This window comes from Macaca mulatta, chromosome 6, assembly GCF_049350105.2.
Source record: "Macaca mulatta isolate MMU2019108-1 chromosome 6, T2T-MMU8v2.0, whole genome shotgun sequence".
NCBI lineage: Eukaryota > Metazoa > Chordata > Mammalia > Primates > Cercopithecidae > Macaca > Macaca mulatta.
The window spans coordinates 1845781-2123651 of NC_133411.1; the positions used below are offsets into that span (position 1 = coordinate 1845781).

The 277871-nt window shown below is 48.3% G+C and overlaps 3 protein-coding genes, 1 long non-coding RNA gene and 1 pseudogene across 30 annotated transcripts; 3 read left to right on the forward strand and 2 right to left on the reverse strand.

Annotated features, from left to right (window-relative positions):
* Positions 1-9078: 9078 nt before the first annotated feature.
* ZDHHC11 (zDHHC palmitoyltransferase 11) lies at positions 9079-150842 on the reverse strand. Of its 21 annotated transcripts, none has more exons than XM_078004554.1 (27): positions 150475-150842; positions 147458-147597; positions 139295-139516; positions 137480-137658; positions 136502-136603; positions 133096-133220; positions 130567-130722; positions 124724-124839; positions 121135-121169; positions 117482-117569; positions 114463-114497; positions 107259-107346; positions 105749-105783; positions 93765-93852; positions 90534-90568; positions 81594-81681; positions 78370-78404; positions 69433-69520; positions 66209-66243; positions 57271-57358; positions 54535-54569; positions 44932-45019; positions 44005-44039; positions 33954-34041; positions 28479-28513; positions 14734-14798; positions 9079-10199 (listed from the first exon to the last, which is right to left on the reverse strand). In XM_078004554.1, exons 1-26 carry the CDS (start codon positions 150707-150709, stop codon positions 14741-14743), a joined length of 2352 nt encoding a protein of 783 aa, XP_077860680.1. In that variant the 5' UTR covers positions 150710-150842; the 3' UTR covers positions 9079-10199; positions 14734-14740. The 21 variants fall into 21 exon arrangements, with proteins under 21 accessions (XP_077860680.1, XP_077860682.1, XP_077860684.1 ...); XM_078004556.1 differs by having other exon boundaries at positions 14729-14798; XM_078004557.1 differs by lacking the exon at positions 9079-10199 and adding an exon at positions 11574-11711.
* LOC708947 (signal peptidase complex subunit 2 pseudogene) lies at positions 29948-30730 on the forward strand (annotated as a pseudogene).
* A 34-nt stretch (positions 150843-150876) lies between the features above and the next one.
* Positions 150877-175907, reverse strand: BRD9 (bromodomain containing 9). 7 transcript variants are annotated; one of them, XM_078004169.1, is made up of 17 exons: positions 175712-175907; positions 174766-174980; positions 174276-174408; positions 172692-172752; positions 172127-172271; positions 170483-170593; positions 169722-169897; positions 167067-167199; positions 165442-165531; positions 164823-164898; positions 163515-163610; positions 162077-162209; positions 159564-159675; positions 156951-156989; positions 155926-156028; positions 152409-152576; positions 150877-151549 (listed from the first exon to the last, which is right to left on the reverse strand). In XM_078004169.1, the coding sequence occupies exons 1-17, from the start codon at positions 175761-175763 to the stop codon at positions 151449-151451; spliced, it is 1944 nt and encodes a 647-aa protein (XP_077860295.1). In that variant the 5' UTR covers positions 175764-175907; the 3' UTR covers positions 150877-151448.
* On the forward strand, positions 175747-199384 carry TRIP13 (thyroid hormone receptor interactor 13). The gene is made up of 13 exons (XM_001096221.4): positions 175747-176196; positions 177955-178120; positions 179822-179951; positions 180802-180857; positions 181597-181687; positions 184063-184135; positions 187124-187187; positions 187972-188058; positions 188337-188443; positions 190989-191142; positions 196076-196188; positions 197263-197332; positions 198365-199384. Exons 1-13 carry the CDS (start codon positions 176105-176107, stop codon positions 198458-198460), a joined length of 1299 nt encoding a protein of 432 aa, XP_001096221.1. The 5' UTR covers positions 175747-176104; the 3' UTR covers positions 198461-199384.
* A 7982-nt stretch (positions 199385-207366) lies between these two features.
* Positions 207367-219939, forward strand: LOC114678728 (uncharacterized). The gene is made up of 2 exons (XR_003730200.2): positions 207367-207920; positions 217387-219939. It is a non-coding gene; the product is annotated as an uncharacterized LOC114678728 (long non-coding RNA).
* Positions 219940-277871: the final 57932 nt, after the last annotated feature.

Below are 277871 nucleotides of genomic sequence, written 5' to 3' on the forward strand. Positions count from 1 at the left end.
GCCGCTGCCGCGCGCCAGCCCCGCCCCGGCCCGCCCCTGGCCCCCAGAGTCCCGCGCCTGCCCCCACCCCTGCGCTCCTTGGCATCCCCGTCCCTGCCGCCCCACCCGGCAAGGGAAACGCGCGGTGCGCCCCGAGCCGTCTGCCTTACAAGGCCGGTTCCGCGCAGGCCCCGCCGGCCACCGGGTATCCGCTCAGCGGAGGGCAATTACTGAAAACTGACTCACAGCCAATGATGTGATCCACGCACAGTGTCCCGTTATGTTTCCTGGGCTCCTGAGAAAATCACTACAAATGGGTTGAACAACAGGGGTTCCCTCCTAAGGCTTAGGAGGCCAGAAGTCCGACATCAAGGCCTGTGCGCTCAGGAGGTTCCCACCTCTTCCAGCTTCTGTGGCTCCAGGCGGTCCTGGGCGGTGGCCGCATGGCTCCACCTCTGCCCCTGTCCTCACGGGGCCTCCTTCCCAGAGTTTGTGTCTGTCTCCTCCTTTGCTTATCAGGACACCTGTCACTGGATTTAAGGGCCACTAGGATAAGCTGGGATAATCTCAAAATCTTTAATGGAATTACATCTACAAAGACCCTATTTTAAAGGTCTTACTCTGAGGTTCTGGGTCGATGTGAATTTTTTGGGTGGGGGGCATTACCCCCGCAACACCAAAGCTTTTCCCAGCTCCACCTGTGGCGCCGCGCCAGTGACCAGCAGCGTTCACCCAGGCGCCTGCCTGCGGCTGTTTCCACGGCTTTCTGCACAGGTTCTGTGTCCGCAGTTGGGAGCACCAGGCCAGGCAGCTGTCACATAGGAGGAGGCTGGCTCTCAAGGACAAGCCCCTGCTGCCCAGCACCCTCGCCCACCCTGCCTGGGTTTGGCGTTGGGTTTTGTGGGCAGAGGTTCAGGCTGACAGTGGAGGTTGGGCAAGGCAGACACAGCGTGGTGGGTAGCACTGGAAGCCCTGGGCGGAAGCGATGGTGGAAGACGCTGGGCCATCCAGGTCTGCAGTGGGAGACCAGGACAGGAGCCCAGGTCCGTTGGGAGGCCCCATGCTGAAGATGGAAGCACAGGGAGTAGGGGGTGGAATGGACTCCTGGGGACAGAGAGCAGCATACCTGAAATGGCCTCTGATGCCAAATGTGGCGATGCCAGGTCCCAGCAGCTGAGGTGGAGCCGCTCCCACCAGGCCTGCAGCTGGACCTGTCAGGCGTCCACCCACCCCTGGCAGCTGAATGTCCTTTGATGGCCTATGGGCTGAGCAGCTTCTTTGGGCCCCGTGGGGGTGTGGCCCATAACAGGTGAGCAGTCACGGCCCCTTGAGAACCCTAAGCAGCTCCTTTGTGGGTCCTGGGCTGGGGACAAGCTACAGCCTGGGTGCATGGGGCCTGAGGGGGTGGTCAGTGTGACGCCTGTCACTGAAGGAACGAGGTGCCTGCCTGGGTGTGGGGCCTGGGAAGGCTGATGGGGGTGTTGAAGTCGTTCCCACAGGTCATTGGCAGCTTAGGTAAAATGTCTGCGGGGATGTGGGTGTGCACGTGTGTGTGTGCACATGCATGCGTGTGTTTGTGTATTCCTGTGTGTGAATGTGCACCTGTAGGTGTGAGTATGCATGCTGGTGTATGTATGTTGGTATGTGCTCAGCTGTGTATGTTCAGCTGTGTGTGTGTCTATTTGTGTGTCTCTGTGTGTTTGCACGAGTGTGTGTCTGCATGTGCCTGTGTATGAATGTGTGTTTGCACCTGTATGTCCACCTGCCTGTGTGCCTGTGTGTGCTTGTGTGCACATGCCCGTGTCTGTTTGCGTGTGTGTGTGCATGTGCCTGTGTGTGCCTGTGCCCGTGTCTTTCTGTGTGTGCATGTGTGTGTGTTTGCACCTGTGTGTGTGCACGTGCCTTGTGTGTTTGGGCTATGAGTGCATCTGGTTATATTGTTTAAAGAAGCCAAGTTCAATTTTGGGGTTGGAATTGCTGTGGAACATGGAATGAAAGTGCAGGTTCTGGGTCTTGCTGCCAGGGAGCGACTCTGGCTCCGCTATCACACACCTGTGACCCAGAGAAGGGCATTTGAGCCTTGTGGCCTCACTGTTGCCACTGGTCAGATGCTGATGAGGAGGGGAAGCCACATGGGGGGTGTTCAGCCCTAGGCAGAGCTGCTTGGAGCACATTCTTAATATGCCAGCCATTGCTACCTCAGTTCCACAGCCGATGCTAGGGAAGAAGGATGCGGGGACACGGCAACAGGACAGTGTGCTGGGCAGAAAAGATGTGGACGGGAGCCCATGCCTGGCAGAGACACGGAGGACCAGAGAGAGGATGGCGTCGCAGAGCTGAGGGCCGCAGAGAAGGGGGGCGCTTGTGTCTGCAGTGGAGAGGACACACCCCAGCTGGCCGGGGCAGGGGCGGAGGCCCTGGGTGTGGCTGTCAGAGGCAGTGGGCAGTGAGCTCTGTGAAGCCGAGATGGCTCCAAGCAGACCACACGGAGCCTGGTTCGCTTCTGTCCCTGCAGTTGTTTTCTCCGCTGCCGGAAGTGGCTTCACTCGTGTGGATGCCCTGCACTCAGCCCAGGACTAGATGGATTCACAGCCAGATTCTACCAAACATATGAAGAACTAATACCAATCCTTCTGAAACTATTCCAAGAAATTGAAGAGGGAGGATATCTCTCTTTTCTATGAGGCCAGTATCACCCTGAGACCAAAACCAGACACAGACAGAACAAAAAAAGAAAACTCCAGATCAATATCCCTGTGAATATAGACGTAAAAATCCTCAACAGAATACCACAAAATAGAACCCGACAGCACATCAAAACGATACTGCATCCTGATCAGGTGGGATTTATCCCAGGGATGCAAATCAATAAATGAGACGTGGCACATGAACAGAATTAAGGATAAAAACCATATGATCATCTAAATAGATGCTTTTGATCGAATTCAGCCTCCCTTCATGGTAAAAATTCTCAACAAACTAGAAGGAACATGCATCAACATAATAAAAGCCTTACATGACAAATCCACAGCCAACATCATACTTAACAGTGAAAAGTTGAAAGTATTCCCTCTAAGAATTGGTATAAGACCCGGATGCCCACTTTCAGCACTCTTATGCAACATAGTACTGAAAGTCCTGGCCAGAGCAATCAGGCAAGACAAAGAAATAAAGGGAATGCAGGGAATGCAAATTGGAGAAGGAGCCCAAACTCTCCCTTTCTGTTGGTGAAATGATATTCTGTATAGAAAACTCTAAAGACTTGTATTAGTCCATTTTCCCACTGCTGGTAAAGGCATGCCCGAGACTGGGTAATTTATAAACAAAAAGAGGTTTAATGGACTCACAGTTCCACATGGCTGGGGAGGCCTCACAATCATGGTGGAAGGCAAAAGGCAGATCTTACATGTCAGCAGGCAAGAGACAGAATGAAGGCCAAGTGAAAGGGGCTTCCCCTTATAAAACCATCAGATCTCGTGAGACTTATTCACTACCATGAGAGCAGTATGGTGAAAGCTGCCCCCATGATTCAATTATCTCCTACCAGATCCCTCCCACAACACATGGGAATTATGGCAGCTAGAATTCAAGATGAGAGTTGGGTGGGGACACTGCCAAACCGTATTAAGACTCCACCAAAAAACTCTTAGATTTGATAAATAAATTCAGTAACATTTAAGGATACAAAATTAATGTACAGAAATCAATAGCATTCTTATACACCAATAACAATCTGGCCAAGAACCAAATCAGGAAGGTAATCTCATTTATTATAGCTACAAAAAATTACCTAGATATATATTTAACCAAGGAAGTGAAAGATCGTTATAAGGAGAACTACAACACGCTGATGAAATAAGTAATATATGACACAAACAAATGGAAAAGGATCCCATGCTCATGGATTGAAAGAATCAATATTGTTAAAAATCATCATACTGTTCAAAGGAATCAACAGACCCAACACAATCTCTATCAAATTAGAAAAAAAATCCTAAAATTTACATGGAACCCCAAAACAGCCCAACTCGCCAAAGCAATCCAAAGCTAAAAGAACAAAGTTGGAGGCATCACATCACCTGACTTCAAATTATACTACAAGGGTACGGTAACCAAAACAGCATGGCAGTAGTACCAACACAGACATATAGATTAATGGAACAGAATAGAGGACTCAGAAATGAAGACACAAAGTCCATAAAAATATACACTAAGGAAATGACACCCGTTTCAATAAATGGTGCTGGGAAGACTGGATTGGCATATGCAGAAGAATGAAACTGGACCAACACCTCTCACCATATACGAATGTTAACTCAAGATGGATTGAAGATCTAAACGTAAGACCAAAATCTACAAAAATCCTAGAAGAAAACTTAGGAAAAATTCTTCTGAACATTGACTAGGCAAATAATTTATGACCAAGTCCTCAAAGCAACTGCAACAAAAACAAAAACAGACAAATGGAACTTAAACTTCTGCACAGCAAAAGAAACTATCAACAGGGTAAATATACAACCTGCAGAATGGGAAAATAGTTGCAAACTATGCATCTGACAAAGGGCTAATATCCAGAATCTACAAGGAAGTCAAACCAAATAACCCCATTAAAAAGTGGGCAAAGGATATGAACAGACATTTTTCCAAAGAAGACACAAAAGTGGTCAAAAAACATGAAAAAATGCTCATCACTAATTATCAGAGAAAGGCAAATTAAAATCACAATGCGATACCATCTTAGACCAATCAGAATGGCTATTATTAAAGCCTAAAAACAAGAGATTTTAGTGAAGATGTGGAGAAAGGGGAATGCTACTGGGAATGTAAATCAGTATAATCTTTCTGGAAAACAGTATGGAGATTTCTCAAAGAACTAAAAATAGAACCACTATTTGGTTCAGCAACTCTACCACTTGGTATATACCCAAAGGGAGAGACTTAATTATATGAAAAACCACCTGCACTTGTATGTTTATCACAACACTATTCACAACAGAAAAGATAATGGATCAACCTAAGCATCCATCAGTGGAGGACCGGTTAAAGAAAATGTAGCATATATACACAAGGTAATACTACCCATTCATAATAAAGAATGAAATCATATCTTTTGAGCAACATGGATAGAGGCCATTATCCTGAGTGAAATAACTCAGAAACAAAAAGTCAAATACCACATGTTCTCACATATAAGTGGGAGCTAAACAATGTGTACACATGGACATATAGAGTGGAATAATAAGACACTGAACACTCCAAAAGGTGCGAGGGTGGAAGGGGGTGAGAGTTGAAAAATTATTCAGTACAATGTTCACTATTCAGGCGATGGGTAAACTAAAAGCCCAGATGTCACCACTATGCAATATATGCATGGAAGAAATCTGCACTTCTACCCCTTACATCTATAAACACTTTAAAACTCTGTTCTTAAATAACTGCATCTCAGAATGAGATTTTGTCTTATCTGCATCCCCGAATAAGATTTACCTAGGTGTGGATTCCTTCTTTTTATTTATGCAGCTTGTCATAATTAACTCATCATATACCTGTGGATTTGTGTCTTTTGTCAGTTCTGTGAAATCCTCAGGAATACTGACAGGACTCCAGAAATATCCAACACCAGAGAAGGCATCAATTTTTGACATCCAATCAGAAATATTAGGCATACAAACAAGTGGGAAAATAGGAGCCGTAAGGAGACCAATTAGTCTATTAAAACGGATCCAGAACAGACACAAAGGCATTAAAACAATATCAAAACTGTATTCCACATATTGTAAAAGCTAATTTGAGGCATGGAAGATATAACAACACTCTGGATCACTGTTCTAGAGGTGGAAGCTACAATGTATAAAATAAGAACTGCACTGCATGGGATTAATGGCAGATTAGATGTTAAAGAAGAAAAGATTATTCATTGTGAAACCATAGTAATATGAACTATCTGAAATGAAACCAAAAGAGGATTAAAAAAAATTAAGCCAAATAATCTGTAATCTGTGGGACAACTTCAAGTGGCTTAATATATGTTTAATATATATGTTTAATTGAAGTCCCTGAAGGAGAGAAGAAAACATGAGTAATGAGGGTAGTGCATTAAAAAGGATGTTTGGAAAAATAATGACAACATTTTTTTCCAAATTTAATGTTAACTATAAACCTACAGATGCAAGAAGTTCAATGCACCTGAAGCACAAGTACCATTGAATAAAATTATATCATGTCTCATTATAATCAAATTGCTCAATCCCAGTGATAAATAGAAATTTTAAAAGCAGACAGGAAAAATGTCAAAGTATGTAAAGGGAAACACTGGTCCATCCCATAGAAGTTATTTGAGACTTGTTGAGGCTAGTAAGCCGTGTTTTGGGCAATATTCCTTGTGTGCCTAAGGAGAATGCATATTTTCTATTAATAATAAATGAGCTTCCAGTTCCACAGATGCCCCATAAATCAAGCCTGTTAATGGTGTTGTCCAAATCTATATTTTTATTATTTTAAAAATACGGTTGACCTAACAGTGATTGAGAGTTGCATTGAAAACTTCCATAAGTGATAATTTTTTCTAAATTATTTCCTGTGGGCTCTGTGTTTGCTTTACACATTTTCCATCAATAAATACATCTTTTTTGACGTCCCATTAGTGTAGGATTGTTGGTGGTAAACTTGGCTTTTATTTACCTGAAAATATGATTAATTTGCTCTTTTTCCTACAAACAGTGTTGCTAGGTACATAATTCCAGGTCAAAAGTTTTTTTTTGTTTTTTTTTTTTTTTTGGTCACACTTTGTACATATTACTATTTATCTACTATTGTTACTGTTAATACATCTGCTCTCTAATTGCTTTCCTTCTGTGGATGATTTGTTGTTTCTTTCTGGTTGTTTTTAAAGTTAGATTTTCTTCTGTGTTCCGCCTTACCCTACAATGTATCTAGGCCTGGATTTCTTATTTTCATTTGTGCAGTTTGTCATCAATTACTCATCATGAATACCTATGGATTCAGGTCTTTTGTCAGCAATTACCCGGGTTCAGTTATTTCTTTATAGCAATGCAACAATGGGTTCATTCAGAAAATTGGCACTGAGGAGCAGGACACTGCTCTAAAGATACCTGAAAATGTGGTAGCAGGTTTGGAACTGGGTAATGAGCAGAGGTTGGAAGACTTTGGAGGGCTCAAAAGAAGACAGAAAAGCGAGGGAAAGTTTGGAACTCAGTGACTTAATAAGTGGCTGGAACCAAAATGCAGATAGAAATATGGATAATGAAGGCCAGGCTGACAAGGTCTCAGATGAACAGGAGGAAGTTATTGGGAACTGGAGCAGAGGTCACCCTCCTGTGCCTTAGCAAAGAGCTTGGCTGCATTGTAATTGTGTCCTAGTGATCTGTGGAAGTCTGAACTTAAGAATGGTAACCTAGGGTGTCTGGCAGAAGACATTTCTAAGCAGCTAAACATTCAGAAGTGGCATGGCTGCTTCTAACAACCTGTGATCAGATATGGGAGCAAAGGAATGACTTCAAGTTGGAATTTATACCTACAAGGAAAGCAGGGTGTAAAAGTTTGGAAATTTTGCAGCTTAGCCATGTGGTAGAGAAAGGAAAAAATGTTTTCAGGACAGGAATCCAAACAGGCTGCAAAGCAACCACTTATTAGAGAGATTTGCATGGCTAAAAGGGAGCCAAGTGCTAATATCCAAGACAATGGGAAAACGACCTTGAAGACATTTCAAAGATCTTTGCAGCAGCCCCTCCCATCACAGGCCCAGAGGCCAAGCAGAAATCAATGGCTTAATGGGCCAGGACTAGGGCCCTGATGCCCTGTGCAGCCTGGGGACACTGGTACCTGTATCCCAACTTCTTCAGGTGGTTCAGTGGTGGTTCAACAGTCTCCAGGTACAGCGTGGACTGCCGCTCTAGAGGGTAAGCCTTGGTGGCTTCCAAGTGGTGTGAAATCTGCAGGAACACAGAATGCAAGAGTGAAGGGGGATTGGCGGCTTCCCTCTAGATTACAGAGGATGTGTGGGAAAACCTGGCTGCCCAGGCAGAAGCCTGCTGCAGCAGCAGAGCCCTCACAGAGATACTCTATGAGGGCAATGCTGGGAGGAAATGTAGGGTTGGAGCCCACAGAGTCCCCACCAGGGCACTGCCTAGTGGAGCTGTGGGTAGAGGGCTTCTGCCCTCCAGACCCCAGAATGTTTGATCTACTGGCAGCTTGCAGCCTCAGCCTGGAAAAGCCACAAGTACTCAACTCTAACCCATGAGATTGGCTGCAGGGGCCACAAGCTGCAAAGACACCGGGGTGGAGCTGTACAAGGCCTTGGGAGCCCACGCCTCACACCAGTGTGCCTCATGGAGTCAAAGGAGATTATTTTGGAACTTTAAGGTTTAATGTCTGCCCTGCTGAGTTTTGGACTTGCTTGGGGCCTATGGCCTCTTTACCCAGTACCTGTACCATTATTGTATCTATTGTATCTGAGAAGTAAATAACTTGTTTTCGATCTCACAGGCTCATAGGTGGAAGGAACTCATCTTCAGCGGAGACTTTGGACTTAGCATTTTGATTGAGTTGATCCTGGAATGAGTTGAGACTTTCAGGGACTACTGGGAAGGGATGATTGCATGTTGCAAGGTGATTTGGACATGAGATTTGAGGGACCAGGGGTGGAATAATATAGCTTGGATTTTTGTCCCCTCCAAGTCCCATGTTGAGATGTAATCCCCAGTGTTGGAGGTGGGGCCTGCTGGGAGGTGTTTGAATCATGGGAGCAGGTTCCTCATAAATAGTTTAGTGCCATCCCCTTGGTGATGAGTGAGTTCTTGCTCTGGTAGTTCACTTGAGATCTGGTCATTTAAAAATGTATGCCCGCCCCCCAACCCCACCACTCTCTCTTGCTCCTGCTCTCACTGCATGATGTGTTGGTTCCCAACCTACCTTCTGCCACGATGGAAGCTTCCTGAGGCCTCACCAGAAGCCAAGCAGATACCAGCACCGTGCTTCCTGTACAGCCTGCAGGGCTGTGAGCCAGTTAAACCTGCTTTTTAAAATAAATTACCCAGCCTCAGGCATTTCTTTACAGAAACACAAAAACAGCCCAATGCATGTAGTAACTTATAGATATATTTAGAAAACTGATTATCTTTTAAAATATGACTGCAGACTAAATTGCAGAGTTCATTAAAATACAGAGGATGCCTGCAGTTCTCTGGTCTTCTCTTGACTCTTGTTGTCTACTAAGATAAGAAGTCTGGGCTAGGCTGAAGAACTCAGAATCCAGGTCTGGGGTTTCCCAGTACTGTGCTCCCATTTCTCAGTGCTGCACTCCATATCCCAGTACTGTGCTCCCATTTCCCAGTACTATGCTCCCATTTCCCAGTACTGTGCTCCCATTTCCCAATACTGTGCTCCCATTTCCCAGTACCGTGCTCCCATTTCCCAGTACCGTGCTCCCATTGCCCAATACTGTGTGTTCCCATTTCCCAGTACTATGCTCCCATTTCCCAATGTGTGCTCCCATTTCCCAGTACTCTGTGCTCCCGTTTCCTAGTACTGTGTTCCTATTTCCCAATACCATGTGCTCCCATTTAGCAGTACTGTGCTCTCATTTCCCAGTATTATGGGCTCCCATTTCCCAGTACTATGCTCCCATTTCCCAATTCTTTGTGCTCCCATTGCCCAGTAATGTGCTCCCATTTCCTAGGACTGTGCTCCCATTTCTCACTACTGTGCTCCCATTTCTCAGCACTGTGCTCCCATTTCTCAGTACTGTGCCCACAGGTGTGAGCCAACGTGCCCGGCCCATCAGCTCTTCTTGAGCAGCAAGAGGCCCTGCAGCTGGCTGGCTGGCTGGACAGCACAGTTAAGCAGGTGGCCGCATCTCTGCAGTTGCTGGCAGCCCATCGTCCTGGAGATGTAACCCCGCCTGCCAGGCTTGCTCTTCTTTGGTTGTGATGAAGATGATGACAGTGATGGATGCTGGGCTGTGAGGGTCCTGGTTCCTTCGAAGGACATACAGGGGCCTCTGAGATGATGGGCTCTGGCTGCTGGCCTGTGGCATGTGTAGGAGCAGGAGGCTTTGCAAGGCTCTGAGATGATGGGCTCTCGTTGCTAGACTGTAGCATGTGTAGGAGCAGAAGGCTTTGCAAGGTAGACTCTCCAGGCAGGACTTTAATGCAGGGTGAGGTTTCAGGGTGGAAGACCTGGATCACAGGGCACCTCCGCTTCTGCAGGACAAAACAAAGTCACTCTTTGAGCAGCCACCAGGGACGGAGCTCAGATCTACTTGTGATGGAAACCCACCAGTGGCTTTTACCCTCTTCCCTGGAGAGGCAGGGCTGGCTTCCGGGAAGATCATCACCTTGGCTTAGCCCCACTCCCAGCTGGGTCTAGTGAGAGTCCTCCTGAGCAAGGCTCCTGCCCTCCCCATCCTTCCAGAAAGCTTAGAGATGAGTGCATCACCAACATAGGCCATTTTCTATTGTTCTTCTTGGGAAATGCATCTTTTTGAAAGACAACCCATCTTTTATCACTAGATATTTTAAAAAACAGTTTTTGGCCTGGTGCGGTGGCTCACGCCTGTAATCCCAGCACTTTCGGAGGCCAAGGCGGGTGGATCACGAGGTCAGGAGATTGAGATCTTCCTGGCTAATATGGTGAAACCCCATATCTACTAAAAATACAAAAAAATTAGCCGGGCGTGGTGGCGGGCACCTGTAGTCCCAGCTACTTGGGAGGCTGAGGCAAGAGAATGGCGTGACCCCAGGAGGTGGAGCTTGCAGTGAGCCGAGATCACACCACCGCACTTCAGCCTGGGTGACAGAGCGAGACTCTGTCTAAAAAGAAAAAAAAAAAAAGATTGTATATATTTTTTTTCTTAAAAAATACATATGTATGTATATAAATTTTTTCTTTAAGGCATTCATCAATTGAATAATGTTGTGTCTAGAATTTTATTTACCCTTCTTGGATTCACTGCACTTTATAAATCTGTGAGTTGGTGTCTTCTAACAATGTTGGCAAATTCTCAGCCAAATCTCCTTAAATACGACCTCTTCCCAATTTTCTCTCTTTTCTCTTTCTGGAACTCTAACTAAACATAACATAGTCTTCAAACTATATTCTCATTAATGTCTTTGACATTAATGTCTAATTTGTTGTCAAATCCATCCATCAAGTTAAAAAAAATCAGTGATACTTCTCATTTGTATTAGTTTTATTTAGTATTTTTCCAAATCTGCTTGATAATTTAAAAAACAGTTTTCTGTTCCCTCCAGATATTTTTGAGTTTGTGTTTTCTTTCTTTATGTTTTGGTCGGACAAATTCAATATCTGAAGTATTTGTGTCTCTGTTTCTACTATGGTTTCTGTTGCTTCTCACTCATAGTGCTTTGTTTTCACGTGTGGTGAGTTATTTTTCATTGAGAGTTGCTCATTTGCTTGTAGTTTTATTTGTAAGAAATCTTTGAGCCTTAGGATGAAGGTTTGTTACTCATAAGGAATGATGCTTGGCCCCTGGGAATGATCAGTGCAGAATCACTCTACATTAAACTCTCAGCTTGGGGAGTTTCAGTCACTCACCTCGCACACAGTTAGGGACAACCTGTTGCTCCAAATACTCGGCAGTGTTTTTTCTTTCTTTCAGCTCTAGGGCTCGAGATGACGGATCACTCCTGATTTCTTTGCGGGTGGAGAAGTGAGTTGCTTCTACTTTGCCACTGCAATGAGGGTACCGCCATCTGGGGGTGCCAACTTTAAGAGATTACTGATTGGCTTGCCATTTTGGCTGTGCTCTCAGCTTGATCTTCTCTTTCTTACTCTTGTAAAGCTGAAAATGAAGTTCACCAGGTTTCCCAAACGCCCTCGGGGCAAAGGCCAGCTGCACTCCCCACTGGGTTTCTCTCTGGGTTCCTCTGTGCCTTCAACCCTAGCCTTAGAATTCCTTATGTCGCCTCAGTTCATTGATGCCTTTAAGAATACTTACTCTCACACTCACATGGACGTGGACACACACGCGCACACACCCCCTAACTTCTCGCATTCACATGGACACGGACACGCACACGCGCACACACACAACCCTAACTTCCTCGGACACGCACGCACACACACAACCCCCTAACTTCCTCAGTTTTCAGAGCATTGTCCGATCCTTGTAAGTGACTTGCCACATGACTAGAACCTCAGGCTTCATATCACTACCTTCTTTCTTTCCCCTTCCTTTTCCCTTTATGCCATCAGTCTGTATTCCACGATCTTTAAAATCTACCTTAAGTCCTTTCTGGGATTATGTAAAAATCAGACAACTCTCTTAACCACCATCTCCTTTTCTAGAGATAGGAGTGACTGACTCCTACCCACAGGCACTTGGAGAAGTGGAAGGTATATACTGAAGACGTGTTTCATGTGGGCTGCGGTAATTCACAACTGTAAGATGTTATCACAGCCAACATCTGCTGTTTAAAACTTTAGAGGTGAATATTTTTTTTTTTTTTAATGAGGCTAAATCATTTCAGAAGCACTCCAGGAAGACCAGTTGCTTTAGAAATGATTTAGCCTCATTCAAACATAATGCAAACGATAAAGAACATGCAATTATCAGTAACTTCAGCAGACAAGCTGTGGTTGGCTGAGTTTGAGCTTCTATAAAACACACTGAATCATCTTGTTTCAATCACTAATCAAGCTCTGCCATGGGAACTTGCTGTTTGCTATGGTTTGGACATCTGACCCTTCCAAACCTTATGTTGAAATTTGATCTCCAGTGTTGGAGATGGGGCCTCACAGGAGGTGTTTGTGTCATGGGGGTGGACCCCTTACGAAGAGAGTAAAGCCCTCCCTCTGAAGGGAGTGAGTTCAGCTCCAGCAGTTCTTGCTCTAACCAACGCATGGGCTCTTGTTGAAAAGGGCCTGGAGCCTCCTCCACCCCTTCGCCTCCCCTCTCTCCATGTGATCTCTGCACATGTCAGCTCCCTTCACCTTCTGCTGTTGGCGGAAGAAGACTGAGACCATCACCGCATACACAGCTCAATCTTGAACTTTTCAGTCATCAGAATCACAAGCCAAATACACTTTTTTTCTTTACAAATTACCCAGGTTCAAGTGTCTCTTTGTAGTAACACCAATGGACAAAGACACCGCTTGTGTCCATCAATGTTAGCCACTGTTGCTCACGGCAGGGAGTCCACGGCTCCATTTGATGCTCACATGGAAGGATGTCCACAGCAGCTGTCAGTTGTTTGCAGATGATTTGCAAGTTGACGCTTCAGCCAAGTGTCCAGCTCCACTTCTCGGGCTCTGCTACTCCTCAGCCGTTTCACTGTTGCACACAGAGGGAATGGTGGGAGAAGCACGTAGAATCAGGTGCTGTTCTGTAGACATCCTACATGAGCTCAAGTTGTAGCTTCTTAAGTTTGTCCTTCATATCACTGAGACAGTTTTTACAGCACCAGTTTACTTCATCTTTCCTTGATTTTAATTTTGCAATTTCATGGTCAGTTTCTTGCAATCTTTCCATATCTCATTCAGCTCCCCTTTGATCTCAGGGGATTTGTCTTCTCATCTCAGCTTGTCTCCAATTATGATTTTGGTCCTGCCTCATTAAGCCCCTGTGCTATGCATCTCAAACACTGTTTTTCTAGAGAACAATTTTCCTAGGTTTGCTGTCTCTCTGGGCTTTCCTGGTGATGTCTATTCCCAGTTCTGCAACATTTTCACAGGATATACACAGAACCATCAGTCCTGCCCTCTTGTCCTCTAGGGTGCTGGTCAGGGCTGTGCTGCTGGGAGACCTTGACCTTCCTCAGGGTTCCAAGGCACCCAGCCAGCTGTGGGAAGCTGCCGGGAGCACAGGAACTCTGAGGATCCCAGGGCTCTTGATGTTTTCCCCGATCACAGGACTTTTCTTGTATGGATCATGCCTTTGAGGATTCAGTGTGCCCTATACCCTTTTCCTGTCCAGCTGGTTTTTGCGAGGTGCTTCTCTGAAGCATTGTGAGACAGCAGGTACTGAATGGTAGAGTTCAGGGTGCAAAGGAGCTTGCCTTGCCTTGGAAAGCACAGGTAACAGCTTAGAGAAAGGGCTGAGGTCTCATTTTCAGATACAATCATGTCTCGTGTTTCTTAGCTGAGGGGATACAGAAGTAGAGGGAGAGCATGCTCCTCTGTTTTCAAGTGCTCAGCTTCCTATTCTGATGGGAGAGCATGGCTGGATGGTTTCCCAACTCATGTGTGTGCCTCATAGCAAATTCCTTTAGCCTTCTAGTGAGTAAACTTTCCCCCTGATTCTGGAAGTCAATGATCATTTGTTTCACAGTTAAATTTCGCTGCATTCTATGGATCGTCCTAAAGGTTTGAGCAGAAAGCTTGGATAGGTAGGGTCAGAGGCTTCTAATAGAAATCATCTTAAAATGGCAGGTGTTCATTATTTAAAGTTCTTAGATTAGTACAATTGGGTGAAAATAATTCTTAGTTTAGACTTAAAAGCAAGTATGAAAATGAGCAGTCTACAATTTATACATTGTTTACTGCCGAGAAAATAAAGATGAATTGATATTTTCATACCTCATCTGCCATGCACTACTTCTACAGACGGACACATGGCTCACATTCTGGGGTTACTGTTGACATTAAGAGACAAGGAAACAGCAAGCATCCTAGCCCTTGAGTTTGCACTGGTGATTTTTTAAAGAAGATATTGCACTCTCTAGAGAACCAAACCTGGGCAGATTTCAACACGACCCGTACTGCCACATACCTTACCTGAATCTCAGGCTTCACTTTCAGCGCTGTCGGTTTTCATGGGCTGTCTTCTTTCTTGTTGCGGCCTGTTTGCAGTATTCAGAAAGAGAAACAACAGAGAACGTGTGATGTAATATTTGTTATACTGCCGAAGTGGACAAAATGTGTCAACGAGAGTACAGTTTAGAGATGAGCTTGTGACGGAGGCAATCGCTTCACCTCTCTGAGTTTCGGAGCCTTCATTTTTGTGAAGATGGTGATAAGACCGCACTGCTGGAAGAATGTTGCTTTCTTCTTCTGCATGTGTGCTGATACAGCGAGATAAAGTGTGTTTTCCCTGATCAATAAGAGGGTCTTGTGGTAGCCAAGGAGGCTGGTTTGGATTTCTAGCATGAAAAGTGGGGAAATATGGGCCCACAAGAGGTCATCCCATGCCTGGCACCTTCTCACAACTCTTGCTTGATTGTGGCGAGTTCTGGCTGTCAGGGAGCCTTAAGTGTTTTTACACCCACATCTTGGGTACAGGTGTTTTGCTCTCTGCCCTGATGCTACACTAGCGCAGCCATCCAAGAACTTGACTGTTTATACGTGCTGGCCAGCTGGCAGGAGAAGTGACCGTGTTGCTGCCCAGACTCTGCAAAGGTTTGGAGTTCAGGCTTATCTTAACTTGCAATGCTGAATATGTCAGGAATTAGTGACCAGAAATGTGCAAAATATTGCTTTGAACGTTTTTGAAAGACCCACAAGCAAAAAAGTCACTAGGATACTTCTAAATCAAAACAGCGTATCTATCACATGCTAAAGTCTCCCTTCTCTGATCCAATCCTTACTAATTACAATCAGGATATAAATGGATCCATAAATGAGTAAAGAGAGGACATCAAAGAAAAGCAAGAAGGGAAGCCTTTGTTGGATCAGAAATGATGTCTCCTAGAAGGAAAGAATGCAAATGGAAGCTGATGCAGAAGGTTCGGTCAGGATGTGCTGCAGAACCTGGAAGAGCCCCCCAGGAATCGCCAGTGAGGAGCAGTGGATGCTCCGCTGGGCAGGGCTCCTGATGGGACAATTAGCTGGGGGACTTGCAGGCTGAGCAGCCAGGCAGTGACTGCTGCTGCAAAACTTCCCACACCATAGGCAACAATGGGAGTGTCTGCCACCAGATTATTGCAGTGGGCGCAGTAGTCTTGGTAGACACAGAAAAGTGCAAGGAAAAAAATGTACAGAAGGAAGTGACAGGGCTCAATAAGCAAAGGAGAGCTAAGGTACCACCAAACTAATCCAAAAATTACTGAGGATATAGAGAAAATAAAATATTAATTTGAAGTGAAAATAAAAGTATGACAAAGTATGATAGGTGAAATAGTGGAGGATTGTGAAATGAAGGTCGGTGGGGAAGAATGTAGATAATGTTGTAAAACTGTGTTTAAGTCTGTATATAAAAATGCAGAAGTAGTTTACCTAAGGACAAAATGGTATTGTAGGAAGCTATAGAGGCTGGTCCTTCCACTGGAACAACCATTGAGCTATAAAGAGTAATTGCAATGAATTATTTGGAAACTCTGGAACCTGGTCAGGCATCTATGGGAGAATGCTTGAAGAAAGGGGAAGCTGGGCCTGGTGCAGTGGCTCATGCTTGTAATCCCAGCACTTTGGGAGGCCGAGGTGGGCCGATCACGAGGTCAGGAGATCGAGACCATCTGGCTAATATGGTGAAGCTCCATCTCTACTAAAAATACAAACAAAACAAACCAAAAAAATTAGCTGGGTGTGGTGGCAAGCGCCTGTAGTCCATGATACTCAGGAGGCTGAGGCAGGAGAATGGTGTGAACCCGGGAGGTGGAGCTTACAGTGAGTGGAGATTGCGCCACTGCACTCTAGCCTGGGTGATAGAGCAAGATTGTCTTTAAAAAAAAAAAAAGAGAGAGAAAAGAAAGAAGAAAGAAAGAAAGAGCGAAAGAGCGAGCTGCTAGTCCTTTGTGAGTGGTGGACACGAGCCAGCTACCGCCTCCATTTCTTAGTCCTGCTGTGCCTATAAGAGTAGCAACCCACATTCCTGGAGCAGCTGGCTGATGTCAGAGTGAGCATCAGGGACCTTGTCCTCAAAAAATTTGACGTGGTACATTTTGGTCAGTCTGGTGGTGCCTGAGGGATCAATACGGAGACTTGCCTTGGTTTTGATCTACTTGGCAGCAGTGGCTTCCTCCAGCAGCGTCCACTGGAAGATTTAAAGAGACAGACCTTCCCCCTTGTTTGTAGCTGGATATTTGAGGAAATCTTTGGTAGTTCACTAACTGGTCATACAGATAAAGGAAGAGCAACTTCAGTGACAAGAAATACACATTTTGCAAAAGCAGTTTGAAAAAGTCACAAACTGATGGATCCAGCCTTTTCAAGAGAAAATCCACAGTCCCAGAGGAGGAGAAGCCCTTGATTTTAAGAGTTACCACATTATGATACTCAGAATATCCAGTTTTTAGCAAAAAATTATAGAACATATAAAGAAACAGAATAATATGGCCTATTCACAGAAGAAAAGAACTTGGCATAAACTATGTCTGTAAAAGCTCAGACATTTGAATTATTAGTCAAAGACATTAAAGCAGCTGTCTTAAATATGCTCAGTGAACTAAAGGAAGTCACTGACAAATAACTAAATAATATAGGAAAATTACACATGAGCAAATTAGATTATTAATAGAGATAGAAATTATATATTTTTTAAAAATCAAAAAGAAACTGGAGGTGAAAAGTACATAACTGAAATAAAAAGTTCATTAAAAGAGTTCAACAGATTTGAGCAAGCAGAAGAAAGGATCAGCTAACTTGAAGACAACTGAAATTACCCTGTCTGAGGAACAGAAAAAAAAAGCATGAAGGAAAATGAACAGAGCGTGAAGGATCTGTGAGATACCATCAAGGGTACCAACATATGCAACACAGGAGTCTCCAAAGGAGAAGAGAAGGAAAGAGGCAGAAAAATACAGTGTTCCCCCATTATCAGCCGTTTTGTTTTCTGCACTTTCAGTTACCTTTGGGCAACCACAGTCCAATAATATTAAATGGAAAATTCCAGAAATAAACAATTCACAAGTTTTAAATTGTGTGTAGTTCTGAGTAGCATGATGAAATGTCATTCTGCCCTGCTCTGCCCACGCAGGACATGAATAATCACTTTGTCCAGCATATCCATGCTGTATACACTATCTGCCCATTAATGTACAGGAAAAAAAACATACTGTATAGAGTGTGGTACAATCTACAGTTTCAGATATTCACTGGGATTCTTGGAACGTATCCCCCACAGATAATGGTGGAGCAGGAGACTACTGTATTTAAAGAAATAATGGCTGAAAACTTTCTGAATCTAATTAAAGAAATGAATCTACACATCCAAGGAGCTCAACGAATTCCAAGCAGGCTATACGCCAAAAGATCTATGCCAAGACACATTACAGTTAGATTGTCAAGACATATACAATGAGAGAATTTTGAAGGCAGGCAGAGAGAAGTGACTAATCACAATCAAGGGTCCTTAATAAAATTATCAGGTGATTTCCCAATAGAAACTAAGGAGGCTCAAAGGCAGTGGGGTGACATATTTAAATGCCCTGGAAGGGGGAAAATACCTGTCAACCAAGAATTCTGTATGTGACAAATCTATCCTTCCAGAATGAAGCAATAACTAAGACATTCTCAGATAGACAAAAGTTGAGGGAATTCATTACCAGTAGACCTACCCTAAAAGAAACGTTAAAGAAATTATTTAGTCTTAAATGAAGAGACACTAGACAGTAACTCAAAACCATACAAATAAACAAACAACATTGGTAAAGAAATAGAGAACATAGGTAAATATACAAGTCAATAATATTGTACTTTTGGCTTATAACTCTTTTTTTTCTATAAAATTTAAAAGTCAAATGTATAATACAATAACTATAAACATTGTTAATGGGCACACACTGTATAAAGATGTAATCATTGACAACAGCAATATAGAGGGTGATGGATGGAAATAGATAAAAGCAGTGTTTGTGTACTATTGAAACTAAGTTGGAGCTGACTGTAGTGGCTTACACCTGTAATCCCAGCCTTTGGGAGGCTAAAGTGGGAGGATCGTGTGAGACCAGGAGTTCAAGTCCAGCCTGGGCAATATAGTGATACCCCATTTCCACAAAAAACAATTTAAAATTAGCTAAGTGTGGTGATGTGTGCCTGTAGTCCTAGTTACTTGGAAGGTTGAGGTGGAAAGATTGCTTGAGCCCAGGAGTAGGAGATTGCAGTGAATTAAGACTATGCACTCCAGCCTGGGCAACAGACTGAGTCCTGTCTCAAAAAAAAAATTCTAAGTTGGTATTCAAACTAGGGTGTTATAAGTTTAAGACATTAATTATTATCCCCAATGTAACCATTCGGAAGATAATTAGAAAATGTACAAAAAGGAAAGAACAAAGGGATCAAAATGGAACATTATAAACATTCAACTAAAGAATTTTTAAATGGGCAGGAATTGAGAAATAAAAAATATATATGATATACAGAATGCAAAAAGCTAAATAGCAGAAGTGAATCATTTCTTATCAGTAATTACTTTAAACATTATATATATATATATATATAGCTTGAACTTTTTAATTAAAAATCAGAGATTGGGAGATTGGATTTTTAAAAAGCTGAATGTGGACAAAGATGCTGAGTTAAAGGAGGTTGTCTTCCCTACCAAGTAATGGAGAAGCTCCAGGGCCCCAAGATACGGTGGGTCCCAGGGGAAAGGGGGAGGAGTGAGGATGGGGTTGGGATGTGAGGTTAAGCACAAGGGTGGTAGCTAAGTGTCCATATATGGAACATGTTGCTGACCCCACACAGCAAGCAGCTAGCCTCTGCCAACCCACAGGAGATAAGAAGGGTCTGATGTCAGGATACCAGAGGTATGGCAGGTGGGAGAATGGGGGACGCGCTAGAAAGGAAAGAGTGGGGTTTGTGACCATAATACTGAATAACTAGAGTCTTTTGTGGGAGAGAGATGAAGTACTTACTTCTCAGAACTTATGAAGCTATGGGAAGTAAGATGACAAGAAATTAGTGCAGGGATAGACAAACTGACAAGTGGAATTGACTACACAGCCCAGAAATAGACTCAAGTATGCGCATAAATGGAGCTGAGGACATAGGTAGCTTTTTATGCCAGTGGGGATCAATGAATGGAGCTGGAAACAATACAAATCCATAGAGGAAAGAATGAAGTTAGATCTCTACCTCACACCATACACTGAAATCAACAAAAGATAAAGACTTGGCTCTCAAAATCAAAACTTAAAACCTTTAGTAGAAATAACAGATGGCTATCTTTTAGATATTTTGGTGGAAAGATTCATTAATCAAGAACTAAAAGCATTCCTTTTACAATATGAATAAACATGACTATATTGTAATGCATGATCTGGTTTCTAGAATGGCATATTAAATTAAGCATGGAGTTAAGCTGCACATGGACAGACTCTATCTGTAATTCACCCAACTGACAAAAGGTGTGTATAAAGAATATATAAAAACTCATATAAATCAATGAGAAGCACAAAGAGTCCAATGGAAAAATGGACTAGGGACATGAGCAAGTGCTTCATGGAAGAGAAAACTCGCATGGCTCACATGTGTTCAGATTCATTAATAATCAGGAAAATACTGGAGGAGGCCACAATAAGCCACCAGTTCACACTATTCGACTGTCAATTCCAAGTGTGGAGAGGACACGAAGCAATAGGACTTCTTATAGCCTGCTGTGAGAGTGTAACATGTGCAACACCTTTAAAAAATAGTGGCCTTATCTCTGAGAGCTGGACATTCTAGCAATTGCACCACTAGGAATAGCCCCGGGAGAAATGGTTGCACCTGTACAACAGGAGATCTGTCAAGATTGAGCTGCACAGCCGGGTAGCGAAAAACTGGAAACCGTCTCCATGCCCAACCATAGCAGAGCGGGTAATTAAGTGCGGTATGGGGTGGAACAGCCACAGAAGCAAACGCGAACAGACTACAGCGACACGCAGTATGGACAGACCTTGACAATTCAGTATTAAGTGAAGAAAGTGATTCCCCAAAGATTCCAGATATTACATACATACAACGTCCTTTCTGTTAAAAAAAAAAAAAGAAAAAGGAAAAAGTAACCAATGTATTGCATGTATGTACTCTTCAGGAATATTATACATCTCTCTCTCTATACACACACACACACACACACACACACACACACACACACATCCATCTAAGGAACAAAATTTAAAGGCAAGCAAGAGAATGAAGAACATGAGCGGGGTGCAAGGACTTGGAATGGGGGCCCTGACAGCAGACAAAAACGATGTCAGACTCTGCTTTTGTTTTTGGTGCTTCCTCCATTATCATAAATAAACAAAATACAGAGTCAGTGAAGGAAGCAGGTCACTCAGATCAAGGATGCATCAGTGTTCCTACCCAGGATTGGGATTAGTGTGACTCTGGGCACCTGGGATCCAAAACAAGGGGAAAGAGGCAACTACCATTCACTACGCCAGACGCTGGCAGTGACGTTCACAACTCCAGGAGCTCACACATGACCTTCTTGGGAAGCGATATGAATATCCCTCATATCCTTGTGAGGAATAGGGGCTCGGAGTGGATTAAAAACTTACGAGGTTACAGAACCAGCAGCATCTCCACACTGGCCTAGAACCCAGGTCTGTCTGATGCCAAAGTCCAAATGCAGGTTACGGTGCCAATTAGCTCCTGATCGCTCTGCTAAGAGGAGCTTTGGATTCCTGCAAAGAGTGAGAGACGGGGGCCTGGGATGCCTCTGGGGGATATTAGAGCAGCAGGATCAGACGCAGGTCCTGGACTGAGCCCGCAGCTAAGAGAAGCAGCTCACAGGCCGGGTCTGGGGGTGCAGGCCAGTCCCCATCAGACTCTCCTTGACTGTGGCCACTGGAGTTAAGGGCCAGGGTGTGACCTTCCATGGTCAGAATGGGGCTCTCCTAAGTGGAGTGAAAGACAAACCTTAGATCTTCAGGTGGGTCCTTCTGAATCTCTGGGGCCACAGAAGGAAAACTGGGCACTGCAGCCTGATGGGGATGGGAGGGGTCAAGTTGTGCAGCCTCCCTCTCGCTGCGCAGCCTCTTGGGAGCGAGCGCGCAGGACGTCTGCGAGGACCTGCGCCCTTAGCCTTACACCCTTTGCTGGGTGTGTGAGTGCTCAGCTCTCAGTGCAGACGCGGGACGTCTGTGAGGACCTGCGCCCTTAGCCTTACACCCTTTGCTGGGTGTGTGAGTGCTCAGCTCTCAGTGCAGACGCGGGACGTCTGTGAGGACCTGCGCCCTTAGCCTTACACCCTTTGCTGGGTGTGTGAGTGCTCAGCTCTCAGTGCACAGAGACAGCCCGATGGTAGCTGCATCTGCCTTCCTTTCCTCTCCGAGCTCCTCTGCTCTGCCCGAGCTGACCTCTGGGTATGGGTCCAGACCTGCCCACACATCCTGTGCTGTGTCCTCAGTGCTCCCAGCCCTGCCCCACTTGCAGGCTCCCTCACTCAGTTCTCCTTGGACATTTGAATGTGTCTCCAACACACTCTCGTGCTCCACCTTTTTAAAAAATTAATTAATTAATTAATTTTGAGACGTAGTCTTGCTCTGTTGCCTAGGCTGGAGTGCAGTGGCACGATCTTGGCTCACTACAACCTCCACCTCCTGGGTTCAAGAGATTCTCCTGCCTCAGCCTCCCGAGTAACGGGATTACAGGTGGTGCCATCAAACCAGGCTAATTTTTTGTATTTTTAGTAGAGACAGGGTTTTGCCATGTTAGCCAGGATGGTCTCGATCTCCTAACCTCGTGATCTGCCTGCCTAGACCTCCCCACATGCACCATCTTTTGACCATCAGTTAGACGTGCGCACACACACAAACACACACACATTATTTAATCCCACTTGTCTCCTATATGCACGGTTTTCCCAACATTTTATTAAAATTTCAAACATAAACAAGACTGGAAAAGGCTTTACAGAAAAAAAACAAAAAACAAAAAACAAAAAAACCTGAACCCAGCACCTGGATGCCACCAGGGCTAACGATTGTCCTCCGCCCCATCACATAACTGCCCGCCCATCGCCCTGGTCTGCCGCATTTCAGACTGGTTGCAGACGTCCACACACCTCGCTGAGATGCACACACGGTACTTCCGGCACTGCAACACCTATTTTTGTGTTCTGTCTGCTTCTGTCACACACACACACGTGTTTCATAGTTGAAAATATTTTCTGTCCCCGACTTTTTCTTCTATTCCACACCCGTCTTTGATGTTGTTCCACAGGACCCTTCCTGTAGACGGAGTGCCCGTGTCCCCCAGATTCACACGCTAAAGTCCTAACCCGAGGGTTGTGTGTCATAAAGCAGAGCCTTTGGTGTCAGCTCACGAACGAGGGACCCCGATGACAGGATTCGTCCAGTGTCTTTAGAACAGGCATCCGAGTCGGACCTCACTCTCAACTCCCTGTGTGTGAGGACAACCAGAGGAGGCCATCGGAGGACCAGGAAGGGGCTCTCACCAGACACCAGATCTGCCGGCGCCTTGACCTGGGACTTTCCAGGCTCTGGAATGGTGAGAAATACATGTTTGTTGCCTAAGCCCCTGGTGCATGGTACTTCTGTGGAAGCAGGCGGAACAGACTAGAACACCTATGAATGCTTACAATTAGTCAAACAAGCAACTCAGAGTATTGTTGCAACCTCCACTGTGGAGGAAGACTACTTGGTGCTCACTGGAGGGAAGAGGCCAGCAGCTTTGGGGATACCCCAGATGGCGAGGTCCTTTCTAGATGCCAAACAGCGGCAGGACTCAGGCTCAAGCCCTGGCGGGGAGACAGGAGCTCCTCATGATCCCCTCTGCTAGGAAGCAGAGGAGGAAGGAAAGACCACCTGTCAGCAAAGCAGAGTCTTACTTTGGCGGGGAGCTCACAACAGGCCATGAAGGCTCCAAAGTTCTGCAAGCACCATTACCATGGTTTCTGCTTGTCAGCAGATCCCAGGAACAGGTAGCTCCTGGGAGGTTGTGTGAGTGCTCAGAAGTGTACCACACAACAGACACCACCTGGGCATGAGTCTCACATGGAAAGCACCCTTGATGCTTGCTAGTGGGATAATACAAAGGAACGGCCCCAGCCTCCAGTGGAAAATTAATACAAGCCACTGAATGAGGCGCTGGGGATTAGGGTCTTCACAAGGGCAATCCTGCTCCCTATTCCCACTTTCATTCCAGCTGGTCAGCCTGAATCCACCCATTCCCTTCAACATCCCACAGCAAACACGCAGACCAGAATATCCCCATAAGTCTGTCTAATATCCACCACTAGAGACACTATAAATTCCTACACATTTCCCACTAAAATAGACCTGTGATTAGCAACATCACACCGCACAGGCACTTAATGGATGGATTTTCCCCCCGTGGCAAAGCGTGACACGATTTAAACAAAGTCCCTGATCGCTACAAACTGATGTTTGTAATGTGCCCAGTGCCCAGCAGGCAGAGCCTGAAATAAAAGGCTGTAAGGGAGTCTATAAGGTGGACCAGCTGGATCCAAACTGTTAGGTGACCATGGAAGCATTTTCTGTGACAAGAAAAAGGGTTAATGGCAAGTTATCGCCTGTTGCATCTAGAGGCTTTGTAAACTTATGTGTTGTTAGTGTAACACTTTTCACGTTAAACGAGGTTAGGTTAGCTCATTCTCCTATGGAGAAGACTCGATTGAAATGAAGACAGCTTCCAACAAAGAGGAGTATGATTTAAGGATGGAGTGGTTTATGCCCATCAGACAGAACAATGTAGAGTTTAAAAAGCAGGTCCTAAAGAGGTGTATAACATGATTATAATTTCATTTAGAAAATGGGTCTCATACACAGAAAAAATGTTAAAAGGGAAGCTGCAGGAGGTGCCAATCAAAATGCCTGCAGTAGCCATTGGTGGGTGGGAGGACTGTGAGTGAGTTAGGTTTTTACACCAAGAATTTTTGTTTTCCATTTTGAATGTGTACTGATAAAACATATATATTTTTTCAAAGTGAAAATTTACAATCCTGGTCACAATCAATTTTCTATCATTCTTGCCAGAAACGGATCAAAGAGAAAATGTCTTAGTTTTTACCTAATATCAGAACCATAGTCAGGCTATACTTCGAAGTAAAATTCAGCATAACCTGGATTCACTAAATCAAAGAAAACCAATTTAGAAGAAACATCAGTGGGTTGTGTGAAAGAGCATTTTCACACTAAGTGATATTTAATCCTTGATGGCTGAAACCAGGCACAACTCTTAAGCAATTCTCAGGTTTGAGAAACTGATGAACGGGGCACATCTCCTGGGCGGCCTTTCTCTGACCCAGGAAGCTGCCTGCCTCTTGAGCTGCAGAACCCGGCTGGCCTTCCCTGGCCTGGAACTCTGGCACTGCCCCCAGAGCGTTACCATGAAGGGCAGAGCTTCTGGGGCACTCAGGAAGAGCAAGACAGGAACTTCTGTCCTCTGCTCAGCTGGGGGAGACTGACTTACTGGGGCTCCCTGTGGAGTTGGGATGCAGGGAAAACACTATGGGCCGCTCTCAAAATAAGGTGTATGTTTAACGCAACTTTGCTCCAAATTCCAGGTTTCCTGGAACTGAAACAAAATGTATTTTCCATATAAATTTTAAATAAACTTACATGAAAAAATTAACTTTAAAAATTGTCAGAACTTTTAGAAATGAAAAAACCTGAGAATGTGCCTGTCAGACATTAAAGTGTAGCTCAGGAAGGTCCAGTAATTAAAACAGCATGGTTTAGGACACAGATCAACAAGACAGAAATAAACGTGTAGAAACAGACCTGAGTCTAGTGCTTATGGCAAGCACTAGAAAAGGGGGCCTTTGAATTAGATGGGAAAGGTGTATTGTTTCATAAACAAGGTGGTAACCATTAGTTAAGTCTTTGAGATAAAATAACCTTAGCTCTCTCCCTGTATGCAAAAGTAAGTTCAGGATGGCTCGAAAATCAAAATATAAGGAAAACCAAAAAAGAAAAATTATGAAAATATCAGCAAAGAGTTCTAGATGATATTTGTAAAACTCTGGAGTAAGAAACACTTTTTAAAGTAAGACAGGAACATTTGACAACTTTGACTTCAGAAAAATTTATGACCTTCACATTGCAAAAGACATGATAAACACAAAATTTTAAGAGACAGACTGAAAGACATTGGAAACACATAGATCACAGAAGTATTATCCCTAATGTGCAAAGACCACTTAATATTGACAATACAAACAACTCCATTTAAAAGTGTGCAAACATTTGAAAAGCTAATTCATACAAGAGGAACTGTGAAACAGTAAAAAGAGAATGACGATATGTTCAGTGTCATTAGTAACAATTAGAGAGAAAACAATATTGTCAGTGTCTGCCAACACTGGCACAAAGGTGCTTCTTGCAATTTTGTTTGCAAAACCTAAACTTGGCCATAAACTTAATATCCCGTAGTGAACAACGGTTGACTAAGCCACGGTATATGCACATCATGAAAGAGGGTGAAGTTCCTCACAAGAAGAAAACACGTAATCCATGCCAGTCATGCACGTAATCCATGCCAGTCATGCACGTAATCCATGCCAGTCATGCACGTAATCCATGCCAGTCATGCACGTAATCCATGCCATACTGTTGAAGAAATCAAAAGAGGAAGCTGCAGAATGATTCATATGGTGTACGGTAACCTCTCAACGTGAGTGAATATGTAGAGAGAAAAAACATGTATTTACCCTCTATTATTAAAACGGCATTTTGAGGTGGTATTCAGGAAGGGAGGTGCAGAATATTTTTAACTTATGTACTATGGTATTTAAACTGATACAATGAGCATGTCATAAGGTTTTAAGTTCTAAGTATAAGTTAGGTATTCAATTCTCCCCCATCTAAATGTTGCTCCACGGCCAGACACAGTGGCTCATGTCTGTAGTCCCAGCACTTTAGGGGGCTGAGGCGGGCAAATCACTTGAGCTCAGGAGTTTGAGACCAGCCTGGGCAACATGGTGAAACCCCATCTCTACAAAAGTTGGCTCAGCGTGGTGGCATGAGCCTGTGGTCCCAGCTACTTGGGAGGCTGAGGTGGGTGGATTGCGAGAACCCAAGTGGCAAAGGTTGTAGTGAGCTGAGATTGTGCCACTGCACTGCAGCCTGGGTGAGACAGTAAGACCCTGTCTCAAAAAAATAATAAATAATAATTTTAAAAATGTTGCTCCATGATCCAGGGCAGCTGGGTTGGGAGGATGAGGCCAGCTGGGTGCACTGATCAGTGAGGGGGAGACCCAGGAGGCATGCGGTGACCTCAGCAGTCTGGGGTCCCAGGTGCCTCTAGAGGAACCCCGAGCAGCTCTGAGCCATGAGGTGTGGGTGCTCCTTCTTCCAAGCATGAGGAGCCTCCCTCACACACCCTCCCTGAATGATGTCGGCCCTGTCTCTGGGCGTATGTCCACTGGGCCCTCCATGGTTTGGCCATCTGGCCCCGCTCAGCAGCATGACCTAATGGAATGGTGGCAGAGACCCCAGAGGACCTGGGCCAGGACAGCTGCAGCTGCTGGGTGCCCAGAGTAGAGGACGGGGCTGTTCTGTGCAGGCTGAGGTGGGCGCTTCCCCTGTGGGGCCAGCTGGGACTCCCTGCAGTGACAGGAGGAGTATGGCAGGCAGGGTGGGGACCGGGATGTGATGTGAGGGCAGGAAGGAGGCTGTGTCAGTGTGAGAGAGAGTGTGTGTGCATTTGACTGTGTGCGAGAGAGAGTGTGTGTGTATGTGCACACGTGCATGCCTGTGTCTGTGCACCTGGAGTGCTTTGAGACAATGATTCTTATCTTTCCATTTCATTTCATTTTAGACTGTATTAAATGGTTCTGGATGAAACTTATTGTAGAGGGTAGGAGTGCAATATCTAAACCCTGAAACCCTGGGAAATGATGTATAAAGTTGCTTTTTAAAATATAAAGTTAGTATGTCTTCATTTTATGGAAAGGAAAATGAAATTGCAAACAAAGAGTAAATAACTTAGCATCATGTGTGAGTAGATTTCCTATTACTCTATGTTCTGTGACAAGTGTATCCTGTACTTGAGATTCTCTGTACTTGAGATATCCTGTACTTGAGATTCATAACAAATGCATAACAAAAGAATATGCATTTATTATGGCTGCACAATATTATTTCATCAAGGAACAGGGTACCCTTTAGAATGTATGCTTAAAACCGGATCATGGTCCTCTTTATAATGGTCCTCTTTCAGCTTTCGTAGTTTGGAGGGTGAAAAAGTGGTGTGCAGTTGGGCTGGAATTGTGCAGTGTTGGGGCAGAGCTGTCATTAGTGGATATATTTAGAGTTGAAACGACAAGACCTAATTCTCAATGAATCCCTATTAGAAACATTAAAATACATTCAGGCTCACAACATTACATGTGTTTAAAGAAAGAAAATAACTACATTTGGCCTTATTTTTGTGTATACGTTCAAATGTTATTTACGAAGAATTCTGTAATTTTTTTCAAGTAAGATAAGTGCAATACGCTACATGAATGGCTATAAATGTTAAGTGAAACATTTCTACTTTCCATTATGTCATCAGCTTCTTGGAAGACATTAAATAGAGGACATACTTTCCTAAGTAATTCTAGTTCAGGCAAGGGTACAACTATGTTTCAGACAGATAAAACATTCCCATTAAACTTACAAACTTACCCAAGTGAAGATAGACTTGGGGCATCATCTGTTTCCTGTGGGAAAGTGAAGCAAAATTCATAGGATGAACAAAGACCTTGTTGACATTCAACTTATTCTCAAACAAAATTCAAGTTCATTACTAGTCAGTTCTGAGTAACGGTACATTAAGAATGCCTGGACATGGAATAGGATCTCAGTGGTGGGACATCACCCTTCCTCCCAATCCTTGTATTATGGGCTGAACTATATCCTCCTCCAAATTCATAGGTTGACATCCTGACAGCCAGTGACCTAGAATGTGGCTGTATGAGGAGACAGGGTATTGAAAGAGGTAACTGATGTTAGATGAGGCTATTACGGTAAACCCTAATCCAGAGTGACTGGTGTCCTTATAAGAAGCAGAGATGATGACAGAGACACAAACAGAGGAAAGACTGTGGGAGGACACAGAGAACAGGTGGCCATGTACAAGGCAAGGAGAGAGGCCTTGGGAGAAACCAACCCAGCAGACACTGTGCTCTGGGACTTCCAGCCTCCAGATATGTGAGAAAACACATTTCTTGTTTCAACACCCCATGTGTGGTTCCTGCTTGTGGAATCTCTAGCAAAGAAAAACACCTGTTATATGTGCACACACATTGTTTTCAGTGCTCTTGGGTAAGAACCTGGGAGTGGGAATGCTGGGTTATATGATAAGTATATGCTCAGCATCTGAAGCTTTGCCAGAGCGCCTGCTGACGTGGCATCATCTTTCATCCCCATGAGCAATGGATGAGACTTTCAATTCTCCCACCTCTTCACCAACACTTGGTATTGTTCATCTTCCTTTTAATTTTTTTTTTAGAGACAGAGTCTTGCTTTCATTGCTCTTGGGTAAGAATCGGGGAGTGAGAGCGTTGGGTCATATCAAAAGTACCTACTCAGCATCAGAAGGTTTGCCAAACTGCTTGGTGATGTGGCATCATCTTTCATCCCCATTAGCAATGGATGAGACTTCCAGTTCTCCCACATCTTCACCAACACTTGGTGTTGTTCATCTTTTTAAAAATCTATTTTTTTAGACATAGGTTGCCCAGGCTGGTCTCAAACTCCTGGCCTCAAACAATCCTTCTGCCTCCTTGGACTCCCAAAGTGCTGGGATTTCAGGTGTGAGCCACTATGCCTGGTTTACATTGCAAATCATTTTTTATTGTAGCCTTTCTAACATGGGTGCCATGCTATCTTATTGGGGCTTTTGCTTGTGGATCCCTGATGGTAAATGATGTTGAGCACCATGTGCTTTGTCATTCATATTACGGCCTTGGGGAAGTTTTGTGTTCAAATCTTTTGCCCAATTAAAAACAGAGTTTTCTTGTTAATGAGTTTTGAAAATTCTTTAAATATTCTGGATACAAGTATATGACTTGTAAATATTTTATTTCAGTCTGTGGCTTATATTTTCGTTCTCTTAATGGTGTCAATTGAAGGGAAATTTTTAAATGCTTAAAGTCAAATTATTTGTTTTTTCAGAAAGTGTTTTTAGTATCTATCAAAGAAAACATTGCCTAACAGAAGATCACAAAGATATCCTATGGAGGGAGACGCAGAGGTGGACAAGATGGCGGCAGCAGCTGCCCGGGCAGGAGGCACCGCAGTGGTGGTGGTGGCGGTGGTGGGGCTGGCGGGGGTTCCAGCTGTGGGACAGGCAGAGGCCGTAGCGGCGTGTTGGATAAATGGAAGATAGATGATATGCCTGTAAAAACTGACAAGTGGGATGGATCAGCTGTGAAAACTCTGGATGATTCTGCCAAAAAGGCACTTCTGGAAAAATACAAATATGTGGAGAATTTTTGTCTAATCGATGGTCACCTCACTATCTATACAATCTCCTGTTGCTTTGCCATAGTGGCTGTGACTTGGGATTATACGCATCCCTTTCCAGAGTCCAAGCCCGTTTTGGCTTTGTGCCTCATATCCTGTTCTGTGATGATGGGAATTCTGACCATTTAGACCTTATCTGAGATCACCATCTTTCTCGTGGCCCACAGAAAAGAGCCTACAGGAGTGGATTCTGGTAATATCCGGGAGCTGCCCTCCAGTCTTAAAAGGTTTGATGGCAAATACACCCTGAAGCTGACCTTCATCAGTAGGAGAACAAAACAGCAGCGGGAAGCCCAGTTCACCAAGTCTATTGCTGAGTTTTGACCCGAGTGGGACACTGGTCATGGATGCATGAGCCTGCAATGTCCAGGCTCCATGACAGTCTCACCATAGGAAGAAACATTAAATAGCCAATTCTAAAGGTAGTCCTCTTTCTGCTGGATCTTGCTGAATTACTGAACCGGGTGGTGGGGGAGATAAAAATAACTTAAAATGGGTAAAGTAAGAACTGTTAAAAAGTCCATGTTTTGTCCTGAAATTTTAGTCTATTCTGGATAAACATGATTTTCTGACACAGATATGAGAAGTTGTAGCTCTGATGTCTAGCTGTAGTCACCTCGGTATTCTGTTTGCATTATTTTAATTTGCTTTTCTGCAAAAGCATTTTTGCTAAAAGTTGTACAGACTTTTCCCTTTGTACCTACCAATACTTTATATACTATAGCTTTGTGCCATGCAGCATTTTAAGATACAATTTAAAAAAATTATTAATGTGGGCCAGGCGCGGTGGCTCAAGCCTGTAATCCCAGCACTTTGGGAGGCCGAGACGGGCGGATCACGAGGTCAGGAGATCGAGACCATCCTGGCTAACACGGTGAAACCCGTCTCTACTAAAAAATACAAAAAAAAAAAAAAAAAAAAAAAAACTAGCCGGGTGAGGTGGCGGGCGCCTGTAGTCCCAGCTACCAGGGAGGCTGAGGCAGAAGAATGGCGTAAACTCGGGAGGCGGAGCTTGCAGTGAGCTGAGATCCGGCCACTGCACTCCAGCCTGGGCGACAGAGCGAGACTCCGTCTCAAAAAAAAAAAAAAAAAAAAAAAATTAATGTGTTGCTGACACTATTAATTCCTATTTGAACAGTTAATGTGTTACTGACTCAATTAATTCCTATTTCCTGTTTCCTTGAAGAATTCAGGACACAACTCCTTCTGTATGACAGCTTTCCTTCACACACTATTTTTGTGGGTGTGTATATATCTCACTTGGGGAAAATTTTAAAAACACATTTCAAAAACACATAGCTTTTTAATTTATTTGGAACAGACCTTCTGCCTGTTACATTTTGTGCTCTTAGCCAATTTAAGAGGTCGACTGTATACTTAGTGTTAAAAATATATATTCTATGAGTTTTCTAGGGATGTTAAACTTTTCTCTAAATATGAGGTCTGTGATGGATTCTGCATTGCTTTCTACGTGGTACTGAGCTGTGAGTGTTTGGCATGTGGTTATCAAGCTGCTGCAGCACATTCATTAGAGATGCTTCCATTTCTCGCCTGGGCGCGGTGGCTCAAGCCTGTAATCCCAGCACTTTGGGAGGCCGAGACGGGCGGATCACGAGGTCAGGAGATCGAGACCATCCTGGTTAACATGGTGAAACCCCATCTCTACCAAAAAAAAATACAAAAAACTAGCCAGGCGAGGTGGCGGGCGCCGGTAGTCCCAGCTACTCGGGAGGCTGAGGCAGGAGAATGGCGTGAACCCGGGAGGCGGAGCTTGCAGTGGGCTGAGATCCGGTCACTGCACTACAGCCTGGGCGACAGAGCCAGACTCCGTCTTTAAAAAAACAAAAAGAAAAAAGAAATGCTTCCATTTCTCCCCATTGCCTTGTCTTGGCACCTTCCATTTAAGCCAAACAGCAGAAATGTTAAGAAGGGCTTGTTTCCGGAGTTTCCAGTTTGTTCCATTCATCTACTCAGGGTGTCTTCTTGGAACAACGTTGTCTGCAGCCGCAGGCCCACTCCGAGGGGAGGCGATGGACTGCAGGTCTGTGGAGCGCAGCACAGGGCTGTGCCACGGACGTGGGTGCCAGTGAAGTCACTCAGACGGAATTCTCCTCCCCGAGGTGAACAATGAACCAAGGGAGTCATTTTTATAGGATTGTCTGTAGCCCACAGAGATGTGGGCTTGGGATTCAACCTCATGCTGAGCGGATCTTCTCTGCTTCAGACCAAGCGTCATGTGGCTTCACGCGAGAGTGACTATAAATCATCATCTACAGCGAGACGCTGCGGAGAGACCGAGGGACTCACGATTGCACCCGGGCAGCAGGCGTCCACGTGGACGATCGCAGACAGAGAAAATCCCGTGAGCCCGTGTGACACATGGAGTGAGGGAACTTTGGTGGCTGAGTCTGGGTGGGGGAGGGCTGGGGCCTCGATCGGTTTCCACTGAGTGTATCTCCAAATCTTCGCTGGAAGTACAGGCAAAGCACAGGGCTTGGACGCCAGCGTCGCTGTTCCTCCAGGCTGGGCTGATCCCTTTTCACTTCCAAGTCTCAAGAGCCTGTTCCCTGAAGTCTGGGGAAGTGTGGTGAGGAGGCCCCGCCCCACAGAGAAGGGGAAGTCACCTGTAACCTCCAGAAGTTGGCCGCCTCACAAAGCCTGCTCAAAAGAATTTCCCCACAGCCTAGCACAGTGGCTCATGCTTGTAATCTCACTGCCATGGGAGGCTGAGGCCAGAGGCTTCCTTGACACCAGAAGTTTCAAATCAACCCGGGCAACAGAGTGAGACCCCATCTCTTAAGAAATAAAAAATAAATTGGCTGGGTGTGGTGGCACACGCCTATAGTTTCAGCTACTCGGGAGGCTGAGGTAGAAAGAACACTTCAGCCCGGGAGGTGGAGGCTGCAGTGAGCCCTGATCCCACCACTGCAATCCATCCTGGGTGACAGAGTGAGATCCCATCTCTAAAAATAAATAATGACCCAGCAGAAACCACTGGAATCCAGCCCCAGAGCAGGAACAGAAATACGTGGCCCTAAAGCCAGCACTGTGCTGGTCTTTTCCTGTGAAGGACAGACACGGAGTCCATGTAACACACACACACCATTCACACACACACACGTGACCACACACCACACACAAAACCACACCACCATAAACACACACCCCGACATACCTGCACATGTGTCCACACACACATCTCTATTCCCATCTGTCTCCTATACACAGTCCTTCCTCAGCATTTTATTTTAAAAACATAGTACGTGGCTTCTGCCATGGCTAAGAATTTCCCTCCATCCTTTATGACAGCACTGTCCCTCACTGTGTCTTCTGGGCACTTCAGAGACTGCCCTGGGCATCTGCCCATCACCGCAGCCTGACGGTGGCGCTCCACTGTGGGGGCTCCCGCTTTGGTACCCGTCTGTGTCTCTCACCCACAGCTGGGAAACGTTCCTGCCTCTCACTCCATCTCTCTTCCATGCTGCACCCACCATCATTCCCATGGGAGCAGCACCCTTGGACACAGAGTGCTTCCATCTGAATACCGCCTTAACCTCAGCTTGGGGGACCTCAGACCACACATTCTGCACACGGTCCTGTCCTCGGGGTACAGCACTCGTGCCTGCAACTTACCTGTGCCATCGAACCCCCTTCCGGGTGAACAGTACTGGAGAACGGACTGGGGCGCCTGTAAATCTGCAGGGAGTCCCTGGCATTGACTCTGGTGGGGCAAGCAAAAGGAGAGAAACACATCTCAGCTTTGTCGGGGGCTCAGGGCAGCACTGGAGGCCACAGAGTGTCCTGTAAGCACCACTGCTGTGAGACCCACATGTCTCAGAACCTGGAGACGAGCAGCTCCCGGGAGGTTGTGTGAGTGCTACCGGGTTACTGCACAGTGGGAAACAGAAGGAGTTTTTGGTGTAAAGGACCAGGACTCCTTCCCACTTGGATTCTGTAAAGCAGTGCCTCCCACAGTGTGCGAGCCCCGCCCTAGACCAGAGCCTTGGACAGGTTGTGTCCTCAGTCAGTGTAGTTGGGCTACACTGAGCTACAAGGTGACTGTAATTTTATAAAACACCACGTCACACATGTCACAGGGGCTTCAGGTGGGTCAGGTGACTTTCATTTTTACCTGGGAATCTTTGCTATTCCCTCATTTTCTACAATGTATATACGTTGATTTGGCAATCGTTACACAACTTTAGTTTTTCATTATGGTTTTAGAGAGAAAGTTTGCATTCTGCTTATAGTTATGTTTCTATTAATCTTGTCCAAAATGCATCATAGAGAAAGCATTTTTATATTTTACTTAAAAGACCACAGTTACATGGTAGTTCAAAGTGAAATCCAAGTGCTTCAGATCGACACAGTAGTTCTGCCAATCACCCTTCTGAGAAAAGCAATTTCATAGAAGACTTAATGGGTCGTTTGAAAGGGAATGAACTTTTCCCAATAAGCCATACACCTAGACTGCTGAACTAAGCAAAAGTCTACATGAATTCTCTGCAGGTGTGATAACTACCAACAGGGCCTTGTCCAGATCCAGGGAAGCTCTCCATCCCCTGGCTGTGGAGTACGGGACGGTGACTTTTCCAGGGACACAGGCCCTGTCTCTTCTGCCCAGGAAGGTTTGGGCCGAGCCCCTGCTGGTGTCTGTGAGGGCTGGGGCTGGTGCACACCTGGGGAAGGGGGGCTGCGTGCCACTTCCTGGCCATGGTGGAGAGTCTGGCTTCTGGGACCTTTGCTGCTTCTCTGTGGGGGCTGTGATGTGGGCCCCTCCCTATGGAGAGTGTGTAACTAAAGTAACTGCAACTTGAATTCCATGTGTCTAGGAACTGGACAAAGTCATTTGAAAGCTCATATGGAAAAATAAATGAGTAAGAATTGTTGAAAGTAAATGAAAAATGAAAAAATCTTTAGAGGCTTATTTGCCTGCAGGATATTAAAATATAGTAGCTAAATAAGGTTCCATAATTCAAACAGATGGTGCAGCTCCAGGACATAGACCCATGAGACAGAGACGACCATCCAGACACAGACCTGGGCCTGTGTTTAGGGAATCACAGTGAACCATGAAAGGGGTCTTTCAATTTGAGGGGGAAAGGTGCAATATTTAATACACAAGGTGAAAACCACTAGTTACTTTGTTGGGATAAAATAACCTTGTCTCTTATCTCCCTGAATACAACAATAATTCCAAGTGGCCTGAAAAATCAAAATGTAAAAGAAACAAATCAAAATATGAATAATGTCTTCATCCTCCTCCAGCCCCTCTGCAAAGAAATAGAGATCACAAATAAAAAACAATATGCTCTCTGCTGCTCCCCCCGGGGCAGTAGAAGAAGGAAGAGGGCCGGGGGTCCCCTGCCCGCACTCTCCATGATGCCAGAGACGGCAAGGTGGCTAGGCGGCCACAGTGCAAGACAACACTGGAGCAACCTCAATTTTCACTGTGCCTCCCCCCAGAGCCTAAGCAGCTCCAAGCCTGTGGCGCCCAGCACTGAAACAAGGAGATGGCGGCTCAGCCAAGGCATTTAGGATGGAAACCAGTTAGTTTCAATATTCAGGACGGCATCTTTGCTGCTGAAGGGGTGTGAACTACCCTTCTGATCTCCACCACACAACACAACTGTTTTGGGAAGCAAGTGAAAGCGTGCAGGGCCGATGGCAGATGGGAGACAGTGCTGACGTGCAGCTCCCACCAGGACAGAGAGAACAGCATGTGGAGACTCACGCTGTGGACTTTTGCCCCAGGAACCACCACAGGACCGTACCAGAAAAATAACAACAACAAATCACAGAGCCTTGAAAGAAGCTGCAGGCTGCTGTGATTCCACAGGACAGGTGACAGTTTTGCTGCTCTCTCAAAAGCGCTACCTCCCGGCTGGAGGCCAACCAGCTCGGGACATAACAGCAACTCATGACAGAACAACCCTGCTCCTTGGAAGGAGAAAACGAGAGCTAATTCCACCTCCTGCAGCATCCTGGATAACCAGAGGTCCTGAGTCTGTCCACGTGACAACTTCACTGCTAGAATAACCAGCCTCTGAGAAAGTCAGCACAGTAAACCCGTCGACAGCCGAGGACCCCCACAGAGTCCACTTCAGTCCCCTTTCGCCTCCACCGGGGCAGGTGCTGGCATCCACAGCTGGGAGACCTGAGGACGGATCACATCACAGGCCTCTGGGCAGATATTCCCCAGCACCAGCCTGGTAGCCCTGCTGGGTGGAGAGACCCAGAAGAACAATAGCAATCACTGCTGTCTGGGTTGCAGGAAGCTCCATCTCCAGGGGAAGGGGAGTGCACAAGTCAGGGACCACCCCTTGGGATTAAAGAATCTGACCAGCAGCCCTTGAGTTCCAGATTTTCCCACTGAAATAATCTACACACATGGGAAGGAATCAGACAAGTGATGCTGGTAATACGATGAAACAGGGTTCTTGTCCACCCTCAAAAGACCACACTAGCTCCCCAGCAATAGATCCAAACCAAGAAGAAAATCAGAATTCCTGGAAAGAATTCGGAAGGTTGATTATTAAGCTATTCAAGGAGACACCAGAGAAAGGTGAAAACCAACTTAAAGAAATTTAAAAATCAGTACAGGTTAGAGATGAAAAGTACTGCAAAGAAATAGAGATCACAAATAAAAAACAAACACAATTTCTGGAAAAGAATGACACACTAAGAGAAAAACAAAATGCATTGGAAAGTTTCAACAGTAGAATTGAATGACTAGAAGAAAGAACTTCAGAGGTCACAAACAGGGCTTTGTAAGTAGACCAATCAGAATAAGGGGAAAAAACAAAAAGAATTTTAAGAAAAGAACACAGCCTCCAAGAAAGCTGGGATTAGGTTAAATGGCCATACCCAAAAATAATTAGTGTTCCTGAGGAAGAAGAGAAATCTACAAGTTTGGAAAACTTATTTTATGGAATAATCAACAAAACCTTCCCTGGCCTTGCTAGAGTTCTAGACGTCCAAAGACAAGAAGCTCAAAGGACACCTGGGAAATCATTGCAAAAAGATCATCACCCAGGCACATAGTCATCAGGTTATCTGAAGTCAAGACATATGAAACAAACGGAAGAGCTGGGAGGCAAAACATCTAGTAACCTATAAAGGAAAACCTCTCATATTAGCAGCAGATTTCTCAGCAGAAACTCTATAGACTACAAGGTATTTGGGTCCTATCTCTAGCCTCTTAAAACAAAATAATTAACAGCCAATAATTTTGTATTCAGCAAAATTAAGTTTCCTAAATGAAGTAGAGATAAAGTCATTTTCAGACAAACAACTGCTGATAGAATTAGCCACTGCCAAGCCAGTAGTACAAGAAATGCTAAAAGAAGTTCTAAATCTGAAACCTCAAAATACACCAAAATAGAACCTCCTTAAAGCATAAATCTCACAGGGCCTATAAAACAATAGAACAAAGAAAAACACCACAACTACCATGATGAATAAAACACTACCTCACATTTCAATAGTAACATTGAATATAAATGGTCTAAGTGCTCCACTTAAAAGATACAGAATAGCAGAATGGGGAAGAATATATCAACCAAGTATCTGGTGTTTTCAGGAGACTCATCTAATACATAAGGACTCACATAAACTTGAGGTAAAGGGGTGGAATAAGATATTTCATGAAAATGGAAATCAAAAGCAAGCTGGAGTAACTATTCTAATGTCAAACAGAATTTAAAGCAACAACAGCTAAGACAGACAAAGAGGGACATTATATCATGATAAAAGGATCACTCCAATAGGAAAATATCACAATCCATGCCGGGCACGGTGGCTCAAGCCTGTAATCCCAGCACTTTGGGAGGCCGAGACGGGCGGATCACGAGGTCAGGAGATCGAGACCATCCTGGAGAACATGGTGAAACCCTGTCTCTACTAAAAAATACAAAAAACTAGCCGGGCGAGGTGGCGGGCGCCTGTAGTCCCAGCTACTCGGGAGGCTGAGGCAGGACAATGGCGTAAACCTGGGAGGCAGAGCTTCCAGTGAGCTGAGATGCAGCCACTGCACCCCAGCCTGGGCGACAGAGCGAGACTCCGTCTCAAAAAAAAAAAAAAGGAAAATATCACAATCCTAAATATATATGCACCTAACATGTGATGTCCCACATTTATAAAACAATTATTATTAGATATAAGAAATTAGAATGACAACACAATAATAGTAGGGGACTTAATACTCTATGGACAGCCCTAGACAGGTCATCAAGACAGAAAGTCAACAAAGAAACAATGGACTTAAACTATACCCTAGAACAAACGGACTTGACAGATATTTACAGAAAATTCTGCCCAACAGGCACACTATGTACACTCTTTCCATCAGTACATGGAACGTTCTCCAATATACATCATATGACAGATCACAAAACAAGTCTCCATGAAGGTAAGAAAATAAAAATTATCTTAAATATTTTTCCAGACCACAGTGGAACAAAGTGGAAAATGACTTCCAAAAGAAACCCTCAAAACTACAGAAATACATGGAAATTAAATAATTGCTCCTGAATGATCTTTGGATCAATAATCAAATCAAGAGGGAAATTAAAACATTCTTCCAACTGAACAATAATAGTGACACAACTCATCAAAACCTCTACGGCTGGGCGCAGTGGCTCATGTCTGTGATCCACCACTTTGGGAGGCCGAGGTAGGCGGATCACCTGAGGTCGGGAGTTTGACATCAGTCTGACCAAAATGATGAAACCCCACCTCTACTACAAATACAAAAATTAGCTGGGTGTGGTGGCGCACACCTATTATCCCAGCTACTCGGGAGGCTGAGGCAGGAGAACTTGCTTGAACCTGGGAGGCAGAGGTTGCAGTGAGCTGAGATTGCACCATGGCTCTCCAGCCCGGGCAACAGAGCAAGACTCTATTTCAAAAAAACAAACAAAAAACCTCTAGGACACAGCAAAAGCGATGCTACGATGATCATTCATAGCACTAAATGCTTCTATCAAAAAGTCGGAAAGAGCATAAACAGACAATCTAAGGTCACACCTGAAGTATATAGAGAAACAAGAACAAAACAAACCCAAACCCAGCAGATGAAAAGAAATAACAAAGATCAAAGCAGAACTATATGAAATTGAAACAAACAAACAAACAAACAAAAACCCCACAAGATAAATGAAACAAAAAGCTGGTTCTTTGGAAAGATAAACAAAATTGATAGACCATTAGCAAAACTCACCAAGGAAAGAAGAGAGAAGATCCAAGGAAGCTCAATTAGAAACGGAATGAGAGATACTACAACTGATACCACAGAAATACAAAAGATCGTTTAAGGCTACTATGAACACCTTTTTGCACACAAACCAGAAGATCTAGTGCAGATGGATACATTCCTGGACATATACAACCCTCCTAGACTAAACCAGGAAGAAACAGAAATTCTTAGCAGATCAATAGCAAGCAGTGAGATTGAAACAGTAATTTAAAAATTGCCAAAAAACAAGTTCAGGGTGAATTCACAGCATTCAAAGAAGAATTAGTGCCAATCTTACGGAAACGATTCCAAAAGATAAAGAGGGATTCCTCTGTAAATCATTTCATGAAGCCAGTAGCACCCTAATACCTAAACCAGGAAACGACATAACAAAAACAGAAAACTACAGACCAATATCCCCCATGAATATGGATGCAAAATTCCTCAACAAAATACTAGCTAGCCGAATCAAACAGCATAACAAAAAGATAACACACCATGGTCAAGCGGGTTGCATAACAGGGATGCAGGAATGGTTTAACACATGCAAGTCAATAAATGTGACACTTCACATAAACAGAATTAAAAAAAAATCCGAGATGATTTCAATAGATGCAGGAAAACGATGTGACAAAATGTAGCATGCTTTTATAATTAAATCACTCAGCAATTTCAGCAAAGAAGGGACATACCTCAAGGTAATCAAAGCCCTCTATGACAAACCCACAGCCAACATTATCCTGAATGAGGAAAAGTCGAAGGCCCTGCCCCTGAGAACTGGAGCAAGACACTTGTTCACTTTCATCACTTCTATTCAACACAGTACTGGAAGTCCTAGCCACAGTAATCGGAGAAGAGAAAGAAATTGGTCTGGAGTTTGAGACTGGCCTGGCCAACATGGTGAACCCTGTCTCCACCAAAAATACAAAAGTTAGCTGAGTGTGGTGGCGGGTGCCTGTAATCCCAGCTAAACGAGTGGCTGAGGCAGGAGAATCACTTGAACCCAGGAGGCGGAGGTTGCAGTGAGCCAATATCATGCCAATGCACTCCATCTTTGGCAACAAGAGCGAAACTCCATCTCAAAAAGAAAAAAAAATTTTTTTAAGAGAAAGAAATAAAGAGCATTCAAATAGGTAAACAGGAAGTCAAACTGTCGCTATTCTCTGACGATATGATCATATACCAGGGAAACCCTAAAGACTCATCCAAACGCTAATAGATCTCATAAATGAATTCAGTCAAATTTCAGGATACAAAATCAATTCACACAAATCAGTAACACAGCTATGTGCCAACAATGACCAAGCTGAGAATCAAATGGAAAAGTCAATCCCTTTTGCCACAGCTGCAAAAGAAACAAAGAAAAAAAACAAAAAAACAAAAACAACTTAGGAATACACCTAATGCAAGAGGTGAAAGAGCTGTACAAAAAAAGTACAAAAGACTGCTGAAAGAAATCATAGACAACACCAATAAATAGAAACACATCCCATGCTCATGGTTGGGTAGAATCAGTATTGTGAAAATGACTATTGTGCCAAAAGCAATCTAAAAATTCAATGCAATTCCCATCAAAATATCATCATCATCCTTCACATAACCAAAACAAAAAAAAAAAAAAAAAAACACGTAAAATTCTTATGGAATGAATAAAGACCACACATAGCCAAATAAGACTAATGAAAAAGAACAAATCTGGAGGCATCACATTACCCGATTCTGAACTATACTACAAGGCTATAATTACCAAAAGAGCATGGTACTGATATAAAAATAGGAATGTAGACGAATTGGACGGAATAGAAAACTCAGAACTAAAGCCAAATACTTATAGCCAACTGAGCTTCGACAGAGCAAACAGAAACATCACGTGGGGAAAGGACACTCTATTCAACAAATGGTGCTGGGATCATTTGCAAGCCACATGCAGAAGAATGAAGCTGGATCCTCAACTCTTTCCTAATACAAAAATCAACTCAAGATGGATCAAAGACTGAAATCTAAGACCCAAAACCATAAAAATATCGACAAGAGAACATCGCAAAAACTCTTCTAGACACTGGCTTAGGCAAAGAGTTCATGACCAAGAATCCAAAACCAAATGCGACAAAAACAAAGATGAATTGATGGGATTTCATTAAACTAAAAAGCTTGTGCACAGCAAAAGAAATAATCAGCAGAGTAAGCAGACAACTCACGGAATTGGAGAAAATACTAACAATCGATATATCCGACAAAAGACTAATATACAGAATATAAAAAGGAACTGAAACAAATCAGAAAAAAAAAAATCATCCAGTAGGGTGTGCTGGCTCACTCTTGTAAGCCTGGTCCTCTGGGAGGCTGAGATAGGTGGATCACTTGAGATTAACACTCGAGGCCAGCCTGACCAACGAGGTGAAATCCAGTCTCTACTAAAAATACAAACATTAACTGGGTGTGGCGGTGGGCGCCTGTTATCCCAGCTACTCAGGAGGCTGAGACAGGAGAAATGCTTGAACTCAGGAGGCAGAGGCTTCAGTGTATCATGATCACACCACAGCACTTCAGCCTGTGCAACAGAGTGAGACTCAGTCTCAAAAAAAAAAAAAAAAAAAAGGATCCCATCAGAAAGTGGGCAAAGTTCATGAAGAGACAATTCTCAAAAGAAGATATGCAAATGGCCAACAAGCATATGAAAAAATGTTCAACATCACTAATTATCAGGGAAATGCAAATAAAATCCTCAATGCAACACCATCTTACTCCTGCAAGAATATTCATAATGTAAAAACTCAAAGAATAACAGATGTTGACATGGATGTGGTGAAATGACACTGTTGGTGGGAAGGGAAACTAGTACAACCACTGTGGAAAACAGTATGGAGATTCCTTAAAGAACTGCTACTACTGTGCAACACGTTGGAGTGATGAGCGTGCGACGCAGTGAACAGCTGTAAGAATGAGTTGGGATTAAATCTTCCCCATGTACATGCTGTTCCATACCCAGGGCAGTTGAGTTGGGAGGACGAGGCCAGCTGGGTGCACTGATCTGTGAGGGGGAGACCCAGGAGCCACGCGGTGACCTCAGTAGTCTGGGATCCCAGGTGTCTCTAGAGGAACTCCGAGCAGCTCCGAGCCATGAGGTGTGGGTGTTCCTTCTTCCCAGCACGAGGAGCCTCCCTCACACACCCTCCCTGCATGCTGTCCCTGTCTTTGGGCTTATGTCCACTGGGCCCTCCCTAGTTTGGCCATCTGGCTCCCCTCAGCAGCATGACCTCCTGGAATGGTGGCAGAGACCCCAGAGGTCTTGGGCCAGGACAGCTGTACCTGCCGGGTGCCCAGAGTAGAGGACGGGGCTGTTCTGTGCAGGCTGAGGTGGGCGCTTCCCCTGTGGGGCCAGCTGAGAATCCCTGCAGTAACGGCGGAGTAGAGCAGGTAGGGTCAGGACCAGGACGTGATGTGAGGGCAGGAAGGATGCTGTGCCACTGTGTGTGTGTGTGTGAGAGTGCATGTGAGTGTGTGTATATGTTTGTGAGTGTGAGTGTCTGTGTAGGAATGTGTGTGTGTGACTGTGTGTATATGTGTGTGGGGTGAGCGTGCACGCCTGGGATGGTTTCACTCAATGACTTTTATCTTTCAATATCATTTCATTCTAAATTGTAGTATATCACTGCAGATGAAAAGTTCCTCACGTTAGAAGGCAGAAGTGCAATATCTAAACCCTGAAACCCTGGGAAATGTTGTCTAAAGTAGCTTTTAAAATACAAAGTTAATCTGTGTTCATTATATGCAGAGGAAAATGGAACAGGAAACAAAGGTTAATAATTTACTCACCATCATGTGTGACTAGATTTCCTGTTACTCTGTGTTCTGTGAGAAGTGTATCCTGACTTGAGGTTCTCTGGGAAGAATCTGTACTTACCATGGCTGCAAAGAAGTTTCATTTCCTCATGGAAACAGGTTAGTGGTTAAAATGTGTGCTTAAAACTGGGTCATGACCTCTATAACGGTCGTCTTTCAGCTTTTGTAGTTTGGAGGGTGACAAAGTTGGGCTGGATTTGTGCAGTGTTGGGTCAGAGCTATCATCAGTGGACATGTTTAGAGGTGAAATGACAAGACCTGTCTCTCAACAAAACACTATTAGAAACATGAAAAAAATATACAGACTCAGCCATTACATGTGTTTAAAGATAGACTTAGAAAATAACTATGCTTGGCCTTATTTTTGGTCATGAGTTCAAATGTTAGCTATGAAGGATTCTATAATTTTTTCAAGTAAGACACAAGTGCAATAAGTTACGTGAATGGATATAAATGTTAAGTGAAACGTTTTGATTTTCTACTGTGTCATCAGTTTATTTGAAGACATTAAACAGATGACATATTTTCCTAAGTAATATGAGATAAGACGAGTGTGTAACTATGTTACCGATGGATAAAATAATCCGATTAAACTTACAAACTCACCCAAGTGAAGACAGACTCCGGACAACATCTGCTTCCTGTGGGGAAGTGAAGCAAAATGCATAGGATGAACAAAGACGTTGTTGAGGTTGAGCTTACTCTTAGAATTCATGTTCATTACTAGTCAGTTCTCAGTAATGGTACTTCAAGGATGCCTGGATCATGGAATAGGATCTCACTGGTGGGACAGCACCCTTCCCTTGAATCCTTGTATTATGAGCTGAACGCTATCCTCCTCCAAATTCATAGGTTGACATCCTGATTCCCAGTGACCTAGAATGTGACTGTATGAGGAGACAGGGTATTGAAAGAGGTAACTGACGTTAGATGAGGTTATTAGGGTGAGCCCTAATCCAGAGGGACTGGTGTCCTTTTAAGAAGGGGAGATTATGACAGAGACAAAAACAGAGGGAAGACTGTGGGAGGACGCAGAGAACAGGTGGCCGTCTACAAGGCAAGGAGAGAGGTCTTGGGAGAAACCAACCCTGCAGACACTGTGCTCTGGGACTTCCAGCCTCCAGATATGTGAGAAAAGACGTTTCTTGTTCCAACACCCCATGTGTGGTTCCTCCCTGTGGAATCTCTAGCAAAGAAAAACACCTGCTACATGTGCACACATGTTGTTCTCCATGCTCCTGGGTAAGAATCTGGGAGTGGAAGTGCTGGGTCATATGATAAGTATACGCTCAGCATCTGAAGCTTTGCCAGAGTGTTTGCCGATGTGGCATCACCCACAGCTGGGAAGCGTTCCTGCCTCTCACTCCATCTCTCTTCTGCGCTCCCCCCCCCATCATTCCCATGAGAGCAGCACCCTTGGACACAGAGTGCTTCCATCTGAATACTGCCTTAACCTCAGCTTGGGGGACCTCAGACCACACATTCTGCACACGGCCCTGTCCTCGCGTTCCAGTGCTGGTGACTGCAACTTACCTGTGCCGTCGAACCCCCTTCCGGGTGAACAGTACTGCAGAACGGAGAGGGGCGCCTGTAAATCTGCAGGGAGTCCCTGGCATTGACTCTGGTGGGGCAAGCAAAAGGAGAGAAACACATCTCAGCTTTGTCGGGGGCTCAGGGCAGCACTGGAGGCCACAGAGTGTCCTGTAAGCACCACTGCTGTGAGGCCGACGTGTCTCAGAACCTGGAGACTAGCAGCTCCCGGGAAGTTGTGTGAGTGCTCCCGGGTTACTGCACATTGGGAAGCAGAAGGAGTTTCTGGTGTAAAGGACCAGGACTCCTTCCCACTTGGATTCTGTAAAGCAGTGCCTCCCGCAGTGTGACAGCCCCGCCCTAGACCAGAGCCTTGGACAGGTTGTGTCCTCAGTCAGTGTAGTTGGGCTACACTCAGCTACAAGGTGACTGTAATTTTATAAAACACCACGTCACACATGTCACAGGGGCTTCAGGTGGGTCAGGTGACTTTCATTTTTGCCTAGGAATCTTTGCCATTCCCACATTTTCTACAATGTATATACATTGATGTGGCAATCGTTACACAATTTTAGTTTTTCCTTTTGCTTTGGTTTTAGAGTGAACGTTTGTAAGTCTAGTTATAGTTATGTTCCTATTAATTTTGATAAAAATGCATCATAGAGAAAGCATTTTTATATTTTACTTAAAAGACCACAGTTACACGGTAGTTCAAAGTGAAATTCAAGTGCTTCAGGTCTACACAGTAGTTTTGCCAATCACCCTTCTGAGAAAAGCAATTTCATAGAAGACTTAATGGGTCGTTTGAAAGGGAATGAACTTTTCCCAATAAGCCATACACCTTGACTGCTGAACTAAGCAAAAGTCTACATGAATTCTCTACAGGTGTGATAACTACCAACAGGGCCTTGTCCAGATCCAGGGAAGCTCTCCATCCCCTGGCTGTGGAGTACGGGACGGTGACTTTTCCAGGGACACAGGCCCTGTCTCTTCTGCCCAGGAAGGTTTGGGCCGAGCCCCTGCTGGTGTCTGTGAGGGCTGGGGCTGGTGCACACCTGGGGAAGGGGGGCTGCGTGCCACTTCCTGGCCATGGTGGAGAGTCTGGCTTCTGGGACCTTTGCTGCTTCTCTGTGGGGGCTGTGATGTGGGCCCCTCCCTATGGAAAGTGCATAACTAATGTAACTGCAACTTGAATTCCATGTGTCTAGGAACTGGACAAAGTCATTTGAAAGCTTGTATGGAAAAAATAAATGTGTAAGAATTGTTGAAAGTAAATGAAAATGAAAATATCTCTAGAGGGTTATTTGCCTGTGTTTAGGTAAACACGGTGAACCATAAAAGGGGTCTTTCAATTTGAGGGGGAAAGGTGCAATATTTAATACACAAGGTGAAAACCAATAGTTACTTTGTGGGATAAAATAACCTTATCTTTTATCTCCCTGATTACAACGATAAGTCCCAACTGGACTGAAAAATCAAAATGTAAAGGAAACAAATCAAAACATGAATAATATCTTTATCCTCCTCCAGCCCCTTTGATCTCTGCTGCTCCTCCCGGGGGTCCCCTGCCCGCACTCTCCATGATGCCAGAGACAGCAAGGTAGCCAGGCGGCCACAGTGCAAGGTGACATTGGAGCGGCCTCAATTTCCACTGCGCCTCCTCCCAGAGCCTAAAAAGCTCCAAGCCTGTGGCGCCCAGCACTGAAACAAGGAGATGGCGGCTCAGCCAAGGCATTTAGGATGGAAACCAGTTAGTTTCAATATTCAGGACGGCATGTTTGCTGCTGAAGGGGTGTGAACTACCCTTCTGATCTCCACCACACAACACAACTGTTTTGGGAAGCAAGTGAAAGCGTGCAGGGCCGATGGCAGATGGGAGACAGTGCTGACGTGCAGCTCCCACCAGGACAGAGAGAACGGCATGTGGAGACTCACACTGCAGACTTCTGCCCCAGGAACCACCACAGGACCGTACCAGAAAAATAACCACAACAAATCACAGAGCCTTGAAAGAAGCTGCAGGCTGCTGTGATTCCACAGGACAGGTGACAGTTTTGCTGCCCTCTCGAAAGTGCTACCTCCCGGATGGAGGCCAACCAGCTCGGGACATAACAGCAACTCATGACAGAACAACCCTGCTCCTTGGAAGGAGAAAACGAGAGCTAATTCCACCTCCTGCAGCATCCTAGATAACCAGAGGTCCTGAGTCTGTCCACGTGACAACTTCACTGCTAGAATAACCAGTCTCTGAGAAAGTCACCACAGTAAACCCGTCGACAGCCGAGGACCCCCACAGAGTCCACTTCAGTCCCCTTTCGCCTCCACCGGGGCAGGTGCTGGCATCCACAGCTGGGAGACCTGAGGACGGATCACATCACAGGCCTCTGTGCAGATATTCCCCAGCACCAGCCTGGTAGCCCTGCTAGGTGGAGAGACCCAGAAGAACAATAGCAATCACTGCTGTCTGGGTTGCAGGAAGCTCCATCTCCAGGGGAAGGGGAGTGCACAAGTCAGGGACCACCCCTTGGGACTAAAGAATCTTATCAGTAGCCCTTGAGTTCCAGATCTTCCCACTGAAATAATCTACACACATGAGAAGGAATCAGACAAGTGATGCTGGTAATATGATGAAACAGGGTTCTAGTCCACCCTCAAAAGACCACACTAGCTCCCCAGCAATAGATCTAAACCAAGAAGAAAATCAGAATTCCTGGAAAGAATTCGGAAGGTTGATTTTTAAGCTATTCAAGGAGACACCAGAGAAAGGTGAAAACCAACTTAAAGAAATTTAAAAATCAGTACAGGTTAGAGATGAAAAGTACTGCAAAGAAATAGAGATCACAAATAAAAAACAAACACAATTTCTGGAAAAGAATGACACGCTAAGAGAAAAACAAAATGCATCGGAAAGTTTCAACAGTAGAATTGAATGACTAGAAGAAAGAACTTCAGAGCTCACAAACAGGGCTTTGTAAATAGACCAATCAGAGTAAGGGGAAAAAATAAAAAGAATTTTAAGAAAAGAACAAAGCCTCCAAGAAAGCTGGGATTAGGTTAAATGGCCATACCCAAAAATAATTAGAGTTCCTGAGGAAGAAGAGAAATCTACAAGTTTGGAAAACTTATTTTATGGAATAATCAACAAAACTTTCCCTGGCCTTGCTAGAGTTCTAGACGTCCAAAGACAAGAAGCTCAAAGAACACCTGGGAAATTATTGCAAAAAGATCGTCACCCAGGCACATAGTCATCAGGTTATCTGAAGTCAAGACATACGAAACAAACGGAAGAGCTGGGAGGCAAAACATCAAATAACCTATAAAGGAAAACCTCTCATATTAGCAGCAGATTTCTCAGCAGAAACTCTATAGACTACAAGGTATTTGGGTCCTATCTCTAGCCTCTTAAAACAAAATAACTAACAGCCAATAATTTTGTATTCAGCAAAATTAAGTTTCCTAAATGAAGTAGAGATAAAGTCATTTTCAGACAAACAACTGCTGATAGAATTAGCCACTGCCAAGCCAGTAGTACAAGAAATGCTAAAAGAAGTTCTAAATCTGAAACCTCAAAATACACCAAAATAGAACCTCCTTAAAGCATAAATCTCACAGGGCCTATAAAACAATAGAACAAAGAAAAACACCACAACTACCATGATGAATAAAACACTACCTCACATTTCAATAGTAACATTGAATATAAATGGTCTAAGTGCTCCACTTAAAAGATACAGAATAGCAGAATGGGGAAGAATATATCAACCAAGTATCTGGTGTTTTCAGGAGACTCATCTAATACATAAGGACTCACATAAACTTGAGGTAAAGGGGTGGAATAAGATATTTCATGAAAATGGAAATCAAAAGCAAGCTGGAGTAACTATTCTAATGTCAGACAAACAGAATTTAAAGCAACAACAGCTAAGACAGACAAAGAGGGACATTATATCATGATAAAAGGATCACTCCAATAGGAAAATATCAGAATCCTAAATATATATGCACCTAACATGTGATGTCCCACATTTATAAAACAATTATTATTAGATATAAGAAATTAGAATGACAACACAATAATAGTAGGGGACTTAATACTCTATGGACAGCCCTAGACAGGTCATCAAGACAGAAAGTCAACAAAGAAACAATGGACTTAAACTATTCCCTAGAACAAACGGACTTGACAGATATTTACAGAAAATTCTGCCCAATAGGCGCACTATGTACACTCTTTCCATCAGTACATGGAACGTTCTCCAACATACATCATATGACAGATCACAAAACAAGTCTCCATGAAGGTAAGAAAATAAAAATTATCTTAAGTATCATTCCAGACCACAGTGGAATAAAGTGGAAAATGACTTCCAAAAGAAACCCTCAAAACTACAGAAATACATGGAAATTAAATAATTGCTCCTGAATGATCTTTGGATCAATAATCAAATCAAGAGGGAAATTAAAACATTCTTCCAACTGAACAATAATAGTGACACAACTCATCAAAACCTCTACGGCTGGGTGCAGTGGCTCATGTCTGTGATCCACCACTTTGGGAGGCTGAGGTAGGCGGATCACCTGAGGTCGGAAGTTTGACATCAGCCTGACCAACATGATGAAACCTCACCTCTACTACAAATACAAAAATTAGCTGGGTGTGGTGGCGCACACCTATTATCCCAGCTACTCGGGAGGCTGAGGCAGGAGAACTGCTTGAACCTGGGAGGTAGAGGTTGCAGTGAGCTGAGATTGCACCATGGCTCTCAGCCCGGGCAACAGAGCAAGACTCCATCTAAAAAAAACAAACAAAAACACCTCTAGGACACAGCAAAAGAGATGCTAAGATGAACATTCATAGCATTAAATGCTTCTATCAAAAAGTCGGAAAGAGCATAAACAGACAATCTAAGGTCACACCTGAAGTAAATAGAGAAACAAGAACAAAACAAACCCAAACCCAGCAGATGAAAAGAAATAACAAAGATCAAAGCAGAACTAAATGAAATTGAAACAAACAAACAAACAAACAAAAATCCCACAAGATAAATTAAACAAAAAGCTGGTTCTTCGAAAAGATAAATAAAATTGATAGACAATTAGCAAAACTGACCAAGGAAAGAAGAGAGAAGATCCAAGGAAGCTCAATTAGAAACGGAATGGGAGATACTACAACTGATACCACAGAAATACAAAGATCGTTTAAGGCTACTATGAACACCTTTTTGCACACAAACCAGAAGATCTAGTGCAGATGGATACATTCCTGGACATATACAACCCTCCTAGACTAAACCAGGAAGAAACAGAAATTCTTAGCAGATCAATAGCAAGTAGTGAGATTGAAACAGTAATTTAAAAATTGCCAAAAAAACAAGTTCAGGGTGAATTCACAGCATTCAAAGAAGAATTAGTGCCAATCTTACGGAAACGATTCCAAAAGATAAAGAGGGATTCCTCTGTAAATCATTTCATGAAGCCAGTAGCACCCTAATACCAAAACCAGGAAACGACATAACAAAAACAGAAAACTACAGACCAATATCCCCCATGAATATGGATGCAAAATTCCTCAACAAAATACTAGCTAGCCGAATCAAACAGCATAACAAAAAGATAACACACCATGGTCAAGCGGGTTGCATAACAGGGATGCAGGAATGGTTTAACACATGCAAGTCAATAAATGTGACACTTCACATAAACAGAATTAAAAAAAAAATCCGAGATGATTTCAATAGATGCAGGAAAACGATGTGACAAAATGTAGCATGCTTTTATAATTAAATCACTCAGCAAAATCAGCAAAGAAGGGACATACCTCAAGGTAATCAAAGCCCTCTATGACAAACCCACAGCCAACATTATCCTGAATGAGGAAAAGTCGAAGGCCCTGCCCCTGAGAACTGGAGCAAGACACTTGTTCACTTTCATCACTTCTATTCAATACAGTACTGGAAGTCCTAGCCAGAGTAATCGGAGAAGAGAAAGAAATAGGTCTGGAGTTTGAGACTGGCCCGGCCAACATGGTGAACCCTGTCTCCACCAAAAATACAAAAGTTAGCTGAGTGTGGTGGCAGGTGCCTGTAATCCCAGCTAATCGAGTGGCTGAGGCAGGAGAATCGCTTGAACCCAGAAGGCGGAGTTTGCAGTGAACCAATATCATGCCATTGCACTCCATCTTTGGCAACAAGAGCGAAACTCCATCTCAAAAAGAAAAAAAAAATTTTTTTTAAGAGAAGGAAATAAAGAGCATTCAAATTGGTAAACAGGAAGTCACACTGTCGCTATTCTCTGATGATATGATCATACAACAGGGAAACCCTAAAGACTCATCCAAACGCTAATAGATCTCATAAATGAATTCAGTCAAATTTCAGGATACAAAATCAATTCACACAAATCAGTAACACTGCTATGTGCCAACAATGACCAAGCTGAGAATCAAATGGAAAAGTCAATCCCTTTTGGACAGCTGCAAAAGAAACAAAGAAAAAAACAGAAAAACAAAAACAACTTAGGAATACACCTAATGCAAGAGGTGAAAGAGCTGTACAAAAAAAGTACAAAAGACTGCTGAAAGAAATCATAGACAACACCAATAAATAGAAACACATCCCATGCTCATGGTTGGGTAGAATCAGTATTGTGAAAATGAATATTGTGCCAAAAGCAATCTAAAAATTCAATGCAATTCCCATCAAAATATCATCATCATTCTTCACATAACCAAAACAAAACAAAAAACAAACAAAAAAAAAACACGTAAAATTCTTATGGAATGAATAAAGACCATACATAGCCAAATAAGACTAATGAAAAAGAACAAATCTGGAGGCATCACATTACCCGATTCTGAACTATACTACAATATACTACCAGGCTATAATTGCCAAAAGAGCATGGTACTGATATAAAAATAGGAATGTAGATGAATTGGACGGAATAGAAAACTCAGAACTAAAGCCAAATACTTATAGCCAACTGAGCTTCGACAGAGCAAACAAAAACATCACGTGGGGAAAGGACACTCTATTCAACAAATGGTGCTGGGATCATTTGCAAGCCACATGCAGAAGAATGAAGCTGGATCCTCAACTCTTTCCTAATACAAAAATCAACTCAAGATGGATCAAAGACTGAAATCTAAGACCCAAAACCATAAAAATATCGACAAGAGAACATCGCAAAAACTCTTCTAGACACTGGCTTAGGCAATGAGTTCATGACCAAGAATCTAAAACCAAATGCGACAAAAACAAAGATGAACTGATGGGATTTCATGAAACTAAAAAGCTTGTGCACAGCAAAAGAAATAATCAGCAGAGTAAGCAGACAACTCACGGAATTGGAGAAAATACTAACAATCGATATATCCGACAAAGGACTAATATACAGAATATAAAAAGGAACTGAAACAAATCAGAAAAAAAAAAAATCACCCAGTAGGATGTGCTGGCTCACTCTTGTAATCCTGGTCCTCTGGGAGGCTGAGATAGGTGGATCACTTGAGATTAACAGTTCGAGGCCAGCCTGGCCAACATGGTGAAATCCAGTCTCTACTAAAAATACAAACATTAACTGGGTGTGGTGGTGGGCGCCTGTTATCCCAGCTACTCAGGAGGCTGAGACAGGAGAAATGCTTGAACTCAGGAGGCAGAGGCTTCAGTGTATCATGATCACACCACAGCACTTCAGCCTGTGCAACAGAGTGAGACTCGTCTCAAAAAAAAAAAAAAAAAAAAAAAATCCCATCGGAAAATGGGCAAAGCTCACGAAGAGACAATTCTCAAAAAGAAGATATGCAAATGGCCAACAAGCATATGAAAAAATGTTCAACATCACTAATTATCAGGGAAACGCAAATAAAATCCTCAATGCAACACCATCTTACTCCTGCAAGAATATTCATAATGTAAAAACTCAAAGAATAACAGATGTTGACATGGATGTGGTGAAAAGGGGACACTTTGACACTGTTGGTGGGAGGGGAAACTAGTACAACCACTGTGGAAAACAGTATGGAGATTCCTTAAAGAACTGCTACTACTGTGCAACACGTTGGAGTGATGAGCGTGCGATGCAGTGAACAGCTGTAAGAATGAGTTGGGATTAAATCTTCCCCATGTACATGCTGTTCCATACCCAGGGCAGTTGAGTTGGGAGGACGAGGCCAGCTGGGTGCACTGATCTGTGAGGGGGAGACCCAGGAGCCACGCGGTGACCTCAGTAGTCTGGGATCCCAGGTGTCTCTAGAGGAACTCCGAGCAGCTCCGAGCCATGAGGTGTGGGTGTTCCTTCTTCCCAGCACGAGGAGCCTCCCTCACACACCCTCCCTGCATGCTGTCCCTGTCTTTGGGCTTATGTCCACTGGGCCCTCCCTAGTTTGGCCATCTGGCTCCCCTCAGCAGCATGACCTCCTGGAATGGTGGCAGAGACCCCAGAGGTCTTGGGCCAGGACAGCTGTACCTGCCGGGTGCCCAGAGTAGAGGACGGGGCTGTTCTGTGCAGGCTGAGGTGGGCGCTTCCCCTGTGGGGCCAGCTGAGAATCCCTGCAGTAACGGCGGAGTAGAGCAGGTAGGGTCAGGACCAGGACGTGATGTGAGGGCAGGAAGGATGCTGTGCCACTGTGTGTGTGTGTGTGAGAGTGCATGTGAGTGTGTGTATATGTTTGTGAGTGTGAGTGTCTGTGTAGGAATGTGTGTGTGTGACTGTGTGTATATGTGTGTGGGGTGAGCGTGCACGCCTGGGATGGTTTCACTCAATGACTTTTATCTTTCAATATCATTTCATTCTAAATTGTAGTATATCACTGCAGATGAAACGTTCCTAAGGTTAGAAGGTAGGAGTGCAATATCTAAACCCTGAAACCCTGGGAAATGTTGTCTAAAGTAGCTTTTAAAATACAAAGTTAATCTGTGTTCATTATATGCAGAGGAAAATGGAACAGGAAACAAAGGTTAATAATTTACTCACCATCATGTGTGACTAGATTTCCTGTTACTCTATGTTCTGGGAGAAGTGTATCCTGACTTGAGGTTCTCTGGGAAGAATCTGTACTTACCATGGCTGCAAAGAAGTTTCATTTCCTCATGGAAACAGGTTAGTGGTTAAAATGTGTGCTTAAAACTGGGTCATGACCTTTATAACGGTCATCTTTCAGCTTTTGTAGTTTGGAGGGTGACACAGTTGGGCTGGATTTGTGCAGTGTTGGGTCAGAGCTATCATCAGTGGACATGTTTAGAGGTGAAATGACAAGACCTGTCTCTCAACAAAACACTATTAGAAACATGAAAAAAATATACAGACTCAGCCATTACATGTGTTTAAAGATAGACTTAGAAAATAACTATGCTTGGCCTTATTTTTGGTCATGAGTTCAAATGTTAGTTATGAAGGATTCTATAATTTTTTCAAGTAAGACACAAGTGCAATAAGTTATGTGAATGGATATAAATGTTAAGTGAAACGTTTTGATTTTCTAATGTGTCATCAGTTTATTTGAAGACATTAAACAGATGACATATTTTCCTAAGTAATATGAGATAAGACGAGTGTGTAACTATGTTACTGATGTATAAAATAATCCGATTAAACTTACAAACTCACCCAAGTGAAGACAGACTCCGGACAACATCTGCTTCCTGTGGGGAAGTGAAGCAAAATGCATAGGATGAACAAAGACGTTGTTGAGGTTGAGCTTACTCTTAGAATTCATGTTCATTACTAGTCAGTTCTCAGTAATGGTACTTCAAGGATGCCTGGATCATGGAATAGGATCTCACTGGTGGGACAGCACCCTTCCCTCGAATCCTTGTATTATGAGCTGAACGCTATCCTCCTCCAAATTCATAGGTTGACATCCTGACTCCCGGTGACCTAGAATGTCACTGTATGAGGAGACAGGGTCTTGAAAGAGGTAACTGACGTTAGATGAGGTTATTAGGGTGAGCCCTAAACCAGAGAGACTGGTGTCCTTTTAAGAAGGGGAGATTACGACAGAGACAAAAACAGAGGGAAGACTGTGGGAGGACGCAGAGAACAGGTGGCCGTCTACAAGGCAAGGAGAGAGGTCTTGGGAGAAACCAACCCTGCAGACACTGTGCTCTGGGACTTCCAGCCTCCAGATATGTGAGAAAAGACGTTTCTTGTTCCAACACCCCATGTGTGGTTCCTCCCTGTGGAATCTCTAGCAAAGAAAAACACCTGCTACATGTGCACACATGTTGTTCTCCATGCTCCTGGGTAAGAATCTGGGAGTGGAAGTGCTGGGTCATATGATAAGTATACGCTCAGCATCTGAAGCTTTGCCAGAGTGCTTGCCGATGTGGCATCATCTTTCATCCCCATGAGCAATGGACGAGACTTCCAGTTCTCCGATGTCTTCACCAACACTTGGTATTGATCATCTTCTTTTTAAAACATCACAAAGACATTCTATTATTTTTGTAGGAATGTTAAGTTGCTCCTTCTAAAAATGAGATCTGTGATGGATTCTGCATTGGTTTCTATGTGGAACTGAGCTGTGAGTGTTTGGCATCTGGTTATCAAGCTGCTGCAGCACATTCATTAGAAACGCTTCCATTTCTCCCCATTGCCTTGTCTTGGCACCTTCCATTTAAGCCAAACAGCAGAAATGTTAAGAAGGGCTTGTTTCCGGAGTTTCCAGTTTGTTCCATTCATCTACTCCGGCTGTCTTCTTGGGACAATGCTGTCTGCAGCCGCAGGCCCACTCCGAGGGGAGGCGATGGACTGCAGGTCTGTGGAGCGCAGCACAGGGCTGTGCCACGGACGTGGGTGCCAGTGAAGTCACGCTCATTTTCAGACGGAATTCTCCTCCCCGATGTGAACAATGAACCAACGGAGTGTCTTCCATAGGATTGTCTGTAGCCCACAGAGATGCGGGCTTGGGATTCAACCTCATGCTGAGCGGATCTTCTCTGCTTCAGACCAGGCGTCACGTGGCTTCACGCGAGAGTGACTGTAAATCATCATCTACAGCGAGACGCTGCGGAGAGACCGAGGGACTCACGATTGCACCCGGGCAGCAGGTGTCCAGGCGGACAATCGCAGACAGAGAAAATCCTGTGAGCCCGTGTGCCACATGGAGTGAGGGAACTTTGGTGGCTGAGTCTGGGTGGGGGAGGGCTGGGGGCTCGATCGGTTTCCACTGAGTGTGTCTCCAAATCTTCTCTGGAAGTGCAGGCAAAGCACAGGGCTTGGACGCCAGTGTCGCTGTTCCTCCAGGCTGGGCTGATCCCTTTTCACTTCCAAGTCTCAAGAGCCTGTTCCCTGAAGTCTGGGGAAGTGTGGTGAGGAGGCCCCGCCCCACAGAGAAGGGGAAGTCACCTGTAACCTCCAGAAGTTGGCCGCCTCACAAAGCCTGCTCAAAAGAATTTCCCCACAGCCTAGCACAGTGGCTCATGCTTGTAATCTCACTGCCATGGGAGGCTGAGGCCAGAGGCTTCCTTGACACCAGAAGTTCCAAACCAACGTGGGGAACAGAGTGAGACCCCCTCTCTTAATAAGGCTGGGTGTGGTGGCACACTCCTGTACTTTCAGCTACTCGGGAGGCTGAGGTAGAAAGAACACTTCAGCCCGGGAGGTGGAGGCTGCAGTGAGCCCTGATCCCACCACTGCAATCCATCCTGGGTGAAGGAGTAAGATCCCATCTCTAAAAAATAAATAATGACCCAGCAGAAACCACTGGAATCCAGCCCCAGAGCAGGAACAGAAATACGTGGCCCTAAAGCCAGCAGCCGTGCTGGTCTTTTCCTGTGAAGCACAGACACGGAGTCCATGTAACACACACACACCATTCACACATATACACGTGACCACACGCCACACACAAAACCACACCCACGTAACCACACACCCCCACATACCTGCACATGTGTCCACACACACATTTCTATTCCCATCTGTCTCCTATACACGGTCCTTCCTCAGCATTTTATTTTAAAAACATAGTACATGGATTCTGCCATGGCTAACAATTTCCCTCTGTTCTTTGTCACAGCACTGTCCCTCGCTGTGTCTTCTGGGCACTTCAGAGACTGCCCTGGGCATCTGCCCATCACCGCAGCCTGACGGTGGCGCTCCAGTGTGGGGGCTCCCGCTTTGGTACCCGTCTGTGTCTCTCACCCACAGCTGGGAAACGTTCCTGCCTCTCACTCCATCTCTCTTCTGCGCTCCCCCCCCATCATTCCCATGGGAGCAGCACCCTTGGACACAGAGTGCTTCCATCTGAATACCGCCTTAACCTCAGCTTGGGGGACCTCAGACCACACATTCTCCACACGGCCCTGTCCTGGCGTTCCAGTGCTGGTGACTGCAACTTACCTGTGCCGTCGAACCCCCTTCCGGGTGAACAGTACTGCAGAACGGAGAGGGGCGCCTGTAAATCTGCAGGGAGTCCCTGGCATTGACTCTGGTGGGGCAAGCAAAAGGAGAGAAACACATCTCAGCTTTGTTGGGGGCTCAGGGCAGCACTGGAGGCCACAGAGTGTCCTGTAAGCACCACTGCTGTGAGGCCCACGTGTCTCAGAACCTGGAGACTAGCAGCTCCCGGGAGGTTGTGTGAGTGCTCCCGGGTTACTGCACAGTGGGAAACAGAAGGAGTTTTTGGTGTAAAGGACCAGGACTCCTTCCCACTTGGATTCTGTAAAGCAGTGCCTCCCGCAGTGTGACAGCCCCGCCCTAGACCAGAGCCTTGGACAGGTTGTGTCCTCAGTCAGTGTAGTTGGGCTACACTCAGCTACAAGGTGACTGTAATTTTATAAAACACCACGTCACACATGTCACAGGGGCTTCAGGTGGGTCAGGTGACTTTCATTTTTGCCTAGGAATCTTTGCCATTCCCTAAATTTCTACAATGTATATACATTGATATGGCAATCATTACACAATTTTAGTTTTTCCTTTTGCTTTGGCTTTAGAGTGAACATTTGCAAGTCTAGTTATAGTTATGTTCCTATTAATTTTGATAAAAATGCATCATAGAGAAAGCATTTTTATATTTTACTTAAAAGACCACAGTTACACGGTAGTTCAAAGTGAAATCCAAGTGCTTCGGATCTACACAGTAGTTTTGCCAATCACCCTTCTGAGAAAAGCAATTTCATAGAAGACTTAATGGGTCGTTTGAAAGGGAATGAACTTTTCCCAGTAAGCCGTACACCTCGACTGCTGAACTAAGCAAAAGTCTCCATGCATTCTCTGCAGGTGTGATAACTACCAACAGGGCCTTGTCCAGATCCAGGGAAGCTCTCCATCCCCTGGCTGTGGAGTAAGGGACGGTGACTTTTCCAGGGACACAGGCCCTGTCTCTTCTGCCCAGGAAGGTTTGGGCCGAGCCCCTGCTGGTGTCTGTGAGGGCTGGGGCTGGTGCACACCTGGGGAAGGGGGGCTGCGTGCCACTTCCTGGCCATGGTGGAGAGTCTGGCTTCTGGGACCTTTGCTGCTTCTCTGTGGGGGCTGTGATGTGGGCCCCTCCCTATGGAGAGTGTGTAACTAAAGTAACTGCAACTTGAATTCCATGTGTCTAGGAACTGGACAAAGTCATTTGAAAGCTTGTAGGGAAAAAATAAATGTGTAAGAATTGTTGAAAGTAAATGAAAAATGAAAATATCTCTAGAGGGTTATTTGCCTGTGTTTAGGTAAACACGGTGAACCATAAAAGGGGTCTTTCAATTTGAGGGGGAAAGGTGCAATATTTAACACACAAGGTGAAAACCAATAGTTACTTTGTGGGATAAAATAACCTTATCTCTTATCTCCCTGATTACAATGATAAATCCCAACTGGACTGAAAAATCAAAATGTAAAGGAAACAAATCAAAATATGAATAATATCTTCACCCTCCTCCAGCCCCTTTGATCTCTGCTGCTCCCCCCGGGGCAGTAGGAGAAGGAAGAGGACCAGGAGTCTCCTGCCCGCACTCTCCATGATGCCAGAGACAGCAAGGTGGCCAGGTACCAACAGTGCAAGGCGACATTGGAGCGGCCTCAATTTCCACTGCGCCTCCTCCCAGAGCCTAAAAAGCTCCAAGCCTGTGGCGCCCAGCACTGAAACAAGGAGATGGTGGCTCAGCCAAGGCATTCAGGATGGAAACCAGTTAGTTTCAATATTCAGGACGGCATGTTTGCTGCTGAAGGGGTGTGAACTACCCTTCTGATCTCCACCACACAACACAACTGTTTTGGGAAGCAAGTGAAAGCGTGCAGGGCCGATGGCAGATGGGAGACAGTGCTGACGTGCAGCTCCCACCAGGACAGAGAGAACAGCATGTGGAGACTCACGCTGTGGACTTTTGCCCCAGGAACCACCACAGGACCGTACCAGAAAAATAACAACAAATCACAGAGCCTTGAAAGAAGCCGCAGGCTGCTGCGATTCCACAGGACAGGTGACAGTTTTGCTGCCCTCTCGAAAGTGCTACCTCCCGGCTGGAGGCCAACCAGCTCGGGACATAACAGCAACTCATGACAGAACAACCCTGCTCCTTGGAAGGAGAAAACGAGAGCTAATTCCACCTCCTGCAGCATCCTGGATAACCAGAGGTCCTGAGTCTGTCCACGTGATAACTTCACTGCTAGAATAACCAGCCTCTGAGAAAGTCAGCACAGTAAACCCGTCGACAGCCGAGGACCCCCACAGAGTCCACTTCAGTCCCCTTTCGCCTCCACCGCGGCAGGTGCTGCCATCCACAGCTGGGAGACCTGAGGACGGATCACATTACAGGCCTCTGTGCAGATATTCCCCAGCACCAGCCTGGTAGCCCTGCTGGGTGGAGAGACCCAGAAGAACAATAGCAATCACTGCTGTCTGGTTTGCAGGAAGCTCCATCTCTAGGGGAAGGGGAGTGCACAAATCAGGGACCACCCCATAGGACTAAAGAATCTGACCAGTGGCCTTGAGTTCCAGATTTTCCCGCTGAAATAATCTATACTAATGAGAAGGAATCAGACAAGTGGAACCTAAACAGGGTTCTAGTCCACCCTCAAAAGACTACACTGGCTCCCCAGCAATAGATCCAAACCAAGAAGAACATAGGAATTGCTGGAAAGAATTCAGAAGGTTGATTTTTAAACTACTCAAGGAGAAACCAAAGAAAGGTGATAACCAACCTCAGAATTTAAAAAATCAATACAGGATATAGATGAAAAATGCTCCAGGGAAATAGAGATCCTAAAGAAAATACAGTCACAACTTCTGGAATGAAAGATGCACTAAGAGAAATACAAAATGCACTGGAAACTTTCAATAGCAGGATCTAACAAGTAGAAGAAAGAACTTCAGAACTCAAAAACAAGGCTTTTTAAATAACCCAGAGAGACAAAGAGGAAAAAAACAATTTTAAAAAAGAACAAAGCCTCCAAGAACTTAGGGATTATGTTAAGCAGCCAAACCTAAAAACAGTGTTCCTGACAAAGCACACAAATCTACACGTTTGGAAAACTTATTTGAGGAAGTAATCAAGGAAACCTTCCCTGGCCTTGCTAGACTTCTAGACAGCCAAAGACAAGAAGCTCAAAGAATGCCTGGGAAATTCATTGCAAAAAGATCATCACTGCGGCACATAGTCATCAGGTTATCTAAAGTCAAGACAAATGAAAGAATCATAAGAGCTGTGATGCAAAATATCAGGTAACCTCTAAAGGAAAACCTCTCATACTAGCAGCAGATTTCTCAGCAAAAATTCTACACACTAGAAGGGATTGGGGTCCTATCTCTAGCCTCTTCAAACAAAATAATTAACAGTTAATAATTTTGTATTCAGCAAAACTATGTTTCCTAAATGAAGTAGAGATAATGTCTGTTTCAGAAAAATACATGCTGAGAGAACTAGCCACTACCAAGTCAGTCCTACAAGAAACGCTAAAAGGAGTTCCAAATCTTAAAATAAAACCTCAAAATACACTAAAATAGAACCTCCTTAAAGCATAAATCTCACAGGACTGAGAAAACAGAAACACAAAGAAAAAAACCAAGGTATTCAGGCAACAACTAGCACGATCAATAAAACAGTACCTCACATCCAAATGCTAACATTGAATGTAAATGGCCTAAAACCATCATCTAAAAAATACACAGTGGAAGAATGGAGAAAAATCCACCAACCAAGTATCTGCTGTCTTCAAGGGATGCACCTAATGTATAAGGACTGAAATAAACTTAAGGTGAAGGGGTGGATAAGAGATGTGAAACAAATGGAAACTAACAGCAGGCAGGAGGAACTATTCTGATACCAGACTCAACAGACTTTAAAGCCACACAGTTAAGAAAGACAAAGAGCAATATTATACAATGATAAAAGAATCACTCCAAAAGGAAAATATCACAATCCTAAATATACATGCACTTAACGAGGGACCTCCCAAATTTATAAAACAATTACTACTAGACATAAGAAATGGGACAGATAAAAACACAACTACAGTGATGGACTCAATGCTCCACTGACAGCAGTAGACAGGTCGTCAAGACAGAAAGTCAACAAAGAAACAATGAACTTAAATTATATCCTAGAACAAAAGGACTTGATATTTACAGAACATTCTACCCAACAACTGCAGAATGTACATTCTTTTCATCAGTACATGGAACATTCTCCAAGACACATCATACGATAGGCCACAAAACAAGTCTCAATGAATTTAAGAAAATCAAAATTACATCAAGTATCTTTTCAGACCACAGGGGAATAAAATTGGTAATTAACTCCTAAAGGAACCCACAAAATTACACAAATATGTAGAAATTAAATAATTGCTTCTGAATGATCTTTGGGTCGACAATGAACTCAAGAGGGAAATTTAAAAATTCTTCAAACTGAATGATAACCGTGACACAACTTCTCAAAACTTCTAGGACACAGCAAAAGCGATGCTAAAAGGAATGTTCAAAGCATTAAAAGGCCACATCAAAAAGACGGATAGAGCACAAACAATCGAAGGTCACACCTGAAGTAACCAGAGAAACAAGAACAAATCAAACTCAAACCCAGCAGAAGAAAAGTAATAACAAATATCAGAGCTGAACTAAATGAAATTCAAACAAACAAACAAAAATACTACAAAAGATAAATTAACAAGCTGGTTTTCTGAAAAGACAAACAAAATTCATAGAACGTTAGCAAGATTAACCAAGAAAAGAGAAAAAAAGATCCAAATAAGCTCAATTAGAATGAAATAAGAGATAGTACAACTGATATAACAGGAATACAAAGGATCATTTAAGGCCAATAAGAATACCGTTATGCACACAAACTAGAAAATCTAGAGGAGATGGATAACTTCCTGGAAATATACAACCCACCTAGATCAAATCAGGAAGAAACAGAAACTCTAAACAGATTAATAACAAGTAGCAAGATTGAAACAGCAATAAAAAGATTACCAACTAAAATATCCAGGATGTATTCACAGCTGAAGTCTATCAGGCATCCAAAGAAAGACTGGTACCAATCTCATGGAAATTATTACAAAAGATGAAGAGGGAATCCTCCATAAATCATTCTAGGAAGCCAGTTTCACCTTAATACCCAAACCAGGAAAGGACACAGCAAAAAGAGAAAACTACAGACCAATATCCCTCATGAATATAGATGCAAAATTCCTCAACAAAATATTAGCTAACTGAATCAAACAGCATATCAAAAAGATAAAACACCATGGTCAAGTAGGTTTCATACCAGGTATGCAGGAATGATTTAATATATGCAAGTCAATAAATGGGACACTTCACATAAGCAGAAATAAAAACAAAAAATCAGAGATCATCATAATAGATGCGGAAAAAGCATTTGACAAAATCTGCCATCCCTTTATAAAGAGGAAACTCACCAAAATCAGCACAGAAGGGACATACCTCAAGGTTATAAAAGCCCTCTATGACAAACCCACAGCCAACATTATACTGAATGGGGAAAAGTTGAAAACATTGCCCCTCAGAACTGGAATAAGACAAGGATGCCCACTTTCACCACTTCCCTTTGACACAGTACTGGAAGGCCTAGCCAGAGCAATCAGACAAGAGAAAGAAAAAGCATCCAAATTGGTAAACAGGAAGTAAAACTGTCCTGTTCAATGATGATATGGTCGTATACCCAGAAAACTCTAAAGACCCATCCAAAAAGCTCCTAAATCTGATAAATGAATTCAGTAAAGTTTCAGGATACAAAATCAATGAACACAAATCAGTAACATTGCTATGTGCCAACAATGACTAAGCTGAGAATCAAATGAAGAAGTTAACCCCTTTTGCAACAGCTGGAAAAATAAAAAAATAAATAAATAAATAAAACTTAGGAATGTACCCAACCCAAAAAGAGAAAGATCTCGACAAGGAAACTACAAAAACCTGCCGAAAGTGAATACAGACAATGCAAATAAATGGAAACACATCCCAGGCTCGTGGATGGGTAGAATTACTATTGTGAAAATGACCCTACTGCCAAAGTGATCTATAAATTCAACGTAATTCCCTTCAAAATAAAATCATCATTCTCCACAGAATTAGAAAAAACAATCCTAAAATTCATATGGAACCAAAAAAGACCCCAGATAGCCAAGGAAGATTACATCAAAAAGAACAAATCTGGAGGCATCACATTACCTGAAGTCAAACTATACTACAAAACTAGAGTTACCAAAACAGCAGGGTACTAATACAGAAATAGGCATGTAGATCAATAGAACAGAATAGACAACACGAAAATAAAGCCAAATACTTACTGCCAATTGATCTTCAACAAACAAACAAAAATCATCAAGTGGGGAAAGGACACCCTATTCGATCCATTGGCGCTGGGATAATTCACAAGCCACATGTGGAAGAATGAAGCTGGATCCCCACCTTGCACTTCTGACAAACATGAACTGAGGATGGATCAAATACTTAAATCTGAGACCTGCCTGAAAGCAAACAAAAATCTACAAGATATCATCAGAAAAACTTTTCTAGGCATTGACTTAGGCAAATAGCTCATGACTAAGAATTCAAAAGCGAATGCAACAAGAACAAAGATAAATAGATGCACTTTATCTTAATTTATTTTTACTTTATCCTAAATACCTTCTGCGCAGTCAAACAAGTAATAAGCAGACTAAATAGAACTCATAGAAAGGAAGAAAATATTCACAATCTATACATCCGACAAAGGACTAATATCCAGAATCTAAAATAAACTCAAATCCACAAGAAAAAAAATCTAATCATCCAGTTGGGTGCGGTGGCTCATGCCTGTAATCCCAGTCCTTTCGGAGGCTGGGGTGGGCGGATCACTTGAAGTCAAGAGTTCAAGACCAGCCTGGCCAACATGGCAAAACCTTGCCTCTGCTAACAATACAAAAATTAGCTGGGCGTGCTGGTGGGTGCCTGTAATCCTAGCTACTTGTGAGCCAGAGTCAGGAGAATAGCTTCAACTCGGGAGGCGGAGGCTTCAGTGAGCCAAGAACATGCCACGGCACTCCAGCCTGGGTGACAGACAAAAACAAAACAAAACAAAACAAAACAACCAACCCACCCCATCAAAAAGTAGGCAGAGTTCATGAAGAGACAATCCTCAAAAGAAGATATACAAATGGCCAACAAGCATATGAAAAAATGCTGAACATCACGAATTAACAGGAAAATGCAAATAAAATCCACAATGTCATACCACCTTACTCCTGGAAGAATGGCCATAATTTAAAAAATAAAGAAATAACAGACGTTGGCTTCGATGTGGTGAAGACAGAACACTTTTACACCGCTGGTGGGAACGTCAACTAGTACAACTACTATAAAACACAGTATGGAGATTCTGTAAAGAACTAAAGGTAGAACTATCATTTGATCCAATAATCCCACTACTGGCTACCTACCCAGAAGAAAAGAACTTATCTTACGAAAAAGATACTTGCACCCACATGTTTATAGCAGCATAGTTTGCAATTGCAAAAATATGAAAGCAGCTTAAAACAAATCAATGGATAAAGAAAATGTGACATATTCTTGTGATCTGTACATATGTACATACCACGGAATACTACTCAGCCAAAAAGAGGAATGAAATATCGGCACTCACACAACCTGGGTGGAGTTGCGGACCATTATTCTAAGAGAACTAACCCAAGAATGAAAAACCAAACATTGTACTATCTCACTTATAAGTGGGAGCTAAGTTATGATGATGCAAAGACAAAAGAATGATGTAATGGGCTTTTGGGACGCAGAGGGAATGGTGGGAGGAGGGTGACGGATAAAAGACTGCACATTGGATACAGTATACACTGCTCGGGTGGTGGGTACACCAAAATCTCAGAAATCAACATGAAAATCTCCGTGCAACCAAACACCTAGTTCCTCAAAACTTCATTGAAATATAGTAAAAAAGAAAAAGAAAAAAAGAAAGAAAAGAAATATAACTAGGCTGGGCGCAGTGGCTCACGTCTGTAATCCCAGCACTTTGGGAGGCCGAGGCGGGTGGATCACGAGGTCAGGAGATGGAGACCATCCTGACTAACATGGCGAAACCCCATCTCTACTAAAAATACAAAAAAAAAAAAAATTAGCTGGGTGTGGTGGCGGCTGCTGGGTAGCTGGTAGTGCCACCTACTGGGGAGGCTGAGGCAGGAGAATGGTGTGAACACGGGAGGTGGAGCTTGCAGGGATCCGAGACCGCGCCACTGCACTCCAGCCTGCGCGACAGAGTGAGACTCCATCTCAAAAAATAAAAAATATATGTAACTATATAAGCAAAGAATATTGGAGAATATTTATACAACCTTAGAGTAATGAGGGCTTTTTAAAGCAAGAGAAAAAGAAATGTTAACAAATTTGGCTCCAGAAAAGTTCGCAACCTCTACACTGTGAAAGATCCCATAGGGTTTCTAATACACAAAGAGCTGTTGCGTTTGATAATCCAAATCATAAATTCACACAAGAAAAACTGTAAAATGGTCAAAACATGAAAAAATGCTGTCTTACAGGTAGTAAAGAAATGCATATGGAAATATTACATTTTATTTGAATAAAACTAAAGTTAGTATCTCAGGATGAAAGAGTGACACAGTTGAAGGAAGGGTGAACTGCGCCATCCTTTTGGGAAAGTCATCATAAAGAGTCTGTGAAGATTGAAAATGTGTGTGACCTTTGACTCTTAGCCTCTAAAATAAAATGACCTACATGGCACAACACTGGCTCAAAGAGGCTTTTGGAAACCCTGGTTGTGAGGCCAACCACACGACTCTGGTACAGATAGGTAAAACATTCCCATTAAGCTTATGAACTTACCCAAGTGAAGATAGACTCGGTTCATCATCGGCTTCCTGTGGGGAAGTGAAGCACAATTCACAGGATGAACAAAGACCTTGTTGACGTTGAGCTTAAATTCAAGTTCATTACTAGTCATTTCAGAGTAATGGTACTTCAAGGATGCCTGGATCATGGAATAGGATCTCAGTGGTGGCACAGCACCCTTCCTCCCAATCCTTGTATTATGGGCTGAACTATATCCTCCTCCAAATTCACAGGTTGACATACTGACACCCAGTGACCTAGAATCTGACTGTATGAGGAGACAGAGTCTTGAAAGAGGTAACTGACGTTAGATGAGGCTATTAGGGTGAGCCCTATCCAGAGTGACTGGTGTCCTTTTAAGAAGGGGAGATTATGACAGACACACAAATAGAGCAAGACTGTGGGAGGACACAGAGAACAGGTGGCCAACTACAAGGCAAGGAGAGAGGCCTTGAGAGAAACCAACCCTGCAGACACTGTGCTCTGGGACTTCCAGCTTCCAGATATGTGAGAAAATACATTTCTTGTTCCAACACCCCATGTGTGGTTCCTTCTTGCGGAATCTATAGCAAAGCAAAACACCTGCTACGTGTGCACACATGCTGTTTCCATGCTCTTGGGTAAGAACCTGGGAGTGGGAGTGCTGGGTCACATGATAATATATGCTCCGCATCTGAAGCTTTGCCAGAGTGCCTGCCGATGTGGCATCATCTTTCATCCCCACGAGGAATGGATGAGACTTCCAATTCTCCGATGTCTTCACCAACACTTGGTAGTCATCACCTTCTTTTTAATTATTATTTTTTTTAAGAGACAGGGTCTTGCTATGTTGCCCAGACTCATCTCTATCTCCAGGCCTGAAGGCATCCTCCTGCCTCATGGGCTACCCAAAGCTCTGGGATTTCAGGTGTGAACCACCGTGCCTGGGTGGTATCGTTACTCGTTTTTGTAGCCATTCTAATAGGGGTGCAGCGCTATCTTTTGTGGTTCCCTGTTGTCAAATGATGTTGAGCACTATTTTGTGTGCTTTATTTCTCGCGGATATGGTTGCCTTGGTGAAGAGTATGCTCAACTCATTTGCTCATTTAAAAACTGAGCTGTTTTCTTATTGTTGAGTTTTCACGATTCTTTAAATATTCCCGATCCAAGTATACGACTTGCAAACATTTTATTTCAGTCTGTGGCTTATATTTTCATTCTCTTAATGGTGACAATTGAAAGAATAATTTTAAATGTTTAAAATCAAATGTATCTTTTTTTTGAAAATTTGTTTTTGGCGTAAATAGAAGTTTGCCTAAAACATCACAAAGACATTCTATGATTTTTGTAGTAATGTTATTCCCTCTTAATATGAGGTCTGTGATGGATTCTGCATTGCTTTCTATGTGGAACTGAGCTGTGAGTGTTTGGCATCTGGTTATCAAGCTGCTGCAGCACATTCATTAGAAATGCTTCCATTTCTCCCCATTGCCTTGTCTTGGCACCTTCCATTTAAGCCAAACAGCAGAAATGTTAAGAAGGGCTTGTTTCCGGAGTTTCCAGTTTGTTCCATTCATCTACTCCGGCTGTCTTCTTGGGACAATGCTGTCTGCAGCCGCAGGCCCACTCCGAGGGGAGGCGATGGACTGCAGGTCTGTGGAGCGCAGCACAGGGCTGTGCCACGGACGTGGGTGCCAGTGAAGTCACGCTCATTTTCAGACGGAATTCTCCTCCCCGATGTGAACAATGAACCAACGGAGTGTCTTCCATAGGATTGTCTGTAGCCCACAGAGATGCGGGCTTGGGATTCAACCTCATGCTGAGCGGATCTTCTCTGCTTCAGACCAGGCGTCACGTGGCTTCACGCGAGAGTGACTGTAAATCATCATCTACAGTGAGACGCTGCGGAGACGCCGAGGGACTCACAATTGCACCCGGGCAGCAGGCGTCCACGTGGACGATCGCAGGCAGAGAAAATCCCGTGAGCCCGTGTGACACATGGAGTGAGGGAACTTTGGTGGCTGAGTCTGGGTGGGGGAGGGCTGGGGCCTCGATCGGTTTCCACTGAGTGTATCTCCAAATCTTCGCTGGAAGTGCAGGCAAAGCACAGGGCTTGGACGCCAGTGTCGCTGTTCCTCCAGGCTGGGCTGATCCCTTTTCACTTCCAAGTCTCAAGAGCCTGTTCCCTGAAGTCTGGGGAAGTGTGGTGAGGAGGCCCCGCCCCACAGAGAAGGGGAAGTCACCTGTAACCTCCAGAAGTTGGCCGCCTCACAAAGCCTGCTCAAAAGAATTTCCCCACAGCCTAGCACAGTGGCTCATGCTTGTAATCTCACTGCCATGGGAGGCTGAGGCCAGAGGCTTCCTTGACACCAGAAGTTCCAAACCAACGTGGGGAACAGAGTGAGACCCCCTCTCTTAATAAGGCTGGGTGTGGTGGCACACTCCTGTACTTTCAGCTACTCGGGAGGCTGAGGTAGAAAGAACACTTCAGCCCGGGAGGTGGAGGCTGCAGTGAGCCCTGATCCCACCACTGCAATCCATCCTGGGTGACGGAGTAAGATCCCATCTCTAAAAAATAAATAATGACCCAGCAGAAACCACTGGAATCCAGCCCCAGAGCAGGAACAGAAATACGTGGCCCTAAAGCCAGCAGCCGTGCTGGTCTTTTCCTGTGAAGCACAGACACGGAGTCCATGTAACACACACACACCATTCACACATATACACGTGACCACACGCCACACACAAAACCACACCCACGTAACCACACACCCCCACATACCTGCACATGTGTCCACACACACATTTCTATTCCCATCTGTCTCCTATACACGGTCCTTCCTCAGCATTTTATTTTAAAAACATAGTACATGGATTCTGCCATGGCTAACAATTTCCCTCTGTTCTTTATCATAGCACTGTCCCTCGCTGTGTCTTCTGGGCACTTCAGAGACTGCCCTGGGCATCTGCCCATCACCGCAGCCTGACGGTGGCGCTCCAGTGTGGGGGCTCCCGCTTTGGTACCCGTCTGTGTCTCTCACCCACAGCTGGGAAACGTTCCTGCCTCTCACTCCATCTCTCTTCTGCGCTCCCCCCCCATCATTCCCATGGGAGCAGCACCCTTGGACACAGAGTGCTTCCATCTGAATACCGCCTTAACCTCAGCTTGGGGGACCTCAGACCACACATTCTCCACACGGCCCTGTCCTGGCGTTCCAGTGCTGGTGACTGCAACTTACCTGTGCCGTCGAACCCCCTTCCGGGTGAACAGTACTGCAGAACGGAGAGGGGCGCCTGTAAATCTGCAGGGAGTCCCTGGCATTGACTCTGGTGGGGCAAGCAAAAGGAGAGAAACACATCTCAGCTTTGTTGGGGGCTCAGGGCAGCACTGGAGGCCACAGAGTGTCCTGTAAGCACCACTGCTGTGAGGCCCACGTGTCTCAGAACCTGGAGACTAGCAGCTCCCGGGAGGTTGTGTGAGTGCTCCCGGGTTACTGCACAGTGGGAAACAGAAGGAGTTTTTGGTGTAAAGGACCAGGACTCCTTCCCACTTGGATTCTGTAAAGCAGTGCCTCCCGCAGTGTGACAGCCCCGCCCTAGACCAGAGCCTTGGACAGGTTGTGTCCTCAGTCAGTGTAGTTGGGCTACACTCAGCTACAAGGTGACTGTAATTTTATAAAACACCACGTCACACATGTCACAGGGGCTTCAGGTGGGTCAGGTGACTTTCATTTTTGCCTAGGAATCTTTGCCATTCCCTAAATTTCTACAATGTATATACATTGATATGGCAATCATTACACAATTTTAGTTTTTCCTTTTGCTTTGGCTTTAGAGTGAACATTTGCAAGTCTAGTTATAGTTATGTTCCTATTAATTTTGATAAAAATGCATCATAGAGAAAGCATTTTTATATTTTACTTAAAAGACCACAGTTACACGGTAGTTCAAAGTGAAATCCAAGTGCTTCGGATCTACACAGTAGTTTTGCCAATCACCCTTCTGAGAAAAGCAATTTCATAGAAGACTTAATGGGTCGTTTGAAAGGGAATGAACTTTTCCCAGTAAGCCGTACACCTCGACTGCTGAACTAAGCAAAAGTCTCCATGCATTCTCTGCAGGTGTGATAACTACCAACAGGGCCTTGTCCAGATCCAGGGAAGCTCTCCATCCCCTGGCTGTGGAGTAAGGGACGGTGACTTTTCCAGGGACACAGGCCCTGTCTCTTCTGCCCAGGAAGGTTTGGGCCGAGCCCCTGCTGGTGTCTGTGAGGGCTGGGGCTGGTGCACACCTGGGGAAGGGGGGCTGCGTGCCACTTCCTGGCCATGGTGGAGAGTCTGGCTTCTGGGACCTTTGCTGCTTCTCTGTGGGGGCTGTGATGTGGGCCCCTCCCTATGGAGAGTGTGTAACTAAAGTAACTGCAACTTGAATTCCATGTGTCTAGGAACTGGACAAAGTCATTTGAAAGCTTGTAGGGAAAAAATAAATGTGTAAGAATTGTTGAAAGTAAATGAAAAATGAAAATATCTCTAGAGGGTTATTTGCCTGTGTTTAGGTAAACACGGTGAACCATAAAAGGGGTCTTTCAATTTGAGGGGGAAAGGTGCAATATTTAACACACAAGGTGAAAACCAATAGTTACTTTGTGGGATAAAATAACCTTATCTCTTATCTCCCTGATTACAATGATAAATCCCAACTGGACTGAAAAATCAAAATGTAAAGGAAACAAATCAAAATATGAATAATATCTTCACCCTCCTCCAGCCCCTTTGATCTCTGCTGCTCCCCCCGGGGCAGTAGGAGAAGGAAGAGGACCAGGAGTCTCCTGCCCGCACTCTCCATGATGCCAGAGACAGCAAGGTGGCCAGGTACCAACAGTGCAAGGCGACATTGGAGCGGCCTCAATTTCCACTGCGCCTCCTCCCAGAGCCTAAAAAGCTCCAAGCCTGTGGCGCCCAGCACTGAAACAAGGAGATGGTGGCTCAGCCAAGGCATTCAGGATGGAAACCAGTTAGTTTCAATATTCAGGACGGCATGTTTGCTGCTGAAGGGGTGTGAACTACCCTTCTGATCTCCACCACACAACACAACTGTTTTGGGAAGCAAGTGAAAGCGTGCAGGGCCGATGGCAGATGGGAGACAGTGCTGACGTGCAGCTCCCACCAGGACAGAGAGAACAGCATGTGGAGACTCACGCTGTGGACTTTTGCCCCAGGAACCACCACAGGACCGTACCAGAAAAATAACAACAAATCACAGAGCCTTGAAAGAAGCCGCAGGCTGCTGCGATTCCACAGGACAGGTGACAGTTTTGCTGCCCTCTCGAAAGTGCTACCTCCCGGCTGGAGGCCAACCAGCTCGGGACATAACAGCAACTCATGACAGAACAACCCTGCTCCTTGGAAGGAGAAAACGAGAGCTAATTCCACCTCCTGCAGCATCCTGGATAACCAGAGGTCCTGAGTCTGTCCACGTGATAACTTCACTGCTAGAATAACCAGCCTCTGAGAAAGTCAGCACAGTAAACCCGTCGACAGCCGAGGACCCCCACAGAGTCCACTTCAGTCCCCTTTCGCCTCCACCGCGGCAGGTGCTGCCATCCACAGCTGGGAGACCTGAGGACGGATCACATTACAGGCCTCTGTGCAGATATTCCCCAGCACCAGCCTGGTAGCCCTGCTGGGTGGAGAGACCCAGAAGAACAATAGCAATCACTGCTGTCTGGTTTGCAGGAAGCTCCATCTCTAGGGGAAGGGGAGTGCACAAATCAGGGACCACCCCATAGGACTAAAGAATCTGACCAGTGGCCTTGAGTTCCAGATTTTCCCGCTGAAATAATCTATACTAATGAGAAGGAATCAGACAAGTGGAACCTAAACAGGGTTCTAGTCCACCCTCAAAAGACTACACTGGCTCCCCAGCAATAGATCCAAACCAAGAAGAACATAGGAATTGCTGGAAAGAATTCAGAAGGTTGATTTTTAAACTACTCAAGGAGAAACCAAAGAAAGGTGATAACCAACCTCAGAATTTAAAAAATCAATACAGGATATAGATGAAAAATGCTCCAGGGAAATAGAGATCCTAAAGAAAATACAGTCACAACTTCTGGAATGAAAGATGCACTAAGAGAAATACAAAATGCACTGGAAACTTTCAATAGCAGGATCTAACAAGTAGAAGAAAGAACTTCAGAACTCAAAAACAAGGCTTTTTAAATAACCCAGAGAGACAAAGAGGAAAAAAACAATTTTAAAAAAGAACAAAGCCTCCAAGAACTTAGGGATTATGTTAAGCAGCCAAACCTAAAAACAGTGTTCCTGACAAAGCACACAAATCTACACGTTTGGAAAACTTATTTGAGGAAGTAATCAAGGAAACCTTCCCTGGCCTTGCTAGACTTCTAGACAGCCAAAGACAAGAAGCTCAAAGAATGCCTGGGAAATTCATTGCAAAAAGATCATCACTGCGGCACATAGTCATCAGGTTATCTAAAGTCAAGACAAATGAAAGAATCATAAGAGCTGTGATGCAAAATATCAGGTAACCTCTAAAGGAAAACCTCTCATACTAGCAGCAGATTTCTCAGCAAAAATTCTACACACTAGAAGGGATTGGGGTCCTATCTCTAGCCTCTTCAAACAAAATAATTAACAGTTAATAATTTTGTATTCAGCAAAACTATGTTTCCTAAATGAAGTAGAGATAATGTCTGTTTCAGAAAAATACATGCTGAGAGAACTAGCCACTACCAAGTCAGTCCTACAAGAAACGCTAAAAGGAGTTCCAAATCTTAAAATAAAACCTCAAAATACACTAAAATAGAACCTCCTTAAAGCATAAATCTCACAGGACTGAGAAAACAGAAACACAAAGAAAAAAACCAAGGTATTCAGGCAACAACTAGCACGATCAATAAAACAGTACCTCACATCCAAATGCTAACATTGAATGTAAATGGCCTAAAACCATCATCTAAAAAATACACAGTGGAAGAATGGAGAAAAATCCACCAACCAAGTATCTGCTGTCTTCAAGGGATGCACCTAATGTATAAGGACTGAAATAAACTTAAGGTGAAGGGGTGGATAAGAGATGTGAAACAAATGGAAACTAACAGCAGGCAGGAGGAACTATTCTGATACCAGACTCAACAGACTTTAAAGCCACACAGTTAAGAAAGACAAAGAGCAATATTATACAATGATAAAAGAATCACTCCAAAAGGAAAATATCACAATCCTAAATATACATGCACTTAACGAGGGACCTCCCAAATTTATAAAACAATTACTACTAGACATAAGAAATGGGACAGATAAAAACACAACTACAGTGATGGACTCAATGCTCCACTGACAGCAGTAGACAGGTCGTCAAGACAGAAAGTCAACAAAGAAACAATGAACTTAAATTATATCCTAGAACAAAAGGACTTGATATTTACAGAACATTCTACCCAACAACTGCAGAATGTACATTCTTTTCATCAGTACATGGAACATTCTCCAAGACACATCATACGATAGGCCACAAAACAAGTCTCAATGAATTTAAGAAAATCAAAATTACATCAAGTATCTTTTCAGACCACAGGGGAATAAAATTGGTAATTAACTCCTAAAGGAACCCACGAAATTACACAAATATGTAGAAATTAAATAATTGCTTCTGAATGATCTTTGGGTCGACAATGAACTCAAGAGGGAAATTTAAAAATTCTTCAAACTGAATGATAACCGTGACACAACTTCTCAAAACTTCTAGGACACAGCAAAAGCGATGCTAAAAGGAATGTTCAAAGCATTAAAAGGCCACATCAAAAAGACGGATAGAGCACAAACAATCGAAGGTCACACCTGAAGTAACCAGAGAAACAAGAACAAATCAAACTCAAACCCAGCAGAAGAAAAGTAATAACAAATATCAGAGCTGAACTAAATGAAATTCAAACAAACAAACAAAAATACTACAAAAGATAAATTAACAAGCTGGTTTTCTGAAAAGACAAACAAAATTCATAGAACGTTAGCAAGATTAACCAAGAAAAGAGAAAAAAAGATCCAAATAAGCTCAATTAGAATGAAATAAGAGATAGTACAACTGATATAACAGGAATACAAAGGATCATTTAAGGCCAATAAGAATACCGTTATGCACACAAACTAGAAAATCTAGAGGAGATGGATAACTTCCTGGAAATATACAACCCACCTAGATCAAATCAGGAAGAAACAGAAACTCTAAACAGATTAATAACAAGTAGCAAGATTGAAACAGCAATAAAAAGATTACCAACTAAAATATCCAGGATGTATTCACAGCTGAAGTCTATCAGGCATCCAAAGAAAGACTGGTACCAATCTCATGGAAATTATTACAAAAGATGAAGAGGGAATCCTCCATAAATCATTCTAGGAAGCCAGTTTCACCTTAATACCCAAACCAGGAAAGGACACAGCAAAAAGAGAAAACTACAGACCAATATCCCTCATGAATATAGATGCAAAATTCCTCAACAAAATATTAGCTAACTGAATCAAACAGCATATCAAAAAGATAAAACACCATGGTCAAGTAGGTTTCATACCAGGTATGCAGGAATGATTTAATATATGCAAGTCAATAAATGGGACACTTCACATAAGCAGAAATAAAAACAAAAAATCAGAGATCATCATAATAGATGCGGAAAAAGCATTTGACAAAATCTGCCATCCCTTTATAAAGAGGAAACTCACCAAAATCAGCACAGAAGGGACATACCTCAAGGTTATAAAAGCCCTCTATGACAAACCCACAGCCAACATTATACTGAATGGGGAAAAGTTGAAAACATTGCCCCTCAGAACTGGAATAAGACAAGGATGCCCACTTTCACCACTTCCCTTTGACACAGTACTGGAAGGCCTAGCCAGAGCAATCAGACAAGAGAAAGAAAAAGCATCCAAATTGGTAAACAGGAAGTAAAACTGTCCTGTTCAATGATGATATGGTCGTATACCCAGAAAACTCTAAAGACCCATCCAAAAAGCTCCTAAATCTGATAAATGAATTCAGTAAAGTTTCAGGATACAAAATCAATGAACACAAATCAGTAACATTGCTATGTGCCAACAATGACTAAGCTGAGAATCAAATGAAGAAGTTAACCCCTTTTGCAACAGCTGGAAAAATAAAAAAATAAATAAATAAATAAAACTTAGGAATGTACCCAACCCAAAAAGAGAAAGATCTCGACAAGGAAACTACAAAAACCTGCCGAAAGTGAATACAGACAATGCAAATAAATGGAAACACATCCCAGGCTCGTGGATGGGTAGAATTACTATTGTGAAAATGACCCTACTGCCAAAGTGATCTATAAATTCAACGTAATTCCCTTCAAAATAAAATCATCATTCTCCACAGAATTAGAAAAAACAATCCTAAAATTCATATGGAACCAAAAAAGACCCCAGATAGCCAAGGAAGATTACATCAAAAAGAACAAATCTGGAGGCATCACATTACCTGAAGTCAAACTATACTACAAAACTAGAGTTACCAAAACAGCAGGGTACTAATACAGAAATAGGCATGTAGATCAATAGAACAGAATAGACAACACGAAAATAAAGCCAAATACTTACTGCCAATTGATCTTCAACAAACAAACAAAAATCATCAAGTGGGGAAAGGACACCCTATTCGATCCATTGGCGCTGGGATAATTCACAAGCCACATGTGGAAGAATGAAGCTGGATCCCCACCTTGCACTTCTGACAAACATGAACTGAGGATGGATCAAATACTTAAATCTGAGACCTGCCTGAAAGCAAACAAAAATCTACAAGATATCATCAGAAAAACTTTTCTAGGCATTGACTTAGGCAAATAGCTCATGACTAAGAATTCAAAAGCGAATGCAACAAGAACAAAGATAAATAGATGCACTTTATCTTAATTTATTTTTACTTTATCCTAAATACCTTCTGCGCAGTCAAACAAGTAATAAGCAGACTAAATAGAACTCATAGAAAGGAAGAAAATATTCACAATCTATACATCCGACAAAGGACTAATATCCAGAATCTAAAATAAACTCAAATCCACAAGAAAAAAAATCTAATCATCCAGTTGGGTGCGGTGGCTCATGCCTGTAATCCCAGTCCTTTCGGAGGCTGGGGTGGGCGGATCACTTGAAGTCAAGAGTTCAAGACCAGCCTGGCCAACATGGCAAAACCTTGCCTCTGCTAACAATACAAAAATTAGCTGGGCGTGCTGGTGGGTGCCTGTAATCCTAGCTACTTGTGAGCCAGAGTCAGGAGAATAGCTTCAACTCGGGAGGCGGAGGCTTCAGTGAGCCAAGAACATGCCACGGCACTCCAGCCTGGGTGACAGACAAAAACAAAACAAAACAAAACAAAACAACCAACCCACCCCATCAAAAAGTAGGCAGAGTTCATGAAGAGACAATCCTCAAAAGAAGATATACAAATGGCCAACAAGCATATGAAAAAATGCTGAACATCACGAATTAACAGGAAAATGCAAATAAAATCCACAATGTCATACCACCTTACTCCTGGAAGAATGGCCATAATTTAAAAAATAAAGAAATAACAGACGTTGGCTTCGATGTGGTGAAGACAGAACACTTTTACACCGCTGGTGGGAACGTCAACTAGTACAACTACTATAAAACACAGTATGGAGATTCTGTAAAGAACTAAAGGTAGAACTATCATTTGATCCAATAATCCCACTACTGGCTACCTACCCAGAAGAAAAGAACTTATCTTACGAAAAAGATACTTGCACCCACATGTTTATAGCAGCATAGTTTGCAATTGCAAAAATATGAAAGCAGCTTAAAACAAATCAATGGATAAAGAAAATGTGACATATTCTTGTGATCTGTACATATGTACATACCACGGAATACTACTCAGCCAAAAAGAGGAATGAAATATCGGCACTCACACAACCTGGGTGGAGTTGCGGACCATTATTCTAAGAGAACTAACCCAAGAATGAAAAACCAAACATTGTACTATCTCACTTATAAGTGGGAGCTAAGTTATGATGATGCAAAGACAAAAGAATGATGTAATGGGCTTTTGGGACGCAGAGGGAATGGTGGGAGGAGGGTGACGGATAAAAGACTGCACATTGGATACAGTATACACTGCTCGGGTGGTGGGTACACCAAAATCTCAGAAATCAACATGAAAATCTCCGTGCAACCAAACACCTAGTTCCTCAAAACTTCATTGAAATATAGTAAAAAAGAAAAAGAAAAAAAGAAAGAAAAGAAATATAACTAGGCTGGGCGCAGTGGCTCACGTCTGTAATCCCAGCACTTTGGGAGGCCGAGGCGGGTGGATCACGAGGTCAGGAGATGGAGACCATCCTGACTAACATGGCGAAACCCCATCTCTACTAAAAATACAAAAAAAAAAAAATTAGCTGGGTGTGGTGGCGGCTGCTGGGTAGCTGGTAGTGCCACCTACTGGGGAGGCTGAGGCAGGAGAATGGTGTGAACACGGGAGGTGGAGCTTGCAGGGATCCGAGACCGCGCCACTGCACTCCAGCCTGCGCGACAGAGTGAGACTCCATCTCAAAAAATAAAAAATATATGTAACTATATAAGCAAAGAATATTGGAGAATATTTATACAACCTTAGAGTAATGAGGGCTTTTTAAAGCAAGAGAAAAAGAAATGTTAACAAATTTGGCTCCAGAAAAGTTCGCAACCTCTACACTGTGAAAGATCCCATAGGGTTTCTAATACACAAAGAGCTGTTGCGTTTGATAATCCAAATCATAAATTCACACAAGAAAAACTGTAAAATGGTCAAAACATGAAAAAATGCTGTCTTACAGGTAGTAAAGAAATGCATATGGAAATATTACATTTTATTTGAATAAAACTAAAGTTAGTATCTCAGGATGAAAGAGTGACACAGTTGAAGGAAGGGTGAACTGCGCCATCCTTTTGGGAAAGTCATCATAAAGAGTCTGTGAAGATTGAAAATGTGTGTGACCTTTGACTCTTAGCCTCTAAAATAAAATGACCTACATGGCACAACACTGGCTCAAAGAGGCTTTTGGAAACCCTGGTTGTGAGGCCAACCACACGACTCTGGTACAGATAGGTAAAACATTCCCATTAAGCTTATGAACTTACCCAAGTGAAGATAGACTCGGTTCATCATCGGCTTCCTGTGGGGAAGTGAAGCACAATTCACAGGATGAACAAAGACCTTGTTGACGTTGAGCTTAAATTCAAGTTCATTACTAGTCATTTCAGAGTAATGGTACTTCAAGGATGCCTGGATCATGGAATAGGATCTCAGTGGTGGCACAGCACCCTTCCTCCCAATCCTTGTATTATGGGCTGAACTATATCCTCCTCCAAATTCACAGGTTGACATACTGACACCCAGTGACCTAGAATCTGACTGTATGAGGAGACAGAGTCTTGAAAGAGGTAACTGACGTTAGATGAGGCTATTAGGGTGAGCCCTATCCAGAGTGACTGGTGTCCTTTTAAGAAGGGGAGATTATGACAGACACACAAATAGAGCAAGACTGTGGGAGGACACAGAGAACAGGTGGCCAACTACAAGGCAAGGAGAGAGGCCTTGAGAGAAACCAACCCTGCAGACACTGTGCTCTGGGACTTCCAGCTTCCAGATATGTGAGAAAATACATTTCTTGTTCCAACACCCCATGTGTGGTTCCTTCTTGCGGAATCTATAGCAAAGCAAAACACCTGCTACGTGTGCACACATGCTGTTTCCATGCTCTTGGGTAAGAACCTGGGAGTGGGAGTGCTGGGTCACATGATAATATATGCTCCGCATCTGAAGCTTTGCCAGAGTGCCTGCCGATGTGGCATCATCTTTCATCCCCACGAGGAATGGATGAGACTTCCAATTCTCCGATGTCTTCACCAACACTTGGTAGTCATCACCTTCTTTTTAATTATTATTTTTTTTAAGAGACAGGGTCTTGCTATGTTGCCCAGACTCATCTCTATCTCCAGGCCTGAAGGCATCCTCCTGCCTCATGGGCTACCCAAAGCTCTGGGATTTCAGGTGTGAACCACCGTGCCTGGGTGGTATCGTTACTCGTTTTTGTAGCCATTCTAATAGGGGTGCAGCGCTATCTTTTGTGGTTCCCTGTTGTCAAATGATGTTGAGCACTATTTTGTGTGCTTTATTTCTCGCGGATATGGTTGCCTTGGTGAAGAGTATGCTCAACTCATTTGCTCATTTAAAAACTGAGCTGTTTTCTTATTGTTGAGTTTTCACGATTCTTTAAATATTCCCGATCCAAGTATACGACTTGCAAACATTTTATTTCAGTCTGTGGCTTATATTTTCATTCTCTTAATGGTGACAATTGAAAGAATAATTTTAAATGTTTAAAATCAAATGTATCTTTTTTTTGAAAATTTGTTTTTGGCGTAAATAGAAGTTTGCCTAAAACATCACAAAGACATTCTATGATTTTTGTAGTAATGTTATTCCCTCTTAATATGAGGTCTGTGATGGATTCTGCATTGCTTTCTATGTGGAACTGAGCTGTGAGTGTTTGGCATCTGGTTATCAAGCTGCTGCAGCACATTCATTAGAAATGCTTCCATTTCTCCCCATTGCCTTGTCTTGGCACCTTCCATTTAAGCCAAACAGCAGAAATGTTAAGAAGGGCTTGTTTCCGGAGTTTCCAGTTTGTTCCATTCATCTACTCCGGCTGTCTTCTTGGGACAATGCTGTCTGCAGCCGCAGGCCCACTCCGAGGGGAGGCGATGGACTGCAGGTCTGTGGAGCGCAGCACAGGGCTGTGCCACGGACGTGGGTGCCAGTGAAGTCACGCTCATTTTCAGACGGAATTCTCCTCCCCGATGTGAACAATGAACCAACGGAGTGTCTTCCATAGGATTGTCTGTAGCCCACAGAGATGCGGGCTTGGGATTCAACCTCATGCTGAGCGGATCTTCTCTGCTTCAGACCAGGCGTCACGTGGCTTCACGCGAGAGTGACTGTAAATCATCATCTACAGTGAGACGCTGCGGAGACGCCGAGGGACTCACAATTGCACCCGGGCAGCAGGCGTCCACGTGGACGATCGCAGGCAGAGAAAATCCCGTGAGCCCGTGTGACACATGGAGTGAGGGAACTTTGGTGGCTGAGTCTGGGTGGGGGAGGGCTGGGGCCTCGATCGGTTTCCACTGAGTGTATCTCCAAATCTTCGCTGGAAGTGCAGGCAAAGCACAGGGCTTGGACGCCAGTGTCGCTGTTCCTCCAGGCTGGGCTGATCCCTTTTCACTTCCAAGTCTCAAGAGCCTGTTCCCTGAAGTCTGGGGAAGTGTGGTGAGGAGGCCCCGCCCCACAGAGAAGGGGAAGTCACCTGTAACCTCCAGAAGTTGGCCGCCTCACAAAGCCTGCTCAAAAGAATTTCCCCACAGCCTAGCACAGTGGCTCATGCTTGTAATCTCACTGCCATGGGAGGCTGAGGCCAGAGGCTTCCTTGACACCAGAAGTTCCAAACCAACGTGGGGAACAGAGTGAGACCCCCTCTCTTAATAAGGCTGGGTGTGGTGGCACACTCCTGTACTTTCAGCTACTCGGGAGGCTGAGGTAGAAAGAACACTTCAGCCCGGGAGGTGGAGGCTGCAGTGAGCCCTGATCCCACCACTGCAATCCATCCTGGGTGACGGAGTAAGATCCCATCTCTAAAAAATAAATAATGACCCAGCAGAAACCACTGGAATCCAGCCCCAGAGCAGGAACAGAAATACGTGGCCCTAAAGCCAGCAGCCGTGCTGGTCTTTTCCTGTGAAGCACAGACACGGAGTCCATGTAACACACACACACCATTCACACATATACACGTGACCACACGCCACACACAAAACCACACCCACGTAACCACACACCCCCACATACCTGCACATGTGTCCACACACACATTTCTATTCCCATCTGTCTCCTATACACGGTCCTTCCTCAGCATTTTATTTTAAAAACATAGTACATGGATTCTGCCATGGCTAACAATTTCCCTCTGTTCTTTATCATAGCACTGTCCCTCGCTGTGTCTTCTGGGCACTTCAGAGACTGCCCTGGGCATCTGCCCATCACCGCAGCCTGACGGTGGCGCTCCAGTGTGGGGGCTCCCGCTTTGGTACCCGTCTGTGTCTCTCACCCACAGCTGGGAAACGTTCCTGCCTCTCACTCCATCTCTCTTCTGCGCTCCCCCCCCATCATTCCCATGGGAGCAGCACCCTTGGACACAGAGTGCTTCCATCTGAATACCGCCTTAACCTCAGCTTGGGGGACCTCAGACCACACATTCTCCACACGGCCCTGTCCTGGCGTTCCAGTGCTGGTGACTGCAACTTACCTGTGCCGTCGAACCCCCTTCCGGGTGAACAGTACTGCAGAACGGAGAGGGGCGCCTGTAAATCTGCAGGGAGTCCCTGGCATTGACTCTGGTGGGGCAAGCAAAAGGAGAGAAACACATCTCAGCTTTGTTGGGGGCTCAGGGCAGCACTGGAGGCCACAGAGTGTCCTGTAAGCACCACTGCTGTGAGGCCCACGTGTCTCAGAACCTGGAGACTAGCAGCTCCCGGGAGGTTGTGTGAGTGCTCCCGGGTTACTGCACAGTGGGAAACAGAAGGAGTTTTTGGTGTAAAGGACCAGGACTCCTTCCCACTTGGATTCTGTAAAGCAGTGCCTCCCGCAGTGTGACAGCCCCGCCCTAGACCAGAGCCTTGGACAGGTTGTGTCCTCAGTCAGTGTAGTTGGGCTACACTCAGCTACAAGGTGACTGTAATTTTATAAAACACCACGTCACACATGTCACAGGGGCTTCAGGTGGGTCAGGTGACTTTCATTTTTGCCTAGGAATCTTTGCCATTCCCTAAATTTCTACAATGTATATACATTGATATGGCAATCATTACACAATTTTAGTTTTTCCTTTTGCTTTGGCTTTAGAGTGAACATTTGCAAGTCTAGTTATAGTTATGTTCCTATTAATTTTGATAAAAATGCATCATAGAGAAAGCATTTTTATATTTTACTTAAAAGACCACAGTTACACGGTAGTTCAAAGTGAAATCCAAGTGCTTCGGATCTACACAGTAGTTTTGCCAATCACCCTTCTGAGAAAAGCAATTTCATAGAAGACTTAATGGGTCGTTTGAAAGGGAATGAACTTTTCCCAGTAAGCCGTACACCTCGACTGCTGAACTAAGCAAAAGTCTCCATGCATTCTCTGCAGGTGTGATAACTACCAACAGGGCCTTGTCCAGATCCAGGGAAGCTCTCCATCCCCTGGCTGTGGAGTAAGGGACGGTGACTTTTCCAGGGACACAGGCCCTGTCTCTTCTGCCCAGGAAGGTTTGGGCCGAGCCCCTGCTGGTGTCTGTGAGGGCTGGGGCTGGTGCACACCTGGGGAAGGGGGGCTGCGTGCCACTTCCTGGCCATGGTGGAGAGTCTGGCTTCTGGGACCTTTGCTGCTTCTCTGTGGGGGCTGTGATGTGGGCCCCTCCCTATGGAGAGTGTGTAACTAAAGTAACTGCAACTTGAATTCCATGTGTCTAGGAACTGGACAAAGTCATTTGAAAGCTTGTAGGGAAAAAATAAATGTGTAAGAATTGTTGAAAGTAAATGAAAAATGAAAATATCTCTAGAGGGTTATTTGCCTGTGTTTAGGTAAACACGGTGAACCATAAAAGGGGTCTTTCAATTTGAGGGGGAAAGGTGCAATATTTAACACACAAGGTGAAAACCAATAGTTACTTTGTGGGATAAAATAACCTTATCTCTTATCTCCCTGATTACAATGATAAATCCCAACTGGACTGAAAAATCAAAATGTAAAGGAAACAAATCAAAATATGAATAATATCTTCACCCTCCTCCAGCCCCTTTGATCTCTGCTGCTCCCCCCGGGGCAGTAGGAGAAGGAAGAGGACCAGGAGTCTCCTGCCCGCACTCTCCATGATGCCAGAGACAGCAAGGTGGCCAGGTACCAACAGTGCAAGGCGACATTGGAGCGGCCTCAATTTCCACTGCGCCTCCTCCCAGAGCCTAAAAAGCTCCAAGCCTGTGGCGCCCAGCACTGAAACAAGGAGATGGTGGCTCAGCCAAGGCATTCAGGATGGAAACCAGTTAGTTTCAATATTCAGGACGGCATGTTTGCTGCTGAAGGGGTGTGAACTACCCTTCTGATCTCCACCACACAACACAACTGTTTTGGGAAGCAAGTGAAAGCGTGCAGGGCCGATGGCAGATGGGAGACAGTGCTGACGTGCAGCTCCCACCAGGACAGAGAGAACAGCATGTGGAGACTCACGCTGTGGACTTTTGCCCCAGGAACCACCACAGGACCGTACCAGAAAAATAACAACAAATCACAGAGCCTTGAAAGAAGCCGCAGGCTGCTGCGATTCCACAGGACAGGTGACAGTTTTGCTGCCCTCTCGAAAGTGCTACCTCCCGGCTGGAGGCCAACCAGCTCGGGACATAACAGCAACTCATGACAGAACAACCCTGCTCCTTGGAAGGAGAAAACGAGAGCTAATTCCACCTCCTGCAGCATCCTGGATAACCAGAGGTCCTGAGTCTGTCCACGTGATAACTTCACTGCTAGAATAACCAGCCTCTGAGAAAGTCAGCACAGTAAACCCGTCGACAGCCGAGGACCCCCACAGAGTCCACTTCAGTCCCCTTTCGCCTCCACCGCGGCAGGTGCTGCCATCCACAGCTGGGAGACCTGAGGACGGATCACATTACAGGCCTCTGTGCAGATATTCCCCAGCACCAGCCTGGTAGCCCTGCTGGGTGGAGAGACCCAGAAGAACAATAGCAATCACTGCTGTCTGGTTTGCAGGAAGCTCCATCTCTAGGGGAAGGGGAGTGCACAAATCAGGGACCACCCCATAGGACTAAAGAATCTGACCAGTGGCCTTGAGTTCCAGATTTTCCCGCTGAAATAATCTATACTAATGAGAAGGAATCAGACAAGTGGAACCTAAACAGGGTTCTAGTCCACCCTCAAAAGACTACACTGGCTCCCCAGCAATAGATCCAAACCAAGAAGAACATAGGAATTGCTGGAAAGAATTCAGAAGGTTGATTTTTAAACTACTCAAGGAGAAACCAAAGAAAGGTGATAACCAACCTCAGAATTTAAAAAATCAATACAGGATATAGATGAAAAATGCTCCAGGGAAATAGAGATCCTAAAGAAAATACAGTCACAACTTCTGGAATGAAAGATGCACTAAGAGAAATACAAAATGCACTGGAAACTTTCAATAGCAGGATCTAACAAGTAGAAGAAAGAACTTCAGAACTCAAAAACAAGGCTTTTTAAATAACCCAGAGAGACAAAGAGGAAAAAAACAATTTTAAAAAAGAACAAAGCCTCCAAGAACTTAGGGATTATGTTAAGCAGCCAAACCTAAAAACAGTGTTCCTGACAAAGCACACAAATCTACACGTTTGGAAAACTTATTTGAGGAAGTAATCAAGGAAACCTTCCCTGGCCTTGCTAGACTTCTAGACAGCCAAAGACAAGAAGCTCAAAGAATGCCTGGGAAATTCATTGCAAAAAGATCATCACTGCGGCACATAGTCATCAGGTTATCTAAAGTCAAGACAAATGAAAGAATCATAAGAGCTGTGATGCAAAATATCAGGTAACCTCTAAAGGAAAACCTCTCATACTAGCAGCAGATTTCTCAGCAAAAATTCTACACACTAGAAGGGATTGGGGTCCTATCTCTAGCCTCTTCAAACAAAATAATTAACAGTTAATAATTTTGTATTCAGCAAAACTATGTTTCCTAAATGAAGTAGAGATAATGTCTGTTTCAGAAAAATACATGCTGAGAGAACTAGCCACTACCAAGTCAGTCCTACAAGAAACGCTAAAAGGAGTTCCAAATCTTAAAATAAAACCTCAAAATACACTAAAATAGAACCTCCTTAAAGCATAAATCTCACAGGACTGAGAAAACAGAAACACAAAGAAAAAAACCAAGGTATTCAGGCAACAACTAGCACGATCAATAAAACAGTACCTCACATCCAAATGCTAACATTGAATGTAAATGGCCTAAAACCATCATCTAAAAAATACACAGTGGAAGAATGGAGAAAAATCCACCAACCAAGTATCTGCTGTCTTCAAGGGATGCACCTAATGTATAAGGACTGAAATAAACTTAAGGTGAAGGGGTGGATAAGAGATGTGAAACAAATGGAAACTAACAGCAGGCAGGAGGAACTATTCTGATACCAGACTCAACAGACTTTAAAGCCACACAGTTAAGAAAGACAAAGAGCAATATTATACAATGATAAAAGAATCACTCCAAAAGGAAAATATCACAATCCTAAATATACATGCACTTAACGAGGGACCTCCCAAATTTATAAAACAATTACTACTAGACATAAGAAATGGGACAGATAAAAACACAACTACAGTGATGGACTCAATGCTCCACTGACAGCAGTAGACAGGTCGTCAAGACAGAAAGTCAACAAAGAAACAATGAACTTAAATTATATCCTAGAACAAAAGGACTTGATATTTACAGAACATTCTACCCAACAACTGCAGAATGTACATTCTTTTCATCAGTACATGGAACATTCTCCAAGACACATCATACGATAGGCCACAAAACAAGTCTCAATGAATTTAAGAAAATCAAAATTACATCAAGTATCTTTTCAGACCACAGGGGAATAAAATTGGTAATTAACTCCTAAAGGAACCCACGAAATTACACAAATATGTAGAAATTAAATAATTGCTTCTGAATGATCTTTGGGTCGACAATGAACTCAAGAGGGAAATTTAAAAATTCTTCAAACTGAATGATAACCGTGACACAACTTCTCAAAACTTCTAGGACACAGCAAAAGCGATGCTAAAAGGAATGTTCAAAGCATTAAAAGGCCACATCAAAAAGACGGATAGAGCACAAACAATCGAAGGTCACACCTGAAGTAACCAGAGAAACAAGAACAAATCAAACTCAAACCCAGCAGAAGAAAAGTAATAACAAATATCAGAGCTGAACTAAATGAAATTCAAACAAACAAACAAAAATACTACAAAAGATAAATTAACAAGCTGGTTTTCTGAAAAGACAAACAAAATTCATAGAACGTTAGCAAGATTAACCAAGAAAAGAGAAAAAAAGATCCAAATAAGCTCAATTAGAATGAAATAAGAGATAGTACAACTGATATAACAGGAATACAAAGGATCATTTAAGGCCAATAAGAATACCGTTATGCACACAAACTAGAAAATCTAGAGGAGATGGATAACTTCCTGGAAATATACAACCCACCTAGATCAAATCAGGAAGAAACAGAAACTCTAAACAGATTAATAACAAGTAGCAAGATTGAAACAGCAATAAAAAGATTACCAACTAAAATATCCAGGATGTATTCACAGCTGAAGTCTATCAGGCATCCAAAGAAAGACTGGTACCAATCTCATGGAAATTATTACAAAAGATGAAGAGGGAATCCTCCATAAATCATTCTAGGAAGCCAGTTTCACCTTAATACCCAAACCAGGAAAGGACACAGCAAAAAGAGAAAACTACAGATCAATATCCCTCATGAATATAGATGCAAAATTCCTCAACAAAATATTAGCTAACTGAATCAAACAGCATATCAAAAAGATAAAACACCATGGTCAAGTAGGTTTCATACCAGGTATGCAGGAATGATTTAATATATGCAAGTCAATAAATGGGACACTTCACATAAGCAGAAATAAAAACAAAAAATCAGAGATCATCATAATAGATGCGGAAAAAGCATTTGACAAAATCTGCCATCCCTTTATAAAGAGGAAACTCACCAAAATCAGCACAGAAGGGACATACCTCAAGGTTATAAAAGCCCTCTATGACAAACCCACAGCCAACATTATACTGAATGGGGAAAAGTTGAAAACATTGCCCCTCAGAACTGGAATAAGACAAGGATGCCCACTTTCACCACTTCCCTTTGACACAGTACTGGAAGGCCTAGCCAGAGCAATCAGACAAGAGAAAGAAAAAGCATCCAAATTGGTAAACAGGAAGTAAAACTGTCCTGTTCAATGATGATATGGTCGTATACCCAGAAAACTCTATAAAGACCCATCCAAAAAGCTCCTAAATCTGATAAATGAATTCAGTAAAGTTTCAGGATACAAAATCAATGAACACAAATCAGTAACATTGCTATGTGCCAACAATGACTAAGCTGAGAATCAAATGAAGAAGTTAACCCCTTTTGCAACAGCTGGAAAAATAAAAAAATAAATAAATAAATAAAACTTAGGAATGTACCCAACCCAAAAAGAGAAAGATCTCGACAAGGAAACTACAAAAACCTGCCGAAAGTGAATACAGACAATGCAAATAAATGGAAACACATCCCAGGCTCGTGGATGGGTAGAATTACTATTGTGAAAATGACCCTACTGCCAAAGTGATCTATAAATTCAACGTAATTCCCTTCAAAATAAAATCATCATTCTCCACAGAATTAGAAAAAACAATCCTAAAATTCATATGGAACCAAAAAAGACCCCAGATAGCCAAGGAAGATTACATCAAAAAGAACAAATCTGGAGGCATCACATTACCTGAAGTCAAACTATACTACAAAACTAGAGTTACCAAAACAGCAGGGTACTAATACAGAAATAGGCATGTAGATCAATAGAACAGAATAGACAACACGAAAATAAAGCCAAATACTTACTGCCAATTGATCTTCAACAAACAAACAAAAATCATCAAGTGGGGAAAGGACACCCTATTCGATCCATTGGCGCTGGGATAATTCACAAGCCACATGTGGAAGAATGAAGCTGGATCCCCACCTTGCACTTCTGACAAACATGAACTGAGGATGGATCAAATACTTAAATCTGAGACCTGCCTGAAAGCAAACAAAAATCTACAAGATATCATCAGAAAAACTTTTCTAGGCATTGACTTAGGCAAATAGCTCATGACTAAGAATTCAAAAGCGAATGCAACAAGAACAAAGATAAATAGATGCACTTTATCTTAATTTATTTTTACTTTATCCTAAATACCTTCTGCGCAGTCAAACAAGTAATAAGCAGACTAAATAGAACTCATAGAAAGGAAGAAAATATTCACAATCTATACATCCGACAAAGGACTAATATCCAGAATCTAAAATAAACTCAAATCCACAAGAAAAAAAATCTAATCATCCAGTTGGGTGCGGTGGCTCATGCCTGTAATCCCAGTCCTTTCGGAGGCTGGGGTGGGCGGATCACTTGAAGTCAAGAGTTCAAGACCAGCCTGGCCAACATGGCAAAACCTTGCCTCTGCTAACAATACAAAAATTAGCTGGGCGTGCTGGTGGGTGCCTGTAATCCTAGCTACTTGTGAGCCAGAGTCAGGAGAATAGCTTCAACTCGGGAGGCGGAGGCTTCAGTGAGCCAAGAACATGCCACGGCACTCCAGCCTGGGTGACAGACAAAAACAAAACAAAACAAAACAAAACAACCAACCCACCCCATCAAAAAGTAGGCAGAGTTCATGAAGAGACAATCCTCAAAAGAAGATATACAAATGGCCAACAAGCATATGAAAAAATGCTGAACATCACGAATTAACAGGAAAATGCAAATAAAATCCACAATGTCATACCACCTTACTCCTGGAAGAATGGCCATAATTTAAAAAATAAAGAAATAACAGACGTTGGCTTCGATGTGGTGAAGACAGAACACTTTTACACCGCTGGTGGGAACGTCAACTAGTACAACTACTATAAAACACAGTATGGAGATTCTGTAAAGAACTAAAGGTAGAACTATCATTTGATCCAATAATCCCACTACTGGCTACCTACCCAGAAGAAAAGAACTTATCTTACGAAAAAGATACTTGCACCCACATGTTTATAGCAGCATAGTTTGCAATTGCAAAAATATGAAAGCAGCTTAAAACAAATCAATGGATAAAGAAAATGTGACATATTCTTGTGATCTGTACATATGTACATACCACGGAATACTACTCAGCCAAAAAGAGGAATGAAATATCGGCACTCACACAACCTGGGTGGAGTTGCGGACCATTATTCTAAGAGAACTAACCCAAGAATGAAAAACCAAACATTGTACTATCTCACTTATAAGTGGGAGCTAAGTTATGATGATGCAAAGACAAAAGAATGATGTAATGGGCTTTTGGGACGCAGAGGGAATGGTGGGAGGAGGGTGACGGATAAAAGACTGCACATTGGATACAGTATACACTGCTCGGGTGGTGGGTACACCAAAATCTCAGAAATCAACATGAAAATCTCCGTGCAACCAAACACCTAGTTCCTCAAAACTTCATTGAAATATAGTAAAAAAGAAAAAGAAAAAAAGAAAGAAAAGAAATATAACTAGGCTGGGCGCAGTGGCTCACGTCTGTAATCCCAGCACTTTGGGAGGCCGAGGCGGGTGGATCACGAGGTCAGGAGATGGAGACCATCCTGACTAACATGGCGAAACCCCATCTCTACTAAAAATACAAAAAAAAAAAAAATTAGCTGGGTGTGGTGGCGGCTGCTGGGTAGCTGGTAGTGCCACCTACTGGGGAGGCTGAGGCAGGAGAATGGTGTGAACACGGGAGGTGGAGCTTGCAGGGATCCGAGACCGCGCCACTGCACTCCAGCCTGCGCGACAGAGTGAGACTCCATCTCAAAAAATAAAAAATATATGTAACTATATAAGCAAAGAATATTGGAGAATATTTATACAACCTTAGAGTAATGAGGGCTTTTTAAAGCAAGAGAAAAAGAAATGTTAACAAATTTGGCTCCAGAAAAGTTCGCAACCTCTACACTGTGAAAGATCCCATAGGGTTTCTAATACACAAAGAGCTGTTGCGTTTGATAATCCAAATCATAAATTCACACAAGAAAAACTGTAAAATGGTCAAAACATGAAAAAATGCTGTCTTACAGGTAGTAAAGAAATGCATATGGAAATATTACATTTTATTTGAATAAAACTAAAGTTAGTATCTCAGGATGAAAGAGTGACACAGTTGAAGGAAGGGTGAACTGCGCCATCCTTTTGGGAAAGTCATCATAAAGAGTCTGTGAAGATTGAAAATGTGTGTGACCTTTGACTCTTAGCCTCTAAAATAAAATGACCTACATGGCACAACACTGGCTCAAAGAGGCTTTTGGAAACCCTGGTTGTGAGGCCAACCACACGACTCTGGTACAGATAGGTAAAACATTCCCATTAAGCTTATGAACTTACCCAAGTGAAGATAGACTCGGTTCATCATCGGCTTCCTGTGGGGAAGTGAAGCACAATTCACAGGATGAACAAAGACCTTGTTGACGTTGAGCTTAAATTCAAGTTCATTACTAGTCATTTCAGAGTAATGGTACTTCAAGGATGCCTGGATCATGGAATAGGATCTCAGTGGTGGCACAGCACCCTTCCTCCCAATCCTTGTATTATGGGCTGAACTATATCCTCCTCCAAATTCACAGGTTGACATACTGACACCCAGTGACCTAGAATCTGACTGTATGAGGAGACAGAGTCTTGAAAGAGGTAACTGACGTTAGATGAGGCTATTAGGGTGAGCCCTATCCAGAGTGACTGGTGTCCTTTTAAGAAGGGGAGATTATGACAGACACACAAATAGAGGAAGACTGTGGGAGGACACAGAGAACAGGTGGCCAACTACAAGGCAAGGAGAGAGGCCTTGAGAGAAACCAACCCTGCAGACACTGTGCTCTGGGACTTCCAGCTTCCAGATATGTGAGAAAATACATTTCTTGTTCCAACACCCCATGTGTGGTTCCTTCTTGCGGAATCTATAGCAAAGCAAAACACCTGCTACGTGTGCACACATGCTGTTTCCATGCTCTTGGGTAAGAACCTGGGAGTGGGAGTGCTGGGTCACATGATAATATATGCTCCGCATCTGAAGCTTTGCCAGAGTGCCTGCCGATGTGGCATCATCTTTCATCCCCACGAGGAATGGATGAGACTTCCAATTCTCCGATGTCTTCACCAACACTTGGTAGTCATCACCTTCTTTTTAATTATTATTTTTTTTAAGAGACAGGGTCTTGCTATGTTGCCCAGACTCATCTCTATCTCCAGGCCTGAAGGCATCCTCCTGCCTCATGGGCTACCCAAAGCTCTGGGATTTCAGGTGTGAACCACCGTGCCTGGGTGGTATCGTTACTCGTTTTTGTAGCCATTCTAATAGGGGTGCAGCGCTATCTTTTGTGGTTCCCTGTTGTCAAATGATGTTGAGCACTATTTTGTGTGCTTTATTTCTCGCGGATATGGTTGCCTTGGTGAAGAGTATGCTCAACTCATTTGCTCATTTAAAAACTGAGCTGTTTTCTTATTGTTGAGTTTTCACGATTCTTTAAATATTCCCGATCCAAGTATACGACTTGCAAACATTTTATTTCAGTCTGTGGCTTATATTTTCATTCTCTTAATGGTGACAATTGAAAGAATAATTTTAAATGTTTAAAATCAAATGTATCTTTTTTTTGAAAATTTGTTTTTGGCGTAAATAGAAGTTTGCCTAAAACATCACAAAGACATTCTATGATTTTTGTAGTAATGTTATTCCCTCTTAATATGAGGTCTGTGATGGATTCTGCATTGCTTTCTATGTGGAACTGAGCTGTGAGTGTTTGGCATCTGGTTATCAAGCTGCTGCAGCACATTCATTAGAAATGCTTCCATTTCTCCCCATTGCCTTGTCTTGGCACCTTCCATTTAAGCCAAACAGCAGAAATGTTAAGAAGGGCTTGTTTCCGGAGTTTCCAGTTTGTTCCATTCATCTACTCCGGCTGTCTTCTTGGGACAATGCTGTCTGCAGCCGCAGGCCCACTCCGAGGGGAGGCGATGGACTGCAGGTCTGTGGAGCGCAGCACAGGGCTGTGCCACGGACGTGGGTGCCAGTGAAGTCACTCAGACGGAATTCTCCTCCCCGATGTGAACAATGAACCAAGGGAGTCATTTTTATAGGATTGTCCTGTAGCCCACAGAGATGCGGGCTTGGGATTCAACCTCATGCTGAGCGGATCTTCTCTGCTTCAGACCAGGCGTCACGTGGCTTCACGCGAGAGTGACTGTAAATCATCATCTACAGCGAGACGCTGTGGAGAGACCGAGGGACTCACGATTGCACCTGGGCAGCAGGTGTCCACGCGGACGATCGCAGACAGAGAAAATCCTGTGAGCCCGTGTGCCACATGGAGTGAGGGAACTTTGGTGGCTGAGTCTGGGTGGGGGAGGGCTGGGGGCTCGATCGGTTTCCACTGAGTGTGTCTCCAAATCTTCTCTGGAAGTGCAGGCAAAGCACAGGGCTTGGACGCCAGCGTCGCTGTTCCTCCAGGCTGGGCTGATCCCTTTTCACTTCCAAGTCTCAAGAGGCTGTTCCCTGAAGTCTGGGGAAGTGTGGTGAGGAGGCCCCGCCCCACAGAGAAGGGGAAGTCACCTGTAACCTCCAGAAGTTGGCCGCCTCACAAAGCCTGCTCAAAAGAATTTCCCCACAGCCTAGCACAGTGGCTCATGCTTGTAATCTCACTGCCATGGGAGGCTGAGGCCAGAGGCTTGCTTGAGACCAGAAGTTCCAAACCAACGTGGGGAACAGAGTGAGACCCCATCTCTTAAGAAATAAAAAATAAATTGGCTGGGTGTGGTGGCACACTCCTGTACTTTCAGCTACTCGGGAGGCTGAGGTAGAAAGAACACTTCAGCCCGGGAGGAGGAGGCTGCAGTGAGCCCTGATCCCACCACTGCAATCCATCCTGGGTGACAGAGTGAGATCCCATCTCTAAAAATAAATAGTGACGCAGATAAAACCACTGGAATCCAGCCCCAGAGCAGGAACAGAAATACGTGGCCCTAAAGCCAGCACTGTGCTGGTCTTTTCCTGTGAAGGACAGACACAGAGTCCATGTAACACACACACACCATTCACACACATATACATGTGACCACACACCACACACAAAACCACACCCACACAAACACACACCCCGACATACCTGCACATGTGTCCACACACACATCTCTATCCCCATCTGTCTCCTATACACAGTCCTTCCTCAGCATTTTATTTTAAAAACATAGTACGTGGCTTCTACCATGGCTAACAATTTCCCTCCATCCTTTATGACAGCACTATCCCTCGCTGTGTCTTCTGGGCACTTCAGAGACTGCCCTGGGCATCTGCCCATCACCGCAGCCTGACGGTGGCGCTCCAGTGCTGGGGGCTCCCGCTTTGGTACCCGTCTGTGTCTCTCACCCACAGCTGGGAAACGTTCCTGCCTCTTACTCCATCTCTCTTCTGCGCTCCCCCCATCATTCCCATGGGAGCAGCACCCTTGGACACAGAGTGCTTCCATTCTGAATACTGCCTTAACCTCAGCTGGGGGGACCTCAGACCACACATTCTCCACACGGCCCTGTCCTCGGGGGACAGCACTCGTGACTGCAACTTACCCGTGCCGTCCAACCCCCTTCCGGGTGAACAGTACTGGAGAACGGACTGGGGCGCCTGTAAATCTGCAGGGAGTCCCTGGCATTGACTCTGGTGGGGCAAGCAAAAGGAGAGAAACACATCTCAGCTTTGTGGGAGGCTCAGGGCAGCACTGGAGGCCACAGAGTGTCCTGTAAGCACCACTGCTGGGGCCCACGTGTCTCAGAACCTGGAGACTAGCAGCTCCCGGGAAGTTGTGTGAGTGCTCCCGGGTTACTGCACATTGGGAAGCAGAAGGAGTTTCTGGTGTAAAGGACCAGGACTCCTTCCCACTTGGATTCTGTAAAGCAGTGCCTCCCGCAGTGTGCGAGCTCCGCCCTAGACCAGAGCCTTGGACAGGTTGTGTCCTCAGTCAGTGTAGTTGGGCTACACTCAGCTACAAGGTGACTGTAATTTTATAAAACACCACGTCACACATGTCACAGGGGCTTCAGGTGGGTCAGGTGACTTTCATTTTTACCTGGGAATCTTTGCTATTCCCTCATTTTCTACAATGTATATACGTTGATTTGGCAATCGTTACACAACTTTAGTTTTTCATTATGGTTTTAGAGAGAAAGTTTGCATTCTGCTTATAGTTATGTTTTTATTAATCTTGTCCAAAATGCATCATAGAGAAAGCATTTTTATATTTTACTCAAAAGACCACAGTTACGCGATAATTCAAAGTGAAATCCAAGTGCTTCGGATCTACACAGTAGTTTTGCCAATCACCCTTGTAAGAAAAGCAATTTCATAGAAGACTTAATGGATTGTTTGAAAGGGAATGAACTTTTCCCAGTAAGCCGTACACCTCGACTGCTGAACTAAGCAAAAGTCTACATGAATTCTCTGCAGGTGTGATAACTACCAACAGGGCCTTGTCCAGATCCAGGGAAGTCCTTCGTCCCCTGGCTGTGGAGTACGGGACGGTGACTTTTCCAGGGACACAGGCCCTGTCTCTTCTGCCCAGGAAGGTTTGGGCCGAGCCCCTGCTGGTGTCTGTGAGGGCTGGGGCTGGTGCACACCTGGCGAAGGGGGGCTGTGTGCCACTTCCTGGCCATGGTGGAGAGTCTGGCTTCTGGGACCTTTGCTGCTTCTCTGTGGGGGCTGTGATGTGGGCCCCTCCCTATGGAGAGTGTGTAACTAGTGTAACTGCAACCTGAATTCCATGTGTCTAGGAATCGGACAAAGTCTTTTGAAAGCTCATATGGAAAAACAAATGTGTAAGAATTGTTGAAAGTAAATGAAAAATGAAAATATCTCTCGAGGCTTATTTGCCTGCAGGATATTAAAATATAGTAGCTAAATAAGGTTCCATAATTCAAACAGATGGTGCAGCTCCAGGACACAGACCCATGAAACAGAGACGAGCATCCAGACACAGATTGGGCCTGTGTTTAGGGAATCACAGTGAACCATGAAAGGGGTCTTTCAATTTGAAGGGGAAAGGCGCAATATTTAATACACAAGGAGAAAACCAATAGTTGTGTGTCCAGAATTGGTGGGTTCTTGGTCTCACTGACTTCAAGAATGAAGCTGCGAACCTTTGCGGTGAGTGTTGCAGTTCTTAAAGATGGTGCATCCCGAATTTGTTCCTTCAGACGCTCAGATGTTTCTGGAGCTTCTTCCTTCTGGTGGGTTCATGTCAGGTCTCACTGTCAGGAGTGAAGCTGCAGACCTCTGCGGTGAGTGTTAAGAGCTCTTAAAGGCAGCGCATCTGGAGTTGCTCCTTCTTCCCGGTGGGTTCGTGGTCTCGTTGGCTTCAGAAGTGAAGCTGTAGACCTTCGCGGTGAGTGTTACAGCTCATAAAGGCAGCGCGGACCCAAAGAATGAACAGCAGCAAGATTTATTGCGAAGAGCGAAAGAACAAAGCTTCCATAATACAGAAGGTGACCCGAGCGGTTGCCACTAGCTAGCTTGGGTAGCCTGCTTTTATTCCCTTATCTGGCCCCACCCACATCAGCTGATTGGTCCATCTGACAGAGAGCTGATTGGTCTATTTTACAGAGCTCCGATAGGTCTGTTTTGACAGCCTGCTGACTGGTGCATTTACAATGCTTGAGCTAGACACAGACTCACAGAGTGCTAGTTAGCTAGATACAGAATTAGCTAGATACTGTGTACCAACTGGTGTATGTACAAACCTTGAGCTAGACACAGAGTGCTGATTGGTGTATGTACAAACCTTGAGCTAGACACAGAGTGCTGATTGGTGTATTTACAAACCCTGAGCTAGGCACAGATTGCTGATTGGTGCACATACAATCCTCAGGCTAGATATACAAGTTCTCCAAGTCCCGATCTGGTTCAGGAGCTCAGTTGGCTTCACCCCGTGAATCCTGCACGAGGGCTGCAGGCAGAGCTCCCAGCCAGTCCCCAGCCGCGTCTGCACTCCTCAGCCCTTGGGCTGCCCATGGGATTGGGCGCCACGGAGTAGGGGACCGCGCCAGGGGAGGCTCAGGCTGCGCTGGAGCCCACCGCAGGTGGGGGAGCTCAGACATGGCGGGCTGCAGGTCCTGAGCCCTGCCCCCGCACCGCCCCGGGGGAGGCAGCTAAACCTGGCGAGAATCTGAGTGCAGTGCCAGGTGGGCAGGCAATGCTGGGGGACCAGGCGCAACCTCCGCAGCTGCTAGCCCGGGTGCTAAGCCCCTCACTGCCTGGGCCGCTCTGTATGTGGCCCCTGCCAAGCCCGCGCGGAGGGAACTCACACGGGCCGCGAGCACAGCCCCAGTTCCGGCAGGCGCCTCTCCCTCCACACCTCCCCGCAAGCAGAGAGAGGAGGTTCCGGCCTCAGCCAGCCCAAAGAGGGGCTCCCACGGTGCAGTGGCGGGCTGAAGGGCTCCTCAAGCACCACCAGAGTGGACACCGAGGCCGAGGAGGCGCTGAGATTGAGGGCTGCTAGCACACTGTCACCTCGGTTACCTCGTTGGGATAAAATAACCTTATCTCTTATCTCCTTGAATACAATAAATTCCAACTGGCCTGAAAAATCAAAACGTAAAAGAAGTAAACAGAAATATGAATAATATATTCACCCTCTCCAGCCCCTCTGCTCTCTGCTGCTCCCCCCTGGGGCAGGAGGAGAAGGAAGAGGGCCAGGGATCCCCTGCCCGCACTCTCCATGATGCCAGAGACAGCAAGGTGGCTAGGCGGCCACAGTGCAAGGCGACACTGGAGCGACCTCACGGTGACCTCAATTTCCACTGTGCCTCCTCCCAGAGCCTAAGCAGCTCCAAGCCTGTGGCGCCCAGCACTGAAACAAGGAGATGGCGGCTCAGCCAAGGCGTTTAGGATGGTAACCAATAAGTTTCAATATTCAGGACTGCATCTTTGCTGCTGAAGGGGTGTGAACTACCCTTCTGATCTCCACCACACAACACAACTGTTTTGGGAAGCAAGTGAAAGCGTGCAGGGCCGATGGCAGATGGGAGACAGTGCTGACGTGCAGCTCCCACCAGGACAGAGAGAACAGCATATGGAGATTCACACTGCGGACTTTTGCCCCAGGAACCACCACAGGACCGTACCAGAAAAATAACAACAACAAATCACAGAGCCTTAAAAGAAGCCACAGGCTGCTGCGATTCCACAGGACAGGTGACAGTTTTGCTGCTCTCTCGAAAGTGCTACCTCCCGGCTGGAGGCCAACCAGCTCGGGACATGACAGCAACTCATGACAGAACAACCCTGCTCCTTGGAAGGAGAAAACGAGCTAATTCCACCTCCTGCAGCATCCTGGATAACCAGAGGTCCCGAGTCTGTCCACGTGACAACTTCACTGCTAGAATAACCAGCCTCTGAGAAAGTCACCACAGTAAACCTGTCGACAGCCGAGGGCCCCCACAGAGTCCACTTCACTCCCCTGTCACCTCCACCGGGGCAGGTGCTGGCATCCACAGCTGGGAGACCTGAGGACGGATCACATCACAGGCCTCTGTGCAGATATTCCCCAGCACCAGCCTGGTAGCCCTGCTCGGGGGAGAGACCCAGAAGAACAATAGCAATCACTGCTGTCTGGTTTCCAGAAGCTGCATCTCTAGGGGAAGGGACAGTGCACAAATCAAGGGACCAATCCATGCGGCAAAAGAATCTGATCAGCAAACCTTGAGTTCCAGATTTTCCCACTGAAATAATCTACACTAATGACAAGAAATCAGAAAATTAATTCTGGTAACAAGAAAACACAAGGTTCTAGACCTCCCTCAAAACACCACAGTAGCACTCCAGAAAGAGATCCAAACCAAGAAGAAAATCTCCAAATTGCTGGATAAAGAATTCAGAAGGTTGATTATTAAGCTATTCAAGGAGATACCAGAGAAAGGTGAAAACCAACTTAAAGAAATTTAAAAATCAGTACAGGTTATAGATGAAAAAAATACTCCAGAGAAATAGAGATCACAAAGAAAAAACAAACACAATGTCTGGAAATGAAAGGCACACTAAGACAAATACAAAATGTACTGGAAAGTTTCAGCAGTAGAATCGAACAACTAGACTTCAGAGCTCACAAACAGGGCTTTGTAATTAGTCCAATCATAGAAGGCGAAAAAAAGAATTTTAAGAAGAAAGCCTCCAAGAAAGTTGTGATTAGATTAAATGTCCAAACCTAAAAATAATTAGTGTTCCTGAGGAAGAAGAGAAATCTACAAGTTTGGAAAACTTATTTGACAGAATAATCAAGGAAACCTTCCCTGACCTTGCTAGAGTTCTAGACATCCAAAGACAAGAAGCTCAAAGAACACCCGGGAAATCACTGCAAAAAGATCATCACCCAGGCACATAGTCATCAGGTTATCTGAAGTCAAGACATATGAAACAAATGGAAGAGCTGTGAGGCAAAACATCAAATAACCTATAAAGGAAAACCTGTCATATTAGCAGCAGATTTCTCAGCAGAAACTCTACAGACTACAAGGTATTTGGGTCCTATCTCTAGCCTCTTAAAACAAAATAATTAACAGCCAATAATTTTATATTCAGCAAAACTGTTTCCTAAATGAAGTAGAGATAAAGTCATTCTCAGACAAACAAATGCTGAGAGAATTACCCACTACCAAGCCAGTACTACAAGAAATGCTAAAAGGAGTTCTAAATCTTAAAACTAAAATACACCAAAATAGAACCTCCTTAAAGCATAAATCTCACAGGGCCTATTAAACAATAGAACAAAGAAAAAAACCACAACTACCATGATGAATAAAACACTACCTCACATTTCAATACTAACATTGAATATAAATGGTCTAAATGCTCCACTTAAAAGATACAGAATAGCAGAATGGGGAAGAATGTACCCCAAGAATCTGCTGTTTTCAAGGAACTCACCTAATACATAACGACTCACATAAACTTGAGGTAAAGGGGTGGAATCAGATATTTCATGCAAATAGAAACCAAAAGCAAGCAGCAGTAACTATTCCTATGTCAGACAAAACTGACTTTAAAGCAACAACAGCTAAGGCAGACAAAGAGGGACATTATATCATCATAAAAGGATTACTTCAATAGGAAAATATCACAATCCTAAATATATATGCACCTAACATGTGATGTCCCAAATTTATAAAACAATTATTACTAGACATGAGAAATTAGATGACAATACAGTAATAGTAGGGGACTTAATACTCTATGGATAGCACTAGATAGCTCATCAACACAGAAAGTCAACAAAGAAACAACAGACTTAAACTATACCCTAGAACAAATGAACTTGACAGATATTTACAGAAAATTCTGCCCAACAAGTGCATACACTCTTTTCATCAGTACATGGAATGTTCTCCAATATAGATTGTATGACAGATCACAAAACAAGTCTCCATGAATCTAAGAAAATAAAAATTATCTCAAGTATTTTTCCAGACCACAGTGGAATAAAGTGGGAAATGACCTCCCAAACCCTCAAAACCACACAAATACATGGAAATTAAATAATTGCTCCTGAATGATCTTTGGGTCAATAATGAAATCAAGAGGGAAACTAAAAAATTCTTTCAATTGAACAATAATAGTGACACAACATATCCAAACCTCTAGGGCTGGGCGCCATGGTTCATGCCTGCGATACCAGCACTTTTTGGGAGTCCAGGTGGGTGGATCACCTGAGGATGACTTGGGAGTTTGACATCACCCTGGCCAACATGATGAAACCCCACCTCTACTACAAATACAAAAATTAGCTGGGTGTGGTGGTGCACACCTGTAATCCCAGCTACTCGGGAGGCTGAGGCAGGAGAACTGCTTGAACCTGTGAGGCAGAGGTGGCAGTGAGCCGAGATTGCACCATGGCTCTCCAGTCCGGGCAACAGAGCAAGACTCTCTCTCAAACAAACAAACAAAAACACAAACAAAAACACTTCTAGGACACAGCAAAAGCGATGGTAAGATGAACATTCATAGCATTAAATGCTTCCATCAAAAAGTTGGAAAGAGCACAAACAGACAATCTAAAGGTCACACCTGAAGTAAACAGAGAAACAAGAACAAAACCCAAACCCAGCAGAAGAAAAGAAATAACAAAGATCAAAGCAGAACTAAATGAAATTAAAACAAACTAACAATAAAAAAAAAAGCCCCAAAAGATAAATGAAACAAAACAAAATTGATAGACCATTAGAAAAACTCACCAAGGAAAGAAGAGAGAAGATCCACATAAGCTCAATTAGAAATGAAATGGGACATATTACAACTGATACCACAGAAATACAAAAGATCATTTAAGGCTACTATGAACACCTTTTTGCACACAAACCAGATCTAGTGCAGATGGATAAAATCCTGGAAATATACAACTGTCCTAGACTAGACCAGGAAGAAATAAAAATTCCTAGCAGATCAATAGCAAGTAGTGAGATTGAAACAGTAATTAAAAAATTGCGAACGAGGCCGGGCGCGGTGGCTCAAGCCTGTAATCCCAGCACTTTGGGAGGCCGAGACGGGCGGATCACAAGGTCAGGAGATCGAGACCAGCCTGGCTAATACGGTGAAACCCCGTCTCTACTAAAAAATACAAAAAAAACTAGCCGGGTGAGGTGGCGGGCGCCTGTAGTCCCAGCTACTCGGGAGGCTGAGGCAGGAGAATGGCGTAGACCCGGGAGGCGGAGCTTGCAGTGAGCTGAGATGCGGCCACTGCACTCCAGCCTGGGGACAGAGCGAGACTCCGTCTCAAAAAAAAAAAAAAAAAAAAAAAATTGCGAACAAAACAAATTCAGGGTGAATTCACAGCTGAATTCTATCAGACATTCAAAGAAGAACTGCTGCCAATCTTATGGAAACGATTCCAAAAGATAAAGAGGGATTCTTCCACAAATCATTTCATGAAGCCAGTAGCACCCTAATACCAAAAGTGTGAAAGGACATAACAAAAACAGAAAACTACAGACCAATATCCCCCATGAATATGGATGCAAAAATCCTCAACAAATTACTAGCTAGCCAAATCAAACAGCATAACAAAAAGATAATATACCCATGGTCAAGCAGGTCTCATACCAGGGATGCAGGAATGGTTTAACACATGCAAGTCAATAAATGTGACACTTCACATAAATAGAATTTTTAAAAATCCGAGATGATTTCAATAGATGCAGGAAAACGATCTGACAAAATCTAGAATGCTTTTATAATTAAAAGACTCAGCAAAATCAGCGCAGAAGGGGCATACCTGAAGGTAATAAAAGCCCTCTATGACAAACCTACAGCCAACATTATCCTGAATGAGGAAAAGCTGAAGGCACTACCCCTGAGAACTGGAACAAGACAAGGATGCCCACTTTCACCACTTCTATTCAACACAGTATTGGAAGTCCTAGCCAGAGCAATCAGAGAAGAGAAAGAAATAGGTCTGGAGTTTGAGACTGGCCTGGCCAACATGGTGAACCCTGCCTCTACCAAAAATACAAAAGTTGGCCGAGCGTGGTGGCGGGTGCCTGTAATCCCAGCTAATCGAGTGGCTGAGGCAGGAGAATCACTTGAACCCAGGAGGCGGAGGTTAGAGTGAGCCAATATCATGCCATTGCACTTCATCTTTCGCAACAAGAGTGAAACTCCATCTCAAAAAGAAAACATAGGTGGGAACTGAACAATGAGATCACTTGGACTCAGGAAGGGGAACATCACACACAGGGGCCTATCATGGGGAGGGGGGAGGGGGGAGGGATTGCATTGGGAGTTATACCTGATGTAAATGACGAGTTGATGGGTGCAGCACACCAACATGGCACAAGTATACATATGTAACAAACCTGCACGTTATGCACATGTACCCTACAACTTAAAGTATAATAATAATAAATAAATTTAAAAAAAAAAAAAAAAAAGAAAACAAACATTTTTTTTTTAAATGAGAAAGAAAGAGCATCCAAAGTGGTACACAGGAGGTCAAACTGTCACTGTTCTCTGACGATATGATCATATACCTAGAAAACCCTAAAGACTCATCCAAAAGCTCCTAGATCTCATAAATGAATTCAAATTTCAGGATACAAAATCAATTCACACAAATCAGTAACACTGCTATGTGCCAACAATGACCAAACTGAGAATCAAATGGAAAAGTCAATCCCTTTTGCCACAGCTGCAAAATCAAGAAAGAAAGAAAAATAAAACTTAGGTATACATCTAATGCAAGAGGTGAAAGATCTCTACGAAAAAAACTACAAAACACTGCTGAAAGAAATCATAGACAACACCAATAAATAGAAACACATCCCATGCTCATGGTTGGGTAGAATCAGTATTGTGAAAATGACTATAGTACCAAGAGCAATCTACAAATTCAATGCAATTCCCATCAAAATATCAACATCATTCTTCACAGAACTAAAAAAAGAAAAAAAAAAAAACCATAAAATTCTTATGGAATGAATAAAGACCACACATAGCCAAATAAGACTAATGAAAAAGAACAAATCTGGAGGCATCACATTACCCGATTCTGAACTATACTACAAGGCTACAGTTACCAAAAGAGCATGGTACTGATATAAAAATAGGAATGTAGACGAATTGGACGGAATAGAAAACCCAGAACTAAAGCCAAATACAGCCAACTGAGCTTCGACAGAGCAAACAAAAACATCAAGTGGGCAAAGGACACTCTATTCAACAAATGGTGCTGGGATCATTTGCAAGCCACATGCAGACGAATGAAGCTGGATCCTCAACTCTTTCCTAATACAAAAATCAACTCAAGATGGATCAAAGACTGAAATCTAAGACCTAAAACCATAAAAATATCGACAAGAGAACATCGCAAAAACTCTTCTAGACATTGGCTTAGGCAAAGAGTTCATGACCAAGAATCTAAAACCAAATGCAACAAAAACAAAGATGAATTGATGGGATTTCATTAAACTAAAAAACTTGTGCACAGCAAAAGAAATAATCAGCAGAGTAAGCAGACAGCTCACGGAATTGGAGAAAATGCTAACAATCGATATATCCGACAAAGGACTAATATACAGAATATAAAAAGGAACTGAAACAAATCCGGAAAAAAAAAAATCATCCAGTAGGGTGTGGTGGCCACTCTTGTAATCCTGGTCCTCTAGGAGGCTGAGATAGGTGGATCACTTGAGATTAATAGTACGAGGCCAGCCTGGCCAACATGGTGAAATCCAGTCTCTACTAAAAATACAAAATAGATGTGGTGGTGGGCGCCTGTTATCCCAGCTACTCAGGAGGCTGAGGCAGGAGAATCGCTTGAACTCAAGAGGCAGAGGCTTCAGTGTATCATGATCACACCACAGCACTTCAGCCTACACAACAGAGTGAGACTCTATTTAAAAAAAAAAAAAAAATTCCCATCAGAAAGTGGGCAAAGGACACAAATAGACAATTCTCGAAAGAAGATATACAAATGGGCCAGGCACGGTGGCTCAAGCCTGTAATCCCAGCACTTTGGGAGGCCGAGACAGGCGGATCACGAGGTCAGGAGATCGAGACCATCCTGGCTAACCTGGTGAAACCCCGTCTCTACTAAAAAATACAAAAACCAAGCCGGGTGAGGTGGCGGGCGCCTGTAGTCCCAGCTACTCGGGAGGCTGAGGCAGGAGAAAGGTGTGAACCCAGGAGGCGGAGCTTGAAGTGAGCCGAGATCTGGCCACTGCATCTGGCCTGGGCGATGCAGTGAGACTCCGTCTCAAAAAAAAAAAAAAAAAAAGAAGATATACAAATGGCCAACAAACATATGAAAAAATGCTCAACATCACTAATTATCAGGGAAATGCAAATAAAAACCTCAATGCAATACCATCTTACTCCTGCAAAAATGTTCATAATGTAAAAAATCAAAGAATAACAGATGTTGGCATGGATGTAGTGAAAAGGGGACACTTTGACACTGTTAGTGGGAGGGGAAACTAGTACAACCACTGTGGAAAATAGTATGGAGATTCCTTAAAGAACTGCTACTACTGTGCAACACGTTGGAGCAATGAGCGTGCGATGCAGTGAACAGCTGTAAAAACGAGTTGGGGTTAAATCTTCCCCATGTACATGCTGTTCCATACCCAGGGCAGCTGGGTTGGGAGGACGAGGCCAGCTGGGGGCAGTGATCTGTGAGGGGGAGACCCAGGAGCCTCGCGGTGACCTCAGTAGTCTGGGATCCCAGGTGCCTCTAGAGGAGCTCCGAGCCATGAGGTGTGGGTGTTCCTTCTTCCCAGCACGAGGAGCCTCCCTCACACACCCTCCCTGCATGCTGTCCCTGTCTTTGGGCTTATGTCCACTGGGCCCTCCCTAGTTTGGCCATCTGGCCCCCCTCAGCAGCATGACCTCCTGGAATGGTGGCAGAGACCCCAGAGGTCTTGGGCCAGGACAGCTGTACCTGCCGGGTGCCCAGAGTAGAGGATGGGGCCGTTCTGTGCAGGCTGAGGTGGGCGCTTCCCCTGTGGGGCCAGCTGAGAATCCCTGCAGTAATGGGGGAGTATAGCAGGTAGGGTCAGGACCAGGACGTGATGTGAGGGCAGGAAGGATGCTGTGCCACTGTGTGTGTGTGTGCGTGAGTGCATGTGTATGAGTGTGTGTATATGTTTGTGAGTGTGTCTGTGTAGGAATGTGTGTGTGTGAATGTGTGTGTATGTGTGTGGGGTGGGCGTGCACGCCTGGGATGGTTTCAGTCAATGACTTTTATCTTTCAATATCATTTCATTCTAAATTGTAGTATATCACTGCAGATGAAAAGTTCCTCACGTTAGAAGGTAGAAGTGCAATATCTAAACCCTGAAACCCTGGGAAATGTTGTCTAAAGTAGCTTTTAAAATACAAAGTTAATCTGTGTTCATTATATGCAGAGGAAAATGGAACAGGAAACAAAGGTTAATAATTTACTCACCATCATGTGTGACTAGATTTCCTGTTACTCTGTGTTCTGGGAGAAGTGTATTCTGACTTGAGGTTCTCTACGAAGGATTTGTATTTGTCATGGCTGTACACAGTTTCATTTCCTCATGGAAACAGGTTAGTGGTTAAAATGTGTGCTTAAAACTGGGTCATGACCTCTATAACGGTCGTCTTTCAGCTTTTGTAGTTTGGAGGGTGACACAGTTGGGCTGGATTTGTGCAGTGTTGGGTCAGAGCTATCATCAGTGGACATGTTTAGAGGTGAAATGACAAGATCTGTCTCTCAACAAAACACTATTAGAAACATGAAAAAAATATACAGACTCAGCCATTACATGTGTTTAAAGATAGACTTAGAAAATAACTATGCTTGGCCTTATTTTTGGTCATGAGTTCAAATGTTAGTTATGAAGGATTCTATAATTTTTTCAAGTAAGATAAGTGCAATAAGCTACATGAATGGCTATAAATGTTAAGTGAAACGTGTTCATTTTCTACTGTGTCATCAGTTTATTTGAAGACATTAAACAGATGACATATTTTCCTAAGTAATTTGAGATAAGACAAGTGTATAACTATGTTACCGATGGATAAAATAATCCGATTAAACTTACAAACTCACCCAAGTGAAGACAGACTCCGGACAACATCTGCTTCCTGTGGGGAAGTGAAGCAAAATGCATAGGATGAACAAAGACGTTGTTGAGGTTAAGCTTACTCTTAGAATTCATGTTCATTACTAGTCAGTTCTGAGTAATGGTACTTCAAGGATGCCTGGATCATGGAATAGGATCTCACTGGTGGGACAGCACCCTTCCTCCCAATCCTTGTATTATGGCTGGGGGGTGGGGGGAGGCTGAACGCTATCCTCCTCCAAATTCATAGGTTGACATCCTGACACCCACTGACCTAGAATGTGACTGTATGTGGAAATAGGGTCTTGAGAGAGGTAAGTGATGTTAGATGATGAGACTATTAGGGTGAGCCCTAATCCAGAGAGACTGGTGTCCTTTTATGAAGGGGAGATTATGACAGAGACAAAAACAGAGAAAAGACTGTGGGAGGATGCAGAGAACAGGTGGCCGTCTACAAGGCAAGGAGAGAGGCCTTGGGAGAAACCAACCCTGCAGACACTGTGCTCTGGGACTTCCAGCCTCCAGATATGTGAGAAAATACATTTCTTGTTCCAACACCCCATGTGTAGTTCCTCCCTGTGGAATCTCTAGCAAAGAAAAACACCTGCTACATGTGCACACATGTTGTTTTCCATGCTCCTGGGTAAGAACCTGGGAGTGGGAGTGCTGGGTCATATGATAAGTATACGCTCAGCATCTGAAGCTTTGCCATAGTGCTTGCCGACGTGGCATCATCTTTCATCCCCATGAGCAATGGACGAGACTTCCAGTTCTCCGATGTCTTCACCAACACTTGGTATTGATCATCTTTTTAAAACTATATTTTTTAGAGGCAGGGTCTTGCTATGTTGCCCAGACTGGTCTCAAACTCCTGGCCTCAAGGGATCCTCTTGACTCATGGGCCACCCAAAGCTCTGGGATTTTAGGTGTGAAGCCTTGTGCCTGGATGGTATCATTAATCTGTTTTCTTGCAGCTATGCTAATGGGGTGCAGTGGTATCTTAGTGTGGTTTTAGCTGCTGGTTCCCTAGTGGCAAATGATGTTGATAACCATTTTGTGTGCTTTGTTTCTCATGGATATGTTTGCCTTGGTGAAGAGTGTGTTCAAATCTTTCACTGTTTAAAAACTGAGCTGTTGTGTATTCCTGAGTTTTCATGGTTCTTTAAATATTCTGTACAAAAGTATATGACTTGCACATATTTTACTTCAGTCTGTGGCTTATGTTTTCATTCCTTTACTGGTGACAATTGAAAAAATAATTTTAAATGCTTAAAGTCAAATGTATCCTTTTTTTGTGAAATAGTGCTTTTGGTATCTATCGAAGAAAAGTCTGCCTAACACAAGACTCTGAGGATATTCTATGATTTTTGCAGGAATGTTAAAAGTTTCCCCCTCTTAATATGAGGTATGTGATGGATTTTGTGTTGGTTTTCCAAGTGGTGCTGAGCTGTGTGTTTGGCATGTCGTTATCCTCCTGCTGCAGAACGCTCAACTTACCTTTGCCGACGAGTCCCCGTCCGGGTTTACTGAAGTGCAGAAGTGACATGGGCTCTTGTAAATCAGCAGAAAGCTCTTGACCTTGGCTCTGGTGGGACAGGAAGGAGGAGAGAAACTCATCTCAGCTTTGTGAGGGGGGTGCTCAGGGCGGCACTGGAGGCTGCAGCGCGTCCTGTCAGCACCACTGCTGTGGCGCGCATGTGTCTCAGAAACGTGGAGATCAGCAGCTCCCGGGAGGTTGTTAGAGTTCTCCCGAGTTATGCGCAGTGGCAAACGTAAGGAGCTTGTCGTGTAAAGGACCATGACTCTTTGCCACTGGGACAATGCAAAGCAGTGCCTCCATCCACCGTGTGAGACCTGCCCTACACCAGTGCCTAAGACAGGTTCTGAAGGGTGATGGCAGATGGGAGTCGGGGCTGATGTGCAGCACTCACGTGGACGAACAGAACAGCATGTGGAGACTCATGCTGCGGACTTTCATCCCAGGAACCACAACGGCAGCACACGAGAAAAAAAACAGAAAAAGTCACAGAAACTTTGGAAGACACCATAGGCCACAGCAAATTCCACAGGACAGGTGACAACTCTGCTGCTCTCTCGAAAGTGCCACCTCCTGGCTGGAGGCCAACAAGTTCAGAACATAACAGCAACTCATGACAGAATAACTCTGCTACTAGGAAGGAGAAAACAAGAGCTTATTCCACCTCCGGCAGCATCCTGGATAACCAGAGGTCCCGAGTGTGTCCACATGACAACTTCACTGCTAGAATAACCAACCTCTGAGAAAGTCTGCATATTAAAACTATCGACAGCTGAGGACCCCCACAGAGTCCACTTCAGTCCCCTGTCACCTCCACCGGGGCAGGTGCTGGCATCCACAGCTGGGAGACCTGAGGACGGATCACATCACAGGCCTCTGTGCAGATATTCCCCAGCACCAGCCTGGTAGCCCTGCTGGGTGGAGAGACCCAGAAGAACAATAGCAATCACTGCTGTCTGGTTTGCAGGAAGCTCCATCTCTAGGGGAAGGGGAGTGCACAAATCAGGCACCACCCCTGGGACTAAAGAATCTGACCAGCAGCCCTTGAGTTCCAGATTTTCCCACTGAAATAATCTACACACATGGGAAGGAATCAGACAAGTGATCCTGGTAATATGTTGAAACAGGGTTCTAGTCCACCCTCAAAAGACCGCACTGGCTCCCCAAGCTCCCCAGCAATAGGTCCAAACCAAGAAGAAATCAGAATTGCTGGAAAGAATTCAGAAGGTTGATTATTAAGCTACTCAAGGAGATACCAAAGAAAGGTGACAACCAACACAAAGAATTTAAAAAATCAATACAGGATAAGATGAAAAGTGCTCCACGGAAATAGAGATCTTAAAAAACAAAACAAAACAAACAAACAAAAAAAAAACACAGTCACAACTTCTGGAATGAAAGTCACACAAAGAGAAATACAAAATGCACTGGACAATTTCAACAGTAGGATCCAACAAGTAGAAGAAAGAACTTCAGAACTCAAAGACAAGGTTTTTAAATTAACACAGCCAGACAAAGGGGGAAAAAAAGAAGAATTTAAAAAAGACAAAGCCTCCAAAAACTTAGGGATTATGTTAAATAACCAAACCTAAAAATAGTTAGTGTTCCTGAGGAAGAAGAGAAATCTAGAAGTTTGCAAACTTATTTCAGGAAATAATCAAGGAAACCTTCCCTGGCCTTGCACGAGTTCTAGACGTCCAAAGACAAGAAGCTCAAAGAATGCCTGGGAAATTCATTGCAAAAAGATCATCACTGAGGCACATAGTCATCAGGTTATGTAAAGTCAAGACAAATGAAAGAATCTTAAGAGCTGTGATGCAAAAGCATCAGGTAACCTCTAAAGGAAAACCTGTCATATTAGCAGCAGATTTCTCAGCAGAAACTCTGCACACTAGAAGGGACTGGGGTCCTATCTCTAGCCTCTTCAAACAAAATAATTAACAGCCAATAATTTTGTATTCAGCAAAACTAACTCTCCTAAATGAAGTCGAGACAATGTCTGTTTCAGAAAAACACATGCTGAGAGAACTAGCCACTACCAAGTCAGTCCTACAAGAAATGCTAAAAGGAGTTCCAAATCTTAAAACCTCAAAATACACCAAAATAGAACCTCCCACAGGACTGAGAAAACAGTAATGCAAAGAAAGAAACCAAGGTATTCAGGCAACAACTAGCATGATCAATAAAACAGTACCTCACATCAAAATACTAACATTGAATCTAAATGGCCTAAAAGCACCAACTGAAAAATACAGAGTGGAAGAATTGAGAAAAATCCACCAACCAAGTATCTGCTGTCTTCAAGGGATGCACCTAATGTATAAGGACTGAAATAAACTTAAGGTGAAGGGGTGGATAAAAGATGCCAAACAAATGGAAACCAACAGCAGGCAGGAGGAACTATTCTGATACCAGACTCAACAGACTTTAAAGCCACAACAGTTAAAAAAGACAAAGAGCAACATTATACAATGACAAAAGAATCCCTCCAAAAGGAAAATATCACAATCCTAAACATATATGCACCTAATGAGGGACCTCCCAAATTTATAAAACAATTATTACTGGATGTAAGAAATGAGACAGATGAAAACACAATTACAGTGATGGACTCAATACTCCACTGATAGCACTAGACAGGTTATCAAGACAGAAAGTGAACAAAGAAACAATGAACTTAAACTATACCCTAGAACAAAAGGACTTGACAGGTATTTACAGAACGTTCTATCAACAACTGCAGAATGTACATTCTTTTAATCAGTACATGGAACATTCTCCAAGACACATCATATGATAGGCCACAAAACAAGTTTCAATGAATATAAGTTATCAAAATTACATCAAGTATCTTTTCAGACCACAGGGGAATAAAATTGGTAATTAACTCCAAAAGGAACCTGCAAAATTACACAAATATGTAGAAATTAAATAACTGCTTCTGAATGATCTTTGAGTTGACAATGAAATCAAGAGGGAAATTTAAAAATTCTTCAAACTGAATGATAACCGTGACACAACTTATCAAAACCTCTAGGACACAGTAAAAGTGATGCTAAAAGGAATGTTCACAGCACTATATGGCCATATCAAAAACACTGAAAGAGCACAAATAGATAATCTAAGGTCACACCTGAAGTAACCAGAGAAACAAGAACAAAGCAAACCCAAACCCAGCAGAAGAAAAGTAATAACAAACATCAGAGCAGAACTAAATGAAATTCAAACAAACACAAAAACTGCAAAAGAAAATTAAAAAGCTGGTTTTCTGAAAAGACAAACAAAATTCATAGACCATTAGCAAGACCAACCAAGAAAAGAAGAGAAAAGATCCAAATAAGCTCAATTAGAAATGAAATGAGAGATAGTACAACTGATACCACAGGAATACAAAAGATCTTATTTAAGGCCAATATGAACATCTTTATGCACACAAACTAGAAAATCTAGAGGAGTTGGTAAATCCCTGAAAATAAAACCCACCTAGATTAAATCAGGAAGAAATAGAAACTCTTAACAGATTAATAACAAGTAATAAGATTGAAACAGTAATAAAAAAAATTGCCAACTAAGATGTCCATGACGTATTCACAGCTGAATTCTATCAGGCATCCAAAGAAAGGCTGGTGGCAATCTTATGGAAACTATTCCAAAAGATAAAGAGGGAATCCTCTGTAAATCATTCTATGAAGCCAGTTTCACCTTAAACCAGAAAAGGACATAACAAAAAGAGAAAACTACAGACCAATATCCCTCATGAATATAGATGCAAAAATCCTCAACAAAATACTAGCTAACTGAATCAAACAGTGTATCAAAACAATAATACACCATCATCAAGCAGGTTTCATACCAGGTATGCAGGAATGGCTTAACATATGCAAGTCAATAAATGTGATACCTCAAACAAACAGAATTTTTTAAAAACCATAGATCATCTCAATAGATGCAGAAAAAGCATTTGACAAAATCTACCATCCCTTTATAAATAGAACACTCATCAAAATCAGCACAGAAGGGACATACCTCAAGGTTATAAAAGCCCTCTATGACAAACCCACAGCCAACGTTATACTGAACGGGGAAAAGTTGAAAACATTGCCCCTCAAAACTGGAATAAGACAACGATGCCCACTTTCACCACTTCTTTTTGACATAGAACTGGAAGGCCTAGCCAGAGCAATCAGACAAGAGAAAGAAAGAGCATCCAAATTAGAAAACAGGAAGTCAAACTGTCCCTGTTCACTGATGATATGGTCGTATACCTCAAAAACTCTAAAGACTCATCCAGAAAGCTCCTAAATCTAATAAATGAATTCAGTAAAATTTCAGGATACAAGATCAATAGACAAAAATCAGCAACACTGTTAAGTGCCAACAATGAGCAAGTTGAGAATCAAATGAAGAAGTCAATCCTCTTTGCAACAGCTGAAAAAACAAAACAAAACAAAACAAAACAAACTTAGGAATATACCTAACCCAAAAAGTGAAAGATCTCGACAAGGAAACTACAAAAACCTGCTGAAAGAAATCATAGAAAATGCAAATAAATGGAAACACATCCCAGGCTCGTGGATGGGTAGAATTAGTATTGTGAAAATGACCATACTGCCAAAAGCGATCTACAAATTTAATGCAAGTCCCATCAAAACACAATCATCATTCTTCACAGAACTAGAAAAAACAATCCTAAAATTCATATGGAACCAAAAAAGACAACACAAAGACAAGCAAGACTAATCAAAAAGAACAAATCCCAAAGGACTTTAAACCCAGTCCTTTGGGAGGCTAAATCATTTGCTCTTTATGATTTTGGGAGGCATCACATTACCTGAATTCAAACTATACTACAAAACTAGAGTTACCAAAACAGCATGGTACTAATATAGAAATAGGCACATATAGATCAATGGAACAGAATAGAGAACCCATAAATAAAGCCAAATACTTACTGCCAATTGATTTTCAGCAAACAAACAAAAAAATATCAAGTGGGGAAATGACACCCTATTCAATACATGGTGCTGGGATAATTCACAAGCCACATGTAGAAGAATGAAGCTGGATCCCCACCTCGCATCTTTTACAACATCAACTGAGGATGGATCAAAGACTTAAATCTGAGACCTGAAAGCATTCAAAAATCTACAAGATACCATCAGAAAAACTTTTCCAGGCATTGACTTAGGCAAAGAGCTCATGACTAAGAATCCAAAAGCAAATGCAGCAAGAACAAAGATAAATAGATGCAATTTATCTTAATTTTCTTTATTTTAAACTAAAAACCTTCAGCACAGCAAAAGAAACAATAAGCAGAGTAAACAAGACCCCAGAAAGGAAGAAAATATTCAGAATCTATACATCTGACAAGGGAATAATATCCAGAATCTAAAATGAACTCAAACAAATCCCCAAGAAAAAAACAAATCATCCAGTTGGGCATGGTGGCTCATGACTGTAAACCCAGTCCTTTGGGAGGCTAAGGAGGGTGGATCACTTGAAATCAAGAGTCCAAGACCAGCCTTGCCAATATGGCGAAACCCTGCCTCTACTAACAATAAGAAAATTAGCTGGGCGTGCTGGTGGGCGCCTGTAATCCCAGCTATTTGGGAGCCTGAGGCAGGAGAATCGCTTGAACCTGGGAGGTGGAGGCTTCAGTGAACCATGATCATGCCACTGCACTCCAGCTTGGATGACAGAGTGAGACCATCTCAAAAAAAAAAATCATCCCATCAAAAAGTGGGCAAAGTTGATGAAGAGAAAATTCTCAAAAGAAGATATACAAATGGCCAACACATATGAAAAAATGCTCAACATCACTAATTATCAGGGAAATGCAAATAAAATCCACAATGCAATACCACTTTTTACTCCTAGAAGAATGGCCATAATTTTAAAAATAAAGAAAGAACAGATATTGGCATGGATGTGTTGAAAAGGGAAACTTTTACACCGCTGGTGGGAACGTAAACTATTACAACCAATATAAAAAACAGTATGGAGAGTCTGTAAAGAACTAAAGGTAGAACTATCATTTGATCCAGCAATCCTACTACTGGCTATCTACCCAGAAGAAAATAAGTTATCTTATGAAAAAGATACTAGCACGCACATGTTTATAGCAGTATAGTTTGCAATTGTAAAAACATGAAACCAGCCTAAAATAAATCAGTGGATAAAGAAAAGGTGATATATATTTGTGATCTCTATATATGTACATACCATGGAATACTACTCAGCCATAAAAAGGAATGAAATATTGGCACTCACACAACCTGGATGGAGTTGCAGCCCATTATTCCTAGTGTAAGTAACTTAAGAATGAAAAACCAAATATCACACTATCTCACTTACAAGAGGGAGCCAAGCTATGAGGATGCAAAGGCGTAAGAATGATTTAATGGGCTTTTGGAACTCAGGGGAAACGGTGGGAGGAGGGTGACAGATAAAAGACTACACCTTGGGTACAGTGTACACTGCTCGGGTGGTGGGTGCACCAAAATCTCAGAAATCAACACTGAAAATCCTTTCCATGCAACAAACACCTTGTTCTCCAAAACTATTGAAATAAAATAAAAATAAAAATTATAACTATATAAGAAAAGAATGTCTGAGGATATTTATATAACCTGAGAGTAATGAAGCTTTTTAAAGCAAGACAAAAGGAAATGTTAACAAATTTGGCGTCAGAAAAGTTTACAACCTCTACATGGTGAAAGATCCCATAGGGTTCCTAATATGCAAAGAGCTATTACATTTGATAATCCAAACAATCCAACAGTTGAACATTAATTCACACAAGAAAAACTGTAAATGGTCAAAACATGAAAAAATATTGTCTTAATGGTAGTAAAGAGATGCAATTGAAATATCACATTTTATTGGAATAAAACTAAACATACTCTTAGTATCTCAGGCTGATAGAGTGACAAGAGTTGAAGGAAGGGTGAACTGTACCAACCTTTTGAGACAGTCACCATACAGAGTCTGTGAAGATTGAAAATGCACATGACCTTTGACTTTGAGCCTCCAAAATAAAATGACCTACACAGTACAACACTGGCTCAAAGACACTTCTGGAAATCCTGTTTGCGAGGCCAACCAGACGAGTGTACAACTATGTTACCGATAGATAAAACATGCCCATTAAGCTTACGAACTTACCTAAGTGAAGATGGACTCGGTTCATCATCGGCTTCCTGTGGGGAAGTGAAGCAAAATTCATAGGATGAACAAAGACCTTGTTGATGTTGAGCTTACTCTCTAAATTCAAGTTCATTACTAGTCAGTTCTGAGTAACAGCACTTCAGGGATGCCTGGATCATGGAATAGGATCTCAGTGGTGGCACAGCACCCTTCCTCCCAATCCTTGTATTATGGGCTGGACTATATCCTCCTCCAAATTCATAGGGACATACTGACACCCAGTGATGTGACTGTATGTGGAGACAGGGTATTGAAAGAGGTAACTGACGTGAGATGAGGCTATTAGGGTGAGCCCTAATCCACAGTGACTGGTGTCCTTTTAAGAAGGGGAGATTGTGACAGAGACAAAAACAGAGGGAAGACTGTGGGAGGACACAGAGAACAGGTGGCCATGTACAAGGCAAGGAGAGAGGCCTTGGGAGAAACCAACCCTGCAGACACTGTGCTCTGGGACTTCCAGCCTCCAGATATGTGAGAAAACACATTTCTTGTTCCAACACCCCATGTGTGGTTCCTCCCTGTGGAATCTCTAGCAAAGAAAAACACCTGCTACATGTGCACACATGTTGTTTTTCCATGCTCCTGGGTAAGAACCTGGGAGTGGGAGTGCTGGGTCACATGATAATATATGCTCCGCATCTAAAGCTTTGCCAGAGTGCTTGCTGATGTGGCATCATCTTTCATCCCCACGAGGAATGGATGAGACTTCCAATTCTCCGATGTCTTCACCAACACTTGGTATTGATCATCTTCTTTTTAATTATTATATTTTTAAGAGACAGGATCTTGCTATGTTGCCCAGACTTGTCTCTATCTCCAGGCCTGAAGGCATCCTCCTGCCTCATGGGCCACCCAAAGCTCTGGGATTTCAGGTGTGAACCACTGTGCCTGGTGGTATTGTTACTCGTGTTTCTTGTAGTCATTCTAATAGGGGCACAGTGGTATCTTATTGTGGTTTTAGCTTGCGATTCCCTGATGTCAAATGATGTTACACACTATTTTATGTGCTTTATTTCTCGCGGATATTGTTGCCTTGGTGAAAAGTATGCTCAACTCTTTTGCCCACTTAAAAACTGAGCTGCTTTCTTGTTGTTGAGTTTTCACGCTTCTTTAAATATTCCCGATCCAAGTATATGACTTGCAAATATTTAATTTTGGTCTGTAGCTTATATTTTCGTTCTCTTAATGGTACAATTGAAAAAATAATTTTAAATGTTTAAAGTCAAATTTATCTTTTTTTCTGAAATAGTGTTTTTGGTGTATATCAAAGAAAACATTGCCTAAAACATCATAAAGATAGTCTATGATGTTTATAGAAATGTTAAAGATTTCCCCTCTTAATAGGAGATCTGTGATGGAGTTTCCAGTTTGTTCCATTCACCTACTCAGGCTGTCTTCTTGGGACAATGCTGTCTGCAGCCGCAGGCCCACTCCGAGGGGAGGCGATGGACTGCAGGTCTGGAGCGCAGCACAGGGCTGTGCCACGGACGCGGGTGCCAGTGAAGTCACGCTCAGACGGAATTCTCCTCCCCGAGGTGAACAATGAACCAACGGAGTGTCTTCCATAGGATTGTCTGTAGCCCACAGAGATGTGGGCTTGGGATTCAACCTCATGCTGAGCGGATCTTCTCTGCTTCAGACCAGGCGTCACGTGGCTTCACGCGAGAGTGACTGTAAATCATCATCTACAGCGAGACGCTGCGGAGAGACCGAGGGACTCACGATTGCACCCGGGCAGCAGGTGTCCACGCGGACAATCGCAGACAGAGAAAATCCCGTGAGCCGGTGTGCCACATGGAGTGAGGGAACTTTGGTGGCTGAGTCTGGGTGGGGGAGGGCTGGGGCCTCGATCGGTTTCCACTGAGTGTGTCTCCAAATCTTCGCTGGAAGTGCAGGCAAAGCACAGGGCTTGGACGCCAGTGTCGCTGTTCCTCCAGGCTGGGCTGATCCCTTTTCACTTCCAAGTCTCAAGAGCCTGTTCCCTGAAATCCTGGGGAAGTGTGGTGAGGAGGCCCCGCCCCACAGAGAAGGGGAAGTCACCTGTAACCTCCAGAAACTGGCCGCCTCACAAAGCCTGCTCAAAAGGACCCCCCTGCACCCTGGTGGGGGGGGGTTAACTCCTGTAATCCCTGTGCTATAGGAGGCTGAGGCTAGGGGCTCACTTGAGACTAGAAGTTCCAAACAAGCCTGGACAACACAGTGAGACCCCACCGCTTAAGAAACAAAAAATAAAAAATAAATTGGCTGGGTGTGGTGGCACACGCCTGGACTTTGAGCTACTCAGGAGGCTGAGGTGGGAAGATTGCTTGAGCCCAGGAAGTAGAGGCTGCAGTGAGCCCTGATCCCACCACTGCAATCCACCCTGGGTGACAGAGTGAGATCCCATCTCTAAAAAATAAATAATGACCCAGCAGAAACCTCTGGAAGCCAGCCCCAGACCAGGAACAGAAATACGTGGCCCTAAAGCTGGCAGCCGTGCTGGTCTTTTCCTGTGAAGGACAGACACGGAGTCCATGTAACACACACACACCATTCACACATATACACGTGACCACACACCACACACAAAACCACACGCTTTTGGCTAACAATTTCCCTCTATTGTTAGGGAATAGACACGGCTAACAATTTCCCTCCATCCTTTATCAGAGCACTGTCCCTCGCTGCGTGTTCTGGGCACTTCAGAGACTGCCCTGGGCATCTGCCCATCACCACAGCCTGACGGTGGCGCTCCAGTGCTGGGGGCTCCCGCTTTGGTACCCGTCTGTGTCTCTCACCCACAGCTGGGAAACGTTCCTGCCTCTCACTCCATCTCTCTTCCATGCTCCACCCACCATCATTCCCACGTGAGCAGCACCCTTGGACACAGAGTGCTTCCATTCTGAATACCACCTTAACCTCAGCTTGGGGGACCTCAGACCACACATTCTGCACACGACCCCATCCTCAGGGTACATTGCCGGTGACTGTAACTTACCTGTTCCGAAGAGCTCTTGTCCGAGGGTAAGGGAGTGGAGTGGTGATACAGGCACTTAAACGTCAGCAGAGAATTCTTGGCCTTGTCTCTGGTGGGACGGGCAGGAGGAGAGAAACTCATCTCAGTTTTGTGGGGGTCTCAGGGCGGCACTGGAGGCTGCAGCGTGTCCTGTAAGCACCACTGCTGTGGGGACCATGTGCCTCAGGACCAGGAGACCAGCAGCTCCTGGGAGGTTGCCTGAGTGCTCCCAGGTTACTGCACAGTGGGAAACACAAGGCGCTTCCTGTGTGAAGGACCAGGACTCCTTCCCACTTCGGACACTGCAAAGCAGGGCCCCCTCCCACTGTGCGGGCCCCGCCCTAGACCAGAGCCTCAGCCAGTGTGTGTCCTCAGTCGGTGCAGCCTGGCTCATTGGCAAATGGACAGAGTGGTACTTTGGAGTCCACAGTGTTACCCATTCGTGGCCATCTCTTGCAGCAGACAGAGGACACTAAGATAGGAGGAGGGAACTGGATTATCCACACAGGCCCCATGTAATCACCTGAGCCTCAAAAAACAGAAATGAGGAGGAAGAACCCAGACACTGAAAGCAGGGGGAGGATGCGACACCCAGTGCTGACAGGAAGTTCGAGGGGCTACATGGAGCCCGAGAGGGAGGATGCGACACCCAGTGCTGACAGGAAGTTCGAGGGGGCTACATGGAGCCCGAGAGGGAGGATGCGACACCCAGTGCTGACAGGAAGTTCGAGGGGCTACATGGAGCCCGAGAGGGAGGATGCGACACCCAGTGCTGACAGGAAGTTCGAGGGGGCTACATGGAGCCCGAGAGAGCCATGATTCCCACTGGGTCCTGAATGAGCTTGGGGCAGATTCTTCCGCAGGAGCCTCAGAGAGGACTCTGGCCACCGACCGCGCCTCCTGCCCTGCAAGGCCCTCGGCACAGACCCGCTGGGCTAGCCAGGCCTGGACCCACGGAGCTGACTTGGAGTGCTTGCTGAATGCCTGGATTGGTAGTAATTTGCTGCGGTAAATGGGAAGCTAACACCAGCCACCTGGTGGACACGAACTGATGGGAACCCCCTCAAGTTAGACGGGAAGCCTGTGGGGCCCTGCTGTGTCCACGTTTGCATCCTGTCTGCTCCGCATGAGCACACCCCGCATTGAAACACCCGAAGCAGCGCAGAGGAAACACGGGCTGTGATGGACCGTTTCGAAGAAATGCTCTCTGTGAACCGGCCTGATAGCTACCATTGCAGCAGACACTGTGCACCCTTCCCTAAGCTCCCCCTAAACTCTGACTGTGCTTCACATCTCTCTCTCCACAGGCATTTAGTGACAGGATTTTTTTGGTGTTGGCACAGTGCCATAGGATGCAGATGTCTTTCCCGATACGGAGGAACTCTGTGATGGGCGACGCCAGGCTTGCAGTGAAGACCATGGCTGTGAGTGGTTAGCTGTCCATGTGGCAAGTGTTCCAAACTGCCAGGTGGCCTGCAAACAGTTCCCACAACAGAAGGTGGGCGATGGCTGTCTTGGTACCCATGGCATCTAGAGGACCTGTCAACTTGCACTGTCTTTATCCTACTTGCAACATCTTAACCCTTTCCGCATGAGGTTAGCTCATCAGTCTGTCAGAAAAGCACAGACTGGACTGAAAATCAAACACACTATTCCAGAAATGGGGACCGTAACAGATCCCAAAGACGGGATGATTTATACCCATACAAGCCATTCTTTTTTCCTTTAAGAGAACAATGCTCACAATATTTGAAGTTCAAAAGCAGGCTCCAAAACAGTTGTACAAGGTGACTAGAATTTATAAATCAGCACTTCATGCACATCGTACACAGAAAAATCATTCAAAAGGACAACCGGGAAGACACCACGCCAGGTGCCCACAGTGGCTAAGGGTGAGTCAGGGACTCTACATGACTTTCATTTCTACCTGGCAATCTTTGCCATTCCCAAATTTTCTACAATGTATATACGTTGACTTGGCAATCATTAAAATTTTTTGTTTTTCATTTTGTTTTGGTTTTCGAGTGGAAGTTTACAATTCTGGTTATACTTAGGTTTCTATTAATCTTGTCCAAAATGCATCACAGAGAAAGCATTTTTCTATTTTACTTAAAGGACCACCGTTCCATGATAGTCCAAAGTGAAATTCAGACACTTTGCTGCTTCTCCGTGGGGGCTGTGATGCAGGCCCCTCCCAAGGGCAGGCCTGTGGCTAATGCAACTCCAGTTTGAATTTCATGTTTCTTGAAACTGGACAGAGTGATTTTAAAGCTCATATTTAAAAACAAATGTGTAAGAATTGTTTAAAGTAAATGAAAAATGAAAAAAAATCTTTAGACAGAGGTTTGCCTGCCAGATACTAAAATACAGTAGCTAAATAAGGTTCCATAATTTAAACAGATGGTGCATGCAGCTCCAGGACACAGACCCATGAGACAGAGACGAGCATCCAGACACAAACCTTGGTTTGCGTTCAGGGAAACACAGCGAGCCAGGAAAGGGCCTTTCAGTATGAGGGGAAAGGAATATTATCTAATACAAGAGGTGAAAACCAACAGTTACTTTGTTGGGATTAAATAATCTTAGCTCTTCTGTTACCAAATACAAAAATAAATGCCATCTGGCCTGAAAAGTCAAAATGTAAAGGTAACAAACAAAAAATAGGACTATATTAGTAAAGAGTATTGGAGGATATTTGTATAACCTTAAAGAAGACTTTTTAAGGCAAGATAAAAGGCAATTTTCACAAATTTGGCTTCAGAAAAGTTCACAACCTCTACACGGTGAAAGATCCCATAGGGTTCCTAATATGCAAAGAGTCACTATGTTTGATAATCCAAATAACCCAACTGTTGAACGTTAATTCACACCAGAAAAATGGTAAAATGGTCAAAACATGAAGAAATCTTCAGTCCTAATGGTAGTAAGCAAATGCATATTAAAATATTATATATTTTCTTTGAATAAAACTATACATACTATTAGTATCTCATGCTGAAAAGAGTGACAGGGTTGAATGAAGTGTGAACTGCTCCACCCTTTTGGGGAAGTCATCAGAAAGAGTCTGTGAAGACGGAAAATGCACATGCCCTTTGACTCTTAGCCTCCAAAATAAAACGACCTGCACTGCACAACACTGGCTCAAAGACGCTTCCTGAAACCCTGTTTGTGAAGCCAACCCTGGCCCTGATGGGTGGGGCTCCAGGGTCAAGGCGCCCCCAGAGCTCCCATTTACTTACCACTTTGACTCAGGAACGGGTTGGACTCTCAGAGCTTACAATTTACACGAAACACTATTAGAGATCATCAGAAATACATTCAGACTCACAACTACACATGTGTTCATGGAGAGATGTAGAAATAAATAAGGGGGTCTTATTCTTGTGCATTAGTTTACATGTTAGTTATGAAGAAGGGAGTGAAGAATGTAGTTTCTGCAAGTAAGACAAGCACATCGAGATAGATGATTTGGTATAATTTAACAAAGTTAAACAAAACTATTTTATCTTCTACTGCATCATCCCATGATGTCAAAATGTCTCATCATAGGTAAATTATTTTCCAGTCATTTGAGTTAAGAAAAGAATACAGCTATTCTTCAGTGACCAAGCAACTGCAGGAAGCTGGCAACTTACCCCTGTGCAGATGAGCCCAGGGCGCCGTCTCCTTGCTGTGGGGTAAACGGAAATTCGTAACATGAAAAAAGAAGTTGTCGACATGCAGCTGATTCTTACATAAAAGTCAAGTCTATTATTAGTGGGTTTTGAGGAATGGTACCTGGAGTTCTCTTGGGTCCTGAGTTCAGATCTCAGAACCACTTACGTGTGTACACGTTTTCATTTCTCTCTGATGAGAAACTGGGAGTGGGATTCCGGTCATAGACATTTATCTTTTAAAGAAATGCCAAACTGCCTTCCAAGGTGGTAGCACTTTACACCCTCATTTAACTCCCACTAGCAATGCAGGAGACTTGCAATTTCTCTACAACTTCACTGACCCTTAGTGGTGTCTGTCTTTTTGATGACAGGCATTCGCCTGGGTGTGTGGTAGTATCTGATTGTGGTTTTAATTTGCAGCTCCCTGATGTAGAACGATGTTGACATTTTTTTCCATGTGCTTATGTGGCATCCATATATCTATGTATCTACCTTGGTAAGGAGTTTGTTCAAATCTTTTGCCCATTTTATGTATGTATGTATGTATTTTTATTTATTTTTGTAGAGACGCCCATGCTGGTCTTGAACTTCTGGCCTCAGGCAATCCTCTTGCTTGGCCTCCCAAAGCACTGAGATTATAGGAGCTTCCCATTGTGCCCCGCTCTCTTGCCCTTTTGAAAAACTGGGTTTCTTGTTTGTTTGTGTGTTTTTGTTTGTTTTTTACAATTGCACTTTGAAAGCTCTTTTGTGTCTTTGTGTATTCCGGACATCAGTCTAAGACTGAAAATATTTTGTTTGTCTGTGGCTTGCACAGGAACGAACACCTTGCTTTATTGTGCTTTGCTTTACCGCACTTCACAGATGCTGTTTTTTTTTTTTTTTTTACAAATTGAGGGTTTGTGGCAACCCTGGTCAAGCAAGTCTATCGGCGCCATTTTCCCCGCACCATGTGCTCACTTTGAGTGTCGGTGTAAGCAGCTTTCAGCAATAAAGCACTTTTAATTCAGACACATAGTTTTTAGACATAATGCTGTTGCACACGTGTCATGTAAACATAGCTTTTATACGCACTGGGAAACCAGAAGTTCACGTGACTTGTTTTACTGAGAAGTTCACTTTATTGTGGTTTTCTACAACCAAACCTGCAATCTCTCTCATGTGTGCCTGTATTTTTATTTTCTTAATGGTGACTTTTCAACAGCAAATATTTTCAATTTTGGTAACATCCAAACTATGATTTTTTTTCTTTAATAGGCAGTGATTTTGGTGTCATATCAAAGAAAACCTTTGTCTCACTAAAGATCACAGAGATTTCATTACATGCTTGCTTCTAGAAGTGCTCTATGTTCAGCTTTTAAGTTTAGGTGTCAGATGGATTTGGGGCTAATTTTTGTGTGGGGAATGAAGTGGTCCTGGGTAATCTTTGTACAGGTATGAAGAACTCAAATCATTCTTTTTTCTTTTCCATGTGGATATCCAATTGTTATAGTACCACTTGTTGAACTATAATTTCTCCCCATTTAATTATTTTAGTACAATTATTTAAAGTCAATTGACCATAAATGAAAAGTTTAACTTTGGACCTTTCTTCTGGTCCATTTCTGTATATCTATCTCTACGTCAGTGCCACACTGTTTTTATTACTGTAACTTTATGTCTCTCTCCATGTCAGCGCCACACTGTCTTTAGTGCTACAGCTTTATAGCAAAATTTAAAGTCTCGTTGCATAAGTTCTCCAATTTTATTTTTTCTCAAAATCGTTTTGGCTAGTATAGTTTAGGTCTTTTGAATTTGCATATGTATTTCAGGACCACCTTGTCATCTCTGCTAAAACAGAAGCTTGCTGGGGTTCAGCAGGGATTGTGGTAAATCTGTAGATCAGGTTTGGGGAAAATTGCTCTTTCAATAGTATTTTTTTCCAATCTATGAATGCTGTATACCTTTTCACTCAATAGAGCATCTCTGACTTCTCTCAGTCATGGTGTGTAGCTTTCAGTGTATATATTTGCACAAGGTTTGTCGAATTTATTCTTTTTTATAAGATTGTGAAAGGAAGTTTTAAAAATATAACCCAGATTTTTCATTGCTGGTGGATAGAGATGTGTGAGGATGTATTTTAATACGTGCCCCACATCCTTGTTAAGCGATTTTATTATCTTAACTGGGTCTTAAAACATACTTTTAGGATTTTGTTGCCTGCAAATAAACAGTTTTACTTCGTATTCTGTGTGCCTTCATTTTCCCTGCTGCGTTGGGCTGGCCGGAATGTTCCGGCAACGTCAGAAGTAGGAGGAGGGGGCGTCATCGCCTGTGCCCAGCCTCAGAGAGAGGGTCACCAGCCTTTCACCAGGAAATGTCATGTCAGGTACACGGGGTGCTTTCCTGTCATTCCTAGGTCACTGAGATTTGTTAAAAATCATGAATGGGAACTTGCTGGTAACAAACTCTTTTCTGCATTGATTGGCTTGATCACATGGTCACTGTTCTCTATTGGACGAACGTGCTGAGCTGTAGTAATTGATTTCTAGGCCTTAAGCCACTGCTTACACCGGAGTGATATCACTTGGCCACAGTGCAAGGTCCTGCCCGGTGCTGCTGGATTTGGTTTGCCAAGGTCTTATCAGTGGTCTTTGCCTGTGTCTCCTGAATGTATTGGCTTACGAACGCCTGGCTTTGGTGTCAGGTTGATGGTGGCATTGCTGAATGAGTTGGGAAGTGTTTTTGGTGTCAGGTTGATGGTGGCATTGCTGAATGAGTTGGGAAGTGTTGCTTCCTTCTCTGTTTTCTAAAAGAGTCTGTGTGTAGTTGGTATTATATTATTTCCTTAAAATCTCTGCTAGAATTCATGTATGAAGATTTCAGGGCCTGGGATTTTTCTTCACTGGGAGATTTTAAATTAGTAGTTCAGTCTCTCGGCAGCTCTATGTCTATTGAGATTTTCTATGTCTTCTTGAGTTAGTTATAATAATTCATGTCCCTTAACTGGAAAGGGAACTAACTTCCTTAAGTTAAAAAGCGTGTTTCAGGCCAGGTACAGAGGCTCATGCCTGTAATCCCAGCACATTCGGAGGCCAAGGCAGGCGGATCACCTGAGGCCAGAAGTTTGAGACCAGCTTGGCATGTCAAAACCACATTTCTACTAAAAATAAAAAAATAAAAATTTGCCGGGTGTAGTGGCACACATCTGTGATCCCAGCGACTTGGGAGGCTGAGGCAGGCAAATTGTTTGAACCCAGGAGGTGGAGGCTGCAGTGAGCTGAGATCTCACCACTTCACTCCACCCTGGGCAACACAGCGAGACTCTGTCTCAAAAAAACAGAAATGTTTAGGAGACTCAGTTCCATTACTATCTTTGCACTAGGAAGTCGTTGGTGCATTTCTGGTATTTAAGTTCACAAAGACACACAGACACACCCATGCACATAGCCTCACACAGACACACACGCACTACACACACTCACAGCAGAGTTCATAGGCTGCACCACCCTGAAGCAAAGGAGCATGCCAACCAGAGCGACCTTAGACATTGTCCCAGGCCTGAGACACGGAACAGAGACACAAGCAGTACCTGGAGAAATCCTTCCTCCATTTGCGTGCATGGATCTTTCCTCGCCGCTTGGTGTTTTGAACTCTCTTCTTTGCGGGTCTTAATGAGATACTCAAAGGTGGTCAGCTTCTTGGCCTCTGGAAAGAGGAAAGGAGGAACAGGACAAGTTACCAGCCCTGCAGCTTTGCGCAGCGCCCACAGGACAGTTCAGAAAGGCAGCCAGCGCCACTGACCCAGCCCCTGCGCAGGGAGCGGTGCTCCGCCCACCACGCAGGCCCTGTGAGGCCAGGATGGGTGCAGGCGCCTCGTGGGTCCAGCTCCACAGCTAGCTGATGGTCAGCAAGAGAGCTCTGCAGCTGTGACTTGGGGACCGGCACCGCTCCACACCCCCCTGCCCACCAAGGCCTCACTGAGCTGCATCGTCAGTGGTGTCAGAAGAGAAGCTGCCTCTCACAGACCTGGGTCCCCCATACCATGCAGCCTGAGAGGTTGCTCCAGATCCCCTGGGAACACTGGCGGGGGTCAGAGGCCAGCTCAGGAGGGGCCGCTCTGTCTGAGGGTCCAGGTGGCCTGCGGGATTCCTCACATCTGGACACGGGGTGGGGCACACCTTGGGGGATTCACAGAGACCCCGAAGTCAGAGGACGACAGTGCGGCGGCCACCCCGAGGTGCTGGCTAGCGGGTCCTGGGACCACACACTGCTGCGGGCGCTCAGAGCCCCAGGCCCAGGAGGTGAACAGGAGTGCCGTCAGTGCCACTCAGCACAGCCTCTGATGGGGCCGAGACAGGTCACATCCCTGCAGCCCTGCACAGAGCCCACCTCAGCAGGCCGGCCAGAGCCCCATCCACCCGGCCTGCACTGCAGGCAGCAAAGCAGCGCATCGAAGCAAAGGAAAACCTGAGACACCCGTTTATCTAAAAGACTCGTCTTAATAAACGTTAATAAAATGGGCTCTGCACCTATTTCAGCCACAAGCTTCCGGGGAGGTGCCAAAATCTCCATGCTGCTTTCCCTAAGCACCAACACCGTGAGAGCTGATGTCTCGTGACTATTTCTGGAGACTGGGGCAGCCGCCCAGAGGCCTATTTGCAGTGAGGAGCAGATGGCGGTGGGTGCCCTATGGAGTTGCCTGCAGCCAGCCCAGCCCGTCCCTGCAGTGTTTTGGGTGTTCGGCCCTGGCCGGGCCTTGAGCTGCTTCACATGGCTCGGGCCAGTCCTCCACGCCCCCCAGAACCTGTCGTGGTTTGAGCACACGAACTTGTGCTTGTTTATATTCAAGTTAAAATATATGTTCTTTTGCCCAGGTTTGCACAAATACCATCAAAACCAAATTTTCAGCGTGCCCTGTGGCTGCCAGAGGCCCACTTGGTGCGGGTGAGCTCTGTGGGAAACAGTTAACCTGAGCGTCATGGTGAGGTTGAGGGCAGGGAAGCCACAAAACCTCCCAGGCGGGCCCAGGGTCTCCAGCATGGCCGGGGCTCCCTGGCCGGCCGGGCAATGTGGGGAAGGCTGTGCTTCCCTGACCTCATCAAGCAGGTTTTCTCTACAATCTACCGTGAATGTGGCTCCCATCCATCTCTGGAAGGCAGCCCCACATCACTCACCTGCTCAGGGAATTGTGCCCTCACCACGAGCACTGAGGACTCTCCAAGGTCCCTCCTCCAGCTTCAAAATGAAGTCTGAGTGGCCAGCTGCTTCTGACACAGCTCCCCATGGCCCCCCACCCGACACCTGCCCCCAGAGGAACAGAACACACATGCAGGCCAGGCTGCACCTCCAGGAGCCTGCACAGGAGACTGGCGACCTTGGCCTGAGGACCACCCTCCACAGCTGCCTCAGCCTCATGGAGTGGGAGGCAGATGGCCTCTCAGGCCTCTGGATGAGAGCACAGCCCAGAGCCCCAGTGGACACCTCTCCAGGGACCCTGGCAGAGACACAGCTCAGAGGTGCTGGCCTCCTGACCACAGAGGCTGAGGTGATGACGTGCTGCACTGAGCAGCTACGTTATGGGGCAGTTTTACCACAACTAACAATAACCAATCTACCCACTTTGTCCTGGAAATCTATTCTTTGATGTCTAAATACCCTAAAATCAACACATTCAGCCCTGGCTCCGTCAAGGTCTGAGAGACCCGTGGCCCGTGTTCCGCTCATGGAAGCACTCATCACTCCAGTTGCCTGGGTTGGGACCCAGGGGCCCGCGGAGGCCCCGTCCTCACGTTGACCTCAGTGGGCCTTTAAGTGCTGCTAGTTTGGAGTCCCAGACAGCTCCCCAGGCCACCCTTCCTTGTGTTTGCAAGCTCGCCATGATGTATGGATGACTCTGGAGGCTGCCTGCCAGCTCTGTGTCCCTGGCTTCCCTCTGGGATGTCGGGCACAAGGTGGCCCGTGTTTCTCACGGCCTGCCCTGCCCACATTCAGATCCTCGGGAAACGCCTCGGTGACCAGGACCCCTGACATGGTTTCTGTGGCTTCTCTGGCTCAGCTGGGATGTCTCCACACGACAAACTCACACGACCACAGCAGGCCACCCCACACCACCTCCTCCTGGAGGCCACAGGCAGCCACAGGATGGGTGGGTGGGGACTGAGCCGCGTTTTAGCAGGAGTCCAGGGTCTTCCTTGGAGCCTCAGCAGCTGTTTGGGAAAGGGAACTCTAGCCCATGCCCAGAGCCAGTCTCCCAGGTCCAGGGGCAGCTGACCAGCCAGGGGCAGGTGCCTAAGGTTGCCAGTACGTACACCGGGGGCGAGGCCCTGCAGAGGGAGAAGGTCCCATCAGCTGCTCTGCACTGGCCTCTTCCACACCACACAAGCCCTGAGCCAGCTGGGTGGGCTCGTGGCCACACCTCCCTGCTGTGTGCAGGTCCCCTCCTTGGCATGACTCCTCTGGGGGCCCTTCCCGAGCCCCTGGGGCCAACTGGGTGACCAGGAGAGGCTGTGGTGAGACACCTCCTGCATCGACGGTCTCAGAGGCCAAAAGCAAGGGAGGCTGGGAGTCGCCTGGGGCTGTGGAGCCGGGAGCCCTGCCAGGTAGAGAAGCAGCTGCCAGCTGTCCTGGAGTCACTGCCCAGGGAGGCGCCGGGTCATGGGGGCGGGACTAGGCCAGGGCGTCGTGCCTCCAGGCATCATGCTGTCTGCTGTGGTCGTGTGGGTTTGTCTGCCCACAGCACCCACCTGTCTGTCCTTTCATGTTTCTGCCACACCTGATTTGGGTTTTGTGTTCAAGGAGCCCGTTGCAAACGCAGTGCCCGGCTCGGAGGACAGACCAGGCCATCCCTCCCAGTCCTACATGGCTTCAGGCCCACTGCACTTCCCTGCTCTCCCCACGCCTGACATAGCCTGGCGGGGGCGTCTCCTCGCTGGTCTCTGATGTGGGGAAGGTACCACTGCAGGAGACAGGAACAAATGGCTGATGCCCCCAGATGGCAAAGGTTCGTCCTCTGGGACTTCACACCCTTCAGGAAGCAGTCTGTGTGTGGGCCACGCCTCCCCAAATGCCAGCAGCACAGGCTTCCACAGCACCAACGGTGCCACATCCAGGGCCAGCGTGGGAGTCACGTGCGGGTCAGAAACCTTGAGAAAGGAGAGGTACACGGTGTAGCCGTCAGCGGCGCCCCTGAGCTTGGTCCCAAATGCAGGGGCGAAGCAATAGGTGGTGTCTGCACCTATGGTCAAGCACACAGGTGACCACTTTGCCTCCAGGACCACAGCCAGGCACCCAGGAGCAACAGGGTGCTGGTGTCGGCCCTCTGGGTGGGCCGTGTGCTGGGGGCCTGGCCTTCTGCCCCTCATATGCCCACTGAACAGTGCATGTGTGAGCGGCAGCCAGCTCCTGGCATGCTCTGCACTGTGTGGCCGTGGCCAGGGCTGGCAGAGCCACTCGGGCACAGAGTGCACCAGGGGTGGATGGCCTCTCGGGCTCCAGCACCTTCCATGGGTCAAGCTTCCTCTGGGGGCTTCTGGATCCACCATAAGCAGGAGAGTCCCGGCGACGCCCAGGTCAGGCACAGTCTCCTTGGCCCCTGGGACCGCACCCCCGTGCCTGCTGCTGCCCCTGCTCCTCCGCCGCCTGAGGCGAGGGCCAGCTTCTTCACAGCACAAAGGCCGTCCACACTTGTTCCTGTCTCATTCTTCATCCTCTTGTCCCAGCGTGCAGGTGACCATGCCTCGCCCACAGAAGCCTGCAGCCCCCTCACGTGCTCAGCACACAGTTGGCATTGACTATTTTAACCCAAGGAAACATTTTGTGCACAAAGTTGGAAAAGAATGACAAGTGCAGACTTGGTACCACTGGGCAGTTTGGGCGTCCGTTAATCTGCGGCACGTGTGGAAAAGACCACGTGGGCTTCGGCCCAAGCTTGGCCGATTCTCGTGTTGTGGGGGGACTTGCCCTGACTCTGAGCCTCTGAGGGCGAGAGATTTCCTGATAAGGAGAGATGATGAATTCTGGGTGGAGTGAAACTCCAGGAAAGCCTTTGTGGTAAACCCAAAAATATTTAAATATAAGAAAGATTGCTAGATAATTCTAGAAAGTACTTTTAAAAATATTCCTGATTCTAAGAGGGGTGGAGAGTTTTGAAGGAGGCCCAAATGACTTCTCACGCTTAACGGTTTAGGCTTCAGGAACGGGCAGCCTGTGACATTCTACAAGGCAGAAGCATGTCTCTGTGAAGTTACATCTGAGGCTTTAGTTCCATTCCATTCAGTAAACACATCCTAAGCACCTACTCTATACGGGAACTGGTCTTGACGTCCAAAATTAAAATTCTGAAAACACCACATTCAGCACTCTGTCCGTAGGATTTAATCCAGTGATCTTCACTGCACTTTCATTAAAAAAAAATTCAACCTTCAGGCAACACAACAGTGACTGCAAGATGTGCGTTAGAGGTGTGTGTTATAAAACATTCCCAGGGTTGTGTGGGGACGGTGGTTTGTAGGGTAACCTTTGGTTATGAACAACAAGCCTCTTGGTGGTGCACGTTCATTCTGAGCTGGGCATTCTCACCACAGCTGCAGACAGGGGCTGCTCTGCAGACGGAGGTGAGCCCAGAGGCTGACCCACCCGACTCCCTCCGCCCTGACCAGGGGTTGGCCAAGCTGTTGGGAGCAGGGCATTCTTGGGGGCTGGCCTGGACACATTCTGCTGCCCGGGTCCAAAGAAACCCCCTGAGAGGCCACAGCCTCAGGGCCACCACTGCTCAGAGAATGGAAGATGCTTTGCAGCTGGCCCACCATGACCAAAACGGCTGATGCCAAGAGCAGGGAGGTGGTTGTTACTTCCAACAACAGGTTTCCCTGGGGCTGGAGAGTTTACCCTCCCTGGTTCAGCAACATGACTGACCACCTACTGCTGTGCCCGCTGTGAGACTCAGCAAGACCACCAACTCTCGCTTCAGTTGTCTGGTTAGTGGATGACCTACCTGCCTGTAACATTTTTCATTGTTAGAATTTCTACTTGCTGCTTTTCTAAGTCCACCTGTTCTTATTTCATAATGTCCTATTCTTATTTCATAATGTCTTGTTCTTCTCTAATAGATCCCATTCCATTGTCTCTGAACATTTTAAACTTGTTACTTCAAGCACCCGGCACTGCTCCTGCAGGTCTCTGTGTGAGTTTAGCTCCTTGCTGGGCCTGCTGGGCCCTCATGGCTTTAATTTCTTCCTGTGATTTGCCCTTTTTGCCCATGATCTCATTTCTGGGACAGGCTGACCCTGAACACATGCGAACACGGGGGGCAAAGACACCGGCCCCAGGCATGGGGGGCTCAGGGTGGGGAACATACTCAGGTAGATGCATAAGATGAGCAGCTCTGACCACCCAGGCTTGGGGGAATCGGGGGGCTTAGGGTGGGGGACATACTCAGGTAGATGTGGAAGATGAGCAGCTGGCCCAGCTGCACCAAGCCAAGCAGGTCCAGCAGGAGCACGACCATCCCGATGATCACGACTATCAGGGTCTGCACCTGCACCGGGAACAGGGGAAGGAACAGCAGCCACGTGTTCGTATTCTTGACATCTGTCGAGACAAGAGAGGGACACTGTGTCCAGCACCTGTTGACGGGCACCACATCAGGTGGACGTCGCAGACCAGAGCTTGCTGGGGATGGGGCAGCGTGGGGACAGCCGGCGCAAGGGAAGCCTCCCTGCCCAAGTGGACGCCTCCCGTACCTGAAGGCCCTGTGGGTCCTGCTGCCTGCGGTTGGTTTTTATGATCCCTGCTTTATGGATCTAGGAGGTGAGGCTCCGACAGGGTCACTAAGTGCCAGGGCCCCAGCACTCACCCCTTCCTCACTAAGTGCAGGGGTCACAGCGCCTGCCAGCTCTGCCGGGCCCCAGCACCCATCCCTTCCTCATGGCCCACGCTATGTCCCTGGGCCCTCTGCACCCTAAAACAGCCGCCTTCGAATAGAACAGGAAAGCCACAGCTCTCGCCTGGGGTCATTTCTAAGATACGGTCCTCTGAGACACTGGGCTGCCAACACTCAAAACCACACCACTTCCAAAAATCAGGCGTAATGCAGAACGGCAGAGGGTCAGACAAGGTAGAATGGGAGAGGGTCGGGTAAGGCAGAATGGCAGAAGGTTGGATTCAGCATGGATGTCATGTCTTTGGGTGACGGACCCTCTCTGGAACTGGTGGCCTCGGGGGCCATCTAGGAAGGAAAACACCACAGTCGGCCAGATGGGACCGCAGCTCAATGTGTCTGGGCCAGGCTGGACCCCACACGGCCCCCTTAGCCGTGACATCACGACGAGTCCAGCCCATGGTAACAAGGAGCTGCTTTGCTCAGGGCCCTGCTGGTTTTAAAGTCCTGCAGAATCATCTGGAACAGCAAACCCAGGAAATCATCAGTCCACAGTCACTGAACTCACACCGAGCCACTGGCACTGCCGTGTGGAAGCAGCATGTTCCGGGAGAGAAGCCAGCACACGCCGTCTCGGCCACCTCTTGCCTCTCACTCTCTCCTGGCATCCCCCATGGTGACGGCCCAGACAACGTGGAGGCTGCTGGGGAAGGTGACTTGCTCCGGGGGGAAGAAGAACACAACAGGCATCGTCCTGGGCTTGGGCCCGCTGAGGTCAGGGCCTTGCCAGGGTGGAGCTGGCTTTCAGGAAGTGCTTCCGAAGTGGCTGTGAGGCCCGGGTGGCACCAGTCACGCTTCCAAGTGGAAGGAGGAGCTTTAGGGCCTTCCACACGGAGCTAGCAAAGCTCATCCTTGAAAAAAAAGTCACACCGTGTTGGCTCTGGAATGTTCTGGAACAAGGGGCAGGCAAGTCCTGCCTCTCTTGCCACCTGGGCCGTGTGCAGTGCAGGCGCAGCCACGCCTGGGGCTGAGACTGGCAGTCTTGACCCACACCCCAAGGGGCTGCTCTGGCCCAGGTCCTCCTGGTGAGGGTCCCGGCGCTGCTGCGATAAATACAAGTGGCGGCGGGTGCGGGCAGCTCCCACGGCAGACTCTTGCGGTCCGAGGCAGGGCTCTGACATCCAGCTGGAGGACAGGCAGGCACGCCGCCTCTGCATTCCACAGCAGACTCTTGCAGTCGGAGGCAGGGCTCTGACGTCCAGCTTCAGGACAGGTGGACACACTGCCTCCACAGGGTCCAGGGAGGTCCTCCCACCTCTGCCAGCTCCTGGGGCTCCGGGCGACCCTGGGCTGTGGCCGTGTGACTCCAACCCTGCCTCCAGCCTCACGGGGCTGCCTCCCCTCTACGTCTCTCCTTTCTCTTATAAGCACCCTCATGGCTGGATTTGGGCCTCCTGGGACCACCCAGCATGAGACTCCCACCTCAGATCTTAAGTCACAGCAGCAGACCCACTTCCTGAGGACACTGGCATCACGGGGTCCGGGTTTGGCGTGGACTTGCCGCTGGAGCCCAGTCCTCACCGCCGCGTGTCTCCTGTGGCTCAGTGCGGGCATCCCAGGCTCCGGGCCCACTTGGCCAAGAGCCTCAGCGCTCTGCAGACTACAGCCCAGAACCCTCAGCACTGCCTCTGCTCTCTCCCCCCGTGGGCTGCTCCTGCTGGACAGACACCCCCACTGTCCCACAGCCACGTGGCCCCACAGGACGGCGTGACAGGTGCTGCAGGGCTGACTGTGGAGGGCAGGGGCAGAGCCGGACCCCACTGTCTCTCACCTGTCGCAACCTGCAGCATTCACAGAGCAGTGCGGCCAGTGCCTTCCCCAAGCCTGCCTCCTGCACGCTGGGGGCTGCTGGGCTGTGTGGACCCTGGGCTACTGCCTTCGGCCCAGGTCAGAGCCTGCCTGGTGCTGCCCACCCTGGCCTCTCCCTGGGGCAAGAGGGGCCGACCACCTCCAGATCCGATACTACTGCCCGGAAAGATGGCTGGAGGTGAGGCTGAGGCCCCCCAAGAGTGGCGGCCACGTACCTTCATAGTTGGGGTCCGTGCGGAGCACCCCGGGGTCCACAAAGTACTGGACGAGGATGTACAGCAGGATGGTGATCAGGCAAAGCATGCCGGCTGTGGCTGAGGCCACGGTGCTGAAGAAAAACCTGCCAGGAGACACACACGCAGGCATGAGGGGTGGGGACATGAGAGCAGTGGGGCATGGGGGCAGGTGTGGGGGGAATGGGGGCAGGGGGTGTGCAGGGGCAGGCCGGGGCAGGTGTGAGGGCACAGGGGCATGGGGGCAGGTGTGGGGGCCACAGGGGCAGGGGGCTTGGGGGCAGGTGTGGGGGGCGCAAGGGTGGGGGGTGTGCAGGGCAGGCAGGGGTGGGTGTGGGGGTACAGGGGCAGGTGGGGAAGCACGGGGGCAGAGGCAGGGACATGCAGGGCATCAGGGGCAGGGGCGGGAGCATGCAGGGCAGGTGGGGGGGCACGGGGGCAGGGGTGGGTGTGGGGGGCGTGGGGGCAGGGATGCACAGGGCATCGGGGGCAGGTGGGAGGGTGCGGGGGCAGAGGCAGGGACGCACAGGGCTTCTGGAGCCCACAGGGTGGAGGCGACAGCTCAGCGTGGGCATCCACTAAGAGAGGGCCACTGGCCACCGCCCGACACTGGCCTCAAACCCCGCTCCCGACCGTGCCTGGAAGCTCAGGCTCCTGTCTCTGTCCCATCCTGTGACGCCCCCCGGGTCTCCAGGCCTCTCACTGGAGAGGGGTGGCCATGGGACATTCCCACCATCTCACACTGCCCGACAATTCAGGCAGCACTTCTTGCAAACTTGGTTTCATTTACTCCCCACAAGGAACAAGGAGATTGTGAGGAGGGGAACTAGCCCTTCTCACGAGTGGGGAAACTGAGGTCAGAGACCCAATGCGACTCGCCCAAGCCCACCCAGCCAGTGGAGCGTGAGGGTCACACCGCGTCTCCAGCGTCACGGCTCCGGGGCCTCTGCCCGCACCTCCGACTCCACCTCATTCAGATAGGGCTCCCTCCCAGCCAAGGAGCACACGGGGTCCACTCAGGGCGCCCTGAGCATGGTCTGTGTTGGGGTCTCCATGGCACCATGCTTGGCAAAGGCACTGAAGCCAGGGAAAGAGAGAGCCATGATTGCACCGTGGTACCCAGGAGGGCCTGCAGGCTCAGGGACCTGGATCACTGCACCCAAAGGCAACTCGGGCTGAGGAGGCCCTGGAGGAGCCCGGCTGCTCCTCGGCTGCAGTCCCCCCTTCTCCGAGGCTCTCGTGCACAATTGAGCCAAAAGTGACGTGCATACTGTAGACGTGAGACCAAAACCACTCCCAGCCTCTCGTTTTTGCTCAAAAGATGGAGAGAATAATCCATCCAGAAAAAACAATTCTGGACAGCGGTCCCTGGAACATACTTTGACTAAACCGTCTTCCTTGGTCTTTCTGCCATTATTATTTTAATAAGGATCCTTTAACCTCCTTTAACCTTTTCCAGTGTATTCTGTTCACCTAAGTTCACTGAAATCCCTTTTTGTATTTTCAACTGGAGGCCAGAGCATGAATGCCGCAGTCTTCCGAGGAGGTGGTGCGGGGACAGCTGCCTTCCGGGCGCTCCTCTCCCTCCAAGAGTCTTCTGGATAATCCAGGGGTGAGGGGTGGCTCCGGCGTGAGGGGCTCCCTGACTGCTGCTCCCGTGTGCTGGCTTCCCTCTCACAGCGACGACCAGGCAGGTGGTCCCAGCCCTCCTTCCTGGTGTCCTGGTTCCTGACGCCACCAGTGCACTCTCCTGCCAGCGCCGAGCCTGGGAGCCTGGCCTGGATGTGGCCACGTAGTGCGGAGGACGTGGCGAGGCCTTCCATGCCCAGCCTGGGTTTCCAAAGCAGCAGCCCCTCCAGGCGGCGGACGTGCCCTACTGTGCCCCCAGTCCTCCTGGGCTTGAGCCCACTTGTAGGGAGTAAAGACCCCTCATCTTCATCCCACTGTCTGGACAGGACTCCCCTCTTCATCCAGGAAGGAAGGCGGGTCTCTAAGACCACAGAGACCAAAGCCCATGGGATGGGGCAGAGCCATTCACGTGGGGCCTCCTCTGCCCGCAGCCGCCCAGGGCTGCTCTCCTCCTGGTTAGCACAGCCTCCTGCCCCTGCTGCCCATGTTTAGCCCGCACAGTCTGAGGCCAGCGCTCACGGTCTTCCCGGGACACCAGGGCCGCCTGCTTCTTTCCATCCCCTTCCTCTTATCACGACGAAGTAGGCAGCCTCCCTCGCGGGGCTCTGCCATCAGCTCCTCAACTTTCCTCATCTTGCTCTCAATGCCGTTGTTCTCTCCGCCTCTGGCGGATGAAGGGACAGAAGTGAGGTTGGCACAGATGCCGGCGTTGGCTACTGCTTGGAGCTCAGGGCGCCCATGATCCCAGCCCTGCTCTCCTGACGCCCCTTTCTCACTCGCAGGCTGCGTCTACACTTGGTGCCCACACGGTGCCTCTCCAGCGCCCCTCCTGAGGAAGGCAAACCCTCTCCTTGCCACCTGCCTGTGGGCCCTCACCCCCCTCACCTTCCCCGCCAGGCCCCGCCGGATTGAGCCAGCTCGAGGCACCAGAGCATAATGAGTCCAGAAGGAAGCAGCACCCGGGGCTAGCGTGACCCAGAGGAGCCGGCCACACCTCGGCCGTCCTGGAGCTGCTCCTCTCCTGGGGAGGCGGCGGGTGGGTCTCCCCCGCCCCTACCATCTCGTGCAGCCTCGGGACTCGCTCTGCAGTGACGCAGCCTCTCTGTCCCTGCCGGGCTGCTCAGCCACTCTGGACACACACTGTGCTCAAGGCGGGATGGCAGGGAGGCAGGGCAGGGACCCCACGGCACGTCCTGTGACACCAGACGACGTTGGTCCCCACTCCCACACACACCACGGCCTCTTTCAGGTCAGCAAAGAGTAGCTGGGGGCATTTGTGATTCTTTTCCCTGGTGATCTTCACAACTCAGGGCTGCTGACAGCCGGGGCTCAGAACACCGGGCCTTGAGAGTCCCCGGATCCTCCACCGCACTCAGGGGACACATCTCTCGTCAGTCCCCGCTGGATGCCCACTGCCCTTCGGTGGCCCCACCCCTGTGCTGGATGAGCCTCAGCCCGGGTGGAGAGAAGGCAGCCCGGCCCAGGACAGCGCGGTCAGGAGGCCTCAGCCAGGGCAGCCCAGCAAATGCCCACGCTGGGCCTCCAGGGACTTGCTCTGTGCGGATGACCTTGTCCAGGGACGGCCGCACCACAGCCCCAGAGCCAGACAGGAGGCCGGCGCACGCACGCACCAAGCGTCACCGCATCAGGACAGGGACGCAGCCCCAGGACGACCCTCCACCCTTTCACCACGAGGACCCCTCCCTTCCGAATTCCCCCAAGCCTGGCCCGCGCCGGCCATCCCCGCCGTGCCCCTCACCAGTAATTACGGCTTCCCACGCAGTTGTTGATCCACTTGCAGTGGTGGTCGAAGCCGGATACACACTTATTGCAGGAAATGCAGTGTTTGGTTTTCTTGTTCCTGGATGGATGAATCGGGGAACGGCTGTCAGGCCCCAAGTGCGCAGGCTGGGCCAGGGCCGGAGCCCCATCACCGGGAGCCAGGTGCCTCGGGGGAACCAGCCCTGTGTGGCCTGGGCAGTGGGCGTTCAGTGGGGAATGGGAGGCTGGGGGAGGGAGCTGAGGCCTGTGGGGAGGAGGAGAAGCAGGGCAGCTCTGGGCAGAGGTACCCACAGAGCAGGAGGAGCCCATGTCTGTGGTGGGTGCGGATGCCAGAGCGTAGACCACCCCCCAGCCTTCCTGCACCAGCCTCACTCTGGGCAATGGCCCTGGAGGAGGCCGCACCTGCCCTATGGTTTCAGGACTTGAGGCTGGGGGCTTGGATCCCACCTGTGCCTATAGGACCTCCCTTGCAGCCGAAAGCAGCCCTGTAGCCACCCCCTAGGCCATCACCGATGCCCCCAGGGCCCCTGGAGACACTGGAACCCTTCCCTCCCTCTTTCCCTGGGGCTTGCCTTGAAAACCCCCAAGAAAGACAGCGCTCTCTTGCCCTGGGATCACAGGGGAGGGACCTCGTGCACGAAATCCACTGAGGATCAAACATGCCTGAGTGCCACCGCGTTCCGTTCCAGGGGAGCAGCGGGTCACCTGCAGGTGACAGACACAGCCCTCCAGCCTCAGCCCTGCCTGCAGAGGAGTTGGGGCGGCCTGGCACTGCGCCCCCTTCACAGCGCGATGAGGGGCTATCCACCCACAGCCACAGGGCCGGTCCCTGGAAGCTCCATTAGCGTCAGCTGTGGCCATGGCAGGGGCCCTGTGGGGCCAGCAGTGACCTCAGCCCCTGGGCCCCTGGAGGTGACCCTGACAGCACGGGGCCTCGGCGAGGGTGGGCACTCACACGGTGACCTTGCACAGGTGGCAGAACTGGTTCTGGATCACGTGTGCGTGTTTCGATCTGTCGAAGATCGGCATGGGCTGAGAGTAGTTCTTCATGAGTCTGACATTGAAGTCGGCCGGGTCGATACAGGAGGCAATCAGGTGGACGATAAGGTGGAAGAAGAAGATCCCCCCGGTCACCTGGAACGTCAAGGAAGAACCTGGCCCAGGGCCTGGTCAGCCTGGCACGAGGCGTCCCCATGAGGCCCAAGGGCCCAGGGGAGATGAGGCCGCCAGTCAGCCCTACTCACCCAGCCCTACACACCCAGCCCTGCACACTGGATCCCAGTTCAACCAGGCTTGGCTCTGCTCACCCAGCCCTGCACACATGGCCCTGTACACCTAGGCCTGCAGAGTTGAGCCCTGCACACCCAGCCCTGCTCACCCGAGCCCTGCTCAGTCAGCCCTGCACACCAAGCCCTGCACACACCACCCTGCACACCTGGCCCTGCTCACCTGGCCCTGCTCACCTGGCCCTGCTCACCCGGCCCTGACCACTTGGCCCTGTTTACCCGGCGGTGCACACACAGCCCTGCTTACCCAGGCCCAGAGGAGACAAGGCCACCCATCAACCCTGCACACACAGACCTGTGCCAGGCGGGGACCGGGATGGCTGCCCCCATGCCCTTTTTGTTCATCCCTGTTGGACACAGGGCAAATCCCCCACAGAATGCACCGCACCCCCAGAGGCTCAACCAGCCCAGCCAAGCACAGTCACCCCAAAGCCCTTTACACCTTGAGGGACAGAGCAGGGCCGCAGGAGGGACGCCCAGATGTAAACACAGCCAGATGCAGCCCCAAAGGCCGTGGGGAACCTGGTTCTTTCATACCAGAGACCCGCGAGCACTGGGAGAGAAGCACAGCCTCAGACAGCAGGAGGGGGGAGGAGGCAGGGAGCTGAACAATCTACCTGCTCCCTCTAGACCCCAGACGGTCGCTCAGGGACCCTCTCCCCGAAACTCGCTCAGGGAAGCCCCCAATAGACTCGCTCATGGACCCCAGACTCACTCAGAGCCCTTCTGGACCCTCTCAGGGACTCTAGACTCTCTCAAGGACCCCAGACTCACCTGGGCCTCTGTCTCCGAGCCTGGCTGTGGGGCCACTGGGGAGAGGGTCCTTGTCCCCTGGAGCCAGGAGAAGCTGGGCTCCCCATGACCGGGACATCAGCTCCCGCCCTCAGATCCTGGCTCCCTCCTCCTTTCACCCTGGGACCAACACAGACTCCCCATGGCAACCAAACAGAAGGGGTGGAGCGCGGGGCCCTCCCGTCACCCTGCCTGGCCCCTGGACCGCCTTCTAGCCAGGAGTTCAGGGTTGACAGCCGTCTCCGCGGGGCGGCCCAGAGGCCCTCACCGTGTGGCCTAAGCTTGGCATGGAAACCCAGGCTGCCGACCTGTGGGGCACAGCGCTGTCCTCCTTGGCACCAGGGGCGAGGAGGGAGGTGCTGGCCATGTGCAAAAGGCTGCGCAGGGATTTTAGCAAAAGGCTGCCAGCAGGGTGGGTCCTGTGCCAGGCCAGGGGGCTGTTGTCCCTCCTGACAGAGTCCCTCTCTGGAGCCCCCTAAGGCAATGCTGTCCTGCCCACCCTGACCCTGAGCAGGGGCTGCACAGAGCACCAGTGGCCACTGGGCCCACCTGCAGGCTCGGGGGACACAGTCTGGCCCAGGGCAGGTGACTGGTGCCGCCGGGCAGCCATGGACCAGATCCCAGAGCCAGGTCCACTGCAGGGTCCTCCAGGCGCCCCTCCCGCTCAGACCGTGCCACGGTGAAAAGGATACCACGTAGGCAATATATTTCCACACATGAGGCAGGAGGGGAATGAAGATCCCGAAGGTGGCCGAGGAAAGGCCCAGGAAGACAGCCCAGGTCACCACCTGGAAGTAGTGCAGGGGTAACGACCAGCCGTTCACTCTGGAGATGCGGGGCGGCAAGACCAGATCTCCATTGTTGAGCACGGCTTCTGGGGCGACGGAACACTGGCTCCCGGAGCGGGTGTCCATCTGCAGGATCCAGAAGGGGAGACCAGCCCTGTCAGCCCCAGGGAGGGCTGGCCCCGCCCACTGTCAGGGAGACCTCAGGGACTGGGAACATCATCCCCGAGGACCAGCACTGAGAGCCAATGGCCCAGCACTGCCTGGGGCCGCATCCCCGGGAGCCGGGCCTGCTCAGGGGAATGAATAGACATGCTGCAGAATCTGACCCCGGCCACAGCCGAGCGGCTACAGAAAACGGCTCTCCAGGGTGTGGGGGCCCCTGGGCGGAGGACCTGGCCAGGCACCCGGTGCTGGTGCTACCGCCCCTCAGTTCCCCCGAGGATTTAAGTTCTGGGGAGCCCTCGACAGCCCCCACACAGCGATAGGTCCCAGAACCCGTTCACGAATACACAGGCTCACCCAAGACTCCCCAGGTGCCAGAGGAAAACCCACATCAGAAAGAGACCACACGGAGCAGAGGGGTGCGCCTGAGAGAAACTGAGGCAATGCCGGAAGAGCTCCTGAGCTGTTACTAACTGCTGCAACACTGAAATCTCCCAGATCCTCCCTGAGAAGCCTCCCTGAGCTTCCCAGAGGAGCAGGACCTGAGAGCTCACTTCACAGGGTCCTGTGTGTCTCCCCTTCCACAGGACAGGGTAGCCTGTCCAGCCACACGGGGCTGGGGCCTGTCCAGGTGGGCAGCGGCTGCGAGGTTCTGAACGCACACTGCGGCGGCTCCTGGTCAGTCAGGTGGGGAGGGAGGCAGGGGAGCGAGGGACGTGGCGTCAGGGGAGGGAGGGAGGGGCAGTGAAAGGCACTGAACAGCCACTGCTGGGTGGGGGATCTGGAGGGGCTGGGCGGTCTCAACAGAGGAGTGTTAGGAAGCCTCCCCGCGTTATGCCTCGTGCAAAGCCCTTGTCGTCTCTTTGGGGAAAAAACCTTCAGAAACTGAAGTTGGTATTGCATGTACTACTTTGGGAAGAGAGACACTGAGAACTAGTTCACAATTCTTCTTCCTTGCAGTCGTGAACGTCCACGATTTTCGTGGCTCTGCGCTGCCTTTGGGGCTCCTCCCTGGTCCTCCAAATGTGACGCCAGGCGGATGCGGGGCCATAGGGCCCTGGGGCTTGAGCCACACAAGAATGTCTCAGGGAGACCTGAGAGACTCACAGCTGTGAAACTAGACCATGGTGCCTGGGCCGGGCGCGGGGCCCACTCTGTAATCCCAGCACTGTGGGAGGCCGAGGCGTGCGGATCACCTGAGGTCAGGAGTTCGAGACCAGCCTGGGCAACATGGCGAAACCCCGTCTCTACTAAAAATACGAAGATTAGCAGGGCATGGTGGCACATGCCTCTAATCCCAGCTACTCGGGAGGCTGAGGCATGAGAATCGTTTGAACCTGGGAGGTCGAGGCTGCAGGTGAGTCAAGATTGTGCCACTGCATTCCAGCCTGGGCAACAGAGGGAGACTCCATCTCAAAAAAAAGAAGAAAGAAAAGTCCAAGGTGCCAAGGACGGAAACAGAAACACAGAAAGACAATCTTGTACATTAAAAACACAACTCCCAATTAAAAACAAAACCCAAATGAAAGTGCCAAGAAACAGAAATGTTGCTGCCAAAAATCACATTGGTAAAACCTGGACGATCACATCCAGGAAGGACCACAGATCTCAGAGAGGAGGAGAGAGGAATCGCTCAGCGGCCTGGAGCCTGGAGCCTGACGCTGTGCATCTGTCAGGCTTTCAGAAAAGGAAGGTAGAGCGTCTGTGAGAGAAGAAAACACTGAAGAACTTTGAGAAGATTGAAGGCTTCAGGTCCACACTGTGCACAAGGGCCAGAAAGGACGATTGGAAAAAGAAATACATCCACACCGGTGAAAATGTGAGCGGCAAGGATGTAGATAAAAATTCCGCAGTGTTCTCAGAAGAAGGAAGATTCATTACAATATATGGATACCTGCAAATTGTACTGCATTCGTTTATATAAAAATACAACATAGAGCAATTCTCCAAGTTCTGAGAGTATTTTCATCTTAAAATGCATCTGGCCAAAGAATAATCAAAGTTTGAGACAAAACAGATTCTTTCGGAATGTGTGAATATTCAAAGTACACCAACCATTAATCATTTCCAAAAAGAATTATTTAGAGATTTACTCCATCAAATAAATTATCACAGATAAAACATGGTGAGCAAATTAATCTAAAATTATATCTAAATTAAATCCAAAACAAAACCAAATCTAAGTGACAGACGACAGAACCATGAACCTGCACCACCGGCCGCAGGCGCGGAGCGTTGGGGTCGCGCTGTTCCACGGAGCCACGCGCGGGGGCGTGGGAACTCCATGCTGGCCAGCACACAGCCATCTCCTCACAGGATCTCGGTGCGGCCCAGGACAGCGGAGCAGCCCAGCAGCAGGGGCCGCACCTGCCCCACAGAGGACAGCGAGCCGGGGAGAGATACCCCATGGAGGACAGCGAGCGAGTGGGACAGACCCCATGGGGGACAGTGAGCCGGGAAGAGATACCCCATGGAGGACAGCGAGTGAGTGGGACAGACCCCACGGAGGACAGCGAGCCGGGAAGAGATACCCCATGGAGGACAGCGAGTCAGGGGACAGACCCCACGGAGGACAGCAAGCCGGGGAGAGCTACTTCACGGAGGACAGCGAGTGAGTGGGACAGACCCCACGGGGGACAGCGAGCCGGGGGACAGACCTCACAGAGGACAGCGAGAGGAGGACACAGATCCCACAGGGGACAGCAAGCCGGGGAGAGATACCCCACAGAGGACAGCGAGCCGGGGGACAGACCCCACGGAGGACAGCGAGCAGGGGGAGATACCACACGGAGGACAGCGAGTGAGTGGGACAGACCCCACGGAGGACAGCGAGTAGGGGAGAGACACCCCACGGAGGACAGCGAGAGGACACAGATCCCACGGAGGACAGCGAGAGGAGGACACAGATCCCATGGAGGACAGCTAGCCGGGGAGAGATACCCCACGGAGGACAGCGAGCCGGGGGCACAGACCCCACAGAGGACAGCAAGTTGGGGAGAGATACCCCACGGGGGACAATGAGCCGGGGAGAGATACCCCACGGGGGACAGCAAGTTGGGGGCACAGACCCCACGGAGGACAGCGAGTCAGGGGCACAGACCCCACAGAGCACAGCTAGCCAGGGACACAGACCCCGGAGGACAGCAAGTTGGGGAGAGATACCCCATGGAGGGCAGCAAGCCGGGGAGAGATACCCCACGGGGGACAGCGAGTCGGGGGCACGGACCCCACGGGGGACAGCCAGTCGGGGGCACGGACCCCACGGGGGACAGCGAGTCGGGAGAGACAGACCCCACGGAGGACAGCGAGCTGGGGGGACAGACCCCATGGAGGACAGTGAGCCGGGGGCACGGACCTCACAACAGCCAGGGAAGACTCCACGACGGCTCCTTTCCCTCAGGCCCACGCTCAGCCTCGATACCGCCGTGGCCTGTGAGCACATTCACAACCCCTACACCACACACCCCACACCCCACACCACAGGTCACACACCACACAACCCACACATCACACCATACACAACACACCACACACCACATACCACACCACACACCCCACACACCCCACACCACACCACACAACCCACACCACACACCCCACACCACACACCACACACCCCACACCACACACCCCACACCACACCACACAACCCACACCACACCCCACACACCCCACACCCCACTACACAACCCACACCACACAACCCACACCACATACCACAGGCCACACACCACACAACCCACACCACAGGCCACACAACCCACACCACACACCACACAAACCACACCACACACCACACAACCCACCACAGGCCACACACCACACAACACATACCACACAGACCACATGCCACATACCACATAGACCACACAATACACACCACACAAACCACACAAAACACAACACACACCATACATACACAACACACAACAGAGACCACACACAACACACACGACACACACACCACACAACACACTACACACTACATACCACATACCATGCAATACACACCACATATATCATACAACAGATCACACACACGACATACAACACAAACCACACAACAGACCACGCACACACCACACATCATACAGATTACACACCACACACACAACACACACCAGAGACTACACAATCCACAACACACACCACACAAAACAGAGCACACACACCACACAAAACTCCACGCACCACACCCCACACACGCACCACACACCACCCAAACCACACGCACACACCTGCCACACTGCACATGCATATGTAACACAAGGAAAACACACACACCACACAACCCACCACACACTGCACATGCACCACATGACATGTATCAAACACCAACCACAAACACATCACACTCCACACACCACACATGCACACACCACACACGAACCACACACTACACAGGGACCACACAATACACACAACACAGAGCAAACACAGAATACACCACATACACACCACACACACCACTTACTGCACACATACTACACCCCCCACAAAATACTCCATACACACCACACAATGCTCACACTCCCACACACACCACACAATGCACACACACACCACACAATGCACACACACTCCCACACACACCACACAATGCTCACACTCCCCCACACACCACACAATGCACACACACTCCCACACACACCACACAATGCTCACACTCCCCCACACACCACACAATGCACACACACTCCCACACAATGCACACACACTCCCACACACACCACACAATGCTCACACACTCCCACACACACCACACAATGCTCACACACTCCCACACAACGCACACACACTCCCACACACACCACACAATGCTCACACTCCCCCACACACCACACAATGCACACACACTCCCCCACACACCACACAATGCACACACACTCCCCCACACACCCCACAATGCACACACACTCCCACACACACCACACAATGCTCACACTCCCCCACACACCACACAATGCACACACACTCCCCCACACACCACACAATGCACACACTCTCACACACACAACGCGCACACACACACCACACAATGCTCACACTCCCCCACACACCACACAATGCTCACACTCCCCCACACACCACACAATGCACACACACTCCCACACACACCACACAATGCTCACACACTCCCACACACCACACAATGCACACACACACCACACAATGCACACACACTCCCACACACAATTCAAGCGAAAGGAGCATCTGTGAGTCGTGACACTGAAGACTTGTGATGTTGGGTTCAGGAAGTGAGCACGAATGAGGATGGATGGGCCCCCCGTGTTATGACAACTGGCAACTGGACTGAAGCCCGGGGAACTGGCTGCCGTGCACCGGGACCGGCAGCGCAATCCTGTGTGGTGGACCCCAGGCGCCTCCTGTCTGCCCCCATCTGTGCATGTGGACACGGCCCCCTTCTCAGACTGGGCCTCCATCCTTCTCTGCACGAGGACCAGCCCCTGACACGCACCCCAGAGACCACAGGTGCCCATCCCACCCTATCAGGTCTTTAAGATGCCATGGCCTCCTGAGCCTTTCCTGTTCCCATCTTTGTATATGTCACCAGGCCCCGAGAGTCTGTCCCGGCCCCGTCCCTACGTTTATGACTCCGTGGTCCCCCGAGTCTGTCCTGCTCCCCGTCCTGTCTTGATGACACCAGGCCCCGAGAGTCTGTCCCGGTCCCGTCCCTGTCTTTATGACACCGAGGTCCCCCGAGTCTGTCCTGGCCCCTGTCCCAGCTTTATGACACCATGGTCCCCCGAGTCTGTCCTCTTCGTCCCTGTCCCTGCCTTTATGACACTGTGGTCCCTGAGTCGGCCCTCACCCTGTCCCTGCCCTTATGACAGTCTGGCCCCCCTGACATGTCCTCGCTCTCCTCCAGCCCCCCAAATGTGTCCTCGTCCCCCTCTGGGCCTGCTCAGCCATGCTTTTTCCACGGGGACCCTCTGGAAGCCACTCCACCCTGGTGAAACCTTCCATTCCTGTACTCCACACAGCGGAAACGGCCTTTTCTGAGGCCCCTTAGGAGACAAATCCTCATTGCCCGAGTCCCCGACAGTCTTGCTGTGTCGCCTTTACTGCTTGACTCCTTTAGGGTGCAGGGATTGCATCTGCCTTTTGGGAACACGGGAAAGTAAGCCCCCACTTTCCTTACCGCCAGAATCCACAGTTCCCTCTCACGCCAATCACATCACAGGTCCAGGCTGAAGAGCAAGAGAAAAGCAGCGTCGCTCTCGCTCACTCCAGACCAAAGTGAGAGGTGGGTGGGCCGCCCTGGTTGACACGGTAGCCACGGAACCCAGGGCGCCTCATAAAGCCATGGCAGTTGGGAGGTTGAGGGGACAAAGGGGCATGAGGAGAGGGGAAAGTGTGAAATGGACTTGGGCGTTGGTGAAATAATGCATGCAGTGGTCTATTTCCAAGACAAGGTGCCTTGAACCGGTTTAGGTCAGCAAACTACAGAAAATCAGGATGTACTAGGCCCCTGCTTGGATTGCCGATGCCTGCTTGTCGGCCTCTTCTTCCCCACCTTCCTACCTGCTTAGCTGCCCTCGCCTGAACCAAAGAAGTTTAGTCTAAGATCAAAGTTTATCAACCTGCAAAAGAGCTCGCTTTGTCTGTTATCAGTCTGCCCAGTTACTCAGCTCCAAAGTCAAATACCTGAAAGCCCCTGAGCTGACTAGGATTGCAATGCACTGTGGTCCGCAACAAAATGCAGCAAGACAACCCTAAAAAAAAAACCACCTAAAACCCAACAACCAACAGGCAACGTCCAGGAAGACTGCGACCCCAGAGTACTCAGCCTAGGAGGAGCCAGGAACACTGCGACCCCAGAGTACTCCGCCTAGGAGGAGCCAGGAAGACTGCGACCCCAGAGTACTCAGCCTAGGAGGAGCCCAGGGAGGGACCTCCGCAGCTGGTTCTGAGCAAAGACGTCAGCCACCATGGTTCTGACTGAATTCGGTGCGTTTCTTCTCAGTCTCACAAGTGGAGGGAATTTCAGCATTTTAGCAAGTTGTTTCATTGGCCGTCCTGTGAGCTCAGGAATTCGGTCACTGGCTTAACTCAGGGCACAGTTTCACCATGACCCACGCCAAGGAAGGGTTTCTCCTGAGAAGGGCCAGCAAGTGTGTTGAAGGGCATCCTCCCTCCCGTCCCTGCAGCCCTCCTCCCTCAGCACTCAAGGCATTTCCAGTTCCTGTCAGCTGGGGGTCTCCACTGACTCCTATCTGAATGCCTCCGATGTGGGTCAGCTGCTGACGCTGCCTTTGGGGATGAGGATGGGAAGGTGGACAGGGATGCACCCCTTTCTGTTAGCAGGAGCCCCTCCAGGACCCCCACCGTGAGGAAGTCGCCCACAGTCAGGGGCCCTCTTGCCGGCTGAATCCTGCTGGGTCTCACTCTGGTGCCCGGAACCTGCAGTGGCCAGAGGTCTGCTGCCCATGGACATCCTGTCTGTCAGGGGCACACACGAGGTACGCAAGTACGAGGAACAGCTGGGCTGGGGCAGGTGCCCAGGACGACACGGGGAAGGGGCAGGAAAGCCTACCTGACAGTTCTCCAGCCCTCGGGGCCTCTGCAGGGCAGCCTGCTATGGCCGGAGAGGCCGAGACGGTGTTGCTGGACCACTAAGGGTGAGAGCAGGTCCCCCAGGACAAACGCCCCATCTCGTAGCCTGGACTGGTGGCGAGGGCCTCTTCCAGGGGCTTTCTTGCCCAACTCAGGACAACTGGCTTTTATTCACCAAGGTCTACAGTTAATGTCCCCTGACACCTGCAGGTACTGTGACCCCAATGCCGTCTAAAGATTGAGGCAAACACCCTCAAACACACCTGCACACCCTCCCCCACCACCTGCACACCCACTTAGTCCCCATGTGCTGCTGTAACAAAATACCTGAGACGCAGTAATTTTAAAGAACAGAAACTTATTTCTCCCTGTTCTGGACGCTGGAAGTCCAAGATTCAGGAGCCAGCAGGTCTGGTGACTGGTGAGGGGGGCGCTCAACTTCCAAGGTGGTACCTTTGTGCTGCATCCTGCGGAGGGGACAGACACGGCGTCCTCACGAGGAGGCGCTGGGAGGGCGAGAGGTCTCTGCTGACTGAGGCCTGGTCTGCAAGGCCCCTCATCCCCTCCATGGCCTAACCACTCCTAACACCATCACACTGGCCATTGGGTTACCACGTCTAAATTTTAGTGGAGACGAAACCCACAGCACACCCACACCCCCCAACCCCCCATAGCACATACACCACGCACTTGCACACCCACACACCCGCACCCCATACGCACCCACACACCCCATATCTGTACCTCATACACACCCACACACCCCACACCCGCACCCCATACACACCCACACCCCCCATACCCGTACCTCATACACACCCACACACCCCACACCTGTACCCCATATGCACTCACACACCCCATACCTGTACCTCATATACACCCACACACCCCACACCTGCACCCCATATGCACCCATACACCCCATACCCATACCTCATACACACCCACACACCCCACACCCGCACCCCATACACACCCACACACCCCACACCTGTACCCCATATGCACCCACACACCCCATACCTGTACCTCATACACACCCACACCCCCCACACCCGCACCCCATACACACCCACACCCCCCACACCCGCACCCCATATGGACCTGCACACACCCCATAGCTGCACCCCATACACACCTGCACCCCGTACGCACCCACACCCCCCATACCTGCAGCCCATGCACAAGTGCACTCCCTGCCCACAGACTGAGACCTCGGAGGAGACCCCTTTGCCCCCCTCTGCCTCCTGATTCAGAACAGGAGACTGAGCTTGGGGAGGGGTCAGGCAACTAAAAGTTGACAAGCGCCCAAGATTAACAGCTGGTGGGGAAGGCTCAGCCAGTCAGAGGACCTAGGGTAGTTCTGGATGATGGGGCATCTGCCTCAGTATCCCCATCCGCAACAAAGCCCTGAGGGCACCACGGGGTGAGCAGATCATGGATTCTGCAGGCCCTAGAGCAGCCAAAGGGTGGGAGGGGCTGGACAGAGGTTGGAAGTGTGGCAAGCCAAGCCCAGAGGATGCCACCTCACACACAGCAGGTCCCACCACCCTCCTGCTTCCTGGCTCAGACAAGCACGGGCGTGCAGGGCCCTGGCTGGGGATGAACAGCTGCTGGCCCTCACGCCCCACAGTCTGCAAGTGGCCCCTGTCACTGCCGGCCTCTGTTCCCAGCCGCCTCCCCCTCCCCTGCCCAGGTTCTGCCCACATCAGCTGGGGAGCAGGGTGTGGGGGGCGGGGGGCAGTGGCTGTCCCCGCCTGCACTGGGAGAGCTGGAGCTGCACCCCGAGCTGCTCCCCAGGCTGACACACAGCCATGTCTGTGGGGCCTCCCTGGAGAGCTCTTGTGTCCTATCGGACACAGACGTGGCAGCCTGTTCCCCTCTGGCCCTCCTCCGGCCTCAACGTGAGATGGCTGGCACAGCAGCAGTCACTGTGTGACCACAAGGGAAGGGCCCAGGGACCAGAGAGATGCTGAGCTCAGGGAAGGCCCCAGCCCCTACTCCCTTCACCATGGCTGCTCTGTGCCCTGGCATGCAGGCTTGGGGACACCCAAAGGTGATGTACCCACAAAAGAGGGTAGAGTCCCACAGGCTGCCAGCAAGAGCAGAGGCTGCCGGAATCCCGGGAGGCCACGCACGACTTCCCTGGACGGTTCCGGCCACCACCAGGGCCCTCTAAGTCCTGCAGGTTCAGCTGGCCTGGGTGGCCCCATATCTCTGCAGCCCAAGGGGCAGTGGGAAGAGCCCTGGCCCCTCCACCCCACTGCCATCTCCTGACCTGAAGGGAGCCTCTCAGCCTGTAGGCCACCCGTAGGCCTCTTCAAGACGTCCCCTCACTGCACACTAAGACTGAAGCCATGTGGCGGCTGCTGCCCAGTGCCCCCCTCTGCTGGGACCCCATGGACCAACAACGCCGCCCACAGGGACAGCCAGTTTTGAGGGCTCAGGGAGTGAGGGGTGCAGGAACAAGGGCCACCAGGAAGCGGGGCAGGGTGGCCGCCTCCTGCAGCTCAGCACTGCCTGTGGGCTGCACCTGACCTCCACCCAGGAACTGCTTCAGAGAGGTTAAGAGCCCGGAGAGACAGCCGCCCACGCCTCCCCACCATGAGGGCACAGCTGTGTCATCTCCATAAAGGCTACTTTGCGCTGCTCTAACACAACGCCTGAGACTGGCTCACCTGAAAGACACGAGGCTTATTTGGCTCATGGTCCTGGGGCTGGAAAGTTTAAGACGGGCCCCAGCATGTGGCGAGGGCTCCTCCACTCACAGTGGATACGGAGGGAGATGTTCAGAGCTCGATGGTGGGAGGAAGCCCGACTCCACAGCAACCTGCTCTCAGGAGCCACGCTGTTCCCGAGAGCCCAAGCTCTCCAAGGCCGTACCCTGAGGACCTGGCTGTGGGAAGTGTCTGTCAAGGGAATCCTGGCCTCTGGAGCCCCAGTGGAAGCGGGGTGCAGTACACAGCCCCACTGAGCTTGGGACTCCAGATGCTGCCTTTCCCAGCCTCCCTGCAGCCAGGGTGGCCTCCCAGAGTCGGGGGTGGGGAGCAGAGCCTGCAGGCAGCCACTGGAACGGGTGCACGTGGCGGCATCCAGTGCCAGGACGGCAGGTGCAGCTCTGCGGACACCTGTGGAGTCTGCTTCCCAGCCAGCACGGAGGGTGCAGCCCAGGCTCTGACGCTCGTCTGAGCCCTGTTCACGGACTCTTCCTGTGAATCAGAGGCTGTGGCTTCCTCATGCTCTGTCCAGAGGAAATGGTTTTGCTCCTACTTCCACCAGGGCCCAGAAGGGACCTGAGAATGCTCACCCACGCCACACACAGCACCGGCCACCCTGCTCACCCGGTGTCAACGGCCTGCGAGGGTCAGCCCTGGGGTCCCGTGGTGTGAGGGCCCAGGCACTGCATACTGCCCCCGGGGCCTCTTCAGAGTCACAAACGCCTCTGCCTGCAGGACGACTGAGCTCCCATCTGTGCCTGGCCTCTGGAAGGTGTGGCTTCTTCACTTTCAAGCTTCCATGGTCACAGAGCAGGGCACCCTGCAGGAGGTGCGCTGGGCGCACAGGCGCACCCGACATCACTGGGCACGACAGCCGGGCCAGAGGACCACCACCAGCTGGCAGGCCACAGCACCCTTGCGTGTGGGGAGCAGTCGGGTGCGCTTTGGCGCTCTGTGTCCTGAGATTGGGAGCTGTGTTTATGGCATTTTGCAAAGACTAATATGAACGGGCACCCAGTAGACACATCCAGTTAGAAAACGTTTTATGGACACGGAACACTCCACTGTAACGGGCAGGCAGAAGCACTCCTTTCTCAGGCTCATCAAATGAACAGAAAACGGGGGGGCTCTCCTCACCCCAGCCTGGCCCTGCGCTCCCACTGGCCCCTGCGAGGCCCCTACCACGGCCTGCCTGGGAAACACGAACGATGAGAGGAACACGCAGGACTGATACAGAAGGCGGCCAGACGCACCCATGCCTGTGCCTCCCAAGAGCGACCCCAGGACAGGGGGGCAGACAGAGGTGTCTACACTGGCAGAAACAAGGGCTGGAGCCACACGTGATATTTGGACACAGATTGCACACAGTTCTGCGGCCCGGCCATACGCCCTTCACGCATGACTCCACTCCCCTGGGTTCACGGGGCTGTGCAGAGACTCTCTCGCTGACATGATACCACAGACAATTCGTTACCTCCCCAGGGTTGCTTCCCGCATGCCAAAGGGGGAAGATCAAAGTCCTTGTCCGATGACAAAAACTCTACACATGCAAAATAAAACTAAAAAAATGAAACAAAAGAGCTGCAGGTGGTCTAGAGTTAGGTCTTGGTGGAGGCCGCAGGCTCTGGAGACTGAAGAAACTCATAGGGGTCGTGGGTGACATCTGGCTGCTCCCCGACACTCAGGCGAGAAGGGCTTCCTGCAATTTTCAGAACACAGGACTTAACATACAGGACAGACCCACAGCACACGTGGGGCTCCTGGAGCCCAATGTCTGCTTCATGACCCACCGCCAGGGCTCAGGGACTCCCAGGACACAAGGGCACCTCTCACTCCCTGCCAGGGAGGGCTGTGTGTGGAGACCCTGGAGCGAGGGGTCGGCCCTGACCCGGCACACAGCACGGATGCCGCTCCTGAGGGAGAGAAAGCTCCTCGGCCAGCAGTCCCTCAGACCCAGCCCAGACCCCAGGGCAGTTCCTCAAAGTCACACTGGGATATCAGGGGCCTCAGACTTTGACCCACAGCCCTCCAGAGCTTGCTCCATGCACTGTTTAGTTAACACCCTGATCGTAAGGTTAATGGGATCGAAATACTGGTCCTTTTCCAGATGGTTGTAGCTAAACCTCTGCAGCTGAAAAACTGTCAAGATTAACTCTGTCGATGGAGTGATTCAGTGTTTACACGTGAGAACAAACCCCCCACCCACCACCACCAAAACCCCTACAGGACACACGGCCAAGGAAGCCATGCTCTCTCTCCAGCAGAAACACTGGAACCAGGGTCCACAGAGGGCACAGGGGTGGACACAACTGGGGACGGAATCTGGCAGAAAGCCTGTAATCCAGCGTGCAGCCAGGCCAGCATCCCAGCTCCTGCTCCGGCTCTGCACCCTGAGGCTGGGACCTGAGGAGTCTGCGGAAACCAACCTCCACAACAGCACAGCTGCCTCTGCAGCCTCCAGCCTTTCCACAACGAAAACGCTGCCCACTACCTTGTCTAGACGTCACATTGACCGTGCTGGGGTCTCTGGGGATGTGGCGTGGGTGGGGGCGTCTCACCCAGGTGGTGCTGGTCCCTCTCGGAGGCGTTGGACAGGGAGCTGAGGTTGGACGACGGCCGAGAGCCGCCGCGCTCTGCCTGTGCTTCGTGCAGGTCCTGCAGGAGCTTGGCTGTCTCATCCAAGTTCAAATGGCTGTCGTCGGGGTCCAGCTCCTTCTTCACCTTCCCTGTATAAATAGGACAAGACCCGACGTCAGCTAAGCTCAGCCGGCCCATCCACCCTAAGGGCAGGAGTGCACTGCCCATCCAGATCTGACCTCTCTGCTCAGGACAATAATTGCTCTGGAAGCTGAGTGGACAAGCTCACGGCAGACACAGAGTCCCCACTAGGGGACTGCCCAGTGCAGCTGTGAGAAAAGGGCGACTGTCCCCCAGACCCCAGAATGGTACATCTGACAGCTTGCACCATGTCATCTGGAAAAGCTGCAAGCACTCAACACCAGCCCGGGAAAGCAGCCACAGGGGCTGTACCCTGCAGAGCCACAAGGACGGGGCTGCCCAAGGCCGTGGGAGCCCATCCCTCGCATCAGTGTGGCCTGAATGTGAGACAAGGAATCAAAGAAGATTATTTGGGGGCCTCAAGATGTAATGACTGCCCTGCTGGGTTTCAGATTTGCAGCCTGCAGCCCTTTGTTTTAGCTGATTTCTCCCTCTTGGAATGGGTCTATTTACCCAATGCCTGTACCCGATTTGTATCTTGGAATTAACTAACTTGTTTTTGATTTTACAGGCTCACAGGCAGAAGGAACTTGCCTTGTGTCAGATAAGACTTTGGACTCTGGACTTCTGAGTTAATGCTGGAATGAGTTAAGACTTTGGGGCACCATTGGGAAGGCACGATTGTGTTTTGCAATGTCAGAAAGACAAGAGATTTGAGTCAGGGGCAGAATGATCTAGTTTGGCTCTGTACTCCCGCCCACATCTCACGTTGAATTGTAATTCCCAATGTTAGGGGAGGGTCCTGGTGGAAGGATCATGGCGATGGATTTCCCCCTTGCTGTTCTCCGTTCTCACGATAGTGAGTGACTTCTCATGAGATCTGGTTGCACTTCCCCTTTTGCGCTCTCTCCTGCTCTGCCATGTGAAGACACGCATGCTTCTCCTTCATCTTCCACCATGACTGTAAGTTTCCTGATGCCTCCCAGCCAGGCCTCCCAGCCAGCCTGAGGAACTGTGAGTCAATTAAACCTCTTTTCTTCACCAATGACCAGTCTCAGGTGGTTCTTTACAACAGTGTGAGGACAGACTAACACACCACAGCACTTCAGCACCGAGCTGCTGAAAAGTAGTAATAAGGTCAAAATCTTAAAAGTGCTGAGAAAAATAGCCGCTGTGCAGAAAAGTGCTGTCACAGCAGCCTGGGGCCAGGGTCCCCTGGAAGGCGAGGCCAGTCACGGCTGGCGTCTGGGGTCCCCCCACCGTGCTAGGGATTGTTCACAGCTCCAACGACAGGCACAGAGCAGTTTATGCTAAAGCTCACCTTCCCTCTGGGGTCTGGATTTTGGTACCTGCCTGGCAAGGGGGTGCCCTGTGACCAGACCCCAGTGACCCTGGGCACCAAGCCTCTGATGAGCTTCCCTGGTGGGCATTTCACACATGTTCTCACAGCTCACTCCTGGGAATTAAGCACGTCCCATGTGCCTCTGCTGGGAGCGGATCTGGGCCTCACGCTGGATTCCCTCGGACATTACCCACGCTCTTGTCCCTCTGCTGCTGTTGGCGCCCATCCCCTATAATAAATCATGGCCATAAGTGCCTGAACAGAGCCAGTGGAGACAGGTGGAATGTCACCATGGGAACCAGTGGGACCCATGGATCCAGGCTCCACAAATGCCGCTGGAGGTCAGAACAGCTGGGAGGCGCTGCACAGGCAGCCTTCCAGGTGAGGGCTCAGTCTCCAGGACTACCCCACTGGCTGATGCCAACCGAAAGCCCCAGGCTGTGGTCTGTGCTTCCGACTAACCAGCTACCAAATGGCGTTGCCACAAGTCCTTACTTGAGTTCTATGAATTTGCTAGAGTGACTCACAGAAGTCAGGGAAACATCTGTAAACGAAAAATAAAATGCTAAGCCCCACGGACTGAACGGACTCCCACTCTAGGCTACGGGCACTCCAAAGTCAACCCGGAACATGAGTTCAGGCCATGATGTGAAGCAGGACTGGACCTGCCTCATTATCCCCCTTTTGGAATTCAGGCACAGCTGACCAGCATTAACATGAAAACAGAAATCTTAAGGCTGACAAAGCAGACTCTGTGGTAATAAGACACCACATTCCGATCCAACTCCAGTACAGCATCACGTGATAGATGGCAGGCCCTGAAAGAAACTGAGTATTGTAACTCAAAATATATGTCTTTGACATAGTTTGAAATGGCCCTGCAAAGCTGTCTCTTATGGGGAAAATCTACATTCTGTAGAGAATCTCCTTCCCCTTCCAAGTCTCTTCCTGACCCAGGAGAGATTTAACTAAGAATCTGGTACCTTTCAGGGCCTGATAAGCGACATTTGCCATCTACTCTATTCTTTTTGAAGCCTGCTACCTGAAGGCTTCATCTGTGTGACAAGAACCTTGGCTTCTACAAACCCTTATCTTAAGCACGCACATTTCTTTCTGACTTCAGCTCTTCAGAGCTTAACCCTTTCAGCCAAACGCCAATGAGGAAATCTCTGAATCCACCGATGACCCAAAGTTCCTCACTTCAAGTTGTCCCACCTTTCCAAAACGAACCAATGTAACACCTGACATGTACTGACCGATGTCCTCTGTCTCCCTAAAACACATCAAAACAAGCTGCAGCCCAGCCCTCCTGGGCAAATGTTCTTGAGACTTCCTGGGACCATGTCACAGCCACGGTCTTCATATTTCACTCAGAAATAATCTCTCTAAATACTCTGCAGAATTTGACTCTTCTGTTGAAACACTCGGCTTATTATGCGGGGTGGCACCCAGGATACGGATCAGCCCCAGGTGGGAGCAATGCAAAGGGGGACCCGTGAGAAGGGGCTGCCTTCTTCCCAGGGCGTCCAGCACTGAGAAGCAATGCAAAGGGGGACCCGTGGGAAGGGGCTGCCTTCTTCCCAGGGCCTCCAGGCGTCCAGCACTGAGGAGCAATGCAAAGGGGGACCCGTGGGAAGGGGCTGCCTTCTTCCCAGGGCCTCCAGGCATCCAGCACTGAGGAGGCTCCCAAGGGAACCCCAGCTTTTGGGATTTCATGGAGGTGGTAGGCAACACTGATGAAATCCACAGCCACTGGGGATCGGCCAGACCCCATCCTGAGGTTACCCAGGGGCTGCAACACTACTCATTAGCTTAAAAAAGACACTTAACGCTCAGGAGATTCCAAAGGTTTTAGGAGCTATGGGCCAAAAACCTGGGACAACCACCAAATACTGTAACAAAACATTTTCCTTGCATCCTGTCTAGTCAGGAAGGGAGAAGAGGTGAGGCCAAGTGTTTTCTTTCTCTCTCGCACTTTCACCAGGTCGCGGGGGAAAGCCCCTGCTACAACTCACCCAGAGAGCTGAGCATGGAGATATCCACAGAGACGTCGGGATACGACTTCACCGACATGAAATCCAGAACAGAGCCACTGCTGTCTCCTAGGGCATCCCCAACCTGGGGGGACAGACACGCATCAGGTGCAAATGGAACATCAAACGAAAAACGAAATGTTAGTTAATACTCGCTACTGAAATCACTCTATTTGCTAAACGTGAATCCACCCCTCAGTAAATGACAAGAACAACCGTGTTCACTGCAGCTGCTGTTCAAGGGACTGTCAGGATTGAGCTCATGACGCAAATCCACATCAAAGGAAAACCTACTCAGACCAACAATGCGAACTAATAATCCTTTACTAACTTTTTGGGGCTCAAGAAATTGGGGAGGGACATTATGCAACAGGAAGACACACGGAATTTAAGGCACTATTTTTCAGGCGCTTCACAGAGCACACCACGTTCCCTTTCCTTTCCCAGCAAGGCGTGTCCTCAGGGCTAGACTACAGCCACACTAACACACACTCTCTCATCAGCTCCCGGCAGCCCGGCCTCTGCCCTCGGACAGATGGTAAGGGGTCTCTCCAGGTTTCCAGGGACCTCAGACCAAAGCCCATGCCTGCTGACTCCCAGAGACATACGCCTGCCAATCGGCAGGCGCAGCAGTCTGGGCTCACAGCACTGCCCTGCTAACACTGGCCCCAGAGCCCACTGTGCTTGGGACACCTGCTACTCACCAAGCAGGTCCCGAGCAGGCCCATCCTGCCCACCCCTTGCAAGGGTGTCCCATGAGGACAGCACCCAGCGGGGCCAACCGCTCTGAAACCACCATTTCTGAATTTGGGAGAACGTACTGCGCTTCACACCACTCACCTCAAGTCATGAAAAGAGCAGGAGAAACACCTGATCTCACTGATCAGAAATGGACTCCGTTTCTAAAGGCCATTGTACACACAGTCCTTCCCACCTCAAAGGCTGGACACAACTTTCCCTACAGGAATCCTAGCATTAGGCTCACCCTTCCATGTTCAAAAACTCACCTTGGCTTCATCTGGAGGTTTCATGGGAACGTTTCTTCTCTGCAAAGTAAATGAGGAGAGAAACTAGTTTTTCCAGAGCGACTGTATAGAAACGGACAATTCACTGACATTACACACACGTAAAAACGGCTGGTGCACTTCTGCCAATTCTGCTCCCCAGTCACGCCATCGTCATGGATTCAGGCTGGGGGTCCTGCAAGGCTTCTTCATCACCAGCCACTGACCCAACCACGGCCAGCCCACTCCTCAGCGCCAGGACCGTGTGCCCGGGAGAGCACTTCACAGGGTGAGATGGAGAGGAGAGAGAGAGAGGACGCCTACGCTGTTTCAGCAGCCTCGGGCGGCTTCAAACAAAAGAAAAAAGATGTGCCTAGATCCTGTGGGCAGCTTAGGGTAAAAAGGGCCTGGTGGGTTCCACCTGGAACATGGCCAGGTGTCTGAGACCAGCTCGAGTCCTGCAGCGGTGGATTTACCCACGAGCTTCCTGGCCCTCCTTGCTTGGCGCCCTGCAAATACACGTCTCCTTTCTACCACAACAAAACCTCGGCGTGGGTGCCTGGGATTCCTGCACCAGGCACGTGGACCCCAGTTCGCCTGTAACAAGCACAGATGAAACCGTGCGGTCAAGGGACTGACCACTCCTCGGGAGCCACGAGCCAAACGTTCTCAGAGCCTGCGCGGGACAGAGACTCATCTGAACTCCACCCACAGCAGAGACTGCGCTGAAAAGTCAGGGCCCAAGAGCTCGCCAAAGGGCCACTCCTGAGGATTAAGGGCACACGAACCCTAGAATAAGGCTGCCCTGGACCCACCCCAGACAAGCCCGGCATGATCAGGACATCCACAAGTAACAACTGCCAAAATGATCCTCAATATTCTCTGGAAGAGGGCAAGAACCCAGATCAGCCTTGCCCAGCAGACATAACGCGAGCACACACCTCATTCTCAATGCTTTCTTTACCTTTTTTGAGACAGGGTCTTGCTCTATTGCCTGGAGTGCAGAGGTGCCTCCACCTCCCGGCCTCAAGTGATCCTCCCACCTCAGCCCCCTGAGGAGCTGATCACAGGTGCACGCCACTGTACCCAGCTCTTAAAATTCTAGCTGCCACATTAAAATTACTCTTAACATTCAACTAACTAATGCATTTTACTTAGACAAATTTATTGAAAATGTGTTTATTCCCACATGTAGGCCGTAAGAAATCGTTACTCATATTTTTACGTTTCTTTCTGTATTAGTTTTTTAAGATCTAGTTTGTAGCTCACACATCACATCTAAATTCAGACTGGCCACATTCCAATTTCCCATCGGCCATGGGAACAGTGCTTTTTTATCAGACAGCGAGGGTCTGGACTGTCCACCAGGCGCGTGCACAAAGGCCCACAGCTCCAAGTGCAGCAAAGTGGCAAAGAGAAACAGAACCAGAAACGGCAGAGGTGACAGAGTCAGTGACTGAGGACTTCAAAAGCATCTGCAATTAATATGATGAACATTGCTCAAGGATGTAACGGAAAACATACACATAACACGAGAGAAGAGAAGATACACAAAAGCAGCAAACAGAGCCCCAGCGGTGAGCAGCGAGGGGCAGCATCACCACTGAAAACTGAACTGGGATAACAGGTTCAGGTGTGGCCAGAGAACACGTTAGTGAACTTAGCCCACAGCATCAGCAACTAATCTGCACCTGCCTGGTGCAGCAGCAGTGTCCGTGCCATGTGAGATAACACGAGCTGTCCTCAGCGTGCCACAGTCCAGCAGGAGGAGGAAGAGGCAGTGGTGGAAAATGACATTTGAGTAATGGCTAAAAATCCTCCAAATATGATGAAAACTACAGACAGATCCAAGAAACAACAAATACTATGTAGAACACAAAGAACCTGGAAAATACAATGCTGAAAATCACTGATAAAGAAAGATAAAGGTTTAAAAGCTCCTAGAGCACCGGCCAGCACCCTGTCCTGCCTAGGGCCCAGGAGGGAGTAGCCGAGGCTCTGCGAGGCGCACGCTGCCTGCAGCATCTTCTTCCTTTTTTCTTTAAACAGCCTTTTAAAGATGCAAAAGACTTTCTTGGTTTGTGGCCTGTACAAAAGCAGACTGCAGGTCAGATCTGGCCTATGAGCTGCAGTTTGCCAAAAAGACACATCACATGTGGAAAACAAAGATGAGAATGACTTCAGATGCTTTTTTATAGCAAAGATGCAAGTCAAATGTATTTTACAGTAGACGGGAAAAAAGATCATCTAAAATTCCACACCCAGGGAAAATGAAGGTGAAATACTCTCAGACAAGCCAATGCTGAGGGTTCACTGTCAGTAAGCCTGAACTACATGAAGTATTCTTTTAAATTCTTCAAGATGAAGGAAAGCGACAGAGATGAGAGATGAAGATGGGAATAGAGAGTTACGAAGTGCGCTGGGAGTGGTGAGCACACAGTCACGGTCTCTGGGGCACGCCCGCCCGTGCAGAGCAGCGCGCAGATCCTGACGAGGAGCCGGCAGCAGAGTCCCTGCGACAGCTCCTCATCCCTGAGAGCCTGGTCAGACCGCAAGCTCTTCCCACCAGCAGCACCCCAAGGGCACCTGCCCCTCCCCAGTGCGAGTGCAGCCCACCTGCTTCAGCTGGAAGAGCGTCCTGGAGTGGTCTCCACCTGTGATCTGGTCCAGGAGGTCATCCACCACTTTCTTGCTGTAGCTCCCAGCATCCTTCACAAACTCCTGCAGGCTAGAGGGGCCGCAGGAGAAGCATGCTGAAAGGCAGGCTGTGTGCTCCACGCCAAGCCCTTGCTGCCTGGCCCTCGCGGCGGCCCTGATCACAGAAGCCTGCCGTGCCAGCGTAGCTCCTCAGTCCCTTGTGACCCTCCCAGAGTGGGTATTTTTGGGGGAGTGGCTGATAGTTCTCATTAGATTTTCAAAGTGGTCCATGACCCAAAAAGGTTAAAAAGATCTCTGAGGGGGAGGGGGAGAACAGCATGAATACACACACACACAGCCTAGAAACATGCGTGCTGTGCTATCATTTGTAAAAGCACACTCCTATCTTTCCACTAGTTATGCATTTAAATACACAAGTGGGTGTGGACGGAAGCACGGTGGCGGGCAGCGTCTGCCGGGGAGGAAGGGGCACGTGGGGCAGGGGTGGGCCGAGACTTCCAAGGCTCTCCTTTTAGCATCATCCTGACTCTTGGCCATATAAATGAAACAGCTTAAAAAGTAAAACATAACACAATTTAAAAAGTAGGCCAGGAACAAAAATGCGTAGTCTTAGAACCAAAGCAACAAGCAAGGGCCTCAGAAGGGCTCCCCAGACTCCAAAGACCTTCGCAGAGAGGAACAGGGACGGCTGCCAGTCAGAAGCTGAACCACGGTCACAGGAGGCAACAAGCAGACTCCACGTCTTTGTTAAAACACCCACAGCCCAGGCCAGGCCAAGCTCAGCACTCGCAGTGTGCTCGGGAAAAGCGCTCGGGGGCAGAGGATCTGGGTGTCTGTGCACCGAGGCTGGCGAGGGACCACACAGCCCACACCAGGCCCTAGAAGATGTGCTTCTGAGTGTCTTCCCTGCAGCCACAAGGCAGGGGGGTCAGAATGATCTTTCTTCACAGAACATGGAACCTGACGCGTTCTAGGAGCACACAGCCGGGGAAGGCGGGGGGTGCGCACAGCCGGGGAAGGCGGGGGGTGCGCACAGCCGGGGAAGGCGGGGGGTGCGCACAGCCGGGGAAGGCGGGGGGTGCGCACAGCCGGGGAAGGCGGGGGGAGCGCACAGCGAGGGAAGGCGGGGGGTGCGCACAGCCGGGGAAGGCGGGGGGAGCGCACAGCCGGGGAAGGCGGGGGGAGCGCACAGCCGGGGAAGGCGGGGGGAGCGCACAGCCGGGGAAGGCGGGGGGGAGCGCACAGCCGGGGAAGGCGGGGGGTGCACACAGTCCACTGATGACGCACCACATGGACAACAGATGACTGATGTCCTGAAAGAGCCAGGATCTGTGGACAAGGGAGCCAACTGCGGACAGGATGGCACCAGGGGAGCTGCGGCCTTGGCCCAGGCTGGGCAGAGGCCCCACAGCAGGGGTGAGGTGAGGGCTGGCGGAAGGGCAGGCAGCGACCAACTCTTTAATTTCTGAGTTATGACGCCATCGTCTCCTACTAGAATTTCCTCTTCATTTTCCACATTTACTTCCTTTTTTGACACAAATATTGGGGTCATGTTTTCACTTATTTTATGAAGTGCTAACTAGATTATTTATTTTTCAAATGTATTCTGCATTCTTGTTGGAATAAAATGAAGACCTGATGTCAAGATTCCATTTCTTAGAGGCTAGCAAAATTAAGTTGCTTTCCCTATAACAAACTGCCAAAATTTTACAAGAGTGACCCACATTTATTTTGCCACAGAAAACAAAAAATACACATGACAACATTCTATGGAAAAGCAGCTACTACATTTGTGATTTTTGTTATTATACTTTAGTCTGCCACAGCCTGAACTATGTCTCCCACTCAAAGTTTGCAAGTTGAAATCCTGACCCCAGTGCCTCCAAATGTGACTATACTTGAGGCCTTTATGGCCTTCAGAGGTAACTGCAGTGACATGAGGCCATTAGGGTGGCCCTGATCCAATATGACCAGGGTCCTTGCACAACGGTTGGGTCTCCAGGAGAGCTGAGGACACAGGACGGCTCTGGGAAGGCACAGGGAGAAGACAGCCCCTATAGGCCCAGGAGAGAGGGCTCGGGAGGAACCAGCCCTGCCCACACCTTCATGGTAGACAGCAGCCCCCAGGACTGTGACCCCAGTCTTTGGCACTTTGTCACTACAGCCTGAGCTGGCACAGTCACTTAAGAAACACAATTCAAAACCATCCAGTGCGCTGAACACACCCCCAACCCCTTCACAAGCTACGTCCTGATCACCGCCTTCTTGCAATTCTGAGTTACCCAAATTTCAGGACTGGCCTGTGGCAGACCTGGGTGGGTGACGGAAAGCAACAGGAAGACCTGAGCTGCCATCTGGACGGCCGCGGGATGGCTCTTCCTCCACCCGCACACATGTGGGGCTCTGGATCCCACACCAGGATGCAGCTCAAGCCGCACGGCAGCCAAGGGCTCCCGGGGGCCAACACTTGCCTCAGCGCACACTGCACGCCTGTCTCATCTCCGTAGGCTGAATACAGCAGCTCCATCTCGTCCGACTTCAAGTCACCAAATACTGAATTATTCTGCATCGAAAGCGCAGTAGTGGCACTGGAGAGAAAGGTGACTGGGAGGAAGAGGAGAAAGACAGCATCACTGGGCTCACTGGAAGGACTCGGTGTGCAGGCCCCATCCTGCTTCTGCAGGGGCTGAGGGACCGCCTGGCTGGCAGTCAGCACCCCAGTCTCGCCTCACTTGCTCTCCACAAAATTCTCGCTCCTGAGTGTAAGTTTTCCATGTGTTAGTAACCAGCAGGGGTGTAATTCACCCTCGTTTTACTTCTGCAGGCCAAAGACTGCAGGGAAATGAGCTCTCTGCAAAGAGGTGAGCTCCACAAGTAAAAGAGCTGCGTGGAGACGTGGGCAGAGGGCACCGTCCGTCAGTGTGGAGGATCCCAACCAACACACACCGCAGGGAGCACGCCTGCCCAGGGCCAGCTCTCTCTGCGGGGCACACGCACCAGCTGTGCTGTGCGGAGTCCCATAGGGCGTGAAGCAGCACCCCTGGCGTCTCCCCACCAGATGCCAGCAGCGCGCCCCACCCCACCGGGACCATTAACACGTCTCCGGACGCTGCCAAACGCCCCCAGGGACAGAAGTGCTGCGGTTGACAACTGTGTTAGAGGATGAGAACAAGGAGTGTGTCAAACACAACGAAAAAAGTATCAACAACCATGAGCCCCAAAAGGAAGCGGGGAGCAGGGGCTGATGAACGCAAGTGGTCAAGGCGAGAGGATCCTTCCCTGTGGAGGGACCGGGTTCTTTAACAGGAGACCCAGACCAGGCAGAATTCCAGCACCTGGAGCTGGAGGAAAGAACATTCCAGAAAGAAGGAAGCTCTTGGGCCAAGGCCATGGTTTGAGGGAGCTGTCCCATTAGCAGATGGTGTGAGTGGCTGAAGGAGAAAGGGCCGGCAGGAACAGCGTCCACGCAGCTGTCTGCACAGAAGGGACCCAGCAGAGACGGAGAAGTGGAAGGTGGGGCTGTACGGGAGGTCCCAGCAGCAGCACAGCCAGGAGACAGCCGTGCAGATGGAGAACAGAACACACAGGCCAGACCCGAGGCCCAGGGGCCACACATTCTGATCCCCGAAAGGATGTTCAGTAAACGCGACAGGGACAGAAGCACAAGGACGGCACAGCACTGACCAAGGTGAAGTCCAGTGATGCAACCAAGGTGCCCGCTGTGTGTGTCCCCAGCAAACCATCCAACACAAGTTTTGTTCCTGTCACTGTAACTAATCTCAATCCTACCCATGTGAAAATAGGAATCCAGGCAAGTGAGGAAACCCTGAAGCAGGCATCAGCAGTATTTGCCATCACTCCCCTAAACCCCTGCTCCAGCCGGCTCCTGGGACAGGACTATGGATTTACCTTTGTTTCTTCTCTCATCTTTGAAGCCCAGCGTGGTGAAGCCTGGGAGCAGCTTACTGGAGAGCGAGCTCAAGTCCACCGGGTGGGTCTCCTCCTCTGCAACACGGACATGGCGGGCCGTGAGCGGCAGGCGTGACCCCAACGCGGTACCCCGTGCAGTGCCACGAGCCCTTTCTTCCACATCACAGTGGATTTGATTGGTGGGAGTGGAGGAATTTTAGAATGATCACCTGAAAATGAATTTGCAAAAGCCAACTACCATTCTCAAAACTAACTGCATTTCAATTTCATTTCTTTATCACCCCAAAGTCAACACAATAAAAAATATCGCATCTTAGGCCACCACACCAGCAATACCTTGAGAACATTTTCAAATAGATCACTCAACAACTCCAAGAAGAAATCTTGTCCTATGTGCTCTAACAGCGAAATGGTGGCGTGTGCAACCGGAACGCATGAATCTGACAGCACGTCTGCCACGCTCAAGTCACCATCCACACACCATTCGTGGCATCAGAGCAGGAGTTCCTCAGTTCCCAACCGGTACCTCGGTCTCAACACTCTCTTAAGCTAAATATGGATCAACAGTCTATCCTCTTTATGAAAATAAACTGGAGATTAAATAGATCAGCCAGTTTATATTCTTCACACACTGGCATGTTGGAGCGGGTGAAAGACCACCAGCAGGCATGCGAGTGAGACTGAGGGAAGCGGAAAATCTAAAGGCAACCCTTGCCGGGCTGCGTGTTCCTCGTGTGAGCCTGTACGTGGTTTCAAACTCAAGTGCGTCACACTTTTATTCAAAGGACAAGCCTCTTCATTACTTCCAGGCCAAGAAAGCGCCCCTGATGGGCTGGACAGGCCTAGTGTGCGCCATCCTTCAACACTGTCCTGGACATAATCATGTAACAGCTCTTTTTTTCCTAAGACTGCTTTCCAGATTCAAGCAGCAAGGTGGGCCGGCACTCTGGTCTTTGCTGAAGACAAAGCTCGGGGTGTGAATCCTTCCTGATGCTAGTGAGGTTCGGCCTTAAAGGCCTCTCGCCAGCTTTTCAGGAATGAGGCTCGAGTCCCCCTGCTCCCAAGGAGCCCTGACCGAGGTCTGACCAGCACCCCAGCCCTGCGAGACAGCCGTCCATGCCTCTACTCGGAGCACGTGTCACGTCGGGGTGTGCGCAGGGACGGGAAGCCGGGCAGCTTCTCATGCTGCCCCCTGGCCAATGGCTCGGCTTTTCATCACAGAACATGAATGGAGGCCCGAAAAACAGTGTACAGACAGCAGAAAGCCAGCCCCGAGCGGGCACCCACCATCAGCGTCCGGCTCGGCTGTGTTGACCACGCTGTAGAGCAGGCTCCCGTCCCCGTTCCTCTTCAGATAGCCCATCTGGAAGGAAGCACTGCCTGAGCGTCTGTCCCTCAGGAGGGGCAGCGCAGCTCAAATGAAACGAAGGCCAGCAAGCAGGGCTTAATGGGGGTAAAACCAAGTGTGTCCAAGAACAAACACCAGAGGGCCCCACACGGTATTCCCTGGAATTTGACTCACCGGCAACAGCAGAGTACACACAGGCACGAGGAGAACTCTTAGGCTCCCCATGGCCCTGCTAAAGGGGGAACCGCTGAAACAAAAACCTTCACCCACAAGCATTTAAAATTGCTCAGGAGCCTTGACAAATGGAATGGTCGGCAGGTCAGCATGGCACTGCCCTGACGGCAGGCAGCTCCGGCTCTCAAGCATGTGCGGTACTGGTTTTCATTTAAAAACCCGCCACCCCCACCCCAGTTCTGTGTACAGGCCATCAGGAGGATCCAGGCAGAGGAGGCACCGGTGTGTGCAGATGTGGGGGTCAAGGGGGAAGACAGCTGTCACGCAGGGGTTGGCTGGGCTCCAGTGCAAGGGTCACGTCCATGCTGTGGGCAGGGCAGCCACCTGGCCTGAAAGGAGCCAGATGTTTGTGTGGGAGCAGCTTCCCACCGCCGATCCAGGCAAAGTATCAGAGCCCACAGGGTGGCCAGGGCCCTGGGGGAGAGGTGGAAGATCAGGTACAATGGGACACGGATTTGATACACAGATTAGGGAGTCAGGTCCTCAGGGTGCAGATACAAAACTGAAAGGGAAGAAATGGGGTGGACCCACAGTGCAGGATGGAACTGGAAGTTTCACTGTAAAAAGTTTTCAACACATGTAAACACAGGTGCCAACAGAATCCGTCTGCACAGTGTTCACATATGTGGTGCAGACACGTGCACAGGCATTTCCCAGCTCTATCTGCAGAGAGGGCTTCACCCAGCACCCAGGTCTTGGCTTCTAAACAAGGCTCTCTAGTAAAGAAACCAGGGCTCCTTGGAGAATGTGGCAATTCCAGGGCTGAAGCACAGAGTGCAGAACAAGGCTGTCCAAAAGAACTACAGTGCAAGCCACGCAGACCACAATCTCCAACAGGCAAGCCATGCAAACAATTTCCCAACATGAGCCACACAAACCATAACTTCCCAACACAAGCCACGCAGACCACAGCAACTTTTCAACACGCATGCCACATAAACCACAACCTCCCAACACACAAGCCACGCAGACTGCAACCTCCCGACACACGAGCCACGCATACCACAAGCTCCTGACACACGAGCCACGCAGACCACAACCTCCCAACACGCGAGCCACGCAGACCACAACCTCCCAGCAAACGAGCCACACAGACCACAACCTCCCAACACGCGAGCCACGCAGACCACAACCTCCCAGCAAACGAGCCACGCAGACCACTGCAACTTCCCACCAGGCACAGGCAAACAGAAGCAGACACCTCTGAAATGCCCCCACTTCAGCATTCTTTACATCCCACCCCATGTGCATTTTGAAGACTCACTATGAAAAAAAAACATAGTTCAAGTTAACGTTTTCTACGGACTACATGTTGAAACAAAACGTTGGATATAGAGCTGAAATAAAACCTGCCGGGATTAATGTCACCTGCATTGTTCTACTTCTCTTATCAGGGCTAGTAGGAAGCCTGAGACTGCAGACAGCCTGTGCTGTTTCCATTGGAGACACTGGGTCTAGAACGTCTCCTGCCAGAAAGGAGAGTGCAGTCAGCTGAGTGGGCTCCACCACCACACAGACCACCTGTGGCAGGAGCCACGGGAACAGGGTCGGTGGCCTATCATGGACCATCTGTGGATCCAACACCAGTCCCCGCTGGAATAACATGAGGCGGTGCCTCACGTCAACACCCAGTGACAGAGACATAGAAGTCAGCATTCACTCCGAGAAAGGATGAGCCTGCAGCAGGGCCTCCATCAAGGAAATGAGATCAGTGACCACGAGGCCTCCATGATGCGTGAAACACCAGCAGCGGCCCTGCCAGAGGCACCCGGACTCCAACTGAAGAGACCAGCCTTGTGTGTGTCTGACCCAGGCCTCCCGTCGGGGCCCCACGCTGACCTCTGGATCCCGGTGGCTGTGCTGGATCACACAGCACCAACCCAGAGGGAGAGGCACACGGAGAGTCGGGGGCCACGCAGCACCCTCTCTCGGTGGCCAGAGAGCACTACCTTGCCACCTGGGAGGAACCGGTTGATCCTGTCCCGGGCCTCGTCAGCCGCGTGCTCCACCAGCGCCAGCACGTGCTCCTCTGCGGTACTGTCCGTCAAGCTGCAGGCGTTCCCTTCAGGCTCAAACATGCAGCTGTGAGGTGGGGACAACCAAGTCACCTGGAGGCAGCGTCCCCACTGCGCACCTGCGCCCCACGCACTGGCACCTAACCCAGCCTCTGTGACCCTGCCCTCAGACACAGAGCTGGCAGAGCGTACCTATCTCCTTTCAGGTCTCAAAGCATCCCTTTCACCCTAACCAAGCAACAAAATAAGACACTTGTATTAAAATACAGAGTGAGTGTAAGCCAACTAGACAGACTCCCTGTTTTCCAACGTGGTGAAAACTCAGTTAAAGTGCAGTCACTTTAACAACAAAAGCAACAAAATAACAGATGCACGCACTGGTTAGTCCTTAAAGCCCTCATCAGAAAAGCGACTGGAAAAGCGCCCGTGACTACGTGACTACGCAGGGCTCACAGCAAGGCCTGCAGGATGGACGGGGCCGCTCGCCTGAGGTCTGATGCTGCTGGGCTGGATGGACAGCAGCCCCCTCTGCTGTGGCCGCTGGGTGGCAAGAAAAACACACAAGGACGTCAGCAAGTGGCCCCAGGTTCCACCTGAAGCAGTTCTCAAACAGCTGAGGGGCGCAGGCTGCAGCACCCAAGGAGTGTGGAAGGTTCTAGAAGCAAGCGAGTAGGCTCCTTTCCACCCTGGGCACTTGCCTGGGTGTGGGTCTGAATGGCCTAGGGACAGGTGCAGACCGAGGGCAAGCCCTGCCCATGACAGCGGCCCTGGCCTTGCCTGACCTACAGCGCCAACCTGGCAACCCGACACAGGAGTCAGAGCCCCATGAGCTCCGCGGGAGGGCTCCACTCAGGCAGCTGCGTGAGCCCATCGCCAATGCACACTCTGTGACACCAGGTGAAAGTAAGGGCCAGAGCTCGGCACGCTCTGCCGACTGCAGACTGACAGCTGGGGATCCATCTAACGGGCCTGGATGCCACAGGCAAGGGTGGAGCCACAGCACCAGAAGTACCCAAACTCAACCTGGGGCGGGTCCGCCAGGACACGACCCCCCACGGCCGAGCATGCTGGCCGACACCAGCTTCAATTCCCCCTCAATGCTCAGCCACCATGAGGCAGCAAAGGGCGGCCATGAATCCCTAACCCTGAAGGCCAGCAGCGCACTCGAGTTGGGGGCTGAGGTCAGACACAGCCACCAGCCAACCACGCAGCGAGTGTTCGCAGCGTGGGAAACACACTGCACGTGGGGAGACCACCTGAGGAGACTGTTGGCCGTTGCCAGGCAACACGCTCTGGCCGCAGAGCATCCTCCGTCTCCTCAGCCAAGGCTGCAGGACCTGAGGGGCTGGTCTCAAGACGGCTCTCCCTTTTGACTGTTGGAGGGAGCTGCTCAGAGCAGAAGCACCGAGCCCAGCACTGCTGCTGCCCCACCTGTTAAATCCACGAGAGTCCCACATACACTGTCAGAAGGAAACAAACAATGGAGGGCCATGACCATCAGAATGGCCTCAAGGACATTCAGCACCAACTCCAGACGGTCCCTGACTTTCCACAAGACGGCACAAAAGCAGTACGCTTCAGTAGAAACCATCCTTCAAACCTGATCTGTCCCAGGCTGGCAACAGGCCACCGTCCTCTCAGGACAATGGGAAGTCAGCGAGCCACAGTGCTGTCAGACACACGGCCACAAGGACGGATGTCCCGAGACCGCACTCCCTGAGGCCTGCATTCAGCAAGTGACATGTGACGAAGCAGGGTCTGTGCCAGGCGCCTCTGCCCACTGCAGGCTATGGTAAGTGCTCTCGGAGCCTCTAAGGCCCCTGGAGATACTCTAGCTTTCTTTGGTCCTATCAGGCGGCCACCTCAGGCAGGTGGAGGAGCATCTACAGGAATGACATGCGACAGACTTTGACAAATCTCAATGCTCAGCCACTGTGAGACAGAGAGGCCCCATGAAAACCACTGTGGGGTTTAGAGAAAAAGGAAGAAGGTTCCCTGATGGACCACCCAAGTCAGCTGCTCCCTGTGGGAGGGAGCAGAGCTACAGGAAGCTGCGGCCTGCAGTCCTCACCTGCTTCCCCTGCAGCATCCACACCTTCCTGACCACCGGGCTGCACCTGCTCCACTCCAGCATCCACACAGACACGGAAGTGAGCAGTTCTGGGGTGGGCGTCTGCCCCATGGCAAGAAAGAAGCCCCCTGCCAATGCTGGCTGCCCAAAGTGGGCCTGCTTGTGCGGCACAGTCTGGGACAAGGGCACAGCCTTGGCTGCCAGCCGGTGGTGTGCAGGAGAGGGAGGGGTCGGTGATCTTAACAAACGGCGTGTGGAGACAGAGACCACCAGTCAGTAGCAGACAGGGGCAGCGGTGAGAGGACGGGCTAGGGTACCACACCCGGGTCAGAGTGCATGTGGCCGGTGGGCGGGAGGGGCCGTCTGACCACACTCCTCCTGCTAGAATAAGCCCCTCCAAGGATGTCTAAGTGACATGACCTCCGTTCTCCCACTCACTCTCTCTCCCACAAAGCACCTGCTTTCCTGGTTGTGGTGCTCAACTCCAAAAGCAAACGCGGTTTCCACACAGCCTTTACCTGATCACTTCTCTACTCGGCTTTTTGGATTTCTTGGCAGTTTCTACTTGTACGGGTACAACTTCAGGGACAGGTTCCTCAACAGCTGTATCCTCATTGCCCAGAAGAGCTGCCTGCTGAGAAAAATCCATGTCCTGCATAAACGACATGCTGCGCTTCAAAGCTAACAGCCGCTCCTAGAATCAGAAAGGACAGAGCAGCAGGGATTTACCTCTCCCTCACAGCCAGGGCGCCGTGACGATGGGATGGGATGGGGATGGTCACAGCCTCACCTAGCCTAAGAGCTAACTTTCGACGCGGAGCAGAGGGAGGTGGTTGCGGGGGCTGGACCCACTGCCAGAGTGCGGCAGGCACCGCGCCTCCCCTTTACCTTCACCTACGTGGGACGCATGCAGCCTGGCTCACGGCACAGATCTGGGAAGCCACTCAGGATGGCCAAGGAAGACAAGGATGTCCCATCTGGATTCAGTGAGGTAGCCACGCAAAACAAGCCCGCAATGCTGGCTGCCATCCAGCAAGACTGACACCCAGGCTTAAGAACAAGAGATGCGGAACTTTCCACCAACCCTAAATGAGACGTCACAACTAGGTCATGAGCAGAGAGGGCGGCCGGGGACATCTACCCTAAAGCAAAGGGGGCAACACCATGAGGGTGGCGGGTGGATGGAGCATGTGTTCACTGTGAGGCTCCCCTCGGGCACAAGCGACGGGGGGCAGAGCCCCTGCTTTCCGTAGCTCGCTGCTGCCACTGAGTTTCTTACTTTGCTCATCATCTTAAAGCCTGCGTGAAGTATCTTCTTCGCCAACTTGTAGTACACAGTATCTGGCCTATTGTATGTCATTGCATTATCACACATCAGTTTGAAATCTGCCTGAAAAGAACACAGGAAAGACTTACCAAGTTTGAAATGCCACAGACAACAGCAAAGCCCTAGATGACTGTCAAGAGACCAAAAGGAAAAAGCTACAATTGAGTAGGAAACAATGCAACTGGGCTCTCTGTTCTAAAAATAATGTTTAAGAACTTAGAGAAATTTTCTTAGTTGCACGTCAGTCTTGCATGAAAAATGTTACAATGAAGAGTTGGCCAAGCCTGTAACTTCTAAGCATCACATACAAACTCCGTGCGAGGAAAAAGGAGCATTTACTGCGCTTCCTGCATTTCTCCAGAACAGAAATAGGAACAAGAAGCAACAATCCGATTCTTTCAAGTCAAAGTCGAGAGATAAAGGCAAGCACGGGGCACAGTGATATCCTCTATCTCTAGAATTTCTCCACAGAATAGAATTTAAAATTCTGTCACCAAATAGTTCCCTCAAACTATCAGAAAAAGACTTTGCCCCTCAAAAGGAGAGCCTTATTTTGTAATTTATGGTAAAAATACGGAAATATCAGTATTTTATTATCATAATCAGTTTCCTCAGCACAGGCCTCTCACAGGTGAGTACCAACGTCAGGCTGGAGCATGGCCCTACAGGCCGGCCACCCTAACTGAGAATGTGCCATCTGGACCCTCCCCAAGCCCCGGTTCTGGAGCCAGCGGCCCCAGGGCCTGGCCTGAGGCCATGGAGCCCACCGCAAGACTCTACTGCGGACACTCCATGGAGTGAGTGCTGCTCCCCTTCTCACTTTGTTGCTAGGAATGGCCAGACTGGGGCCCAGAGCAGGGAATACCGAGGGCTTTAGCGCATGGAGTGCTCTGAACATCTGCCCTAAGGCGCTGCCTGATCCTCTCATCAAGTTTCCTTTACTCCCACTCTCCTTTAAGTCTGTTCTGTTGTGTTTCTGGGAGTCAGCAAACCCTTCAGTAAATGTAAAATAAATGAAAATAGAAAAGTCAAGCTTTCCCAAGCGGAATGGAACCTAAGAGAGAAACCTAATGCCTTTCTAAACTACACTAATGCCAATTTATCAAGCATCTATTTTACTTTCTTCCCCTGGGTTGCAAAAACAATGCGCAGTTGCTGATTGTCATAGCCAGTAGCAAGAAACAGAGTTAAGAGCAAAGTACTCAGGAGACAAAAAAACTTACTATGCTAAAAAGACTACCTGCTCAATTAGTATAAGACAAAATCAAGAATTAAAAATAAGCATGTTTTAAAAAATGTCTAGTCTCAAACTGTGCCACACCGGACACCTCATTGCTTGAAACATGTCCTATTTACGCCAGTGCAGTAACATAGAAAAGAAACAGCGTGCAACCTGGCCTAGTTTCTAGACCAAAGCACAAAGAAAATGTTTATGACCAATCATTTCCTTAATGCTGTGTCTGTAAATAACACCCAAACACAGAAACACCTGTGAAAGCTCAAAAACTAGAAATGACCTACGTTGAATGAAGTCTTCACGAGACATAAATACACAGAACTATGCCACAATTACTTCGGGCAATGAAAGTAACTTACCTTAAATTCTGTAACTGATTTGTATTCATTAGCTACAATTTTGTCTTTCATGGTGCCAAAATCCATGGGATGTTTTATTATCATTGAATATCCGGGAGCAATTGCATCCGTGACAGGAAAAGCAAAAAATCCATGGGGATCCTTTCTGAAAGCAAAGATATCTTAAAGTGGAAAAATCTAGATTTCTAAATGATACAAAATCTTCTACAATCCAAAAATTGGATACAAGTGACCGAATTTTGTTTCTTAAAAATAAAAAAATTACCAGGGTTTTTTAATTTATTGTGATAAGTATTTCACACATAATAAAAATTTCCCCCAAAGCATCCTGGCGGCTCAGTGTCCCAGCTCTAGCCTTGACTTCCCTCACCCTATTCTGACTTCAGAGTGAGCCACTACCGAGTCCATGAGCTCCTCCTGCCCACCCCGAAGTGGAGTGGGAGTCACCAAGAGAAGGTGCAGGGTCTGTTTCACAGCTGACAGGGCTGGGGTGGGGAACAAGGCCTCAGAAAAGATGACACCACACACCCCCAGACACAGGCTCTTCAGAAACGCCCAGGTTTACCTCTGGAGCTGGCGGAGGAAGTGTTCCAGGAGTTGCTGAATAGGTGTGCTCTCATTTTCGGCTGACAATTTAAGGAAAAAAAAAATTGAATACAAAGACTTTGGTATCCCTTCATTAGAGAGCTCCAAGTTCACAGTATCTGTCTGTATGGTGTCTCACAGCATTTTAAGCTCCAGCAAGAACTAGGGATATAAAGATACACCCAACTCAGCCTTGGCTCCCACAGAGCTCAGCTGGGTGGGAAAGGGCACCCCCCTCCCCGCAGCAGGAGTCATAAAAACCCCTTATAATAACCGGTAGCCCTGACATCAACAATGTACGGTGATCACTTATCAATGTTTTCGGCTCATACCACTGCTCTAGACAAGGAATGAAGGACGGAACAAAGGCTCTGGACATAAGGGTTGATCCTATATTCACCGATTATTATTTCACTTGAGGTCCCTTAAAATTCAACAAAAAGTAAATAAATAAATGGCTGGTGTGGTGGTGCATGCCTGTAGTCCCAAGAGGCTGAGGTGGGAGGATCGCTTGAGCCCAGGGTTATCTGAGCCCAGGAGTGAATCACGACACTGCACTCCAGCCTAGGGGACACAGCAAGACCACGTTTCAAAAATAAATTAAAAAAAGAAAGTGCCTGGAGAGCCAAATGACCACAGAAGCTCAGAAGACCACTAGCTTTCCAGAACTTTCCTTCAGTGGAGCCAGCAGGGCTCAGATGGTTTCTGATGGCCTGAATGATTGCAGCACTAGCCTCCTCACTCCCTGATGTCCCATGCCCCAAAGCCCAGCTGTCTAAGTTTCCCTATAATCCAGGAACCACTAGATGCTGAGAGATGCCAGGAAGAGACACCCCTTGTCTTAAGTACAAACGCCTCATCACTGTGAGTTGTGCACAGGAAGGCTGGGGACAAGGAGAACCCAGAGGGCAAGTCCTTGTCAGCTGGAAATTCCAGCCCAAAGCCATCCTTGGCAGACGGTGCCCATGACAGAAATTCTACTGAAGGCCTTCAGCTTCCTTTGTCTCAGCCTATGGTCACTTTCAGCAACTTCAGACCCATCATTTGGGGTTTCAGGTCCCCTCTTCCCAAGAGGAATTACCTGCGTTTTCACTGACATGCATCTCTCTCACCAGTCTGACCCATGTGGGGCTACTCTTCTGATGCTATTCTCTTTGGGTGCTAAGTGCAGACAAAACCAAACTTATAGACCCAGGGCTGGCAAACTTTTTACATAAGGGCCAGACAAAAAATAGTCCAGGCTTTGTGGGTCACATATGATTGCTCTCTGCAGACATGCTTTTTTTTTTTAACGAACCCTTGAAAAACATATAAACCATCCTTAGGTAACAATAAGTTACAAAACAAAACTTAATGGCACCAGTGGTAACTGGCCAAGCCTTGCTCTAGACATTCAGAGACACTGGAGGAAACCTCAGATCCAGAGGGCACCGGGATGAGGCCCTGGAAATACCAGCTCTCCTCCCTCCCATGCTTCTCCCCAAAGCAAGAGGACACGGTGCCGACCCTCATTTACAATGACGAGCTGTGAATACCAGGAGAGTCTCTAAAGGTCCACCCTTGCCTGGCTGTGTCCGGCACGCTCGGACTGGCCGATCTGGGGGCGGCTCCACCTCCACCTTCTTCCCAGGATCAAAGTCGTCAGCCTCTCCCTCCGTGTCACAGTGCTCCCTCTCTCGCTTCCGCTTCTTCTCTTCCTGGGCGGCAGAGTCAAGGGAGTGAGAAGGGCACGAGTAGGTGGGATCCAGACACGTCTGCCCAATCCCCTCGCAGTTCTCAGGGGAGGGACAGAGCTAAGGGAAACCCCCTCCGAGACCCTCCTCAAGCCGGGCTCCCTCCTCACGGAGACCCTCGCAGGGTCCGCTGAGGAACAGCACACCCAGGATCCTGGAACTGAGTCTGCTGGCCTCAGCGGTTTGCGTTTTGCTACCAACGGAACACCCCTCCCCTCCTCCAGCCACGCAGGCGCACTCTGCCTGGGTCCTGTGACCCGGCTCCCCATGGGGTCCTCGTGGGGGGCGTCCGGGCCAACGCCGCTGCCGCTGCTCCTTTACCTTTCGCTTCCTCCTTTCCTCATCGTCCAGATGCTTCTCTTTCTCGGATTTCTTCTTCTTCTTCTTTTTCTTTTCTTTGTGCCTCTCTCGCTCATGGTCTGACCTGTCATCATAGTAACTGGAGTCGTGGCCGGATCCTGAGAGTTCAGTCACTTCACTTCCTCCGACTTTGAGGACTAGCTTCAGGGGCTTCTCCAGGGGCTTGTCGGCATAATCTGCACAGACACAGACTGAGTTCCACCCGCGTGCTCAGATGCAAACGCCACGCAGCCAGGTGAGACATGACGGTGCTAAGAGGTAAAGGCCGCCCTGAGGAGTACAGCGGGGCTGCCAACCACCAGGGAAAGACGGAAGGGAAGACCACAGTGGCGGCATGTCACTGCCTCCTTGTTCTCCCTTTCCCTCCACAGGGAGCTTCAGGTCCCTTTCAAGTCACGGTGTCCTCACCAGAGGAGGCCCTGTGGGATGTTCACATCACTCGTTCAAGAAGATGGATTAAGAGGGAACTGGAACCCCGGAGCCCGATCTCCCTCCTAGAAACCCCCAGCACTGCGGTTCACCCTCGCCTGACTTCCTGCAGGCGCCCGTGCTGCCCGCTGACACCCATGGAGCTGCTGCGGGAGTAAGGGAGAGGGAGGGAAAGGCGGGAGAAAGGGCAGCCTAGCTTCTCCCTTAGCTCCACACAAAAGCCAGCACAGACGCTTCCCTGGTCTCCAGGACCGGGGTGAGTGGGCTTTCAGCCTCGAGCCCAGAACCCTCTACCAGGACCCCTCGCGCGTGCCCGGTTCCCGGCCCGAAATCTCAGGACCACCTCCCGCGTGCCCGGAACCCCTCCCCGGTGGCCGGGACCTCGCCCGGTGCCCAGGACCCCCGTCCGCGTGCCCGGAACTCCTCCCCCGAGCCCGGGACCCCGCCCGCCGCGCGTCACAAAGCGCCGCCGCCTCACCCTCGTAGGACGAGCGCCACTCGGCCTTGTGCTTCTTGTGCTTCTTGCCCATAGCAGCGCCGGCGGCAGGCCCGGAGCGGGGGCCGGGAGCAGCGGGAACCCGGCCGGACAGTAGCCGCCACCGCCCCCTGGCCCTGGTTGACTGCCCGCGCTCACTGCGCCGAGGTTGCCGAGCCCGCGGGGCCGCGCCGGAAGCAGGGCGGGGCGGGGCCGCGGCAGGAAGTGGTCCTACCGGGCCCGAGCGCTTCCGGGTCAGGGGGTGGTGCGCCTCGCGCGGCAGATTCGAAGCTAGGGAGGGGCCCGCGGGCTGAGGCGGCGGCTGTGGCGGCGACGCTGGGCGTGAGGTGGCGGCGGCCACGCTCCAGTCGGGTCCCCACTGCTCTCGGGGGCGCCATGGACGAGGCCGTGGGCGACCTGAAGCAGGCGCTTCCCTGTGTGGCCGAGTCGCCGACGGTCCACGTGGAGGTGCATCAGCGCGGCGGCAGGTGAGCCGGTCCAGCCCGACACACCCTCTGGGCACCCACCAGCCCCGACCCCAGCTCGTGCACCGAGCCCGGACCCAGGGGCGCTGACCCGCCCCGACCCCAGCGCACTGACTCCTTTGCGACTGAACCCCAGGGAACTGACCCGGCCCGACTGGACCCCGGCGCGCAGGCCTCCGGGCCCCGACCCGATCCTAGCGCAATGACCCAACCCCACCCCAGGGCACTGACCCTGCCGACCCGAGTCCTGCGCGCAGGATCCCAGCTCCCCGACCCGACCTCAGCCCACGGACCTGGCCCTGACCGTGCCCGGCTGTTCTCCAGTGCACCGATCTGACCCTGAGTCACACGTTGGAGGATAGGATGGCCGCGCATTACAGAGAGCTCTAAAGTCGCAGCCGAAATTGGGTTGTTCTTTGAGCCATTATTTCTCAGACCCTTTAATTGTTCCCGTTCCTCACAGACTTGATGTTAAATTTTTAGGGTTCAAAGCAAATCCCACTCATTTGTGACCGAGTCAGTTCATGGGATGTGGGGCCTATGGGCTGTGCTGCTCCCTGGAGTTGGGGGAGCTCAGCAGCGGGGCCAGACCTTCACAGACCCTCCTCATGACCATGGAGGGTGGATTGAGGTCTAGTGAGACCACCAGCCTCAGAGGGGATGCAGAGGAAGAAACCTTTCCTTTAATAGAACACTTGTTGACTGGTCACTTTCTAGGTGCTGGAGTTGAGACACGTCAGCATAATTGCACCAGGGCCCAGAGACATCTGCACAAAGCCCCAGCACAGCCTTGTGACCCTGTGTAAACACCTTAGAGCTCAGAGACACCTGTACACAGTGTCACCGCAGCCTGGAGACACCCCATGTACAACCACCCCTGGGCCCAGAGACGCTAGGCATAATCACATCAGAGCACAGCTGCACCTAGAGGACAGACACCTACGCACAACTGCCCCAGAGTTCATAGACACCTGCACACAACCACACTATCTATGCATGGTGGTCGCTGCCTTGTAGGGTGCTGGGATGATTGCAGAGGGGCCACAGATCACCTGCCTGGCTCTGAGGAGCCTGTCCAGGAGGGAGGGGAGCCTGTCAGAGGGAGGCAGACATTAAATAGAAACTAAAGGGTGACTGCAGTTCATCAACCCAGTAAGCTGGGACAGTGCACAGCGGGGCACAGAGCTGTGATCCAGGACCAGGTCACTGTTGTAGAAAGGGGAGGTGTCAGGAGGAGTGCAGCAAGGTGGGCCAAGGGAAGCCCTGGATGCCAAGCATAAAGCATTAGATTTTCTCAGCACGAATCACAGCTATTGAAGACTTGTTACAATGCAGACCCCAGGCCTGACCCCACAGCTATGGAACTTCCTTAGTAATAGTGAAAGCCACCATTATTGACTGCTTACTTTGTGCCAGGTATCATCCTAAGCACTTTGAATGTATTAATGACTCTTCACAGTAGCCCAGCATAGCAAGGACTCTTACTGTTGTCCCCTTTTTCTAACTGGGAGCTGGGGCACAGCTTCTTCAGGGCACAGCTGGTAAAGGACCCATAGGCAAGGGGTGGCTCTAGATTTGGTCTCCAGGCAGGCCAGTTCCAGCCTGTCCTCCTAACTACTGCACTTTCTTATGTATTGTCTGAGTTTTTGAAAACACTTAATTTTAACATTTTGTTTTTGAATGAAAATCATTTATGTGTGTTTTGGTGCTTTTTTTGTTGTTGTTTTTGTTTTTGTGGTTTTTTGTTTGTTTGTTTTTTAGCACTGCAAAGAAAGAAGACATAAACCTGAGTGTTAGAAAGCTACTCAACAGACATAATATTGTGTTTGGTGATTACACATGGACTGAGTTTGATGAACCTTTTTTGGCCAGAAATGTGCAGTCTGTATCTATTGTTGACACAGAATTAAAGGTTAAAGACTCACAGGTAAGTTACTAATTTGCTGGGCCAAGAACAGTTAGCTGAATACAAAGGCTGTATCATGAATGTCTTGCCGTTTTCATAGCTTGTTTTCAGAAACGGGTTCACTTCTCTGTTGGTTTGGGTGGCTAGACAAGTTCTTCTCACTAGCTGTCAGGAGCCAGGTGCTGGGAGCAGGAAGTGGCCCTGATGTCAGGGTGCTGTCAGTATAGCAGGGGACAGATCGGAAACCAGGAATGAGAATTCAGTGTTGTAGAATGGTGGACTGTGCTGGTAAGGCCTGTGTACGGGTGTCTCATTCTTACAGTCAGCAAATGTTTGTGAAGTGCTCACTGTGTGCTAGGGCCATAGGAGGTGTGGGGGCCACAGAGATGAGGAGATGGGCTTGCCTTGTAGAAGTCCTTCATCTCATCCCATGCATGGCCACCTCACCCACCTTGGAGTTCATGTGTATGTGTTAGAGGAGCTTTGTGTGGGGCAATTCTGGCACCAGTATAAAAACAACCTGAAACATATTTCTAGGGAAGACGTATCACAGCAGTACAATTCCTGTCCTGTAAAAACCAGCTGTGAAGGACAGGCTTGGTACTAAGTTCTGCTCATGAGGTGGACCTCCCCATTCATACATTAGGACTCATGTTTGTGCATGCTCAGAGCTTTGTGCACACTGAGATCTGATACTGCCATGGTTTTGGCCAGTCTGAGGGAAGGAAGAGCTTCCCACACTGTTGTGGAGGGATGGACACCCTAACTGGAGGGCAGCGGGGCTGCCCAGGGTAAGTTCTAATGTTCTCTATCTGACTGCAGATTCACCTGTAGGAATTTATCTTAGCTGATAATTCTGCAATTTTGTAGATCTTTCTGAACAGATGTTTGTTAGATGCTGTTAATAATAGCCAACAATTTGAAGTATTTTAACTGTCCACCAAAGATCACTTAATAAATGTATGAATTCCATGTATCTACACTATGTACAATGCAGCCATTAAAAAGAATGAAATAGATTTCTGTCTACCGATGTAAACATTTCTCTGAGCTATAACAACTGTAAAAAGACACAGTTAGGAAGCCGGCCGGGCAAGGTGGCTCATGCCTGTAGTCCCAGCACTATGGGAGACAGATGGAAGGATCACTTGAGGCCAGGAATTGGAGACTGGCCCGGGGATCATAGCAAGACCCCATCACTAAAAAGAGTTTTTAAAAATTAGCCAGCATGGTGGCGCACACTTGTAGTGCCAGCTACTCAGGAGGCTGGAGGTGGGAGGATCACTTGAGTCCAGGAATTTGATGTTGCTGTGAGTTGTGATCGTGCCACTGCACTCCAGCCTGGGTGCAAGATCTTGTCTCAAAAAATAAGTTAATTAAAAAAACAAACAAAACCCTATGTGGTAAAACTCCATTTTTGGTCCAATCTGTGTGAGTATATCTATAGACTATGGTAACATCCCAGAGGTTGGATTTAGGGCACTTTTTCATTCTGTAGGTAAATGTAGGGCCCAAAGGGCAAGGGATGGGTATTAGCTTTCAGAAGAGCTAATCCTCAATCTGAAATAAAATAACAGCCTTCTCATCTAATCTGAGAACTAGTTTTTATTGTACTATACATTCAGTTTTTATTTGTGGACCTTAACATCTAATTTGTATGGTTGGAATTAAGTGAGAGATTATAAATGTGTGTGGATTTATTTGGCTTTTCCCTCATTTTAGCCCATCGATTTGAGTGCATGCACTGTTGCACTTCACATCTTCCAGCTGAATGAAGATGGCCCCAGCAGTGAAAATCTGGAAGAGGAGACAGAAAACATAATTGCAGCAAATCACTGGGTTCTGCCTGCAGGTATGGGGTGTGATGGAAGATGAGGGGGAGGCCGAGGTCAGAGGACTGCATACTCCATGCCATGTCAGTTCCCGGGGGGTTCTGTTTGTCCGTTTGTTTTGTAGGATTTTAGGATGTTTTCTCTCTTATGAAATGGAAAGTATATCACAAAAGAGGAAAGTAGAGATTTCTAGGGTGGGACCATACTGTTCCTTTGGGCGGGTACCTCAGAGTTCACGGCTAATGGAGAGTGCCCATGTGCTCTTCTCACATGCCCGGTTGGTCTCTTCTGCTGAGTGGCTCCTTGCTATCTGCTTGATGCTTCTCCATAGGTGTCGCTGATGGGCTCCAGCAGGCCGAGCCCAGGGCTTCATTCAGTCAGCCTGTGGAGAAACAGGTGGATTTAGTGTCTGAACTTGTGTTGAAGCATGGGTAAAAGACAATTGAAAATGGTCATGATCATAAATTTTATAATGTGTTTACCACCAAAAAAATGATAGTTTAATGAAAACATATTGTAGGGATTATGATATACATAAATGTAAAATAAATGACAACAATATTATAAAGATGGGTGGGAAGTTTAAAGTTTTTTTAACAGACCATTGCACATGATAACGAGACATAAAGTGTAATTCTTTGACTCCAATTATCTGCCAAAAGTTATATGTGACTGACATTTATTTTACATCTTTGGTTTTAATAAAAACTAAAATTTGAAGAAAACTTTGCAGAATTTATACTTTCCTGTAATCGGAATTGTAGTCTTACGCCGTGCAGCACAGTGGGAAGCTCAGGCTTAGGCTCAGGGGAGACTGGGATGGCTGCAATTGCATTCCTGAAATCAGGTCTTTGTTTAATTCTGTCACAGCTGAATTCCATGGGCTTTGGGACAGCTTGGTGTATGATGTGGAAGTCAAATCCCACGTAAGTTGCTGTGCCTTTTCCCAGAATGCCCTGTTATTTGAAGAGGAACCGTTACTGTTTTGCTCTCCAGCACCCCCGAGCAACTTGATGCAGGTGGATTTTTGGGAGCCCCTGTCTGCTGGCAGCCCTTGTCCTGGACATCTGTCCTCTAGGATTGCTCCAGAGTAGAGCTGGTCTCTGGGGAGCTCCCTGAGGGAGAAGAGGGAAAGGGAGAATGTGAAGGCAACTTAGAGAATTGAACCCTCTGGAGATGGGAGGAGACCTGGTCCGCACAAAGGAAAGGCTAGTGTGTCTTAACCCCTGCACCCTCTGCAACGGGAAGGGTCCTTCCCACACAGGCAGCTTGATAGAATACCATCACGCAGCTGTCCCAGGCTGCTTCTCCACATTGTGGCTGTTGATATTTTGCGAATAATAACTGCTGTATCATTCTAGAGGAAGGAGCTTACTCATTACTTGATAAACAAACCCCTTAGTGGTTTTGTTTAATGTTGGCACTTTAAATAAAAGTGATCATTTTGTTTCTCTTCTTATAAAAGTAATAGCCAGTGTTTTTCCTTTTTCCTTTTTGAAGCACCTTCTCTTCTGAAATGAAAGCGTTTGGAGGTGATGATCTCTTAGGAGGCGGCCTTGCTTCCTTTGCTCCCTCTTCTCATGTAGGATCAAGCCCTGGGGGGTCATATTTCTTGGGGGCCTTTGCCTTGTTGGTACCTTTATCTAGTTCTTTTTCTTCTATCAGCTTCTTGATTATGTGATGACAACTCTACTGTTTTCAGACAAGAACGTCAACAGCAACCTCATCACCTGGAACCGGGTGGTGCTGCTCCATGGTAAAGCATGCAGGCTTTTATTTGACCAGATAAGTGGCGTGAAATTCAGCCTTTACTTTTACCTTTGTTCTTCTGCAAGGAGTTCCAGCTTTTTGTTTTCTGAAGGAGCCACAGCTGTCCTAGAATGTCCCCTCTCTGTGAAGCAGATCCAGCTCATGACACTTGGGACATTTATTTTTTATTGTTTTTGAGACGGAGTCTCGCTGTCATCTAGGCTGGAGTGCAGTGGTGATCTCAGCTCACTACAACCTTCACTTCCCAGGTTCCTCCAAGGTTCCAGCAACTCTCCTGCCTCAGCCTCCTGAGTAGCTGGGATTACAGGCATGCGCGACCACACCCGGCTAAGTTTTGTATTTTTAGTAGAGATGGGGTTTCGCCATGTTGACCAGGCTGGTCTTAAACTCCTGACCTCAGGTGATCCACCCGCCTCAGCCTCCCAAAGTGCTGGGGTTACAGGCGTGAGCCACTGCTCCCGTTCCTTGGGGTATTTATTACTTCGTACTTCATCAAGTCTTCCTGTGGGGTGCCTCATTCCAAGACATCCTCAGATGCCCCAAATGTGGATAGTACTGAACTCTGTAGACTGTTTTTTCCTATACAGACTTTCCTATGATAAACCTTAACTTATAAATTAGGCACAGTAAGAGATTAACAATAATAACCAATAGGAAAAGGGAACAGTTATAATAACTTACAAAAGTTATTTTAAACTTGTGAATTGTTTATTTTTAGAGTGTTCCATATAATATTTTTGGACCGTGGGTGACTGCAGGTAACTGAAACCTTGGAAAGTAAAATCTTGGATAAGGGGGGACTATTGTGTTATTAAACTTTTCCAAAAATTCTGCCTTGTTTCCCCAGCTGATTGTAATTCTTTAGAATTCTGCCTGTTTCCCGGCTGATTGTAACTCTTTAGAATTCTCCGTTTTAGGCCAGGCGCAGTGGCTCGCTCGTTGTAGGCCAGGCGCAGTGGCTCAGCACTTTGGGATGCCGAGGCAGGCGGATCACAAGGTCAGGAGATCGAGACCATCCTGGCTAACATGGTGAAATCTCATCTCTACTAAAAATACAAAAAAAAAATTAGCCGGGCCAGGTGGTGGGCGCCTGTAGTCCCAGCTACTTGGGAGGCTGAGGCAGGAGAATGGCGTGAACCCAGGAGGCGGAGCTTGCAGTGAGCCAAGATCACACCACTGCACTCCAGCCTGGGCAACAGAGCAAGACTCTGTCTCAAAAAATAAATAAATAAATAGATAGAATTCTGCCTTGTTTCCCAGCTGATTGTAACTCTTCTTTAGGATGGAAACTTCCTTATATTTCTTTGTAGTACTCAGCTTTACTTTGTGAGGAGTAAACTGAAAAGGCCATATTTTAAAGAAATTCTGTCTGGTTCTTCTCAGGAGAAAATATTGATGATTTGTTGTTTTGTTTTGTTTTGTTTTCAATATCACTGGGTAGAATGGGGACACAGGAATTGAGTGGACTCAAGAGTATGAAACTGTAGCAAAGTGTTAAATAGAAACTTGAAGAGTACTTAACTTCAGTTAAGATTGCGTGACGACATGCCCTTAAACACAATGTTTTTTTAGATAGCAGATATGCCCCACATACTGTCCTCACAGCACGATCAGAGTAAGCAGCGGGTGTTTTAATTAGTGAATAAGTTGTTTCTGTTTGGAACCAGTTACGTATTTCCTCTTTAATCCTTGAAAATGCTTGCAGAAAGTGAGAGTTGCATGTCTCCATTTTCTGTTAGATGCTTTCCTTTTTTCCTATTGGTCACCTCACAGCTTCTGGGAGGCACCGTGCTAGGGGACGCTTGGCAGGCAGGCGTGCAAGAAGAGCACTGGCCTCTGCCACTCTTCGAATTTAGTGTGGGGTACTAGCCCACTGAGAATCGTCTTAGGAAAGACGGTGGTTCTGGGGGCAGCAGGAACAACACATGTCAGTGCCTGAGGAGGGTAGGACCCTCCACCTCCATTTATCAAGAAAGGTGTGTTTGGCCTCTGAAAGGTGCCTTGATGAGTGGCTTTCATAGAGGAAGTGTGGGGACAAGGACAGGTGTCAGCAAAGATGTAGGCTAGAAAATGCAATGCTCACTCCCAGTGCTAAGCGGGACTGCAGGCGAGTGCTGGGGGTGGGGAGGTGATAGAGGCTGAGACTAATTTAGTACAAATTAGTAAGAAAGAGGGGGAGACGTAAGTGTATTGGTAATATTTCACAGCATTTAAGCTTCTAAGCAGACTTCATTGTAGTAATCACATCAATAGCTTTTAACTGTATTCCTTATATTTTATGGAAAATGGAAGTTACTGTTGTTTTAAGAAATTTGTTGCAGCACTGACTAAAAAACATATTTGCTCTGATCTTTGTCACAGGCCCTCCTGGCACTGGAAAGACATCCCTCTGTAAAGCGTTGGCCCAGAAATTGACGATTAGACTTTCAAGCAGGTAACTTGGTAATTTGTGAGAGGAGAGCCGTGGGAATGGGATTTATAACAGGAGGTTGTTTTTTTCCTAAATCATTTTACACAAGTAATAGATTCCTTCTCTCCTTCACTGTAAGTCACTTGATTCCTCTGTATTCAGCATAGTTTTGAGTTATGATTTCAGTCTTTTAAGATTTGAGACTTATTTTATTGCCAGCATAAAATATTGCTGGTGAATTGCACTTCAGAAGACTATACTTTCTCCGCTTGCTGGATGGAGTGTTCTGCAGATTTCAGGTCAGGATACTTGGTAGCTTTGCTGATTTTCCGTTCACTCGTTTTGTCCATTACTGAGAGAAGAATGTTAAGTCTCTAATTATGGATTTGTCTTTTCCTTTTGAGTTCTGTTTGGGGCTTACGGTTTTCGTCATACTTGGAAAATATCTGGTCACTATTTCCTCACCGAATTTCCTTGCCCCTCCCCTTTATCTGGGACTCTGTCTATTTTCATGTTAGACTGATGTTGTTCTACAGGCCACTCATGTGCTTTTTTGTTTTTTTCAGTTCTTTAGAAATATCTGTTTTATTCTAAAGTTTCTGTTGCTGTATTTTCAAGTTGACTGATTTTCTACATCGTCTAATCTGCTTTTAATTCCATTCAGTGAAGTTTTTATGTCTGATAGTGTATTTTTCTGCTTTGAATGTTCTGATTCTTTTTATACTTTTCTTTCGTTATGTTCTTGTTCACATCTTGAACAACTTTATAATAGCCATTTAAATGTTCTGTCTGCTAATTCCATCATGATTGTCATTTCTGATTCTGTTTCTATTGACTGGTTTTTCTTCTCGTTATGGGTCACATGGTTTTGCTTTGTTGGCATGTTAGGTAGTGTTGGATTAATGTTGAACATTGTGGTTTGAAGTGTGTGGATTGTGTTTTCTTTAGTGAGTGTTGAGTTTTGTTCCGTTAGGCCTTTCCATTACCTGTGATTTGGTGTGATCCTTTGAGGTTTGGTTTTTTTAAGCTTTGATTGGGAGGAGTTTAGGTTTAGTGTTAACACTAAATTGTGGTCCTCTGGAGTCTACACTGAGTGTTCTGAAGGATCGGTGAGCGCTCTCCACCCCAGCGGTTGGGATGCACTCCTCCCAGCCTGCGTGAGGTCCAGGAGCCCTTCAGCTCACAGATCGTAGGCACCCTTTACGTAGCTGCATGGAATGTCCCCGGCTTATAGGCACTTGAGTATTCATCCAGGACACCGGGGGTGCTATGAGGATTCCTGGGCACTCCTTCTGAGGTATTTCTTCATATTTCCTTCCCCTCTGGAATTCTGTTTGCAGCCTTCAGTCACCTCAGACTCCCTGAACTCCATTCTCTGTCTCCTTGACTCAGCAAGTGGCCATACTCCACTTGGGTTCCCTCCTGTGCCTGTCGTCGGAAGACACCTCCCGGCAGACAGGGCATTTGTAGTGTGTCCCTGGTCTTCCGACTCAGGAGTCCCAGCCCTCACTGCCTGTGTCCAGCAACCTTACCAGATGGTGTTTCATCCATTTTGCCTGAAATGAGGTTTTCTTATTTAAGATTAGATGGTAAATCTGCTTCCTGTTACTCCAGTATGACTAGAGGAAATCCTGTGAGGTTTAATTTCATATACATAATTTTAGTTCTTCAAAAATGTCTTGTAAATGTTTTTACATAGGGAAGTTGCTTTATTTTGACCCCTTAGGTTATGTTTAGCAACTTGCCCTTTGCTTTGACATACTGAAATACATGTGTGTTTTCAAGATCTCTAGGGGCATGCCAGCATGGCGGCTCACGCGTGTAATCCCAGCACTTTGGGAGGCGGAGGCAGATGAATCGCTTGCAACCAGGAGTTTGAGACCAGCCTGGACAACATGGAGAAACCCTATCCCTACAAAAAAGTACAAAAAATTAGCTGGGCGTGGTAGCACATGCCTGTGGTCCCAGCTGCTCATGAGGCTGAGGTGGGAGGATCACCTTAGCCCACTAGGTCCAGGCTGTGGTGAGCCTGGGTGACGAGAGTGAGACCCTGCCTCCAAAGAATAACCAAAAAAGATCTCTAGGGGCAGAGAGGGAAACACAAGAGAAGGAAAATGTTATTATTTGGAATATAACTTCTTCCAGTAGAAAGATCTGGAAATATGCTTTGGTTTTATGACTTAGAAATGACAAAAAGAAGTCTTAGCAAGCCTTTGTTCCTCACTCTATTAAAGAACCAAAATGTTATATAATTAATTGTTTAATGTTCAACCTAGTTTTTGTTTTGTTAGATTGTCTGTATCCCTTCACTGTTTTATAAACAGTATCAGTAAATGGTCTCTCTCTTTTTTACGTGGAATGCCAGTGATGCTTTTTGAATGTAATTCTTTTTCTTTTGTGGACTTTTGATGTGGAGGAAACTGAAAAGAGGACTTGGAAGTCAGCTTTTCTCTGGCCTCAGTCTCGTTCTCTGGTGATTTAGTCAGCAGCTAAGCGCGCCCAGATCTGTCTGCAGGCTTCTGAACGGATAGGGGAGTGTTCTGGGTTCCAGTCCGTCTGTGTGTGTTAACGTTAACTTTGGACCACCTGAGCATTCCTGGGCTCTGGGGTCTGTGCTGGAAGGCAGATTATCGTGCTCTTTAGGGTTCTGTGGATGGAGGGAAAAATGCTCAGCTTCTGCCAAAAGCTCTTGATGCTTCTGTTTTGTTTTCTATGTTATATTAGTACTGCTAGTATTTTTAAACATAGAAATATAATTTGTAAATAGATTTAAAATAGGAATTTTTACTCTTTAACTTAATTGGTACAGTCTGGAACTACTGATTGAATCTTGTTAGACTTTTTCATAATTATTTAATACACAGAGGGCTGGATTCCTCGTTTCTTTGTCAGTAGCTGTAGTTCCCCCGATGCTGGACACTCGAGATGTTGCATTCAAAATGCGTGAATAGCTGTCGCTGAGGATCCACAGGACCGATTAGTAATTCTCTCAACTCCTTTTTTCTGTCTCAGGTACCGGTATGGCCAATTAATTGAAATAAATAGCCACAGCCTCTTTTCTAAGTGGTTTTCGGAAGTAAGTTAAATATTCTAATTATCTGGATTGTGTAGCTGAAAAAATGTCTTGTATATTAGGCAAATCCTCCTCCAGAAGCTTCAGGAGAGAACTGGGTGGGAAAGGTGTGTGAGGATCAGGGCTGACTGTGATCAGAGAAGGTTCCGGAGCTGGGCCGCCCGGGGACCCTCCCTTGGTTCTCCCCAGACCTCCGACTGGGTGGGATAGGGCATTTGATGGACTTTCAGGAGGGCAGGACTGGTATTCAGGGGACTGCAGCCCTGCCACACATGTCCTCGGTGCTCATGCGCCCTAGCGCTGTGAGCTGAGGGGGTCAGACAAGGTGATGTCACAGGTGATTCTTATGTCTGAGGAGCTGTGCCCAAGTCACCTGGCATCCGCACATCCCTCTGGTGAGGTGAGGTGGGACCAGGCACACAGGGCACAGGAGAGCCTGTGAGGAATGCATCCCAGCCTGTTTGCATCTGTGGTCTGTCTCTTTTCCTCATCAGAGAGGACATACAGGTAAAGCAGAGGTACAGGTCACCCTCACTGTGCCGCCCTGGGCAGGGCAGGTATGGTCTCAGGTCTCAGCACCCTGGCATTCAAAGCAGAGGGCAAGAGTATTAGGCTGGCCTCCTCGCATGCTGCCCTGGCTTCTCTGATTTAGGGAGCTTTCTGAGGGGCCGTCAGGAGACAGTGGGCTTGTGGGGACAACCAGGGCAGCAGGCCATGTCAGGGTCCCCCTGTGCACCTGGCGGTGTGGTCCCTGCACGTTGACACTAAAAGGGTATTTGGGTTCCAGAGTGGCAAGCTGGTAACCAAGATGTTTCAGAAGATTCAGGATTTGATTGATGATAAAGACGCTCTGGTGTTTGTGCTGATTGATGAGGTAGGCATTTCCAGATAAGGACATTCATGACAATCGCCTTTTGCTGTTGTGGGGACACAGCCTGTTGCTGATGCTCCTGGCTTTGCCCTCCTACGGCCGGTCCGCCCTCTAGCCCTCCCTGCATTGTGTGCCTTTCCACCTTCCCGCAGCATCTGCAGGCTAGGCATGGGAACACCCATTCATTCAACTTTTTCACGTGCTCAGGGGGACGTATCCCCATAGCTGCCTGTGAGGTGCCAGGCCCTGTCCTTTTTGACCCCATTGCTCCCTCCCAACAGGTGGAGAGTCTCACAGCTGCCCGAAATGCCTGCAGGGCGGGCACTGAGCCATCAGATGCCATCCGCGTGGTCAATGCCGTCTTGACCCAAATTGATCAGATTAAAAGGTAACCAGGACATGCAGCTGTTTTCCCTGAGAAGTGATGAGAAGTTTGTTGCAAAGAAATGCGTGATACTTGTACAACTCTAGATCTTAGTCCCCAGTTCTTTTACCTAAAAGTGCATTTGGCATTGAGTATTGACTCCTTTTCCACATTGGAGGCAGCATATCGTAAATGCTTCTTAAAGAAATTGTTTTTAGTTTATTAAAAATGTAAAAGAAGGCTGGGCATGGTGGCTCACGCCTGTAATCCCAGCACTTTGGGAGGCCGAGGCGGGCAGATCACGAGGTCAGGAGATCGAGACCATCCTGGCTAACACGGTGAAACCCCATCTCTAGTGAAAACAAAAAAAATCAGCCGGGCGTGGTGGCAGGTGTCTGTAGTCCCAGCTACTTGGGAGGCTGAGGCAGGAGAATGGTGTGAACCCAGGAGGCAGAACTTGCAGTGAGCCGAGATAGCACCACTGCACTCCAGCCCGGGCAACAGAGCAAGACTCCGTCTCAAAAGAAAAAATGTAAAAGAAAACTCAGGCATGCTAAGAATTTTATGTAGCACAGAAAAGCATGAAATGAAGAACTGCTACATTCAGGCCTTATACCGCCCACTTCTCTCCTATCCCACCCAGTGTCTGCACCAACTGGTGCAGCTCGTAGATGAATGGCTGTCCCCTGCTCGCCCTGCTGGCCCAGGACAGAAAGCTTCATGGGCGGATGGTCCACATCTCCACAGTCCAGCCTCACAGGACCAGGGCCTGTTGTCAGTGTAGCCCAAGTTGATCAAGCTTAAGGAGGGACAGCTGCTGGCCAAATTCCCAAGGAAGTGATGGGCAAGCTAGAACCTGTCTGTGCCTGTGTGGTGCTCAGCCAGGACTCAGGCTCCTTCTCCGAAGTGCTCTTTCTGCCCTCAGGGTGCCTGGGGAGTCCTGGGCATTCTCAGAAGCTGGATTGTTGAGTGTGGGGTGACAGCAAACTGAACTGTGCAGAGGAACATTTTGTCCAGGCCATGACCACTGTCTCACCACAGAGAACGTATCTGGCTTCCTGAGAAGCGCTCGTCTTGGGGTCAGCTGCAGGAGTGTGCAGGTCCTGGAGGGGGGCCTTCCCTGCCTCTGACTTCCTTCTCCTTGTGTCCACTTCCTTCCCTACCCGGCTTGTCCCTCAGTCTGCTGCAATGTGGCTCCTACCCCCACCACAGCCCCGCAGCCCCGCATTCACACGCGTGCTCACGTTTCTCTTTCTGGAACTTTGCACAGCGCTGATGCCCTGATGGCCCCTTCCCTGAGTCTCTTTGTGCCTCCCTCCCTGGCCTCCATTCTCCTGTCTCCCTGGTTTATGCTGCTGGCATCTCTCCGCAGGGAGGAGTCTACACAGCTTGGCTGAGGCCTTCTCTCCTGGCATGTGTGTGTTCCTGGTGTGTGCCCCTTCAGCGTAGCTCAGGGTTCTGTGGGGGGAATCCCAGACCTGCACATCCACCTGTGACCAGACATCACGGCTTAGATGCCCAGGATGTCAGGCATACTCCCACACTGCTCATTGGGCCCCAAATCCCTCACTTCCTGGGATTCTGTGTGACACTGACGGCCTCACTGTGCACCTACCACTCAACCAGAGGATGGAGGTCACCGTGACTTCCCTGTCAGTCACAAGGACGTGTGGCTCAGGAGGAAACAAGGAGACACCCTTGCCTCTCTTGCCTTCACTCCCTCGTGCTCCTGGTTCCAGCCCCTCTCTAGAGGACTCTTCCTTTCCCCCGCCAGTCCTGTCTACTCCTGCGTCTCTGGATTGTCAGCCCCTGGGTCGTGATCGCCAGGCCTAGGCCTCCCTCTGGCCCTTCCTGCAGCCGCACCCTCCTGGTGCTGGACTGAGCAGCTGTGAGCCCACCCGGCCTCTGTACCTTGTTGTCTCTACCGGGGATCCATATGCTCCCTGCCCTGCCTCTGATTAACTCACCCTGGCTCACAGGCACAGGGCCTGCCCTCCCTTGTCCAGGGTCTAGGTAAAGCTAACCTTCCCCAGGCAGCAAGGGCAGCACTGCCACACATGCAGCCAAGCCCCACCGGGCCTACACAGTATGTTCCCTGGGGACACCTTGTGCCTGCTCTGTGCTGGCTCATGCTGGGCCCTTGAGACCAGACAATGGGCTGTTTCTGTGGAGTTTCGACACTAGAGGGGAAAGCAGATCATAAACACGGGAAGTAACTCAGCTCTACGGTGTGTCCAGGGATGATGAATGGCCATGCCCAGTGGATAGTGGGCACCAGAGCCTACAGTAGGTGGCGTAGTCAGGAACACTGTGCAAAAGTGAGATCTTTGCCAAGGTTGAAGGCAGTGAGGGAATGAGCCAAGTGGGGCTGTAGGAGAATTCCCGGAAGGCCAAGTGGCAGCAAGAGCAAAGGCTGGGGGCATCTGTGTGACCTGTGTTGGCACAAGGCCCCTTTCCTTCCTGTTGGCAGCCTGCTGATCATCGTCCTGCCAACCCCTTTGCCAGATAGGATAGAATTGGGTCGCCGACAGCCATGATGACTGTGGTGCTTGCTTCTCGGCCACAACAGGCATTCCAATGTCGTGATTCTGACCACTTCCAACATCACCGAGAAGATCGACGTGGCTTTCGTGGACAGGGCTGACATTAAGCAGTACATTGGGCCGCCCTCTGCAGCAGCCATCTTCAAAATCTACCTCTCTTGTTTGGAAGAGCTGATGAAGGTACGTTTATCTTTTTTTTCTTGTTGATACAAATGGATTTCTTATGTGTTCTTAATTAAGATAGCTTAAAATAAGCTTGTTCCAGTATGGAGGATTTCAACATACGCATTAACTCCCTTCTTAAATTGAAAACTAGTTTTGTATGTGACAGGTTGAGCTGATAGTTGAAACTGGGGCCACCGACTCAATATTTTTGTTCTTTTGGCACAATACAGTCATCATTGTTCATTATTTGAGGTACCAATCAATGTGGGGCACATCAGTGACCGGCTGTGCTCACCAGGCTGGCTGCACAAATCCTGGTTCTCAGCTTACTCTGGGCTTTTCCAATGCCCTGCCTCTTGCGGGCCTGGATCCTTACCTGAAAGAGCAAGTAAGGGCATAGTACGAACTGGCAGTTGTGGTCACGGGGTCCATGTGATGTCATGTTCTTGAGTCGCCTGTTGTGATGATAGGAACGCCATCACCCTGGGCACAGTGACGCGTGCGGGGAGTGTGTGTGAGCCAGGGACGCCGTTCCCACGGGCAGAGTGATGTGAGCGGTGTGTGTGAGTCAGGAATGCCATCACCCTGGGCACAGTGACGCGTGCGGGGAGTGTGTGTGAGTCAGGGACACCGTCACCATGGGCACAGGGAAGCTGTTGCCATGGGCACAGTGACATGTGCAGGGAGTGTGTGTGAGTCAGGGAAGCCATCGCCATGGGCACGGTGACACATGCAGTGTGTGTGAGTCGGACACTGTCGCCCTGGGCACAGCGACGCGTGCGGGGAGTGTGTGTGAGTCAGGGACGCCGTCGCCCTGGGCACAGCGACGCGTGCGGGGAGTGTGTGTGAGTCAGGGACGCCGTCGCCCTGGGCACAGCGACGCGTGCGGGGAGTGTGTGTGAGTCAGGGACGCCGTCGCCCTGGGCACAGCGACGCGTGCGGGGAGTGTGTGTGAGTCAGGGACGCCGTCGCCCTGGGCACAGCGACGCGTGCGGGGAGTGTGTGTGAGTCAGGGACGCCGTCGCCCTGGGCACAGCGACGCGTGCGGGGAGTGTGTGTGAGTCGGACACTGTCGCCCTGGGCACAGCGGCGCGTGCGGGGAGTGTGTGTGAGTCGGACACTGTCGCCCTGGGCACAGCGACGCGTGCGGGGAGTGTGTGTGAGTCAGGGACGCCGTCGCCCTGGGCACAGCGACGCGTGCGGGGAGTGTGTGTGAGTCGGACACTGTCGCCCTGGGCACAGCGACGCGTGCGGGGAGTGTGTGTGAGTCGGACACTGTCGCCCTGGGCACAGCGACGCGTGCGGGGAGTGTGTGTGAGTCAGGGACGCCGTCGCCCTGGGCACAGCGACGCGTGCGGGGAGTGTGTGTGAGTCGGACACTGTCGCCCTGGGCACAGCGACGCGTGCGGGGAGTGTGTGTGAGTCAGGGACACCGTCACCATGGGCACAGGGAAGCTGTTGCCATGGGCACAGTGACATGTGCAGGGAGTGTGTGTGAGTCAGGGAAGCCATCGCCATGGGCACGGTGACACATGCAGTGTGTGTGAGTCGGACACTGTCGCCCTGGGCACAGCGACGCGTGCGGGGAGTGTGTGTGAGTCAGGGACGCCGTCGCCCTGGGCACAGTGACGCGTGCGGGGAGTGTGTGTGAGTCAGGGACACTGTCGCCCTGGGCACAGCGACGCGTGCGGGGAATGTGTGTGAGGGACGCCGTCGCCCTGGGCACAGCGACGCGTGCGGGGAGTGTGTGTGAGTCAGGGACGCCGTCGCCCTGGGCACAGCGACGCGTGCGGGGAGTGTGTGTGAGTCGGACACTGTCGCCCTGGGCACAGCGACGCGTGCGGGGAGTGTGTGTGAGTCGGACACTGTCGCCCTGGGCACAGCGGCGCGTGCGGGGAGTGTGTGTGAGTCAGGGACGCCGTCGCCCTGGGCACAGCGACGCGTGCGGGGAGTGTGTGTGAGTCGGACACTGTCGCCCTGGGCACAGCGACGCGTGCGGGGAGTGTGTGTGAGTCAGGGACGCCGTCGCCCTGGGCACAGCGACGCGTGCGGGGAGTGTGTGTGAGTCAGGGACGCCGTCGCCCTGGGCACAGCGACGCGTGCGGGGAGTGTGTGTGAGTCAGGGACGCCGTCGCCCTGGGCACAGCGACGCGTGCGGGGAGTGTGTGTGAGTCGGACACTGTCACCCTGGGCACAGCGACGCGTGCGGGGAGTGTGTGTGAGTCAGGGACACCGTCACCATGGGCACAGGGAAGCTGTTGCCATGGGCACAGTGACATGTGCAGGGAGTGTGTGTGAGTCAGGGAAGCCATCGCCATGGGCACGGTGACACATGCAGTGTGTGTGAGTCGGACACTGTCGCCCTGGGCACAGCGACGCGTGCGGGGAGTGTGTGTGAGTCAGGGACGCTGTCGCCCTGGGCACAGTGACGCGTGCGGGGAGTGTGTGTGAGTCGGACACTGTCGCCCTGGGCACAGCAACGCGTGCGGGGAGTGTGTGTGAGTCAGGGACGCCGTCGCCCTGGGCACAGCGACGCGTGCGGGGAGTGTGTGTGAGTCAGGGACGCCGTCGCCATGGGCACAGTGACGCGTGCGGGGAGTGTGTGTGAGTCGGACACTGTCGCCCTGGGCACAGCGACGCGTGCGGGGAGTGTGTGTGAGTCAGGGAAGCCGTCGCCATGGGCACAGTGACGCGTGCGGTGTGAGTCAGGGACGCCGTCGCCCTGGGCACAGCGGCGCGTGCGGGGAATGTGTGTGAGGGACGCCGTCGCCCTGGGCACAGCGGCGCGTGCGGGGAGTGTGTGTGAGTCAGGGAAGCCGTCGCCCTGGGCACAGCGACGCGTGCGGGGAGTGTGTGTGAGTCAGGGACGCCGTCGCCATGGGCACAGTGACGCGTGCGGGGAGTGTGTGTGAGTCGGACACTGTCGCCCTGGGCACAGCGACGCGTGCGGGGAGTGTGTGTGAGTCAGGGAAGCCGTCGCCATGGGCACAGTGACGCGTGCGGTGTGAGTCAGGGACACCGTCGCCCTGGGCACAGCGGCGCGTGCGGGGAATGTGTGTGAGGGACGCCGTCGCCCTGGGCACAGCGGCGCGTGCGGGGAGTGTGTGTGAGTCAGGGACGCCGTCGCCCTGGGCACAGCGGCGCGTGCGGGGAGTGTGTGTGAGTCAGGCTAACAGGGAACTGCCCCATGCTTGTGTTTCTGCTGCTCTAGCCCCTGTGGGAACAGGCCTGTCCCAGACAAATCATCCTGTGGGAGCGTACTTGGACCCTTCGTTTAGGGGAGTTGGACAGTAACCAAGCAAACCAGTGAATGGGGATTTAAACAGTGATGAGTTTAATGCCGTTGTTTTCACTTGTGGGTACCACAGAGCAGGGGCCTTAACAAGGACGGCACTGCCTGCTTGGACTGGGAACTGGTCTCAGCCATGGACCCACGGGGCCTGCCCGGGTCAGCACTGTCCGGGCATGGTTTTCTCAGGGGTTGGGAAAAGGAGACAGAGCTCTGTGGAGCTTTGGCTGGAGAACACCAGTGATCTGAAGACTGATTTTATAGCAGTTTTGCTGCCAAGGAGCCCACGTGATAGCAGATCCTGCGAGGAAGTTGTGTGTGTTGGGGGTCCTCACACACCTTCAGTGTGGGTTCCAGCCTCGCAATGTGACATTTATACACTCATACACTTGTGCTGTGAATCTAGGGGATGTTTAAAGTTTTAGCTAAGAAGGATGGACTTTTTCTGGGACAGTGTAGGACAGAGGTAGGGTTTTTCTGTTGGTTTTTTGTTTGTTTGTTTTGAGACAGAGTCTCACTCTTGCCTAGAGCTGGAGTGCAGTGGTGCGATCTTGGCTCACTGCAACCTCCCCCTCCTGAGTTCAAGCAATTCTCCTGCCTCAGCTTCGTGAGTACCTGGGATTACAGGTGCAAGCCACCACACCCGGCTAATTTTTGTATTTTTAGTAGAGACAGTTTCACTAAAAAACTGTTGGCCTGGCCGGTCTCAAACTCCTGACCTCAAGTGATTCGCCTGCCTCAGCCTCCCAAAGTGCTGAGGTTACAGGTGGGAGCCACCGCGCCCAGTGATGGGGTAGTTTCTTATTTTAGGCAGTTTATAAGAAATTCAGACATGCAGATGTCACGGTGGATATTGATCTGGTCTCGAAAGCTGTGGGCATGGAAGTGGGGACCCTGCACTGTTGAGGCCAGCAGGGCCTGGAGAGGTGTCGAGGGGAGGCCCAAGCACTCCAAGCACAGACAGTGTGTCTTCATTTTGCTTACACCCCTCAACAAACCTCCAAAATGTTCAGACGATGCTGTTTTCTTCCTTCTTCTGGTTCCTGAGTCAGAACGGTTCATATTGGAATTCAGTCATAGTAAGTCAGTGTGCCCACCTGACTGTTGGCAAGGCTACTTGGAAAAGCATGACTTCCAAGAAAACTGATCTCTGAGGTGAACTTCTGGTGCCCAGCTCCTCGGTCAGTCAGACACTGTGTCGTGCCGCCAAACAAGCCTCACCCTTAAAACAGACAAACTAGGACCCTGCTTTGGAAGTCAGTGGAAGTCCTGGCTCTGAATCCCAGCTCTGCCCACTGTGGGCTCTGACGTCTCCGAAGGTGACAGAGTGGACTGAGTGCCTCCAGGTCCCTTCCCTTCCTGACACACAGGGAGGAAACGTTTTGGCCCGAAACACAGAGGAGGCTGTGTTGCTACTGGTTTCTGAGGCATGTTCCGTTATTTGTATTTGTTTGAAAAAGCAGAATGTGTACGCTGAGGGGCATGAGAGAGCAAGCTTGTTCACTATTGCAGCTGTGCATCTTGAGTCATCACTGTCTGGATTTCTGTGAGACGTGACATGGTTGACACTTTACCTGCAGGTGCTGTCCCTCTTGCCGACGGTGCCTACGCTCAGGCCTCTGTGGACTCTGCTAACCGCCTGTGCCTCTGTCTCCCCAGTGTCAGATCATATACCCTCGCCAGCAGCTGCTGACCCTCCGAGAACTGGAGATGATCGGCTTCATTGAAAACAACGTGTCAAAATTGAGCCTTCTTTTGAATGAAATTTCAAGGTGCAAATTGACCTCATTTTTGTAATCAGGACAAATCCATTTGTGATATTAACTAGGGAGTCATTGTTTCCTTTGAGGAGACCAGGGAGGGCTCTGGGTGTGAACTCTCAACACCCAGTACAGGTGTGAACGTGCATGTATGTGTGCGCGCACGTGCACGCATGTGAGTAGAAACACTCAGCACAGCCACCTCCTTCCAAACGTGTAACCCGTGAGCCCGGAGGGCGCTGGCTCATGCACTGGAAGCCTGCGACCCTACGGCTGACGGCACTTCCAAGGATTCGCAGAGTCCACAGAAAGGAAATGGCTTTGGGGGTCCGGAGAGGGTGGAAGGGAAGATGGGGAAAATGATATGGTGCCTTGAAGGATAGAGTTTGGTTCCAACAGGAGAGAAATCAGGAAGGCTGCTGGAGCAGTGTGTTCAGGTAACCTAGTGGGTTGCAGTGCAAAGGCTAGGGAGGTGCCAGAGAGGTGGGGGGTGGAGCAGACAGAGCCTTGGGTTTCTGGCCAGAGTTTTAATTTTATTTTGAAGTTGGCAATAGTGTGGAAGGCTTTAAATAAGGGATAACATGAAGAATGCAGTATTTTTTAAGGATTTGGATTATCCGTTGAAGAGATTTAAATCAGTTAAGATGAGAACAAAGAACAGTTCAGAGACTTCTACAAAAATTGAAGATGTGAATCCACCCATTATTTGGGGAATCTGTGCCTCCTGACCATGTGCCCGCTGCGTCGTGCCCTACGCCTGGTGCTCCCAGGCAGGTGATACATTCCCTGAGCGCGAGGACGCTGGCCCTGGGCCAGGGCACAGAGCTGTGCCTTGGGTGTGCTTCAGAGCAGCGAGGACACTGCCTCCCGAGCAGGAGCTGAGGACGGGGAGAGACCGGCAAAGGGATGTTCACAGGACAAGGCTGAGGAGACCAGTGAGGGGCAGGAAGTGCCCTGTGAGCCCCAGGGTGTGCCTGGGGCGCTTTGGCTTGTGTTCCCAGGGATGCCTTAGCCAATGAGGAAAATTAGTCCTGAAACGTGTGATTGCGTAAATTGCTGTCTCTGAACTGGGTTTTCTTGACACAGGAAGAGCAAAGGCCTCAGTGGCCGGGTCCTGAGAAAACTCCCCTTTCTGGCTCACGCGCTGTACGTCCAGGTGAGTCTCCACTGCGGTCCTCCAGTGCCCACCCTGTCCACAGGTCCCAGCCTCGCTGGAAACTCCACTTAGTAGCCCTGGGGTATCAGCCTTATTTTATCTCAGTTTCCAAACCACAGGGTCCTGGGGCAAGAGGAGGAGCTGACCTTGGCACCGAAACACTGGGGCTGTCAAGTCCTTTGGGAGAGGCAGCTATGCCACGTGCCTCTGCTCACACGCATGCATGCACACACGTGCACGTCTGCCTCTGTGGTGTGCTGAGCTCGTGGCCGGGGTCCTCGCTGGCCTCGCCAGAGGTTTGTGCTCTTGCAGTCTGGGCTCAGCCCACACAGAGCAGGACCTGGAGCCACAGCTTCACCCACTGGGTGCTGGGCCCGTTGCAGACACTTCGGCCCGGGGCACTCACCCCTCTCCTGCACTGTGCCCAGCAGCTGGTTGGGGTAAGGACTCAGTGTCTGGCAGAGCAGATACACTTACATCTGAGAAGAGAAAACCCCCATCTTGGAATGGTTCCTTTCAAATCAGAAGTGACCCAGGCTCTGGTCAGTAGCAGCCTCTGAGCTGGACACAGTGCTCAGCACAGAGGTGACAGTGGCCATGGACCATGAGTGGGAGCCTTTTGAGGCGGGGAGGTGACAGCTCTGGGCACCGGGACCATGGGAATTCTCTGGTTATAAGCCCGGGACATAGGGTGGGTCCTTTGGAAAGGACTCCAGGGTCTGCTCCCAACAGCTTCTCATCCTTCTCAGTGTGTGGGTGGCTGCCTTGGTGCCCCCCTGCCCACCCCCACGGCTGTTTCTGACCTGTAGGACGGGGGGAGGGTCACGTAGCCACCTTGTTCGCCTTTTCTGAAGTAAAGGGCATGGCTCATCTGCGCCCTGGATGTGTGCGGTGCGCACTCACTGCTCAGCCCATCAGCTGCAACCCCCTTCTGCGCTGTCTGCACTGTGGGTGGCGGCAGGGGCTGTGGATGCCAGGTGGCCCCACTAACGGTGAGTTGAGCCCTTCCAGCGATGACCGTGTACCTTCCAGGCCCCCACCGTCACCATAGAGGGGTTCCTCCAGGCCCTGTCTCTGGCAGTGGACAAGCAGTTTGAAGAACGAAAGAAGCTTGCGGCTTACGACTGATCCTGGGCTTCCCCATCTGTGCTTTTCCCATGGAGAACACACAGCCAGTAAGTCAGGTGGCCCCACATGGCCGTCTCCCAGGGAATCCCTTCTGCAAACATTGCTTAGACTGCAAGCTAGAAAGCCACCAAGGCCAGGCTTTGTTAAAAGAAGTATGTTTTATTTATGTTGTTTTAAAATGCATACTGAGAGACAAACATTTTGTCATTTTCACTGTTTGTAAAAGATACTTCAGATGGTTTGTCTCCTTGTGAAGAACCATCGAAATGTGTTTGTTCCCAGCCCACTTGCAGTGGATGGGATGCGTAATGCCAACAAGTTTTGTTTAACAGCAAAAAATGAAGATTAATGCAGGTGTTATAGAAGCCAGAAGAGAAACTTTGTCATCCTAAAGAAGCATATAATCATAGCATTAAAAATGCACACATTACTCCAGGTGGAAGGTGGCAGTTGCTTTCTGATATCAGCTCGTTTGATTTAATGCAAAAATGTTTTCAAGACTATTTAATGGATAAGAAAAGTATTTCTATATTATACCAACTGAGAAAAAAAGGGTCGGTAAAGTATTCTTTCATAATAAATCATCAGACATGGTCCCATTTGCAGGAAAAGTGCAGACTCTGAGTGTTCCAGGCAAACGCATGCCGAATGTCCCTTGTCACCCAGTGTGGGCACCCCTGCATTGCTGAGATGTTTCTGCCCATGGTTTTGTTTGTGCAATAACGTTATCACATCTCTAACGAGGATTCACATTAATAGAATATAAAATAAATGGGTCAGTTACTGGTCTCTCAGAATATTATGTTTTGCTTTTATCTCACACTAAAATAAATATCATTAATGCTTTGCATGTGAAATTCACTTTCGAAAGAACATGTTACATTTTGTTTTAGAACTTTTTAAGTATTAAAATATTTTTTAGAATTTTCTTGTTTTGATTCTAAGTATCTCTTCCAAGTGCTTTTAATTTTACTGAAGATTACTCACATGATTACTTAACTTTAAGCCTGATTTATGCTATGAGGACCTTATGGTGTAACTGCATCTCCAGAAGAAGCTGGGAAGGTGCCAGCGACCCAGGTGCAGATTCAGGAGGAGGATCACCAAGGCCGAGGCATAGGCAGGTTCTGGTCACTGCGCCGTCTGCTAGGCCCTGGGGGTGGCAGGTTGAGAAGTGGGCCCAGTCCTTGCACGTCGATGCTGTTAAAGGATCTTTTCACCAGTGGGTACGACCCTAACAGCTCCCCACCTCCACTCTCCAGGAGTCAGCTTGGGGTCCACAGTGGCATGCGGCCTTCATACGCAGAAGTTCTTCGAGAAATTTAAAACTGTTGGGGTGGGGTATAGTGAATAAGCCAAAAGACTCATCTGAGAGTAAAGGCAGTGTATTAGGGTTCTCTAGAGGGACAGAACTAATGCAATAGATAGATACATATATAAAGGGGAGTTTATTAAGTATCAACTCACATGATCATAAGGTCCCACATTAGGCCATCTGCAAGCTTGAGGAGCAAGGAGAGCCACTCCGAGTCCCAAAACTGAAGAACTTGGAGTCCGGTGTTCAAGGGCAGGAAGCAGCCAGCACAGGAGAAAGTTGTAGGCTGGGAGGTTAGGCCCATCTCGCCTTTTCACATTTTTCTGCCTGTTTATGTTCTAGCCGCACTGGCAACTGATTTGATTGTGCCCACCCAGATTGGTGGTGGGTCTGCCTTTCCCAGCCCGCTGACTCAAATGTTAATCTCCTTTGACAACACCCGCACAGACGCACCCAGGATCAATACTTTGTATCCTTCAATCCCATTGACATTTAGTATTAACCATCACAGGCAGACACATGTCTAGAAGACAAAAGGTGCAGTATTTTTGCTGCAGAAGAAAAGAAAAAATTGCCAAACCTTAATTGCCGAGAAGGACATAGCTTGGAAGGCATAACAAGGTTCCCTGCAGTTGTGGAGGGTGAGTGTGGGTGAGGTGCTGTGGACCCCAGCTCCAGTATCACCGGGCAAGTCTTGACAGGACACCGAGGTCATGGAGGTCAGCCTTGTGGAGCCCACTCTGCTCAGATGAGATCTGCTGGGTCCAAACAGCTCAGGCCATCTGAGTTTGTGCTGTTTGATTTGCTTGTTATATAAAATCAATCAAAAGATAGATAAGTGATAAACGTGCCATTTCATTTACACCACTTCTGGAACCGCACTTGAATTCTGGAGACCGCTGGCTCGTGCGTCTCAGGCAGGCCCACTAGATGTGGTGGGACTTGGCAGTGGCAGGGACTTATCATGGAGTCATCGCAGGTGTCAAGTTCCTGAAAATAAGATAACCTGTGGCAGGGAAACCAGGCTGTGTCCTTGAAGTCCCTTCAGGCTATTAACCAGAGTGGGAATTCAGGGAATTTCATATGTCAACAGTAGGATGATTGTTGTGTTTAACTGCATGACCTCTGCAAAATTGGGATAAGAGATCAACTGATAACAAAGTACTTGCCGGAGTTCAGAGACCTACCACAGCACAACTTCACTAAGAAATAGAGGTTGAAAATGGCAATTTCAGTATAGAAATAAAACTTTTAAACATATTCTAGTAGTTTTTTCATAGCGTTCTTAACGATTTTTTATGCACTTAATTGTGCCAGCTGTGCATAAAGACAATTTGCTTATTTTTTTAATCTGTATGTTTTTTTTTTTTTTTTCCATTTTCTTGCCTTGCTGGATAGGCCATGACAAGTATGAGGTTGAATAAAAATGCCATAGTGGATGTCTTGGCCTCTTTCCTTCTGTCTGTAAGCTCTGGAGCGATGTGCCACTTTCATTCAAGTACCAGCTTTAGGTTTCAGAGATTTTATCTATTGTTTGTTTTCTATTTTATTAATTTGGCCTTTAACTTTCTTTTCTTCCTTCTACGTATGTTAGATTTGTCCTTTTCCCAGCTTCTTAAAGTGGAAGCTGAGCCCCTTGGTTGAGAGCTTTGTTTCTCAGCATTGAAAACATTCTGTTTGCACATTGCACAGCTGCTTCCCACAGATAGATGGAAATGTGTGACTTTTCATTCATCCTGTTCAAAATATTTTCCAATTTCCCATGTAATTTCTTCTTGGACCTATGGGTTATTTAGAAGAGAACTGTTTCATTTCCAAATACTTGGGGATTTTCCAGATAGCTGTCTGTTACTGATTTTCTTTAAATTGGTTGTGGTCAGATAACATGTTGTATTATTCTAAATCTTTTAAATGTATTGAGAGTTATTTGGTGGCTCAGCATGTGGTGTGCTCTGGAAAGAATGCACCTCCTGCCGTCGGGCACAGTGGTTCCTACATGCCAGTCGGGTGTCATGACCTGTCACTGATTTTCTTCCCCGTACTCTGTCAACTGCTAGGACAGAAGTGTTGGAACCTCCACTGTGAGCGTGGATTTGCCTGTCTTCTTTCAGCACCATCGGCTCCTACACTGTATTTTGGAGCAGTCGGGTCGTAAACATGTGGGACTATTGTCTTCATTGTAAATTGGTGCTTTATCAAGGGATTTCCTCTTTTATCCCTTGTTCTAATGTCTACTTCCATACTAGGTTAGCCATGCTGGCTTTGATTAGCATTTACGTGGTATCTCATTTTCCATCCTTTGACTTTTAACCTATCTGCTTTTATATTTTAAGTGAGTTTGTGGTAGTTAGCATATAGTTGGGTCTCATATTTTTATCCAGTCTGACAGACTGCCTTTATTTAGAGTATTCACCATTTTTGCTATTCATTGTTCTTTGTTACCTCTTTTCCTGCCTTCTGTATTAATTGAATATTTTGAAGTATTCCATTTTATCTCTACTATGGATTTACTTCCTATGTATCTTGTTGTATTATTTCGGTTGCTCTAAGACTATACTGTCTGATGTGGTAGCCACTAACCACAGGTAGCTGCATAAATTAATTAAAATTAAATTTAAGTTCAATTTCTCTGTTATGCTAGCCACATTTGAAATGCTCACATGTGGCTAACAACTACCAGTTGATCTTGTCACACAGGTGATTGAAATGTTCATTTATTTTTAGTCTTTTTTCTCTTTGCCTCCAGTGTGAATACTTTCTATTCCTGTCTTCAAGTTTACAATCTTTTTTCTCTCTACAATGTCTAATCTGCTGTCCTGTCAGATTTTCATTTTGTGTAGTTTACTTTTCATTTCTAGAACTTGTTTGGTTTTTTGTTATATCTCCCTTTTTACTTACATTCGTGTTTTCCTTTATATCCTTGAGCATAAAACAAGCATTTCTCTAAACTCTGTAATGTCCTTGTATTCTAATCTCATCATCTTTATTATTTCTGGATTATTTCTCCTGACTGAATTTTCTTTCCTTCAGTTTATGTATCACAATTTGCTACTTCACATATCTAGTAATTTTTTACTGGATGCCAGACATTGTAAACCTTATATTATTGAGGGCTAGTTTTGTCTTCCTTTAAAGAGTGTTCCGCTTAGTTCTAGCAGGTAGTTTGGTTACTTGTGGGTCCATGTATGCCCTTAAGTCTTGTTTTCAAGCCTTGTTGGGAAGTCTCAAGTAGCTTCTCCTCTGGAGCTGGTTTAGCCCCCTTTCAAGACGTGGCTCCTCTGGGTATCCACTCTTGATCCTTGTATACTCTTGTTCTTGGTATATGCCGAGCCCTCCTGACTCTGGCTGCAGGACCTGGAGTGCTTCCTGCCCTGTGTAAGCTCAGTGGATCACTTTGCTTACTGCTTCTTGGTACAGTTGTCCTCTGTATCTGTGGGTTCTGTGTCTGTGGATTCAACCAACCACCGATCGAGAACATTTGGGGGAAAAGCAATTAAAAATGCAATGCAACAAGAAAAAACAATACAAATTTTAAAATAGCGTAACAATTATTTACATAGCATTTACATTGTGTTAGGTATTAGAAGTAATCTAGAGATGGTATAAGGCAGCAGTCCCCAGCCTTTTTGGCACCAGGGAACCCAGTTTTGTGGAAGACATTTTTCCACCAACCTAGGGGTTGGGGATGGTGGGATGGTTTCAGGATGAAACGGTTCCACCTCAGATCATCAGGCATTAGATTTTCATGAGGAGCACCCAACCTTGGTCCCCTGCATGTGCAGTTCACCACAAGGTTCATGATCCTGTGAAAATCTGCTGCTGACCTGACAGGAGGAGGAGCTCAGGCAGTAATGCTCACCTGCCATCGCCTGCCACTCACCTCCCCGGTGTGTGGCCCAGGGGTTGGGGACCCATGGTATAAGGTACATGGGGGGATGTGTGTAGGTTATAAGCAAATACTACACCATTTTATAGCAGGGATTTAAGCATCTATGGACTTTTGGTATCTGAAATCCCCTGTGATACTGAGGACCAGTTGTAACTATCCTTTTCCCAGGAGCTGTTTTCTGCCTGGCCTTGAGGAGTTTTATCCCACTCGTCCGAAGGCCCATGCCGCTGCCTGGAGCTCACTCTCTGGTTTCTGGCTCTCTGGTACTCTGCCCCCAAGTTCCAGCAGCCCTGTCCTTACTGAACTCTGACCTCTGTGCCTCCTCTCCAGAGAGGCTTCTGGGCAATGCTTGCCCCTCTGCATCAGACTCCACAAATCACATCCAGGTGATGTGATCGTAGGGCCCCCACATCACAGCCCTGTTGCTGCTGCCAGTGTCTACAACAGCTTTTCCATGTGTCTCTCCTGGGTTTCTGGTTCTTTATGGCAGGGAGGTAAGTCTGGACTCTGAACTTTCATGGCTGGTAGTAGGAGCCCTCGTCCATGTTTTATTTGGTGAGATGATGACATTTCCAGGTGCAATTCCCTCCACTCTGCCTTCGATGCTGCCTTCATCCTCAAGCCAGCCTCGCTCATGGTCATGCATGATAGTCAGCAGCCCCAGGGCTCCATGCTTCCTTGCTCGTATCTTGGGGTAGAGAAGGGAATGGCATCAGCCCCTCAAGCTAGACAGGCCACCTCTGAGTCCAGAATGCACACCTTGGGTCTCTGGACCAGCTGCTGTGGCCCGGGACAGCACCTTCCTGATTGGCTGGACCCAGGGTCAGCGAGCTACAGCCCTCAGCCTGAGTCTGGCCTGTTCCAGGTGTGGGGACACACAGCAGCAGCCCAAGGTGTCTGGGTGACTCCAGGGTGGAGCTGGTTCCATGAGCAAAGTTTTCTGGACACGGCCACACTTGGTTTGAACAACAGCAGCAGCGTCAAGGGGCTGACAGAAGTCACGGCTCACAAAGCCTAAACTGTCTGCAGTCTGGCTCTTTAAAGAAACATTTGGTAAACAATGCTCACAGTCACGGAAGGCCATGGGCAACCGCTGGGCACCCGTTCCTCAGCGTGGCCTCAGAAGAGCTGCCATCCAGAGCCACGCCTGTGCCCTGTTCCCTTCCAGCCCCTCCACCTCCCACTGCAGTCAAGGCCCCATCTGCACCATTTGCCATGGCGTGCACAGGGTGATTCACACCTTTCCCACTGTGCCCTGTGGTCACTGGTCAGGGACGAGGTCATGTCCTCAGACCTCAGAGACACAGCTGCTGAGGCCATGGCCCTTAAGGAAGGCCCCGCCAGAGTGGCCTGGGGATGTCCAGGCAGTTCCGGAAGGAGTCCAGAGCAGCTGCCCTTGAGAGGGAGGTGGATGTGCCCTGAGGAGGGGCAGGAGAAGGGGGTGCTGGGGGCAGCCCTCAGGTCCCCATGCATGGGCCCAAGGACCAGAACCAACTTGCACCCAGGCCCTCCCAGCCAGTGCCCAGCCCCTGGCACTGCCGCCTGTGAGTGAGGACAGTGATGCCAGCCAGAGAACAAATGGGATGCACAGGGGGTCCCCGTGCCCCCCAAGGGAATGAAAGAGGGGTCTGAGGGCTCTCTCACAGGAGATGGGGGGCGCCCCACGCTGCCCAGGTCCTCGAACCCAGGTGGAAGGAGGAGGCTGGGGACTGAGGGGAGGAAGGAGGAGACAGGCCTGTGGACAGACAGGTGGACCCGGACAGGCCCAGATAGGAAGCGCGTTGTGGTGTTTCTGCTGCAGGACCCCTTTCCCTCGCCCGCTAGAGGGCGGCGCCGCCCCAGAGACGCACAGCCGGCGGCTCAGCCAGGGCCCCAGCACCAGCAGCCCTGGGCCCTGCCCTGACCCTGTGCTGACTCTGTGGTGGCCTCAGCTCCGGGTCTGAGTGTCTGTCATCTGAATTATGATTTATGACTAAAACCTTTCTCTTTCATGTGAGTTATCTGTGACTGGAAGCTTGCTTTCTTTCTCCCCTGAGTTATCATTTATGACTAAAACCTTTCTCCTACTGCCTCTGGGTCATTTTTTACTAAAACCTTTATCACCTGAGGTATCACTTGTGACTGAAAACCTTTGTCTGTCACCTGAGTTATTTAATTTTGATTGAAACTTTTTAAATCATACCTATAATAATCATAAATTATCATTTATGATAACTCAGGCCCTAGCACCTGAGTTACCACTGTGGCTGGAAACCTTCCTCATCACCTGAATTGTCATGTGTGGGTGACACTTTCTTTTCTGTCACCTGGGTTACAATTTTTGACCAGAAATCTTTCTTTCTCTCACCTGAGTTAGCAATTATGACTGGTAGCTGTATTCTTTCTAGCAGCTGAGTTCTATTTATGACTAAAAACCTTTCTTTCTCTAGCATCTGATTTAACCCTTATGACTGGAACATTTCTCTATCACCTAATTATCATTCATGACCTCAAGACTTCTTTCACCCAACCGAGTTATTTCTTATTGAAAAACCTTTCCTTCTTCACCTGCGTTCACTGATGACAAAAATCTTTCCTTCTCTGTCCATTGCCTGAGTTATAACCTGTGACTGGAAAACTTCACCCAGTTTTCATTCATGACTGACAACCTTTCTTGACCATCGAAATGATCATTTATAACTTGAAAACTTTGTTTTTCTATCCCTTGAATCATAGTTTATAACCAAAACCTTTCCTTTTCTACCACCTGAGTTATCACTTATGACATAACTTTATGAATCACCTGAGCTATAATTTATGACTAAAACTCTTTATTTCTGTAGCAGATGTGTTATTTATGACTAGAAATCTTTCTTATTACCTCAGTTGTTATTTGTGACCTTGCTCTATCATTTCAGTTACCATTTGTTACCTAGAACCTTTCTATTTCTCCCATTTTCTGTCAGAATCCTTTCTTTCTCTATTATTTATGACTAAAACTTTTTTCTATTACATGAGTTACCCTCATGGCCAGAAGCCTTCTTTCTCTGTTATATGAATTGTCACTTATTACTAAAACCTTTATTTCTCTTTTAGCTGTGTTATCCTTTATGACAGGAAACTTTTCTTGATGTATCACCTGAGTCATATATGAATAAGGCTTTTTTCTCCATTATCTGAGTAATTTATGACTAAGCCTCTTTCTCTATCACCGGGTTTATCATATATTAATGACCGAATACTTTATTCTTGATCAGTCTTTCTCTTCATCTGTGTGATGGTTGGAAACCCTTTTTCTCTTATCACTTTAGTTTGATCTTTTGTTCTCTGTCATTGAGTTGTCATTTGGGACTGGGGCCGTCTTCCCCATCCCCTGAGTTCTGCTTTATGACAGCACCTGTCTTTCTCCAAATCGTGTTGTAGTTTAGGGTTGGACACCTTTCTCTGTCTCCTGAGTTGCCATTTATGATGAGAAATCACCACTCATCTATTGCACTTGTTCTCGTTTTGGAAGCCTCCTTTCTCTATCACCTGATTATTATTACTGGAAATTTCTGTCTGTGTCACCTGAGTTATGGTTTTCCTCTGGCGTTATTATTTTTACTGGAAACCTCCTTTCTCTGCCCCGTCCGAGCTGTTCTCGTGGCCGCAGCCTCCTCCTCCCGCCCTGCAGGGGCCGCCATGCCCGCTCCCCGCCCGCCCTTCCTGGCCCCCTGGCCTCCCCGTTCCCTGTCAGCCGAGCTTTATGACTGAAGCTTTGCTGCGTCTGTCATCTTGGTGTCCTCTACGAAAACCTTCCCAGAGCTCTTCACACTCCACACATGGTTTTTTATTTAGTGTTTTTTTTTTTTTTTCCTACCTCGACAGCGTTTTCCTGGGGAAAGCAGGCACCGAGAGGTTCCAGAGGAACGTGGCGCTGTGTTCCCGCGTCCTCGACTTCCCTGTTGTACAGATTTATTTTTTCCTCACTTTGTGTTTTTTTTTGCCGTCAGCTGGAGAAACGCTCTCTGAATATTTTCCAGGGAGGACGGACTTGAAGGCCGCGCGAGGCACCAGACGGGAACGGGCGGAAAGGGAGGAACGGCTGGATGGCGCCTGCGCCTGGCGACCCTGCGTGCCCGAGGCCGGAGGGACCCGCCCCAGCCTGTGGGCTGTGTCAGGGCCGCTCTCAGGGCGGCTTCGTGGGGACTCGGGCCCTGCCCCAGGCCGGGCAGGGTGTGACCGCCCCAAGTGCGGGAGGCTGCGTCTACACCCGCGCCGAGGACCCTGGATGCCAGGTAACTGGCCCCACCCCACGCACCAAGTCCACGAAGCCCGCGCCCCCAGCCTCGCCGGCGTCCAGACCTGTCCTGAGGTCCTGTTGTCCACGGCTCTGGGTGGGCATGGGTGGCGCTGGGGCGACCCCAAATCCAGGCCACAACCCCAAATCCAGGCCAGGACTTCACATCCAGCCCAGGACCTCAAATCCAGGCCAGGACCCCAAATCCAAGAAACAATCCTAGCCCAGCGACCTGGGGCTTCCCTTGGGCCAGTGACTGACTCTGCACTGGCAGTGCTGTTCCAGACCCTTCTGGCCTGCCTCTCCCCCCACGCCTCTCCCTCTCCCCCCACGCCTCTCCCCCTCCCCCCACCTCTCCCCCCACCTCTCCCCCCACCACTCCCCCCACCTCTCGCCCCACCTCTCCCCCCACCTCTCCCCTCACCTCTCCCCTCTCCTCTCTGGGGGCCCCTCCCCTGGCCTTTTCTGGCAGTCTCTCCTTCTGGCCTTTGCCCACGCAGCCTTCATGTCCTCTGGAGCCAGAGCAGGGATGCCTTCACTGGGAGAATCTGCTCACAGCTGATTTAGCTATTGATGAGTCCTTCTAACAAAATATTATTTTACACTGATTTGTTAGTTTTTTTTAAATGTGCTTAAGCCAGGAGCCTTTTTGGGATATCTTAACTTCTGCTGCTCAACAGCCATCTAAGAACTTATAAATCTTGATATCCAGTTGTGTTTGGGGCTAGAGAGAGTGCTGGGTAACAACATCAGTGACATCCTCAACAGATCTCTATTTACAATGCTTAAAAGTTGCTCTTGTCAACCAACAGGTAGGTACTTTAAGACCATCGCCAACATTTAGTGTTAGAATTTCACACCTGCCTTCATGATGTCCAGGGAGCGGAATACTACAAACAGGCTGATATGCTTTGGATTTGTGTCCCTACCCAAATCTAATGTCAAATTGTAATCCCCAGTGTTGGAGGTGGGGGTTGGTGGGAGGTGATTGGATCATGGAGGCTGATTTCCTCCTTTGGTGCTATTCTGATAGAGTTCTCCTGAGATCTCCTGGTTTAAAATACATGCCTCTCCCTGCATCTTTCTCCTGCTGTGGCCATGTGAAGACATGCCTGCTTCCCCTTCACCTTCCACCATGATTGTAAGTTTCCTGAGGCCTCACCAGCCATACATTCTCTACAACCTGTGGAAACATGAGCCAATTAAGCTCATCATTTCTTTATAAATTATCCAGTCTTGGCCGGGCATGGTGGCTATAGCCCGTAATCCCAGCACTTTGGGAGGCCAAGGCGGGTGGATCACCTGAGGTCAGGAGTTTGAGACTAGCCTGGTCAACATGATGAAACCCTGTCTCTACTAAAAACACAAAAAATTAGCCGGGCCTGGTGGTGGACACCTGTAATCCCAGCTACTCAGGAAGCTGAGGCAGGAGAATCACTTGAACCCAGGAGGTGGAGGTTGCAGTGAGCCAAGATCATGCTACTCTACTCCAGCCTGGGCAAAAGGAGTGAAACTCCATCTCTAAATAAATAAATAAATAAACAAACCAGTCTCAGGCAGTTCTTTATAGCAATGAGAGAATGGCTAATACAGAAAATTGGTACCTAGGAGTGGGCATTGCTGTAGTGATACCTGAAAATATGGAAGTGACTTTGGAACTGGGTAACAGGTAAAGGTTGGAAGAGTGTGGAGGGCTCAGAAGAAGACAAAGATGAGGGAACTTCTTAGGGATTTGTTAAATTGTTGTGACCCAAATGCTGATAATGATACGGACAATGAAGTCCAGGCTGAGGTGATCTCAGATGGAGATGAGGAACTTATTGGAAACTAGAGAAAAAGTCACTTCTGTTATGCGTTAGCAAAGAACCTGGTGACGTTTTGCCCCTGCCCTAGAGATCTGTGGAACTTTGAACTTGAGAGAGATGATTTAGGGTATTTGGCAGAAGAAATTTCTAAGCAATAAAGCTTTCAAGAGGTGATCTGGCTGTTTCTAAAAGTGTACACTCATATGTGTAAAGAAAGAGATTATCTGAAACTGGAACTTGTATTTAAAAGGGAAGCAGAGCATAAAAGTTTGGGAAATTTGCAGCCCAGCCATGTGGTAGAAAAGAAAAACCCATTTTCTGGGGAGAAATTAAAGCCTGCTGTGGAAATTTGCATAGCATAAGAGGAACCAAATGTTAATAATCAAGACAATGGGAAAATATCTCCAGGGCATGTCAGAGATCTTCACAGTAGCCCCACCCATCACAGGCTCAGAGACCTAGGAGGGAAAAATGGTTTCATGGCCCAGGCCCACAGCCCAGCTAGCTCTGTACAGTCTCAGGACAAGTTTCCCTGTGTCCCAGCTGCTCCAACTCCAGCTGTGGCTAAAAGAGGTCAAGGTACAGCTTGGGCCATGGCTTCAGAGGGTGCAAGGCCCAAGCCTTGGTGACTTCCACATGGTGTGGGGCCTGCAGGTGCACAGAAGTCAAGAGTTGAGGTCTGGGAACTTCTGCCTAGATTTCAGAAGAGGTATGGAAATGCCTGGATGTCCAGGCAGAAGTCTGCTGCAGGGGCAGAGCCCTCATGGAGAACCTCTACTAGGGCAGTGCAGAGGAGAAATGTGGGGTTGGAGCCCCCACACAGAGTCCTCACTGCAGCACTGCCTAGTGGAGCAGTGAGAGGAGGGCCACTGTCTTGCAGATCCCAGAATAGTAGATCCATCGACAGCTTGCACCGTTTTCCTTTCCATAAACTCAGCCAAAGAGAGTCAAAGGCTTCCTTTAAGACACTCTCTTTTCTGTATTTGGACCTGCAATGTGGCCTCTGGGAGGTGGACAGTGACTTCACTCTCAGCTTACAGCATCCTTGTGCTCTGTGTCAGGGGAGCAAAATCCCATGTGGACTGAGCACCCTCCCTTTCCACAGACATTAGCCCCCAAACGTGAGAGTGGGCTCCCAGCCACCTGGAAGGCAGCAGCATCCATGCCACTGGAGCTGGTGTCTGGGGAGCAGATGGCATGAACAGGCTTCTCCCTTCAGGCATCACTATGTCCTGGGAAAGAACAGAGAGAGGAATAGGAGGGTGATGGGAGTCAATTCAGTAAATCCAAGTGGGACATTAACATGCCAGCTCTCTGCTCACCGAGGGACAGAGTGGTCTGCCCAGAGGAAGCACAGTGGCCTGGGCCCGAGTTGCGGGACTGAGTGGCTGCCCTCCTGAGACCCACCTTCCTCTGTCCAAGAGCAGGAGCTGCGTTCAGCTGGGTGAGGCTGATGGCTGAAGCCTGGCTGCTGGTGCCTGGGAATAAATCAGAGGCTGACAATGGTCATTGGAGAAGAACAGCAACAAGGCATCAGTAACAATTGCCACCTGTCAGTCACGTCCTCAGGACCACATCCTGAGCTGAGCCGTGACTAACTTGACCTCTGCACCTCCGTGAAAAAGGATATGGCTGTCCGTTTTCCAGCAAGGAATGAGGACTGAGGGCAGCTCTTGGCTTTGGTTGGCCAGGGCTTGAACCTTCTGTTTCTGGGCAGAGTTAGAGCCATGAGGGGTGATCCAAAGGGAAGCCAATTCCTGGATTCACCCATAAACTCATAACAGAGTTGTTATACTTTCTGCTGAGATAAATGACGTATTTCCCTTTTGGAGAACAATTGCCCAATGTTCTGGCTAGTTTTTATTTGGCTTAAATTTTGGAATAGAAGGAAAGTATGACCCATTAGTGAAGTTGGATGTGAAGATGGAGAAACTGTGTATACCTGTGTCTTCATGAGAAAGACAAGACTAAGAAAGAAATACTAACCCCTGAGCAGCAGGTCAGGCCCTCTTCTGGAAATGAACCTAAAGTTAGGTCTCTGTGTACTTTCCAATTATATTAGTCTGTCTTCACACTGCTATAAAGAACTACCTGAGACTGGGTAATTTATGAAGAAAAAAGATTTAATTGACTCAGTTCTGCAGGCTTAACAGGAAGCATTACTGGGAGGCCTCAGGAAACTTATGGTGGAAGGTGAAAGGGAAGCAAGGCACATTTTCCCATGGTGGAGCAGGAAAGAGTGAAGGGGGAAGTAAAACACACTTTAAAACTTTCAGATCTCATGAAAACTCACTCACTGTCATGAGAACAGCAAGGAGGAAGTTGGCCCCCTGGATTCAGTCACCTCCCACCAGGCCTCTCACCAATTCAGCATGAGATTTGGGTGGGTACACAAATCTAAACCACAAAATTTGACCCCTGGCCCTTCCCAAATCTTATGTCCTTCTCACATTGCAAAATGCAATTATCCCTTCTCAACAGTCCCTGAGTCTTAACTCATTTCAGCATTAACTGAATTGTCCACAGTCCAAAGTCTTATCTGAGACAAGATAAGCCCCTTCCAGCTATGAGCCTGTAAAATAAAAAAGAGTTAGTTACTTCCAAGATATAATGGGGGTATAGGCATTGAGTAAATGCTCCCATTCCAAATGGAAGAAATTGGGCAAAAGAAAGGGGCTACAGGCCCCATGCAAATCCAAAACTCTAAGCAGGGCAGGCATTAAACCATAAAGCTCCAAAGTGATCTCCTTAGACTCTGTCCCACATCCAGGCCACTATGGTCGCTTTGATCCAGGAGTTATTTTGAATGTGTTTTACGATTTCAGAAAGCATTTCAAATAGTTATTTTTGCAATTCATTTTCTCACTTTTCCTCTCTCTCCTCTACCTCTCCCCTCTTGGATCTCTAGGAATGCATAGATTTTTAGAAATTCAGTGTTTTATAATCCATTGTCTTCATTTTTTTTCTGTTGCCCAAATTGTTCTGAATTTGGTCCATGGGAGCAATGTAGAGATAGGAAATTTGTCTCTTTATCATATTTCAGGGATCGTTTATGTTTTTCTAAAATAAAAAGTAAACTTTTTGAAGTATAACATACATAGCAAAAAAAGTATACATATCCCAAGTTTATAGCTTGTTTAATTTCACAAAGTTAACCACGCTTGTAACCAAACCCAAAATAGAACATGACTGGCACCTACAAGCCCCTGCCCCAGTCTTCCTACCTGTCACCATCTATCTCAGTCAGCTTGGGCTGCCATAACAAAATACACCTGGGGGACTTCTAGACAGCAGAAATTTATTTTCTTCTGTTTCTGGAGGCTGGAAGTCCCAGGTCTAGGTCTGCTAGGGTTGGGTTCTGGCGAGGAACCTCCTCCTGCCTCACAGTCCTGTCCTCACTGGCATGCGGAGGGCGGGGAGAGACAGAGAGCTCTTCCTCTTCTTATAAGGCCACCAGTTTTATAGGGTTAAGGCCACTCCATGACCTCATTTGACAGTTACCTCCCAAAAGCCCTGTCTCTAAAGACAGTCACACTTTGGGTTAGGGAGTCAGCACACAGAGTGTGGAGGGCCCAGCCCACTCCATGGTCCTGCTCCATCCCACAGTGAGGGCAGCACCCCTCTGAATTCTGACACTCTCCATGGGTGTGACCTGCCTGGGGCTGTCTGTAAACAGGGTCGTGCAAAAAGCTTCTTCCTTTGCTCCTTTGTGAGATCCAGCCGTGGTTTTGCATGTAAGGAGGTTCCGTTCATTCTCAAAGGTGCCGTGGGGTGAATACGTGGCTATTCATCCATTCTGCCGTGGATGGACATTTGCACTATTTAAGTATGGGGCGATTAGGAGTCGTCCTATGAAAGTTCTTACACAGTTTTTTGGTGAATAAAGGTTTTTTACCGGGTATACCTAAAGAACGGAGTTGCTGAGTCATAGAATATGCATATATTTAATATGAGAACATGCTACCGAGCTGCTTCTAAAATCCTAGCCTAACATTCACTATAATATAAATATAACTTGAGCATTCTGAGGTTTAAAGAAGTATATTTTAATTCCCTCCCTTATTTCCAATCAACTCATCTTGAGTTATATGCTGTTAATGTCCAGTATTCTAGTTCTATTTTCTTTTCTTTAACTTCCAATAATGTTTAATTTCTATTGTTTTGTACAGTTTTTTGTTTGTTTGTTTGTTTGTTTTTGAGACGGAGTCGTGCTCTGTTGCCCAGGCTAGAGTGCAGTGATGTGATCTCAGCTCACTGCAACCTCCACCTCCTTGGTTCAAGCAATTCTCCTGCCTCAGCCTCCCAAGTAGCTGGGATTACAGGCGCCTGCCACCATGCCCAGCTAGTTTTTGTGTTTTTAGTAGAGACGGGGTTTCACCATGTTGGCCAGGCTGGTCTTGAACTCCTGACCTCGTGATCGGCCTGCCTCAGCCTTCCAAAGTGCTGGGATTACAGGCATGAGCCACCGTGCCCAGCCGTACAGCTAATGTTTAACGACATTGACCATGTGTCTCTCTCTCTTTTTTTTTAAGTTCTGGGCTACACGTGCAGGATGTGCAGGTTTGTTACAGAGGTAAACATGTGCCATGGTGGTTTGCTGCACCTTTCAACCCATCACCAAGGTATTAAGACCAGCGTGCATTAGCTCTTTTCCCCAATGCTCTCCCCACCCACACTTCCTGGACAGGCCCCAATAAATGTCGTTCCCCTCCCTGTGTCCATGTGTTCTCATTGTTCAGCTCCCACTTATAAGTGAGAACATGCGGTGTTTGGATTTCTGTTCCTGCGTTAATTTGCTGAGGATAATGGCTTCCGGCTTCATCCATGTCCCTGCAAAGTACATGATCTCATTCCTTTTTATGGCTGTGTAGAATTCCATGGTGTATATGTACCACATTTTCTTTATCCAGTCTATCACTGATGGGCATTTGGGTTGATTCCATGTTTTTGCTATTGTGAATAGTGCTGCAATGAATATACATGTGCATGTATCTTTATAACAGAATAATTTATATTCCTTTGGGTATATGCCCAGAAATGAGATTGCTGGGTCAAATAGTATTTCCAGTTCTAAATCTTTGAGGAATAGCCACATCATCTTCCAAATGGTTGAATTAATTTGCATTCCCACCGACAGTGTAAAAGCATTCCTATTTCTCCACAGCCTCACCAGCATCTGTTTCTTGACCTTTCAATAATCACCACTCTGACTGGTGTGAGATGGTATCTCACTGTGGTTTTGATTTTCATTTTTCTAATGATTAGTGATGTTGAGCCTTTTTTTCATATGTTTCTTGGCCGCATGTATGTCTCTTTTTGAGAAGTTTCTGTTCATATCCTTTGCCCACTTTTTAATGGGGTTGTTTGTTTCTTATAAATTTGCTTAAGTTCCTTGTAAATTCTGGATATTAGACCTTTTTCAGATGGAGAGATTACAAAAATTTTCTCCCATTCTGTAGATTGTCTGTTTGCTCTGATGATAGTTTCATTTGCTGTGCAGAGCTCTTTAGTTTAATTAGATCCCATTTGTCAATTTTTGCTTTTGTTGCAATTGCTTTTGACAATTCCCTCATAAAGTCTTTGTCCATGCCTGTGTCCTGAATGGTATTGCCTAGATTTTCTTATAGGCTTTTTATAATTTTGGGTTTTACACTTAAGTCTTTAATCTATCTTGAGTTAATTTTTGTATAAGGTGTAAGGAAAGGATCCAGTTTCAATTTTCTGCATATGACTAGCCAGTTCTCCCAATTTCTTTTTTTTTTTTTTTTTTTTGAGACTGAGTCTGGTTCTGTCCCCCAAGCTGGAATGCAGTGGCGCGATCTCCGCTCACTGCAAGCTCCGCCTCCCGGGTTCACACCATTCTCCTGCCTCAGCCTCCCGAGTAGCTGGGACTACAGGTGCCCACCACCGCGCCCGGCTAGTTTTTTTATATTTTTTTAGTAGAGACGGGGTTTCACCGGGTTAGCCAGGATGGTCTCGATCTCCTGACCTTGTGATCCACCCGTCTCAGCCTCCCAAAGTGCTGGGATTACAGGCTTGAGCCACCGCGCCCGGCCAAGTTCTCCCAATTTCAAATTTTATTCTTTGCCGTCCCTTCTGATATCTCAATTATCATTTAGGGATCTTTCTCTCCTTCCTGAAGTTTGCCCTTGGAAACTCCTTTATGAAACATCTATTGATAGTAAACTTGCTTTTTTTTTTTCTTTTTTGAAAAACAAAATTATCTTCAGCCCTCATTCTTGAAAAATGGCTTTGCAGGATATAGAGGTCAAGGTCAAAGCATTTCCTTTCAGTCCTTGAAGGTATTATTCTGACCTCTGTTGTTTCTGTTGAAAAGTCTGCTGTCAGTCTAACTGGCATTCTTTCCAGGAGGTCTGTGTCTTTTCTCTATGGTTACTTTAAAGATGTTCTCTTTGTCTGTATTCTATAATTTCACTAAAATGTGTCTAAGTTTGACTTTCTTTTATTTACCCTGTTTGGGGTTTATCAACCCTTCAAAATTCTCAGCCATTATCTCTTCAACATGGCCTTTCTCTATTTTCTTTTTCTAGAAGTCAGATTAAATGAACGTTCTTCTTCTTTGCTCTGTTCTTCATGTCGCTTATCTTGAACCTGTTTAGAAATCTCTTTGTCCTGCAGATTTGTCTTCCAGTTCACTAGTTCTCCCTGAAACAGTGTCATATCCTCTGTTAAACACACCATTGCACTTCTAATTTCAGCTATAATTTCTTTATACACACACACACACACACACACACGGCGTTATAAGTTCTGTTTATCTCTCTTTCAAATCTGATTGATTATTTTGGGTAATCTTTTGTTCCTTAGTCATATTTTTTATATCCCCTCCCATATGTAAATATATAAAGCATACTTATTTTTTAAAAAGTAATTTGTATCCAATGTACATAGGTCTTATTCTGCTGTTTGCGCCTTCTGGTGAATCTCACTCATGTTGGGTAGTTTATCAGTATATTCTGTGATTTTTTTGAAGAGGAATTCTTGTTGAATAGAGTTCTATCTGGGAGAGTCTATGAGTCTGGCTTGGGGTGGGTTTTTCCAGAAACAACTCACATAGGCTGCCAGATGCCTTGGAATACGACAAACTGGAGCCTCTATTAGCCTCATTCTCAGCTTGAGTTTAGGACACACAGGAAACATAAATTCTGATGTGGAGGCTGCATGAATATGGGCTTATAGTTAGGAATTATTAGAAAAGTCCTTCCCTGCCCCTTCCCAGAGCCAGGGCTAAGGCAGGCAAGTTTCCTTATTGTCTCCCTTGATAAGCATTTTTTATTAAGTTGTTCATCGAGGGTTTCACCTTGTGGAGGTGCCGGCTCCCTGTGGCACTCTCAGGCCTCAGTTTCCATCCTGCGTGGTCTCAGATTTTGATGCCGTTCTGCATCCAATGCGCCTGGCCATAGGGGACTGCTGTGGCTCCTCTCGCCTTGACCCCACTTCCCTCTTTGAACTTCTGCTCACTCTTGCCCGCTCAGCCATGCATTAAAACAGGAAAAAAATAACTTTATTCAGTATTTTACGTGTTTTGTACCAGGGGTGTTTTTCTAGATATCTAATCTGTAATAGTGCATGAATGAAAGTCTCTCATGGCTTAATGTTTTGAAATTCGATCTGGTGTTGGCATTTTTTGTGAAACAGATGGCATCCTGAAAGCAGAGACCATCAAAGCCATCCTGACCAGACATTCCTTCCTAAGTTCAAGAAACAAGCAGCACAGGAAGAAACAACTGTCTTACAAGAGTAAATGCTTCTGAGAAGAAGAAACTCTACTGAAAATGTCCGCATAAAGAGGTTATAGCAAACCAAGAAAAGAAGCACAAAAATAATTCAGAACTCACAGAATCAAAGCGGAGAGTTTAAGAAGTGGGGCTGAAGAGGCTGACCTGGCCCGAAGCAGGCATCTGGAGGTTCTCATTAGTGACAAGGGGTGGAGGTGGCTCCGGAGAAGCAGGAAGCAGACAGAGAGAGAGGGAGGGAGGATGGCAGGAAAATGCAGGGAACTTTGTGCTCATTCAGAAGAAACCCCTCTCATTTTTAAGGATCTGGCTTCTTGAGAGAAAAGCACAACCTCAAATCACAGAGGCTCAAGGTAGAAGCAGAGTTCAGTGGGGCCCTGGGAAGGTGTCACCCAGGCGGATGAGCAGCCCTCACAATCTGGGGATCAGGAGGGCCAAGGGCTATAGGGAACTGCCTGGTGCCAGTGGGGAGGGTCCCCAAGGCCACAGCTGTTGTGCCCTCCGGGTGGTGGAGGCCACACACGTGCCCAGGGCTGTAACTTCCAGTGCTCTTCATGTTCCCCACCTGGGCAACCCCAGGGCTCCTTGTGCTCCTCAAGTGCCCTGCACTCCCCTGCTCTCTGTGCTCCCTGCTCTGTGCTCCCCATGCTCCTTGTGTGCCGTGTGCTTCCAGGACTCCTTGCATTCTCCATGCTCTCCCTGCTCCACATGTTCTCTGTACTCCCCTGCTCCTCGTGCTCCTGGTGCTCCCCGTACTCCTCATGTTCCCTATACTCCTCGTGTGCCCTGTGCTTCCAGTGCTCCTTATATCTTCATGCTCCCCATGCTTCCCATGCTCCCCATACTCCTTGTGCGCCCTGTGCTTCCAGTGCTCCTTATATTCTCCGTGCTCCGTGTGCTCCACATACTCCTCATGCTCCCCATGCTCTCCGTGCTCCTTGTGTGCCCATGATCACTCTCCATGCTCCTCCTGCCTCCTCTGACTCTGACTCCTCCTGCCACGGGGGATGTGGGCCAGGGAGGAATTGGAGTGGAAGGAGAGTGCGGTCTTGTCCGACTCTGGTTAAAATTTCTCTTTTTTGCTCATCACTGGGATGTAACTGTGGGAACACTTTGCTAAGGTCCCTCCCAGGACGTGTACATGTGCAGCCTCTGGTCTTTGTGGTTTTGCATAAGTGCATTGCCCCATAAAAAGCAGGTTCCAAAGGGTCAATTGCCGTCAATGTGAACTAAGGTTATTAGGAAAATGTGGACTCCACATTGCTGTCTGAGACTCAGATTGGGGATCTGGCTGGTGCTGCGCAGGGCTTGGCAGATGATTCCTGGCCACGCTGACCCTGAGAGAGACAGAACCCACAGAGACCGCAGGGTGCTGACCACAAGGGCAGTCTGTTGGAGGCACCAGCCCTCCCCACAACTTGATGTACTATGTGTTGCTGTTGGTGATGTCCCGATGCCATCAATTCAACCCACCACCAAGGCACTCCTCTTGGAGAGTGAGTCTGCAGAGATCTGAGACCAGGTGTGCTCCAGGACGGAGTTAGGCTGACTGGCCGCTGCTGCTGGAACTCTCCTGGGGAGCCGGAGCTACTGGGTTGGAGAGGCCTGGCGGGGCTGCCCGTTCAGCTCTGGAGCCCGGCAGGAGTGCCAGCTCCACACAGCAGCCCACGTGTTCTGTGGCTTCAGCTCCGTTTGTCAGGGTGCAGGGTGGCGGCTGGCTGACCAGTGTCCCCCTTGGCCGCGGCTTCTGCCAGGAGCGCAGAGAGGAGCATCAGCATAGCTCTGGCGGATGCCCCAGGTCCCACTTTATCACCTCTCCCCGTCTCCTGCCTGGACTGCAAAATGAAAAATGCTGAACTGGAAAACCTGCCAGCAGATGTCCTGGACGCCTGTGAAAGCATCAACCTTCAAGGCGCCAACGGGGTGCAAAGTGTTCATTAAACTTCGTGGCCCCAAGCTCACGTCTGTGCCAGGAACACAGCCGCCACCCTGGAGCTGTCCGGCTCTGTAATCAATCTCAGTGCAGAACACAGCAGCCAGATGCAGAGCTTTCAATAAAAGTGTGGTCTCATGGATGTGCCCTGTAGTGCTCAGCAAAGGGCTGCTCTCCTGGGGAGAGACGCACGGGACAGCCTGGTTTCCCTGGTTCCTCCACCGCAGGCTGCTTTGGAGCAGGAAATAACAAGAGCTGGCGATGCAGCCTCGCCTCAGTAGAGCCAGGCGTTGTTCTGCACCGTTTTGGAGGAGGGTAAACCTGGGTAAACACAAAGCAGATTGGGAGCATGTGTTCTGAGCGCTGTCGTCCACAGCCTGCTGCAGGCGCTGAAATGTACCTTGGCGACTTTTTAAGGTGACCCCATTGTTCCCAGGCTGCTTTTGTAACTGGAGAGCTGTAGTGCTTCTTTGCTACATCATGGAAACTGCTTTAACAAAAATAGACTTCTGCATCCAATTATATGGTTTTTAAAGCCTCTTTCTCCAAATGAGGGCCATTCAAAGGGAACCGCCCTCAGCCCTCACGGGGCTCAGCTTCTCCTTCCAGCTCTAGGGGTCTTTACAGCACCATGCTGGGAGTGGCTCTGGGGTCCCCTTGGTCCACCAGGAGCTGGGCATCTGAGGCTGTGTTTCTCTGGGGCCGGGTTTGCAGCTGCTGCAGAAACTGCCTGTGCTCAGCCTGTGCGTTTGGGTCTCCTGAGGGCAGGCGGCATCGCCCGTGCTGTTAGGATTGCATGTGGATTCATGCTCCTCAGTGTGACCTTGGTCAAGCCAGCGAGGCCAGGAGGGATGATGGAGAAAGCTCCAGCTCTGTGCTCCTGGCCCCAGCCGAGTCCCTGTTCTGATGTCTCAGAAGTGAGGCAGGCGGTAGTGAAGGATCCAGCTCAGGGCCGGAATCGGGCTGGGCTGACCTTCAGCCTCGATGCCTGCTGGCTCTGTGGGCTCTGGCACCTTGTGTGACTCCCCTGTGCCCTCGCGGCCTCTTTCTAAAATCCAGCTGGAACTCACAGGTGGAAGTCTGTGTGGTTCTGCTGGGCCCCAGAGCCTGCTCTGAGCTTTCTGTTGACTCCTGGCACACAGTGCGCACAGCACTGGACACACACTGACCCTCCAGGTGTGGGTGTGGGGCCTGGAGACAGACATGGCTTCCTGTGGTCACACAGCCAGGACAGGAGCCTTGGGCTCCCCAGGCTCTCTGAGATCCGGGACTGTGGAGTCTCTGCCCTGCTGTCTCAGGTCCCTTCCAGCCCTGCAGGTTACACCCCCAAATCCACCACAGTCCAAGCTCTCTTCCCCACAGGAGTGAGTTAGCACCATGGGCAGGGCTGGGGTCCGATCAGAACTCAAGAGGAACCATGGGATACTGGGGCGGGCAGGGACTGCAGGCTGATTTAGTTCAAAGACTGTATTTTTCTGGTGTCAGCGGAGGTCCAGAGAGGTTGAGTGACTTTTTCTGGGGTCACACAGCCGGGGAGTGGATAGGAGAATGTTTCAGATGTAATATCTGGTCCTCAAAACCTGGACCAGTTTCCAGACATGGGTGTGGGTGGCAGAACATGTCTGCAGCGCCTGAGTCTCTAGGGACTGTGATGGGCACTGCTGCTAACCGCTTCCCTGTCGTCACCTCTGCAGAAACCACACAGATCCCTCCCTGGAATCTGATTCAGACAACAAGACCTGTGGCAATTCCCCCCGCCGCCACCCCCCGCGCGCCCACACACACACACACACACACACACACACACCAGGAGGATGTGAAAAGCTTCATTCCTCACACTGCGATGCTTCTGGGGAGAGCAGGTGGCTCCGAGCTGCCCTGAAGATGGATTGAGAGAGTGGGGCGGGGAGGCGGGCCTGGGTTCCCACGGCTCAGGGCTGGGATTGGATGAGGGTCCTGCCTTGTGTGGTCCTGCCAGAGGGAGCGGCCCAGGCGTGGGAAGGAGGAGGAAAGGCTGGGCTTGACAGATGGCAGCCCAATGTCAGAAGAAAGGTGGGACTCCCACACCCCCAGAGGGCCCCTACGGGTCTTCACCAGTGGCACTTACAGCAAGGAAAGCGCCTGGTGGGAACTGATGTGCTCCATGGGGTGTCACTGTGGGCGTCACTCGTTGGCACCCAGGAACGCAGGCTTCTCAGTGGAAAACGGCAACGGCTCTTCTCTGATCTCGAGATCTCTTAGCAGACTCCAGAGGGAGCCAGAGAAGCCTCGCTGCTCTATCGAAATACCACCACCGAGTCATTCTGGCCCTACTTGGTGAAGGCCGGCCGGCAATGCCTGTTCTCTCATAAGCACCCTCCGCCTTGGCCTGGGGCTGGGGGACCTGCTGGGCCTCCCAGGCTGGTCGTCATCTCAGAAAGTTGCCCTTTCTTGTCTTTAATTGCATCATACAGCCCAAAGGCCATGGTTTTAAAACAAAACCCCAGTGGGGCTTGGAGTTCCTTCTGACGCGTGGGAGGCGGGGGGCTGACGCATGCTGTGGGATCCAGCATCTTCTGCTCAACTTCGGGTTTTCAGGGGGTGCGGAGTGGACGGTGCAGGTGCAGGTTCTGCCCCCAGTTAGTCCCATTCATCCAGAGCCACACGTGAGCTTGGCACAGGCCTCAGTCTCTCACTGCGTTTCCCATTACCTCACGTCCTGCTGAGCTGGCCCTGCCCTGCGCGATCCTCTCCTGATGGTTGGATGCAGAGCTCTGGCCCCCGTGGGCCCCTCCTCACTGGCCCATGCCTCTGCCACCACCTGCACCACCAGAACAGGCACCACGCCCACGGCTGAGAGACGGGAGGGATGGAAGTGGGGCTTTGAGGAAAGCCAAGTGAAGTCACCCCCAGAGCACCTGGGTGAGTGAACAGGAGGTGGGGAGCTCTGAGCAGGCCTGAGGACCAGGCAGACCAGGCCTGAGGGTGGCTCCAGTATTGGGGATACCTGATTCCCAGGTGAGGGGGCAGATGGTTGCTCCCCCGAGAGGTAAACTGAGCAAAAGAAGTCTTGGCCTGGGAGGAGAAATTAAATGTAAGGGATGGCAAGATTTGAACACCTCGGTGGGTCAGGGCAGCCATTTAGCATGATCCAGGGTCAGAGCTGGAAGGGTGCCCAAGGACCCGCTTATCCAGTTATCGTTTTCCACAGATGAGGAACCTGAGGCCCAAGGGGCTTGGGAGATGCTGTCAAGGTCCCAAGACTGGACCCAGGGCCTGGGTCCTCCTGCCCACTGCTCTGTTTGGGCCTCTTCGTTCCATATGGACAGGTGGCCTCTTTCTCCCAGCCCAGTCCCACACATGCCTCACCCTTCCTTGTTACCCTAAGGGTTGCTTTTCTAATTTTTAGCTTTAAACACATTTTTTCATTTATTTCATTTTCACTTCTAGAATTTTTATTTCTTTTTGAGCATGTTTATTTCTCTTTGAAAATAGTTTGCCATCTTTTCATCTGTATAAAAATATATTTTCTCCTATATTTGAAAAATGTATTTTTTTATTTTAAAACAGTTTTGAAGCTATAGAAAACCTGCTAGGATACTACAGAGAACTGGTATACTCCTTGCACTCAGGATTTCCCTACTGCTAACGTGTTACATTCATTTGCTAGATGTGTCCTAATTAGTGAGCCAATATTGACACGCTGCTATTAACAAAAGCCCATAGCCTATTCACATTCCCTTGGTTTTTACCTCATGTCCCTTTTCAGCCTCAGGGCCCTGTGCAGGATCCCACATGACACGTCGTGGTGACAGTTTATCGGGCTTTCCTTGTTTTTGATGATTGTGAGTACTGGTCAGGTGTTTTGTAGAATGGTCTTCAAAAAAGATTTGCCTGATGTTTCTTCATGATTAGGCTAGAGGTAAGTGTTTTCAGGGGGAACGCCCGAGAGGCGAGTGCTAGTTTCACTACGTCTCACCATCCCGAGGAGAAGTCCAGTGTCACTTCCGCCTCTGTCCCCCTAATACCGAGGCGTTTTACCCTCCGGCTTCTTTCACCATTTTCTCTCTGTCTTTGGCTTTCTGTCATTCGAATATGATATACCAAGGTGTAGATTTCTTGAGATTTATTCTGTTGATCTCTGAGTTTCCTGGATCTGGATCTGTGGTTTGGTGTCTTTCATTAGCTATGGACTGTTCTCAGCCATTATTACTGCAAATATTTCTTCTCCCTTCTCTCTTTCTTCTCCTGGTATTCTAATTATGCATGTGCTACACTTTTAAAAATTCTTCCTGCAGTTCTTGGATGTCCTGAATTTTCCCCATTCTTTTCTCTCTTCGTAAATTGAAGTTTGGGATATTTCTGTTGGCCTATTGTCAAATGCACTAATTCATTTTCAGCTTTGTCCCATCTACTGATAAGCCCAGAAAAGGCCACCTTTGGTTCTGTTACAGCTAATTCCTGGCCTTTCCTTATGATTCTTTCTTAGAGCTTCCATCTCTCGGCTTACGTCACCCACCTGTTCCTGCATGCTGTCCGATCTTCCATGAGAGCCTTTAACATATTACTTTACATTCTCTGCCTGGTAATTCCAAAACCTCTGCCACATCTGAGTATTGTTCAGATGATTGTGTTTGCCCTTCAGACGGTTTTTTCTTACCTTTTGGCATGCCTTGCAATATTTTGTTGAAAGCCATACGTGATGCATTGAGTAATAGGAATGGGGGAAAGTGGGGATTTAGAGTGAAGTTTTATTTTAATCTGGCTAGAGTTAGGCCACGTGTAATATTTTCCGTAGCTCTAGGTGCCAGAGACTTCAGATTCCCCTAATGTCCTTGCGTCTGTCTCTTCTTTTGACTTTGGACTCCCCTAGGTCTTCCTTCTTAAATAGAATCCATGTCTGGTAGCTCACTCAGCTACAGCCTGGCCATAATAGAACCCTGGTTATGTGGTAGTCAAGCGTGTGGGAAGGGAGCATGCTACAATCTTGTAATGAAGTCTCTGTCTTTCATGGGGTCTGCCTCTTGGCCTGTGGCCTTCACTAGTGTTTCTTCAGTGGCATATTGTCCCCCACTGCGGTGAGACAGGAAAGCTCCAGGGGGCTGGAGTGGGAGGAGTGCCTTTTGTCCAGGTGGGATAAGGCCCTGCTAAGGTCTGTTTGCCCTGGAAAGGCAGTTGCTGTGCTGAATGCCCTGGCTGTGCTCCACAGTGATTCCTCCTCTCCTCCCCTGCCAGACCCAGATCTTTTTGGATCTTTGAGAACCCAGCAGGGTTCCTAAAAGTAAAACCCATAAATGTGAGAGCCCCAGGACTGCAGCTCCAGGGAGATGCTCACCCTCACATGTTCCATGCCTGGCCTCTGCCACCTCCTCAAAGCCATCATTTAAGTGTCTGCACTAGTTTCTGGGTCCAGTGGATCTGGCTTTAGGTGAGCAGATCTCAGCTGTGACACTCTGTGTTCACCTGTTTCTCCAGGTGTCAGGTGGCACTCTGCCCTTTGACCTTGTTTCTTTGACAGGTCCAAGACAAATTGATGATTCTCACTTTGTGGTTTCCAAGCTCTTTACATGTTGGAGCTGAAGGGAAAGTTCATCCTGGGATTTTGGTCAATGTTCTGGAAAACGAGCTCCCTCCTGGCTCAGCCAGCCCCTCCCCTGTGAATTCCTAATGGTCAGCTCCTGAGGCGAGGGAGGAAGCCCAGAGGCTGCCAGCCCCTTCCCACAGGCCCTGTTCCCACCCCCCCCCCCGTTCCCTGGGCAGAGTCAGGGACACGGGCTCTTCCCACAGGCTCCTTTGAGGAGTCCTCGTTCAGACACCGTGACTGGGGCTGAGCTACACGTGTGTACTGCTGTCCTGGCACGACCCTGACTCCTGGGTGGGCTCATGTGGCCCTGGGAGAGCTGGCAGCAGGACAGGAGAGGTCTTGGCCGCCTCCCGCCTCCCTCCCTGGCTGTTCCCCAGCACTGCTGTTGTCCTTTCCACATCTGCTGGTGGCTCCTCCACACGTGGGCCTTTTTGGCCTGCAGCCTGGGCCAGAGCTGACCCTACACCCACAGTTCCCAGGGCCTTGGCTGTGGCTGTGGGTACCTGTGAGAATGATCCTCTTCCCAAGGCCCCAGGCAAGGGGTGGAAACGGCCCTGCCCCTGTAGGGCCTCCCTGAACCTGGTGCCCCTGAGTCAGGAGCACAGGCCCCTGCCCTGGACGTCCTGTGGAGAAGCCGAGCGTGGTTCCACCTGCTTTCTGGGGTCCAGAGTCTGCGCCCCAAGGCTTTGCCCTGGAAAGATCAGGCGGCTCCACCTTCTATGCCCACTCTGCCTTCATGGTTACTCCCTCAGCCCCTGTTCTCATTTAAGCCTGTTCCCCTCTAACCACGGGCGGGGAACCAGAGGCTGTCATTCACACTCAGCACAGAGGCCTGGGCAGGGTGTTGGGGCCTCTTTAGGGCAGGAGCTGAGACACTCCTGCTGGTAATGGCCCTCCTGTCCAGTGAACACAGGCCCCGGGCTGGGAGCACAGGGGGCTCCAGGAGGACAGCCCTGTGGCTCTGAGCATGCGGAATGCACCACAGGGGCAGGTGTCCTTGAGCCAGGACAGACATCCTTGAGCCAGGACAGGCCTGCAGGGTCTCTGCACAGGGAACAGGCACACATCCTGGGCACGAGTGGAGGTTTGGGTCTCACAGGTCATGCCAGGGAGCAAAATGTTCAGTGCAAGGCAGAGTTCGTCTCCCAGCCAGGGCCCCTGAGCCAACTTAGAGAGCCTGCGGCTGGCTTGGCAGCTCCTGCTTCTGGGGTTACAAGCCTAGGCCTGAGTGTCAAGTGCAGAGGGCACAGGCACGGGGGCTGCTGGCCCCTGAAACCGCCGCTCAAAGCTGGAGGTTCTACAAGTGCAAACGGGCCAGGGTGGGAAAAGGCAGGAGGGGAAGAAAAGGCAAAATGCTTCAGCAACACCCTTTATGTTTTACTCACATGCTGGCATAATATTTGTTACACTGGGTTAAACAACACATATTACAATTAATACCTGCTTCTCTTTTCTTAGTGTTACTTAGCTACTAGAAAATGTAAAATGTCATATGTAGCTGGCAGTGCATATTCCATCGAATGAATCCTAGTGCAGCAGAAACACCATCTGGGCAGCATCAAATCGCCCTCACCTGTGATCTGTGGGCGAAGGGACGCAGCAGGAAGGAAGCACGGAGGCTTTGCTGAGGGTGTGCAGTCCCGCCTGGAAACCCCTGGCACAAGTTCACTAAAATGCAAGCACTATGCACTTCCGTAAGAATTTGTACCTTGAGGCAGGGCTGGCCGGCAGGGACTGTGCACACACTTTCCCCGCAGGGTGTCCAGGGCTGTCAGATAAGCAGGGCCCACAAGCACACGGCCTTGCTGAGAGAATCCAAGGAAGGGAACCCAAGGGGGGCCCACGACCAGGGCTGCTGACTCCGTCCCAGGCTCTGCAAGACTCAAGTGCGATGACTAGGAGAGAAGGCAGGCGCCCCCAGCCAAGTCCACTCACGTTCTCTGATGAATTAGAGACGCTCTCAGGTTGTGGGACCCTGAGGTTGCCGTCATGGAGGGTCTCTGAGAACATGTGGCTGAGGTGGAGGGGGTGCTGGCCTGGCTACCAAGCCTGAGCTAGACGGGGCCCCCAGAGAGAGAGCCTATACTCCGGAGGACCTTCGCCCCACTCCTCAAGGTGAGTCAGGGGAAATGTGTGGGAAACGGAGGCCCAGACTGCAGGATAAAGTAAAAAGTAAAAATGCAACACACACCACACACACACACCACAACAACTCGACCTCGTACGCATGCGGCTGACCCTAGCCTCAAAAGAGCAAAACACATAGATGGGCCATGCCAGAGTACCAGTCCCCACAGCAGAAGGGGCAAGCATCCCTGAAAATTAATTCCTTCATCCATTCGGTACCAGCTGATGATGCAGAAAAGAGATGCAAAGTCATGCTCTGCTGCAGATAACACGCTCCACATCAGAAAATTCACGCAATAGACAGGGAGCTCCACCCACACCATCAGTCAGGAGTGATGTGGGGTGGGGGAGGGAAGACAGTGAACAGGTCTCTCAGGAAAGTTTTATGATGTTTTCCTCAATTGTTCTGTGCATCTTTTATCGATTTTTAAATTTTAAATGCTTTTTTCAGCCAGGCACAGTGGCTCACGCCTGTAATCCCAGCACTTTGGGAGGCCAAGGTGGGCAGATCATAAGGTCAAGAGTTCAAGACCAGCCTGGCCCACACGGTGAAACCCCGTCTCCCACTAAAAATACAAAAATTAGCTGGGTGTGGTGGCGGGCACCTGTAATCTCAGCTACTCAGGAGGCTGAGACAGGAGAATCATTTGAACCTGGGAGGCAGAGATTGCAGCGAGCCGAGATCATGCCACTGCACTCCAGCCTGGGCGACAGAGCAAGAGCCTATCTAAAAAAAAAAAAAAAAAGCTTTTTTTTCTGGATGATGGAATTATGATTGATTGATTGTGAATGCTAGGTTTGCATCCAACGTACTTGCTACTTTTTATTATATCTAATAATATAAGTGTAAATCCTTTTAAATTTCTATGTTTATCTGTTTCTTATCTGTGTTTTTTTCTTTTCATTTTGTTCATTTTCTCCCTGACTTTTATGACTATACTGCTGTAGTTGGTATTGAGCTTCCTCCACAACCAAATTAATTTCTCAGGAGGGCCTCACCTCTTAACACTCTGCCTCCACTCTGCACCTCATCTGGAAAACGGCAATTAAGTTTCAACGTGAGTTTTGGGAGAGACATTCTAACCACAGCAAATGCCATTTGTGAAGAACATTTCTCTGTTAGTCCAGATATTGTTTCATTATCTCCCTGCAAATGCCTTGTCTCTCTCCGTGTCTCTGTCTCTCTCTGTCTCTCTGTTTCCCTATGTCTCTGTCTCTGTTTCTCTCTGTTTCTGTCTTTCTCTGTCTCTCTGTGTCTCTGTTTCTCTCTGTATTTCTGTCTCTGTTTCCCTATGTCTCTGTCTCTCTCTGTCTTTGTCTGTCTCTCTGACCCTGTCTCTGTCTCTCGGTCTCCTATGAATGACAGCCATAGCCTCTCTTAGAATGCTAAATGGAAGCGTTGTTAGAAGGCCTGCCTACTGTGTTCTGGTCTGAGGGGGACAGTTTCTCTGTCTCGCCATTTAGCGCCGTACTGTATTTGCTGAAGGATTTTTTAAAAACCCTTTATCCAGTGAAGGAAATTCCTTTCTATTCTTAGCCTGCTGAGAACCTTTTCATGAATGGTTGTTGAATGTTCCCAGATGTTGTTCTGCGTTTGCAAAGGTGGCCACGTGCTTTTCTCCTTGACTGTGCTAGCGTGAGCTCCAGGAAGGCAGGTCTGTCTGTGTGTTCGCTGCTGAGCCCGCCTGGAAGGCACTGTTTACAAAGCACCTGTGCGTCCGGCTCGGTTCTGCACCCCGGCTTCCTCATCTGGAAAATGTGTCCATCTCGGTGATCTGGGCTGGAGACCTGGGACTCAGGGCAGTGCCAGCTGGGCCCCAAGTGGAGGTGACAGCCGGGGACCAGAAGGGGCTACCGCATAGCCGGAGAGTGAGGGGCTGGTGCTGGCCAAGGCGTCTCTGACTGACCTCTGCTCTCTCGCCAAGTACCCAGGAGATGTTCCAGAAAGGACGGCAGCTGCACCGAGATCTTGAACCTCAGAGACCCCTTCCCAGGGCTCTGACACGAGGTGTCCATGGGGTCTTCAACTCACCCGTGAAGACCTGGTACCCTCTGAGGGCGACTCCACCCCACCTTGCAGTTCCACAGCAGCCGAAGCCCAGGCGGGGCTGGGGGCTGGCGACCCTCCAGAATGGTTCTCAGGACCTCGGAAGGGGCAGGGGAGGTGGGCTCCCTGCGGGAGATGTTGGCACTCCCCAAAAGACTCTTTAGGGTTGGGGGTGGACGTGAAGGGAGGAAACCCACTCACCCTGCTTGAATTCTGAAAACGCACACAGATCTCACTTCCACCTCCCTTTACAGTCTGTTCAGGTCCTGCTCCACCTTGCCCATGAGCAGGGCAGAAATTCCCAGCATCGTGGCGGGGAAAGTCAGCGGGGCTCAAAGCTCCAGCCAAGAACGGCCCTGCATCTGCCTGGTTCTCTCTTCAGTCGGCGTTTCCACAGCCAGGACGCTGGCATTTCATAAATAATTACACATTCCTTAAACTCTCGCAAAGCCAAGAGAAAACAAAACCGCAACGCTGAGATTCCTGGAATGTTTTCCAGTTATCTGGGCCAAGCAGAGGCCCGGTTGGGGCTGTGCAGCGCGCTTAGCCTGGGACTCGGCGGCAGTCCCCTTTTTTGTGGCATTTTAGTTAAAAGACCTGAAAGGAAAATGAAAGGTGCTTTATGACTGTGGTGTTCGTCAGGGTCCCCAGACAGCGGGGGAAGCCCGTCCAACCCTCAGAGCTGGCTCGGGGTACTCCCATGGAGCTGTGCCCTGGGACTGACCTCGGGTCAGTCTCAAAGGCTGAGGTCTCCATCCGCTGTTACCCCACCAGGGTTGATTTAGGTGTGGCGCCTCCTCCGGACGCCCCAGGATTGCCCGTGCGCCCCGGTCCAGAGCTCTTGTTCTGAGCAGGGAGCATCTCTGGTCCCTGCCCTCATTCCTTTGAGGTTTTCTGTGGCGCACACCACAGTTTAATCCGACTCACCCCAGCCGTGCTGGGACTGGTTTCCTGTTACAAACACAGGCTTAGTTTTAAGATCAAACAACTGTTTGGGTTCTGGTCTGACCTCGCAGGGGATGTGGCTCGGGGCCGGGTGCAGCCTGGCCAAGGGGTGACGTCAGGTCATGCTGGCTTCATTTCCTGAGCACTGTGGCCTCCTCTGTGTCCCCCGTCCCTGCCCACCCGGTCCCCTGAAGCCGCTGTCCAGCCCGGGTTGCATTCAGCAGTGGCTCATTGGCCCCTCTGCCATCCTCGCCACCGATGCCCAGCTTTACTTATTTGGGGTATTTCTGGGCCATTCCACCCACTCCTCTTGAGGGCACCCAGCATGTCCCCTGCCCCGTGTGGTTGGCGCCCACCTCTGAAGTGCAGGAAGCAGGAAGCAAGGCCTGCTAATGGGAAGGACCCACAGCTCTGGCTAGAATGGCTTTGGCCCTAAGCCAGAACCTAGGGTGTGGGGAGGCAGGAAATCCAGTGTGGAAGCCATTTCAGACGTCAAATCAGTGGGGCGGAGGCTGCTCACACAGGGTCGTCTTATTGTGACTTTTTGGGGGCTTCCTTCTACCCTCCTTCTCTGGTGAGCTTTCTAGGCAAGCCTGCGACATGACATTCTCATTCTGTTTGGAGCAGGATGAAGGGTTTGTGCCTAACACCGTGAGGTGTGGACGGGGCTGAGAACTGGCGCACGGCTGTCACCTGCTGTGGTGACCACCAGGAGTCTCCCTCGCAGGCTCTCTGGCTCGAAGGGTGACCAAGTTCCAGCCACAGGGTCCCTGCTCAGCCCTGAGGACACCCACACTGGCACAGGGTCTTAGCAAGAGACTGCAGCACTCGGGTCTAAGGTCCACACCTCCCCACATTGGCACAGGGTCTCAGCGAGACACTATGGCACTTGGGGAAAGGCCATTTTGTCATTGACTGCAACTTTCTCAAGAAAGCATTTTCCACTTGCGTTTCCACAGAGGGCGGTTTTGCTGGAAACTCACAGGACCCTGTCCTCCACCAGACACGCAGTGTGCAGAGGCGTGTACCCAAAAAGCGAAGTGTGGCATCACACGGTTCTTTAATCTTGAGCCAAACTCCTGGGAAACAAACCAGACAGACGCAGGTACGTGCTCAGCTCTGCGGCTGTGGTTTGGTTCAGGGCTAGGGCCGTGCAGATGCCTGGCAACCCAGCTGGGCCTCGCCACGTCTGGGGGAGGACGCAGTGCTGGGAGCCCGCGGGCCGGGAGCAGGCGCCCAGGGAATGCTTCGGTGGTTCTGGAGGGACTGGATGTTCCCGCCGTGGCATTACTGTCCAGGGGGACAAAAAGCAGTGTGAATGGGAAACGGAGCACTCTGTCCAGTGAATCCACATGTGGGCGGCTGTGTTCTGTGCTCCCTGGCAGCGGGACCGTAAGCCGTAAGCCGGACACCACATTCCCAAAGCCAGGAGGGCCACGACACCTGCTTGCAGTGTCCAAAGGCCAAACCAAGGCTGCGGTCCCTGCCAAGCAGGCAGTGATTCACACCTGGAGAAGCGATGTGATTGGACTTCTACTCAAATAACATAAGCGTTAGGGACAGAGAACGCCAGCGCTTACACTTGACAAATCTCTGGGCATTTTGCTGAGGGCCAAGCTCGGCTCCCCACTCCCAGCCCTGTCCCCCACATGAATCCAGGCTGCTTTCGTTTTCTCCAAGGAGTGCAGTTGGGTTCGGACAGTTTGAGCTCAAGCATTAGGTCTCTGTGGCTCTAAGCTGTGAAGCAGGATCACAGCTAGTTATTGGGAAATCACCAGAAACACATCGATACACAATTCTAGGTTCCTAACAAGAAGAGAAAGAACACGTTCACCTTTAAAAGAAGGAAGATACAAAGTCTGGCAATGGACAGAAGTTTACAGAACAGAAAAATATGGGGTTGTAAACAGCCAACGGAGTCTTCCTAATTCTCATTCAGAGAGGGTGGCATAAAAGCCAACAGAAATCGATGGTGATAGGAAATGAATGTCACTGGAGAAGGTGAGGGGATTTGCAGTGGGAGTACTATTATTTGGGAACTGTCACAGCATGGCCGTTTTTAAACTTATGTTTACAGCGTCTCTCCTCCTAAGCAAGAGCATGAAGAGCACAGAGAATGTCTGTTTACTGGCCGACAGCCATCACAGGGTCTCTCTGTGCCGGCCAGTCCTCACCTCAGTTTGCATGCATTTATGAACTTAGTCCTCCCTCTTCACCATGAAGGGGTCCTTATTGTCCCGTTTCACAGGTGTAGAGACAGAGGCTCAAGGGGAGAAACAGCCCTGGCAGGCAAAGGCAGAGCTGAGCTTCCGAGAAGTGCGTTCGGAACTTCCAAAGTGGAGGTAGAAGTTATCCTGTGGGAGGGGAGGGAGAAACTCCCAGATTACAGGAGTGAGCTGCGGCCTTGTGCTGACATCTACAATGGGACCACGGCATCTAGGGGCTTCTTTCTTGCGGAAACACCAAGAGCAGAAACAGGCAACCGTGGTTGTCTCTCGCACAGGATTAATTGTTGCTTTTCAGCTTTTTTACACTTATTCTTTTTTAACCTATGGTCACTATACTTTTTTTCTCTGAAATAATGTTAGACTTACGGAAGAGTTGCCAAGATTGTCCAGGAGTCCCCGCCCCCTTCAGGCAGCTTCCTCCTATGTCAGCACCTTGTGAACCCGACCTTGACCACAAGGATTGAGGCCAAGAATTAATACAGGCGCAATTAACCACACCGTAGCTTGATTCTGATTCCTCCAGTTCTCGGTAACATACACCTCCTGCTTTAGAAACAACACTGGGTTCCATGAGCATGCAGGCGTCATCTCCTGGGAGGCTCCAGCCCGTGACAGGTCCCGTCTTTCCTTGCCTCCCACAGCCTTGCCACACGGAAGAGCACTGGCTGGGTGTTTTGAAGAATAGCCCTCAGTTCGAGTTTGTTATTTCATCATGTCTGGATCAAAGTCACGTGTCTGTGCCAAGAAACTGGCCGAAGCCCCATGCCCTGCTCAGCGTCCACAGCAGCGACCCACGGGCCCGATGCTTCGCCTCATTATGAGTTGTTTTGGTCACCTGGTGATGGTGGGATCTGCCGGCTTCCCCCACTGTAACATTACTATTCTTCATTTGTAATGTATTGATTTGTATTTACTTATTTTGGAACGGGGTCTCTCTCTGTCCCTCAGGCTGGAGTGCAGTGGTGCAATTTCAGCTCACGGCAACCTCTACCTCCCGGGCTTAAGCGAGCCACTCGCTCAGCCTCCCAAGTAGCTGGGACTCCAGGTGTGTGCCACTGCACCCAAGTAAGTTTTGTATTTTTTTAGAGACAGGGTTTCACCTTGTTGCCCATGCTTCTCTCAAACTCCTGAGCTCAGGTGATCTGCCACCTTGGCCTCTCGGGGAAGATACTTTGAGACTACAAGAGTATCCTATTTCTCCTCAAAGTCTTTTCCGATAATTTTAGCATCTGTTGGTGGGTTTTGTCTGCAACAATTACTGCCGTGGTGTTCTGAGGTGATTTGTTTCCTCACCACTCTGCTGGAATTCCTCGGGAGGAAGGACCGCCCCTCCCCTCACTGATTGATTCAATCAGGTGTGTGCCTCCATGTGAACTTGTGCGAATTTTTGCTTTGGGTGATCATCCTACACTGTCATTATTTACTTAGTTGCTCAAATTTACCTAGCTCTGGCCGCTGGGCTCTTCCAGGCAGGCCCTCTGGAACCCTCCCATCCTTCGGGAGCACCTTCTCACTTTCTGGCATAACCCCAGACTGCCCTGGTTTTTCCCCCAGACCTGGAATCTTTTCCCCAGCCCTGGAATCCATCACTTCTCCAAGGAGCTCTGCTCTTTTCTACTGGAGAATGAGCTTTAGAGACCAAGGTCAGGGCGCTAGCTGTGCTCATTGCTGCTGGGGCGTCATTGAGAAAAGAGAAACGTGAATAGCAAATTAGCCTATAATTATTAATAAATATATATTGATGGATAAATGAAGGAATGAATGAAGGAGGAATTATTCAAAATACTCAAAAGATGGATGTTGAGTAAGACAACTTCCTCCCTGTGAGAAATAATTTAAATGTAAATGTACATGTACCTAACTTACACCAGGGGCGGTGCCTCTCAGTGTTTTCCTGCGTAACACGTGAAAAACGGAGGGACACCCAGAGGCAACGAGAAATGCTGAACGACACAAAGCAAAACAAAAGCAAACATTTAAAACAAACTTCTAAGTTTACAAGAAAGAAAGAACAGACTCGGAAAAGATACCCACCTGTCAATAAAATGAGACAAACTGACCACAGATGAGCCTGCTCGTCAAACAGTCTGGGATCCATATTTACATTATTTCTGTGATGCTGGAACTACCAGGGTAAAAAGAAAAACAAACAGAAACGGTCCCAGGCTGGTGACAAGCCAAGACTGCCTGCCAAAAACCAGGGCCACCTGCTCTGAAGGGGCACTCCCCCACCTGCCTCCTGCAATTCCCACAGTCAAAGTTCCCCCGAAGACGATCCTACAGTCCTTGTGATGAAACACCCAGGGAAGCCAGCCCCACAGCCAGAGCTGCCAGAGGCCGCCTGTGCCCAGACATGAGCCCTGGAGTTCATCTGTAGTGACCAACTTTAAAGTTATTAACTCTAGAAGAAGGGTTCAAAATCAAAGGAAAACATGGGACACCATGAAAAACACAGAGTTTTAAAAGAATAAAATAAGGCTTCTAAAAATGAAGTGTACAGCTACTAAAATTTCTTTTTTTTCTTTGAATGGCCAAAGGGGGTGGTACGTCCCTTGGTCTGTGGGTTTTCAGCAGTTTCCCTGGGATTTTCGATAGGAAAAGAAACAGATTCGGCACAGCTGAAAGATTTCCCCTACAAAATAGCCCACAACGTCCACACAGAGAGGGAAGGAGGTGAGAACAAATGAGAGATGAAGACGCACAGGGGAGAGAATGAAAAGCTTCCACTGGTTGTTAACGGGATTCACAGGAGAGCAGGAAATCCAATGTTATGGGCTGGCAATAATAGAACAAGACAGATAAACTCACATCCAGACACATTGCAATGAAACCACAAAACACAGAAGACTGAGATCTTTAAAGCAAAAAACAATTGTATTAAGGTCCACTAACTACAAAGGGGTATTTGAACTGATGGAGGCGTCCCAAGAGCAGAAGCAGGACAGAGACACAAAGTTCCTTCCACACAGTGGGGGAATGGCAGTCAGCCTCAAATTCGATACCCAGTTTGTGGGGTGAGAGGTTTTTCTCATTATCTTGATTGTGATAATGGTTTCATGGGTTTATATCTATATTTCAAAACCTACCAAATTGTAGCCTTTCAATATAATCGTCTTTGTATGCCAGTTGTTCCTGCATAAGGCTGTAAAACCAAAACCAAAAACAAAATAAAAAATAGAAGAAGAAAAGAAAGACAAACCCTAACAGACAGGCTTCACAGCAGATTAGACACAATCGAGGAGGAGACTGGGAAGCCAGACCATGAGGCACTGGAAAGCATCTAGACAGAAGAACAGAGAGACAAACCTAAACCCTAAAATAAAATCCAACAATTTAAAAGATGGAAGACGTGTTGGAAACGACTAGCAGCAGCGAGGTGTTTGTGGAGTCCTGGAGGGCCAGGAAACGTAGCCATCCTTGAGCCAGATAAGAACAGAGGGAATGGCGTAGACAAATCACAGGAGAACTGCTGGGAACCACAGACCAGGGGAAATATCCCTGAGACATTCAAAGAAAAGAAATGCCATTTTACAAGGAGCAATAAAATGATGGAATCCAGGAAAGAAGGGACTTCCATCTTCCTAATGTGAAGAGAACACAACTGCCAAGCCAGGCTTCCCTGCCCAAAACAAACATTCTCCATGAGTGAAGGTGAAACAGACATTCCTGATTAAAAAACAAATCGAAAAACAGGAAAAACTCTTTGGCAAGATCCTGAACTGAAGAAGACGCGATATGAAGTTACTCAGGAAGAGGAAGTGTATCACAGATGGAAGCAAGAAAGTGCCAGACGGACTGCAAAGCACAGGAGGACAAATGCAACACAAACCCACACACTGGCAAGTGCTCCAAAGCAACTCTGTGCGTCAGACTGCGTGTGGGTAGAATGGGACAGACAAACTCACATCCAGATACATTGTAGTGAAACCACAAAACACGGAAGACTGAGATCTTTCAAGCAAAAAAAAAAAAAAAAATTGTTTTAAGGCACATTAACTACAAAGGGGCATTTGGACTGATGGGGGCTTCCCAAGAGCAGAAATGGGGCAGTTAAAGCACACAGCCACCAAAGCACAGAAGGGGCTGTGCACATCGGATGCCACGAGCTCCACTGCATGAGCCAGGATCTGTGAAGGAGGCACTACGCTGTGTTTGACTAACAAGTTCACGGAGGGAAACTGGAATATGTAAAACACGACAAGGTTTCTTTCTACTTAGTAAAGTCAGATGATCAATTTAAATACAAATATATTAGGAATTGCACTAAATACTCTCGTTAAGAGGTAAACATCTCCAAGGTCAGGTTGGACTTGAAACAAAACAAAAACTTATGCATGGCTTTTGAGAGATATGTCTTAAATATAAGTATATTAAAGGTGAAAAGTAAGAAGGTAGAAAAAGACATGCTATCCAAATTCCAAAGGGAAGCTGTCACAGCTGCACCACTGTCCAAGCTGATGTTAGGACAAGAGGCATTCATGGTGATGGGGGACCAGTCCCCTAGGAAGGCATAGCAATCTCCAAGTCGCGTGCACCTAATCACATAGCCTTATTATAGGATGTAAAATTTAACAGAATCTACAATCATTGTAGGAGTTTTAAGCACAGGATTCTCAGTAATTGTTAAACCTGCTAAGAAATTGTCAAAAGATACTGATTTGTAAAACATCATTTACATAATCAACAAATATAAGGCCCTGTATTGAATGTGTTAAACGAAATGCTCATGTGCACACAGAACGTTTAAACTAAATGACAATAAACTGTTCACGAAGCAAGACGACACTGTAGGATTAAAACCATTTAGGATGTTTTCTCTGATCCCAATGCAATAAAGAAAACCTAAATTTTAAAAACCATCAAAAAAAAATCAGTGTTTGAAAATTAAACAATGACCTTCTAAATAGTTCAAGGGTTAAAAAATAAATCACAACAGAAATTAAAACATATTTGAATGAAACAATAAGAATATGACAAATTAAAACTTGAGAGATGTAGTGATTTTATAGCCTTAAATAAATATTTAGGGGGAAAAAAAGGATTTAAAAATAGTGACCTATTATCCATGTTAGAAATTAGATTAAAAAGGCAAATTAAAGTCAATGAAAGCAGTAGGAAGGAAATAATAAAGATAAGAACAGAAGTTAATAAAATAAAGGAGACACAATAGAGCATCTTGAAAATAAAAGATGATTCTCTGAAAAGAACAAAAACACTAATAAAATCTTGCCAAAGGTAATAAAAGAAAAAGAGAAAAGGCATGAAGTAATAATTTTAAAAATAAAAAGAGAGATGTTACTGTATATTCTGAGGATACTTAAATATAATGAGCTTATTTTGAAATAATGTCCCATTATATTTGACAATATAGAGGAAATGAATTTCAGATAAACAGTTTTTCAAAACTGAGGCAAGAATAAAAGAAGACTTGAAGAAATTAGAGAAGACACAAGCAAGTGGAAAAACATCCCATGCTCATGTATAGGAAGAATCAATATCATTAAAATAGCCAAACTGCTCAAAGCAATTTACAGATTCAGTGCTATTCCCATCAAACTACCAACAACATTCTTCACAGAACTAGAAAACAACTATTTTAAAATTTATATGGAACCAAAAAAAGAGCCCAAATAGTCAAGGCAATCCTAAGCAAAAAGAACACAGCTGGAGGCAACACATTACCTGACTTCAAACTATACTACAAGGCTACACTAACCAAAACAGCATGGTACTGATACAAAAACAAGCACATAGACCAATGGAACAGAAGAGAGAGCCAAGAAATAAGACCACATATCTATGACCATCTGATCTTCAACAAAGCTGACAAAAACAAGCAATGGGGAAAAGATTCCCTATTCAATAAATGAATGTGGGATTACTAGCTAGCCATGTGCAGAAGATTGAAGTTGGACCCTTCCTTACACCATACACAAAAATCAACTCAAGATGGATTAAAGACTTAAATGTAAAATCTAAAACTATAAAAACCCTGGAAGACAACCTAGGCAATACCATCCTGGACATAGGACCAGGCAAAGATTTCATGACAAAGACACCAAAGGCAATCACAACAAAAGCAAAAATTGACAAGTGGGATCTAATTAAACTTGGGAATTCTGCATAGCAAAAGGAACTATCAACAGAAAAAACAACAAACAGAATGGGAGAAAATATTTGCAGACTTTACACCCGACAGAGATCTAAGATCCAGCATCTATAAGGAACTTTAACAAATTTACAAGAGAAAAACAATCACATTAAAAAGTGAGCAAAGGACATGAACAGATACTTTTCAAGAGAAGACATACAGCCATAGAAAAGAATGAGTTCATGTCCTTTGCAGGGACATGGATGAAGCTGGAATCCATCATTCTCAGCAAACTAACACAAGAACAGAGAGCCAAACACCACATGTTCTCACTCGTAAGAGGGAGTTGAACAATGAGAACACGTGAACACAGGGAGGGGAACATCATACAGTGGGGCCTGTCTGGGGTGGGGGTCAAGGGGAGGGAGAGCATTAGGACGAACACCTAATGCATGCAGGGCTTAAAACCTAGATGATGGGTTGATAGTGCAGCAAACCATCATAGCACATGTATACCTATGTAACAAACCTGCATGTTCTGCACATGTATCCCAGAACTTAAAGTAAAAAAAAAAAAAAAAAAAAAAAAAAGACATACATGCAGCCAACAAGCATAGGAAAAAAAGCTCAATGTCACTGATCATTAAAGAAATGCAAATCAAAACTACAGTGAGAAAACATCTCCCACCACTCAGAATGGCTGTGATTAAAAAGTTAAAAAAAAACAGATTCTGGTGAGGTTGTGGAGAAAAGGGAACGCATGATTATACATTGTTGATGAGAGTACAAACAAGTTCAACCATTGTGGAAAGCAGTATGGCAATTCCTCAAAGAGCTAAAAGCAGAACTACCATTTGACCCAGCAATCCCATTACTGGGTATATACCCAGAGGAATACAAATCATTCTACTGTAAAGACACGTGCACACGAATGTTCACTGCAGCACCACTCACAATAGCAAAGACATGGAATTAACCTAAATGCCCATCAGTGACAGATTGGATAAAGAAAATGTGGTACATATACACCATGGAATACTATGCAGCCACAAAGAAGAATAAGATCATGTCTTTCAAGAGAACATGGATGGAGCTGGAGGCCATTATCCTTAGCAAACTACTGCAAGAACAGAAAACCAAATACTGCATGTTTTCACTTATAAGTGGGAACTAAGTGATGAGAACACATGGACACAGAGAAGGGAACAACAGACACTGGGGTCTACTTGAGGGGGGAGGTGGGAGGAGGGGGAGGAGCAGAAAAGATAACCATCAGGTCCTGGACTTGATGCCTGAGTGATGAAATAATCTGTATAACAACCCCCTGTGACACAAATTGACCTATGTAACAAACCTGCACATGTACCCCTGAACCTAAAATAAAAGTTAAAAAAATAAAAAATCAAGATTATTTCATGGTGTTCTAGCACCTTGAAAAAAAGAATTTAAAAAAAAAACTGAATAGATTCCTTTAAGAAATGGAATCTGGGCTGGGCGTGGTGGCTCACAACCATAATCCCAGCACTTTGAGAGGCCGAGGTGGGTGGATCATGAGGTCAGGAGATCAACACCATCTTGGCCAACATGGTGAAACCCTGTCTCTCCTAAAAATACAAAAAAATTAGCTGGGTGTGGTGGCACACACCTGTAGTCCCAGCTACTCAGGATGCTGTGGCTGGAGAATTTCTTGAACCTGGGAGGTGGAGCTTGCAGTGAGCTGAGATCGCGCCACTGCACTCCAGCCTGGTGACACAGCAAGAGTCCATCTAAAAAAAAAAGAAAGAAAAAAAAGGAAAAGAGATGGAATCTGTAATTTAAAATTTTACCACAAAGAAAACTCTAGACCAAAGTGGTTTTACTAGTGAATTCTTCTAAACATTTAGGAAAGAAGTAAAACCAAACTTGTACAGTGCTTCCACAGAAGAGAAGCAGGAAGGATTTCCCAAATAATTCTGTGAGGCTTGCATACCTCCATGTCCAACAACTAGACAAATTACAAGAAAAAATATTACAGCTCAATCACTCTCGTGGTCATGAATGCAAAAATCCTCAACAAAATATTAGCAAACCAAAGTCAGATTTATATAAAAGGCATAATATATAATAACCAAGACGTATTTTTCTAGAAATTCAAGGTTGGCAATTTAACATATTAATAGACTAGAGGGGAAAAATCATATAATCATTTCAACTGATGATTTTTAAAAAGCATTTAATACAAGGCAACCCCACTCATGAAAAATATGTTAAGTAAACTAGAAATAGAATGTTACTGCCTTAATTTGATAAAAAGCACCTATAAAGCCCCGCAGCAGACACGATGGGAAGACACGGTGCGCCTTCCATGAGATTGGTCGGCTCTCACCAAGTCCACCCAGCAGGGTGCTGGGGTCCTGGCCAGTGCTGACAGGTAAGAAAAAGAGAAAAAGAAGTAACGCAAAATAAAACTAGCACTTGCCGAAAACACAACCATGCCAGTAGAAAATCCAAATGAATCTATGGATCCTCAGAATTAATACATTTAGCAAGGTTATTGAGTACAAGGTCAACGTACAAGGTGTATTTTTACAAATGAGCAGAAGCAAACAGGAAGTGTTTTAAAATGTAAGGTTTTATAAATGGCAGTGAGCCCATGAAAAGATGCTGAGCCTCACTCATCAAGAGGGAAACTCAATCAAAACTACAATGAGATGCAACCTCATGCCCATTAGAAGGCAAGAAATAATAACAATAATAATACATGCTGGGGAGGAAGTAGAGAAACTGGAACCTTGTGCACATTTCCTGGGAATGTCAAACAGTGCAGCTGCTGTGAAAAGTATTATGGCAGCTCCTCAGAAAATTACGAATAGAACTGCCATATGATCCAGCAATTTCGCTTTGGGTCCGTACCCAAAAGAATTGAAGGCAGGGTCTAGAACAGACATTTGCACACCCATGTTAATAGCAATAGTACTTGCAATAGCTGAAAGGTGGATGCAACCCCAGTGTCCACCAATGGATGAATGGGTACATGCAACGTGATCTATTCACACAATGGACCATCACTCAGCCCTTCTCCATCAATGGAAGAATGGGTACACACATTGTGGTCTATTCACACAATGGACCATCGCTCAGTCCTTCTCCATCAATGGAAGAATAAGCACACATGGTGGTCTATTCACACAATGGGACCATCACTCAGCCCTCTCCATCAATTGATGAATGGGTACATGCCTCATGGTCTATTCACGCAATGGAGTGTCACTCAGTCCTTCTCCATCAATGGATGAATGGGTACATGCATCATTATCTATTCACACAATGGAGTCTCTCAGCCCTTCTCCATCGATGTAAGAATGGGTACGCGCATCGTGGTCCATTCACACAATGGAACATCACTCAACCCTTCTCCATCAGTGGAAGAATGAGCACGCACATCATGGTCTATTCACACATGGACCATCGCTCAGCCCTTCTCCATCAGTGGATGAATGGGTACGTGCAATGTGGTCTATTCACACAATGGACCGTCACTTAGCCCTTCTCCATCAATGGAAGAATGAGCACGCACATCGTGGTCTATTCACACATGGACCATCGTTCAGCCCTTCTCCATCAGTGGATGAATGGGTACGTGCAACGTGGTCTATTCACACAATGGAGTGTCTCTCAGCCCTTCTCCACTGATGTAAGAATGGGCACATACATTGTGGTCTATTCACACATGGACCATCGCTCAGCCCTTCTCCATCAGTGGATGAATGGGTACGTGCAACGTGGTCTGTTCACACAATGGACCGTCACTCAGCCCTTCCCCATCAATGGAAGAATGGGCACACACATTGTGGCCTATTCACACACAGACCATTGCTCAGTCCTTCTCCATCAGTGGATGAATGGGTACATGCAACGTGGTCTATTCACACATGGACCATTGCTCAGCCCTCCTCCATCAGTGGATGAATGGGTACGTGCAACGTGGTCTATTCACACAATGGACCGTCACTCAGCCCTTCTCCATCAGTGGAAGAATGAGCACGCACATCGTGGTCTATTCACACAATGGAACATCACTCAGCCCTTCTCCATCAGTGGATGAATGAGTACGTGCATTGTGGTCCATTCACACATGGACCATCGCTTAGCCCTTAACAGGAAGGAGATTCTGACACAGGCTACCACATGAACAAACCCTGAGGACGTGATACTGAGTAAAATGAGTCAATCACAAAACTACAAATTCTGCATGATTTCACTTACAGGCGGTCCCTGGGGTTGTCAAATCCACAGAGACAGAAGGTAGAACAGTGGGTGCCAGGCTCTGGGGGAGGCAGATGGGGAGTTAGCACTTATGGTGACAGAGCTCCAGTTTTGGGAAATGAAAATGTTCTGGAAATGGTTGTTGGTGATGGTTGCATGGAATAATAATGTCACTGAACTGTGTACTTAAAAATGATTTGGATGGTAAATTTTATGTTTATGTATATTTTATCAAAATTTAAAAAATGGGAAACTATCACATTTTGAGCTGCATAAAATGCTATGGCAAATCTAGCTAAACTTGCATCTAAACAGAAAATGACAAGGTCTGATTGAGGGCCACGGGCTATTCAAGGAAAAGGGTTTCTGGGGGCAGCAAGCCAGGGGCCCAGGAGCCGGGCCCATTTGAATTCTCCTTTGAAAAGAGGGCCAGGAGAGAGCTGCCCCAGAGGCCCCTCTGCAGGGCTGGAACACATTCCTACAGAGCAGGATGGAGCCGAGGCAGTGGCCCCTCCTCCGGGGCCTGGTGGTTCCCAGGTTCTGGGACCTCCTTACCTCGGGCAGGGTTTTTCAGCGTGGGAAGCTGGAGGCCCTGGGAGATGGGAGGCTGGGGGTTCTGGGCAGCTGTGCCACACAGGCCTGGACCGCTGGGTCCTCAGGAAGCTTTCGCCCTGCGAGGACATGTGGGCTGTGTGGCTGGAGAAAGAGGACTAGGGCTCAGGACATGAAGCGGCCTGGGACATGACTCAGGGGTTCCACGGCCCCACTGTTGCCTGCTCTCCACAGAGGCCCCGCTGCCCACCTGACACTCCTGGTTTCACCAGGGACTCACTCCTTCCACACACATCTTCAGCATGGGCGCTGGTCCCTTGCCCAGGACCAGATGCTGAGCCCACCCTCCAGCTGTGGCTCTTGTGACCCCAGTGAAGGCCACAGAGCCACCCCTTGTGGTGAAACCTAGAGCACGTCTCGATTATACCAACGTCACTGACTGGGAAAGGCCAGCCCCAGAACATAGCACCCGTGAAGGAGCCGCCATGGGCCAGCGTAGTGGCTCTGTGGACATAGGCCCTGGGCTCAGGCCACCCTCTTCTGTGGGAGTCAGCACGGGGACCAGCCCTTCCCTCTTGGACCTGGGTGGACCCTGTGGTATGTGGGGTGGCACTGGCTGCCTGAGCACAGCTCTCAGCGGGAGGGTCAGGTCCCAGGAAGTGAGGCAGGGGCTGCCAGGCCCCCACAGGCCACCTCCCCTGCAGCTCCTCTTTCTGGCCCTCTGCACGCAGGGAAGTGGTGGTCAGAGCAGGGGCACACGGGCGGACTGGCAGCCGCCCTGTCCCCATGCCCCCACTCCAGATTTTCCCCTTCCCATCCTTCCCAGAGGACCCAAGGGAGGACCGCCTTTTAAAATTATTTTTAATTTTTTGGATACATAACAGTTGTACATATTTATGAGGTGCGTGTGCTATTGTGATGCATGCACATAACACCTAACGATCAATTCAGGGAAACTCGAGCGTTGATCATTCTTTTCTGTCAGGAACATCCCAGATCCTCTCTTCTAGCTATTATGAAATAAACGATAAATTATTAACTATAGTCACCCTACTGTACCACCAAACAACAGGTCCTATTTCTTCAACCTGGCAGCATGCCTGCAGCCCTTCATCTCCCCCTTCCCTTCCCAGCCTCCATGGCCACCAATCTACTCCATGAGACTCACTCTCAGCTCCCACAGGAGGGAAGCGTGGGCTTCATTCCAGTTCCATTCACACTGCTGAGAATGGCAGGATTTCGCTCTTTTTAGCTGGAGAGTAACCCACGGTGTCCACGCACCTTGTTTTCTCTGTCCACGCATCTGCTGATGGACAGACACCCAGGCCAATTCCGCATCTTGGCTATTGTGATCAGACTGAAGTAAACCCAGGGCGCAGGCATCCCTCCATAGACTTCTTTCCTTTGGATGGGTGCCCGGCAGTGAGATTTCTGGGCCCTGTGGGAGCTGGGTCTTTAGTTTCCTGAGAAGCCTCCATACCATTACCTCCCTGCCAAAGGTGCTCATGGGTTCCCCTTTCTCCACACCACGGCCAGCACGTTTTCTGCATGTGTCTCTGTGTGTGCATGTGTGTGTGTGTGTCTCCATGTGTGCGTGACACACGGATTTTTTTAATCGCTTTATTAAAGTTTGTAAAACTGGGTTTAGAAGCAGTTCTTGAAGAAAAGCTCTAAACGCTGTGACTGTTTCCCTGTAAGCTGAAGGCGTGGGTCACTGTTTTGGGTGGAAGCAGGTGGGGCTGGCTCATGCTCTGGGAAGGTGGGATTTGAAGACATGGCTTACGGAAGGTTCCTGTGGGTCTCCTTCAGGAAAGGGGAATGTCCTTGTTCCCACCCCCAAGAGACACAGTCTGGAAGAAGGGAAACAGACAAATTGGTTACAATCCGCAGTGTGGGCGCCAGGCCCTCGAGAGCTGAGAGGAGGTGAGAAGAGGGGAAGGGAAGCCAGAGGAGCTGCGGGCACGTGGGCGGGACGACGCCTGCACTGAGGAAGGCCAGGACCCCAGACAAGGACACCTTTTTGGGTTAAGCTATAACTCCCTGCAGGAGCCCCACGCCTCCAGGAAGCCCAGCTACACAGTGGCCTTCACTGTCCCCTGACAGCCAGGTGTCCATGATCCCTCATCTGGTGGCCTTTGTGACAAAGGAAAGTGGGCTGGCTGTGAAATAACAGCAAATGGATAGCAAGTGTCAGAAGAACTGTATTCCTATGCCCATGCACACACACATGCACACACACGCACAGAGACACACGCACACACGCACGCACACATGCACACACATGCACACATGGAGACACACACATGCACACACACGCACATATACACATGCACACATGGACATACACGCACATACAGACACGCACACACATGCACACACGGAGACACACACATGGAGACACACACATGCACACAGATATACACATGCACACACATACACACACATGCACACATGGACATACACGTACACACATGCACCCACAAACACACACATGCACATGCACACACAGACACACATGCAAACACACACGCAATACACGCACATGCAGGAACTCCACCTCCCCTTCCCACTTTGTCAAAAGCGAGCCGGATGAGAAGCCAGGAAGGTTTGAGTTCTGTCTCCATGACGGTAAGTCTGAAGCCACACAATTGTGTGATGGGTTGTGTGATCTTCCTGACAAGGAACCTGTTGAGGGCTGCTGACTGGGAAGCTGTGCCCACGACCGGCCATCAGGATGTGCCCGAGGTAGGAGCAGCCCTTCCGGGTTGACTGGGGCTGTGGCGCCCAGCTTGCCCCACCCTGGCAGAGCCCAACACTCCTCTGGCCTGACGTCATGACAGGGGATTGGGGTGCGCAGCCAGCAGGTGCCCCCACATTGCAGGGAGGATTCAAAGCGAAACCACTTCAGTTTGCTTCCAGGAAGGGGTGAGCAGGCTCCTGGCACCTCCAGACCTAAGCCAGCCTGGGAGGGGCTCGCTCCAGAAGGGAACACGAGCCAGGAGATAAGGAGAACCCTCACCATCAGCACCACTTCCAGCGAGGACACCAGGGGACAAGTCCCAGGAGCAGAAGGGGGCTGGCTCCATCCACATGGGCTCAGGGCCACTGCCAGGCCAGGCTGAGAGGACAGAGAGACCCGTGTGCTCCACTGTTTCCCACTGCAGCGTGGGACAGGGGCTGTCAAGGGCAGCAGCTGTGGCTGGGACCCTGGATGGTGCTGGTCCTCCTGCAGCAGAAGCAGTTCAGGAGATGCTGGGCACAGTGCAGGGCCGCTGCACAGGCGGGCAGAGGTGGGCAGAGGCGGGCGAGGACCGACCCTTCTCTCCCTCCTTTCTTTGCTTTTCTCCTTCTGAGCTCCCTGATCTTTTACAGCAGGAACTGTCTTCCTGATGACTTCACTTCCACCCCAGTGCCTGGTATACAGTGGGCGCTCAATAAATGTTGGTGGAGTGAATGGTCACTGGCAAGAGCAGATGCCATAAAGAGGAGAGATTTTGGGCCTCAGCCAAGAGCTCCTGGCCACCGTGGGGCCTCCTCGCTCACCACACAGGTCCTCCCACCTGGCCTGGGCGAGGGATTGTGGTGTGAGTGTGGACTAGGCTTGGGCGAGGGGTTGTGTGTGAGTGCGAGGGATTGTGGTGTGAGTGTGGACTAGGCCTAGGCGTCCTGAGACCTCAAGTTCCCATTTCCTCAGGAGGGAAGTCAATCCCGTGAGGGCCCCAGGGCTCAGTATTCGCCTTCCGAACTTGGGGGAAGAAAAACCAGTCCAAGTTACATCCAAGGAGTGCTGTTGAGACACTTGGTCTGGGAGGACAGTGATAATCAAAGCCTCGCGTCCCTGGCGGTGCGACTCCACAACTGCTCAGCCCCACACAGACACAACATGTGGGCGGGTGATTCGGTTTTTGTGGAATTGACTTTGTGTGTGGATGTCATGGAGACACTTCCTGGCGGGCGCCGAGAAAGGGGGCATTGTCCTTCCCGCCGGAGAAAGGAGGGCATTGGGGGGGTCCTTGGGCAGTCCCTTCCGTGGCCAGAGGAAGAGGCTGGGAGGCGTCCCGGGGGCCTTTGATGCTGGGCGATTTGGGGTGCCAGAGGCCACTAAAGCAACGGCCCACTGCCCAGTTTATGTGTGTGCTAAATCACGACCATGATTTCTGCGTGTTTTCTAGAATAATAGCCAGCCATAAAACACAGGACGTGGTCTCATAATGTTCCAGATTCTAAACATTTACAATCAATCTCTATGCTTTTTAACCAATATCTCATAAAATTAAACTCATCTTTTTAATATATTTTTAGTGTTCTGGTTTCCATTTCTGTTTAGGCACATTTGTCATGGCAAAGCCTGGAGCTGCAGTTATCAGAAACGTCTAAAAGTTCAGAAGTTGATTGCTTTTAAAAGTAGCAGAACTAAGACAAAAACCTAACACCAGGTTGCTACATTTTGGGAGGTGTCTCCATGTGGACTCCTAAATTATTGTTTGAGGTCTGCTTACTCCAAGAGGCATTTCTCTTTTTAGAAAATTAAAAACATTAAGTACTCCATCTGGACACAAAGCGTCTCCATATGACAGAGTTTTGTTACTGTGGGGAGAGGACAAAGCGCCAGCCACACCCCTCATTCCACAGCCTTTCCCAACCCTCCCCTCGAGATGAAACGCCGGCCATCTGTAGCGCTTCACCTCTGAGCTGGAAACAAGCTTGTTTCTTTTGCTTTGATGAGGTTCTGCTGGTTTTGGTGGGACTTTGAAGTTTATTTATTGTCATCAAATTGCATTAATTATTTTTGAAGTTTATAGTTTTGTTCACAACTTTAAGACTTTGTGAAGGGCATAAAATAAGCATAAATTCAAAAAATTCCAAGAAATGGATCCAACAGTTACTTTTAATTGGCAGCAGAATACAGCCCCCAATTTATTACAAACTTACATGCAATGGTTTAGAACTAATTTTAACTTCCCCTTGAAGTTGGAATTCAAAACCTCACTGGTGGCTTGACATGGTATTATCCAAGGAGGATGTTTGTTTCATAATTTGAAACAAGAACCTGGATCTTTTATGAGGTCCAATATTATTTCCATATGAGGGAGCAGAGTGGGAAGAAGGCAGCTGGAACAGACGCCAGGGCCAAGCTGGGATCTGGGGCCCTCTTGATCTCCCTTATTATCGGTGCTCCTTCCCCAAGGGCCAGCCAGGGGCCCTGCACAGCGCAGTCTTTTGGCTGGAGTCAGAGAAACCTTATGGGCAAGGGCAACAATAAAACTACCACCTTACCACCCCCAGAGTGCATTCCCCTGAGCAGAGACCCCAGACTGCATCAGCCCCACCCCGAGCAGAGACTCCTGCCTGCCTCAGTCCACCTGTCCAGAGACCCCGGCCTGCATCAGCCCCACCCCGAGTGGAGACCCCAAGACCCCAGTCTGCCTCAGTCCACCCATCCGGACACCCCCTGCCTGCCTCAGCCCACCCTGGGCAGAGACCCCCAAACCCCTGGCTGCATCAGCCCACCTGGAGCAGAGACCTCCAGACCCCTGCCTGCATCAGTCCCACCCCGAGCAGACTCCAAAACCCTGGTGTGCCTCAGTCCACCTGTCCAGAGACCCCTGCCTGCCTCAGCCCACCCCGAGCAGACTCCTGCCTGCCTCAGCCCACCCCGAGCAGAGACCCCAAGACCCCTGGCTGCCTCAGCCCACCTGGAGTGGAGACTCCGAGACCTCTGCCTGCATCAGCTCCTCCCATCCAGAGACCCCCTGCCTGCCTCAGCCCACGCCAAGCAGAGACCCCAAGATCCCTGCCTGCATCAGCCCCACCTATCTGGAGCCCCTGGCCTGCCTCAGCCCACCCATCCCCTTCATTGCATTGGTCTCCATTCCTTTCTCCACAGCTTCCCAGCACTCCTGTGCCAAGGCCTTTCCCCAGCTCCAGGTCCAGCTGCAAGTGAGGTTCAGGCCTCCCTTGGCCTGTGCCACGGGGAGAGGCAGTCACCTGGCAAGGATGCCCGGGTGTGGAGGAGGGACCTGGGCTGGGGCTGTGTCATGGGGAGGGACCGGGGATGCCCCCTAGCGGACCAGGATGGGGACTCTGATGCAGGGATGTGCGGGGAGGTGGTCGCAGAGGCAGAGGGAGGGCAAACGGAGCTGGAAACGGGGAGGGGAAAGGCCCCTCACACTGGGTGCCCGCCCTGCAAGTGTTGTGCTGGCCAGGATGAGAAGCTGCGGCCACTCAGCAGCCCTGGAGCAGCCCATGGACGGCCCAGGCCACTGGGGAGGCTCCAGGGAGGGGCTGGCAGGCAGTGGCCCAGAGGCAGGACCCACAGCTCAAGTTGAATGGGCACCAGGGCCACAAGGAGGCTGAGGCCGAGGTCGGGGCACCGTGGGACCCCTGCCCGCAAGGAGGGGTGTGCCCCGTGGGCTGTGCAGGGCTGGGTCTTGCTGTTTTGGCCCGTGCTTTCCCTCTGTGCCTCTGCCTGTTCGGAGCCCCTGGAGCTCTGAAGGAAGGTCTGGGGGCAGCAGGGGACCTGGATGGCTGGGGTGGAGTGGGAGGGGAAGGTGGGGTCCAGGGTTCTCCTCTTAGCCCAGAGAGTTGGCCGCGGGTTTGGGGGACAGAGCCCTGACAGGGACATGAGGCATTGGCTATGAACTCGAGGGGACATGCTCATGGGGGCCAGGGCAGAGAGAGGGGAGGCTTGGAATTGCAGTCTGGGGCCTCTGGGAGAGGAGCTGGCTGGTGAAGAGGTCCAGGGTGAGGGCGGGGGGCATGGCTGCAAGCAGAAGGACCCCTCCCCACTGACCCATGCCGCTCATCCACAGCAGAGGCTCAGACCCCATTCCACATGGGAGGTGGAACGTGCTGGGAGGAGGGGAATGGCAGCCCAAGTGGGGACAGAGGGGGTCCAGCAGCCTTGCCCCGCCCCACCCCCCAACCAGATCCCAGGGGTTCAGCAGTCCCCTTGCCTCTGACCAGATCTCAGGGTCCAGCAGCCCATCTGCATCACAGGGGCAATGTGTGGCTTTTAGGTTTTGGTGTGTGTGGTGTGTGTGTGTGGTGTGTGTGTGTGTGGTGTGTGTCTGTGTGTTTGTGTATGCACATTTCTTTGGTCCTGGCCTTTTTTAATGGTGGCAACAAACTTTACAAGAGTTTAGTTTTCATCTTTCTTTCTCTCTTCTCATATCTCTCGCAGCTTTTCCTGGATTTTTCTTTTCATTTTGAGGTTTTCTCCAGAAATGTTTTCATTGTGGGTTTTGTTGGCAAATCTTCTGAAGCCTTATGAGACTATTTTTATTATACCCTCAAAATACTTCTTTCTTTCAACTATTGTATTCTTTTACAGCCACTATTTCCACTTTGTTCTTTATTCAGGACATTTTTCTTTTTCACACCACTAACATTTTTTCTTATTATGTTAAATATGAGCATCCTACTCATTTTAAGTCATGTGTCTATTCTAACACACCTGCTTCAGATGTTATACACCTTCCAGTTCATGGCTTTTTCTTTTGTGACATTTAAATGGTTTGGGTGTTTAGTTCCCTTGACTCAAGAGCTCACCTTCCTTTACAAGTGGGTTTAATCACCTTTGGAGGAAGATACATCCTCCAAAACTTCTATTTTTGTGCATAGCATCCAAAACACAGACTTCCAGCTACGCCAATGAATGCTTCCACCCTTTAGCATAGAGCTTGCTCTTCCAAAGGCCATGAGGAGTTTTAGACCCTGGACCCCAGACATGTTCCAAGACTCTTTTACATTATGTCAGACATGCAAGCCCTGCCTCAGCTTCTCCCAACACTCAGCTTTCCTCCCAACATTAACAATATCAGAAATGAAAATGGAGACATCACTAAAGATCCTACCGATACTAAGTTAATAATAAAAGAATATGCTGAACAATTTATGCCAATAAATGTGACAATTTAGAAAAATTGAACAAACTCTGAAAAACACAACTTGCCAAAACTGATGCAAAAAAAATTTATGAGTCTGAACAATCTTATTTAAAATGTTCCCACAAAGAAAACTTCAGGTCCAGTTGGCTCCACCGGCAAACCATTCTTCCAAACATTTGTGGGAGAGAAAAACACCAATCTTACACAAACTCTTCCAGAGAAGAGAAAAAATGAGTACTGCTTTGCAACTTTATTTAAAAGACTAGCTTGACTTTGTTATTAAAATCTGATGAGATCACTGCAAAAAAGAAACATTGCAACAATCTCTGACATGTGCATGGACCAAATATTGTCTAAAAATGAGTGAATCACTGATAAATGAATTCAGTGAAGTCTCAGGTTACAAAATCAATGTACACAAATCAGTAGCACTGCTATACACCAACAATGACCAAGCTGAGAGTCAAATCAAGAACTCAAGCCCTTTTGCAATAGCTGCAAAAAATAAAATAAAATTCCTAGAAATAACTTGACCAAGGGGTGAAATATCTCTACAAGAAGACCTAGCAAAAACTGCTGAAAGAAATTGTAGATGACACAAACCAATGGAAATATATCCCATGCTCATGGACTGGAAGAATCAATATTGTGAAAGTGACCACACTATCCAAAGCAATCTATAGATTCAATGCAATTCCTATGACAATACCAACATTGTTTTTCAAATAATTGGAAAAACAATTCTAAAATTCATAGAATTAAAAAAATGCCTGAATAGCCAAAGTAATCCTAAGCAAAAAGAACAAAGCTGGAGGCATTACATTACCTGACTTCAAATTATCTTACACGGCTGTGGTAACCAAAACGGCATGGTATTGGTGTAAAAGTAGATACATAGACCAATGGAACACAATAGAGAACCCAGAAATAAAGCCAAATACTTATAACCAATTCATCTTCAACAAAGCACACAAAAACAAAAAAATGGGGAAAGAACACCTTATTCAATAAATGTTGCAGAAAAAAATTGGAAAGCCAAAGGTAGAAAATCGAAAGTGGGTCGCTATCGCTCAGAATATACAAAAATCATCTTAAAATGGATTAAAGACTTAAATTTAAGACCTGAAACCATAAAAATTCCAAAAGATAACCCAAGAAAAACTCTTCTGGACATTGGTTTAGGCAAAAATTTCATGACTAAGACCCCAAAAGCAAACGCAACAAAAACAAAAAGAAATAAATGGGACCTAAATAAGCTAGAAGGCTCTGTGCAGCAAAATAAATAATCATCAAAGTAAACAGACAACCCACAGAGTGAGAAAAAAATATTTGCAAACTATGCATTTGACAAAAGACTATATCCAGAACCTGCAAGGAACACAAACAAATCAGCCAAAAAAACAATCCCATCCAAGGGTGGGCAAATGACATGAATAGACACTTCTCAAAAGAAGACATGCAAATGACCAACGAACATGTGAAAAAATGCCCAACACCACTAATTGTAGGAAATGCAGTTTAAAATCATAATGAGCTACCACTTTACCCCAGACAGCATGGCCATTACTAAAAGGGTACACTTATACACCACTAGTGAGAATGGAAATTAGTACAACCTCTGTGGAAGACAATATGGATATTTCTCAAAGAACTAAAAGTAGATCTACCATTTGATCCAGAAATCTCACTACTGGGCATCTACCCAAAGGAAAAGAAGTCATTATATTAAAAAGACATCTGTACACATATGTTCATCGCAGTACAATTCACAATTGCAAAGATATGGAACTTACCCAAGTGCCCATCAACTGATAAATGAATAAAGAAAATGTGGTGCATATACACCATGGTATACTACGCAGTCATAAAAAGGATGAAACAATGTTTTTACAGCAACTTGGATGGTGCTGGAAGTCATTATTCTAAGTGAAGTAACTCAGGAATGGAAAACCAAATACCGTATGTTCTCACTTATATGTGGGAGCTAAGCTATGGATACAAGGAAGGCCTACAGAGGAGCATAATAGACATTGGAGGCTCAGAAAGGGGAGGGCAGAAGCGGGTAAAGGATTTAAAAAACCCTGCATATTGGGTACAATGTACAAAAGCTATTGAAATAAAAAAATTTAACAATTAGCAAATCACAGCCAGCATATAAAAATATACCACAGCTAATTAAGGCATAATCCAGATATATAAGAATGGTAAAAATTTAAAGTAAATAAATACAGATAACACATATTGAAATGTAAGTAAGAAAATAGCACATAATTATCTCAACAGATACAGAAAAGAATTCTTTTTTTTTTTTTTTGAGACGGAGTCTCGCTCTGTAGCCCAGGCTGGAGTGCAGTGGCTCAATCTCCACTCACTGCAAGCTCCGCCTCCCGGGTTCAGGCCATTCTCCTGCCTCAGCCTCCCGTGTAGCTGGGACTACAGGTGCCCGCCACCGCGCCCGGCTAATTTTTGTACTTTTAGTAGAGACAGGGTTTCACTGTGTTAGCCAGGATGGTCTCAGTCTCCTGACCTCGTGATCTGCCCGTCTCAGCCTCCCAAAGTGCTGGGATTACAGGCGTGAGCCACCGCGCCCGGCCAGAAAAGATTTCTTTAGAAAACTGACCTCCTATTCAATATGGTAACTGTAAAAAAGGAAAGAAAAGCAGGTGAATTCCTTAGCATGATGAAAGGCATCACACACAGCACCCAATGTGGAGATTCTGGGGGAGCCTCACACCACAGCCAGGACCACACGGTGAGCACCAACTCTTAGCACTTTAAGCAAATGCTCTACTAGAGGCTCTTCCCGGTAGAAGAAAACAAGATAAGGAGATCAAAGGAATTTGGTTTGAAAAGAAAGATAAAAGTATTAATTTATTGACAATATATAGAATATATACAAGAATCTATTAAACTATTTGTGTATATATTATTTCAGCAAGTTCACTGAATACAAGGCCAACCTATACAAATTGTTATTCTATATGTTTGAACAAATAAGGAAATTTGAAAAAATTAGGAAATGAAATTTTAAGGAGCTAAACATTACAAAAGTATTTTTTTTAAAAACACTCCAGAAAAACTCTTTTTGGCAACAGGCACAATCTTGAGCTTGTCCCAGTGACTTGAGGGGCTGAGGTGGGAGAACCACTTGTGCCCATGAGATTGAGGCTGCCATGAACTATGATTGCATCACTGCATTCCAGCTTGGGTGACAGAGCAAGACCCCACTGGAAAGAAAGAAGAAGGAAGGAAGGGAGGAAGGGGAAGGAGGGAAGGGAGAGAGAAAGGGAAAGAAAGAAAAGAAAGAAAGAAAAAAGAAAAGAAAGAAAGAGGAAAGAAAGAGAAAAGAGAAAGAAAGAAAAAGACAGATGGAAGAATGGAAGGAAGGAAAGGTAGAAAGACAGGAAAGAGAGGAAAGAAAGAAAGAAAAGAAAAAATAAAGAGGAGAGGAAGAGAGAAAGAGAGAAAGAAAGAGATAGAGAAAAGAGAAAGAAAGAAAAAGACAGATGGAAGAATGGAAGGAAGGAAAGGTAGAAAGACAGGAAAGAGAGGAAAGAAAGAAAGAAAAGAAAAAAGAAAGAGGAGAGGAAGAGAGAAAGAGAGAAAGAAAGAAATAGAGAAAGAGAGAAAGAAAGAGAAAGAAAGGGAAAGAAATCATTCCAGTGGAAAGCCCCATGTTAGAGATTGGCTGGTGGTTTCTGATTACCTGAACTACGACCATGAACACTGAGTTGGACTTTGGTTTGCTTGAGTTGAAACCCAAGGTGCTGTGGTCACCTCAGTCTAATAATCTCCCAGTTAATTATTTTAACCTGTGTGTGTGTTTACTATGTGTACTCACACAAGCACAACTAAGAAGAACTCAAATTCAGAATAAAGAAATTCTACAGGCTGGGCGCGGTGGCTCAAGCCTGTAATCCCAGCACTTTGGGAGGCCGAGACGGGTGGATCATGAGGTCAGGAGATTGAGACCATCCTGGCTAACACGGTGAAACCCCGTCTCTACTAAAAAATACAAAAAAAACTAGCCGGGTGAGGTGGCGGGCACCTGTAGTCCCAGCTACTCGGGAGGCTGAGGCAGGAGAATGGCGTGGACCTGGGAGGCGGAGCTTGCAGTGAGCTGAGATCCGGCCACTGCACTCCAGCCTGGGAGACAGAGCGAGACTCCGTCTCAAAAAAAAAAAAAAAAAGAAATTCTACAAATCAATAAAAGACAAAAATCCAAGAGAGTATCCAAATTGCCAATACGCATATACAACTGTGCTCAACTTCAACGACTGTGGGAGCAATGAGTATCAAAAACACAATAAAATACCAATATACACCCAACAGAATGGCTAAAATTTACAGCTGACAATTGCAAGTGTCAGCAAGGGTGTGGGGCAACTGGAACTCCCGTAGACTCTTGGAGAGTGTCAGTTGGCACAGCCACTCTGAAAAGCCATTAAGCAGTGTTTGATAAAGCTGAGCATGTGCATATGCTATAACCCAGCCCTTCAACTCCAGTGTATGTTCCACATCCGTAAAAGAATTCCATTCACCACAAAGTACACATGAGGCTGTTTGTGACACCCTTACTCACAACAGGTAAAAACTACTATGATTAATGGAACAGATAATCAACTGTGTTCGCATGATGGAATACTACAAGGCCACTTATATAAATGAATCACAACAGGTAAAAACTCCTGTGATTAACAGAATGGATAATAAACTGTGTTCACATGATGGAATACTATAAGGCCACGTATATGAATGAACCAGTGCTGTGTTCAATAGCATGGGTGAATTTCACACTTATATGAAGTTCAAGAAGAGCTGAAGCTAATCTGTGTGTTAAAAGAGGGGTTGTGGAGCCCTACTGGGTGGAGGATTCTGGGGGCTGGGGTTGTTCTGCGTCCTGGTCTTGGTGGTCTTGATGCTGTAACAATTCACCATAATTTTCTTATGCATAGTATACTTCAAAAAATTGCCTAAAAACAATAAAAGAGTTAGGAAACTAAATAAATAAAATTAAATTTAAAAATAAATTCCCGGCTGGGCACAGCGGCTCACACGTGTAATCCCAGCACTTTGGGAGGCCAAGGCGGGTGGATCATGAGGTCAGGAGATCAAGACCATCCTGGCTAACACAGTGAAATCTGGTCTCTACTAAAAATACAAAAAATCAGCCGGGTGCGGTGGTTCACGCCTGTAATCCCAGCACTTTGGGAGGCCAAGGTGGGTGGATCACGAGGTCAGGAGTTCAAGACCAATCTGGCCAACATGGCAAAACCTTGTCTCTACTTTAAAATACAAAAAATTAGCCAGGCGTGGTGGTGGGCACTTGTAATCCCAGCTACTCGGGAGGCTGAGGCAGGAAAATTGCTTGAACCCGGGAGGCGGAAGTTGCAGTGAGCTGAGATCACACCACTGCACTCCAGCCTAGGCAACACAGTGAGACTTCATCTCAGAGAAAAAGTAATACAAAAAATTAGCCAGGCATAGTGGCGGATGCCTGTAATCCCAGCTACTTGGGAAGCTGAGGCAGGAGAATTGCTTGAACTAGGGAGGCGGAGGTTGCAGTGAGCTGAGATCATGCCACTGTACTCCAGCCTGGGTGACAGAGTGAGACTCCATCTCAATCAATCAATCAATTCCCACATTGATTCTTTTGGGGGGGAAAGCAATAAAATGCATGAACAGGCAAACAGACTAATGGAATAAAAGAAAGTGCCAAAAAGGGCCCCCATTTATGGGAACCCCAATACGACAGGACCATCACCTACGGGAACCCCCCTATGATGAATGTGGACCCCACATCCCTGGAGAAAAGGTACCAGGACCAGCATGAGGGATGAGAGCTGCCTCACCGCCTGGGAAACGTGAAGGTGGATCCCTGCCTCGTGCCCGATTCAAGAGGGGAAACTGGGACCAGGTGCAGTGGCTCACACCTGTAATCCCAGCACTTTGGGAGGCTGGGGTGGGTGGATCACCTGAGGTCAGGAGTTCAAGATCAGCCTGACGAACATGGAGAAACCCCGTCTCTACTAAAAATACCAAATTAGCTGGGCATGGTGGTGCATGCCTGTAATCCTACCTACTCAGGAGGCTGAGGCAGGAAAATTGCTTTAACCTGGGAGGCGGAGGTTTTGATGAGCCGAGATCACACTAATTCATTTCAGCCTGGGCAACAAGAGTGAAACTTCATCTCAGGAAAAAAAAAACACACACACACACACACACACACACAAAAAGAGGGGAAGCTGGTTTCAAACCTAACGTGAAATTAAAGCCTTGAAGCTCACAGGAGAAAACGTCACGTAGCTTCACAACCAGAAAACCTCACGCCACGCGGTGAAAAACCACTGGGTACCACCAGTGGGCTTGTGTATTCCACAAAGGACATTAACCACATCATGCCTGCACAGCAGACAGAGGGGCCGTTTCCAGATCCAAGCCCTGCAAGGGACTCATCTCTATGACACACAGCAGCATCCGTGAACCATGAGCAAAAGGCAGCCTCTCAGTCCACTTCATGCTGCTTAACAGAATTCCAGTCTGGGTAATTTATAAAGAACAGAAATGTATCCCTCACCAATTCAGAAGCTGAGAGTCCAAGCAAGGCACCTGCATCTAGTGAGGTCCTTCTGGCTTCACCATCCCAGGGCAGAAGGCAGAGGGTGGAAGTCACGGGCATGGGTGGGCATCCAAACTCATCCTTTAATCAGGAACCCCCTCCTGGGATAACAGCACTCATCCATTTATGAGGGCGGAGTCCTTGTGGCCTCACACTCCTTAAATGTCCCACCTCTTAATACTGCTGCAATGGTAATTAAATTTCAACATGAGTTTGAGAGGGGACAAACATTCAAACCACAGCAGATGAGAACTAGCATTCGGGCAGAGGATAGACATGGACGATTCACAGAAGGAACAACCGATAGGACTCACCTCAGCCTCTGTTCAGCCTCCTGTGATGGGTGAGTGGGAAACGCTCAGCCTCCCGTGACAGGTGAGTGGGTGAGTGGGAGACGCTCAGCCTCCCCTGTGACGGGTGAGTGGGTGAGAGGGTGACACTCAGCCTCCCGTGACGGGTGAATGGGTGACGCTCAGCCTCCCGTGATGGGTGAGTGGGTGAGTGGGAGACGCTCAGCCTCCCCTGTGACGGGTGAGTGGGTGACACTCAGCCTCCCCTGTGACGGGTGAGTGGGAGACTCTCAGCCTCCCTTGCGACGGGTGAGTGGGAGACGCTCAGCCTCCCGCGACGGGTGAGTGGGTGACGCTCAGCCTCCCGCGACGGGTGAGTGGGTGACGCTCAGCCTCCCGCGACGGGTGAGTGGGTGACGCTCAGCCTCCCCTGTGACGGGTGAGTGGGTGATGCTCAGCCTCGTGGGAGACGCTCAGCCCCCCGTGACGGGTGAGTGGGTGACGCTCAGCCCCCCGTGACGGGTGAGTGGGTGACGCTCAGCCCCCCGTGACGGGTGAGTGGGAGACGCTCAGCCCCCCGTGACGGGTGAGTGGGAGACGCTCAGCCCCCCGTGACGGGTGAGTGGGTGACGCTCAGCCCCCCGTGACGGGTGAGTGGGTGACGCTCAGCCCCCCGTGACGGGTGAGTGGGAGACGCTCAGCCCCCCGTGACGGGTGAGTGGGGGACGCTCAGCCCCCCGTGACGGGTGAGTGGGGGACGCTCAGCCCCCCGTGACGGGTGAGTGGGGGACGCTCAGCCTCCCGTGACGGGTGAGTGGGAGATGCTCAGCCTCACCTGTGACAGGAGGCCGGCAGGTACACTCACACTAACTGAATGTTTCGTAAATCTGGGTACTGCATGCTGCCGGTTGCTGTTAAGAGTGGGGTCTTCCCTCCACGGTGTGTTTGACAAGTCCTACTTTCCCCCCAGCAGTTCAGGAGCCTTGCAGCCATGCAGCACTGGCCTCTTCACATGCCAGTAGCGTTCCTGTCCACTTTGCGGGTGGCCTGTGCTGCCAGGTGAGCCACAGCCGTGGTGGGCCCTGCTTTCCTTCTCACAGCTCTGCCTCCTTGGAGGGCACAGATGCCTCAGAGCCGCTCAGCTGCAGCAAACCGCTGCCTTCCTCCTTGGGTGGCTGTTGCAATGCAGCCTCTGCTCAAGACCCTGTGCTCGTCCATGAGACCCCCGGGTGGAGGGCAGGTGGGTGACAGGATGGTCTAAGCTTGGCGCTCAAGACCCTGTGCTTGTCCATGAGACCCCTGGGTGGAGGGCAGGTGGGTGACAGGATGGTCTAAGCTTGGCGCTCAAGACCCTGTGCTTGTCCATGAGACCCCTGGGTGGAGGGCAGGTGGGTGACAGGATGGTCTAAGCTTGGCATTAGCTGATAAATCACTTGATTCCACAGCTTTGGCATCAAATCTTTTCTTGTCTCTGTGGGCACTGCCTGTTGGCCCTGCAAAAATGTGTTGCACTGCCTTTTGAAATAGGAGTAAGGGCCGGGCGTAGTGGCTCACGCCTGTAATCCCACCATTTTGGGAGGCCAAGGTGGGCGGATACGAGGTCAGGAGATGGAGACCGTCCTGGCTAACACGGTGAAAACCCGTCTCTACTAAAAACACAAAAAAATAGCCGGGCATGGTGGTGGGTGGCTGTAGTCCCAGCTACTCAGGAGGCTGAGGCAGGAGAATCGCTTGAACCCCAGAGGCAGAGGTTGCAGTGAGCTGAGATTGTGCCACTGCACTCCAGCCTGGGCAACAAGAGTGAGACACTGTCTCAAAAAACAAACAAACAAACCAAAAAAAAAAAAAAAGAGAAAAAACAGGAGTAAGTTTAAAATGTTCTAGTTTACTTGCTATGTTTTCTTTTCCTCTTGATTTTGATGGAAATAATTTCTTATTCCTGAAATTGATATTTAATAAACAGCTTATGTGAGAACTGAGAAGTAACAAAGGAGACAGGCAGTGGGGAAGCAAGACAGTGCCAGGACACGGGTTTAAAAAATAGTAGAGCTGGAAATGTCTAAAAGAAAAGGTTCGATTGTGCCTTATTTATTTATCGTATACTGTCTTGGCTGGTGCGTCTCATTAAATGCTTTCCCGAGGGACGATGCATTCTTCTTTCAGAGCAGGCCATGGAAGTCTCGTGGCCATAAATGGTTTTCTGCAGAGTCTGTGGCCCCAGGTCTGCGGGTGGCAGGTGGGGGTCCTTTCTCTGGGCCACAGCAGGATGCCAGGGAGGTGGAAGAACCAGTTGCCCTGAGGAGGTCTCTTCTGCGCTTCCTGCAGACAGTGGGTGATGGGTTAATCTGCGCCCCCCCTCCCCCCGCAGGACAGCACTGGGGACGCAGCCTGCAGGGGCTGTGGACACCACGGTGACACCAGGAAGCTCTTCAGGGGCTCCTGCATTCCCTGCCCCGAGCTTAGTCCTGCTCAACCTCATAGGCCTTCCTCCCAGGAGTGAGCTCTGGAAGGTGCCACAGAACCCGCTTCCCCCAATATTTCTCCAGGCATGTAGGTGGTCCGAGCCACCTCCCATAGTGACCCTCTTGTGACAACCTTGCTCCCACCCCCTTTCCATCCATGCAGCCACTTCTAACCATGTCTCTCAAAACCCAGGTCCCTCCAAGGCCAGGCCACCCAGACCCGACCCCACCCACACCCCACTCCTGCCAAGCCCCAATAAAGAGTTCAAGGCCGGGCGTCACAGGGGTGTCATCAACTTACCCCCACCACTGGCCCCACACCGGCTTGTCATAGACTGCCCCACCTCTAGAGGGGAGGCCTCCTGTGTCCTAACCTCAGTCTCAGAGAGAGATACAGACAGACAAGGAGAGACAGAGACAGACACAGAGAGAGACATGAAAACATGCCTCTCCCACCTCCTGTGGCTGTGGGTGTGCTCATTCCCAGTCTCCCCACTGTTCATGCCCGGCCTTTAAATACACGCACTTCACATCCCATTAAGTGACTCCTCTGTGGAAGAAGATGCGTTGACTGTAAGTGACAGCAAAGTAAGGGACCGCCTCCCATGACAGCAAGTCCACCTCAGGGTGGGTTTCAGGCACAGGGTGCTCAAGGCTCCAGCTCTGCCCCTTCGCCCATCAAGCTGTGGAGCCCCTTCCTGTCCTCCGCCTGTCTCTTCAACACTCCGGCTCTGTTCAGCTCTGGGATTAGCTTTGTCCTCAGGCTGGCTTCCTCGAGAGGGCAAAGTGGCTGTCAGTGGCAGCTGCAGCAGCCCACTCCCTCACCGCACACTCCAGGGAGGACAGAAGAAGGGGACTGCCCACCTGCTGTCCCTGAAGCAGTTTCCTGGAAGCCACAGAAGTCCCCTCCCTGAGTCTCACTGGCCAAAAGCAGACGTGGATCTTATGCCAATTCCAGAACAAAGACTGGCAGGGGAAATGGTGTTCCCAAGATTGGCTAAGGGTAGTGGACCAGGAGAGAGAGAGAGAGACAGAGAAAGTGAACTTTGGCCCACACTTCACGTGATAAAAATAAGTTTAAAATGGATCTCAAACCTAAGTGGGAATGCTGAGAAGGTGAAGCTGTGGGAGGGCAGGGCCCCCACCAACGTCCAGACGCACCCACCCCACGGCCAGTGGCACCCGATGTGAGAGACTCCACAGGCCACCGACAGCCCCAAGCACGAGTGTCCTCCGTGCCGCCCCCACACCACCACCAGGCGGGAAGCTGCCCTCGCAGCCAGCAGCAGAGAGAGAAACCGGAGCCATCACGCCAGGCCGCCCCCGCAGCAGGACAGCCGAGAGGAGGGGGCAGGTGTAGTTGTGTCTACCTGAGGCCAAGGCACAGCAGAAAGCAGTGCGGCCGCAGTGGAAGCAACCATGGGGGTGTCTGGTGGGGGGCCCACGGTGCCCCCAGGGATGTCTGCACCACTCTCTGTCTTGACCTGGGAGTGGGTAAAGAGACGGATACACAAATGCCATGGACTGTGTGTCTGTGACACACCCCCCCGCCACGAAATTCACATGTGAAGCCCGCATGGGACAGCCTGGCAGGCCGCAGAGAATCGGGCTGGGATCCGCTCCCCTGGGTTAAAAGCGACTGGGAAATAAAAACAATGCGTGAAAACTTTCCCAGGACTGCATCGCCAACAGCCAGTTCTCACACCTGACACGGGCCACGACGGGAAAGCAAGCGACAGGCTGTTCCACCTGGGTCTCCCTGCCCCCGACACCCCGGGACCCTCCCCACACAGAGCCAACCCTCCCAACACCCCGGGACCCTCCCCACACAGAGTGTTGGCAGGAGTGGGGAGGAGCCTATGGGGGAGGCTCCTGGAAAGCCATTGGGTGAGGAGACATGGCCACTCCACCTCTGTGTCTTGCTGTATGTCTGTCTCTGTCTCTCTCTTTCTGTCTCTGTTTCTATGTCTCTCTTTTTTTGTCTCTGTCTCTGTGTTTCTCTGTCTCTCACTCTCTGTCTCTGCTTCTTTTTCTGTCTGTGTCTCTCTGTTCCTCCCTGTCTCTCTGTCTCTGCCTCTGTCTCTGTGTGTCTCTCTCCAGCCCCCTCAGGATACCCGCAGTCCTAGCACATGGCTCTCACAGGCCCTTTCTGGAGAAGTGAAGATGGGGACTGAGGTCCCAGGAGCTGCAGAGATGGGCGTAAGGGAAGCAGGGGTGGAGAGAGTAGGTGTGAAACTTGGTGGGAGGAGGGCCCAGGAGCTCTGGCTCCTCTAAGCAGCTGGGGGGCAGCCCTGCTGCCCCTGAGTCCAGAACCCTCTTGTGCACATTCTCCAACATCATTTTAGGTGGGAACAAAAAACTAAGTGATCAGCCTGGTGTGATCGGGAGGGACGTCCACATCCTGATTATGTCAGGTTCTACAGCGCCGCGGCTGCCACTCACCCGAGTGGAAGTGAGGACAGGATCCCAGGGGCTGCAGGCGGCCCAGGGTGACCACCGGGTCCTTCTAAGCAGGAGAGAGTGGGAAGGAAGGGTGGGAGGAGGGCTCCAGGGGCCACTGCTGGTGGTGAGGATGGAGGACAGGCCACAAGCCTGGCACCTTGGGAGTTAGAAGAGGCGAGGAACGGAGTCTCCCCTGGGTACTCCAAGAGGAGACAGCCCTGTCCAGATCTGGACCTCAGCCCAGTGAGACGCACTCTGGACCTCCAGCCTCCAGACTATGAGAGAACACGCGTGTGCTGTTCTGAGCCACCGAGTCTATGGCAACTTATCATAGCATCTGGCTGTGAGGGCTGAGTGCAACCGTTCCCCTCCCAGGAAGCTCCTACAGGAGCAGGCCTTGGAGCAGCGTGGGGGAGGGCCGTGGACCTGTCCTGGCTGCAGCCGCACCAGCTCTGTCACCAGCCCCCTTGGTCTGGGCTGTGGAGGAGAATTCCTGTTCCCACAATCGCTGGGGGCTGGCTCTTGCTTTTGGAATTTGGGGCGAGGCTGTTAGCTTTGGCTCTAGCACAGAGAAGACCGCAGAGGTGGGGGTCCCTGGGGAGGGGGTGCAGGAAGCCCTCTCCATTCTTAGGGCCTGAAGGTGCCTTTTGCTTCCTGGCTGCCAGCAAGGAGCAATGGGGCGACCTCATTGTGCACACAAATGTGTGTGCATGCATGTCCATGTGTGTACAGGTGTGTGTGTGCTGAGCCATCCCAACTTTCCCTCTGGGTCATGCTGCTTTCAAAGCTCTCTGGTGGCCACCCTGCTCCTGGTGTCCTGGAGCGTGTGGTGGAATGAACCACAGGGGAGGGACTTGTCCCGAGGAGCAGGGCTGGGAGCCCAAACGGTGGGAAGGACATGAAGTGACCAGGTGAGAGGCGGTGGCATGGGTGGGAGGGGTGGGGAGAGCCAACAGGCAGAAGCTTTGACATGGGGTCTTGTCCACTAGGCTGGGGACCCCCTGGGGCCTGTGTGGTAGGAGGGTGGGGGCTGGGGGCCCCTGGGAAAGGCCGTGTGAGGCAGGGGTGTGTCGGGGCTGCCCCAGCAGCCAGGAGCGTGGGGTGGGCCATGGCGGGAGGTGGGGTCCTGTGGAGGCTGGTGTGGTGTGAGGGGCTGGTGTGGGGCTCCCACCATGCTTGGGAAGAAGGTTCTTGTGGCTGCCCCGGGTCCAGAAGCCCCTCCTGTGCTTTTTGGGATCACAGTCGGCACGGAGTCACTGCCCGTTGAAAAGCGGAGCTGGAATCGGAAGTGCTCAGCCTCACCTCACCCGCGCCTCCTTTGCCAAACAGTGTGAATAGGAGGCAACCACCTGAGCTCCGCAGCTGTTTATAAAACCTGCTGAGTGACACCCAGAGTCCAGTCACGCAGAGCTCAACCCGGGGACATCACTGGTACCGGGCGGGCGGAAGAACCCGGCAGGCTGGACTCTCCTCTTCACAGCTCAGCTGCATCCAGGACAGACTAAGCCTCGGAGTCTTCGTGAGACGCCCTCTCCTTGCATAAGACAGTGGTCAGCGAAGGTCAGAAGCGTGGCCTCAGCTGGAGGTCTGGACTGAGTGTGGAATTCCTGCAGGGTGAGATGCAGATGCCAAGTGTGCCCTGTCTTCCCTTCAGTGGGCTTTGTCCCTGGTCACAAAGTCAGTGGAAGCGCAGCCCCGAGGCAGGCGCCATGCTCGCTCTCTATCCCATGTGGGCCCCCCAGATGTGGGCAGAGGCTTGGCCCTGCGGCCTGGCAGCTTCTCCCTTTCTGGCCCCAGGGCCACCTTACTGTGGGTTCCTGAGGGGAATAATCACCCCTCTTCTCGCTCCATCTTCCCAGGTTTTCAGGTGCACATCCAATGCTCGCTGAAGCTAAACGGCATCTCAGTGAGCTTCCAAAAATGCCTGCCAACCGCCTTCCTTCTTCACCAGGCCAGGCAAGGGCTCAAAGCACTTTTCCTGCAGGAACCGAGGCACTAGCTCCTTTAACAGCCACCAGCGAGTCCCACCTCCCCCTCCCCCTCTACCAGACATCCCCTTTCATCCTCAGGGGAAGCACCCGGCCCCTCCTTGGCCTGGGCCCCCTGGAATGGGCTGCCTGGTGCAGCTGCATCCTGTAGGAGCCCGTGGGTGGCTGGCGCTCCGTGTCTTCCAGGCACTTCTGTTGAAGGCATTTTGAGGAGGTTGGAAGATAAGTGTCTAGTTAGGCATTAGAGAGAAGTCTCCCTTCACGGTGGCAAAGTTAGGCTGTGTGTCTTTTCCTGTCTCGGGAGCAGCCGCTCTTGCCCCAGTTGTGGATGCTGGGAGTGAGCGAGGCCTTCAGGCTGGCCATGGGCTCTGTTCAGGCTTAAGGGGGAGCCATTGACCTGCAGCCTCCCAGAGGAGGGGCACGAGGTCTGCCACTGGCCTTTCCAAGTCGACTTCCTTCTTTTGTCCTGCCAGTTTTCTAGGGAAGAAAGCTGCCTTTTCTCTGGAGGCTGGCAAGAACTGTCTGGGAGACTGAAATACAGCCCCTTCCTTTCTGTCTTTAATTTCCCTTCAAAACTGAGCAGGAAAAAATGATGCCTTTTGGTCTGGGGCCCTTGCGGGCAGCATCAAGCCCCCAGCACCCCTCCCCTCCCCTCACTGTGCTCTGAGCGAACCCCACACGCACACAAGAAAAGGCGGGAGAAAAAGGTTCGAGAACAAAAGAACAGGATGTTCTCCTCTTCTTCAACTGTCTTTGAGTCGGAGCCACTCGTCTTTAGAGCCAGAGAGAAGCTCTGTTTCTCCTTTTTTTTTTTGCTGAAAGAGAAAACACTGTTCCAGCATGCCTGCTTAGAAAAGAGAGATGTTTTGTGCCAGCTGATTTTCAAAACCACCTGGAAAAGCGAAGGACCTGCTCCTGGAATCTGTCCCCAGCAGACCCTCCTGCCCCACCTGCACTATCCTGAGCAGTGCGGGGGGCACTTCTGACCGCAGCCCCCAGCCCCACTCCTGCCCACCCTGCGCTTCCGACAGCAGCTCTCGGGTGTCTGATGGACCCAGAAAAGAGGAAGTGGCCCAGATGTTTAGATCTGGATGTGCGCCCGGAACGCCATGATGTCATGTGGTCAGGTTTTAATGTGGATGTTGGGTGGGGGAACCGAGTGCTTATTCTACTTATTCCTTTCAAGCAAATTGATTGATGAAACAGCACCAGGCTGTCTAGGTTCGGTTTCCACAGAGCAGTCTTTGAAGAAAACGAAACATCTCCAGAAACGTCTTTACCAGGCCCTTTCCCTAATTTCCACTTTTCCTCAGGTGAACCATCTTTCCCTACCTGGGGCTGCAGAAACTCAGCCAGTTACCTCGGAACCACAGCAACCCTCCCGAGGACCAGTGAGGTGGGCCTGGCCACCAGCATGGCCACAGAGGGGTCCTCGCCCCAGAACAGCTCACGGGGGGTTTCTCAGAGTGAGTACGACAGGCACCTTGCCATCTGCCTTCCCTTCAACTTTTAACTTTTGAAAAGTTTGTCCCCATCTATTTAAAGTGTGTTTATTGTCAAAAATAAAAGTTCAGAACTGAAACAAGAAAAATTCCCGTCCTCCTTGTAACAGCAGTCACTTCTGTTAACACTTTAATATGCACCTTTTGAGACATTTGCTCGGCATGTACAGTCGGAAACATTTTTATGTAGATGGAATCATGTCAAAAATATGTTCTGAGATTGGCTGATTTCATTTAACCATTAGCCCTGGACATCCTTCCACTGGAGTCTGGCTAACATCGTGAAACCCCGTCTCCACTAAAAATACAAACAAAAATTAGCTGGGAGTGATGGCAGGCACCTATAGTCCCAGCTACTTGGGAGGCTGAGGCAGGAGAATGTCGTGAACCTGGGAGGCGGAGCTTGCAGTGAGCCGAGATCGCACCACCGTACTCCAGCCTGGGCAACAGAGCGAGACTCTGTCTGAAAAAAAAAAAAAAGAAATGAACAAAATAGGCCAGGCACAGTGCCTCAGGCCTGTAATCCCAGCACTTTGGGAGACCAAGGCAGGCGGATCACCTGAGGTCAGGAATTCAAAACCAGCCTGACCAACATGGTGAAACCCAGTCTCTACTAACAAAACAAAAATTAGCTGGGCTTGGTGGTGGCTACCTGTAATCCCAGCTACTTAGGAGGCTGAGGCAGGAGAATTGCTTGAACCTAGGAGGCTGAGGTTGCAGTGAGCTGAGATTGCACCATTGCACTCTAGCCTGGGTGAAAAGAGTAAAACTCCATCTCAAAAAAAAAAAAAAAAAAAAAAAAAAGAATAAAAAGGGAAGAAGTTATCTGTTCAAACATAATTTTCAATTAAAATATTCTGTACAACATGTTTGCTTCCAGGCAAAATGGAGTAAAGAGACCAGATTTACCCTCCCAACTGAAACAACTAAAATATCAGACAAAATATATGAAATATTGGTTTTCAAGACACTGTACGGAAGGCACCAAAGGAGAGAGATACCTAAGAGATCGAAAATGCACAAGATGAGCCTGTGTTCACCCTCAGCATACTTTCTACAAGTGTCAAAGTTGCAGGGCGAGGCATGGTTACCCGAGAGGATCCAGCAGACTCCCTGAGTTAAGGAGGTAAATGTGGGAGTCTGGGTGTGCTCAGGATGCCAATGGTCACAGAAGACTATAGGAGACAAGAGGGCTTTACAGAGAGAAGGGTTGGGAGATGAGCACATAAAGAAAAAAGACTGAAAAAGTGAATCCAGCACAAAAGAACAGTGGAAAAACTGGAAGTGGACTATATGTGTGAAGTGTAATCCTAAAGGAGGGAAGGATATATAATTTAAATTTGAAAAAACAATGGCTGAAATATTTCCAAATTTGATGAAAACTATAAACTCATAGATCTGTGATCCTTAACAAACTCCAAGTGCAATAAACAAGAAGCTATACCAAGGTAATGCTTAAAAACAATACTAAAGAGAAAATCTTAATAGCAATCACAGAAATAAGTCACATGATGTAGAACAATAAATATTGGATGACAGCAGATTTCTTGCTGAAAACAATTCAAGCAGGAAACAATGGAGCAAAATTTTTAAAGTGCCAACATTAAAAAGCAATCAAGCTAAAATTCTTTACCCAGTGAAATTGTCTTCTGAAAACAAAAACAAAATAAAGATTTCTTCAGACAAAAGCTAAAATAATTAATCACAGCAGATCTGCACTACAAGAAATGTTAGAAGAAGTCCTTCAGATGGAAATCTGGATTTTCACAAAGGAATCAAAAGGATCAAAAGTGGTAAGTGTGTGGCTAAACAGAGACTTTTTCTCATTATATAAGTCTTTATAAAAAGATAATCAACTGTTTCAAACAAAAATGATAGCAATGTACTTGAGATTTGTAACATATGTATAAGTAATACAATACCATCACCATAAAGGTCAGGAAAGGAGATATGGAAGTATAATGTCATAAGGCCCTTACACTACACATAAATTGATATGATATCACTTGAAGATAGACCATGATAAGTTAAAGACGTATGCTGTAACCTCTAAGGCAAACACTAAAATAACGAAATTATAGCTAATAATCCAATGAAAGAGAAAAAATCATAAACAATATTCAATTCATCCATAAATAAGTCATAAAAATGAAAAAAAAGAATGAAAAACAGATAGGACAAATAGAAAACAAATAGTGAAATGGAAGATTTAAACCCACATATCAATAGTTACATTAAATGTAAATAGTGTAAACACCCAAATTAAGAGGTAGAGGCTGTCAGATTGGATAAAAAAGCAGAGCCAAATATACGCCTTCTTTAATTAAAAGGGCACAGATAGTTTAAAATTCAAGGAATGGAAAAAAACTCCAGCTAGTCCAATCAAGAGAGGGCTGGAGTGGCAATATTAATTTCAGATAAAGTACATGTCAAAGCAAAGAATATTACCAAGGGTAAAAAAGCAACGTTTCATAAAGAGGCAATTTATCAAGATGACATAGCAGTCCTAATTATTTATGCACGTAATTACAAAGCTTCAAAATACATGAAACAAAATTGATAGAACTGCAAGGAGAACATTTTAAAATCACAATTACAGTAAGAGATTTCAACACCACTCTCTCAATAATTGAAAAAAGAGCAGGCAGACAAACTGGCAAGAAAGAACACTGGACAACATCGATCAGTATGACCTGACTGATGCCTGCAGAACCCTCCAACCAGCCACAGAGGAATTCGTGTTCTTCTTACCAGAACACCTGACTGATGCCCATAGAACCCTCCCCACAACCACAGAGGAACTCATGTTCTTCTTCTTTTTTTTTTTTTTTTTTTTTGAGATGGAGTCTCGCTCTGTCACCCAGGCTGGAGTGCAGTGGCACCATCTCAGCTCACTGCAAGCTCTGCCTCCCCAGTTCAAGTGATTCTCCTGCCTCAGCCTCCCGAGTAGCTGGGACGACAGGCGCCCGCCACGACGCTCAGCTAATTTTTTTTGTATTTTTTAGTAGAGATGGGGTTTCACAATGTTAGCCAGGATGGTCTCTATCTCCTGACCTCATGATCCACCCACTTCAGCCTCCCAAGGTGCTGGGATGACAGGTGTAAGCCACCGCGCCCGGCCGATTTTTAGGTTTATAAGGAGTGGCCGTCCCTGGAGCTCAGCTATGCTTGGGAAGCTGAGCCTCCCAGTCACATGGGGCAGGTGCAGACAGGCTTGTACCAGGGGAGGTTGGCTGTCATGTCCTGTCCCCACCACTGCCCACAAGCTGTGGGGCCAGGCCTGGGGTCCTACCACACCTGGTCCACCAGCTACGGACCACAGCCCATGGTGAGCTCAGGGAGGTACGTGAGACAGATGGAGCTCGGCCCTGGGAGACCTCCGCTTCCTCCCCCAAGGTCACCCCCACCCCAGGAGGGGTAGGGACCAGTGGGCAGATGTAGAGCCACTGGGTGCTAGAGCAGAGGAGCCTCGAGATGAGACCCCGCACGCCCATCACACCCTCTGATTATCAGAACGAAACCAATGCCATCCCTTCCTGGGCTCTCAGCCCTTCCAGGACTTCTCACTGGTGCAGAATTCCACCGTATGCCTCATCTCCATCCTGGCCCAGGGTTAGCCCTGAAGATCAGGGAGCCCAGCCCAGATACTTCCTGCTCCCCACAGTGATCCCATGGGACTGAGCCAAGAGGATGCCCTGGCAGGGGGGCTTCTGGAACCTAGTGGCCTTCACCAAGCCCATCTGCACTGCCTCTCTCTGCAGGCTCCCAGGCAGCATCAGGGTCTGTCTAGCCCAAGGGGAGGTGGAGTGCCCAGACCTCGGTACATGGGCAAGTGAGGACTGAGATGCGTGGACAGCAGACCAAGCCCATCTTTCAGGGAGAACAAAGAAAGTTGCACTGTGCTCACCTGGGCAACCCCTCCTGCACAGGTCCCATCAGAAGAGGCATGGCGCCACCCCTAGCCTCTGCAATAAAGAAATCAAGATGACCTAAGTTGTACAAGGTCAGGCATCCCTCAGTGGCACAGGAACAGAACCACAGGTCTGTCCTGTTGTGCTTTTTTGTTTTGTTTTGTTTTAAATAAAAGTGGTGGTTTTTAACCCGTTCGATCCAGAGCTCTTCTGTCTCGGTTGTGGTCCCACAGAACATTCTCTGTCTCCTGACTCCTCAGTGAGACTGAAGGAATGGCTGCCAAGGAGCAGAAAGGCAGCTCTGGGGACTGAGCCCCATGTGCAGCTGACAGGCCATGAGCTGAGATATCCAGTAGGGTTGGGAAATAACCAGGAATAACTGGCAACTAGAATCCCAGGAGAGGGGCTTATCTTTCATGAAGTTCCTGGAAGTTATAAGCGTTAAAATTAAAGAGGCAATTTCTGCTGGGTGCAAACTGTTTAGCACCAAGTGTCCATGCGCTTGCGAGAGAGAAGCCCAGGACGGAAACCCCCAGGGGTAGCAGAGCGATGCTGTTTTGTCCATCACTGCCGAGCAGCCAGCAGCCCCTGCACTTACTGGGGAGAAGCAGGCGGCCAGGGCAATAGGCAAGGGAGGGAGGGTTTGTGTAGAAGAGGAGCTGATTTTTTTAAGTGCATTCCCACTTGGGACATATCTATGGACACTTGGAAAACCCAGGAAAGAGAACAGGTCAGCTCCATTCTACAGTGCAGCACGGTTACTAAGCACTTACTGCGTGCCCTGAGTAAAATGGGGTCCCTGCTCTCGGGAACGGTGGGACATGCTCGGCAACTTTGAGTTACCAGGGAGTGGGGAAGGGTTCTGCAGTTCCCAGCCTCTGAGGACTGACTGTTGATGGAAGGCCTGGGCCACATCAGGTGTTCACCCTGAGGACCCTTGTCTAGTCCTGGGATCCCATGAAGGAGAATCCTGGATTTGGGGTCTGTTGTTCAGAAGAAAATGACCCGAGATCGGCCGGGCATGGTAGCTCACGCTGTAATCTCAACACCTTGGGAGGCTGAGGCGGGGGGGATCTCGAGGTCAAGAGCTCGAGACCATCCTGGCTAACACAGTGAAACCCCATCTCTACTAAAAATACAAAAGATTAGCTAGGCATGGTGGCAGGTGCCTGTAGTCCCACTACTCAGGAGGCTGAGGCAGGAGAATGGCGTGAACCCGGGAGGTGGAGCTGGCAGTGAGCCGAGATCGCACCACTGCACTCCAGCCTGGAGGACAGAGTGAGACTCCTTCTCAAAAAGACAGGAAGGAACGAAGGAACGAAGGAACGAAGGAACGAAGGAAGGAAGGAAGGAAGGAAGGAAGGAAGGAAGGAAGGAAGGAAGGAAGGAAGGAAGGAAAAAAAAAAAAAAAAAAAAAAGGGACCCCAGATCGTGAGACCCGACTGAGCAGCCGTGAGCAGCTGGATGGGCACAGAGCCATCTCCTGGTCCTCGCCCAGGCTGTTCCCGAATAAACCATTTCCGGGGTGAGTGCAGAGAGGACAGCCCACCCTCTACTCCTAGAGAAACAGCAGGGAGGAGAAGGCTGGAGTTCAACCTCCACCCCCACTCCCTGAGTGTCAGCCAGGATGATGGAATCTGGTCATTTCCAGCAGAGCTTGTGCAAGCAGGAAGCAGTTGGATAGCAGCAGCGACCTCTTTAAACCCATTTCTTTAGACTTGGTTGATAGAGAGTACTGGAGTTGAGCTAGCCCCACCTCTCAACCCGTTGCTCTCAAGTTGCCCAATGTGGAAGAGACATGGGGTCTGGAGGAACGAGTGACACAGGTTCAGCAGGGCCAATGAGTCAGCGGTGGGACGGGAATGACAGCCAGGACCCAGCATAAACTGCCCCCTCACCGGGCTTGGTCCCAAAGGCTGAACTCTGCAAATTGCAGAGACCCTTACACAGCAAGAAAATTTTATAAATGGGAGGCACCTGCAGGCTCCAGGGGAGGAGGGAAGGGAGGAGAGGAAAGGAGGGAAGAGAGACAGGAGAGGAGGAGAGAGAGGAGAGAGAGACAAGGGGAAAGAGGAGGGAGGGGAAGGGAGAACGAAGGGGAGAGAGGAGGGGAGAGGAACAGGGAGCACCTGGCAGGGCTGATGCCCATTCTCATCCAGGAGCGAGGAAGGACCAGCTCCCAGGCTGGCCTTCTGTTAGGATAGATCCTGCTGCATAAGAGGCCATGGAAGCAGGACCTGACAAGAAACTTCCAGGACCCAGGGCAAGATGTCCATGTAGGGCCGGCCCCTTGTTCAAAAGTTAAGAATTTCAAGACAGCAACAGCAGAGCATTAAATCAAGCTCAGCTCAGGGTCCAGGAAGTGGGGCATGTTACATGCAGAGGGCAATGAAGCCCTTGAAAATGCAAAAGGCATCTACCCCTGTGCACAGGCTCTGTGTGTGCTTGTGTGAACATGCATATGGGTACATGTGCCGTGTGCACGCGTGTGAACGCGTGTATGCATGTTTGGAGGGCAGATGTGTATAGAAGTGTCATCAGGTACAACCCTCCTCTACCTCAGTGGACCCTGGGCTCACCCAGACCCTTGGAGAAACACGGTGAGGGCCCCTCACATAGGGCCCTTCAGGACCCAGCCACATCCCAGCCAGCCAGGAGCCCACAGTGTCCATGCCCAGGCCCCACGCAGTGTTCAGAGTCCATGCAGGGTGCTGCCCATTGGGTGGGCCTGAGGCTCCAGGAAACAGACATGACAGCCCATGGGCAGGTGGCCTTCTGGTCAACAGCCATGAGGAGGCCTCAAGAGAAAGCTGCCTGGCAACCCCTTTCATCTGGGACAACTGGTCTAGCCCAGCTGACAAAGAGCCTGAACTTGAGGCTGCCTCCTGCCAGAGGCTCCCTGGGTACCAGAGGCCAAGGGGAGCTCCACCATCCCCTTTCCTGGGAGGGGCGAGTTGGGCCAGCCAGCCTCACTGTGGCCGCCTGGCAGGGCTACAGGCCTGCCCCTTGCACCTCCCCACAGCCTTCTGAAGGGAAACACTAGAAAGGCCACTTCCTACACCATGTCCCACTGGCTTGGGGTACTTCAAACCTGGAAACTAGTGTGGCCACAATCTCCTTTTGCAGCCCAAGAGTTGGAGGCTGGTTTCTAAGGAGACAGCTAGTGCCTGGGGTGGGTGGCAGGTGGGCTGTTTGCAGGAGGAAACCTCAGTGGGCCTGGGCCTGCCTGCAGGAGGGCATTGTTAGGAAGGCCATGGAAGACTCTCAGAGCCTGCATCTCCATTCAGGGGCAACTTCATCCACCCTCATCGTCCTCTCTCCAACTGGCTGTCCTTATCTCCAGCCCAACACCAAGCCAGCTCCGCTGCAGGTGCAAAGGGGCCACCTGTCCCAGCCCAGCTTCCACATGTGAATGTCCTGTGCTCTGGACAGCCAGGACCTGCTGCCACCTGCTTACAGGGGCGGTGAGCACCCTCAGGCATACCTGTTCATCACCCACAGGTGCCCAGCCCTGTGCTTACCCCACAGCACGTGCACACAATGCCCTCTGGATGCCACAAATAATTTCTAGCAGCAGATGAGTCAGAAGGGAATGGACCCAATGTCTAGACCCCACCCCACCCCCATCCTGCTGAGGTTGCGAGCTCCAGGGGAGCAGAGGCAGTTGAGGACATGAGCCATGGCTGGTCCCTGGCAACCTTGCAGCACCACCTGGGGGCCCAGCAGTGAGCACAGTGCTTGAAACACCACTGGGCAGGAAACACCACTGGGCAGGTATCACCCACACCTACACCATGGAGCAGCCCATTCCAATGGCAAAGATTCCCAATTACACTATTAAATAAGAAAAGAATGTACTTTGTTTTTCTTTTACTACATATAGATGTTAAGCTTCTGTAAATCAAAAAACAGGACCGGGCATGGTGGCTCATACCTGTAATCCCAGCATGTTGGAAGGCCAAGGTGGGCAGATCACCTGAGGTCGGGAGTTCGAGACCAGGCTGGCCAACGTAGCGAAACCCTATCTCTACTCAAAATACAAAAATAAGCCAGGTGTAGTGGCATGCGCCTGTAGTCCCAGCTGCTTGGGAGGCTAAGACAGGAGAATGGCTTGAACTCAGGAGGCAGAGGTTGCAGTGAGCCAAGACTGTGCCACTGCACTCCAGCCTGCGCAACAGAGCGAGACTCCATCTCAAAAAATGAATCAAAAAACAAATAAATGTAATAGCAAACTGGGTGAATGTTTGCAGCAAAATTACAGAGAAAACATATCCTTCACAGAGGAAAAGCTCTTACTAATCAAGAAAACAACATCATAACGGAAAGAGAAATATAACCATAGACATTCAACATAGATGTCAACCTTGCCCATGGCCAAGGAAACAAACACTGAAGCCATCATGAGACTTTGTTTTTCAGTTTGCTACAGTTTGGAAAGGCAACGAGCTTGCCCCTGTGTGGCTGGTGGGCATGTGGGCTGGCAACAGCTTTCTGAGCTGCTGCTCCTCTAAGAACAAAAGCAGTTCCATCCCTCTTCCAGGGAAGCTCAGGAATCACTTACAAACCTAAACAGGAATTTGTGAAGGAGGCCATCCAATACAATGTTACCTGCAATGGCAAACTAAAAACAATGTAGCTGTTTCATAGAAGGAAATGGTGAAATCCATGTCCCTACATTTGTACCTTCCAGCACCAGGCAGAAGTGTAAATTGAACTTTTAAAGAATATTTGAACATTGAGAAATAAAAACACAATCCCAAGACTTCCAACTGACTAAATGAACCCCTTCTTGGCCAAGGGGGCTCCAGAGAAACCTTAAACACTGGGTTCCCAGCCATGAAGGGATGAAATGCCGGACATGCCTCATTATGCCCCCTCCCTCACTAACCACTGCCATTGAGTTTCTTTCTTCAGGATAAACAGAAAGCCCTTTTGAAAGATTTGCCAGACTCCCCACCCCTCATGCAGTTTTGACACAACCACCAAGCAGCATTCCTTCCTGATAACAGACCCCGACTGGGGACTGGCTCTGGCTGGTGTGGAGGCTGCACACAGGATGCCTCTGTGTCCTTCATTTCACCTTTTGACCTACAGAGCCTCATTTCAATGCACTTAAATGTTAAGTCTCTACCCCAAAGTGAACACGGGACACATGTAACCACACATGTGAGCTCACCATGCATGCGTGCCCCTCACTCTTGTAGAGTACTCACAGCGCCTCCTGTAGCCTCTCAGCCACCCTGGTCAGCACGTTCCTGTCTCATCCTCTCCACCCTCAAAGTGCCTGCTTCTGGTTTAGGGCAGAGGCCACGCCTCCCAGCCTGTGGATGGTTACTTGCAGGCTTCAACTCTTTAGAGAAATAAAGCTCTCCCTTCCATGTTTATGAATCTCATGAATCTTCAGTTGACAACATATAAAGAAATGAGCATGAAATGATTTTCAGTAAAATAAGTAGGAAACAAAACTGCAGATAATTAGGTGATTATCTTGGGAAATGGGAATCTGTGGGTCGGGGGAGGGAATTTTTATTTTCCTCTTCACAATTTTCTACATTTTTCTAATTTTCTAATTTTTCTAAAAAATTTTCTAATTTTTTTTTACAATGATCATACAGCACTTTCATAACAAAAACTAATAAATATTTTATTTCACAAAACTACAACCTGGAAAAGGTGTGATAAATGTGTATGAGCAAATATTCCATAGCAGTTAGAATGGATGAGGCATTTTTATCCACACAGCAGATCTTCAGAACATGAGGCACTGCTACCGGTACTGGGCATGGCTTTGGATGCTCTCCCAGTGGAGGTCTGAGGTGACCCTGAGCCATCTGCCCTCACCTGGCTCTGGGGCAACAGGGGCAGGGGTGGGAGAGGCATCAGGTCTGGGAAAGGGCACAGTCCACAGGCTCCATTGGATCAAGGCAGTGCCCTCCACCCCATCGGGCCTGAGTGGAGATGGCCTCACTGGCTTAGCTCTGCCCAAGCAAATCCACCCTAGTGTTGACTCCAGGGCATCCACCAGGTCCCCACCTCACCCCCTGCCCCAATTACTTATGTTGTTCTTTTTATCAGAAAAACATTCGATGTGGCCGTATTTTCAGTAACAGCTTGAGTCAGTCTCACTTGGCTGTGATAACTCGGAAGACTGGTGATCAGAGAGGAGGAAAAGGGGGATGGGGGAGGGGGGAAGAGGGAGGGAGGGAATAGAGAGGGAGAGAAGAGGTGGATGGTGGGAGGATGTTTCTTGGCATGATTCCTGCTGGTTCAGACCCAGTCCAAGTTTTCTGAATCCGTGTTCTGGTGTGTCTGGCGCTGCCACAAGATGAGGAGGAGGCCCAGTCACATGCGTGAGGACATGGGTGCATTCTCCTTATGGCCAACCGGAGTTCCCACCAGGCACACGACTTCGTTAACAGAAGCAGCTTCTCAGGCAAATCACATGGCACCCCCAGCACCTGCTGAAGTGCCTCCTCCTCCTCTCCAGCTTGCCCAAGGAGCCAGAGCTCCGGCTGCATTGGTGCTGGGGGTGGCTTCACCCCGTGAGGGTGACACTCCGTGGGCCACTGGGAGGTTGTTGTGCAGTCCTGGCCAGTTTACAGCACAGAGATCCAAACTTTCATCTAATACATAAGACAGGAGCCATTTTCATTTGACCAGAGAGGGCCCCAGTGGGAGCCTCTTGGCTCCCTGGCATGAGCCACCACGCCTCGCTGGGCCCTCAGCTCCCAGGAAGAGCTCCTCTCCCTGCGGCATCCATGGGAAGTGCCTTCAGTTGCTCCAGTTCTTCACCCCTCTCTGTATCTGCCCTATGCCTGCAGCTTGGCAGGGTATTTGCTGCTTACATTTTGAGACTGTCAGAAACAAACTGTGCCTTCAAAATACACAGTGGAATCTGACACCAATGATGCAGTCCAGAATGCTTTCTTGCCCTGGTGACAAACTTTCCGAGTATCTTACGTTAGTTTAGTGGGGCCTTCCAGTAGCTGTCCCAACTCAGAGATAGACCTGCAGGCCCATGGGGCAAGACAGAGCCCTTCCCCACCAACCTGGAGCTTGGATGGAAAGTATCATCCCTATGTTTGCTGCAAGTGTGTAGTATGATGACGGATGTGTTGGCAGAGCCAGGACCATGCTGTCCAGGGAGGCATCAACACTTTGCGATGTCAAGACAGTTTACAAGACTCAAGAATGCTACTCCCTTGGTGAGACAACTACCTTGTGCTATAAATCCCCTGACAAGTCACCAAGACTTGAAGGGAGGAGGCTCTCTGGAGTGTGAGCCCACTCTCCCAGATGCTAACTTGGATGACTGCGAACCCAGTCCTGCCTCAGCCATGGGCAGTCTCTTCCTTGGAATCCAAGTACATTGCTGCCACCTGTGCCCATGGTTGCACAGACTCAGGATGCCACCCGCAGGAGAGAGTTGCAGGAATGCCTGGCCTCACTGCCCTGGGTAGGGAGCTGGATGTCCAGGGCAGGGAGGACTGACTCTCACATTCTGCAGAAAAGACTATTTGTGTACACCTGGGGCCCTGTGTGGGGTTGGGGGG

Excerpts from the sequence above, each read along its gene's own strand:
- ZDHHC11 (XM_078004554.1), bottom strand. The coding sequence starts at position 150,709 with ATGTCGGGTGCGCCTGTGCGCCCAGCGCACCTCCTGCAGGGTGCCCTG. Across the intron at positions 124,840-130,566 it reads CATCTTCCACATCTACCTGA|AGGCCAAGAAGCTGACCACC; the intron begins GTATGTCCCCCA and ends TCCTCTTTCCAG. Across the intron at positions 107,347-114,462 it reads CCGAGTCCATCTTCACTTAG|AGCCAAGGTCAAGAGCTTTC; the intron begins GTAAGTTCGTAA and ends CTGTCCCACCAG.
- BRD9 (XM_078004169.1), bottom strand. The coding sequence starts at position 175,763 with ATGGGCAAGAAGCACAAGAAGCACAAGGCCGAGTGGCGCTCGTCCTAC. Across the intron at positions 172,753-174,275 it reads AGCGTGCCGGACACAGCCAG|CCGAAAATGAGAGCACACCT; the intron begins GCAAGGGTGGAC and ends TTAAATTGTCAG. Across the intron at positions 156,990-159,563 it reads CGCTCTTCCAGCTGAAGCAG|AGAAGAAACGTTCCCATGAA; the intron begins GTGGGCTGCACT and ends TTTACTTTGCAG.
- TRIP13 (XM_001096221.4), top strand. The coding sequence starts at position 176,105 with ATGGACGAGGCCGTGGGCGACCTGAAGCAGGCGCTTCCCTGTGTGGCC. Across the intron at positions 179,952-180,801 it reads TCACTGGGTTCTGCCTGCAG|CTGAATTCCATGGGCTTTGG; the intron begins GTATGGGGTGTG and ends ATTCTGTCACAG. Across the intron at positions 191,143-196,075 it reads GTTTGGAAGAGCTGATGAAG|TGTCAGATCATATACCCTCG; the intron begins GTACGTTTATCT and ends CTGTCTCCCCAG.